Source organism: Diplotaxodon limnothrissa, linkage group LG11 (assembly GCF_057381915.1).
Source record: "Diplotaxodon limnothrissa isolate DT_005_m linkage group LG11, D_limnothrissa_male_GT1.1, whole genome shotgun sequence".
In the NCBI taxonomy this organism is placed as follows: Eukaryota; Metazoa; Chordata; class Actinopteri; order Cichliformes; family Cichlidae; genus Diplotaxodon; species Diplotaxodon limnothrissa.
Window position 1 is genome coordinate 37,463,354 of NC_140606.1, and position 237,180 is coordinate 37,700,533.

Below are 237,180 nucleotides of genomic sequence, written 5' to 3' on the forward strand. Positions count from 1 at the left end.
TCAATTAAAATGTCTTGATGTATGATCAATCATCCAGTTAAGTAAATCTCCAAAAGTTGATTCTGTTCACCTGGACGTAGCGTTTTCCCCAATCTTATAAACAGGACATTTGCATAATGACTGAAACCAGCCCAGTGAACCTGCAGTCAGCTGAGACTGAAGACGTCACTGAAAACGTCCAGATGAACAGAATCAACTTTTGGAGAATCAATTAAAATATAAGTATATTTATATAAAATTAATTCAAATGGAATAATGTTAAGAAAACATGGATAACCCAAAACAATCAGCAATCTCTGCTTCTTTGTAGGGTCCTTACCTTACAATATGAAACACCTTGGGAAAACTGTTGTTGTGAGCACACCTCGAGGCTTTGAAGACCAAAGAAAACCAAAGATTGCTGACTGTTACTGGACTTTCCAACACAATCATGTTCATGCATGAAGCTCTGAAGAAAAAAAATGTCAGAACATATTAGGATAATGTGACCTATGACCTATGAGACTGCTGTCATTTAAACAAAAAGGGGAGACAACTAAATACTGAGATAATCTGAAGCTCGTGTGGATTTGACACAAGCTGATGTTATATATCTATTGATATTATCATTTGTAATGAAGCTCTGCTGGCACAAATAAAGAAGCAGCATTGTGTTGCTCAGATGGTTTGTGCATGTGCAGAGGAGAGATGGAGGATATAGTGGACAAAGAAGCTGCCAGGCAGGAGGAAAAGAGGACCTCAGGGAAGTTTCATGGATGTAGTGAAAGAAATGAATGGTAAATGGCCTGTATTTGCTTTATAAATACAGGCCATTTACCATTTACCATTACTAGTCCCTAAGGACCCCAAAGCGCTTTACACATCCAGTCATCCACCCATTCACACACTGGTGATGTCAGCTACATTGTAGCCACAGCCACCATGGGGCGCACTGACAGAGGCGAGGCTGCCGGACACTGGCGCCACCGGGCCCTCTGACCACCACCAGTAGGCAACGGGTGAAGTGTCTTGCCCAAGGACACAACGACCGAGACTGTCCAAGCCGGGGCTCGAACCGTCATTCAACAAATAAAGAAGCAGCATTGTGTTGTATTATAATGCATTTAGTATGTTTTATCGCTCCATCTCTGAAACAGGAATGCAAATACACAGATTCATGTAAGTCAGAGATGTAAACAAACATGCAGCAATTTCTAATTTGGCCCATTTGAGATCTAAACGAGCTGTTTTTGCTGAACGTGGTGGTCCGCGAATTAAGAAAACCTCGATACTCTTCATCTGTGATATACTTTTCATCCACAAGGGGGAACTATAGAGTAACATAGTCCCTACTGTGTAGAGGATTTAACTCCAAATCATTGTAGCAAATTAAATCATGTCCTGTGAGAGGACCTTTACTTCTGCGTTATGAGATGTTAATCGTTAAAATGAATAAGTTACCATGAACCAAAGTAACTTTGTGAAATCTTCTTGTGAGATCATCTCGAAATTTCTGCAATCAACTGCTTGAACAACAATCAGTGAGTCACCTCAGCTGACAAATCAGCGCGCAGGATCTCTCCAGGAAGCACCTGTCGGGTCTCCACCTGCAGATCAGCAGGTACAGCCACCCTTAACGTCAAGAGAGGCACGCCGAGAGAGCTGGAGGAGAAGAAATCTCGTTTTTAAACGTTTTGTCCCGAGAGCAGCGATGGTTTGCGGCGGATTCGTTTGCACCAAGAACGCACTCAGCGCGCTCAACATCCTTTATGTGGTGAGTTGAAATATGTTGATGTTTGCTGGAGGGTAAAATGTCTCCTTGAGGGCCAGTTGACGTGAGACCTCTCTAGTCGGTTAATTTACAACTAAGAGCGGAGGGGGGGAAAAATGCGTGTTTGCCATGGCAACGAGGTGGCATGCGTAAATGATTACTTTTTAGGTTATTTATTACTGTTTTTATTATTTTTCTACTTCAACTTTTATTTCCAGTGCCAAAAAAGTGCGTAACATGACGTTTTGAAAGCTGCTCCAGTATTAGGCCCAACTTTAATATATCAGCAGTGTTTATGTGGCCTTTTCTTCCTTGTTTTGTTTAATAATCAAACTGAGTGCTGTTTACTGCTTTCCCATGAGCTGTAAAACATTTAAAAAAGCACACAGGAAGCGTCAAATTGTTAATGTAATGTCATAAAAGGAAATTTCTCAAATGGGCTTCACACAGGAAATATGATTATTTCATCAGAAATTTTAAAAAGTGTAGCATACACTGGGTCAGGTGCCCTCATACATAAACAAGTATTTGCACTCTTTTAGTAAAAATTATAATCCTGCTTAAGTAATAGTACAAACAAACAAAAGAATTTAAGTAAAAGTACTCATAATCACTTACTAGACCAAAATGATTAATGATTAATTGACTTTAATGGTGTAGCTGTTGCTAAGCAGCTTTATAATGACACACCATGATGTCATAGTAGATTTCTAGGATAAGCTCTGACAGGTAAAATGAATGAATCAATGATCAAATTGATTAAAGCTCCATAAAATGGAACAAAATTAAGAGCTCATCAAATCACTGTCTAGAAAAAAAGTGAAGAAAGATTTTCAGTGTTGCAGTGTTCAATTCTCTCAGTAAGTGATGCAGACGCTGGGCAGGATCCTCCACGTATGAGCCACGGCCACTCAGTTCAAGCAGCAGTGACAGAAGAGGCAGTTCAATCTGAAATGTTCCTTCACGGGAACATCTCGAAATAGAACTTTTCTAATCTGCAAAAAATAAACAACTAAAGCTTTAAAGTAAATAGTGTTGAGACCAAAGTTCAAAATTTTTATCAACACGTTGATGTAGAAACTAATATAACACAGGAATACTTAAATGGCTACTGTAGAGGAGAGATGGAGGATATAGTGGACAAAGAAGCTGCCAGGCAGGAGGAAAAGAGGACCTCAGGGAAGTTTCATGGATGTAGTGAAAGAAATGAAGGGAGAGCATATTCCGATTTTACTTGCTTAGTGAGCTTAGTTTCATTCTGCAATCAGCACCTTGAAAGTTGATTCCTGCCCCTCCTTAAAAACAGTTCCTGGTCCAGACTTAAAAAATGAGACTTTTCCTTCTTTTTCCTTGTGTTATCACACCTTTCCCCCTCAGCTGGTGAGCCTGTTGCTGATTGGCGTGGCAGCCTGGGGGAAATGGTTTGGCCTGGTCTCCAGTATCCAGGTGGTGGCAGGGGTCATCGGCGTGGGAGTCTTCCTGTTCTTTGTTGCCTTTGTGGGTCTGTGCGGTGCCCTAAAGCACCACCAGGTCCTGCTCTTCTTTGTATCCTTCACACAAATCCAGGATTTTATGCTCTAGTGGATGTGTGTCCTGAGTTTTAATGGCTCGTAGGCATAGCAACAACACGCTTTAAACGTCCTCAACTTGGTCCAGTACATGATGGTTCTCTCCATAGTGTTTGTGCTGCAGTTTTCAGTGTCCTGTGCATGTCTGGCTCTCAATAAAGATCAACAGGTAAGTTTATTTAGTCTTTTCTCAACAATCCAAACAATATTTTGGACACCGTTTGGCTTTTAGACAGTTACAGGCAGACAAACGTCTTTAACGGCTCTATTCCAGTATTGTTTTTATATTTGAGTATTTCCGCTATGTTTCTTCTGTATTTTGAGAGTCACTCTTTGATATTTTACTCAGTTATAGATGCTTGATTGTAGTTACTGTGCAGATTCAGATGAATCATTAAAAATATAAATCATAATTAGGTTTTTCAGGTTTTAAAAAACACAAATGGGACTTTTAGTCCCAGGAACAAACTTGGAGAACTGCTGGTAGCTTCAGTGTTAGGGACTGTAGTTAAAACAAGATTGTTTTATGTGGAAACGCAGTATTTATAATTGATTTCATGTCTCTGTTCTGGGACCTCCACAACGGTGAATACGAATATGTAAAAAAACAAAGTGGTAGAATCAGCAGGCAGAAATTTGCACTCAGGCTATTTACATTATATTTAGCTTTGTACATTCAGACAGTTAACAGCAGAGCTGCACCTGATTTACATGCCAAATAAAAATCTGAGTTTAAGCAACATTAATGTTAGATCTTACTGTGCCTTAACAGTGACACACTGATATCTAAGTCTTCTAAATTATGTTGTCTGCAGTGTTGCAGGCTTTCCTTCCTCCATATAAAGAGCCTACATGTTTTATAGCGCTTATATAGCGCTTCCTGATCACAGGACAACATGTGTGGACTCAGGGTCAACACAGTGGCCTGCTTGAACTGACACTGTTGAGACTCCTCTACCAGATTGCAACATCCTAAAAATAGTAGAGCTTAATGATAACAATTTAGGAATATACTCTAAAAAGCAAACTTATTCAGAGTTGGTCATTTCTGTTTAAGGAGCTACTGAATGCAGGACTTTAATTAAAGAATGTTTGCGTGGCTCTGTGAGGCACATGCAAAATTCACTGTGGAGCAAAGCGAGACAAATCAATGAGAATATGCAAGGTCTAAATAAAGGATCATTTCAGGATTACTTTTAAGTCTCGTATACATGAATTGAGCTCCAGTGATGCTGATTTTCATCTGCAGAACTTGCTGCTGGAGGCCGGATGGAACAAGTCTAAAGGCACACAGAAGGACCTGGAGAGGACTCTAAACTGCTGCGGCTTCTCTCAAGTGGACAACAGCTCGTGTCCTGCTGTGAGTAAAACACTCTGAAAAGATTTCCTAGATTTTCTTCTAAGAAGCAACTTGGTCAAGATTGTGTTTTGTTTGCTTGTTTTGTTCCTCCAGGTCTGCGTTAACACTTCATCTTGTGTGGCCTGCGCAGACATCCTCCAGAATTATGCCGGGCAGGTGCTGCAGTTTGTTGGCGGCATCGGCCTCTTCTTCAGTTTCACAGAGGTCGGGAAAATGTCATTACAGTGAAGCTAAAAGACTTGTAGTCTGCTGTGAACGGGTGCTGATGTGTGCTGCAGGAGGTTTTTGTATACTGAGAAAACTGACAGCTGCTCATTTGTTGTTGATTTCAGGTCCTTGGAGTCTGGCTCACCCACAGATACAGAAACCTCAAAGATCCTCGATCCAATCCCACAGCCTTCCTGTAACCGATCGCATGTAAATCAACCCAAAAGTGCGCCGCTGAATCATTTTTTTTCTCTTTTGTTTCATAAACCGAAGTTATCTCTGTGTTTGTAAGTTCTAAAACGAGTCTGCAACTTTTGATGCACAGTCGGGATTAAAATCCTGCATCCTTTGAAAGCACGAAGCCTCACAGCTGAAATGATTCAAACCGTATCATACTCTGGCCTTACCTAAACTTTGGCTGTTTAATATCTCCACACTTTTAAAATTGTACGCATTTGACAGGAAATGAGGAAAAAATAATGGATCCAGCTTTAGCTTAGATATTACTCGTAAGAAAAGATGCCTGCTGTGGCTCTGGCCCAGGAGCTTCTCACTGTGAGGCAACAGTTTTACCTACGGAGTCCCTGCCATGTTTATTACTAATGACACAGTGAATCAACATGGCATAAAAGCTCCCTGTGTAAATGGTGCAGGCAGTAAAATGTTGTGCAATGTTAGAAAACTACGATTGCAAACAAGGTTTTAATTTTATTAGACGTCTGTGTTATTCAATGCTTCGCTCTCTGTAAGCTGACATGTCATTGTCACAAAGTGATCATGAATTCAACTTCTTGCTTGAATTATTTCATCTTTAAAGGTTTCAGTCTTTCTTTTATAACTGCTACTTAATATAAGAAGCATGTTTTGTTTTTTTCTCACTGTGAACATTGTGAATTCTTCTTCTCATTTAATTTCTAGGATGAAAACACCGATAGGACTCGTGTACTGTATATAAGCCGGCTTGTGCTGAAACATGTTAATCAGCTGTGTGCTCGTATAAGGCACGTGCTGTTTGACGTGTGCTGGACTTTTCTCTTTGTCAGGACGTCACCAGGAGCTACAATCAACTTTGGTCTCGAGTGCGACATAAGCAACATGCTGCTGCTCACACTTCTCTAAATGAACTGTTCTTTTTTTCCCTGTTATGCTTCTGTCATTACTTTCTCACAGATATATTTGAAGTCAGGATTCTTGTCTTACTTATGTCTCTGTTAAAGAAGGAGACCAAGTATGAGTAGTTATTTACTGAAATGGAGATAATCTTATGTCATGTGATCGTAGTAATCCAAGCTTCTGTTGACTGTGGGCTTGAAAATGATGTCTTTTTGAAGGATGGTCAGTCATATACTTTTCTTTTTCGATGCATGTTACTGTCATAACTCTCACTGGTTCTGGTATTTATGTGAAGGCAGTCATCAAGTTAAGCTGATTTAACACTCATCAGGCCTCTGCTGACTCATTTACAGTTGGAGTTGGGGTTTAGGTTAAGTTAAAGTCTCCTGTTTGTTTTTTAGAAAACCAAATGTGAAAGCTGTTAATGGAAAAACGCTGTCAAAATAAATGTTTAAGACTTCATTTGAAACATATCTTCTAGTTTTTGAAGCTTACTTACACGCTAAGCTTACTTAACACGTGGCCAAAACAAAATCCAAGCCTATCCCTATAAAAGCCACCCAAGCCTTTCTGGCAGTAAAGAAGAGTAAGGCTAAGCATGCACTGATGATTACTTTTAATAATGAAGGCCGGGGAAATACACGCTCCTCATCACGTAACCTATGTTGTTTCCCTGAGTGAGCGACTCTTTGCTCTGAACATGTCATGGAGCGTGGTGGTCTCGATGTGATGGAGAGGCCCGTCAGTGAAAACTACAAGCTCCTGGTTTGTGCTCCTGTCTTTCTCTGGCTGAAACAAATGAAGCATATTTGCAGCTCTTTCTTGGCAGACAGTTTGACTTGTCCAACAGGAAATGACAGCTGAATAAACTGCTCAGATTTTGTCATTTTGAGTGTTATCACATTTCCTTCCTGTTTCCATTCTTTATGCTAAGCTGAGCTGACCAGTCGCTGGTTAAACAGACTCCTTCTTGAACTTTTCCTCAAAGAATCTCAATGATTATTCTGTCTCATCTTGAAGCGCTAATAAAGAGAAGCTGTGTGAGCTCCGCAAACAATACACCTTATGCAAATAGCACAATGCTGGCTGGATGAGGACACACCACTGCCTGAGACGGGCTGAACGTGTACACTGAATTGTTTTTTCACAGTGGGTTTGGCTGTTTGCAGCGCTAACAAATTAAGATTAGGATCAGATTAAAGTCGAACCTGGCAAAGCTGGTTTGTTTTCACTTGTTTAAAGCACATCCCAAGTCACTGGAACAGCTCTCCTTCATTTTTCAAATAAGCAGCAGGACTGAGGTGCTGGCACAGACACGGTCATAGAGCTTTGTTTGCCAGATCCGTGCTGTTGCCGAGGTGAAGGTTGCTCAGCCACGTGACTCACTCTCATTCCTCACCCTGAACAGGATGCAGATCAGGAACTGCAGTCCTCAGGCGGTCAAGCCTGTTCATCAACATGTTTGTGAACTCAAACAGCTCGGCTGCTGATTTGGCAGGTGAAACAAAATGCTTTGTGTACACATTAAATAATAAAGGCCTTCTGTATTCAAATGTGCCAATGCAACTGTAGAAAATGAAATTCAAACCTCTGTCTGAACGGTATGGGTTGTTTTGCAGCATATCTGACTTAAATATCAGCTGTTTGCTTTCTGGACTTTGTTTCTTATAGAAGTTTACATCTCAACACACAAAGAGTAGTTTGAAATGTCTTTCTTAAGAAGAAGGAGGAGGAAGAGGAGGGGAAATCTAAAATCAACATTTCTGGGCAGGAAAATATTAGAAATGCTTTCAGGGTCAAAGTTCATTTTAAAGGAAGCTGGGAGGAAGCACATGGTCTGTGTGTTTTTCATGATTTTTAATGCCTGAATTATAAGAACGTCAGGTTATTTTGTTTTTGCAGTTAATTTTCATTCAGTGCAACAGTACCAAAAATAAATGAAAAAAGCAGTTTGGGGTGTAAAAGGACAGAACTAAACTCTCACATTTAGAAATACTGTCAGGGTGGATTCAAGAAAAGTCGTCCAAATGACGATCGCATCTCTGACTTCACTGAGATCCTTCACCTTTAACTGTCCTTCTCATCTGAGAAAGTGTGGAGCATCTGCAGCACTGAGGCTCTTGTTGTGACAGCATTTATCACATTGTCATCTGGTGCTCTCTGCACTGGCGCTTACTGAGATAGGCTGTGATGGACTGATACACTGAGATCCTCTGGATCTGCAGTGAACTCAAACCTGTCCAGGTGCAGGAACCAGAACTGAAGAAATGCTAAAATATGAGGCGTGGCTAAAAGGCTCCATTTTAAATTAGGAAAGGCTTTTATCATTTGTTGGTAACAGCACACATATTTTGACTGACAGAGCAAGGACTGGTCTCCAGGACTGCTAAAGGACACTGTACACTCCTATAGTATCAAGTCTTCATTTACAAGATAAGCCTGACCTAATTCCCATCCTGCGCGGCACCCTTTTGGACTCTAATGGGACTCGTTTCCAAAATAAAACCAGTGCTGTATTAGGTAACACTCGAAACTAGTGATTGAGACCATAAACTCATCAGGATTTTATTGAGGTCATTGATCATGTGGGAAGCATCAGTGTTGTCTCAGACTTCTGTACAGTTACACATCCAGAGAAGATGCCCCCTGCTGGTGATTATAGGGGATGCATGATTTTGCTACTTCTCTTTTCTGACTGTAGTATTTACACCCATCTTTTATGTCTAGTCTTTGTATTTCAAAGTATCATCCGGTCTTCAGCACCCCCTGGTGGGCAAACTATAGAATAGTCAGGTCATTTATTTCATTTTAGTCCTTTATTTATTTATTTCATTTCGGGATTTTTATTTTAATTTATTATTATTATTATACTTTATTATACTCATGATAGTGAGATTTAGATACACGTTTATAAATAAAAAATTTTATATATCCAGGTTTCAGTCTTTCAGGTCAGTTCTTCTATCTGCGGGTGATGATATCTCCCCCCCAACTTGTCATCCTGGCTCCCCCTTGTCGTAGCATGTGTGTTGTACCTCATCAATCTATAGCTCTGTGAAAGTCCCTTCTTCCAAATGTTGGAATAACTAGTGTTGTCTATTAAGGTTCTCGGGGGGGGGGGGGGGTTAGGACCCTTACAGACGCCCCGGGTGGGAATCAAACTTGCACCTCCCGGTGTGTAGTTTTACCACTACACTATCCAGCTATGTTTTTTTTATGATACTGTAAATACTTTCCAGGTAGTTTCCACAAAGCAGTTCTGTTTGAAGGACACAAAACATTTAATCCCATTCTTGACACATGGGTATTTGCACTTTTGCTATTCTTGTAGGTTATTATATCTCTTACCGTTTTTCTCACTACACAACTCACCTTTTAACCTTGGATTTTAGAGTTCAGTCCTATCAGGTTTTCTAAGTTGTGTCTTTCTTTTAGGGTCTGCTTTTAGTCACAATACATTTATTTTATTGATCTGTGGTTTTCTCTTATTTACTAACTTGGTAAATGTTGTTCCTTTTAAAATGAGCATTTCATGAATATTACAATTGTTGCATTCTGCAAAATGTAGTTAAGTGCTCAACTTTGTGGCTATCATTAACACAACTTAATAATGTACTGATACACTTAAACTCATACTCAAGTGTACTTAAACCTTTTTAAAACAGGATTTTTCTTTAGTATTTTCGTAGTGTAGAATTAATACTTTAGGAACTTCTTTCCTTAAAAAATATGAACGAAAAGAGTACTGTACTGTAATTATCAAGATTTTTATTAAGCATACTGTACATTCATGTACCAAACAGCATCACATGAAAGTCTTCTCCTGTGCTCAAGAGTACTGACAGGAAGGCCAGAGTCCGCTAAATAATGAGGATTCAGGCTCCGCATGAACAAAGCGACACGAGGGGGAAAAAGAAAGCAAACAAGACTAGAGTGACTAGATTTAGTCTAACTTAAATCTGGTGAAACACCTTTTTCAGTGAAGAACATTCTGTCAGCAAAGGTTGGACTAAAACAGAGCAATAAATAGGCACTAGGGAAGTAGCCACATCAGCGCTAGGCCATTAGTCAGAGAGCTGTTGAAAAAGTGGACAGGCTGTTCGGGGAGTGAAGCTGTGCTGACTAGTAGTCAAATCAAAGTCCCAAAGGAAAGCAGGTGGAGGAGGAATCGGCTTCAGTGTTTGTGATTATGAGTCTGGTGAGAAAGCTCTGTGTGCGTTGGGGAACTGCTGAGAGCTGAAATCCGGGTCTTCCCTCACTCGTTTCTTGATGTCTGTTTTAACCTGAAAAACAATTGACTTCCATCATCAGTCAAGAAGGTGAACGGGCAGTCGTGTGACTGTGAGCAGCTTCCCTAAAGGCTACAGTCATAGTGGAGTTTAAGGTGATGTTTTGTCACTCATCCAAGTGACTTCTTCAGCTACAGTCTGACTTGGATGAGTGATGAAAGGTAAGACTTTTACTTTGAATGCAAACAGTCTCTGTTTACAGTTCGTGTCACAGTGTCACTCCTATTTAACTAGCAGTTACTGAGTGTTTGGAGACGAATTGGCATCTTTCAAGCAAACTACAGGTGACTGCAGACTGTATACCTCTTTGCAACCAGTTTCATCTAATGAGTGCCAGCAACCATTCACCAACTAATTGAAGAATACACATCTTTCCCTAGTGCTGTGTGGTTCCCAGCACATCTCTAGGCCTGTCTGGCAGTAGCGGCTTTAACCACTCTAGTAGTTTTCTACTAAAGGAAGTAGCTCTCCAATTTACTGGTGTGTGCTAACTGCAGGAACTGACCCTGCAGGACAATTGTCTTTATTGCCGGTTACCAGGAAAGGAAAAAAAGCAGCTACTCTGGTGCCGGGAGGTCTGAAAAATATTTTCAGGGGTCTGATTGCTAAAAGTGGCATGCACAATTTTCCTCTTCACCAGAAGGCCTGTGATCAGTTACGTTTTTAAATTGCATAACAGCAACATAGAGGGTGCTCTCTGAGACAGTGTTTTGTGAGCTTGTAAAACGTTAGAAAGCCAATTAACTGGGTCACAACATGACATTGTAACTGTGTGATCAGATGCAGCCACTGTGTCAAACAAATTCAAGTCATCACTGCTGCATTTCTCCATAGTTTAGCATTGAGATGGACATTTTTAATCTTAGTGTCATTATGTTACAGGATTATTTAAACTGTGAGTTTCCTTTGTATCATCCTGGTGTGCTTTCACTCATCCTTCCTGTCCTTGCTCTTAAAAGCCCTCCTCATGATTTCCCAGCAGTTTTCCAGATCTATGAAAGCTGCGCTAAGTATGAACATGAACAATGTTCGATGTGCCTCTGCTTGATTTTTGCCAGTTTATGTAAGATGTGGTTACCTGTTCTGAATAAGCTTCCTTCACCTCCTGGGTCTCCAGGTCTTCCTGCAGCCGTTCAGCAGAGGTGATGGGCTTCACTCCGGCCGTCCTGGCTGCTTGACTCACTGCATCAGAGAGGGAGAGGAGGGCCGCACTGCCCTGTCCTGTCTGAAATCACACACACAAACATGCAGCATAAAGAAAAGGGAGAGAGGCCAAATTCTTACGTGATGACAAAAAGTTGCACCTGATTTTATTACCTTTCTGCGTTTTGCTGGCATGCCATGCAAATATGCATCAGACAATGGAGGCTGAGCCTTCATCTTCCTCTGAGTCATTATATCACACCTGATGATGGGAACCCATTCCTAAAACAAAGACAACGGAGAATATAAGGATTAAGCAGAAGTAGCTGAAAGGACAGAGTCATAGTTTAGGTCAGCTGTGTTACTGTGTTGCACTACAGCTAAGCAAAAAACTAGTGCCAGTACAGCAACAGCACACGGTAAATGTAAAGCAGGCACACAAAGAGTTAAACACTTTTTCCAAATGGAGGAAAAAGATGACAGTTAAAGCAGTAAAAAGCGGTGGGAGGGAGCTCTTACAGGAGGAACAGCAGCAGCCCAGCCATCCGACTCTCCAGCAGACTCCTCCCTCCCTCCCTCCGCTCCCGCCGCTGCCATGTCGCCACCTAATGGCACGGCTCCTCCTGAGGCTCCCAGGTCCCCAGGCAACACCCTCGTGTCCCGTGATGACACCCTCGTCTCCTGCGACACCGACATGGCCTCCTCTGCTGTGGTGGCTGCAGCTGGTGACAGGTTGTCCCCGATCTTTGGAGGTGGAGAACAAAACCATGAGGAAACTAAAAGGAAAACACAGGACCAGAACTGGCAAACTAAGGTCCTCTGAACTCTCGCACACCATTCTTACCGTTGCACTTTGTGCCTGTTCAGGCTCTTGGCCACCAGCTGCAGAAGACTGATCTCTCTGTGAAAGAATATCATTAATATTTATTAGCCATTTCAGACGTGCAGTTCAGAGAAATGTGATATGGAGCAGCCATCAGATAAGAGGGACTGCTCTCTCTGCATGTTGCACATGTGCTCTGCACTGCAGGAAACACACAAGGACAGTAAAACCAGATTCTGAGTCTTATTGCAGATGAATTATTGGCAAAGGCTTGAAAAGAGTTTTTGACTGACCTGCTTTGTCAGTATCTGCTTCATGTCACTTGGAAAGATTTTATTAATATCAGAAGAGTTTCTTAAAAATATTTTAAGTTATTTTAACTATTTAGCTGCACAGTTTTGTTTCATGTTGTACTTAGATGGTTATGTTTTTGATGTTCAAGGCCATTAATTATCTTAGTAAGCCTGCACTGTTTCTCATGGCCAGCAGGGGGAGAGCTTCCAGTGAAGTCTATGACCTCTGATGACTTCATGGTTCCATTCTCAACTTTTACTGAATACAACATGATGATCACTTTGTCCAAAGTCCAAATTAAAGTTAAAGACGAGGATAAAGCTGCTGTATTCCAGGATTGGGTGATGAGCTGCTACTGTGCAGGTGTGTGGTTTATGTATCAGATACACTCCTCGCTTGTCACACACACAGCAGCAAATGCTCTGCTTGAGGCTTCTACACAATGACCACAGTGTCTGTGTCCATCTTTCATATCGTGTTTGGTAATAGCTCAGTCAGGCTGTCTTCTTACATGAAATTTGTACAGATCTGCACACATATGTCGCAACGTGCAAAGATTTATCTGTAACTGCAGGATTTTGTTTGCTGTGAGTCACAAAAAATGATTTACAGTTACACAACTCTAAACACACACTACAAAAACAGCCTGAAGCTTGAGCGGCTGCATCATGCAGGTGAGGCATGGGGATTTGCTTTCCTTGAATTTCCATCACGTCCAATTTTATTCTGAGAATTAGAAATTTAACATGCATGTGTGTGTGTGTGTGTGTTTGTGTCTGCTGCGTTACCTGTGTGTGGACTATGTAGCTCTGGATCTGCTCCTGTGTGATAGGGATGTGCTCCAGAATCACCTGCAGTCTCATCGTCATCATGCTGGTCATCCAGTTAACCAGACTGGGGCTGATGTCACTTGACATCCTCCGCTGGAACAAAACAAAGTTTTTTATCTCACAGACACATTTTCTCCTGTATTTTGTGACTTTTTAGGTTACATCCTCTCTTTAAATTGTTAAAGTACACCACTTTTCTTAGTTTATATCTCTGACTATTTCTATTAACATCAAATGACAGAGCAGCTGAATTCTTCATTCTTTACTTCTAAGTTTATAACAGTGCACATGACACTTTCTCTGCATAAATTACTTTAAATAAAAAATTTGAGTAAATAAGTGCAGTACGGTACTTCTGAAGTGTGTTTAAATTCTGACTTTCATATCTACTGTTAAACAGTGGATCTCCATATTAAACTTGAACTGTTTCAAATAATGTGTAAACTGTATGTTTTACCTGTAATAGCTCAGAATTTACACTAGTTGATGCTAATTGATGATGCAGTGATAGAAAAATATAGATAAGAGTACAATGGAACTGTCTCCTGTCAGAAGCACTCAGTAGCGCCTCTGTGTGACTTCTCCTGTAAATGTGTGTAAATAAAATTGAATTTGTACAAAACACCAAATTTGACCTTCTTTGACCAAAATGTACTACTTTCATTTGTGATAAGTATTTTTTCTTGCTGAGTGGAAATTGTGTACATACAATTCGGTGGTTGATAACAGCAGTTAGAGCCCTCTGGTCTCCTCTCAGGCAGTGAAGGTTGAGAGCAAGACACTCGAACAACGCCTGGTTACACATCTGTAACAGCTGGGGCCCAAATGTTTCATCTGGAAAACACAATTTAAATTGAATAATAAAAAAAAGTGAATGTATTGCAGTTACAAGTATAACATTTCCCACAAATAAACTCTTTAAGCTGCTGTTCGACACAAAATGAGGAAACAATGAGCTAAAGTTGAGTTTACCATTGCAGCGCAGAATGTGTGTGGCGATGCGAGTCAGCTGCTGTCTGAAGAAAGTCATGTTGGTCTGGGTGATATCAACGCCCTCCAACACGCTGACTGAAGACTCTCTCTGTTGGGTTTCAAAGGAGAAGATCTCTTCAGAAGTATTTCAATCAAAAGCAGATGGCACTTTAACATAACTGGCTATTACTCTAATGCTGTGCAACGGACTCAAGGTCTGCTGCTGCTTACCCTGTTTGCAAGCAACTAACGTTTTACCTACAGTGTTATCACATCCCATCTTCCTATCATTGAGTGTGGCAAAATTCGTTTGAACACTCCAGACTACATGCCATGCCAGCCATGACTGACTAGACAGAACATAAACATGCAAATGGTATAAATCGTAATCTTTATCCGCGATAGCAGCTAGGCTAGCTATGATAGCAAGTTGTTTCATCTAGGTGCTTCAGTACTGATGAGTCTGAATACCAGTTCAATACTTGTTGCTACTATCAGCAATTCCAAACACTGTCTACCTTCATCTACTGCAAATTAAAGTAGTTTTATATACTTCACATCTGCTTTGCCTATCAGACAAAATAGCCCATTAATATTAGTCAAAGTCGAGCACAGCCTGAGCTCTGATGGATGTTACGCATGCGATGTTTTCCCTCGACAGTTTAAAAAAATAAATAAATAAAACAGGTGAAATGATTTTGGTGTCCGGTTCCAAATTTGTGTAAGGTCAAATTCATATTCTTATCGTTTTTTAAGGATTTCAAACTGACAGCATACATGACAATTTTTAAAACTTTTCTTTAATACAAATATCTGCAGGCTGCATGAGATGCAGATATGTGCAAAGTCAATCTATGGAATTAAATTATGTGCTTGATCAAATCCTGTTGTCATGAGAAGAGAGTAAGTGCAGGACTTACAAAGCTTTCAGTGATATATTCCTCCAGTTCATTGACAAGACTGTCAGCAGCAGCCTGTGAAAGAAAAAGAAGACAACACGCAGAAGGAAAGAAAACATCAATTATTGATCACGTTCACAAAAACATAAAACAACCAACAAAAATGAGGGATATGTTATGAAGTAAAATAGCTGCGTCTACTTGTGAAGTACCTCTAAAATTGCCAACAACATTCTAAGAATAATACAGATTGTGGTGAGTGGTACTGACAGCAATGTTCTGATCGGTGGGCTCTCTGCCGTTGAGGTAGTTCTGGTTGAAGAACTGGGCCAGTTGTGGCTGGATGCGGCTGAGAGGCTGGTGCTGACCATGAAGCAACATCACCAGGTCGGACATGGTGAAAGTCTGACACACCAACATCAGCAGCTCCCCAAAGAACCCTGGACCCACGATACAAAAAAAAAAAAAAAATGTACACAATCAAGAGGGAGACAACATATATAAATGAGACTGTATCTGATATTATAAGTAAATACAGGTTATTACTTACCCGTTGGTTCCTCGGGACTGATGAAAATGTTGGTTGACTGCGACAGCCTCTGCATGAACTGGGCGATGCTCTCCGTGTCGTTCTGACCTTGGCCCAGAGAACCCATCATGGTACTGAGGACACCGCGAACGATGCCCGTGAACAGCTCCGGGTCGAGGGCTTCAGCTGCTGCTGCTGCGCCAGGATTAGGTGTTGGGTTGGGCCTTGCCCCGGGTGCTGGAGTGGTACCAGGGGGAGGAGGGGGTGGTGAAAAGATGGGCTGGGAGGCCTAGAAATAAAACGGAAACAATATGTTGGGGTTTAGTGACAGTTTAAATGCAGCTGATTCTTGTGAAAATGGAAAGAACTGCACATGACTCACTTGCTACCAGCCCTTCCCTTGGAAGATATTGTGATGAATAAGAACTCATTTAAAATTATGTGTGTTCCCCAAAACCTTTTTCCTCCTTATGTTTGACGGGAATCTCTTGACAGCCAATAGAGATCGAGGTGATAGAGTTGTGCTCTCTGAGTGCTCTTTTGCTTGAATATATTCAGTTTCCAATCATCTAAATTTGGACATATTTCAACAAGGCAATCCCTCCATCTTTGTATTCATTTCTTGCACAACAGAGTGCAGATCAAATCCAAAGGTAATTTGCATGTGGAGTGCATTGTGTGCACACTTGTCAAAGACAGGAACACTTACCTGCTGCATGAATTCAGCCATTCCCTGGATGAAGGCTGGGACTCCAGACGTGGTGACAGTTATTGAAGGGTTCCCCGCCGCACCGCTTCCAGTGCCGCCAGCTACCCCCAGGAGAGAACCTAGAAGCTGGCCAAGGTCTGAAGGCATCTGCTGAGGCTGGGGCTCACTGTTGTTGGTCTCGTTTTGGTTCGGGGTGGCAGCAGTAGTGTTTGTAGCAGGAGGTGGTGTTGGACCCGAGGTGGAGAAGGAAAAGGAAGAGGAAGAGGTGTGAGAAGAGGAGGAAAAGGAAGAAGAGGTGGGTGTGGATGTAGAGGAAGAAGAGGATGTGACCGTTTGACCAGCTGCAAAAAACAAACAAACAAAAAAATCAAAACAAACAACTAAAATACTGTTGAAGACTATGTTAACAGAAACATATGCTTTTACTAATGAACTTTACTAAAGTAGCTTTGCATGATTTACGGTTCAAAATAATGCTTATTTATCTTATCTAAGAGAAAGAACCCTTCAATCCATCCTGTGTGGAAAAAGCTGTTTTAACTCCTCCCCTTGAATGTCATCTTCTCTTTAAGCCAACTTTGGTTTGATTGGCTGCCCCTCATAAAAAGAAGATTTAAATAAAGGTCATTATAGTTAATTATTTTTTCCAAACAGTTTAAAAAAATATCTGAAGTAATATTGTGCACTTTTAACAGTAAAACAATAGAGAATCTGTCTTTAATTGTAGTCTGCCAATTTCAACAATGCAGTAATGATGTTGTCTGTTTATTAAGAACACAGCATCTACATGACTGAGACTCTGAAGCCTTTTAAAAGTGTTGCATGCACTGAAATATCTGCTCAAAATGTCTTTGATCCTGACCCTGACAAAAACACCCCAGATAGCATCGTACAGATCCAGGAGTACAAAGGAAAAGAAACGTTTAATATGTCTCCTTTACTGAGTAGATCATCTCACCCATTTGTCCAGGGAGCAACAGCTGTCCAACCAGTCCACTAATCATCTGGTTGAGAGCAGCGGGGTTGAAAGCCTGTGAGGAACATATTATTATTCATTGATAATGCTTAAATATCTCATGGAAATCATCACACTGCATTATCCCCACCTGTCCCGGCTGCTGGCCTGGCATGGCAGTCCTCACATTTATGGTGGTTCCCCGGGTACCAAAGGCAGGAGGGGGCATGTTGGGTGCAAACGGGGGTCGGGTGAAGACAACCCGTGCCTGGGGTTGGGGGCCAGTACTGGGTGGTGGCGGGGGAGCGGTAGGAGTGGTGCTGGGTGTATTAGGGCATGTGGTCGTGGCAGAGGAGCTGGCTGTGGAGCTGGGAGGGGTAGGCTGCGGTGGGGTTGGTTGGCCGGTGGCAGCTGCGGTGGCGGCGCTGGTTGCTACGGCAGCAGCATATTGGCTGATTTGTTGCATGAGATTCCTCATAAAATCAGGAGGGAGGGCACCTAAGAGTGAAACAAACGCCAGGGAATTAGCATCACATGATTTAATTTAGTGTATTTAGAGGATTTTCAGCAGTTAGCAAACGAAGGCTTTCGTTCTCAAAACAATATTCAGTATCCCACTTGAACTGCGGCATGACGGAAAAAAATTAAGCGGACAGAAAGCTTTTCTACATCATGTGGGCAACCCCAGCTCTTGGTACTTTTTCACTTTAGGTTTTAAAAGTACTTTGGCCCAAACAGCTCTGTAGCGAACATAAACCTAAACAGTTTAAAGTCTCTGCTGTCTCAGCCAGCTAGTTAACTTAACACTCAAGGTAGGAGACCAGCGAGTCTATATCTTTCCAGCGACAGTTTTCTGGCACAAAAATTTACGGATTAATTTCATGATCACAGATTTTGTTTATTTTCCTAAACCAATGAGAAGTGATGTTCAGCCATGTAAAAAACTAAAACACGGGGCACATAAGATTTAAATATATCCAACAAAATTCATGAGCTATGACTTTGCTTTTAGAGCAGGATAAGTTTAGTTAGATGAAATATAATAAAATTTTATTACCGTATTTTCACGACCATAAGGCGCACTTAAAAGTCTTAGATTTTCTTCAAAAAGTGCAGCGCGCCCTATAGCGCGGTGCGCCGTATGTGTTGTAAGGAGGACGTAGTAGAGAACACCATGAGAACGTTAAAGGGTGAAGTGTGGGCGTTGATCGTATATACCGGGACAATCGCACATACCTGTATAAAAGAACAGGACATCGTTGTTTTAACAACCCTGAAAATGGCAAAGAGACACGCTTACGAAGCACAGTTTAAACTGAAGGCCATCAGCTACGCGGAGGAACATGGAAATCGAGCAGCGGCGAGAGAATTTAAGATTAACGAATCGATGGTTCGCAAATGGAGGAAGCTGGAAAACAAGCTCCGGCAGGTCAAGAAAACGCAGCTGAGTTTCCGCGGACATAAGGCGAGGTGGCCCGAGTTGGAGGAAAGACTCGAGCGGTGGATCATCGAGCAAAGCGCGAGCGGGAGAAGCGTTTCAACGGTCACCATTCGGCTAAAAGCGGTTTCACTAGCTGAAGAGATGAACATTGAACATTTCCAAGGAGGTCCGTCTTGGTGCTTTCGTTTTATGAAACGGTGCCATTTTTCCATCCGGACCAGGACTACGGTAGCGCAGCAACTTCCAGCGGATTATAAGGAAAAGCTGGCCATCTTCCGCTCCTACTGCAGCAAACACATCGGCGACAAAAACATCCAACCCAGCCACATCACAAACATGGACGAGGTCCCGCTCACTTTTGACATCCCGGTGAGTCACACTGTGGAGAAGCAGGGGACCAGCACGGTAGCGATACGCACAACGGGGCACGAAAAGTCTTCTTTTACTGTTGTGCTTGGCTGCCATGCTAATGGACAGAAACTGCCGCCTATGGTGATTTTTAAGCGAAAGACTTTGCCTAAAGAGAAGTTTCCAGCAGAAATCATCATTAAGGCAAATGAAAAGGGCTGGATGGATGAGGAAATGATGAAAGACTGGCTGAGGGAGGTGTATGTAAGGAGACCAGGTGGTTTTTTCCACGCAGTTTCACTAAGAGTGGAAGGCAGCGCCGGGCGAGTTACGCCACAATTTGCCAATGGATTGTAGATGCTTGGGCTAACATGTCTGCTGGCACTGTTGTTCGAGCTTTCGCAAAAGCCGGCATCGTTTCCGAGGAGCCGCACGGTACGGAAAGTGACTCTGACAGTGAAGACAGTGAACCTGGCATGTTTGATGGAGATTTAGCGCAGCTGTTCAATTCAGACACAGAGGATGAGGACTTCGATGGGTTTGATTGATGATAAAAATGTGAGTACCAAACTTTGTTTTGCTCCTGCTTTATTTTTAAATACGCACACTTGTATGCTTGTGTGTTGTTGATGATGACGATTACCGGCAATAGAAATGTGAGTAAGGTACCGAACTCAGGTTTGCTCCCGCTTTATTTTTAAATACGCATACGGTACTTGTATGCGCCCTATGGTCCAGTGCGCCTTATGTGTGTGTTAAATATAGTAAGGGCACACATAACTGAGACTGCGCCTTTTAGCACAGTGCGCCTTATGGTCGTGAAAATACGGTAACACTAATAGGTGTTTTTTGTGGAATGGTTGAAGAATTTACATGAATGAAACATGCCAGTAAACTATATATGTCCAGCCCTTGGTGTGACTTGAGTGAAACAGAGTTTGACACCTGTTTTACATGAAGACACTGGAATGCCGTACGCAGTATTTTTTAAACATGCTATACCTGGCTGTCCAGTCATTTGCTGTCCAGCTGTTGCCGTGTTTGCACCTGGGCCTGCACACAAACAAGAACACTCTCAGTTAAAGCTGGTCAGACTCTTCATGAATGTAACATTTGCATTATCAGAGCCATTGTGTAACAGACACTGGAAAGACCATCTTGCTTGTAAATCCCGAGTTAAAAGTCCCATTCTGCAGGTCTCTGCTTGAGCCAGCAGTGCAGATGTGGAACTTTAACTCCAGTGCAGTGACAGACACACACAGCTTGAATGGCGCATTCAATCAGTGGCGGGTAGGGGACAACACACCGTCCGTGTTCATCTGCATCATGACCACCGGGACTGCCTGGTGGCTGATCCTGATGACCCGGTGGCCAGCCTGTCCCTGTCCAGCCTGCTGATTGGACGGGGAAGTCTGTGTGGGGGAGGTCTGTCCCTGACCTGCCTGTTCCGCCTGGCTGGTCGGCTGAGTGGGCGTGGCTTGTCCCTCAGTGCTGTTAGCCGCAACAGTCACTGTGGCACCCAGGTTCATCTGTTGGTGAAGACGTAAGCAGTCAGTCTGGTTTCCTAAGAGATTTTCACTTTAGTGACTAAAGTTGCTTCCATTGACTTACTTGCACTGGGATGTGGTGGTGCATAGCTCCAGGAAGGGAGACCGGGTTGGTGTAATGAGAAAATGGCCGGACTACATGCAGGTGACGGGGGACGGGACTCATTAGGTTCAATCGCAGGTCGCTGAGAGCTACTAGTGTGTTACCAAGGAGACGCAGACACTCCCACGTCAGGGCGAGTGTTCGCTGGTCCTCCTCTCTCTCCTGTAGCAGGAAAGAAACCAATCTTGTTGAAATCTTACCTCATCTCAAATATAAGGACACTGTATAGAGATCACATTTACTTTATTTTTAATTACCTGCTTCTACTTATTTTATTGTTTGGGTTTTGAAATCTTTACATTCTACCTACCAGAGCATTACTTTACTAACCAATTAGAGCTTATTGAATACTTTACATGTTATTCTGTCATGTCTCATCTTCTTAGTGTACTTTATCCAACATTTCTTTATTAATTTTATTTTAGTCTTATTCGTATTATTTCTATGATGATGTGTCAATATAATTATTTTATTTTCTCCAGAGTTTCTAATCATTTTCTTTTTTTAATTTGTTGTTTGTCTAATTGCAATTTATTAGCATAACTCTGACGCACTTGTCAGAGGAAGAGAGGGACGATTTTGGAGCTTTAAAGGACACCACATTTGAGTATGAAGTCCGCAGAGTGAGTTATGGGTTTTTGACTGTTTAAAGTAACTTGCAGGTTTCACTTACTTTAGTCAATGTTACTACTAATCATCTATCATATATATGAAGTCTTAGTATCAGCAGTGTTTCCCATACATACACTGTACTTAAATGGGATACCCGGATATATTGACAAACACCCAAAAACATTTTACAATTTACATTTTTCATCATAGGGATGCACTGATTTGATATTTGGATCAGCTATCAGTCTGATCCTGACTCAAAAAGCTAGATCAAATATTGGTGATGCAGTATTTTCAATTCTGTTTTCACTTTGTTGTTTTTGTTACAGTTTTTCATTTAATTGTAAACCGGTTAACATCAGTGATAGCTGCAATGATCCATTTCCCCAGTGTCTAACATTAAGGACACCCGCTTGGTCAACCAATGCATCCCTGGTTATTCGTCTAAACAAGGATTTATAAGTATCAAAGCATCTGTTATACAAAGCACTGATTAACAATGTATAGTAAAGATTTCCAGTAAATTGTTTTTTGTTTGAATCCTACTGTATTGTTGTTATATTCTGCCGTGGTGGCTGTCTCGAGGATGGTGTGAGCTCTCTGGATGAATGGTTGCAGTCTCTCCTCAACCCTCCGCAGCTCAGACAGCATCTCTGCCAGTTCAGCCGGGCTGGGATGACTGAAAGAGGAAAGAAAGGCAGACTAATTAGAATTACACATCATGACAGAGACATACAGAGAAATAAATGCACAGTTTGACCTTTGTAGAAATCTGAGTTAGCAAGCTAGATTTTGTCTCACTTGGGTCCAGGTTGCGGTGTTGGTCCCTCAGATTGAGCTGAAGAGGAGGGTGGAGGTGGGGGAGTTGTTGGAGGTGGGGAGGTGTCCATGGGCTGAGCAGAGGGAGAAGGAGTAGAGGTGGTGGAGGAAGATGATGGAGGAGGGGGAGCAGCGGCAGAAGCAGCATCGGTTGTCTCTGTTTGAGAGGACGAGTCAGTTGGTCGACCCTGAAAACCGACACAAGAAAGCAACAGAACTGTTACTGAGAAAGGCAGAGTTTCTCTACTGAGGTATTTGGGGGGGATAAGTGCTCACCTCCATTCGTTGGATGACATCATTGATGTCCCTCAGCAGGTTCTCAGCTAAGACCAGCCTCAGCCTTGGCTCACTCTGCACTGGCTGGTCCATATCAATGTGCACATTCACAGACCCATTGCTCTGTAACAAAGAAGGAAAGGTGACAATAAACAAAACAATTCAGTGTCGTGTGTAGCTGTGTACTATTATGGCATCATTAGGATGAAGTTAAAACAATGTTACAGTTACAATGCTTTAGACTAAAAGCCTTATTTAACCATACGTGGTTTTACTTTATACGCTTTAAGCACTACATCTACAAACCCAATTCCAGCAAGTTGAGACACTGTGTGAAATGTAAACAAAAACAGAATGCAATACATTTCTTAAGCCCATACTTTATCCATAACAGAACATAGAAAACACATCAAATATTCAAACTGAGACACAATTTCATGGAAAATATTCACTAATTTAGCAGCAGCAATGTGTTGTTAAAATAATGGAAAAAAAAAAGTTGAGTGGGGACAAAAAAGGCTGGAAAAGTAAATGGTACTAAAAAGAGACAGCTGGAGGAACATTTTGCAACTAATTAGTTTAACTGATTAGAGAACAGCATCACAGGGCTGCATCAGTGCCTGTGGCATCATGATGCTGAAAAGTATATACAGGTGTTAGACACATTTGCCTCCAGCCAGATGACATTTTGTTCAGGGAAAGCCTGTTTCAGCAAGATGATTCTAAACTGCATGCTGCATGTATTACAACAACAAGGTTTAATAGCAGGAAGTTCCAGGTGCTGAACTGGTCTGTCTGCAGTTCAGGCCTTTCAGCAAATAAAACCATTAGAAAACCATTAAAAAAATATGACATGAGCCGGCATGGTTGCAGCAGCTAGTCTCCTCATTCCCAGATGTTTATGGACTCTTGTTAAAAGAAGAGGGAATCCTCCACAGCAGTAACATAGTCCTAGATTTCAAGGCCATGTTTTCTAAGCTTTCTCTGAGACATGTTGTTGCTAAATTTAAAACGAGTAAACATTTTCTCAGTTTAACATTCTGATATGTAATGAAATTGCAAATTATTTAATTCTGCTTTTATTTACATTTTTACATAGTTACCAAAAATTTTTGGATTAGGACTGTACTTTTATATTTCTGACTAATTGTCAATCAACTATTAATTGAACATCCATGATTTGGGGGTGCAGGAGGAAGGCGGTGTACCACACAGGGAGAACATGCAAACTCTCACCCCAGTGCTGGTTGTGACTCTGGCATTCCTGGCATTCTCTCCCATGCTGGACACCATTTGCTGGACTGACATCTATATGAAGAGATTCAGGGATAGAATGACCAAAATGAAAACATTATTAAGAGAAACCAACAGAGGGAATATTGCATATAGACGTTAAATTCAAAGCAGAGGATCTCTCTGCTAGATGTCATAATAATCAGTAGTAATCAGTAATGGAATAATAACATCAGTTCTCTGAGTTGCTTTTCATCACCCTTTGGTTATATCTGAACCTTTGCATGTGACATTGGACCATAAGTATAACTTGAGAAGATAAAGCAGACCAACCTGTATTTGCTGGGGATCCATGATGTTGACAGGGAGGTTGAATGTGCCAAGCATTACGTAGCTGTTAGCGTTGCGATCGTGTGGAGGCACTTGCGATGTTCCCTGGGAGGAAGAAGATGGCCCACTCTCAGCTGAAGAGCCTCCTGACCCTGAGCCGGGCTGTGAGGGTGGAGGGGGCGCTCGCTCCACCAGGTGGATCACTTTCCCACCCACATCTGGTAGAGAGAGTCATATACAGTTACACATCTCCAATCATACTTCAAGGAGAAAAAAAAAAAAAAAAAAAAAAAAAAAAAAAAAAAAAAATCGCATTTCTAACACGGAGACTCTACTTGAATGCACTACCCAGGTATTCTGCTAGCTGCTCGACTGTCTACTAGATAGATATGATGCTTGTCTGAGTCGGGGGGTAGCAGTCTAACCAGGAGCCCAGTCCTCTCCCTCTCCATGTCTTCTGGGGGGGAACATGTGGCATCAGGGCATTTTCAAGCCAAAAAAAAAAAAAAAAGAAAATCTCTCCAGTGCATTCTGGGTTTGTTTTGGAGGGCTTTTCCTGCTATGACAGGCCAAAAACATTTGACCTAAGAGGCGCTCAGGACGCAGCCTGGTCAGATGCCTGAACTGGCTCCTTTCAATGCAGAGGGGTAGCAGTGCTACTCTGATCCCCTCCTGAGTGATGAAGCTCTTCAACACATTTCTAAGAAATCCTTTAGAGCAAGCCCATTTCAGCCATTTGTTTCAGTTACTACTCACAGCTTGTGGCCATAAGTGGGGATAGGACTGTAGCTTAACAGCTAAACTGACAGCTTCACTTTGAGCTCTCTTCAGCATAAAAGACCAGTACTGACCAACATATAGAGCTGGGCGATATGAGATTTTTTCATATCACGATATGTTTTTTTCATTTCAGGCGATAACGATATCTATCACGATATAAGCCAAATAACTATATTTGTAAGATTTAAATGTGCCGTTGCTCACAAGTAAAATGTGAAATAATCAGCAGCTTGTTTTTATTTAAATATTTATTTCCCATAATAAGTTCAACAGGGTAGATGTACTTAAGGAACATGAGACTTTTTCAGATAGATAAAGGCAAATATTGCAAACTACACAAAAGGCAGCCGCTAAAGCGTTTAAGTTTCAAAATAGAACAAACGAAACAGACTAAATTGTCAATTCCACTTAGAAACAAAATATTAATTCTAAAAATAAATCTTAGTTTGTTTTACAGAAGAACAGACAAAAATGACTAACTTTTGTCAATATCAAATAAACTGAGAACTAAAAGGAAATTCTCAATCTCTCCTTGTTGTATAGCTGAGCTTTTCAAACAGTTTTAACAGTTACTTTAGTCTGACAAAAGCCGAATGACGAATTAGCGCTTCCAGTCAGAGACTGAGGCTACGTCCACACGTACACGGGTATTTTTGAAAACAGAGATTTTCCGTTTTCTTTTTAAAAAATAATCCCGTCCACACATAAAGGCAGAAATGAAGGAAAACGCTGCTATGAACATGCCAAAGCAGCAGGTGGCGCTAGATTCCTAACCGTGCAGAAATGTTGGCCAATCAGAAGTCTAGAAGCCTCGGTGGGAAAAAGTAAACAAAGCTGGGGCACAGAAGCAGAACCGAGTCGTATGTGTGGAGGGACAGTAACTGTGTGTATATGTAAGCATTTAAACACTGCAGAGAGTAGAATTAACAGTAACAGTATTGTAGAAATTCATTTCACCGAAACAATAACGTGGCGCACAGTGTGACGCATGCACCGCTTTATTGTATTTCCAGACTTGCTTTCGGCACAATTTACAGTGCACGCTACTCTGTTTTTTGTCAGACTTGAAATAGCCGAAATACCTTCACACTACGGAGCTTCTATGGCTCTTCCGTTCGACAATCTCTCCGGCATTGCAACCATCATCTGTTTTCTCTTCGGTCACGCTCGGTTGATTTTTCTAGTCGGCACACTCATTTCCTCCATTACGCGCTGGCTCCATTACCCGCTGGCTGCTTCCCAAACAAACACACGTGTGGCTTGGCACTTGTGCTGTACGTAACAAGTCACGCGACGTGACGCTGCGGCTGTGATTGGTTCGGCTCTGCGCTACTTAATTTGGATTGGCTGACCTTTTTTTTTTTATTTTTTATTTTTTTAAAGAGGACAAGAGCGGCGAGGTCTATCGCGATAGCTTAATTTCTCTATCGAGTAAAAGTTATATCGCGATACATATCGTTATCGTTCTATCGCCCAGCTCTACCAACATATAATTTATCATATACGACTGGATTCTGTGGAGAACATTGTAACTGATTATCAAAATGACACTCATTTTCTGCCAAATACATCTTGCAGTTAATTACACATAGCTGTTACATTCTTTTTCAGCAATGGCCCACATCATCAACACAAATCTTTTTAAAAAGCAGCAGCAACTCTTGAAACACCATAGTAAATTCAAATTTATCTGTAACCAAGTGTAACCAAAATGTTAAGAATTCATTCTCTGTGTAATACCAAATACCCAAAAAACTAATTTCCTACTTTCCAAGAGGAAGTACAAAGACCAACAAGTGACAATCTAGTTCTGCATTTCATTCTTTATTTGCTTACTATAGTCTGTCAGAGTCCTTTCGTCCTGCAGCACTCTGCCCTGGTAGATCAGCCTCTGTTTATCCACTGGTATACCCACTGATGGGGCAATGTGCTCCTTGAACTCTTTCACCGTCAGCTACAACAAAGATTGAACAGACATGAGTAACGCCACAGGAAAGATGAACTAAGACTGAGAATTTCCTCCTGAGTTTGCAATGCGTGTACTTACCTGAGCGCCAACAGTGTAGGTTCTGCTCTGGGAGTCTAATGTTTTCACCGTCACCTCTATGTCAGCAGTTTGTTCTTCCATTGTGTTCCTGTAACAGAAAGATGTATTTTCCAGTGTTTATAGCTCAGCTGAAACTGGATTCTTAAGGTAAATATGATGACTGTTATGTGAGAGTTTAAACACTTTGATGATTTGAAATCCTCTCATATTTCTTTCTTAACATAAACATCTACTTTTAAACATCTCTGTGAGATGTCAAATGGAACATTTGGGACTAATTAGGACAATTTACAGTATAAAACAAAGACTCTCACTTAAATTATCACAAACATATCTTTTGTCATTTGATTCTTGCTGACTCAAAGGGTCTGTAAAAACCTGATGTGCCAGCCAGTAATTACCAACTGGTACTGCTCCTACAGCTATGGCCAATTATAATGTTTATTCTCAATTAATGTGTTAATGTTTACTCACAGGGTCTATAAAATGTAAAAAGAATATATCAAAATAGCTACAAAATATTGTGGTTGTTGTAACTCATAGGTAAAAAATATATATATTCAGAAATGTAGAACATAAGGAAGCAAAACACTGTATCGACCTATAGCAAAACTAAAAAAAAACAAAACCACCATAAAATGTTAACTACAATACTTTTCTTTTCAAAAATATGTGCATCCTCTTGTAATAATAACTAACAATATTTAACTATTTTATTTATTAACAGTAATTTTTCCTCTACTACTGTTTTCTCAGTTATTTTCCTCTTTATTGGTGGACCACTCATGATGTTGTGGCACTAATGTGGCAAAATACCGTTTCCTCACTTATCATTTTAAATGTTAAAGTTCATGATAGTAAATTTATTAAAAGACTGAACAAGCTGACAAAAATGGCCATAGCCATCTCTCTCTAACACAATTAGATTTGCAAACTTGCATCTGAACAAACTACAAGAACAGTGTCCTTTGGACAGACAAGACAATTGTGGAGATACTTGGCCATAATACACATGGCAGTGGATTAAACCAAACACAGCATATCAGCACAAACGTCTTATACCAACTGTCAAGCATGTGGTGGAGGGGTGATGTTTTGGGCTTGTTTTGCAGTCTAGGATGTGGGCACCTGCAGTCAGTGAGTGGATCATAAATTTCTCTGTATGTCAAAGTATTCTAGAGACAAATACGAGGGCATCTTTTCAATAACTAACTCTTGTCTACAACAGAACAGCTGAAAAAGAAAAGAATCAAGGTGTTTTAATGAGCAAACCAAAACAAAATCTAAAGTTCATACTGCAATCTGATGTAATTGACAGGAGAGCTTTGTATAAATGAATGCCTGCCTATCTCAATGAACTGAAGCACAAACCATATGTAAAGAAGAGTGAGACTGATAATATCATACAGATAAAGATTACTTCAAGCTGATGCTGGTAAAGGTGTTTCAATAAGCTACTGAATCATGTGTGTACTTAGTTTTTCAAAGTAGGGCAGTGCGATATGACCAAAATCTGATATCCCGATATAAGAATTCTATCGTTGATAACGATATAAATCACAAAAATGTAACATTTTCTGTAAATTCTGTGAATCTCAGAAAGACTAACGTTTGAGTCTAAGGTTTATTTATTTTTAGCTTTTTTACTTCTCATTCGTAAATAATCTGCTCTTTCACGTGATTCGGTTTATTTTGAAAAGTCTCAACAGGATCTTGAGCTTTATTGTGAAAGGTTTATGTGGAACATAAACAAGCGGACACGCATAAAAACAGGCGCTTGTCCGTCTATAGTGTGGTTATATTAAATATAAGAGAAAGAGAGAATTGTAAGAAATTAATATAGCCATACAGTGACCATCAAAACGATGAAAAAAATATTGCCGTAAACAGTTTATTTTGCGACACCACGAAACAAACGTTAGTGTAAAATGACACGATAGACGTTTTTATATCGTCATCCGATATATATCGTTATATCAAACAGCCCTATTTCAAAGGACACATTTACACATAACACACATGCTTTGTGATCAAGGTCATGGTAATAGTAGACAATGTAACACGTAGGAGAAGATATGTGAGAAACTGATAATGTCTTACAGAAAACCATTACTTCAATGTAATGATGCTAAGGGTGATTTTACAGGCTACTGGATTATTGGGACTCCATAGTTTTTCAGACACTACTTCTGCATTTTGAGTTAATTGTTGTTAAACTTTAACACAGTGTCATATGTCATGTAAGTATGTTATAATTTTCATGCGTATTAACAAACTAGTTATTATCACCGGATTTGCAAAGCCTTGAAAATAAGCAGAAGATGCATTATGCTTATACCATGGTTGTAAGGATAAGGTGTGTCTTGTTTTCCCCTCTCATTTCGTTTGAAATGTTTACCTAAATAATATTTTTTCGCCACCATCTTACTTGTCTTGAATATGAATTTATAAAGAAAGTAGTGCCACCCGCAGGTGCAGAAAACTTCAGTTGCATGTTCCTTAAAACCAACAACAAAAACATGCAACGATTTTTTGTACAAACCACCGATGTAAAACCGAAGGAAACAGCTGAGTCCGATCAGCTAAACACTTGCTCCTGTTGTTTTGGACTTTGCGTGCTCGGTAACATCGTAATGTTGAGTAGTTAGCCGAGGAACCGAGGCTGCTTCATGCTGGGCCAGACACCGACCTGCATTGTCTTTATTTAAGCCTTTTATTAATTTAACTGTTAGAACTGTGGTATTTGACTCTACTTCTATTTAACAGAAATTACATGTAACAGTAGCTTACTTAGCCGCCAAAGGTTTGCTAGCATGAATTAGCTTTGCTTAACTTGGAAACCTGGCAGACGTCACGAACGAAGCTAACTTTGAGCTAACTAGCTAATGCTACTAAAACGGAACGTTAAAATTAGCATAGCAATCCGAGACAGTGTGAAATTTAGTTTTAATTAAGTCCGTGTCGTTAAACAGTTACCTTAAAAGTTACTATCCTCTCGACGTATCCAGTGTATGCAGCTGTTTTCTTATCATCAGCTAGCATGCAAACGACTTCCCTGTAGCTTCTCTGGTACTTGCCAGAAACTGCCAGGCTACGCGGATATGACGTCTAGGCGGCACCGGAACCACTGCGCGTGCAGAGGGTGAAAGGAAAGAAAAATGGCGAATCTCGTGGAGGCGACTACCCAACAGCAGTTTGAAGATTTCTTAGCCAAAGCTGGAAAATGCCTGACCGTGGTGCATTTCCAAGCGGCGTGGGCTCCTCAGTGTGGCCAAATGAACGAGGTGATGGCCGAACTAGCCAAAGAACATGCGCACACTACGTTCGTGAAGCTGGAGGCGGAAGCGGTCCCGGAGGTGTCGGAGAAGTATGAAATTTCCTCCGTCCCCACTTTCCTTTTTTTCAAGGGGGGAGAGAAAGTGGACAGTCTGGACGGGGCCCACGCTCCGGAACTGACTAAGAAAGTGCAGCGCCTCGCGGTGAGCGAGGGTCCCGGTGGAGCCGCTGAGGGCAGCGGCGCAGATCTGAACCAGCGGCTGAAGAAGCTGCTTAACGCCGCCCCCTGCATGCTCTTCATAAAGGGGTCACCCCAGGAGACCCGCTGCGGATTCAGCCGACAGATAGTGGCGCTGCTGAAAGAGCACAAAATCCAGTTCAGCAGCTTCGACATCCTGTCCGATGAGGAGGTCCGACAGGGGCTGAAGACCTACTCCAACTGGCCCACCTACCCCCAGCTGTATGCGAACGGGGAGCTGGTGGGAGGACTGGACATAGTGAAGGAACTGGCTGAGTCCGGAGAGCTGGAGAACACCTGCCCGAAGGCTGTCACCTTAGAGCACCGACTGAAGACCATCATCAATCAGAGTCCAGTCATGCTGTTCATGAAGGGCAAGAAAGAGGCTGCCAGATGTGGCTTCAGCAGGCAGTTACTGGAGCTCTTGAACGGTACTGGGGTGGATTATGACACCTTTGATATCCTGCAGGATGAAGAAGTGCGGCAGGGGCTCAAGACTTACTCTAACTGGCCAACCTACCCTCAGCTCTACGTGAAAGGAGAGCTTATCGGTGGTTTGGACATTGTCAAGGAGCTGAAGGAGAGTGGAGAGCTGGTATCAGTCCTGAAAGGAGAGTAGTAGATGGATCTGCATTGGCCATCTGAGGGAGGGAACAAGAAGCTGCTGCACATATCCAGATTAGCTCCAGTAACCCTGCAGAAGGGTCAAAATTTTCTCTAGTAACTAATTGTATTGTAGCAGGGGGATAGATTCACTATAATTACAGACAGAAATGAAACTGCTGTCAACAGTAAGAATTTACATCTGTTTTCCTTTCTGGTAATGGTCATTACTGGAAAGTTGGGCTACTAGAAATTCACTTAAGTAAATACTTCTTGCTGTCTGATTCTTGGAAAACTAATGACGTTAGTTCACAATATCTGCATTTTTTGGGATTATAGCTTTCCTTCCAGTGTTGACAGCCTCACGCTTCAGTACATTATATAAACTTTTATTTTCCTTCCCAGGCCAGCTGCTCACTGTTCACACCGTCCTGTCTGCACATTCTCCTCCAAGCTGTTTTTAAGCTCTGTGCAAGGATCACTCTGTTAACAAGCTATGCGTGTTTGTCAGTAAGATTACGATTAAAAATTAAAACAATTTAAAGTGTTTTTTCTCTTATTGTTTAATCTGTAAGCATTCAATCTATTCACCCTGTAAGCATTAGGAAACTGAGGAGACAACTGTTGTAGATTATTTATTTACTCAGTAGAGGAGACGATACAATAAGAGACGAGCCGCCCTGTAACAATGAAGCAGCTACATTGAAGCGCAAGATTTGACAGCGAGGTAATAGAACTAACAAAGTCTGGCTAAATATGTGTGATTCTCCTGAGGGGTAGAAGAAAATTACCACTTACACAAATCCTTTGTTTACAACACAGTTTCAGGGATGGATCTAGGTTTCTACATGGTTTTTCATTGACGTGAAACAACACCATCATGCACGCTGGCTTTAAGCTGGCCTCTGACACTAATCCCTTATGGACCTTCTTTTATTCAGGAGGATTTCTTTTTGTTTGGGTAAAGGACATTTTCCCACTTCTTAGTACAGCTTAACTGTGCAACATTTCTTGTATAAGCCTCAGACTCACAAGCTTAGAGACCAAAATTCAGTTTCATTTTAATGGAAAGAGCCCAAATAATTAATCAAAAGTCCAGAAAAAACACTATATAATAGTTTTATTGAGTGAAATATGTATTTAATCCCCAAGAAAAACATCACTCAGTATGTGGGGTATTTTATAAGTACATGAACTTTGACCTATTGTCAATGTGGAGAAGCCTTCCCTGTATTTACTGCTCAGCTTCAGTGAACATCTCACCTTTTTTCCCCCAGTTTATTTTTTTTCACCATTGCACAATATTATTCTTTTATTTCGATGTCAAAACTTTTTTGAAGCATGTCTAAATATACTGGTTATAAAATGAAACTTTAAAAATGCATCAAATCTCAATTTAGAAAACAAATCAGGTTGGTTATCTACACAGCAGGAACGACAGTCTATCACCGAGGTTCATGTGTGTTATTTTGAAATTGAGTTAGAGCTGTGTTACACACCTGCTTCCACAAGGTGGAGTTGTTACACCTAATTAACTTTCTCCAGATAATTCACACTTGAAAACAAATACATAAAAATCAGTTTTTCTACATCGTAAGTCTCATAATATTAGCTTTACCTGGCAGCGTCAGATAGATAATGTCCCAGAGGTGTTCTGTTGACTTAGGTCAGGTGAGTGTGGGGCCCAGTCAATGGTATCAGTTCTTTCATCCACCAGGAGCTGCCTACATACTCTTGCAACAAGTGGTTGGGCATTGTTGTGCTCCAGGAAGAACCCAGAGCCCACTGCATTAGTGTACTTATTAACTTACAACTCTGTAGGATCCTTGTATTGCCTCCTGCTACCAGTAGTGACAGTGACCCTAGCCAAAAGCTAGACTAGTGTAAAAACAGTCAGAAAAGATGCAGAGGGAGAAATGTCCTCCACCCTTAAAACCAATCCTGTTTTGGGGCTTTCTCATTGTTTTCCCTCTAGTGCACCTGCATTTAATTTCATTAACACCAAAGCGGCTGAACCCGATTAAAAATTCCCCAAACTGACCAGAAGTTTAACTGACTTGTTTTTATACTCTACTCATTATAGTTTATCATCACTTTATTGTAGGAAACAACATAATTTGATCACAATTATGTAACCGTATGCAAAAAACCCCCAAATTGAAATGAAACTAATGTGATGTGATTTTTGATGTAGGAAAAAAACTTTCCTTATTTACTTTGAAGTGTGAATTATCTGGAGAAAGTTAATTAGGTGTAACAACTCCACCTTGTGGAAGCAGGTGTGGAACACAGCTCTAAGCAGAATTCAAATGAACACACAGCAGAGACTTCTTCATACATGAGACATGAAAAGGTCAGTTATTCAATTAGCTGTTCAAAATATTTTGGCAATTATTCATAGTCTTTAAAACTGGTCATTTACAGGGAATGTTTGCTTAGTTTTGTTATTTATTGATTATTGTTTTGTTAATAGCCTTCAACTAAATATTCTTTGTTTTTTGATACAATTGTTTTCTTGACTTTTTTTTTTTTTTAAATCAGAAGCAAACCTGATTGAGAGAGCCGTGTGTGATTCTTAATAATTCAGTAATTTAGTTCTCCCAAACCTAGTATGGGAAGACGAAACAGGAAGTTAATGATTCCTAGTGTGTGTGTGTGTGTGTTGACAGAAGGTGTGGGACGCGGGGCAGGATGAACACAAACAAAGTTAAAACTTGGGGTTGTTGTTTGTTATGTTCGTGAGAAAATTTGGTTGGTTCCAGTTTAGAAATAGCCACAAACACCTCCTACATATGATGATGAGTCAGTGATGGTGAGTTTTTAGCGAGTTTATTCCTTTCAGAAAGTGTTGGATGAGTAAGAATACCTGTGAGAATAAATGTCTCAGTTTCCTATAAATGTATTTTATCCTGACGCTGAAGTTTTATGTTCATGGATGCAAACATCCCATTTCCAACCTATTATTTACCTTTAAAGTTCAGGGGTAATGCTGCTGTGCAGATTAATCATTTACCTCCACCCACACTGATAAAGTGGTCTGTTGGAGTATTGCACACATTCAGAGACAATCCTGGGAGTTTCCGGGCATTTTGATCAGGATTACTACAAAGTGTTGACTTAGACTGCAGCTATGTTAAAAGAAGTCTTCTCTCTTGTTCTGTCTTTGTACACTTTGTTGTATCAGACCATCGTTCCCTGCTTGGAGCCTGAGATGCTGTCTGTGAACGCGATCGACCGGCAGAAGGTGAGAGTAAAAATCAAAGGTAGAGGTTTAGATTTATGAAAATACCAAAGGCACTTCCCTCACTGGTCTGAGGGTTTTTTTTATAATAACCTCAGTACGACGGGATTTACTGTTGACCTTATTGGGTAATGTTCTGGTTAAGTGCATCTTATCTGTACAGGATTGGTATTTCACACTTACTACAACTGCAGAGAGATTTACCGAGATAAATATTAAGTACAACCACAAAGATGCACTTCCTACTCCCTCTGGTCTTTCCATAAGTGGTCTTCTGACGTGGGCTATTTTAAATAGCTTTCGTTCTCATACAGTTACTGCTACCCCGCACTGTCATGTCACACTCTGTGTGTGTCTGTTGCAGCATCTGGGGACATGGTACTTTAAAGCTGCAGTCAGTCACAGAGAGGCGGACATCCAGAAGTTCAGAGTGCTGGACAACATTGTCTTCACCATGGAGGAAAGAGCAAACGACACACTGCTGCTGACTGGACACATGCGCATGTGAGGCAGCAAGTTCAAGCACACACACACACACACACACACACACACACACACACACACACACACACACATTTTCAAATCTTTCATTTCTTTCTGGCCTTTGACACCACATGAGATGTTGGTTTTTATTTTTTCGTTTTATTTTAGTTGTTTTTAGTTGATTCTATGCTGTTTTATGTTGTTTTCTTTTTTAATATAGCGCTGTTTTAATTTTTATGTATTATGTGTTTTATTTATTTATTTTTCCTGTTTTCTGTTATTCTATTTTTTTCAACTTATTTTCTGCACAGCACTTTGGTCCTGTGCTGGGTATTTTAAAGTGCTTCATAAATAAAATTGGATTGGATAACTTTGTTGGGACATCTCATTGACATAATGCTTTCCATAACTGCATACCCTAACCATTACAAATGAACCCCTAACCCTATACCTTAGCCTAAACCTAACCATAACCTAATTGTAACCCTGACATTAAAACCACATTTTGAGTCTGAAAATGTCTTCATGGGGACGAGCATTTTGTCCCCATAAGTGACTGTTGATCCCCGCAAGTACAGTATGCCAGTTTTCTTTTTTCACAAATAATAATAATAATAATAATAATAATAAAATAACTCGATGTAAGGGAAAAAATGAAATGTTCTTGCAAAACTCAAAGGGTATGCAGAAGAGAATTTCTGAATGTGAAGCTAAGTTTAAAATTCAAGCTCACAAAAACTGGGTATAGAAAACTGGAAAGATGTTGAGGTCTGATGAGTCTCAGTTACTGCAGACAACATTTAGGTTTGACAGTGTTTCTAGTAGGTAATGGCAGAAAAGCTGAAGAGGGTGAATTGAGGCTGTGGTTTGGGGAAGGCCTCAGGATAGCACACTGTGTTTGAGCTCAGATCAGCTCAAACTGGTTTAGTGAACATGATGATGATGAGTTCGCTGCAGTCTAGTGGCCTTTCACAAAATTACCAAATCTCAATCCAACACAGCACCTTTGGGATGTAAATAAATCTGCAGCAATTGTGATGCTATTGTGTCACTATGGACCAAAGTCTCTGAGGACTCATCTATGCCACAAAGAATTAAGGCAGCTCTGAAGGTAAAAAGGGGTCCAGCACAATAAAATCATGCTATACTCAATAAAGTGGCCTGTGAGTGTATATGAATGCAAATAATGAAAAGCATAAATAACCCACTTCAATGATATTCTCTGGACCAGGGGTGGGCAACTCCAGGCCTCGAGTGCCGGTGTCCTGCAGGTTTTAGATGTCCTTGATCCAACACAGCTGATTTAAAGGCTAAATGACCTCCTCAACTTGTCTTAAAGTTCTCCAGAGGCCTGGTAATGAACTAATCATTTGATTCAGGTGTATTGACCCAGGGTGAGATCTAAAACCTGCAGGACACCAGCACTCGAGGCCTGGAGTTGCCTACCCCTGCTCTGGACATTGAAGCTAAATGAAATCACCTGTGAAATTGTGAAATCACCTGCATCAAAGCAAGTTGAAACATGTGATGCACACAATTATTTAATAAAATCGTATCCCGAAAAAGCACGTCAGCTTAACAGCACAGAACATTTCTAAGCTGTGAGCTATAGTTTCCTCCTCTGAAATGCAACAACTGTTCATTCACTTGTGTCATTGCACTTAGATTATTGTAATGCCCTCTTTACGGGCATAGAAAAATCACCTCTGTGACACCTGCAATTCAGAATGCTGCAGCCAGACTCCTGACACATTCTGGGAAGCAAGCTCACATTACCCCTGTTTTATTTCCTTTACATCAGCTCCCACTTGATTTCAGGAGTTTTAAAATCCTCACACTTACATACAGATAAGCAAATAGACAAACTCCAGACTATTTATCTCAACTTTTTCCTCAAACACACTGCTGGTTGCTATCTCACAACCTCGAACTTTATTAGCTGTCCCTCATCCAAGGCTAAAGACTAAGGGGGACAGAGCTTTTCAGTCTGTGGCACCGAGGCTCTGAAACAGTTTACCACTGTAGTTCTGTTTAGCTGACTCTGTGGAGTCTTTCTCTAATCCAACCTTCTGCTGAGATTCTTTTGTTATCTGTTTTTAACCTTAAATTCTGTTTTTAATATGGTTCTTTGTTTATATTGCATTGTAATTGTTGTTCAGCGCTTTGTGATTCTGATTACAGTGAAATAAACTTTACTTACTTTCAAGTTAGTTAAAAAATAGAAATGTTCCAGTGGAGTGTTCCTGATTTTGGAGTTTGACGAAATGGATAAACACGTGCGTGAAACTGCTTAATGGAATGGTCAGAACAGGAGAAATTAACAGAAACAAGAAACCCCACAAGCACAAATAGATACTAGAATTAGGGAAGTGATGTGTAGAAAATGTAACAGTCGTCAGTGCATGTTTCAGAATGAAACGAAAGTCTTTCTTCTATGTTTCACTTGCATTTATAAAAATTGCCATGTTCACTGTTTTTCAGGGGGGATAACTGCATAAAGCAGACCTGGACCTATCATATAAATCTTGAGAGCAATGATTTGGAACTGGAAGGTATCTGCAGCACCATCTACTTACACAGACGCTTATAATACACACATACACACAGTAAATATGGGTTTCCACAGGTCAAAGTAAGTTAGATTTTTAAGATGGTAACTTTGTGCTCATAAATAAAAAAGAATAAACAAACTGACAACAAATACAGCAACAAACTATGCAGCAGCTTCCCAGAGTCCTGCTGTTATCTGTTTGGGGAAACCCTTTCTATTACCCTTTCTAAGTATTTCTTAAAAATGTCAGTGCAGGCAAGAAGAAAACACCGGCAGAACTGTTGATGAAGTTAAAGAAAACAATTTTTTTTCTAACTTTTCTAATTTTAATGGTGTTTGGCTCATTGCTACGGGTCATTCGATCCTTATACAACTGTTGCAAGAGCTTGGTCCACATAGCCAGCAATAAGTCAGACTCGTTCCCGGTGGGTGATGGGTCCTGCCAGGGCTGCCCTTTGTCACAAATTCTGTTCGTAACTTTTATGGACAGAATTTCTAGGCGTAGCCAAGTGGCAGAAGGCTTTCACTTCGGTGGTCTCAGGATCTCATCTCGGCTTTTTGTGAATGATGTGGTTCTGTTGGCTTCATCGGGTGATGGCCTCCAGCTCGCTTTGGAATCGGCACCTCCAAATCTGAGGCCATGGTCCTCAGCCGGAAAAGGGTGGAGTGCCCACTTGGGTCAGGGACAAGTTCTTGCCCCAAGTGGAGAAGTTTAAGTATCTCATGGTCTTGTTCAGGAGTGACGGGAGAAGGGAGCGGGAGATTGACAGACGGATTGGTGCTGCAGCTGCAGTGATCTGGACGCTATATTGGTCTGTTGTGATGAAGAGAGAGCTGAGTGTAAAAGCAAAGCTCTCAATTTACTGGCCGATCTAGGTCCCTACCCTCACCTGTGGTCACGAGCTGTGGGTAGTCACCGAAAGAACGAGATCACGGATACAAGCGGCGGAAATGGGCTTCTTTGGAAGGGTGATTGAGATAGGGTGAGCAGTTCGGCCATCCGGGAGGAGCTCAGAGTAGAGCTGCTGGTCCTTCATTTCGAAAGGAGCCACTTGAGGTGGTTCGGGCATCTGACAAGGATGCCTCTAAGCACCTCCTGAGTGAGGTCTCCAGGGCATGTCCCACCAGGAGGAGGCCCCGGGGCAGACGCCTGGGAACGCCTCGGTGTTCCACTGGACAAGCTGGAAGAGGTGGCTGGGGAGAGGGACGTCTGGGCTTCTCTGCTTAGGCTGCTGCCCCTGCAACCTGGCCCCAGATAAATGGGAGAAGATGGATGGATGGATAAATGTTTTAGATGAATACGCAAACACATTTTCATTATTTGAAATTCTCAATTAAATCTGTGTTGATATAATTGCTTTACTTTAGACAGACAAAAGTACATTTATTACGTTTTGCAAATTAAATTACTGATATTCAAATTTAGCCGTCAATCATTAGTCTTGTTTTGTAGAAAGTTTATAGTAAAAGATAACACAGACGTCAAGTCAACTTGAAAATTCAAAAGTTAGATCAAAACAGATAGCAGCGTGCAGTAATGCTCTGCACACTCCTGACTGTGCTATCACCATAACGATCAATGACCCAGCTACACAGTTCACTCACTGTGTCACAGCTTTGCTTATCTAACATGAACACACACACACACACACACACACACACACACACACACACACACACACACACACACACACGCAAAGAACAATTCAGTACACAGAATGCGTATCATACCAGCCAACTGTCAAATTTTGCTCCTGCAAATGCAGAACTTCTTACAGTCCCACTAAAATTTGACACATAGTTTTACACTCCTTACGTTTGTACGGAGCCCCGCAGGGGACACGGGAGAAAAAAAAATTAAGACGGATTTTTGCAAGATCTCGCAAAAGTCCGTCTTAACTCTGTTACCTAATGCAGATGTTTGAGAATACTGGGTTAAGTGGATTAAAGTATCAAACAACTCGATCTCATTCTAAAATATTACAGTTTTTCTTGATTGCATTGACCTGCCTAAAAAAACTGGGATCCATTCAGTTTTTAACATCACTATCTCAGCAGAGCAAGTATGTTAACAATTTTTTCACTGAATTGACACATTTTCCCACCAGACTGCAAAACAGTTATTACAGATGTGATTCAAGTAGTCCAAACCCCACTGTTTTAGCTGTAGTAACCAAACAGAAATATGTATGAAACCCCTAAGGCACCTGTTTGACACTCCAAGTTCAAGTTCAAGTTCAAATTTTATTCGCCACATGCAGTGGCAGGTTGCCCTGCAGTGGAATGAACCCGCCCCCCGACCTTACACACACAACACAGACATCACATGGGGATACAAGTCAGAGAACGGTTGCATTACAGAAAAACACTGAAATGTGCACTACAATGGGAAAGTACAAGAGGAAAAAAAGAGACCTCTGCTCATGCTGGGCTTCTATGGGAGGACAGCATGAGAACAGGAAACAAAAAAACTCCTTCTCACAGAAAGCACATAAATGTCGAAGCGTCGAAGGCGTTTGGAAGGGGAGGAGGGATGAGTGAGTGCTTATCAGTGTAAGTGTATGTGTGTGCGTGTCCATAGTTCAGCTGAGACATTGTCCCTCGCCCTGCCAGGCTAAGTAAACAGACTGCCAGCCAACCCAGGTGGCCTTGCATGGAGTGGGAAGAACAGTCTAAACACAGTCATTATCAGGGAGTTTTTGTTCGGCTCCAGCCTCGAGACCACAGCTGGCACCAAAGGGATAGCCACATTATGATGGTGATTTTTCTTTAGTGCAAACAACTCATGAGAATTTCAAGCTGTTCTTAACAGTCTGACACTGGTCTCTCCATCTCCTGTTGGAGAGCCGCGAGCTTCTCCATGATGTTATCAAACTTGCGCTCCGTGGTCTTGTCATTCTTGTGCTCAAAGAGCAGATTCTGAGAACTCACGACCGCAGTGAGCTGCTCCAAGATGTGATCCAATTTATTCTGAGTATTCACAACAGCCGTAAGCTTCTCCAAGGTCTTATCCATGCTGCACTCAGTGAGCCCATTCTGCGAAGTTGCACCTCGTCCCATCGTTTCAATCCCAGCGAGCAGCCTTGGGGGGGTTTGAACAGCCGGTTCCGCTTTCTTAATTCTCCGATAAGCCAGGGCCAAGCCAGCTCCGATCAGCAAGAACCCTGTTATCATGGTTCCGAATAGGTTGATATCTTCAGCGTCCTCGATCGACAGTCCCGCCAGGCACACGACCCTCCATGTCTGCCACCCGTCCATCGTGTATCCGGCAGGGAAAGTACCTCCAGGACACTCGGACTTCTCGTTGAGAAAAGGGTGTCAATAGCATTCAGGGACCAGTTGATCAAATCCATAATTCTCTTTTAGGTTTTAGAAACAGACTGTGAGAGAGTGTTTCAGGGAAAAGTAAAAACACGAGACAAGACAAAGACATAAGAAGCTAAGCAGGGAAGATAAGGGAGAGCAGGAGAAAAGTGTGACCGCCTTCGCCAAGAGCCATCACAATAATCTTCAGTCTGCAGGACTTAAAAGGTGGCACGTCTGTGTTGTTCTTTACCAGCACGGATGGAGGCGGTCTGAGGCAAATGAGAGTGAGAGTAAGAGGTAGAGGGGTGCAGGTGTAGTTGGAAAGGCCCAAGTTTCAGAAGAAATTTGGGCAGCTGTTGTTGATCATGTTATCAATCATGGCCTTTTACTTAGAGGCTGGACAAAGAGTACAGCTTGTTCTAGACAGAAACACTGCTGCATTCGTTGTCAGAATTTTTTGACTGGAGAACAGATTGCTGTGCAGTATATACAGAGATATCTTCAGTGATATACTTTGTGTAACTGTTTCCTCATTCCCATTACAACTTACTATACATCTTTATAGAATCCAAAGGCTGCCATCCTCTGCATGTTGTGAACATGGTCGTTACAAACAATGCCATAAGCCTGACCACCACTGACCGCGTCCTAAGAAGTAACCATGTGGAAATGAAGCAGCAGTTCCATCTCAAAGGAACTCTGATGCTGTGAAGGAGGCCAGATGAAAATATGTGGAAATATTACTATACTGTAATGCCTTGTCATATCATACAGTTAGAGTCAACTGGAGACACCTTTCATTGTAAGTTTGTCCTTTTTTACTGAGAGAATAATGGGGCTTGAAGTTGGGGGCACATCGTGTCTCCATTTATGTTGTAAAAGAGGAGATGTGGAAAGAACCCCACTGGGTACAGCCCCACTTTCACCGTTTCAGGACAGAGGGGCGCCAACATAACCGTGCGTGCTGCCATCCCCAGTGATGGTGTCCTATGCCATATCCCCACTATTGGCCCGTACAACACCGAGCGCCTCATAACATTCCTGAACGCACTTTGTGAGAAGCTGATCCCACCTGAGGAGAGACGGCTGTTGAGGCCGGTCATGCCAATCTTGTAATTATTTTGGAGAATGTGGTGTTGCACCACTCTCACCTTGTCAATAAGCGGTTTGCAGTACACCCTCGTATGATGATGCAGTTCCTCCCAGCATATTGCCCATTTCTGAATCAAAGCATTTCTGATTCTGCATCCAGTTCATTGCCAGAAGACAGATTTGGTCCAGGCTATGTAGAAAGTTGACAACTGGCTACAATGACGAGCAATGGTGCACTGATTTGCACTGAGGACTGTATTTTGTTGTCCATTGTGTAATGATTGATTGGAAGAGCTCATACATGTGTTCGCAGATTAGAATCTGCTTTTGTTTCATATTTTAAATGTTTTTCTACGGTTAGAGTCAGTTTGCACTTTGACCATGAGCGCCTCTGTTTAGGCCTGTGTGCGCTAACTGTTTGGAAAGTGTGGAGTTTGCTGTCATGCAGTGGCCAACTCAAAAAAACAAACCTAAAAAAGTGTCACTGCTGTGTCGGCAGACGTTCAGGCAGAGGTTGGGATGAGGAGTGAGTTTATTTAAGTGGAGATGGGGAGGACAGGAACCAAGAAATAACTAAACTGGGAAAACCTAAACACATGAAACTGAAGCCAAAACTCACAAGATAACATGCAGCGGAACACGGGGAGACCCGGGGAGACATCACAGAAGAACCAGCAACTAACAGAGGCAAATACAAGGCTTAAATACACATAGGTGATAACGTGGGAATGAGACACAGAAGGAGAGCACAGCTGGGAGTAATCAGACATGACGAGACCAGACCTTCACAATAACACAGGAAATACACAAAGACGCAGACCAGAGGGGAAGAGAAAAACACTGAGGAGCATGAGGGAGAGCACAGACATGATGATAAACTAAACTAAACAACTTAGGACCGATAGAATAACTCCAAAAACAACAAATGAACTTCACAGTCTACAGAAACACAAGGAAACAAAGAATACTGGGTCAGAATGACCCAGGACCATGACAACAAGTATAATGATGTGGGTGGTAATCTGCGACTATGGTACCAAAATGATTACCATCATCATCAACTACTTCCTGCCTTTACAGCTGGACTTTTTTGCCCTTTAAAAGTGGCAAAATGTGTGCCTATCTAACCACCTACTGTGGCACTGTGGCATATCATGTTAAATAACTTTTAACAGCTGCACTGACCTAGTTTTCATTTCTTCACAAGTTGTTTTTCATTATGTGTCACATCATTTGGTGACACAGTTGTTGAAGCAGCAGTAGGTCAGATGTTTAGGCTCCTTCAATTGTTGAAATCTCCTTGGGCATACCACTAAACCCTGTATTTCCCCAAAGCAGCTGTGGCCATTGGTAGATCTGGGTAATAACACTTGTTGTAAAGTGGACTTTAATGTTTGTTCATTATCCTGGTACACCAAGATTTTCTTTAATTATCCCATTATGTCCCGGCTCTGCTAGGCAACAGGGAAGGTAACATAAATGAGGCCACCACGGAGGGAATCAGTTTAAGAAAAAGGTTTATTACAAAAAAAGTCAGAACTGAAAACTGATAGCAAACCACTAGGCAATTGGCCAACACAAAAGAACTTTCTCGTGTACAGGTACAAATTAGGTCTAGCCTCACAGGCAGGAATACGACTGAAGGCTATTCAGGCAAAATTCCACACCTTAAACAGAGTTCAACAAGCATGGTACAAAGACAGAAGCTTGAGGGACAACCTGCACATTCAGTCCAAAGCAGTGTCCACTGAATGAAAGTTCTTCAGCCTTTTGTAGTCACAGGTGGGTACAATCAGTCACTCATTGGTCCCTGGAGCATCACAGGTCAACAGCCAGCCAATCGTCTGTAGGTCCTGGCACACTTGGGTTTCCCTACAGGGAGGCCGGCCCACTTCCTCCAAGGCCAGGGGCCGTAACATCAGCCTCAAATGATCATTTCATACACCCACAGGGGATCTCCTCCTGGTCAGACATTTCTTTTTTTTTTTTTTCTTTCCTGGCTCTTGATGGAGGTGGTCACACTTTCTCCCTCTCCCTCAGTCAAGGCCACCCGCGTCGACCGAAGATTGTTGACTTTTGCCTAACTGAGTGAAGGGACACTTTCTCTCAGCTGAACACGGACACACGCACACATACGCATGTACACTGACAGAGACCTACACTCACCCCCCCACCCCCACCCCCTCCAAACGCCTTCAAAGCTTATGTCTTCTATGTTGTGAGATGTGATGATTCATGTGTCATGTGCTGAGGTGTTTTTTTATTAAACTGATCTCCCCGTTGGAGCTCAGTCTGGGGGGAGTTCGTTTGTCTTTCATCGTGTTGTGCACTTTCCATTGTTTCGGATCGGGTCGCTGCTCGTGCGGTCGACCGTCCATTGCTAGCCTGACCTGTCTCCCCAATGTGATGTTTGTGTATTGTATGTGCGGTTGGCAAAGTATCTATCTTAATTGCCCCTTGGGGATAAATAAAGTCACTGTGACTCTGACTGAGACATGCTTGAAGCACAACACCTAAGTGGTGATCAGTAGGCCAGAACCACCTCAGCTGACTCCTTTGGATGTGGTAGAGCAGCAGCTCTAACCAGACTCCCACAAATGACCCGTCTCAAAGAGTGAGCCCAAACGTGATTTGGAAGAAGCTCATGTCTACCACTTGTATTCCGCTGAATTTTAACCCAAACCATAACCTTTTTTTTTTTTTAAAGAACCTAACAATGTAGGACAAGTGTAAAGTTCACTGAGCTGTAAGGTGAAAGTCACTTCTGTGAAAGATTGTTTCATGTTTTAGGAGCAAAGTGATTAATATCAGCACAAACCCCCTGGCTTCTGTGATGTATTTACCCGTTAAAAGGGAAAATATTTGTGACCATTTCACCAACAGTATCCTGTTCAACAGACTGTGGGTTTGCATATCTGATGACACAGGGATTTGCAGCATGTATTTGCAATCGGTGGTTTTTTTGTTTCGTTTTTTTGCTTGTTTCGTGAGGGAAGGACTCGTTTGTCTCACCTCAATGGCCTTACGTTCCTCAGGGTTCAATTTTAGGGCAACAGTTCAGACAAGACCTCAGATAGGAATGAACTGTTCAGAATTTGATTTATAGGCCCTTCGAGTCTGATAGTAATGCAAAAGAAACCAAGGTTTTCTATAAATTACTTGTAATTACTTCAAACACATATAATTGACAGTTTTCATTGTAACACATAAATTACAAAAAAAAGTCTTGACCCATCCACACGAAGCTGGTCAAAAAGTGTGAAAGTCAGTCATCATTTTCTTTTAGTTTTAAAACAGCAAAAATAAACAGCTTCTTCTCAGTGTTTAACTCGTGCTGTCTATGCCCATAAAAATTTATAGTTTCTTTGATCTAAATAAAACTGCATGTGCAAAAAAAGCAAAAAGAAAAGACACCAGGAATGGGATGAATATCTTTCCAGAGTATTGTATTTATCAGCCCAAAAGAGAATTTTATGTTCTCGTCCCTGTGAATCCCCTTTGCTGTAACACGTCATGCTATACAAATAAATTGACAGTGAACATAAACACTGCAAATAACTACAGTGCTCCAGAAATGACTTTAAAAATGTGCTGGTCCTTTTATTTGATGGTGAATTGAGTCTACATCACAAAAAAGTGGTTAGCAACAGCATAAAGGCAGAAAGTCCCACATTCAGCACCTGAAATGACTGTAAAGTTTAAAAATCAACCCTGCCACATTATAGGGACAAGTGAAAATTTCTGCCACCTGTTATGGACTATTTTTATAATACCACATTAAATGGGAAACCACAATGGGACTCTACTGAATGCACTATTTTATTCCACCTTAGGTCACAGCCATGTTCTTGTGATTTAGGATTTTGACAATTTCTTTAATGACAAATCAGTAATTTCTTATTAGAGTTGACAAGATAACTAAATTCAGATTTAGCTTTTCTAACTGACCAGCCCCGTCACCCTGTTTTTCTATGCTTTAATGTACCCAGGGCCCAATTTCCACTGTAGAATTCTGTTTATTTGATCCATTGAAGTAGCATTTTCTGCAGCACTTTAGCTCAAAACTGACAGAATTCTGCTTCTTAAATTTAGATTTTTACACGGAGACCCTATTTAAAGCTAAAGTTTGATTAGAAGTTTCATTAGAAGGGAAAATTGATATCACAGTCATTATCTGCTTTGCTCTTTTCTGTGATTTTACTACAGGAAGGCCACAGCGCAAGAACCTACTATGGAGTGGCAAGTGGGCCGAATGCTCCGAATGCATCATTTTCCAGGAAATAGAGCCTCCACTAGACAAGGAGAAAGGAACGGAAGACTCCCTGCATAGACACATGCTGTATTGTAAGCTATTTTAAAGAATTAGAAGTTAAATGCAAATAAATGATTAAACAAAATGAAGCATTGTGCTTGAATCAAATGTCAGAAATATTAAGTCAGCCAAGTGATTACTGTAAGTGTGTTAACCGCTGCACTAGAGAACCAATCTTAAAGATGACAAAAATTACAATAAAAATTTAAACCTTTGGTTATTTTAAATGTTTGACACAATTCCAGCTTTCTGCTGAATGCACACACTAAACTTTCTTGACTAACTTACTTTTCGGTAACTATTTTTCTTTCAAGCTCGCAGCAGTAATAGCTCTGACATCGTGGCAACATTTCTGAAAAATGCAGCCTGTCATGACATGCAGGCGAACGTCACACCACGTCAAGAGAAAGGTGAGCGGTTTAGATATTATCTCTAACCACTCAAATAAATTTGTTTGTGCTTGAATGCAATAGTATTTGTCGACCTCTAAAGTTATACCTGTATTTACAGAGTTTTGCACGTAGTTATCAAGATTACGGTGAGCACATGCAGCATATACATTTTTCATATGTATGTGTCTATGTATGTATGACTGTTAAAATGTTCTTGGTTTTTACAGGTTACTGTTGGATCCACTGGCATCCTCAATTACAAGAATATTTCTTTCTTTTTTTCTTGAGTAATTGTTAACCAATTAAAACCAAAACACCTAAGTCCTGTCTCCCTCATGTGATTTGCTTTTCCATTTTTAAATTTATAAGTATATCAAGTTACGGTGCATCAGAAAACATCACAAAAAACACAGTGATCTTTATTGTTAAAATGAAACAACATCTATCAAAGATCTACACAGAAGGGGGCCTGGCTCACAGTACGTCTCTGCAGAAAAAAACTGGGTGATTTCCATGATGCTTTTGAGCAGAATGAGCTGTTCACAAAAGTTGTAAAGTAGGTGTCAAGGTTGTGCTGTGGCAGGCAGGATGTAGAAACAAAACAAGATACAAGAAAGAAAACATGATAACCGGGAGCTCAGTAGGAACTCAGGAGACCAGAAACTAGAAATCAAAGAAACTAGAAAACTAAGAGCTGATGAGAAAACAAACACAGGAGCAAGGAGGAAACATACAGCACAGAGAGGGTACGACATGACAACAGGCAGAGGAAAACACCGTGCTAAAATACACAGGGGAGAAACAAGAGAATGGAAACAGGAGGGAAACACAGCTGGGATTAATCTGACATTAAAAAAAACCTATTTTTATTCTCTGGCTTTTAACTCTGTGGGTAACTGATATTTATCATTATTTTTAATTTTATTGATATGTCTGGTTTTATTACTATGTGCATATTAGTATTGTACAGCACTTTGATCTACCAGGTGTGTTTTTAAAGTGCTATATAAATAACTAAATGATGATGATGATGATAACAAGACGGGGAGGAAGCAAAATTGAATACACTGAACACAGGACAAGGAAGCTTAACACAGTGAATGGGGAGACACGGTGAACATAGGGACAAGGGTGACTGGGCATGAAACATGGGACATGGGAAAAGCACCGAGTAGACGTGGGAACAGAGACTAAACACGGGCTAACATAAATACTAAGGAGGAAGGACTACAATCACTAAGAACACAAGAAATAAAGAGAACCAAAACCAGGAATAACAATAAACAATCAAGATTAAATCAGAATCTGAAACACAAATACAGTGACAGTAGGATTATTGTGTCCACTTTATTATTGTTTTACTCAATGCATATTACATCCACAGTCATTAAAGGAATAGTAAGTTTGCTTAATACCACACAGTAATTTTGCCGTCATCAAAATTCTACCATCATTGTATTTGATCTTTCCTCAGGGAAACAAAGGGGAGTGTGATTGTGAAATGAGTGTTTGTAAAAACCCAGTCACTTAGTAACTTGTTATTGAAGTAATTCAGGCAGTTGCAAATGCCTTGGGGAATCCATCATAGGTAGTGACACACAGTAGACAGAGTGAATGTTTTTTTTGTATTTTGTTTTTTTGTTGTTTTTTTTTTGGGGGGGGGGGGGGGGGGGGGGCACCAAAGGTTGGTTCTAGAATTGAGTGAGTTACTGAGCACACCTCATCAGTATATGAGATGTAGTAGAGTATAATAAGTCTCTCGCATTGTTCAATTCAATTTTATTTATACAGCTCAAAACCACAACAAAAGTTGCCTCAAGGTGCTTTGTATTGTAAGATAGATCCTACAAAAATACTTGCTGAGGAAAACCCAACAATCGTATGACCCACTATGAGCAAGCGCTTTGATCACAGTGGGAAGGAAAAACTCCCTTTCAACAGGAAGAAACCTCCGCAGAACCAGGCTCACCGGTGTCCACATTGTTGTGGAGAAATTTTTACCCACTCTTCTTTACATTCCTTCAGCTCATTGAGCTTTGTGGGCATTCTCTTATACACAGCATTTGTGTATACAGATCATTTTGTTTTAGATTTCCGGATTTTTTTGGGATCAACAAAGTTTCAGCCAAGCTTTGTTTGTCAGACAGATGGTCTTACATCTAGCGCTATAACACTAAGGTCCATGCTTGACTGTAAACTGACTCCATCCATTGGGCCAAATCATCACCCATTCATCACAGTACTACCCATTTGGTATGAAGTGTTTACTGAGATCCTGTGTTTGGTTTTCTCCACATGTGGAGCAATGATTTATGAGCAAACATTTTCTTTTTGGAGATGTTTGATGTTTCAGTCCAAATGACATTGTTCTAGAAATCTTGTGGTTTGTTCAGATGCAATTTTACAAACTTAAAATATACCACTATGTTCTTTTTAGTCAGAAGAAGCTTCCTCAGGGCAATCAAGCCAACTTTTCTAAAGATAATATCATGAACTTGATCTAACATACTAAGTCAGACCTATAGAGTCTAAGATGTGGCTCTTGCATATTTTTGCCATTTCACTGAGCATTGCATTGTCGGACCTTAGGGTGAATCTTCTGGAATGTGCCCTCCCAGGAGGATAATTCACAGAAAACAATCATGGCACCTGCACTGAAGGTTTTCTTCTTGTGAATAATCCTTCTTGGTAGGGACGGGTATCATTTAGGTTTTATCCGATACCGGTGCCAAACCGGTACTTTTGAAATGGTGCCGGTGCTTAAACGGTGCTTGAACCGGTGCTTAAAGAATGGAGAACACAAACTTTTTCCAAAAGCCTCTTATGTTTTTATTTTTAGCAGTCTCTTTTTTTTCTGCAAAATGATAACCAAGTTAGCCTTTTCTGTTGATACAACATGAAGGGAGTATTTGCCATCAAACAAGAAGACAGCCACATGTAACTACGACGGTGTTTGCTAGTTCGCCTTACGTGCATTAATGTAATAACGTGGTTAGCCTACTCAACGTAAATTACACACGAACAACATTAAGCTACTCACGCAGAGAAGAACGGCTGCTGCTGCCATGTGTGAATGTGTGCGTGAATGAGTGGATGACTGGATGTGTAAAGCGCTTTGGGGTCCTTAGGGAGTAGTAAAGCGCTATACAAATACAGGCCATTTACCATCATCATCCGTCATCATTTCTGCTACACTGGCAGGGCTAGGGGCCAGGACTCTACTCTTCATGTTCTTGGAGGATGTTGCTAACTCCGGATCCGGTAACAGGCACCACACAGTAGATGTGCTTGGAGTGAGGTCTCGCAGCAAGCTATCAAATACGGTGCATTTCTCGGCTTTTTAAAAAAACCCGCTATACGTTGCCAGGTGTTTCATCAGATTCGAGGTGTTACCTCCTTTGCACAGTATCACCTTAAAGCACTTGTTACAGGCTGCTGAGTTTGCATCTTTTGCTGTGAAGTCCAGCCAGACTTTGACCGCTTCACCTTGGGCATTTTTAATCTGTAGCTCTGCTCTAAAAAAAATGTACGTACCTGGGCCCGCCTAGTACCCTTGGAAAGGTATGCCATAATAATGGCACTGGATACCGGTACCCATCCCTACTTCTTGGTGCCAAAATCTGCCAATCTGCCAATCAAACTGGAAGCAGTGCTGTAGTGGCTTGTGACAGCAGCTATTAGCCACCTACCATCAAATCGTTGAGGTTCATTCAGGTAGCGATGCAGATGACACCCAGCTCTATCTGTCCATGAAGCCAGATAACACACACCAATTAGTTAAACTGCAGGAATGTCTTAAAGACATAAAGACCTGGATGGCCGCTAACTTTCTGCTTCTTAATTCAGATCAAACTGAGGTTATTGTACTCGGCCCTGAAAATCTTAGAAATATGGTATCTAACCAGATTCTTACTCTGGATGGCATTACCTTGGCCTCCAGTAACGCTGTGAGGAACCTTGGAGTCATTTTTGACCAGGACATGTCCTTCAACGCACATATTAAACAAATATGTAAGACTGCGTTCTTCCATTTGCGCAACATCTCTAAAGTTAGAAATATCCTGTCTCAGAGTGACGCTGAAAAACTAGTTCATGCATTTATTACTTCCAGGCTGGACTACTGTAATTCATTATTATCAGGATGTCCTAAAAACTCACTGAAAAGCCTTCAGCTGATCCAAAATGCTGCAGCAAGAGTCCTGACAGGGACTAGAAAGAGAGAGCAGATTTCTCCTGTTTTGGCTTCCCTTCATTGGCTTCCTGTTAAATCCAGAATTGAATTCAAAATCCTGCTCCTCACATACAAGGTCTTAAATAATCAGGCCCCATCTTATCTTAATGACCTTGTAGTACCATATCACCCTATTAGAGCACTTCGCTCTCGCTCTGCAGGCCTACTTGTTGTTCCTAGAGTATTTAAAAGTAGAATGGGAGGCAGAGCCTTCAGTTTTCAGGCCCCTCTTCTGTGGAACCAGCTTCCAGTTTGGATTCGGGAGACAGACACTATCTCTACTTTCAAGATTAGGCTTCAAACTTTCCTTTTTGCTAAAGCATATAGTTAGGGCTGGACCAGGTGACCCTGAATCCTCCCTTAGTTATGCTGCAATAGACGTAGGCTGCCGGGGATTCCCATGATGCATTGAGTTTTTCCTTTCCAGTCACCTTTCTCACTCACTATGTGTTAACAGACCTCTCTGCATTGAATCATATCTGTTATTAATCTCTGTCTCTCTTCCACAGCATGTCTTTATCCTGTCTTCCTTCTCCCACCCCAACCGGTTGCAGCAGATGGCCCCGCCCCTCCCTGAGCCTGGTTCTGCTGGAGGTTTCTTCCTGTTAAAAGGGAGTTTTCCCTTCCCACTGTCGCCAAAGTGCTTGCACATAGGGGGTCATATAATTGTTGGGTTTTTCTCTGTACCTATGAAGCGCCTTGAGGCGACTTTTGTTGTGATTTGGCGCTATATAAATAAAATTGAATTGAATTGAATTGAATTGAATTGATACACCATGTCATGTATGAACAAATACTTGAGAGTTCTTTTTTATTAATGTACCTCAGTGTGTAGCATTGCGGTTTATGGGACCGCAAAAACAGAAGTGTGAAGTCCTAAATGAAGGAGTTTGTTTTTTTGTGGTGTAGTGTTGGAACATAACAACTGACCTATTGGTGGGAAATATTGTGGAGGTATTTTGAAAGAAGGACTCATACCTGTTAGTTTTACCATTTTACTATTACAGGCTAGGTGTATAGGAAGCAATGGTGAAAATGTTTTCTTGTTTTGAGTGGGGACAGCACCCAGTAGCCCACATACTACTTTTTCTTTTTCATGTTGTATGTGTAGGTGTGTCTGTATGTGTGTGTTTGCTCTCAATTGAAATAAGGTTGGAGAAAGTTTGTGACATTTAAATAATCCAGGAGAACACAGACTGGTTGGTTGGGGATGTCCCATGGAACATGAAACCAAAAACAGAAATGGAAATAGACCCTCTCGCTCTCATCTCTTACTGCTGTCTTCACAAAAGGCAACTTTCACTACTGTTTTCATGCTGAGTCTCATCCTCATAAGTGGATTTCCACTTCAAATGCTGCTATATTATTCTATCAAAACAACATCTTATCCTTACAAAAATTGTAGTTTGATTTGGACTTTTTCTTTAGCAAAACAGAATCTTTCCAAAACCAAGTCTGAGCGAGCACAAACATGACAGTTTGTCACAAGAAGCCATACTTTGCTGCAAAGCAAGTGAAGAATGTTCTCAGTGAGCCAGTTTGTATACTTCAGAATATTTGCTCATCATGGTAATAGAAACTTATCAAATTCAAACACATAGTGGCTGAAACATCAGAGCACATGAACAGAAACTACCGACCCTCATTTATGGCCACAAGCTGTGGTAAGACTAAGATCACTGACACAAGCAGTGCAAAGGAAAGTCTTTCCACAAGCGTCTGAGCTCAGCCTTAGAGAGAGTAATATAAAAAGGGGAAATTATAAAACTTCAAAAAGATTCAAAAACTACACACAAAAACCAATCTGTACAGGCAGATTTTTAATAACTTTCAAGTCGGGGAACTCACTGAAAAGAGTGGAGTCTCCCTAAAAACTCTGACATAAAATAATAATAATAATCATTTAAAATACTCTTACATTGGGGATTGTAATGGAAGCCTCATTTTGCTATGTAGGGCTTAGGTCTTAATACAACTCAAAAACGCATGTTATATAACTATACACCACTTAGAGAAAGATGAGGATTGGTCTTTAGAGAGGCCTCAGAGAGCTCTGGTTGAGTTAGTTTGAGCATCTGACTAAGTTTCTCCTTTGCTGCCTTTTAGGTGTCAAACTATGAGGCGACCTTGGGAAGGACCCAGAGATGAGCAGTTCTGCCTCTTGGTTGGCTTGGTTGGTGCCACTGGTGCCTTCCTCAAACGAGCTGGAGAAGCATATGATGGAAAGGGAGAAAAATCTGCATCAGACAGGGATGCATTGAAAGGTCCCTCCCTGGTCGGATGCAAATCAACACGTATTCCAAAGAAGGACTTCAGCAGCCTGAGGTAGTCAGTCATTTAAGTACCCATCTGCTGCAAAGAAACAGTGCAGGAGTGCGACTCTACCTTTGGGTGGTACTTATTTGATTTCTCTTGGGATAGTTTTATGAAACAGTTTATGCCTGCCTTGGAAAACATCCACAGGTTTCAGTGCAAGAAATAACACCAAACTGACAGTGACCTGCATGCAATTTTTAAATATCCTAAAATTGAGGCAGCTAAATATAAAGAGCAAAATGAGAAACCTTGGATGAATTTTGAAAACATCATTGGGCCTCCAAAAAGGAACCCAGACTTTGGTTAAGCTGCAGAAGAAGAAGTAATGTTGTGTGAGACACTAGATGAGCAACAATAATAGATTAAAAAAACAACAACTTTACAGCCCAATAAAATGAGTTGTTGGGCTGGACCAGAAAACTATACTATCATTATCTATAAATAACACATCTTAATGTTCTCTCAGTTTTCTTTTAATATACAGAAGCACATTTTGGAGAAAAAAACATCATGAGTCATCTTCATGTCTCAGTTTTTCCACAGCCTGTGCCAATCTACAGCGATAAATGAAAGCAAACAAGTGGCACAGATTCTTGACTAAAGCTAGTGTCATCTCACCGCTTTCTTATGTTTGTTCATAAGTAAACTGCAAAAATGAAAAATGATTAAAAAAACAAACATGCTTTCACTTATTTCCTGTTATGTGTATACTATTACAAATATATACTTACAATAAAAATGAGCTGTTTTATTTAAGAAAAACTGACATATTCCAGGTAATGAAGTCTGAATATTTCTTTTTTTTAATTTAACCTTTATTTATACAGGTAGTCCCACTGAGACTCATGGTCTCACTTAAAAGAGAGACCTGTTTCAGACAAACATATTATAATTGTTAAATAAAAAACAATAAAATAACTATCTAATGTTTACACCCATCATATCAAAAACAAGGACAAGTTCATGTCATTTGTCTTTTAACGTCTGCAAGAGAAATCTTAATACCCCGGGATAAACAGAGTCCAACAGAGGGAGAGAATGAGCAGGGTTTTCATGGAAATGATATCACTGTGATCAAGTAGGGGTAAAACGATGTTAGCAACAAGCTTTTTCCTTGCAGTGAAAGAGAAACACAATCAGTTTTGGAAAATGAACTCCAACGTCAGCCTCTTTAACCTGCTAAAGTTTCTTTAACTGGTAGTCAATATGTGGCTTAAAGATTATTATCAACCACAATACCCAAGTACTTCCGCCACCCTCCTATTTAAATAAGGAGCAACATGACCTTGTTTTTTGTGCATTTAAAATTAGTCTGAGCTGACACAGCTGTGACTGTTACTATCAAAGCTAGCTGTGTGAGCACAACAATAAATGATTGTATCATATGCGTAAAAAATTAATGGATGGATTTACATTTTATCCCAAGTCATTAGCATAAATAGCGGCACTCCATTAGTTGCATTTAAAAAACTAGAAAAGAGACCATAGAACTGCACATGGTACTGGTCTATGGCATTGGTCTATGGCATTGGTCTATGGTACTGGTCTATGGCATTGGTCTATGACATTGGTCTATGGCATTGGTCTATGGCATTGGTCTATGGCATTGTTCTATGACATTGGTCTATGGCATTGGTCTATGGTACTGGTCTATGGCATTGGTCTATGGTACTGGTCTATGGCATTGGTCTATGGCATTGGTCTATGACATTGGTCTATGGCATTGGTCTATGGTATTGGTCTATGGTATTGGTCTATGGCATTGGTCTATGGCATTGGTCTATGGTACTGGTCTATGGCATTGGTCTATGGTACTGGTCTATGGCATTGGTCTATGGCATTGGTCTATGGTACTGGTCTATGGCATTGGTCTATGGCATTGGTCTATGACATTGGTCTATGGCATTGGTCTATGGCATTGGTCTATGGTATTGGTCTATGGCATTGGTCTATGGCATTGGTCTATGGTACTGGTCTATGGCATTGGTCTATGGCATTGGTCTATGGCATTGGTCTAATTGGCCAAGCAGTTGGGTGGCAGCCAAAAACACAGACTTCAGACTCACCTTAACACAGTTTTTAATACATGTGGCTCTTCATGTTATCAATGAGAGATGATATCTTTAGTATGGCCACAGAAATTGATGAAAAAACTGTCTTACAAGATGCCTGAAGGAGTTTAAAATGGTTGTTTGAAATGGAAAATGAGTTGCCCAGGCCAAGTGTTTGAAAAAGAAAGGATTCCTTTGAACTCATGCAAAGAAGTAACAGTAAGAACGAATACAGAATACACGTATACACGAATACATGTCAAGTGGATTTATGTTGTATACTTGTATTACAAAGAAAAGACCAGACAACGCCCCCCCCCCCCCGAGCAAGTGTATGGTATCAACAGGGTCTCTTTTAAATTTTTTTTTTTTTACAGGACAAGCTCTCTAGCAGAAGTTCTTGGACAAGCATTTGTGTGCCATAACTAGTTAAGGAGTAAGAGGAAGGGGAAGTGAAAAAAGTAGAAATACCACAAACAACAAAGAAAGCAAAAAGCAAAAAGTAACCTGGAGCACAGGGAAAACAAAAGTCTGTCTCATGAAAATATGCAGTTATGGCATTTCTTGCATGGAGGGGGGGGTGAAAAGAAGGCAACAGAAGAGAAGTGCTCAGTGCATCATGGGAAGTCCCCCAGCAGTGAGAGGCTGCAGCAGCATAATGAGCACTAGGCTCAGAGTCATGTGATTAGCTGTATCAAAGTGAAAGTTTGAGGCCTGATGTTAAAAGCAGCGGGCAATCGATTCCTTTTTCAACATACAGGAAAACGTAAAAATAACACGTTGGCCTTCTAATCTGCAGTCAGTTATCTTCAACACGTGAGCCACCGAATGGCCCGATGCAGCTATATATTTCCCGCGCTTTTATCTACAAGCTGCAATTATAAATGCATGAATAACTCTCACTCTCACCCTCTGAATAGCCTTAGATCTAAATTCAGGCTACATTCAAGCTGATTAGTTGTGATTAAAATAGACTCTGTAGAGTGACACAACGTGGCCGCAACTCATCAACAAGGAACCTGTATAGCGTGCTTTATTGCACACGCACTGTATTTCCTCATCACACATCAGGTCAGTTAAGAAGAAGAAAAAAAAGCCCCTGTCATTTGTTTGGGTGTTAGAAAAGGGTGACTTTGACCTATAAACGTGGGAAATCACAAACCACCCACAACACACATGAATGTGTCAGCGAGGGGCCGCACCACTGGAACGACGCTTATCTTTACATCTTTTACGGCATTTTGCACCTTTTTACTCGTCTGTTTTGTAAATATATGTTTCTCTTACTCTAAAGTCATTGTGCATTGGAAATGCATGAAACTGCATGTAATTTTGGTTTTTAGGTTTTATTCAGTTTCACACCAGGCTGTATGAGCTGGTTTGTAGCTCTGTGCTGTTCACCGCCCCACCACCTACACCACAGCCTCCTTCCTCCCATCTCTCAAACTACTCTATAAAAAGAAAAAAAACTCCATCTAATCTTCACTACAAGCTCATGTAACAGGGAAAACCCTGACAACCTGACATGTCTTTGAGAGACAAGCACCACATGAATTTGGACAGTGAGAGTGCAACACACACTAGGTGAGTCAAGATTGATTTAGATCCTATTGTATATATTGTCTTAAATTCCTGTGATTTCTTTGTGAATGTTTTCATTCAGAGGTCTGTGGTTGAGCTCAGTGCTGCTGCTGTGATGCTTACATGACAGAATATAGAAAGTTTTTACAGAAAAGGGAAGGCGTGTTCGGGGATACGATTTTTCAGCTTTCACACAGAACTGTGTAGAGCGTAGTAATGTAAAGAGCCCAATAATATGTCCCTTTGTTTATTTTTCGGATTTTGTAGTGATTTAATGACACTTTTTGACTAATTCCCCCCCAGAAAATGAATTGCTATCCATATCGATTTTAGAATTCAGATTAAAGAGACAAAATCGTGAGCGAATTGCAGACTGAGTGGTTGAACCAGTGTTTTCACTGTCTAACCCAGGCACAAGTGCAACTATGTGAAGCCTGCTGTGCATCCTCACTGGAATGTAAATTAAACCATAGCAATGTGCATTGGACGCACAGTTCAGGGTCAGTGGCATTTTTTGCAATCACTGAGTGGTTTCTGTCTATGTCATTACAAATAAACAAGCAGACCACAAAATGTTGAACCATAGAAACCCTGTGTACCGGACAAAAAAACTCCCACTGAGGTAAAATCCCAGACAAGCAGCAGCATGGTTAGGTTAACCATAACACGGCAAGTGCAAAGCAGCCATTCTAGGAGCCATGTAAATGATTTCTGTGGGGTCTGGTTTAAATGTGTGTGCTTGTGGTCACAGGATTATTGAGGCCAGTTCTTCTTTGAGTCATGTTAACATGTCACATTGACTTCATCAGGGCAAGAATTCAGTGACTTCTCTTAGAAAGTTGTCATTTCATAAGACAGCGAAAGTGAGAACTTACTTGCAACTCATCTCACTGTCTGGCTTTGCACTCTGACCTAATGGAAGAGGTGGAGGTGTACAAGTCCCAAAAGCACAATAGGTGAAGCACGCTGAAGAAAAAATGCGCTCTTTCTGCAGAAATATACTGCGATAGTTGCTCAAGTGACCCTCCCAGACCCCACCCACCCCTAAAGGGTCGCAATTTAAAATTAAAGAGGTCATGACATCACAAATGAGAGGATATATTCTTGAATACTAGGTAATAAAACTTTCTTGGAGCTTTAACAATGGTATATTTGTTCTCAGTGTCTACTAGAGGGGCTTTGCATGATTCGCTGTTCAAAATAATCCTTCTAATATATTAACATTTAAAAGATGCGGATATGATATCAAGAAAACTTTGTAATAAAAGTAAAAAGGTTATTTTTGATCCTGATGTTTATTTAACTAGGAAATGGAAGTCTTGATTTTTTTTTTATTTGAGGGTCCTGGGTCAAAGTGGAGCTCTGCATGCTCCGCCACCTTTGAGGCCTCAGTGACAGAGCCAAGAGATGAAGAAAGAAACCTGTGAAACAGAATATTTAGAGCAGTCAAAATCTTGATTAACTGGTGTTAACTTATGCCAGAAGATATACTAATTAAAGTCATTCTCTCAAATGAAAGGCCGATTTGTTAAATGGTTTTGTGCGTACTTGTCTGACAGAATGGAGGATCAGCCAAGGTCGTCTTATAGGCACCTGCTGCTGCAGGCTTGGTGCTGTCTCCTCACCGTGGCCATGGTGATTATGGCTGTACATCTCGCTACAATGAATCAGAAGCCAGCAGAGGTCAGTATGCCTGCCACAAACACAGATTTCACTGAGATTCATGTTGACTGCTAGCGGGGTCATATCTTAGTTTGCATATCTTAGTTTGCATCAAGAACGCGCTTGTAAAAGCACATGCTTTGCTGCTTGTAATTTGTGTAAATACCATATTTATTACGGTAAAGTAAATAAAATGAGCCCCACATCTACCCTTATCGGTTTATTCAAAGACATTAAGTCAGCTCTAGATACCCAGTTTGTGCCTCTAGATGGCAGCAACACCATGAGTTCCTCTTGCTTGCTCAACAAAAGGAAGAATGCTTTAAGCTCTTGGGTTCTTTTAATTTCTTTTTTCTTCTTCTAAAAAACATCCCCAGAATTAGAAAATAAGGCCAACAACATCTGCCTCACAATTACAGGGCCATTAGTCACTCTTTGTTTCTAGGTGGAAGTGAAAACCTTCATCTTTGATGATTTTGTCAGATAGCACTCTCATGGGAACACAGAAACTCATTGTGTTTGAAAAGTCTCTCCAGTGTCTGTTAAACATGGCAACTATAAAATAGAGCCTTTAGAGAAGTGGAGCTGTTGCAGACTGAAACTGAGAATTTCTCTATGTGCATCCATCCATCCATTCTCTTACGCTTATCCTTATCGGGGTTGGGGCAGAAATGTTTCGTCACTCATCCAAGCGACTTCAGTCTCAGCTGACTGCAGGTTTCCCCAGCCTTTAAACAGTATATTTTCATAATAACCACTACCATTAAAATGCAGGTTCTCATGGCCACCTATCCGTGGCCATGAGAACAACATACAGAGTGTTGGGGAATGACTGCGATCACAGTATTTGAAGACGGTGAAAGATGTATCCTTCCTCATGGGTACATCTTTCACCTTCTATAATACTTTGATTTTAGTCATTCCCCAATTCTGTGAACCCTGTAAAAACTTTTCTGGGATTTCCTTAAGTGGAGTATTGATCGTGCATAAACACAAACAATTCCTATGACTTCATGTTCAAAACATTTTCAGGATATTGACTGAAAACGAAGCAGGCTGTAATTTCCTTTAATTCCAGTTTGTACTGCAAGAGCACATCCTTATTTACAATAGTGGAAAAGGTAAAGGCTAAAGGGAAATGTGAGTACTTGAAAAACAATATAAGACAAACAGCCAGGAACAGTACAAAAGATGGATATAGCTTCACTGACATCATCTATTAGATTCAGAAGTCTTGAGTTTTGAAACCTCTGGAGGATTTTTTTCACCATATTGGTTACAAATAAGTCAGATTTGACCAGGAAGGCTGGGTCTCACTGTGAAGCCGCTTGTTCAGTGCTTAACAGCGGATGACTGACACGTTGTTAGCCAACAAGCATACTGAAATGAGAGATTGAGCTTACAAACTGAGGAGTAACTTGTGTATAGAGGTCAGCTCACAGATTTCTATAGAAATTGAAGTCTTTTTGCAACCACAAATATCTATGGTGACCTTCTTAAAGAAAGGAGGTTTACGGCACACTTGTTGAGCATGTTTTGATTTTTCCTCAAGGTTGGAGTCCCTACACCAGAGACCATCAACTCAACTCATTCAGGTCGCATACAAAGGCAGACTCAGGAACCTTTTAAGTCAGGTAAATATCATTTGTCACATTTATCATGGACAATCACATAATCGTAAGACTGAAAATGTCATAATCCTTTAAATTATTTTGCATTTCAGGAAGCTCTCACCCATTCATCCAGATTTCCCACCATAATGGACGTCTGTCTGTAGGTGAGCTCACGTCTTTTCATGTGGGAAGTTGGCATGCTCTGACAATCATGAGTTTCATGAGAAAACCGTATCCCTTGTTCTTACTATGTCTTTTTACACCAACTTTTAATGATCACACAGACAAATCTTAACTCTGCTACACATCCAAAGAGACAACTCTCACTTGTTACTGATCTCGTATCACGATGATGCCTGCCATGCATAAAAACTACTGTTAAACTGGACGCCTACAGATGCTGAGTGCAACGAGCTCAGACATGTCAGTAGCAGCTGAAAGTCATTCTGAAAAACGTGGGCAGCCTTCAAATGAGGCGCACGAGGACACGGCGGGTTGAGGGGGAGGGGTGTGAACAAACAAGTAAATAACAAAATAACACCTAATTTGAATATTTCAACCAACCTGGGGTTAACTAACTGAGTCTGTTTAGACTCTGTGAAAGAAAAGAAAAAAAGGTACAACTTTCTACAAATTCTATATGAAGGCACATGTTCTCAAATACTTAGAACTTAGACAGGAAACTGATATACTGCTGTGTTTCTCTGTGTTTTATCTCTAATCTAAAGTGGATGGGTGATAAAAGCTGACGTCATGTTTCAGTTAACCAGTCTGACAGTGGATGGATTTATTAGTATTTCCTTTTTTAATACACTGCAGGTACAAGTTTATTTCCCCTCCAAAGTGTTTTCATGTGTTACTACATTAACAGTCTGATAGGAATCCCTTTACGACAAGAGCAGGCCATATCTGTTATTAAAACCACTAAGTCAAGAATACACCAGCTCCGGTGTGGGTGAGGAGGAAAGAAGCCAAACGCAGGAACGGCATTGGGAATCTGGTCATGTTCGGATCCTGCTGTGATCTAAAGTTGTGCAAAGCTTGGAACAGAGATGCGACTTTAAAGACGCCTCGTTTTCTCAACGCCACGCTGTATATGAAAGATGGATGTGGCCCCTGTGAAGCTGGGTTGAGGTATTTTTGCATTGGCTTCACTTTTCAAACTCAGAGGCTACTTCCATCTTTTATATACAGATTATGGGTTAGGTAAAGACCCCTCTTGGGATTAACATGGTTATTTCTTCACACGTTACCCCTTTTTGTTGGGGTTTACCTTCCACATTGATGAGATCGTTTTATTTAATCTCTTTGTCAGTTGCATCAACATTATTTTGTGAGCAGTTTTCTTCTTCTTTTTCAAGATAGCATTAATATGCAGTGTGACCATCTACAAAATGCTCGGTTGGACTGATTATTTCACATTATCTATTTGACATTTGAGATGTCATCAGTACAGGTATATTGTGACACGTTTAGTTGTGAGGTTAATGTGCTCTTTAGTTTATAGTTTTGACAACAGGCAGAAGTGAAGATGTTACTTTTTTTCAGATTCCATTGTGGTCTGGCAACGGCACAAAGAGACATATTATATTTCATTTTCTGTCCCACGGTTCCCTTTATAATTCACTTTGGTCTTATAGCTGTGGAGAAGTTACTGGCTACATTTGGAGAAGGTATTTTTTATGCCAGCGGTAGAACAGATTAAAACCATGAGGTTTATTGTGTTGAAGAGATAAAAGTTATCATACTTATCCTGCTGACGAATAACTATTACATCTACGTTTTAAAAGTTCACCACATCCACAAAGAAATCCTCTGCACGGGTTAAACCGTTGAGAAACACAGAGCCGTGCAGCCTCATTATGTTTCCAATCTCATTTACTGTTTTCCTCCCACTATGCAGCAGTTTTCCTGTGTGAAGTGGGTTTCTAAAACCACAAGAAACCCGAAGCAGCTCTGTAATGTGGGCTGCACCGACTTAACGTATAATTACAGCCCACAGCAGCAGATTTCACAAGTTCGTCAGGTGGTATGTTGCAGGAAAATTAGACACTAATTGGAAGATCAGCTTTGTTTACCTGGTGTATTTATTCAGCTGTGATTATGGGGCCCACTGATCTGAAGCAGAGAGGAAAAAGCACTTCCTTTCAGGAAATTCAAGAAAAAAAGACACTTTTTGTTAGTCATTAAAAAAAACAAGTCGGTTGGAGAGTTTCCTCCATTTCCTCTTTCATGTGGTTTTCTTCACTTCAGTTGACAGATTAATAAGGCATGGGTTGCACACCCACCGGCATTCAGCGTGTCAATGTTGAGCGCTAAAATATTCATTTATTAATAGTTATTATTATCCCTGACTCGGGTATTCACCCGATTCTTTTCTGTACGCTCAAAGAAAACGTGTGTAAAGTGGAAAAACCAGCATTCAATTACCGTAATAACGCTTATACCGATTTACTGTCAGATATCATTCTATATTTCACATTTAAACGTACTGAACTGATTTAGACAACAAAGGTTAACCCAGCTCGCCTCCGTCTTCTGTTTTGTTTCCCTCTGTGGAAAACTGGTCAAGCACAGAAGATTAGATATTAATCTGAGATATTTCACTGCAGTCCACAAGCTATAATTAACCTTCAAAGCTTCAAAGAAAACTTTCCCACATACAGTGAGAAACTACTCCACTGTGAGGTCTGAGTCAACAGCTACCAGTCTCTGTGTTCTCATCACCGGATCCGAGAGACATTTGGAAGAAACTCCAGCAAAAGTTGACATTTTCCCGTCTGCCTAATCAAAGATGTAAATTAGAGAGTAATTAACAATGATGCAGTATTTATCGATGCTGCTGAACATCAGCTGCAGCGCTACCATCAAAAATATCAGATATGAAGCGCAATGGTGCATCCATTGAACTGGACATCACGTGCTAAAGTTTCTGAATTTTTCTTACTTTTCTGGAGCCCCTTACCCTCCCCCCCACATACTGAGAAGGATAATGGTGTATACGTTAACTCACTTGATCCACCCTTCCCCTGTGGCCTCAAATCACACCTGACGTGAACATTTGGGTTGATTACACAAAACAACAACAAGAAAAAAAGGTTAAAAATCAATTATTAAAAATGAATTTAAAGTAACTGAGTGATTAAAGAAACGTTCTCCATATTTCCTACAGATTCTGTTTCGAAACAAAATCGAAACAAAACCCTTACCCTGTGTGGAACGTCCATCATCGTCCAGGAAAACGGGACCTACTTCTTTTACGCCCAGGTGACCTTCAGGGAAGATTCACGGGAGAGATGTGTGCTTGTGGAAAGAACTGGCTTTCATGATAAGAAAACTAAGACACTGGCTAAGGGCATCTACCCGGCCTCATCAGAGAACTCAGTGTGGTTGGCCAAGATTGTCAAACTTAGACCGTTGGACAGTGTCAACATAAACATAACAGGTGAAATTCTAAATGACGATACCTACTGGGGTGTCATCAAGCTTCAATAGAACTGGAGGTCTGGTTGGACTGGTATGTTACTTGTGGCCCTAAATAAACAAGTTAGAATAAAAGCAAACTGGATTTTTGAGCTAGATATTTAAATTGGAAATATTCTGCTCATCTCCAGCTGCATATTTTTATTCTTGGACTCACGTTTTTAAACAATGTTTATTTTTTATTTTGTAAATTATTTGTTTTAGCCATTTAGCGCCATTCACTTCTGTCCAATAATAAGTAGTTTGTGAGCGCCCTCTGCTGCACCACCATCTGAACTGCAGACAGTTTTTGTACAGCGATAGGAAGATTCCCTCTGTCACCCCTGATATGCTGATATTAGGAATGACTGCCTTATATCACGTCACACTGACCCCCAATAGAATGTAATATACGGAATAATTATACATATTCTGACCTCATTTTTTTAAAAACACTGGTAATGTTTAACATGTTTAAACTATATATAAATATATATAAAAGGAAAAGGAATGGGTCCCCTTTAACTCTCACAATATAAAAAAAATACTGCAAGGATTTGATCATGGTCTACAATTATTAAAGACTCTGTGGCTAACATGGAACACTACAATAAAGAAAAAAAACTCCATTATGCAGGTTTTAATATAGACTTTACTAACTGGCACCTCGTACTCTTGATAGGCCACATCTTCATAGTAAATAAAGGTCAAACAATCGTATACTGCATCAGTCCAACCTGAACAGAGTTTTAAAAATGCCAGCTGGTTCTGAGTTGTTTTTGAATTTTTAGGCCGACATGAATGTAAACTGTGAAAGTCATTGGAATAATTATGTTCCTTTTCACTGTTATGTGCTTCTGTAATTTATGTAATTGAGTATTCTATTTTGGTTGTTGAATTCTGCATATAGACGTTTAATAAAGATTATTGTAAACCAACCTGATGCACTTTTTATTTGCACGTTGCACTGCTGACTGGCCACACGGTGGTGCCACTTCCCACCTAATCAAAGGCAGCATGAAGCCTTCGCCCACCACAGCATCGTCTGTTCGGATGATCGTACACATCCTGCTATGACATTTCATTCAATGAAAAATGCTTAACACAGACCACAAATGCATTCTGAGAAACCTCAGAAGTGACATTAAAAAACATAAAACACGGCGCTGTTCATCTTTCGGGCCTGACATTAGTTCTACTCACAGGTATTCAACCGCTGTGATATTTACTTGTGTGTGTGCTGAGCAACAGCACAGGAAGCCACATATTTGGTGCAACCGTTACACCGCTTCCCCTTTACAACACCCTCAGACACCTTTGAGTTCACAGCACCCTCTGACCAGCTTCCCCTGAGGCAGTTTAGCTCATCTTAATATCATTTTTAGAATTAGAATGTAAAAATCATGAAGCTAGTCATACGTGAATGTGTAAGTTTCACCCTTAATGTACTGGGACTGAAACTTAATAGAGCTCAGAGGCCGGAGTACATTACCCTCCGGGTCATCCACACACATGTGTTGTTAATAATCGTGACTTCTGAGGGCCAAAGAAGTATATTGGTAGATATTTGTTATATTCCTCCTAGATCCTAAAGGTGCAATATCATGAAATAAAAAGTAATTAGATAACATGTTAATTTAATTCTGAGATTTCAAGGTTTTACTGTTTATTTCAGTTCAATTTTAAATGAAAATCATCAAATACATATCATTAAACACACAGCAGTTAGCGCTGTTGCCTCAAAGCAAAAAGGCCCAGAGTTCCTCTGTTTGTTATTTTTAAGAAAGTCTGTTTTTGTACATTGTGGAATAATAGCCCGACCGAGCTATTATACATCATTTTGTGAGAGTGCATATACATTTAAGCTCATTAAATAATGGAAGCTCTGTTGACATACACTACTTTCCTGTCATGGTTTCTACTAAGCATTTCTCGCTCCTGTTTTGTTTGTCTCTGTAGAAAACTGGTCAGGCATAAATATAGGATGTAATGCTGACACTTCTCTGCAGTCCACAAGCTACACACTAATAAACTCCTAAACAATGAGGCTTGAAAGAAACTTTAAACACATAGTAGTCGGTAACTTCTCTGAAACTGCGAGGCCAAAGTCGGCAAGCTTGAGCTCCACGGATGAGACACGCTGGAGAATTTTGAAATACAATGAGTCTCTGTGTTCCCATCACCGGATCAAAGTGACATTTGGGAAAAAACTCCAGCAAAAGTTGACATTTTAACTTCCGCCCAATCAGAGCTGTAAATTAGAGAGTGAATAGCAGCCTCATAAAAAGCAGGGTGTAAATATTGATGTTATTGAACTGGCTCTAAAAAAGTCTCTCCTGCAGTTCTACCAGGCCTGATGCAACACAAATAAAGTACAATGAATGCCACATCTATTTTAATCGAAGCAGCACCGGACAGACTCGGCTGTGGGAAAACTAGAAAAAAAATGACATCAGTTTGCTTTTTTAATAACAGTTACCAATCAGGTGGCAACCTCTGGGTATGAAAAACAAAGCCATCACACAAGTGCCGAGAGCTACATTTGCTCTAATGGTCATTGGAGGCGGACTCCAACCCCCACAGACTACACATAAAAGAAGAATGTAGGCACTGTCATGTCACCAGCTGGTTTTATAACAAATTCCGACCCTCACATGTGAATATTGCAGTGGAAATTGAGAGTAATTCAACCAGGAAACATTTTTTTCTTTAACTTCATTGGACAACGTTTGTTGTAGAATTCACCAATTATGGTCATTTGTAGCCTTAATCTTCTGTCGATGGCTGACACCCGGTGTGGTCTTCTGCTTCTGTAGCCCGTCTGCTTCACAGTCTCATGTGTTATGTGTTCAGAGATGCTCGTGTCCGTACTTTGGTTTAAGAAGAGGTTATTTTAGTTACTGTTCCCTCCCTCTCAGCTCGAAGCAATTTGGCCATTCTCATCTAACCCAGGCATCAACAAAGCATTTTCACTCTGAGACCTGCGGCTCACTGGATATTTTCTGTCTTTCAGACCATTCTGTAAACCCTGGAGATGGTTGGTGTGGGAAAATCCCAGTGGATCAGCAGTTTCTGAAACACTCTGATCAGCCTGTCTGACACTAACAAAAGTGCCACGGTCAAAACCACTTAAATGTGCTCAGTTTGAACTTCACCAGGTTCACATGACTACATGGTTAAATGCAAAGTTCAACCGTTCAACAGCAGGGTGGACGGGTGTACCAAATAAAGTGGCATATGCCTGTTGACTAAGACTAATAAAATACCAGAGTTTGGGCGCTGCTATAGCAGATGATCAAAGGTCACTGCAGGCACCTGGGTTTGAGTCCACTCTGGACCATTTCCTGTGTGTTACCCCAAACTCTCTCTCTCTGCTTTCCTGTCTTTTCTAAATAATAATTCTCTAAATAATGAATGAATGTACAGCATTTCACTGCAGTGTTATGGCGTCATCATCCACATATATCACAGACGTTCCCCAGGCTCTGACTCTACTGTTCAGGAACACACTCACTATGGGAGTGTAGCAATGACACCTGCTCAACAAGTTAATATTCACTTGAAAATGACAGTATCCACCTTATTACATCTTTAACACTGACTTCAGTCAACAAAGAAAAAAAATCCCTTCACCTTATCAGTGTTAACACCGCCCGCCTCTGGGTTTGGACAGAAGCTGTAACATGACATCATGTCTAACAGGTATCTCAGCTGTAATGTTGTCACGCTTTCTTACGACACTGGCTCCTTTGTTCTCTTCAGCCTTTGTTTATGGGGCTTGTCATTTGTATTAGCTGATTAGTCAGGCCTCTAATGGCATTTCGTGGCCCACAAAGAAACAGGAGCACTCCTGCCTGAGTGTGGAAAAGGGGAGCACGTAAAGTGTCTAGTTTCAACACAAGAGTGAGATTAGATCTAAGAAAACAAGTGGAGCTTCTAAGAACTCTCATTAAGAATTCAGGAAGCTGCTGATGGGGCACATTTTTTCTTGTTGTCCTGAGAATTTTCAGCACTTTATGGTAAAGGGTCAAGTTAGATTTTTTTCTGAGCTTATAAACAATGCTTCTTAATATAAAGGGCGTCTAAAAATCACCGTGAGAGTTTTTTCTGTTTGACATTTTAGATTTATAGATTTGACACCCACTACGAGTTCAGGTCTCGTCACCTAGTGGCAAAAGCATGTGACGATGCTCAACCACAGAACTGAGATAAAACGATGCTGTGTGTATACGATCCCGCGTGCATGTGTGTGTTTCTATATTACCTTCCCTTTTGTGTTTGTGTTGTTCTGAGCAGCCAAAGTCCACCTACACAGACCACCTGAAGACTTATTGTCTACTCAGCCCACAATGACACATTAAAAGTATCCAGACTGATGTGTATGACATCTACACAAGCTTATCTCCACTCATTCTTCCTGTCTGATATTGGCATGCACCATCAGATTGGATGAGAAGCGTCTTCAGGTTTTCTCTCAGATGTTCTGTGAGGTGCTCAGATCACTAATGGAAAACCAGAAACTTTTGCATTTACTGTTCAGTTCAGATCAGCGTAGTGCCGAAAGGCGAACCATCTGGAGAAAGATTTCTTTAAGAACCTCTCTGCATGTGGCCACGGCTATCACTAAATTTACCCCTCACAGCATGAAGATACCACCACCGCTCTCCTCTGGAGGGACTGCATCAGCAGGGTACAGGTTGCTGGGATTTAACAGATACAGAGTTTGAAATTCTGCCCAGAGAGGGCAGTTTTTGCAACATGACATCAGAGAAAACCCATTAAACACAGAGAGTCCTTTAGATGTTGCTTGGCAAACCAGATAAATACTCCTTTTACTCAGAGCTGCTACTCTTTAGCTGCTCCAAGATGAAAGCATGATTTATAGAGTGCTGCTCAGGTACTCTCACCTCTGTAGGAGAGTTCTTAAAGCCTTAAGATGAATATCGGGCTCTTGGTCGCATCCCCGAACAAGGCCTTCCTGCTCAGTTACTCAGTTTCACTGCGAAATCCAAATCTAGGAAAAGTCGGGTGGCACCAAATTTCTTCCAGTTCACATTTATTGAGGTCACTGCCCTCCTGCGAGCACTCGGTGCCGTACAAACTACAAAGAGTTCCTTGAACGTCATAGCTCAATATTTGTCCCAACATGCAGTATGAAATACATGGTCATGCCCAGTTAATTTAATCTGCCACAGATCGACTTTAATCAAGTTCTCGAGACACATCTGACAAATTAAAAGGAAAAGGAACAGGATGCACCTGCCCACCGTCTGGAGACTCAGCAAAAGCCTGAAATAGGAGATAGTTTTAGTGCCAATATGAACATTTGTCGCAGTGCTTCACACAACTGCAGTCAGCTCAGAAACAGTACGTCCATGTCTGTTCTAACAGTGCATGCCAATACACAAACTCACTCTAACAATACAACTACAGTCCGTACATCAGGAGTGGGTGTTCTTTTTTCCTATAAACTTTTTCGATCCACAGTAGAAGTGGGCTGTGAGGCTAACGTTTCTGACAATAGGAAAATATTATACAGACGATATAATGTTAACGTGATTTCGCTTCCTTCATTCAGCTGTCTGTACCTGTAAAAAAGTGAAGTGGCTGAGACAGTCAGCCCACAGCGTCCCAACATGACAACTTTAATGCATTGCCATCAGGCCAAAAATACCAAAAGGAGCACAAATGCCAGTAATCCCAGTTACAGGGATCACCGCTCCCATTACAGTGGTTTGTAGATGTCACCTGCCCCCTTAAAGTGGACAGCTTTTCATTGTTACAGTACAAGAGGAAGTCTTCACAATACAGCTAACCAAATATAGCCATCTCATCGAAGAAACTGATGATGCAATAATTGAGCCGTCTGCATAGCCTAAAGGGGACTGGTGCACTCACACAGTGTTGCAGTACATCTGTACAGCAGTGTTTGGCCTCTAACAGGAAGCTTTCGACCTTTAGCTGCTTGTACCTGGGGCCTCATTTGTAGCCTAAGTGGATGATCTAAGCAGAATACACGCAAAAGTGGCTATTTATAAAAGCGCTGTTTGATTTAGAGATGATCGCACAGGCTGAACTTGTCTTGCAGTTCATCAGTTCATAAGAAAGAAAGAAAGAAAGAAAAAGATCCTGTGGAGTTTTCTTATTATTGTTTCCTTCATTTCAGTGAAACCCGTCATGAGGTCAGAGAATTTACACAGGAGAAGACGGTACCGTCGTGACTACTCCTACATTATTGATGTTAGTCTGCCGGGTTTAAGCTACAGTTTAGGATAAGCTCATCTTGCTTCACCACGTGAGTTCTCTCTCTGCTTTATTCTGCGGGCTGATGTAATCACAACACTATTATGTTGAGAAAGCTGCAGTTAAATAAAAAAAAAAAACCCAATAAAGCTGAATTGTTACTCCTCCCTCTGAATACATTTATTAGAAGTTTCAACTTGCCTGAAGTCAAATTAGTAATGTAATTGAAATTCTTTGTATTAAAACTGGAAATTAAATCCACAAATAAATTACACACAATCACATCACACTCAGTTTACCCTCACTTCTATGTCTCCCCACATGCTTTGGAATAGATTCTAAGGTCTTGCTGCTGATGCTAAGGCTCTCCATGGCCTCTCTCCGGGTTATGTATCTGACCTAGTTACATGTAAGTGGGTACGAAGCCTGAGATCCACAGTCAGAGGCCTGTTTTCTAATAACTAAAGCAAAGCTTTTCTGTCAGAGGCCCAAAGCTACAAAATCAACTGCCTTAGGCTATCAGGTCAGCAGAGTCAGTGACCTCTCATAAATATGCTTTAACCAGCTGATTGATTTTATTTATCTGACTTTACACGGGATAGAAACACAAACAAACAACAACAAGACCTTGAAGGCCTGAAGCCAGATCTACAATTCTTCCACAACTTTTAATCCAGCTTGAGTTGAGACCTCTTTATTATTTATTTTACCTTAAATTAAAAGAGAACAATGACTTCCCTGTTATTTGTCATAAGAGCCTTTATTAAGAAATCTGAATGCAGAACAATGGTTCCAGGACTTAAATTTGACCAATCTCCTGTTCACGTCCAGACACACCCTGCTGCTGCTGCTGCTGCTGCTTGTTTTTTCTCTTCAGTATCTGATCTGCTTGTTTTCATGTGAAAGAGCTTTGTTTTGAAAAGTGCTCTTTCTTCTTCATGCTTTTGGATCCTCTATGTTGTCATCGGTCATTTTAGCCTTGAATTACAGTTCATCCATCAGCCATCATTGAGATGTTGTTTCTTCATAACAGTCATATTTGTTATTTGGCTCTTGTTGCTACAACCAAAGCATGTTGTAATTATGAACTGTTGTATCATATTTTTAGATCAAGGAGGAAGGAAATGTACACTAATGCATTATCACCTTGTCACACCACCCCTAATGACAGCATCGGTAGTTTACTATGACTAGTTAAAAATACTACAGATGATAAAGCTACGAGCAGTAAGCCGTAGTATTTTAGGCTCAAGAATGATTATTAACCTTTTCCACAGAGTTTAAACACTGACTGTAAGGACTATTAAAAATAGCACCGCACACAGTGGTGAGGTGACTGTTTTTTAAGCCATCCGGTCCTGTTGATTCCTCTCACACATATTACTAAAAACGGCCCGTACCTGCTGTGGTCACACTTTTAGCCTGTACGAGGAAAGAGGTCACAGTGTACATCTTCAGGCTCCTCCCGAGGGAAGTCCTGTGTTTCAGATCCCCTACACAGTTTATCAGCTCTGTATTGCTCATCCACTGGGGTAATTTACTTCCTTTTAAGGTTCATCTTTGTGTTTTTCATACCTTCGCATAAGGTTTCCCACGGTGTTTCACTCTTGTCTTCCTCATAAGATAATGGGTTTTTTTGTGCTGTATTTCTAAAAGTCAACTTCCTTCTGTTAACAGTTTTCATTCTTCTTGGTGATGAGTGACATTATGTGACATATTGTAGGGAAAGTGTAAAAAAGAACCACAGGATAGGATAGGATATGTATTCACCGGGTGATTAGTCAAGCCATCCGAGTGTGCCATCAGAAAAAGATTAAATGTCTTACTGTAGACACTAAATTTGATATATATACATATATATATACATATATATATATATATATATATATATATATATACATACATATATATATACACATATATATACACATATATATACACATATATATATACACATATATATATATATATATATATATATATATATATATATATATATATATATATATATATATATATATATACATATATATATATATATATATATATATATATATATATATATATATACATATATATAATATATATATATATATATATATATACATTATGTGTGCTTTCACCATTGTGATTTTAAATCTATAAAAAGATAAAGTCAAAAGTAAACGGCCTGGATGTTTTCTGAAGTAGACACCTACAGCTGCCTTGGCCAGTGTAAAGTTATTTTCAGTTTTTGGGGGGGTTGTCCTGCCTCTTAGGCTCCATGTTGCATTAATGTTATTCTTAATCTGAAGTCTACAAGGTGAAAAAACAACAGACAAAGAAAATTTTCTGTTTTTGTCCCAGAAGTTCCCCATTCTGCTGAGTTTGCGAACATCCTGTTTTGTTAAACCTAAGCTTTTTACTACATTCACACAAGAAATTAAATCTTCAGCTCACCCTTAAAGAGGACCTTTTAAATATTGTTTTAATGACAGGTGCTTATATAAGACAAGTTTAAAATAATTAGGTCAGAATATGTACAAGTGCTCAAGGACCCACTCACATCCTGGGCCACCTGACCTCAGGAATTCGCATGATAAGGTGGGGCCAGGTTTCACAATGAACTCACCCGAAACTCTGGCTGATTGGGACCCACACCCAGTTTCACACCTTGGCTCAGGTGATTAGAGGATCATCAGGGGGTCCTTTTGTCCCTCTGTGGGGGGAAACTCCCACTAGGTTTAAATCTGGGACTCTCCACCATTTGACCTTAGAACTGAAGAAGCTTCTCGGATGAGAGGTGAAACGTCTTCAAGTAACTTAAAGAAGTCCAGACGCTTTTCTTTGCAAGCTCCTTTGACTAAGTGCTCACTTATTTTCTACATTAACCCATGTATGTAACACCACGCAGAGGGGATATCGCCAATATGGTCATCTTAGGACACGTAGGGGCTGAGGACCAGTGAGCAATCAGCTGGCAATCACAGGCCGTACGGGAAAAGTGTGTATTCCTCGATCAGTTTGTGAGTGAGTCTCCTCCTTTGTTGCCACAGACACCAGCAGTTTGCAGACGGCGACTACAATACTCGCAAAGCACCAAGCGCAAAACCTTGCAACAAAATGGAAAATGTTCACCTCCAAGTAAGAAATTATACCACACTGGTCTAACCAACGCATTTCAAAAGGCACAACTTTTACTTTGTATTCTCCCATTCCTGGTAATACTTTTTCCGTTAAACACTCTTTCCGAGTTTCACTACAGCTCAGACAGAAATTTCTTCCCGTGCAAACTATGGGCCACTGAAGGATTCTGTTGGTGACCAAAAAAGTCACAAGGAAATATATGGTGCTGCACCCAACCAGCTGACCTCGTTCACCTGGCAAGCAGCAGCAACAACTTGCCAGCTAGTAGGAGAATACACATTTTCCCCTTTGACACTTGTTGCCAAGTCGGTAACAGCTCGCCAGCAGGAGGTGAACTCAGCAAAATTCTCACAAAAGTGAGTACACCCCTCACACTTTTGTAAATATTCTGTTATATCATTTCATGGGACAGCACTGAGGATATGACACTTTGATACGATGTAAAGTAGTAAGTGTACAACTTGTACAACTGTGTAGATTTGCTGTCACCTCTAAATAAGTCAACACACAGCCATTATGCCTAAACTGCTGGCAACAAAAGTGAGCACACCCCTAAGTGAAAATGTCCAAACTGTGCTCGACTAGCCATTTTCCCTCCCTGCACAGCAAATTCAAAAGTGTTAAATGTTTTGGTGTTAATAGTCTCCTTGCAAAAGTAGAGTTAATTTTACTCTAAGCAGAGTCACATTCTTTTAATGTAACTCTGAGGTGTAAAATGATAGTAGTTAAAATCGAGTGTTAAAAATGAGTGTTTCTCTGTCAAATCTGGAGGTGTTACAATGGAAACATTAACTCTTGACCTCTTAACTCTGAACTCCTACAGGGGCTATGACACCAACAGAGTAAATTCACAGACTCCGCCCCCAGCACGGCTCCAATCGAAGCTGAAGTGAAGCCGTTTCAGAACATTTTGCTCTACATATTTGAGTTGTTTGCCATGCTTGGTAAGTCATTTTTTCAAAGATTGTTTCAATTATTATTATGAGCTTTTACTTCTGTGGCTCTTTGGAGTTGAGACAAAGCTGTGTGAAAGGCATTAGCCATGTTGCTCGCTGATAGCATAATATTCTGTTTTAGCTAGCTGAAAGGTATTGTTTGCGGGCAAATACCACAGCCTTGAAAAAAAGCTTGCATGTGAATTTTCAGTCAAACTTTTGGTCAAATACACCTAAAACAATGTCTAGAAATTGAAATGTTGGTATAATGGTGCTACTTGAAGCCTGAAAACGATCGCCCATAAAAATAAAAAAAAACCGAGCAAACAGCAGTAGCAGGCGTCCTGACTGGATTCTACGTTAGCATAGATCCCTCCAGAGTTTTGTGCACACGGTTTAGGTAAAAATGAAAAAGGTTGAGGTTTTACATTTAGTTCAGTATTACCTGTTGCCTGTGTCCTTGTCTTTTGGGAAAATACTTTACACAAGTAATGGCTCAAAGAGGATTCCTTTTTTTTACTGTGCTGCAATTGTTTACTGGATTATTTGTGCCATTAATTAGTGTCAACTAATTTTTATTCGATCTCCGCACAGGATATGCTTGTGAAGATGGAATATGGGGGAGAGCAGAAGTGCGTTGAAGTTCCACAAAGGGATGAATGAAGGACATGCATATTGTATTGAAGAAATAAGTGATGAGATGCTGTTATTTGCATTTACCATGTCAGACCTTTTGATAAACAAAATTCTAATGAAAGTGAGAACATGTACACTGTTACATCTTTCAGAAAATGTTTTGAAATTGTGGTGCACAGTTCAGAATAAATGTTTTTCAAAAACCATTGCATCTTTTTAGTAAATGTTTATTTCCAAAAGAAATTTCTAGAAGTTCAGAACAGTAAAATTCCCGCTTTTTAGAATGAATTAGAAGATAACTCTTACGTAGTTAAACTAAAATACTCTTTGAGAGTTAATATATAAACTCTTAACACCAAGTGTTAAATTATCAACTCCAGACAGATTTGGTGTTTAACACTAAATCAGAGTTAACGTACCAACTCTCCAAAAAGAGTTAAATTAACACTCTCTGGTGTGGACCCATATAGACACTTTAATAGTGTTGAAATCAAATCCGACAGTGTTAATTTGGACATGATGGATTTGCTGTGTGGTGTCATGTGACTCATTAGTGTTACAAGGCCTCAAGTGTGTTGAATATGGTGTTATTGCTCTCACACTCTCTCATATTGGTCACTGGAAGTCTAACATGGCACATAATGGGAAAGAATTCTCTAAGGAACTGAAAAAAGGAATTGTTACTCTACATAAAGATGGCCTAGGCTATAAGAATATACCCAGCACCCTGAAACTGAGCTGCAGCAGTTTCAGGGTGCATACATACAGGACAGGTTCCACTCAAAACAACCCTCGCCATGGTGGACCAAAGAAGTTGGTCCACCATGGCAAAGAGCACATCAAGAGTGTGTGGTGGCAACCAGGTGGGGAGTACAAAGACAGGTGTGTCTTGCCTACAGTCAAGCATGGTGGTGGGATGTCATTTTTGGGGGCTGCATGAGTGCTGCTGGTACTGGGGAGCTACAGTTAACCATGAATGCCAACATGTACTGTGACACACTGAAGCAGAGCATGATCGTGTACTTAAACTGTATCTTGGCTGATGTCGCTAATGTGTCTATATTAACGGCAGTGCTGATTTTGTCTTTGTGTGTTAAAGATTTCCAATCAGTGAAACATGGAAACCTGCATTTTGATTCCGCCCAGTCTCTGTTTCACAGCGTGTGGCTATAATTGCCTGTGATTCCCTTCAAAGGTTATCTGAAAAGGACAGCTCTCTTTTGTTGTTTGTTTTTTGAACTCAATTTCCGATGACCAATGACACTAAAAGGTACTTTTTATTTTTTCTTTGCTAATTTTCAACCTTTGGAATACGCACTCAGTGACATGACGAGGACATTCACCCAAATTGGCCAACTTTCCACCACAGTATGACCTTTGATCCCTAAGAGGTACATCTATTTGGTGGACTCAAGTATGTAAGTGAAAAAGGCCACTTCCTAATATGTCATTTACACTTCCTGTTTAATGCACGCCACCAATACGGCATGTAATGATGTGATTTTTCATGCAATAATACAAAGAGGAGGGAAATGTTTCCTTTAACAGATATTCCCCACAGTCACTCACCTGACTCCAAATCATGTTGATGAGATAAATATACACTTTTTGTTTTGCTCGATTGTGGCACTAATCACATGTTTATCCTCATGTTCAATCAGCTGTCTGTCAAGTGATGGTGTAACTGTATCAGGGGTAAAGGCTGGACCTGCACATTTACAAAGTCAAACTCCATGTTACTTTACAGCAAGTGTGGGAGGAAACCTCTGACAAAAAAAATTTAATTTATGCAATGCAGGAATTGATGGCCCAGAGATTACAGAAGTAAATGCGAAACTGGGAAAGCCTACATGCTCTGGTAGACATAAAAGGTCAAAGAGTATAAAATTTACTGTCAGTACTGTATGTCTTAGTCACCCTCCTTACTCATAGCAAGTAAACCTAAACAAATTCAAAGTGAAACCGCCTCTGGAAAGATTTTCTTTGCAGCTGAAACACAAATCTCTCTGCAGAGATGCTCATCTGTGCGCCATCATAATGATACTAATTTGAGTCTAAAGCTGCACTCTGTGCAGTGAATAACAAAATCAAAGTGTTTGAATAATGACCTTGTCAGCTGGCAATAGAAACAAACAAGACGATACACATCTACCAGGAGTAAGGGCATCTGCTTTTCGTGCAAACAGTCAGTCGCAGCAAGCTTTTAAGCTACAAAACAGTTAATAAAGTTTATTTCAGAAAAGATTATTTCCCAGTAAATTTTTATAACGATACTAAAGTCACAATGGTTCCTAAACTTTGGGGTTGGCCCCACTGATGGGGACTTTCTCTCCCCACAGCAGGTGGAGAAAACATGGACTGAAACTAAGCAGTATAACCTGAGGGGGCTTTACTGACTTCTACTGATGAAGATCTTGTTAACCATCATTTCACATGGACATGCTTGAAATAACTACTGAGCAGCATTCGGTGCTTTACAGAAACAGATAACACACACACTCACACACGATACAATCATGTGTACATCACACACACAAACATCATGTTGTGAATTTAAACTGAAAGATAAAAAAAATAAAAGAAGCTGGTTTATCAATTAAAATGGGGGCAAAGTCAAGTTAAATGTAAAGAACAGTTCAGCAGCTAAAAAGGGAAAAGTCTTTGGCACAAATAAAAGAGCTAAATTGCCTTCTGTTGTGATTCGGCACCGTACAAATGAAATTAAACTGAACCCTTAAATTAAAATATTTTTAACAAGAAGCTATTCTGCTTTTTTTTTTTTTTTTAAATCACATGAATAGTAAAACTGTGTTTTTATTACATTTAAGAAATTTTGGAAGTAAGTTTTGTTTTTTTTTTTAATGTTTGTGTGGAACGATTATAGAGTGCAGCAAAAATAGCTATTGGCATGTTTAGGCCGATGCTGACCAGTCACTGCAGAATTCAGCAGAATGTGTAGAAATAACTAAGAAACAGCTTTATGATCCAAATGTATGTAGTTATTTAGGGGTTTTTAGATTGAATTTATTTAGAAATTGATTTTCACTACCTCGACACTTAAAATTTCCCACCCGGAGCTCCTTTTTCCAGGTAAATTATGATCTCCATTATGAATGCTTCCCATCTGATCTAATCACTGGATTGTTTAAATGTGTGAGAATGATTTTCTAGAAGCTCAGCAGATAAACATGATGGTGGGTTACTCCACAGACCATTATGAGAACAGTCATGAGTCATTTTTCTGTTGGATCTGGAGTCGGGACACAAAGAGCTACAATAAACGGAAGCCAAGAACTGGAGGATAGAGCAGAACGACAAAGGGACATCCTGAAAGATAAGGTGCAACACTCAAGCTGAGTGCTCCTTCACTACTCTGCTGAGAGAGAAGCCTCAGGCTCGTAGTGTCACAGTGGCGACACCCATCTTATATATACGGTCTACGCTCTCATCTCTAACCCTCGGCTGCAGTGCAGCAAAACACCAGTTTAAAGAAAAACTGGTTGTGCGCTGAGAACCATGGTGTTACTCAAGAGTTGCACACAGGTATTCTTATGATTGGGTGACACCACTGACACAACCACAAAAACAAGAGAACCCTGCCACAGAGTCTGCTGCACACTGTTTCACACGCCGTCCAACCCAGACACTGTGGTAAAGGTGCTTTCAGAACATGCCTCTGACTGGCTGAAGTACGACGCCACGTGTGGCGTCTTGCAAATGGACAGGGACAGAGTTTCGAAGGCACATATGTGTGTCAAACAGAATGAAAACAGCGTAGATAAAAATCAACTAAACTTTCCCTTTCAGAGTGATCTCAATGTCAAAACAACGTAGAACCACGCAAATGCCAAAGAAGGTTACTCTGGAACGCTGCACCACAACTAAACCTTTTTTTCCAAAGATAATTTGCTGATAGAGTTTATAGTGGTCTTGTAGCAGTTTCAGTCACTCTTGCACACTTCACCCATTATGGAACTCTTACCTTTAGTTCCAAGAAACTGAAGACGCTGTGCCTATCTCAGGCTCCTCCAGTCTGCAAAATAGCACAGACTAAACAGAATGATAAGGGCACAAAGAGATTCAGTCACAACCAGCAAGCAAGCACAACCAGGGCGCACTTTCAGTATATTTGACCAGATTCATATGCTGAGTTCTTTTTTCATTTCAATAATTTAGGCTTTTACACTTTCTTGTGACATATAGAAGCCCTACAGGAAATTTGTAAGTTGTAATCTTGACTTCCACAAAGTGAAAAACATAATAATAATAATAAAATACATCCAGCGGTTGCATTTCTCCTCTAATATTGTTGCTTCTTGAGGTAGAAACTGTGGTCATCTTGGAAAGTCTTTTGAAAATTCAAGTGGTTAATGGGATTTTTTTCATATTATTTGTTGTAAATGGACAAACATGCACATTTTGGTGCTTGCATCCACTTTTAAAAGATTGTTAGAGTAATACCCCCACAAGACTGAGGAGGGAAAGTTTAGCTGCAAAGAGTGAAACCTGATAAAACTAGACTTTTTTTTAAAAAAGAGGAAGAAATTCTCAGTTCTCTAGTGCAGCCAGTAAAGGTCATATCTCCTCCTCCTCAGCAGTACCAGCACATGTTAAATGCAAAACTGTTCAGTGCTTCATAAATGTAAACAAATCAGCATGAATGAAGTCATGTAGGTGATTACATCAGCCAGCAGGTATGACCAGGTGGAGTTTCCATAACCTGTCCTGCTACATGTGCTTCCGGTGACGCGTTTCTCTTGTTTTCTTCTGGTTATTAATCATTTTAAATGAAAACCTTTTCAAATTATTCACGTAAAATCACATTTAAGGCTTGAAATTGACCCTCAGAGACACAAATAGCACATGTAGGCTTAATACGCCTTTAAGCGCATTCCATAGTTAAAGTTTGGTAAGTATAAACACAATATACTCACCACATGGTTAAGTTCTGTGCATGTAGTTAAAGACAACCAGACAAGCACTAACAAGTCAGATTACCATGAGAATAATTTCGAGGTAGAACTGAAAGTGAGCATGCCCAGTACGTCAGTACAGGAGCCAAACCACAACAAAGCTTTCTAGGTGCAAGTTGAAGCAGGAAGTCATTCTAATACACACTTTGCAACTGACACACAGGTACGGCAAATATCTGGGTCGCCTTTCACTGTGAAACGGGTCTGATGAGCCTGTGGGGTTTGAATGTTTCCCTGTGTGCCCTCAATGTGGCAACATAATAGAATTTCCCTCCTCACAGGAATGATACAATCCCTTAAAAATACAAAGGATCTTTCTCTGATGTAAGCAAGCAAGGAATTTATTTATGTAGCACATTTCGTCATATAGTTTCAAAGTGAGATTAGTGAGATGGTAATGGCCTGATTTTAAGGCCACTGGAAGTGGAAATGTATCCAGTAAAGTCTGAAAGATTTGAACACACACACACATACTGACACAATGTTTGCACAAACCAGCTTCTTTTAAGCTTCGTTGTCTCGGTGGTATTTCTTCCACTACACCCGGCTCATTTATTTCTTATCATTTACTTAAATTGATGTGACCCCTGAGTCAGCTTGCTTCATGGATATGGCTGAATAACGTTAAGCTTAAGATAACCAACAAATCCTGTCTGTTATGCGGAAGAAAAATGAGGAGGCAAACCACTTAATCATAAGTGAAGCGTAACTTCTTGGCAGAGGTTTGTAGGCCACCAGACTGTAGAGTCTAGAAAGAGCGGAAGCCACGCTACATTTGTGGTAGAACCTCATATCGACCTGGTTTATTCCCTTACACATCTGAGCCCACATACCCCGAAGAGGGAATGACAAGAAGGAAACCAAAACTATAAGATGTGGATTTTTTGCTTCTTCTAAACCTACACCTGTGCATGTGTCATCACACACATCTGAATACGAGGCTCAGCTCATAATCCTACACTAAACAACTTGTTCACCTACAACAGCTTCCCCTCCCTCAACATCCTCCCACCCGGCTTCCTTCCAACCTTTCCTGCCCTGAGCTTATCTGAGCCGGCTTTACTGCTGAGCTTCACCGTGCGATGACCGCATATTCCTGGGATTGCATGATGCAACCAGGGAGCAAAATCAGCAAAGAACAAAAAAAAGCTTTTTGATGGCTTTACGGATACCATGAGGGTTACATGTGGGGAATGTGTCACCGTGTTTTTGGGACTGGCCTGACAAAGATTCGGAAAGTCAGGAAAAGGGAAAGGCACAAAGATACGAAAGCTCAAACTGAGGAGGTTTCATTTTCGGTGATATTTTTCCCAGTTCAATGAAAAGAGGCATTTGTGAAATCCGTGGGATTCAGTGAGTCATATGTTAAAGGTCACACTTTCTTTTGTTGGGAAACTATATATCCATACAGATTTAAATGAGCTGATTAGTAAAGGCAGGGGAAATCACAGACAAACACATTTTTAGAAAAGGAAATGAGTGTAACTTTGTGTCTAGACTCTTTATTTATATTCAGGTATTTCACAGTAATTGTTTACAGTGAAGAAGATCTATTTCTTCCATTTGGTGGAGAAGGACTCCTCCGTGTTTATCATGGAAAATGTTATTCTGAAGTTTGTCTATTCACACTGCGAGGTGCATACTGTATTTTGATGTTATTTTTCTCTCATGGGAACTAGCAAAACATATAAACAAGAAGATAACACAAAGCCACACAGGTTGATCACAGAGCGGTTAGTGGACGATCACAGAGGGGGAAACAAAAGAAGTCAAAAACGACTACAAACAAATAAAAATAAAAAATCAGAAAGTGGGAAAAAAAAAGGGGGGGGGGGGGGGGGGTAACCCAAAATCAAAACAAACAACCAATACAAAATCAAATCTGGCAAAAAGATGACCACAAAGACAAAAGGAACCACAACAAAAACCTAAAAGACTACAAAGAGTAAAAAGTAATGACTAGAAAGCAAAAGTGGCAATAATAATGAGATTCAAAATTCTTTTTTTTAATGTGTAAAATGATCCAAGGGATGGTCACAGCAACCAAACGAAACAATACTGAAAATGCAAATAAGCACAAAAATGGCCAAAAAGTGATGATGAAAAAAAAGAGGCAAAACATAATCACAGTATTACAGCTAGGAACATAAAGTCACAATAAAAATGCAAAATAACACTAAACAGACAGAAAACTGAAAGTAACTGCGTTAAGGAGGCACCCAATCACCACACACCACTGAAAACCAGCCCTAAAGGCATAAAAATGACCACAATGACCAGAATAAATCACAATAAAAATGCAAATTGGCTACAAACAAAGGAAAAGATTGTCGTAGGCCTAATACAGAGAGACAATAAATCAGAAAACAACCTGCTAACCTCACGCGCATGCCTCTGGATGTGGGAGGAAGCCTGACTACCTGGAGAGACAGAGAACATGGAGTGTGCACTCAGAAAGGCCCCAGCCAGGCGGCAGATTTGAACCAGGGACCCCGTTACTGTGAGGCAACAGTGCTAACCACTGCACCCCTCGCAAGAAGGTTAAAAAAAAAATGACCACATTATAATTTTTCAGGATTTAAATATATCAGAGAGTGTTACATATCATGGCCAAAATACAATATTTTATTTTCATATTTTCAAAAGACCAAAAAGTAGTTTAACTGATTAACACCAATGCGACCACAGAGTCTCCAACACCGCTACTTGAAGTGATCCTACCAAAAAAAAAAAAAAAAAAAAAAAAAGAAGTGATCCTACACACAAATATTTGTGCTATAATTAAGTCTGAGTTTGGTTTTTATTCCTGTTTCATTGGGAAATACGAAGAACCGGTGTCTTTATGTAAGCTGAGTCTCACATAAAGACACTGATTCAGTGTCTTTAGAGTCGGGGATGGTACCTATAGATGAGCTTCCTGTCTTTGCACACCGGATATCATAACCAAGAGCTTCTTTTGGAGAATCTCGTTATGAATAATCGAAAAGAGGTGGGTGAGTGAGAGGGAGGAACTGTAGACAGTATGCATGCATTTGACAGTGTGTGTGTGTGTGTGTGTGTGTGTGTGTGTGTCATGTGGGTGCATATGATAATGGTGAAAATGATATCATCCGGCAACATCTTGCGGTTGGTTTGTGTTTGCATGTTGGAATGAAAAAGTCAAAGCCAGACACGGAGGTGCAATTTCACTGCTGATTTCACACATGACATGCACACACTTTCTGCTGCGTTAATATTCAGCGTCACAGCACTCCAGTCCTTTCAGGTTTATAAGATACACACATTCACAATCCCCCCGATGACACACTGGTGGCTCCCCCTTCCACACTACCGAAGTGATAATCAAGCATCAAGAATATATTACTGAGCAACTTGGCCCAAAAACAAAACAAAAAAAACTAACCATACAATACACAAAATGACCACAGAGTCAAAAGGATCACAAAAAGGAACACACAAAATCCGATACATAGAAGAGACAAAATAAAACAAACATGCAAAAAAAAAAACTAAAAAAAAAGAAAATCAAGAAAACATTAAAAAAATGACATTTAATCAAACAGAGACAAAACTAACAACAAAAATGTGAAATATTCGCACAAAATGGCCAAAGAGACAAACAAAACCAACACACGCAGCAACAAAAGAAACACAAAATAACACAAAGTCAGAAAAAAATGACCAAAAAAGATGGAAAATAACCCACACGAGACAAAAATGAGAAAAAAAGAATGGAATAAAAAATAATGGAATATTGTTACAAAAAGAAACGCAATGACTAAAGAGAGACAAGCAAGACAACATGCTCACCATCATAACAACACAAAACAGACATGCAAAATAACCAGGAAGAGATGGGAAACGATCAAATGTTACTGTAAACAACACAAAACAACCAACAAGTAGATTTGTTTTATTTTTATTTTATTTTGATGTTTTATTTTTACTTTGAATTTGATTCAATTTTATTAATAAAGCACCAAATCACAACAGTCGCCTCAAAGAGCTTTATATAGGAAGGTAGACCCTACAATAATACATACAGAGAAAAACCCAACATTCATTTTGCAGACTGGGTTTACTCGCTTCACAACAGTTTTTATTATAGAAAATTTTTAGTTTTAGTTGTAATTTGTATTACATCCAGCCTTAGTTTTAGTCTCCCTGCATATGAAGGACATGTGTTGGAGGCAAAGCTCAAAAAGAAATTAGTGCAGGTATGACAATAGGTAATAAAAAAGCAGAACTGATTGTGTTGGTTCACAGTCGGCATCCAAAGTCTGACTAAACATCATCCTGCATTTCCATTTTATTCTAGTTAGTTTGTTTTTTTTTTGTGAAATGTCTTTTTTTTTTTACTTCAGTTTTAGTTTTGTTTTAGTCAGCTATAATAACCTTGTCACAAAGTTGGAAAAAAAACAAATATAGATAAGATTAACTAGATACATACACAGCAACAAAAAACCCAAAATCATGATGACCTAAGGTCACCACAGAGATATCTAATATAACAAGAGAAAAGTAACCGCAAAAGACATGAGACACAAAATGACTGCAATGTGACAAAAATCGAGCACCAAAAAAAGATCCCAAACCGCAAATGCACCCACACAAAAAACCTAAATGACTACAAAACAAATACGAATACAAAGAAAGTTCTGTTTGGGACGGGGCGGCAACTGTTCAGATTTGGTGTCAAAGGCGATCAGCTGTAATGAAAAGGTGGTTCTAAAAATCTGACATCCACCTGAAATCCACTGATGGGCTTTGCATGAAAATCATCGGAGCCACTTTACTAAAGGCTACAAAGAATTTGGATTCTCTATACAGTTTCTAAATCTTCGGCCAAATGTGGCTATCTTTTTAATAAGCTCTACTTGAAACATCTTTGGGATCTCCCACAACAACCACGCACAACAACTATTTAGGTACTTTAGCAGTAGCTCATTGCACCGACCCCAGGGGCCAAGCCACTAATTTTTGCCTCCTGTAAATTTAGTCGGCGTGGCAAGCAACCCAAACTCTTACTGATATGAGTTCATTTTAGATGATTTTAGTTACATTTCAATAGGCCTAAGCTGCTGGGGGCTTCCCATGAGACACTGAGTGGCTCTTCTTGACTCACATTTTTTCACTCTTTGAGTTTTTATCTGCCACTCTGCATTTAATTAGTAGTAATTATTAATCTAAAGTCTTCCTCCCCTCACCCTTCAATGGGCCACGGCAGATGGCTTACCCTTCCTGACCCTGGCTCTGCTGGAGGGAGTTTTTCCTTGCCAAAGTCACCGAATGCTTGCTCGGGGTTGTCTGCTTGCTGGGGTTTTCTGCCTATTACTGTGGGGGCTTCACCTTACAATCTAAAGTGATTTGGTGTTATACAAACTGAATTGAACTGATTAGCATTTAAGCTCTGTAATTTGTTTTAAAGAGATGATGGAGTGCTAAAGCATAAGCTAATGCGAGCAACCTTAGCCAAAAAAAACAAGATTATGTGTCAATTAATTTTAAGCTGGCAAACACTGTGCAATTTTTGACCCATTTTGAGCCGATTTTTCAGTCGTGCGACCGTTTTGGGGATTCGCCTTAATTGTGTGTTGTGCATCATGTAATATATGTGGGGTAACGAGAAGCGACCTCACAACCAGCTCCCGATCATCAGTCGTTTGGTCATAAGAAAATCAAACCTGTTTGAAATCCTGTCGACCGTCGTGAGGGTGTCACCGCAGCTTCTCACACTGCGCACGTGCAGACAGAAATGAAAGTGGAAAGATGGAGTAGCGCGGCAGTGCGGCATGTGAACTTTGTCAAGCTCATCTGAGCCTTTTCGATGTGGCCTCACAAAATGATCACGACCGCACCAACCGTGAAAATAGTTGGATGGACGTTGCTGCTCAATCACAGCTGCATGATCAATGTTTTTCATTAGCAATTTAGCAAAGTTGATGGTGGTGGTGTGTGTCTGTGTGAGTGAAAGACAGAGAGGGAGAGCGAGAGACAGATTTTGTGTTATAAGCTTCATGTTATGGATGCACAGTGTGACTCAGGTCACATCAGAGCATCGAGCTGTATAGTGTGAGACGATGCATCGTGACCTGCGAACTTCTCACCCCTGAAATTCAATCATACAGTTTGACCAGGAGCTGAATAATGCGACTGAAAGAAATAGCACAGTGTATGCACAGCTTAAATTGCTCCAAAAGGCAGCGAGAGCACAAATGTGGTCAAGGTGTCTAGTTCAGTGACTTCAAGAGTGAGTTTTTTCTTCTGCTTTTTAAAATAAATTCTCATACAGTTATTATCATGTCTTTAGTCCCGTCTTCCTTCTCTCACCCCAACCAATCACAGCAGATGGCCCCGCCCCTCCCTGAGCCTGGTTCTGCTGGAGGTTTCTTCCTGTTAAAAGGGAGTTTTTCCTTCCCACTGTCACCAAAGTGTTTGCTCGTACTATGTATTGTTGGAAGGTTGACCTTAGAATACAAAGTGCCTTGAAATGCGCTGTATGAATACAATTGAAGAGAATTATCACGTAAAATTGACTCTGAGAACAAAATATTTCAGCATGTGAATCTGTGGGGATTTACCTACTTTTGCAGCTAGTGGCCATTAGAGGAACTGCACCTTTGGTGTTTCCACTTTTGCCTCGCGGGTTTCTACTTTTATGTTTTTTGTTAAGTTTTTTTATGATACTGACTAAACAATGTGATCACTCATAATGTGCAGTTTATCAAAAACACAGAAGATGGCTTCAAACGAGACAAATCCTCACTGCTTCTTTAAAACCGTGTTGTGACAAAACAAACAGCAATCGGGACAGTACAAGGGAAACCAGACAAGTGTTTAAGAAAAACACAGCCAAATGAAAACAGAACTCGCTGGACATTTGAGGCATGTACACTGGATAAAAAGCCCACACTTGGCCGTTATGTCTCAAACAAAGAAAGTCAGTTGAGAAAGTGAAATGGGAACAGCAAGACAAAGAAGGAGAAGTGTAAAAAGATGCTTTGTGGAGTGTCTTGAACTGAGTTGCATCACCTTTCAGTTCTGAAAGAGAAAGTAGAGAGCTGCCAAGTTTTTTTTTTCTTTCTCTGCTTCAGTTTTCTTTTTTTAAACTGAGGTAATTTCAGAAACAAATGCTGTGTTAACACCATATGTCAAGGAAAAAAAGAGAAAGTCTTCCAAAACCCCAGAAGATACTTCATGTATGACATATAGAAATGGATTACTTAAACGTCTGTTTCACTTTATAATCCAGGTGTTTTGTTTGTAGTGTATCTACTTTCAAATTTCTACACACTTAAATGACTTGTGAAAATTCCTTTTGAACTTTCATCACATATGACGTTTTGTATGTGCCTCTCATCATGGTTATACTTCAGTTGCTGAACTTTCGCTCATGCTGTAAAGATAAAGAAGTAAAATAACACTTCAGCGCGCCACCTATATTTAGCATTTATGGATTTATAGCAGACTGTAAAAGAGTTCCAGCCAGGTGTAAATATTGTAGGATGATGTAATAGAAAATGAACTGATAGTGTGCTAAAAATATATCACATTTCTTCATAGGAAACATTGCTGTTGTGGACAATGAGTTCTCTGCATGGCAACATTTTTGCTGCAAGGTGCTCAAAATGCCAATTAAACCCTTTTAATTGGCATTTTTAAGTAGCAATTATGTACTTTCTGTATCCAACAACCAGAACAGATGTAGTCAGCTAGCATCAGCTGGGCGAGAATGGTTCAGTGTTTACGTAGTGTCACACAAGAATAAGTCTCTTATCGTGTGTAGACAGACCGTGTCCTCTACACACTTGTGGCTTTTGTGCATGTTTTTTGGTACAGCAAGAATAACATGCAACTTCTGTGGCACAAAAATGACTCCAAAAGAGGATGTCCGCAAAACTGTAGTTTCTCTAATGGCCACTAGAGACTCCCAGGTAGTTTAGTAAGCAAGCGTTTTAGTTTAAACTCGGATGTTAGCACACTGCCCTCTGGGCAAATAATGGCCACTTATGGCTTGAAAAAAACCTACATGGCAAAAACGAGACCTTGTGGTAGTTGTGGCCATCTTTTATATACAGTCTATGGGTAAAAAGAATACAACAACATGAATGTACTTTTTTTGAGTGAAAGGCTCCCTTGTTTCTCAAAAGAGCTTTGAGCAAAATAACACTTCTGTGAAATACACGGTAAAGGCAAGCTAGACGTGAGCAACAAAAACACTCTAGTTACTAGAACTGCACTACATGCCAGAGAAAAATGTGTAGATTTGATTTGGAGAAAAGCTATTATGTCAGTGTACTGTGAAGACTTTACTAATAATTTATACAAGTCACGGTGGGGTGGGGGTTGTTTATTTATAATGTCCCTTTTCTGACCTCAAAATGTTGGTGAGCTGTACGAGTTAACCTCAGACACAGTGTGGTGCAACTGTGTGTCTGTCTCTCATCGTGTGTGTGCCTGAATATCTGTGTATATAATTTTTTTAGAAAACCAAAAGTCGCCATCAACCACTTTCCCATCCTGAAACCATAACTCCTGCGGTGACACTCCGCTAAATGTTCTGTAACTTTTCCTTCCCTCTCACTCTCCTTTCTCCATGACCCCGGTTGCGCTGCTGCCACCGCTGTTGCTGCTGCGCTGTCTCCACTTACACGGTGACATCACTGGAGTTTCCCCTGCAGCTGCATAAATACTACAGACTCTCCAGCAGAAGTTCACTCTTAACACAAACAGCACACTCAAAGAGAGAAGTGTCAGCACAGAAGACACAGACAACTGTTCGGTTTCTGGATTTCTTTAAAGATCAGACGGCAGAGGCTTTGTGCACAGCATGGTTGCATACACAACCACACCAGTTGATGTCGAGGCCGGTCCTGAGGCGAAGACTGTAGTTTTAGTTGAGAAGAAATCACCTGCAGAGTGGATATGGAAGGTGTGCGCCGTCCTCGTCGTCGTGGCTCTTTGTTTAGCAGGTGTCCTGCTGTTTGCCTGGTACTGGAATACGAGGCCAGAAAGGATGGTAAGGAGCATCTCATCTTTTCGAGTATGATGAAAAGTCTTTCAAAACCTGTGTGTGTGTCTATATATGTATCTAAGGATTCTTTTTTCCTCCATGCAGACACAAGTAGGACAGCCAGAAGCACTAAAGGCGAAGAACACTGGCGAAAAACCAGGTGATTATACACATGGGTGCTTATGAGAGGTTTTGAGAGCTACATTTGAGTCTTTGTGGATTATTTGAGACAAGCTCACATTTTTCTTCCTTCCTTCAGAGCCCCACTCCACGATAAAATGGATCAGCAGCAAAGCCAAGGCAGCCATCCACCTAGAAGGTGAGTCACCGCTTACCTTGATTTGGTCCTCAGCAAACAATAGGCTCATAATCTCAGCCTTCAAAGGAGCTTTTCTGAGTTTTTCTTCTCCCTCTGTGGTATTGGTAGCTCTCTTCTTTTTGGAAACCAAGAGCACAATAAGGAAGTCCCATAAGTCATTCATTAGCTTCAGTCAATACTTCATTCTGCTCTCCAAATAACAAACCTGTCAGTAATTCACACTCCGGTATTTCAAGGCTGTAACGTTTCTGATCTTTACTTGCAGGCAGCGACTCAAAAGGTCATCTGGAGTGGAGGAATGGTCAAGGCCAGGCGTTCGCTCAGGGCGGCTTCAAGTTGGAGGCCAACAAAATCATCATCCCACACACCGGCCTGTACTTCGTCTACAGCCAGGCATCCTTCAGGGTGATCTGTGGGAATAGCGATGACAATGAAGATGAGGAAAAAAGCCTCACAATTCTCAGCCACAGGATCTGGCGCTACTCAGAGTCTGTGGGAAGCCCCTCCACTCTGATGAGCGCCCTGAGGTCGGCATGCCAAGACACCATTCAGGATAGCTTCTCAGACCACGGCTGGTACAACGCCATTTACCTGGGCGCTGTGTTTCAGCTGAACGAAGGAGACACGCTGTGGACAGAAACCAACCAGCTATCAGAGCTGGAGACTGACGAAGGAAGGACCTTCTTTGGCGTGTTTGCACTTTGAAACGACTCTCCGCTTTGAGCAGAAAAGCTGCATGGAGCTTAAAAACTATGTGAACATATAGTTTTTTATTTCATCCACATGGTGATGTTTAAATATTGAAATCTCAATGGAGATGAAATTCCCAGCTGAAAACGTTAGGCTGGTTTTTTAAAACTATATAAACTGTAACAGTTTGCAACATTGTTTCTACTTTAGGCACTTTTGACATATTATTTATACTGACCTGAGATTGTATGAGGCTAGATTTCCTCTGCTGTATCAGATGATGACAAGGCTCTTTGGCTCAAGAGTTCAGATACAGAGGTGCTGTCATAGCTTGTATGTATTTATTTGTATTTATTTGTATTTAAATCACTGGGACCGGGACTTTAAAGGTATTTATATAAGTTTATATAACTTTAAAAATTTATATAAGTTGTGAAAAGAATAAAAATGCAGAAAACTACAGAGAATGGTCTCCTGTAATAGTTAGAAGTCTGTCCAGCCGGCGCTGCAGCACACACACACACACACACACACACACACACACACACACACACACACACACACACACACACACACACACACAGTAGTTGGCAACAGCTGCTATGAAATTCCTCCACAGCCAGCAAATACTTCCTTTGTTGGATCACACAAGTGGAGGGGAATTTCCTGCTTTTTTTCTGCCTCTTGCCGAGTGCTGTGTCAGGTGGAGGCCCACAGAAGCCTCAGCTCAGAGTGGGTTTTCCCCAATGGCAGCCATCCACCCCCACACACAGCCTCTCTCGTTCTCGACACCAACCCTTTCCCTGTGCATTACCACATACCTTGCTTTCAGTCAGCTGAAAAAAGACGGAACGGGAAGCTGTGCGAGATGAGGGATCATGGGACTGTGGCACAGCTGGGTTTGTCAGACTGTCATCATCTATAAACACACATCATACAAATAACGGACGCACTTGGGAGCAATTTGTCTACTTTTGTTTCATATGCAAGGCAAACATCCACTCATTGTCTCGGTAATGAGGTTCCCACTGGGCTTTACAGTTGGTCATCGTGTCAAATTTTGCTTCTAGCTTTTGTTTAATGAGCTTTTCTTCTGGGTTTATTTGGTTTTTTGAGTCCTGCAGAGCTGACCTAGAGACAAATATCAAGTTTCACTTGGACATAGATGAATTGGTCAAAACAGCCCGAGCAAATCAGAAAAACAACAAATAACTGGTGACATCTAGTGGATAGTGCAAACATGAGCAAACATGTGCTGTGCCTTTGGAATATGCACAACAATCCATATGATATGTCCACATATTTTAAAACGTATCAATTAAAACACGAGAAATACCCAGTGAAAAAACAAATATTTTATTTATGGTACCCATATATCTGCATACACATACTCTGAAATATATTAACATTTAATATCTTAGATATAGTGAATACAAATATCCCCAAATCCATGTATATTCTTATATATGTGCAAGATAATAGAACATTTCTGAAGTAATTTCTGCATTCATATACTACACTATCAAGTGATCAAGGTACTGCACAGTTAATAAATATGGCCTATTTCATTCATTTAAGTTGACTTTGACGGTCCTCCCCCAAACCCTGAGCTAAACCGAGTAACAGCGACACAGAGTGGAATCGTTTGTTCGGTTTAAAGTGCACACTGTGATTTACAGATATTTAAAAATATTTGACAAAGTGTTGTGTTACCTGCTAACAGCGTCATTCAGGCGTCATTGCTTTATAAAATCTGGAAATAGCTCATGAATGAAATAGTACATCCGCATTAACTGCCGAATAAATACACTATGTCACATTACTTTAAGTCCTTCATGGATGCTTTCACCACTTAGCTGAAGGCAAAAGATGAAGAAAATAAATTAGCTTCATTCCCAATCGTCTGTGGGAAAAAGGAAAAAATTCATGTACGTATACATACGACACAAAAAACGAAGTTTACAAGTATGACGGGTAACAGATTTACAGGTATAAAAAAATTGTGCTTTCTCTGCATATCTACAGTAATAGCCATCACAGAAGCCCTCAACGTTTCACTGCTGTCCAAACATAAAGTGGTTTAGATTTACAAAAGGCAGAAAGTACAGACTGTGCTTCTATTAAGTATGTTGGAATTTGGATGGCTCCAGTTTTGTAGACTGTATATGAATGTGTTTGACGGATAACTGTACCCCGTGAAATTAGGCAGCCAGAATAGACAGCTGGGCCTTGGTCATCATGGTAAGTGATGGTGATTACTCATATCAAATGTTTCCAGGACTCCACAGATAAAAATCAAACTGTCTGATATCCCATTCAATGCAGTCTCCTTGTGCACATCTGGAACACTTCCATTCTCTGTCCAAGGACCATTCAACCTCATATATGCGCTTCCATGTATCAGAACACTAATGCTTCACCATTTATTTTGGGGCTGACGATGGATTTCCAAGGAGCTAAATCTGGCTGAGTGACAAATTTACAGTGTTTAACCCTTGAAATGCCAAGAAAAACAACTGACCCTCAGGAGGCGATGTCATGGTCTTTAATCCTTTATGTGCTTAAACGATGACAGAACGAAAGATTTACTGCGTTTAACCTTTTAAACGTTCGGAAAATTTCACTCCTCATGAACATCCTGGTTGCACTCCTGACCTCCTGGACTGCCAGAACTGCACACGGAGTGTATTTCCACTGATAACTGGTGTTTGGCCCCACTGAAGCTAAGGGCCCCAAATGGTGATTTGAAAGTAGGGTCAGCATCAGTGCTGGATAAGATCCAGAAGTGCACAAGAGGACGACCCCAAAGGACTGTAGATGACAATATCTGCAAGATACGTTAGATGCAGGCTTGATGTGACTTGACTTGATGTCTCCTACTGTACTGTACTGCTAAATAAACACAAACTTCAAAAAATACATTGTAAAATATGATTTCAAACCCCAAAGCTATCAAAACTGTCCTCATTCATCAGTAACTTTGATCATTGTCTTCTTCAACATGGGTCTAATAAGGAACTAGCTTATTAAAATGCAGTTTTGTACTTGAACACACAGTCCTGACAACAGACATCCATGCATGCTTAGCTCCCTGGCCGTTTTAAATTATGGCTGTTTAATAATGCACATTTTTCGCTTCTGAGCTTCTCGGCTGCTTTTAGAGGAAACACTAGAGGGGGAAAAAAAGTCAAAACTGTACATTGCTTTGTCCCTTTGCAAATTTCAGTTTTCACAACTCTCCTGAAAGCTTAACAGAGAATAGAACAACAACTCTATGACAAAACAATCAAATATTACAGACCAATATAAATCACTACCGCATGTCTGTCTAGTTAATGAACTCGAGAGACAAAATGTGGAGACGATATAGCAAAGACACAAACACATCCTTTGAAGATCCTCGACACTGCGTCTCCACAACGAAACCAGATAACGAATGAGGGAGCGGAATGATTAAGAGACTATTGTTCACTTGATCTTTGAAAAAGACGTCGTGTGCTGCTAGTCTTAGATGTGCTTGTCGCCACGTCGAGCCACCGCGTGCGCCGTGTTTCTGGGTTGAACACAGTGAGATCAAAACTTAGAGGATGGGTGTTACCTGTGTGACTCTCCCCGAGTATAAAGCACTCCCGTGTACTCATTTCAGCTTCCACGCCGTGTTTTAAAACAGTGTCACTACTCCGCTGTGCTCGTTGCCCAAACAAGTGAAACTCACAGTGTCTCGTGCTGTTCTGTGTCCCTCGTGTGCGCCTCCCCCACCCGAACCCTCCCGTGTTTCACCTATTTATACAGCAGCGGGATCTGGCTGTTGTGACAGTGGTTGCGGCTCATCTTGCTGTCTGCTGGGTAGAGGTTGGAGGAGTTGGAGAAGGAAGGTGGGAGGGAATGATTGTCCGTGGTTGGGTTGGGATAGCCGGGCGGAGGGAGCAGGGACTTGGGATCTGGCTGAGAAGAAGGAGGCGGGGCATTGTGGTTCTGATTCTGGCCCGTGGAGGGTCGGCGGCGGTTACGTAGAGCCTGTCGTTCAGCCAGCTGATTGCGGAGCGCCGAAACCCTCTCTTCTTTCTGAAAACACAACCAGAGTCTGCAGTTACAAACTGAAGCATCCCTACGATGATCTAGAGCAGATATTTGTCATGTGATCGGCACACAGCCCCGGGGGCCGAAGCATCAGCCCGTGACTGACACTCTGTATAACTGCAGCACAAGCATGTCACAGATTTTTATATCAACTCTCAGAAGAAGAAAAGCACAAACACTTTTCTGGTGGCCAGCCATGAAGTTAAAACTGCCTGGGTTCCTTTGACAAAAACTGTGGGATTTTTCCATGATGTCAGTTTGTTGAAGTGTATATGCGATCAGTAGGTCTTGCACCAGGTCACATAACTTGACATTTATGATGATGCAGAATTTCCCAGATAACTTCTGTATTCTTATTTAGTTGATTATTAATGAACACTTTCTCTGAGATGCACAAAGGTTTCAAAATTCACAAGCGGGGTATTTACTAAAGTATTTATGATGTAGAACAAAATGTGATAATAAAATAATAAAATAAAACTTTTTGACTTTGAGACAATGACCTGCTGCACCTGATGGTGAAAGCAATGAAGAATGTTAGTCAGCTAATGCTGATCCATTTGTTTCAGGATCATTGAAGTCGCTGTTCTGTGGCAGAAAGCATTAAAGCAAACACATCATTTTTACACTGTCAGTTTAAATTAGCCAACATTGAATTAGCCAGGGTTGGCGTGATGATGTGATTTTGCCGCAGGGACAGGAGTGTTTTTCCATACTGTGCAGGACTTTAGAGAATCTGATTCAAAATCTATCTGGTGTTCAGAAAAGTAACTATGAGTTGATGTCCAATGAAAACTGCACTGTCAGAGGGTTTTTGTAGTGTCAGTCGCTGCAATTTTATACTGTTAACTAATAATTATGTGAAAATGTAAGTTGGGCAATGATGCAGAGAAATTCAAAAGTAATGTAACGAGAAGAGTAACAAATTACTTTCTTCAGGAAGTAAATCAGTAATTTATTCATATTACTTTTTGATAAACCCCTCACATCCTGAGTGTCAGGATTATAAACAACCCCCTGTCTTTCTGCCAACGTCTCACTTTGTGCTCCTGAAACTTTTTCCAATTACAAAGTTCATAAAAAAAAACCCATTTCCGGGTCCCTCATTCTGCTGGCGGTGGATTCCACCACGCAGCAGCTTTTAGTCATTTTCCATTTTTTGCTTGCAGATGGATCTGACAAGGAGTCACCTTCACACAACAAAGTCAGAGAGAGACATTCATTTTTTCCCTCCTGTGTGGATGGGACGTAACTGCACTCTGCCTCTATAGGTTAATAAGTACATTTTAAAAATAATAATTAAACTGATTAAAAATAAATCACAGTGAAAAAGCAACTCTGATATCTGATTAACTGCTTCAGAAATGTTCCTAGTGAAATACATTTGTGGGTTTCAGCTCCTCAGCTTGTGTGATTTATGTGAGTGAAATATCTTTGGGACCGTTTGGGTGACAAAACAAGACATCAGAAGATGTTATTACAGGTTCAGGGCTATTATGACTCTGAAGTAAACAAAACCAGGATGTGTGGATGAATATGCATGTTGATTAGCTCACCCAGCAAGTGTCCCTGGACGGCGATCCCCGAAGAACATAGCAAATTAGCCTTCTGATCATTCCAGGATTTAAGATTAGACTTTTTATGCTGTTTATATAACTGCTCATATTTTTTTATTATTAGTGCTGTTAGTAAAATGTCACACTCAGGCACTTTTTTTAAACAATTGTTGCTGCTTTAACGTAGAAATTTCCCCTTACAGGTTAAAAAAGCACATTTAACCTTAAACACAAGTGTTTTATATAATTCATAGAAACCTGCAGGGAACTTGTGCTACTTCCTGTAAAATATTCTCTGAAACTTCCCTAAATATCTACAAGGAGATGGCAGAACGCCACATAACACAACCCAGTGAGCCACCGCAGATCTAATAATGTTAAATATAGAAAGCTGGAATACACGGTCACTACAGTAATCAGCAGAGGTCCGGCAGCCTCGCCTCTGTCAGTGCGCCCCAGGCTGTGGCTGTGGCTACAATGTAGCTGCCATCACCAGTGTGTGAATGGGTGGATGACTGGTTGTGTAAAGTGCTTTGGGGTCCTTAGGGACTGGTAAAGCGCTATACAAATACAGACCATAATGAAATGAATTGTTACTTATAAAGAAAGATGAGCCAGAAATAACATGAAAACAAAACGGTTATTTCGCTGTTATTAACAGTGATGACAGCAAAACAAACACAATAACTGAAACTCCCGTCTCCATTGGCAGGACTTTCCCAGCATATACAGGAATGTTTGATTATCCCAAAAAAGGTTGAGGGAAACAGCAGGAAAATCACCACAGCAACAATAACATTATTATAATGTTTAACTAGTTGTTTCTTCTTTTTCATTCACATCTTTGTTTCTGAAATTGTCAAAACTACCAGGAAAATGCTCCGATTCCTGAAAAGGTATTTCACATAAGCTAACACATCCTCACTGGGACAGTAAATGGTTCACTCTGTGCAGCATGATCACATTTAGAGAACGACCAAAGACCAGCTGTGCAAGAAAAAGTAAAAACATATCTTTAAATTAAGCAACAACAATAATAATTTTGTCACCATAATTAAAGTTTTCGAAACTGAAATAAAAATAACAATAAAGAATTAAATCAAACATGAATTTAATAAGTGAAGAGATGCAGGTTTTTGATTACTTTTAAAACATAAAGCGACAGACAACCTTTCACTAAAAGTTACATAATACTGTTATTACTGTAGTTTTAAGGTTTCAGGTGACTTTATTTGTTCCCATTAGGGTTTAAAATCACAGCCATTAAAAAAACGAAAGAAACTTCAGTCTTTGCTGGATGTCCTCACTCGCTCTGTGGCAGCTGTGGTTTCTAATAATTGAGTTTTAGACTGAAAGATCAGATGAGCCACAGTCTGTGTCTCTGGGAACGCAACACTCACCTCCTCAGTCAATGCAGACGGAGCTTCAGAGTTTTCCCCCTTTAACTTGAACCATTATCAAAACTCTGCTTTTTTTGGCCTCTGACACTGTTTTTCTTTATTTTTCAGTTTCTCTGGCTGAAAATCCTCAGATTGTTTTGCTTTAGCCGACAGGCTTCTCCAAGAAAACAGCTTCACTCTTTGCTGTTCAACCCCGAGGTAAATGTGCTTCCATACAAAGAGAATGGCGGCAGGACAAAGAGCGTTTTAATGATGGACAGAGCTTCCAGGTCTGAAAAGTGAACCCAACAAAAAGTGCCAAGTTTTCCAATTAGAGAGAGCGTCTAGCCTTTAAGGGTCTTAGGCACTAGTTTTATACTCAGTAACATGCTAAGTTACCTTAGTCATTAATATAATTAAAAACAAAGATTATCCGAGGTAAGCTCATTGGCTAATGAGCTGTCAGCCAATGAGTGTGCAGACTGCGATGGTGAAAATGCTTCATAGCAGGATTTCATTTACTAACGTTGGAGTGAAACGGCACCATCACAGTGTTTATATCCATCATTTCTATTGTCTATGATTAGTGAGCGAACATGCGTTTATTGATTTATAATGATTCCGACACACTAACGCACAAATACACTTAAAAGGAATTTTCCACATGCATCTAATTACCGTGCAGGTTAAGAGCATTTCTATGCACATATTAGGCAATGAGGTCATCACGTTTGCACTGCATGGGAACATCTTGCAGCATATCTATGTTCACACAGGCAGCACTCTCAGTGCTCAGCATGCCACACAAACATACATAATAAATGAATTACATAAGATATCTGTTGTAAAATTATGATATTATTTTATGCCATGTTATACCCCTAATTAAAGATTGTGAATTATGATGTAGTTTTAGTTTGCATTATTCTCCTGAATTAGAAGAAGCTGATAACTATTGCATTAGTTAAACTGATTTGCATTACATTAAATTGCTGACTTGTTGTGAATGAATGATATTGTTTTATGATGCATTATATTGCTGAGTTATAAGAAATACTGTTCGCAGAAGGTTATTGTCTAATTTGTCTGAGTAGAAGAGAACAGAGTGTGCTGGAGTTTTCTGCCCCATTTCAGCAGGAGCAGATAAACAGGGAGCCAAGGTCGTAGCTTAGGCGTTGTGTGAGAGAGAGCATGTGAATGTTTAGGCTTTTTATGATAAGGTGGAGGCACCAGAGGTTATAAAAGTTTGAGCAATGCTCCACCATTTTGAGATTTTGAGGCTGTCTGCATCAGTGTCCATCTCCCACGTGTGTGATCATTAAATCATCGTTTGACTCAACCCGGCCGGACCAGTGTTGTTATTGTGGTTTTTTCTCTTGTCTCCATCCCCAATATTTTGAACCTTAACACTGTACAATGATTTTTTACGAGTGTGTAGTATATCTATCGCCTTCACGGGTGAACTCCAGGTTAAACTGGAATCTGTATTTAATAATAATGATATGTGCATCTGTTTAATGCGTCCTCACCTCCTGGATGATCTTTTGCAGCTCCCTGTTCTCCCTCTCCAGCTGCCTGGACTTTTCCTCGTCGTTGTTGTTGGTGGACGAGCCGGTCTTCAGGGTGTCCTGCTGCTCCGACTGCCACTCGCCGCGGGTGATGAGACGCCGCATCTGGACCGTTGCAGAGACAGGAATTCAATAAAGAAGAAAATCAGGACTGAGACCAGCTACCCTGCGCCCAATGAATAATGCATCTATTCAGAGCCCGTAATAAAACATCTTTAATATTTGCAGCCCTCTCAGCCAAATCACTCACATTTCTCTAAAGGCTTAAAAATATTATTCATCACTGAAGACTTTTATTTTACTTTAGTGACAAGTTCAGCACTCGCTGCTGCGCCGTCTCTGCACAGCAGTGAGCTCCCACAAATATCCTGATAATCAAAGGGTGGAGACGATATTGTGATTTCCTGTTAATGAAATTTGAATTTCTGTAAGCAGCACTCTTCCTTCTGTCTGCAGCATGTGCACCGCGCGGCTCTTCTTCTGTTCATAACAACCCAAAAAACCCACGGCACTGCCAGACGTGTAAAACGTCTCACTTTGTTTGTTGCGGAAGATTTTTTTTCCTACTCCAAATGTTTACGGCAGCTACAAATGTAAAAGCTCCCAGCAAGAAATTTCGCAGATTATTACCTTAATGTTGAAACGGTAAGACAGATATGATTTGAGCCGGTCCAATGTTGCGCTACACTCAAACGTCAAAGCGTGTTTATGCAGTTGGGAAACAAAAAAGCTGTCAGAGTGAATAACGTGATCTCGACTGTCGTGCGCTACAAGCTGCAGCTCATTCCTAAAGATGCTGAATTTGAAACGTTTGACCTTCAGTTTCACTTCACTATGAATGTCAGCGGATCTTAAAAGGTGTCAATCATGAGCAGGAGCACCTTGGGTACAAAGAGCACCACCAGTGTGATGTAGGCAGAGAAGACGATAGCTAGAGAAGCAAAGGCAAAGGAGGCGTCCTGCTGTGAAGACAGGATCATAGTCACCGGAGCTGTGATCAGGCACAACACCTGCAGGAAGACAGAGAGAGAGAAAGAAGTAAGAACAAAGGGGAGAGTGAGATTAAATGTAAAAAGAAAGAAGGGAGGTAGGGTTGGAGGACAGGAGGTGGAGAATAAAGCAGAGTTGGAGAGCGACAGGATGAGAGGGGAGGAAAATCACATCCGTAAAAGCATCAGGCATCTGTTTATCATTCCGGGGAGGGCTCCCATGTGAAAACAGCATTAAAAAGTCATGACTGAAGTGGCAACAGCGTGCTGACAATCTCCACATTGTCATCTCATCAGGGCCTGGAGCTCACAACTTAGCAAAGAGGAAGGAGGTCCCCTCGCAGACGCCATTAACTATTGACATCGTCATAAAACTGAAATGTGAATATTATAAGATAAAATAGCAACATTAGACGTGACTCACATTGTGGAGCCATGGGACGAAATGGTCACGCAAAGCTGCATTTAATGACATCATAAACAACCATAAATGATGGATGGATGATAAATCTTCTCCTCGATAAATGAGGCGAGATCTGTCCATTTATTAATTATATATCCACAGAGTATAAGATGATAAATGTGCAGCTGCTCATTAGGGAGCTTTCTTATTCATATATTAATGGGGATTCGGGCCAGTGCAGGAAAATGTCAGTTAAAAACAGCAACCTAAAAAAAACGTTTGCCTTCTCTTGATCAAAACAGGGAAAAAAACCCTCTGCTGGCAGTTAAAGCAACAGAAACAACTTTTATTTTTTCTCCTGCAGACATTTTACATCAATTCCAAAGTTAGTCTGTGTCAAGAGTGTCAGGAAATGGCAGCAAGAATTTGTCTAAAGTGGCTACGGTGAACATAATGGCTGCTATTCCAGTGTGAAGTGCATCCTAGGTGCCTGCGTTTAAGATGATTCACTTGCTATTAACAGCCGCTGAAAAATGTTTATGACTGACGGCTGCTTTTACTGCCATTCTTTAGTGCCCAAATGGGTGCATTTTTAAACCTATTGCTGCCATGGGACGGGATAACTCCATACTGTGCATGTGGTCTCAGAGATACACTTTGCATTACCCGCACTGTGCAACACACAGTACATGCCCAGCACTAAAGCTGAACTGCAGCACTCTGATAAGGTTGGCTTGCATCTGAGTGCTGCGCAGTAACAGTCTGCTTTGTATTCTTTTGATTTCATTTAACATTTACTTCACCGTGAAATGTCTTTGAGTTTGCACTTTGCAAACAAGACTTGAAATAAGAGTATCATAGCAGCGCAGGTACGATGAGGCAGCACCTGGAGCTGGCAGCAGAATGATTTGGATAGAAATGCAATAGGGGCTCTGAATTTAAGAGAAAAACATACATATATACACATATATATAAATCCCAGATCAAGATGAATATTAACTTCCTTGTTGAATCTAAATTGACTCTAAAATTTGAATTAAAGATTTACTCCCAACTGTAGGTGTACACAAAGCATTGTAGTCATGTATGGGCAACTAATACAAGCCTAATATGGACCAATCGTGCTCATTTTCAGTGCTGTATTCTTATTCCAGGACCATTCATAATAATCCTTATTTATCTTATGTCATCCCTCGGTTCTTCCTCTGTCTGGAACAAGCCCGTCTACCTCCCCTGCCTCCCTGTAAGTCAGCGGCCCCTTCTCACTTGTTTTTTTGCAGAAGCTAGCATAATATAATTGTGATCTTGTGTATGCTGTCACTGCTTTGAATAATATTAGCTTTCACGCCACAGTACAAGCACATCCTGCATGCTAAAGAGTGATGCCTGCAGTTCACTTAAGGGATGTACGTATCGCTGATCACAAGTTATGCCGAGTTCCTTTAAATTACCTGTGACATTAACTTTTATAAACGACCAGAACCTGTAACGTATTGCCTCTCGAGAGCTGGCCAAGCTACCTGGCTGAACGAGCAGGAAAGTAACTTCTGGAAGGCAAAAAAAAATCTCAGCTCCAAAGTAATCATGGACCACTGGCATTGATTAACTCCCCGCTGATATACTGCGGGCATTTTGTGCTACGGAGTAATAAAAACCATACTTATTGCCACTTTGTTATTCCACATCCTACAAAAGCAAGACAGCTGTAAAAATTTAAACCGCCGCACCCAGAAATGGGCTTAGGCATGATGGAGCTGTTTCTTTACGGACTCACAGCAACGTTGTAAATAGCCATCCCCACGGCCCGATGGTCATTGATTTTTTCTGTGGAGACAGACTTGGTCTCATATGCCAGAAAAATGCCCAGCAGCAGCAGCAGACCCTTGTAGCCGTAAACCACACCTAAAGGAAAAGAGAGGAAGAGAGAGAACGGTGAGGCGATGGAGGTGAGTACAGATGAGCAGCCGCGTTATGCAACGCAGGCAGTTGTTTAAAGTGCAAATATTTATATAATATATAAAATATTAATATTACATATGATGCTGATTTCCATTTTTATGTTAAGACTCAGCAGTTTTTCCTGAATCACACACACCCAAAAATTATTTATATTCATACTGCCTGCTATGCAGCTCTTCAGCTGAAGAGCTGTAACAAGCAGTTTTAGCTCCTCCCTAAAAGCCCAATTGCTACTCATTGGCTAGCTTCTGGAAGCCAGCAGAGGAGCAGCAGTTAGAGATAAAAAAAAAAAGTATTATCATTACAGGGAACATAATGCAGGCTTTAGGTGTTAATCAGGGTGTGATGGTGTTGCTATACAGCTTAAAATACTAGCCATCACCAAATGACTCTTTAGTGTCTCCCTGCACTCTGGGATATGTGCATGTGCATTAAATAAATGCAACACTATGAGGGACAGTTAGGGCCAACAGTAGGACTCCTGGGATGTCATGGGGGCTATAAGTTTGGTCATTAGCTTCTGAGAGTCAATCTTCATTTCGGTTCGAGTGTAAGATTCTCCTGGTGAACATAATCTCACGCGTGTTCGTTCGGTCACGCACTTAATAAATAAACGACTACATGACTGAAGAAACCTAAACAGATGAACACATTCATATTATGAACAAAATCACAGACTATCTGCAAACATGTGAAACATGACAGCTCGGGACCATATTGGTTGGGTCTGATTATTGGGGTGTCATAACCCCCCTAACCCCCCTGGGAATTGCGCCCCTGCTTGGGACACGTCCCTTCTCCATAAATGAAATACTTTGGAACAATAGCAGGCTACCTGAAAGTGTCACGCACACGCTGTCAGGACAGTCTGATGCTGAATTATAGTTATAGCCCTGTAAAGTGTCACATATACACTGTGTTCCCTCTAAATTCTGAGATATTGGAAGCAAAACTCCTCATTTCCAAAAGACCAATTTCACATCAAAATGCCCTGAAATTGTGTAAGCGACACAGCGAGATAGTCTGTTATCAAGTGAAACTGGTGGAAAAATGGAAGTTTCTCTGTGTCATTTGCTGCTTTTCAGACTCAGATGGTGTTTGGAAATGGATTCTTTATTATTAGGCAATTCTTAAGTTTGCAGTTTGCAGCTGCTGTTCTTCTTGTTTATTTTCATTTTGTGTTGTTTACCTATTTATGTCTTTTATTTATTCATTTATTGAAAGTCTGAAATGAATCACTTTTTACAGGCCGTTACCATAAACCAACAAGTTTTGTCCCTTTGCCAGTGCTGTAGGCACAAACGTAAAGAATAACCTTTACCCGGTAGTAACTACGGAGAAAATAATGAAAGCTATTAAAATATGAACCAAATGAAAACTAATGAATAAAATGTTTAAAACAAAATCATTTGGAGTTTTCATGATTAATGCAATACAAATTTGTCCACCTAACATTAACACACGTGTGTAAAGGTAAAACATCCTCAAACCTTAGTCGTGTTTTTTTAGGCCAAGAAAACTGTCAGTAAAGAGTTTTGGCTTTTGAAGCCACAAAGACTATTTTGTATATATTTCTCAAAGTGGATGCTAAGGAGATGCTGAAATGTGACAGGTAGAGAAAAAAAGAGCACATGCCGTGGAACGTCTCCAGGATGCTGAGGTGGGAGGAGAAACTGGGGGGTTGTTGATGGGCTTCATTCAGATCAGCAGCAACATAAGAGACAGAAGGCCTTGAGGCTGTTGTAATTTTTGTCCTTGGATTGCTATTATGTCATTAAATTTTAATATTGTTTCAGGCGAGAGAGTAGCCACTTAAATCCTGAATATTTGGCCAGTTTATCCAAATAATGTCTGAAATCTGGTCCGTCTATTTTGGAGACAAAGATCCACCCGCCGGGTAAGATCGATCAGTGTCCATCACAGTCCCTGAGCTTGGCACACCCTTTAGGTCTTTACTGCTGACGTGATAAGTTGTAGTTGTGGATTTGGTTTCCCTGAATGTTTTTGCTTTTGCTTGTATGCCATTAGATACCACTGCAGGATACCGTCATAGTGACATGACTGCTTCCATTAATTTTAAAGTCAGCTCTCCATGAATTGTATATGTTACAGCAAATTTACTAGTAACAGGAAGCATCACATATCCTGTAAAAACAGCCGCGTAATGCCTCTGGAGGCAAATCTGTGACCCTGATATCTCAGATTTAGCTTTTGCAAGCAAGGTTGTGTTGCATTGTGGGGGCTACAAGAGCCGTTTTTGACCTTTTCTACCAGAGTAAGATCTTTCTTTTTTAGCTATGCAAGCTAGCTTGAGGTACAAGGGTAGCCTCTTCTTGGTCAATCACATTTTGAATGACTGATTAATTCTACTCCGATTTGGATGAATTTAATGGAATTTGGTATAATCATGAAGGCTGGGCGAATAAACTCAATGTCTTTGGTTTTCCTGCCTCCTGGTCTCTAGACCTGTGTGACTGAGACCTAAAATCATGAAACAAAAAAGTCCCAGACAAGCCTTAAACTTCATACTGCTGTATGAAAGTCATGGATTTTCTTATGAGGACTTTAAACGATTAGTTGGGCTTTCTCACCTGGTAAAATTGTATCATGACACAGTACGGTTTATGGTGGAAAGTGACACTAGTGTGTGTTAAAATGTGACAACAGTGTGAGAGTGAGACAGCTTTGGACTCTCTGGGGATGTCAACATATGAAGAGACTTGCAGAAGTCAATCAATCACCAGCTACACATCGATAAAGGCCTTTAGTCCCCCGGTCTTATTTTAGTTTGTGTCTCAAATACATTTTATGTATATTTAATGCAAAATAACTGAGATATTTATGGATGTTTTACAAATTTTGGGCTCATGCTGACTTAACACCAAGTGCTGGTGATAAATTCAATGTGGCCTTTGAGGAGTAAAAACACTGCACAGATGTAAAGTCAAAAATGTTGATACAATAGATACTGAAGAGAAAAATATGCTGGATACAAAGAAATCCAGTCAGAGTCGGAGAGAAAAGAGAATCGGTGACTGAGTAAAATTCAACACTTATTCAGACTGTCCATTGTTTCTTTACACTGCCTGATATTAAAGCACCATCTTTTCTTCCCAGAGAAGGGAAATGCTATGGGGCAATGGCCCAGTTTGTGACCCACATTATTTGAATTTCAGCACCATTATACTTTCATAAGAGCTGCCACACTAAGAAAGATAGCAGCAAGACAGACAGAGAGAGGGACTGCGTGGGCCGACAAAAAGCAAAGAGGGAGTAAAGCAGGAGAGAAAAGAGGACTCAAATGTAAGGGGCGGCGGGGGCTGAGGGATACGAGGGCTGTGATATGAGACCTGTTAAATTCTGAGTGAGCGGCAGTGACGTGTGTGCGCATATGTCCGCGTGTCACAAAGATACTCAAAACCAGAGGAGGGTGAAGCAGAATAGGGAGACAGATTGTTAAGAGAGGACAGATACCGAGCCACGTGTTCATCTTCTTTGAGCTGCAGTGCTCCAGCAGGGGCTGAATCAGGACATCCAAATCTTCTTTAGGAGCCTCCTTAGTGAACTTCTACTCACACGGCAGACAATGGAAAAGGAAAAAGGGATGGAAGGATGAGAGTGAGAAAGGGAAAGGGAGCGAGAAGACAGAGAGGGGGAGATAATAAGAAACTATGAAACAGTAGCATGGGCAAAATTGCACAGTAAGTATAAGCCTCAGCGACCGATCCCCTCGGGTAAATAGGGCCTTCCCGACAGGCAGATATAGATCACTGAATTAAAAGGATATCAGACATCCAATAAATATGAAATATGAGCATTTTAAAAGTCCATCAAATGTAAGATTTGACTGTAATTACATCCACTGTGGTGCAGGTTTGTAAATCGCTTGCTCCCGACTGAGGACGAAAGTGCTTAATGAGTATGTTTGCGTGCATTTGAGTATCCTGGTGTTCTCATCTTAATCTGATTTGGACTGTATTCAGGACATAAAATTTAAATGGAAGACTGTCCGAAGACACAATAATAACATCTGTGTCTCGATTCCTGAACACTGACATTCATTTTCTACTAAATGAGGCTAAAGAGATAAAGTCAGTTTGCTTTTGCTGTGTGGGTCACCACCCTGTCTCAGCACAAACACCATTCCTAATCTGCAAGACACGGACTGCATATGAAAGATGAATTTAGAGATCATGATCGCTGATTTGTGAACTCTGCATTTTAATGCCTCACAGTTGGTGCTTTCCCCTTTGCCATGTTTATCAGAGCAGCCAGGAGGACCATGCTGGATGCCATTAAAATAAAAAAAATATTCAAATGGCGCCAACACTAAAAACATGTCTGTGACTCTATTATTAGCTGAGTTGAAGACACCGGCTAGTAGCATCTCCTATCACTCAAAATGTCCATCATATGTCCGCATGTCTTAGTAATATTTAATAATAAGAATCTACTGGGCTCATTTTGCGTGCTGCTTGGAGCTAGTCTCAAGCGACACTTTGAGGGACTGCTTTCCCATTTTTGGCATCACTGTCTTGGCTTTGCTTTTTGGCTACAGAAGCTGCTGCTTGGTGCAACACCCACAAACAATGGCAATAAGAACAAAAGGCAAAATGTGGAGAGAAGGACGCTGCCACCTTGCACTAATGACTTAATTTGCAACCAGAGTTTGCACAGCTGTAACCGTGGGTGGAGACAAGGTATCAAGGACAATGTATTATTATGCATGTAGGTGCAGAAGACAAACAGCTTGAAGCTAATAACATTTGTCTAGAAAACAGCATGAAGCTAGTTCTTTGACAACGAAGGACATTCCAGAAGCCGGTTGGGCTACTGTGCTGACTTTTGGGCATTTCCAATGCAAAATGATGGTAACTATTTCAGTTATATTTTGGCTTTACTTTTGTACTTTGGGATGAGAGCTGGTGAGCTGTCCATTTGTATATGCACTCTATGGCAACACTACAAAAACCCACTGTAACTCGTGTCAAAGGTTCCCTGTGGTGAGGACACAAATGAGGACTAACATGAGAGTTTAGGGCTTTGCGCAGGTTTTAAACAGAACGTTCTGTCTCTGTTTGTCTGGATGCGAGCTATTCCTGCTGCTCCGGCTCGTCTTGGTCACTTCCGTTTTTTCCTACACAGACAAAATCATCTCTTACTCAGTTTCAACATCCCTGCTCTCATCCACTCCAATCTCCTCACTTCATCTGTGGCTCTGCTCTGTGATGTTTCATCTCATTGGAGTCTAACCAAAATAACTTTAATTTGCATGCTCACGTTTCCGCAATAAATTTTGGTCTTATCTTCCAAATGATCTCTTCCTCTTGAAATGCAGATCATTTCGCGGAGTAGAAAGTGTGAAGTGGTAAAAAGAAGCAGAGGAGAGCACTTGCAATTTTCCCATCATTGCAGTGGTTTCAAATCAGAATTTTCATGTTAGCAGTGATTTACCTGCGTGCGTTTTCGTTTTATGAAAGGGGTGACTCACAGTGACAAACACACACTGCAGTTTCTCTGTTTTACAGCGTATTTTGCCCCAGTGTTTTTACTCGCCGCAGCTCTCAAAGCATTGTTTTCAGCTGCAGCAGGCAGCCGTTTTTAGCAAGAAAGCTGCAAAAGCCCACTGTGCACAGTTAGTAACTAGCTAGTGAATATAGTAGCTCATTTAGCAGCCAAAGAGCCAGATATTTCTCTCAGAGGTTAGCAGAGAATAAAAAGAGACCTAAAAGAAATTCAATTGGTTACCAGAAAGCTTGTTATGCCACTATTCAGTTTGGAAATAAAGTAAAACTTGAATATAGATTTTTTTAAAATTGCCAGTTATTGGACTTTAATTTTAATAGATTTCAAATCAAAGCAAACAGCCAAACTGTCCTTCAACTAATATCTCTTCAAGCTGGTGTGGATAAGCAAGTATCACATCATCCATTATCAATGTGTTCTGAGCTCAAAGTGAGTTCAGCAATGTTTCATTTTTCCCCACTGTGACACATCAAAATGGCTCATTATGATATCAAAAAACACAAAACATAGAAGCATTAACTGAATTTGGACACTAAGGGGATAAAAAGCAGCAAAGGAATATGTAGCCATCTCTTTATGCTGCAGGTTTTCCAGCGTTCCCTCTCTATGTTGAACTTTAACTTTGGTCAGCTACATATTTTAAGGAATATCCCTCAGTTTTTAGCTGCTAACTTCAACACAGACTGACTGACTGCTGTGTAGTGCTCAGCAGGTAACACAGGGCACCTTAATGGGAGGTTTTTCTTCTCTGAAAATTATTGTCTGTGTTATTATTGAACAGAATTAAAAAGAAGTTTAAAAGGTAGATTGAAACGGTTAAAAAAGTAAAGATGGGTATTCGGTTACCCCGCAGTCTTACAAATGACCAGCAGGGGGAGCCTCCCGTGGTTTCGATAAGAAGTCAGCGTGTTCAGAAATTTGTGGAAAAACGACCTTTCTGCCATGTTGGTTACATTTACGTTTGTTTATACATTAATAAAAACTTTCCTGCTGAGCTTATGGTCAAGTTTTGTTTCATAAAAAATTGTAAATTCATTAAGAGTCAAATAAATACAAACTTTGGTTGCTTTAGAGAAGCTGCTTTGTGAGAGTGCAGTGTTTCTATGTCAGAGTCATAACGCTCGTGTCAAAGATTCAAAATAACTACTGTATGATGTTACAGGCACCACATCTATTTCTCTGTACACTGTAAACCCCAACAGTCTACCTGACTTATAAAGTTTGTGGATATAACAATTAAAATTCCTCACAAAGTTGAAACAACTTAAAACTTTTCTGTTCGGTTAACGATTCAAACAGTTATAATTGTACATGGCTTAGAAGTTAAGAGTAAATACTGCTTTCTTAATTATGATTTTTGAGTAAATGTTTTTTTCCGAGCTCCGCATGTGGACGTCATGACGTCATGACGTCTTCTCTCTAACCTGAACGACGTTGACAGAAAATTCTGTTCAATATGGCTGCCCTTCTCGAGCGACTGGAGAACACATTTGGAGAAACTTGTAAGTAAAACGGAACCTTCGTTATGTTTATTTTTTCCGTAAAAAAGCAAGTATATTAATATGTTGCAGCCAATAACTTGTTTTCGAATGCGCTGTTGTGTTAAAAAGCACAGACCCAGGTGGTGAATAGTTGTTCGCGGTTGTTCGCGCTCTTTTTCAAACAGATTATGTCGTCAGTTTTACAGTTTTAACCGATTAAAACACAACGCAAGAAAGTTGGCGTTTTTACAACAGCAGCCTCATTGTTCGGCAGGTTTTTTTTTTTTTTTTCTTCTCATTAGCATCATTCAAAAGTGACTTAGCTAGCAGTGGCAACTTCTATCTAAAACAATTGAAATATAGCAAGGTGTTGTATATTTAGTGTGCTGATAAGGTTTTCAATATTTTTATTTTTTCTTCCAAGGCTGAAGGCCAAAGACAAAAAGACAGAAGAAAAAAAAATTCAGACTGCAATTAATTTCAGGTGGAGACAGTAAACACAGGTGAGTTGAAAGATCTATTGAAGAAACCATTCATTAAGTCCCTTAAGGTGAAGATTTCATATATTGATAATGATAAAATTAACACAAATTAAAAGTTTCACTGATAAACACACAATTTTTCCTTGCTTTGAACCCCATGTTCTATATAGATCACAGCTCTGATCTGGAGAACACTATTTTAAAATACTGTGTAGGGTTTTTGTCAAATGATTAAGAAACATACTCTCTGTCACAAGAGACAGAAAGGTTGTATCTTAAAAGAAAAGTCTCCAAAATTTAGTAGAGTCTGATGTCATGCAGTTTCATAAACATGTATTCTCCCCAAAGAATGACACCTGAAAACTTTGCGTTAAATGAACTTTTCTTTTCCCTTTTTAGGAGGCGCCTGATATCAACGTGAAACGCACTGCAGTACTTCGTGCCCTTCCTGTATACCTGCGGGAGGAGGACCCAGAATTCTTTTAGACATGTAATGTAAGTGTATTTTTGCATTACTTAAATTCTGCCAGTAAGATAAAATGCTATGGATTTTTTTAAATACAATTTAATACCCTAGCAGCTACCAAATTGTACAAACAAAATACCCTCTCTGTAGAAAACCCACACACACACAGGTCAGGAGCAGGGCACAGGCGTATCACAGCACTATGGCTATGCTGCAGGTGGCCCAAAAACCAGGCTGAAGTCAAGATTTAGTTTCTTTTTGAGATAAAGTCATGAAATAAAAAATTACTTTTTTTTTTAGAAAAATAATAAAAATACAAATTATGTAATGCAAGAAGCTAACACGTTAATGTACATTTTTCAAAAAAAGTAGAGTACCCTAACTCGTTACAAAGTAACCCACTACACTGCTGAATGTTTTGCTAGATTACAGGTCATGCTTGTCACATTCTCTCAAACCAACCTTACTCATTTAATTGGGGCGATCGTGGCTCAAGAGTTGGGAGTTCGCCTTGTAATCAGAAGGTTGCCGGTTCGAGCCCTGGCTCCGACAGTCTCGGTCGTTGTGTCCTTGGGCAAGACACTTCACCCGTTGCCTACTGGTGGTGGTCAGAGGGCCCGCTGGTGCCAGTGTCCGGCAGCCTCGCCTCTGTCAGTGCGCCCCAGGGTGGCTGTGGCTACAATGTAGCTGCCATCACCAGTGTGTGAATGGGTGTGAATGTCTGGATGACTGAATGTGTAAAGCGCTATACAAATACAGGCCATTTACCATTGATACTGTGTCTATTCCAGGCGGACGCATTGGATGAGTCGACCCTCATTGACACTCCAGTTGCCCTTCTCACAGTGGTTACCGACGGCGCTTCCCAGTCCAGTCCATTTTACTTCCTCAAGCATGGCTGTTTTGGTGAAAGGCGACTAGGTGATGCGTGATATTCCCAGATTTGCAAATGCATTTGCTTTATTGTTTGGCTTGATCTATGCTCTGCATTTAGACTACCCCAGGAAGCTGGTTCACACATTTGCCTTAGTCCAAAATATCTTCATGGGGCTTGATGACGGCAAACCCCTGAAACCCCTGCCTACATGCTGTTAAGGAATATAAGGCAATGTTTGTCAGGACACGCACTCTGTTACTGAGCACTTTGTTTGAAGCACTTTAAGCACTTTAAGTTTACTACAGGCTTTGGGTGGATTTAACTCCATCAGTTTACCTAATTTTCCTATACTTGACTGCCTTATCTGGTTATTTGGAAGCTGATCGTCTTTGTACCCATTTTAAAAAATTGTTTTTCATTTCTATTTAAAAAAAAGTGATTAGTATTTGACTTTTTGTTTTGCATTTTTGTGTATTTTGAGAAAGATGCAATTAGGACTGATGTCGTCCTTTGTGAGTTTATAAAAAGATAAATGTTCTACACAGAATTTATAATGCTCACTTTATGGTGCCGATGTCCATGTTAGTTGTTTTATAAAAACATTTGTGATGTTTTTAAATTTTCATGAAAAAAATGTTAAATAAACAAAATGTAAAGTAACTGAATTTCCGTACTTTTTTTTTTTTTAGTAGTCTACACTCACAACATAAATATCTTTTAATTAATAATCAGATAATTTGAGTTTAGGTTGTAATATAATTGCATTGTGTTGCATCAAAATAATAAACTACAAGAAACACAAAAATATTGAAATTAAAGTATACAGTCTTTGAGTAAAGCTCAATTAATAAAATATAAAATATAATTTAAAATTTTTAGGTTAACAATAAATACAAATTTTGAGTACCCCATACTTAGAAGATATGAGTTTTTGTACTTAAATCTTTTGAGGTAATCAGTTTCCACAAAAGTTTTAAGTTCAGTCAACTTGTTCGGGTTTACAGTGTATACTCTGTAGTGAAAAATACTCCATATCCCTTCACTACAGGGAAAAAATGATTTTTTTTTTCCTAAACTGTAAGAGCTGAAAATGAGCAAGCCTGAAGATTCAAACAGACAGAACCATTTTTTAAAATATACTAATGGTGTGTTTAAAGTACTATTACAATTTAATGGAAGCCGTTGGTATGAAGAAACAAAGCATGATGGGTGACCCAATCACAAGCGCACAGTTATGATTCTTACAACACTTGAACAGCGGCTTAGCCTCAATCGCACCGGCCCGCGTGGCCATTTTCTAAAGTTATTGTTCATAATGTGAACGTAGTACAAGACCACAGCAACGGCAGCAATACTTTACTTTGTAGTAAGTGTATGCAAAACAGCAAAACGGCATGCTGCTCATCATTTAGAGTATGAAGAATAAAATGGGTACAAGTTTTTAGTCCTTCTTGAATAAAGGTGGTTAAAACATACGATCCTACAGAGAGGCAGGGATAAACTTGCTCACAATAGAGATGCCACAGGGTAACCTGTGCTTTTAACAGACATCAAGCACAGATCAACATATAACGGCTACATTTGGCTGCTCCCTTATTCAGCAGGTAGCTGAGCCGGTTTGATTTGACAGGTTTTTACACCGGATGCCCTCCCTGGTGTAACTCCCAAAGGATTTGCGTCTCCTCCCGGGATAAATATATAAAAGTCCTAAATATCAGTGTTCCAGTGCTACTGCTCATCTGCGCTTAAACATGATATTTATCCCTGGTTCAAACTGTGCTCTTTGAGTCAAGATGAATCCAAATGAAAGAACAATTCTTCAGTCGCGACCGAGCGTCTCATTACTGCGTTTCTGACTGATGGCTGTGGCTGCACAGTCTGTGCAAACGGGCGGTGACACACAAATGATCTCATCTGTCTCTAGTACTCTACCTCCTTAGTGATGTGCAGAGGATCCACAATCTGCCAGATCATGAGTGACAGGAAGTCGATAGCCAGCAGCACCCCGACCGTTGCGTAGAGTTTCCACGGCTCCAAGTGTTGCTGTGTGAGTCGGAGACAGAGACACACAAACAGAAACACAAGAGTCATCACTATCCAAGGGCATCACGAGCTGGTCCGCAAACAAAGACAAACTACCAGGACAAATAATGCGACAGGCGTCCTTGTGATTTCTGGATGACTGGGCACGAATTGTCTCTCCGAATGTGTGTCTTGACAGAGTGTGCGTTTTCAGAAGCAGCAGGAGTTTGTGTGCGGCTACAGAGCCCGTATTTGCACCTGAAATCATCGTTTATACAAACTGAGATGACACTGCTTTCGTGTGGAAGCGAGCGCTATCAATTCTATTATTCTTTACTTGAGCTATAATGGAAGCAATAAAGCCGTAACCGAAAAACAAGCAACAAAAATGAGCTTTCCCACTTTGCTCCCCCCTCTCTCCAGCTTTTTTTTTTTAACTTCAGCCATGCTGGCTCACGCACAGCACCTCCAACATTGTAACAGCCATTCAAGCGTGGAACAACCAAAACTGAAGAATAAAATAAAGAAGAAAACACATTACACAGTCCTGGGCCGCCTCTTCACTTGAGTTGCATGAAAAATGACTTGAAAAGCGCCCATTGTCCCCTCCATTTGTGAAAGTTTCTTTAAATACTCTCACTGAGCTCTCTGGCAAATTGCCCTTCTGTGGACAGGAAGAGAACTGAAAGTCAACCTGATTCGTTCTGCTTTGGCTCAAATAATAAAGCCCCGAAGGCTGGATTTCTGCATTGAACTTTAATACTCATCCATATTCATAAATATTCCATAAATGGCTTAATCTCTTATTCTTCTGATTAGGTCTTAGAAATTCCCACAACACATCACAGACTGGCAATATCTTACTGGCTGCAGGATACACTATCTAGAGGGTAAAAACTAACACAAACACAGAACTAGATACAAACTCTGCTCCAGCATGCAAACAAATGTGATGACGAGGGAATCGGGAGCTCAGACTCTTTCGTCTCCATGTGTGCTTTACGTGTACAGTATCTGTATCAGTGTGTGTCCAACCCTTATCCGTGCTCTCTGCTAGTGGATGATGCAACGCTCGCCCCTCAGAAGCTTATGTTACTACGAAGGCTGCACAGTTTTTTTTAAAGAACTTTTTTATCAGCCGGTGCCACACACGCCGCGTGGCCTGTGCCCGCCATCCCATCCTTTCTCTGCTCTCCGGAGATGCCCGAGAGGCTAATCCCAACCGCCCTCGATTCCTCTCCGCCTCCATCCTGCTCACCTTCTTCTTCTCCTTCTTCTCATCCTTCTTGGTGAAGAGGGTGTGGACCCACCAGATCTTGGTGAACATGCTGCCGTACGCCAGGCTAAAGCCGAGACCGAGGAGCCACAGGCGGAACTGCAGGAGAACAGAGAGGAGCAAAAGTGGAGTAGAGAAGGAGGAATGAGAGGATTAGGCTCGAGGAGAGGATTTTCATTTTAAAATACCTTTATTCAAGGATACGGCAAAGTTTGGACATGTTTACTCATTCACAGGTTTTTCATTACTTTTAGATTTTATACACTTTAAGAAAAAAGCTATTGAGCAGCACATTTGAATTATATCACAAGTTAAAAAGAAAAAACTTCAAAGAGATTCTTTGAAGCAGCCAATTTTTAGTGTAATCTTTGCACTCTTCACTCTCTTAACTAGCTTAATGAACATTTCCAAACAGAAGTTTTCATACATAGACCACTTATTGACTGCTCTTCCTTCACTCTGCGCTTCAGTTCATCCCATCTCAGCTGGGTTTAGGTCGGTAATGGTGGAGGTCACAGGATCTGATGCCGCTTGAGATAATCACCTCAGAATTATAATCAAACTAGTCCTTTTTCACATAGTACTTAAAGGAAATAGTCCCACTTACTTTTAGAGCGTTATTTTATTTATATTTGTCTATTTTAGTTATTCGCGCTGACGCAACCGAGTATCACGCAGATTTTGTACTCGGGAAAGCTTAAGGACTAATATGGCTAATGTCAGATCCAGATGCACCTTTTAGGTTTCCATAATGTTTGAAAACAGCTCAAACAGCCGTCACTGAGCCTACAGTTGCTGTTTTTGTTCATTGTTCTGCTTTCAGAGTAATGATGCTTCCATCCAGCTCAAACCAGAGAGGTCAGTGTGCCTCTGCAGGGTGCTGCGGTAGCCACACTGCCTTTAATTGTGAATGAATCTCCAGCAGTGTTGAGAGGAAAGCCCCCTACACCAGCAGTCTCCAACCTTTTTTGCGCCACGGACCGGTTTATGCCCGACAATATTTTCATGGACCGGCCTTTAAGGTGTCGCGGATAAATACAACAAAATAAAACTAGTACTGGTACCGAAAAAAAGAAAATTTATTCATAACACACATGAAAAGACCCAGGAAAACCGAGTAAACGATAAAAACGATAACAAAATAACGCTGAAAACCGATAAAAACCCTGAAAAGCATACATTTCACACCTGAGCCTCAACTCTCGCGGCCCGGTACCAAAGACTGACGGACCGGTACCGGTCCAAGGCCCGGGGGTTGGGGACCGCTGATTAAGAGGACCCGAGGGAAGCTCGGAAAGCTAAGCAGAAGTAATTTGGAGAGGAGAGTGACTGCCGTTGGTTGAAAAGAGAGGTAAAAAAACTTCAGTGGTTGGAAACATTATGGGTTCGTGGAGTCAGACGTGGATCAAGTAGACACAGTGTGTAAACTTTGCAACAGTGTCGTAGCTGCACCACAGAGCAACACTGCAAAGTTCACTAAACATAGATGTTTACATTTTTCATTGATTTTTTATATTGCAAACATTTGCACTGTTATCAGTATTTGCACACTATTTTATATTATTTTTTAAAGTCATTATTCAACACATTGTTATTGTTAAATAAATATCGTCAAATAATCGAGATCTCAATTTCAGTGAAAATAATCCTGATTATCATTTTTGCCATAATCGAGCAGCCCTATCTCGAGCATAGCACAGAGCAGCTTAAACACTATGACCAGTATTAAACTTACCAACTAGAACCACAGAAGAATCCCAGTCTGTTGGAAAAATGTGAAATAGTTGCAACTTTGTGTTCAACTACACAAACATATAAACCAGATTGCTGTTGCAGTCTATCAGTTTTCTTCCTGTTAAAGGGAAGTTTTTTCTTCCCACTGTCACCAAGTGCTAGCTTGATTGTAGGGTATTTATTTTACAATATAAAGCACCTCGAGACGACTACTGTTGAGATCTTTTGCTTATATAAAGAAAACTGGATTGAATTAAAGCACTAAATAAAATAATGACAAATTTTCTGTATTTGCATCTTTCATATATGGAGATCGGTGCCTTTGTGCTGCATGGGGACGTTTGAGTTAAGTGATGCTTGTTAAGAATTCCAACACGGCCATTATTAAATAACAACGAAACAAACAAAATCTTTATCTTAATGGAAAGAAAATCCCATTAAAGCTGTATATGGCTCTGTGTTTTCATTCTTTAAAATCCAACACATCCACAATAGGAGGAGAGGGACGAGTTAGCAAGAGGAGAGTAGCAGAGAGGGTGAGATGAACAAAAGAAAAAAGGAGAATGAGAGAATGGGGGTAGACAGACACACTGATAGATATATAAGGGGAGAGTGGGAGAGTAAAGTATGGGGTGCAAAAAAGATAGATGACAAGGTGAGATGCAGAGAGCGGGCAATAGTAGGGGAGAGATAATATGAATCCCAAGAGATGGCGAGATTGCAGGAACAGAAAAAAGGAGAAGAAGGTCAGAGGCAGAGTGCAAGAGAGAGGCAGAACAAAGCATGAGAGGGAATAACTGGACAGGGACAAAGAGCAGAGAAGCGACAGAAATGGAAATCTCCGCCTGCTACACAAAGGCTCGACATGGGTGACAGAGACATACTCCCACTCCTCATTAGCGCTGGGATCCCATCGTCTGTGCCATCCCGACACCCAGAAAGTCGTGGCCGCAACAACGAATGCCAAAATCATTTCAAACGCTTAATGAATTTTGACAGTGTTTAAACTTTGGTCGTCTTTCATGCGCTAAATAAGCACAATCAAAACCCTGAGCTGACTGCTGTCTGGTTTGCAGGTGTGCGCGTGCCACAGGCGACGAATATCACAGCTGTCCGTGCGTCATGACACCTAAACGTGGGCTTGCTTAAAGTAGACACAATTTCACAGAAGGGTAGAGCTTTACTAAACCTGACAGCTGTATCTGAAAAGTGCAAAAACATAAGCAAATGTGTTAAACAGATGCATATAAACAATCCTGATTTGAGAGCTCATGCAGCTGGACCAGTCACTTCCAATTCATGTTTCCAGAAACTATGTAAAACTTTCCAAAGAGGATCAGAATCAGAATCAGAATACTTTATTGATCCCTGGGGGAAATTATTTTTTGTTACAGTGCTCCATTTTAAACCAACATTAAGACAAGACAGACAATACGCTAACTAAGAATAGTACAATATATACATATATATACATACATACATACATAAGTCACTTATAAATAAATATTTGGAAAAGAAACATGTGTAGTTGTAGCAGCAAACAGTGTGTTAAGTGGATGCGTTGTACAGGGAGATGGCCACAGGCAGGAATGATTTCCTGTGTCGTTCAGTGGTGCTTTTCGGTAATCTCAGTCTCTCACTGAACGAGCTCCTGTGACTGACCAACATGTCATGGAGTGGGTGGGAGGTGTTATCCAACATTGTCTTTATCTTGGACAGCATCCGCCTCTCCGACACCACCTTGAGGGAGTCCAGCTCCATCCCCACAACATTGCTGGCCTTACGGATTAGTTTATTAAGTCTGTTGGCATCTGCGACCCTCAGCCTGCTCCCCCAGCATGCAACAGCATAGAGGATCGCACTGGCCACAACAGACTCATAGAAAATCCTCAGCATTTTCTGGCAGATGTTGAAGGACCTCAGTCGCCTCAAAAAATAGAGACGACTCTGGCCCTTCCTGTAAAGTGCTGTGGTGTTTTTAGCCCAGTCCAGTTTATTGTCAATGTGTACTCCAAGGTATTTATAGTCCTCCACAATGTCAACACTGACCCCCTGAATTGAAACAGGGGTCAAGTGTTTCCTGGTCTTCCTGAAGTCCACGATCAGTTCCTTGGTCTTTGCCACGTTGAGCTGCAGATGATTCTGCTCACACCACGTGACAAAGGAGTCGACCACAGCCCGGTACTCTGTCTCATCATCCCTGCTGATGCATCCAACCACCGCAGAGTCATCAGAAAACTTCTGAAGATGGCAGGTCTCTGTGCAGTGGCTGAAGTCTGTGGTGTAGAGGGTGAAGAGGAAGGGGGAGAGGACAGTCCCCTGTGGTGCCCCTGTGTGGCTGATCACCTTGTCAGACACACACTGTGGGAGACGTACATATTGTGGTCTTCCTGTCAGGTAATCAACAATCCAGGACACCAGAGAAGCATCCACCTGCATCGCTGCTAACTTATCACCCAGGAGGGTCGGCCTGATGGTGTTGAAAGCACTGGAAAAGTCAAAAAACATGACCCTCACAGTGCTCGCCGGCTGGTCCAGATGGGTGTAGACACGATTGAGCAGGTAGATGATGGCGTCCTCTGTTCCGAGACGAGGCTGATAAGCGAACTGAAGGGGATCCAGATGTGGTCTTACTATGGGTCGCAGCTGGTCCAGGATGAGCCTTTCCAGGGTCTTCATGATGTGGGAGGTCAGTGCCACGGGCCTGTAATCCTGGGGGCCACTGGGACGAGGCGTCTTTGGTACAGGGACGAGGCATGATGTCTTCCACATCACCGGGACCCTCTGCAGACTCAGACTCAGCATAAACAGTTTATGAAAGACTCCACACAGCTGGGGGGCACAGGCCTTGAGGACAAGGGGACTCACTCCGTCTGGTCCAGCAGACTTGCCTGAGTGAAGTCTCCTCATTTGCATCTCAAAATCCTGGAGGATCCTGGAGGATCTGGGACTAATAATGGATTGGATTTATATAGCGCTTTTCAAGGCACCCAAAGCGCTTTACAATGCCACTATTCATTCACTCTCACATCCACACACTGGTGGAGGCAGCTACAGTTGTAGCCACAGCTGCTCTGGGGCAGACTGACAGAAGCGAGGCTGCCATATCGCGCCATCAGCCCCTCTGGCCAACACCAGTAGGCAAGTAGGGTAAAGTGTCTTGCCCAAGGACACAACGACCAGGACAGAGAGCCCGGGGATCGAACCGGCAACCTTCCGGTTACAGATATGCTTCCCAACCCCCTGAGCCACTAAAACTATATCTGTGTAATTCACTTCCCTGTGTGCACGCAGCAACATGACAGCTTTAATTAAATGCTGAAACAAGAGAGGGAAAAGCTATTTAAACCATGTGACACCCTATTTATAACCTGTGAAAGGTAATTCAACAAAAATAACACATGCACACCCAAAGAGCACGTTATTAGTCCACTTGCACTGTATAACAAAAACCGTCTTCTGGACAAAAAGTGTTTTTTCCCCCTTGATCCTCAAAGACAGAGAAAATACCTGCAGGCCATTTAATTAGTTACACCTTGCTGGTAACAGGTTGGTTTCAATTCTTCATGGCATTGATTCAACAAGCGAGCCTGAAACGTTCCTCTGAGGTTTTGGACCATACTGACACGACAGCATCACTCAGTTAAAAAAGATTTGTTGGCTGCACATCCATGATGTGAATCTCCTGTTCCACCACAGCACAAAGGTGCTCTATTGCACTGACTGGATCGATCTGGTGACCGCTTCCCCAGTAAGAAAATATTAGCACACCTTTACACCACCGACAGCCTGAACTGTTGATACGACACCAAATGGATCCATGCTTTCATGTTGTTTTTACCAAATTCTGAAACTACCTTCTCAGAGCAAGCGACGTTTTTCCACTATGAAGCTTGTACGCAAGATTAATGCAGATCTGTAATCACTCATCTGCTGCTAGTCTATTATTTAAATCACTTTCGCTTTCCCGCGCTGTCAAACTCGGTGCTGACATCATTGCTCTAGTCCAATCATCTTCTTGCCGCCTTGTTCTCAGCCGCTGCTGTGCATGCATTAAATCTCAGAGCTCTTCTGTCATCCTCCCTTTCGTACTCCCTCAGAAAAGCAGGACTCTCCACACTTCACCTCACAACTTTCTACAGAGGCACCATTGAAAACATCCTGACACAAGGTTTTACAGCTTGGTTTGGCAGCTGCAAGTCCTGCGAGAAGCGTTAACTTAATAGGATAGTTAAGACTGCCAGGAGGATTGTTGGTGCCCCTCTCTCATCACTGGAGGAGATCTACAAACAGCGCTGCATACGCAGAGCTATCTCCATCATCAGAGACCCCCACCACCCCTCCCATGGCCTGTTCTCCCTCCTGCCGTCTGGCAAGAGGTACAGGAGCATCAGCTGGAGAACCACCAGGATGCTGGAAGGGTTCTTTGCACAAGCCGTGAGACTGATAAATGGACTGTGCCCTGTTCTACTGGGATTCTGTTCAATTCGATGTGTTGTGCATCCAGAGATGCTTTTCCACGTAACTTGATTGTAGCGATTCGAGTCTACGTTGCCTTCCTATCAGCTCCAAGGAGTCTGGCCATTCTCCTCTGACCTCTGGCATCATCAAGGCATTTTCACCCAGAGAACTGCTGCTCACTGAGTTTTCTCTTTTTCAGAACATTTTGTAAACCTTACCGGTTCAGATAGAGGGGGAGGAGGTGGAGGTGGTCAACAAGTACAAGTACCTCGGGCTGTGGGTGGACAATAAACTGGACTGGTCATGCAACACAGAGCACCTGTATAAAAAAGCCCAAAGCCGACTGTACTTCCTCAGGAGGCTGAGGTCTTTTAACATCTGCAGGAAGCTCCTGAGGATGTTTTACCAGTCGGTGGTTGCTGGAGTACTTTTCTATGCTGTGGTGTGCTGGGGGAGCAGCACAGCAAAGAAGGACTCATCCAGGCTGGAGAAACTGATCAGGAGGGCTAGCTCTGTGGTCGGCATGAAGCTGGACACTCTGGTGACAGTGGCAGAGAAAAGGACATTAAAGAAACTGATGGACATTATGGACAATGCTGGGCATCCTCTGCACACGGCCATTAACAACCAGAAGAGTCTGTTCAGTGACAGGTTGCTTCTCCCAAAGACAAGAACTAACAGACTTAAAAACTCCTTTGTCCCACACGCCATCAGACTGTTTAACTCCTCTCTGGAGGGGAGAGGGAGGGGAAACAGGAGGACAAAGGAGGGGGGAACAACTAAGCTGTAGTGCCTCTTCACCTCACTGTGCAATACCTTTGTGCAATACTTTTGTAAATAGTCAACGGTGCAATAGACCTCAATACTTGAAATGTGCAATTCACTTGTATTTTTATTCCTATTTATTCTATTTATCCCCTTCGTATATTTTATTTATATTGTCTCTGTATTTATATATGTGTGTGTGTGTATAACTCTGTAACTTCTGTCGGTGCTGTGCTTTTTTGGAAATCGAATTTCCCAGAGGAACCCACCCGAGGGATTAATAAAGTTCTATCTAAGTTCTAATCTAAGACATTATGTAGGAAAATCCCCGTAGATCAGCAGTTTGTGAAACACAGACCAGTCCATCTGGCACCAACAACCTTTCTGATGCTCAGTCTGAACTTCAGCAGGTCACCTTGGCTATGCACTGCTGCCACATGATTGGCTTATTAGATATTTGTCTTAGTGAACAGTTAAACAGGTGTGCCAAATAAAGTGGCCGTGTCCTGACACTACTAACCTACTAACTAGTTTCACATTGTTATCAACAATCAGAATTAAAATATTCTTAAACCAACCAAGTAATTTTTATGCTAGCAGGGTGATGTGTTGGATTAACTATAGCATCCCAGCTGAATTTTGTTTTTATTGATTGTTTTTTATTCTGTCCATACGTTTATCATCTGTTCCTCTATCGATGTCTCTGACTGAAGGAGGTGAGACTCAGTTCATTTTGTGAGGAAGATGAGTGATTTTTTCCCCCCTTTTTAACAAGAACACACAGGGCCTGAAGAAAAAAACCACTTCATGTTGGTTTCACTTTTCACTCCTCCCTGAGTACATCACCTGGAAAAGTATCACACATTAAAACAGAATTTCACTCACCAAAAATAGAGCACATTCTTGGAAGCTCTGTTATTAAAAATTACACGCACGGCAACCCAAATTACTGGTCTGCTCTAAAAAGAAGCAACAATGCAAAGCACCCTCAAACACTTCAATTCTGCAACTCCAGTGAGCTGAGGAGAAGTGTAACAGCTTCTAGAGGAAACATCGACCCGTCTGTCAAAGCACACGTGAACTTTAAGCCTTAATAAAAGGAACATTAAAAATATATATCCCCTGCACCCCTCACACATACAGTTATGAAGCTGTAAATTAACTATAGAGTCCTGAGCTACTTTTGTGCACTTCTGATATAAAGTTGGGCATTTAAAGTCCATGAGGATTGTTTTACTTTTGGAGCCACTCAAGAAAGTTTTTGGCCTCATTTTTCAGTCCAATAATGTGTCTTGTTGATGCTTATCAAGTTCTCAGCTACTGGTATCACATCACTAGAAAAATATATTTGTAGCTACAATAACACGATTACTCCTCTTCACTTCTGGCTACTACTTGCCCTTCCCTCCCTGTGTCGTTTTCTTTGTTACCTGGCAGACGACGGGGAACTGAGACTTCTGGACATGGTGACCATCAATCCCCAGCGGGAACACAGCAGCGAGCGCCATCATGCAGCCCACCGCTGTCATGTTGTTCAGGTAGGGCTGTGAGTTCTGGATGTACCTGAAATTGTAACAGATTCACACAGGAACACAAATAAAGAGAAAAAAAACACAATAAGAAAAAACATGTTTCAGCTTAAAGGTAGATTCAATGAATTTGTAAGCAGGCGATAATTGTTTTGTTGCGAGCTCCAAGAAAGCTCATCTTTTTTTTGTAGGTTTTTTTAAATTAAAATGTTATCATCCTGATTTGCTTGTTTGGACGGTCTCCTGGCGTGTTCATCACACTGAGAAGGTCCAAATATAGAAACACTCTTCCTCCCCGGGCATCTCCTTTGATGTGTGATTGGCACTCATTAGTCTAATTAGTGCAGACAGAAGGCGACGTCCTATCTTCTGTGAGCAGTGCAAGAGGACAATTTTAGGTGAGGCATTTTTTCACCATACAGCCACAAAGAAAAAAAGGTTATTTGTTGTGTGCACGGCATTAGATGGATAAAATACAGGAAAAATCATTAGTCTGCTTTGTAGAGGTTTTTATCACAAACACACAAACACAAAAGGTCAGGGTGTTTTCTTGCTGTATCTTCACAGGAAAGATTGCCAAAGAGAGAATGACTCACTTCCTAGGGATCACAGATACCTGTAAAAATCTAACAGTTGAGTACTGTCTGATTTAGTTGAGGGGATTTAATTCAATAACCTTCTAAACAGAGTTTAACATTTGCCACAGTAGCAAACATTCCCCGTGGAGGTGCACTATTTACCTCTCTTTCATGAAGTAAACACTTTTTATTGCCAGTGTGTGAACAGACTGTTCAGCTTAAAAACTCAGATCTTCCCTCCACAGCATGGCTTTTGTCCCGTCTTCCTCCCCTCGCCCCCTACCGGTCACGGCAGACGGCCGCCCATCTCTGAGCCTGGTTCCGCTGGATGTTTCTTCCTGTTAAAAGGGAGTTTTTCCTTCCCACTGTTGCCATGTGCTTGCTCAAAAGGGATTGTTTGATTGATGGGGTTTTCTTTGTATTACTGTAGGGTCTTGTACCTTACAATATAAAGTACAATAACCTCCTAAGACCCGAACTCTTTCATGACATGCATATTTAATGTCTCTTTGCTATTTCGGCTGATTGGGACCTGATGAATGTAAAAACAAAGAATTATCTTTTTACCAAATTTTGCGCTCCAAGGGCCTGATATCCACATATGAGCTCATTCGTTTTAAATTTTGATAGAACAGTGGCAGCATAATGTCCTCGTAAGTGTATATCAGGCCCTTGTAGAGCAAAATTTAGTAGTGTGGTCTAGACAACCCAGAATGTGATGTCTGCATGTGTAGACGCCAGGTCCTAGGAGGTTTCAGCCAACTGCTGTTGTGCTTTGGTGCTACAAAATAATTTAACTGAATTAAAAAGGTTCTCTTGGTCGCCTCCATAAGCCTGTGGACTGACTCGTTCTTCACTGGGGTTTCTATACATGTAATTTGATTATCAGAATTCCTATGGAAGCAGTACATGTGTACTTTGTAGTGGATCTGAGGCTGGATTTACCTCATTTTAAGACCTGCTAAGGACCACATGACTTTTATTATGGTATGAAAAACCTGGAGTACTTTCTTTTTACCATTTCTGCATTTGTTGGTTTCCCAGTTATACAACATACATGGCATCCAGTAGTCAATATAAAACAGTGGAGCCTAAGAGTAGGATAGTGTAATCGGTGCTAGCACACACACTGCATGTGAGCATAAGCTGCACCCAAATGCAGGCAACACTGCTGAATACGACTAATAACAATAGTTTTCTGGAAGCTGCACAGTGTCTTTAAGCTCTCCGTGGTCTACACCCTGCTTTGAAAAATCAGATGAAAGTTTTGCCTCTGCACTGCAGCTGCAGCAGTCATATTTAAAAACGATAGTGAGTGTGGGAGAAGAGACAGGAGCTAAATGGACAATCAAGAAGAAAAAACAGGCACAGTGATTTCTCTCTGTTCAAGACAATGTGTTTATTTAAATTCCTCCAGGGACCTTCTCAGCATTATAATGTTCCCAAGAAGAGATTTAGTTTCAATTTAAGAGTTTTTAATATATTCTGCTCAGGCTGCCGATCTCCTGCAGCAGAGTGTGCACGTTTGACTCTTTTATCCCATTGACCTGCCCTTGCACATCCCCGGGGGGCCGCACTGCTTATTTACAGCACAGCTCCACACTCATGTAGAGCGCATACAAACATACATTCACATGTACACTCTCTGACTCGCTAACGAATGCTAGAACATCTGAAGTAACCTTTCAGTCTGTTATATACCATTGACGTATGAGGTGCTGCGGGGGTTATTCTCTGACATGAAGTGTTGCTTTCTCCTTCTATTATGCACAGCGTTGAACTGCTGCTTTGAATTATGATTGATTGAGGCCAGTGTTGGAGGAAAAAAACGGTCATTTTTTTCCCCTTCTGTGCTCGATTTTTATCTCTGCATGACTGCTCTCACACGATAACAGTATGTGATGTATGTGACACCAGGGAGCATAAATATATAGATCAGAAGCATTAGAGTGCTGCACAGCCTGCTGTCAGTCACCACAATTTGGTTTCTGTATCCTGCGCTAATGCAAAATTACCCATTTAATGAGTCAGTATGACTTTGTCGTTTGCTTAAAAAAAGCCTGTGCCAACCAGAACTGGGCCAGAACCAATGAAACAAATATCCAGGGTTTCAGGATGCAAATCCCTTACAAGAAATGTTAACCACTAATCAAATATAAGTATTTTTCCTGTTGCCTGTAGTGCTGTGTTTCCCAGTATTGGAGATCGTGTAGAGATGTCTGCCTTCCGATGAATGTAATGGAAATAAATTGTATTTGCCTTGTGGTGCTCAGAGCAAGAAAACACTGAAAATCAGTAGCTTTTCAGTCTCTTTCCTGAAAGCAGAATCAGTTCGTTGGACGATGTTTGAAAGGTTCCAGAAAACACAATAATGACTTTACTTCAGGTGAAAACTGTAAACTACCAAGTACATGCCAACCTCACAGCAGTAAGTTATTGGAACATACACTATATATAAAAATGTGTGCAGCCACTGTGACACTGAGTCTGAGAATAAACTTTAATCTGACTGTATTTCAAAACCAAACATGACAACAGATGGATCTGACTGTGAGACCAAGGATGCAGGAAGCTCATTGGCTAATTCTCCTTCCTGACTGTAATAATTACCAAAGCGTTATAAAATGTACTCCATGTTGATTTTTTTATATCCTGAAAGTTGCGATTGAGCGCATAAAGTCATCAGCCAAGTGTTTACTGAGGTCAAAGAGTCAATGAGCTGAGGGCTGTTCTCTCTCGATTCTACTGGAAGCTTTTTTCAGCCAGGGTGGAATATATGAAAAAGAATGCAGGCGCTTCAGCTTTAAGACCTATGTCCTTTAAACCAGTGGTCCCCAACCCCCGGGTCTCGGACCAGTACTGGTCCGTGAGTCATTTGGTACCGGGCCGCGAGAGTTGAGGCTCAGGTGTGAAATGTCTGCTTTTCAGGGTTTTTATCGGTTTTCAGCGTTATTTTGTTATCGTTTTTATCGTTAACTCGGTTTTCCTGGGTCTTTTCACGTGTGTTATGAATAAATCTTCTTTTTTTTGGTACCGGTACTGGTTTTATTTTGTTGTATTTATCCGCGACACCTTAAAGGCCGGTCTGTGAAAATATTGTCGGGCATAAACCGGTCCGTGGTGCAAAAAAGGTTGGGGACCGGTGCTTTAAACTATCTTAAACTATAATTTCGCCCAAACTCTGAATGCTTTGCAGCTTTATTTGAAGCAACAGAAATAAAGCATGGCAAATACTACATCCATGTTTATAAGATGGCCTCTTTGACCTTTGAAAAATGGTTCTGTTTTTTTTTTTTCTCGTAACAAATATTGCTTGAAGCCAGTACAGGGTGTTTCAGGGATGAAGATGTTAACTATACATGTAAGTGCCTCCACGGGATTCTCATGGCTGATCACATAAAGTCCATTTTGACTGCTCAGATTAAAGATGCACATCTAAATGGTCTGAATGGAATGAGTCCATGTGATCTGTGCTGTTCACACCACTCTGCATTTGGGAAGGCTGGACTAGTGTAATTCCTTATTATCCAGTGGTCCTAGAAGCTGAACTGAAAGAGAGATTATACGTCTCGTTTATTAGCTTCTCTTTATTGGCTCACTGTTAAATTGAATTCCTTCTCCTTGTGCTCAAAGTGCTGAATGATTAGCCAACATCATAACTTCATAGTACCATTTTATCCTAATAGAGCACTTTGCTCTCAGACTGCAGGTCTACTTGTGTTCTTAGAGTTTCTCAAATTAAAATGGGAGGCAGAGCCTTCAGCTTCCAGGTCCCTCTCCTGTGCAACCGACTCCCAGTTCAGGTTCAGGAGACAGACACCCTCTGCTTTTAAGAGCAGGCTTCAAAATGTCCTTTTTTAAAAAAAAAAAGCTTATAGTTGGGGGTGGATCAGGCGACCTTGAACCATCCTTTAGTCATGCCGCTAGATGGATGTGCTTTTGGGGGACTTCCCATGATGCGCTGAGCACTTCACTCCCCAGGTGTTTATATGGCATTATTGCAGCTCATGTTTGTTGTTTGTGGTTTTTGTACGCTCTAAAATTCAGCTCAGTGAAAAAACCCAGATCTGAGTCACTTTTTCCTGCTCTATAAACGCAGCTGAAGAGCAAACATCTGTTTCTCCGTTTGAGGCGAACCAAATTAACTGAACTACAGGTGTGAAATCACCTGGAAGTATTTAGTATTAGTATTTATTTATTTATTGTCATTGTCAAGAACAATGAAATTGCGTTTGGGGCTTCCATACAACCCAAAAAAAAGAAGAAAATAATAAATACCCCTTAAAACCCAAGTGTACATATTTAACCCAGTGTGACTCCAATGCAATAAGACAATCCTTAGCAATAATGTTCGTAGAAATTCAGACAAAGACCTGAGAAACATGACAAAATACAACAATGCAACCCATTCAATATTATTGTACTGTGAGATATGATATCAGATATGATAGTTATCTATTTAAGAAAGAGGGGGGGGGCAGGAGGGGGAAGAGAATAAAGATATGATGCACCAATGCAGACCAGTTCATTGCTATTAAGAAGTTGGATATGGTTATTGTCCGTGAGAGGGGGGCAGAGAGTTCAGGAGCCTCACAGCCTGTGGATACAGGCTGTTGGCCAGTCTGGATGTTCTGGCCTGTATAGACCTGTACCTTCTCCCTGAGGGCAGCAGATGGAAAAGGTGGCGCGCAGGGTGATGTTGGTCCCGCAGGATACTGTGCACCCTCCTCAGACAGCGAGTGGGGAAGATATTACTGATCTCTGGCAGACTTGTTCCAATAATTCTGCCAGCTTCTTTCACCACCCGCTGGAGTGCTTGCTGATCGGCCTTGGTGCAGCTGGGGAACCACACTAGAAATCCATACGTCAGAACGCTGCTGATGGCACAGTTGTAGAAGTTCAACATCAGAGATCTGGGAATGTGTGCGCTCCGCAGTCTCCTCAGGTAGTAGAGGCGCTGTTGGGCCTTCCGTACAACTGAGGTGATATGGTTGCCCCAGGACAGGTCCTCGGTCACAGTTACCCCCAAGAATTTAAAACTGCTCACCCTCTCCACCGCCTCACTGCCAATGAAGAGAGGCAGATGGTTGTTATGACCCCTCTTCCGGAAATCTACAATGATCTCCTTGGTCTTTTTGGTGTTTAAGACCAAGTTATTGTCGTGGCACCATGACTCTAGTTGTTGCACCTCTGTCCTATAGTTTGTCTCATCATTGTTGGATATAAGTCCGAGCACTGTAGTGTCATCTGCAAACTTAACAATGAGATTGGACGCGCAGGAGGAAATACAGTCATGGGTGAAGAGAGTGTATAGCAGAGGGCTCAGAACACACCCCTGAGGGGCACCGGTGTTGACCACAAGGGTGGAAGAGGTGTTCTTACCCACTCTGACACTCTGTCTACGGTTAGTGAGGAAGTCCACAATCCAGTTGCACAGAGAGGAGTTAAGTCCCAGTTGGTGGAGTTTGGGACGGAGTTTGTATGGCCGGATGGTATTAAAAGCCGAGCTGTAGTCTACAAAGAGGAGCCGTGCATAGGTGTTCCTGTGTTCCAAGTGCTTCAGTAATGTGTGCAGCACTGTGGCGATCGCATCCTCGGTTGACCGGTTCTCCCTGTATGCAAACTGGTGCGAGTCCAGGGATGGTGGAAAAGCAGCTCTGATGTGTTTAATGACCAGTCTCTCCAGGCATTTGGCGGGAATGGGGGTGAGTGCCACAGGTCTGAAATCGTTCAGACATGTGACATTTGACTGTTTTGGGATGGGAACGATGGTTGCTGCTTTGAAACAGGATGGTACCAGTGAACAGGACAACGAGGTGTTATATATAGAGGTGAAGACGTCCGCCAGGTCCGCAGCACAGTCTTTTAGCACCCGGCCCAGCACTCCATCCGGCCCGGCCGCCTTCCTGGTGTTAATGCTCCGGAACACACGCCTCAGCTCATGAGTGCTCAGGACCGGAGCAGGGTCGGTTGAGGGGAGAGGGGACAGGACAGGGTCGGTGTTCTCCCTGTCAAAACGGGCATAAAAGAGATTTAGATCCTCAGCCAGAGTAGAACTGTCGGCTGAGGGTGATGGTGTTCTTCTTTTGTAGTCCGTGATAGCCCTGATGCCCTCCCAGACCTGCCTTGGGTTTGTGTTGTTCTCAAACCTGGCCTCGATACGCCTCCTGTGCTGCTGCTTGGCAGTCTTGATGCCTCTTCTCAGGTTGGCCCTGGCAGCACTGTATGCCTCCTGGTCCCCGGATTTGAAAGCGTTGTTCCTTGTTCGAATAAGTTGTTGAACTCCGTGTGTCATCCAGGGTGGATTATTAGGGAACACACGGAATCGTTTCCAAGTTGTTACATTGTCCACACAGAAACAGATACAGAAACAGGTCAAACATTTGCTGAACTTTATTGTAGCTGCAGCTGAGACATCGAAAGGTCAGACGTGTCAGATTCAGTTCGTTGGATTTCTCGTCTGTGATTGCTTTTGACTCATTCGTTGTTTTAAGGTGGATTGATTTTGGAGTTTTGTCTCCTAACAAGGCAGCTGGTGCAAACCTGTTTTGTGAAAACATCTTACTGAATATATTTGATTTGATCTGACTCGCACTGTTTTGGCTGCTGAAAGCAGCCCGTGGTGAAATTGTCTTTGAAATATAATCAAAGGTGGAGGAGGGCCTGATTGGCACACTCGAGTCAGCCAGAGATCCTCAGAAGAACAAACCTCTCCAGCTTTCCAAAGAAAAAAATAAATAAGTAAATCTCCTGATAAGCTTGTGGACTTGTGGGACTGTAAATCACTTTGACCCAGGTCAAACATAAAAATACTATGTTAAAGAGACCTCAGAGATATCCTCCACTGGCTTCACAGACATGTATTAAGCTCATAAATCCTAGTTCAAAAGGCAGTTTTTTTTAAAGTGAATTTATTTGCATTTGCTCTAGAGCTACGTTTAAGCTGTGACAATGAAACCAGCAGCAAGATAGCAAAAAAAGCCATGCCCAAACTGGAGACACAGCATGCCATTCATTTACATTAACCTCAAAGGAGAAGAAGATCTCTGAGAATTATTTTGAGCTCTGTTTTAAATCCAAGAAAAACTCAAAGTCACGCTTGGAGTGCAAACACAGTAAGTGATGAGGTCTCTGTGAGCAGCAGGAGGTTGTTACAAGATCTGATTTCCTCTGACTTCACAGATTTTTATCCAAACAGATGACTTTTGTGTAACAAAGCTGTCTCTTGAATCTTTGAGACATGACTCTGTCGGTCCTCATTAGTTTCGGCTGTTTGACCATTTCATCTGTAACTCCATCTTAAAAGGAAGATTTTCCTTGCGTGACTTAACCACAGCTAATTTCAAGATCCAAACTTTGTGGCATTAACAGTCTTTAAAACCTAAAAACAATTAATTAAGTAAAGCATGAAAACAAAATAATTACTACACTTGAAAAGCTGACACTATAACATTTTGGATTTATTTAAAAATCGAATTAAGTCTCAAAATTGTTGGAGCATAATTTTTCTGTTGAGTTTTAGAGTAAAACATACAGTTATTTAAAAATGTCTGGTGTGCTCACAAAGGCACTCATTTATATTCAAACACACTTTCACTGACACACACTTGAATCCAAAGTAAACAAGTAAAAGGCTTGTGCAGGAGAAGCAGCTTATACAATGACCTCTCCAAAAAAACTCAAAGCAAGATAAACAGAACGACAGTGAATGCAAAATAATAAGCGAAGACTACGAGGGGAGAATATTTCAGGCTATGTGGATGTCGAGTGTTCGAGGACTCACCGGACATTCCCGTTATAGATGTTGAAGGTTAGACAGACGATGCCGAGCAGGATGCCGAGGCCGGCGAAGACGGACACGGCTGCAAACAGCTTTTGAGACAGGTACCTGTATTCGTCAATCACCACTGTCCGATCGGCCGGAGGCCCAGCACCTGAACAGAGAGAGAGAAAAGAAATAAAGGGAGGGAAAATGCTTCTACTGCTCGGATACTCCCAACATCCCATTAATGAGACAATAACCTTTAAAGACCTCCTTTACTCACAGCTTCAAATAATTACCCTTGGCAACTGGGTGAGGGCCGCACTGGGTTGTACTGTCATCCAGAGCACTTTAAGGATGATGATACGATGTTCTTTATATGTTAGATGTAACTCTTTAACAACAGCTCCTAAATATGTAGCTTAATACTTCTTTTAATACTTTTCACAGGCAGTTACATCCCAAAAAGCATTGATGGGAAAAACTTCAACCTCATAAATAATAATAATAATAATGGATTGCATTTATATAGCGCTTTTCAAGGCACCCAAAGCGCTTTACAATGCCACTATTCATTCACTCTCACATTCACACACTGGTGGAGGCAAGCTACAGGTGTAGCCACAGATGCCCTGGGGCAGACTGACAGAAGCCAGGCTGCCATATCGCGCCATCGGCCCCTCTGGCCAACACCAGTAGTCAGTAGGTGAAGTGTCTTGACCAGGACAGAGAGCCCGGGGATCGAACCGGCGACCTTCCGGTTACAGATACGCTTCCCAATTATTTATTGTATAACTACTGTAACGATTTGTACTTTGGTGTATTTACATGCTTGACTTTAAAGTAAAAAACTCTTACCTGAAAAGTGAGTGATGTCACAAGAAACATGCTTAAAACTTGCCTGTTTCCATAGCTACCCCCTCATAACAACTATATTTTTTCTGATTCCAGCTTCTTAAATGTGATGATTAGACATGTTTAGATGAAAGAGCCTTCTCTCATAATTGTGTCATTTTAAAGATTAAACAATGAGTCCATTAATCATGAAAACAGTCATTTGTTTAATTGGCTGGGAAATAACCGCTCATTGCTATTCCACTGCCCTTCCTGCTTTTATTCTGTGAACATGACCAGTCAGTGCCGGTGATGATTGCACAGTTCATTTCAATTTCAGATGCCTGACTAACAGAGACTTCTTGTTCTATGTGTGCATCGGAGCAAATATCCTGGTTAAAAGCAAATCCACGGTTCCTTATATTTGCAACGGAAGCCAAGACAATGGCAACCAAAGCAGCGGTTCTACACATCCTCGCTAAACATGAATGAATGTCTCAATACACGACTGCACAAACTGCTCGAGCAGCATTAAGAATCTAATAATTAAAGTACCATTTAGTGTTGTTAAGTAGAAACCATAACTCCTGATAACTTTTCATAATGACTGAGTCACTGAAGCTTCTCAGGCTGATTCGATGCATTTTTAAAGACAATTTCTATCGCCTTTCTATCTTTATTAGATAGATTCAGTAGTTACAGAAAAGGGTGAAAGAGAGCAGGAGAAGAACCGTGATTCAACATTCAGTGTTAAAAGATTTGTTCTTAAACACAAAATTACATTCAATAATGCAGCAGTATCTAAAGTGAAGTATCATCTCTGCCTTCATGCTCACTCGCTCTCACAAACTGCTCCTTTGTTCTCTCTCTCTCTCCTTCTCTTATTTAAAGGAGTCTAGAAGCAGGTGAAATGTTTAAACATGAATAACATGAATCCTGAGTGTCTGATGGGCATTTAAATAAGGTCAGAAAGCCATACTTAAATTAGGATGAAGCAGTTTAAAGTGCCACTGGTGAAACTTTGTCCCAATACGATGTACCACGTCAGCATTCTGAAAACCTGACAGGTGCACAGATGTTGCAGAGACTGATGATTGTGGTCAAAAACATCATCATCAGTTGGAATAGTGACAACAGGTAAAAGAATACCACGATAAGACAGCTTAAAGCTTTTAATAATGCTTTTCTTTTTTTAAAGCATACATTATAAATTATAACCTCCACACCAAGAGCTGCATGGCAGCACGATGTTTAGCACTTCTGAAGCAAGAAGGTTCCTGGTTTAAATCCAGCGTCTGGCCGAGGCCTTTCTGTGTGGAGTTAGCGCGTTCTCGCTGCCTGACTTCCTCCCACAGTCCGACGTCATGCAGTTGGTGGCGTGATGCTTTTAAATTCCCCCCGAGGTATGAATGTGCATGATTTTATTAACTTACAGTGTCAGTGTGAGGTAGTGAGATTGTGTGGTTATAATTTATACTTTGAAAACATTTTTGTCCACCTGTCATTTATTCAGGTGAGTATTTTTGAACTAGTTGAATAATATTTTGAGCTAAATGCATTTTTCTAGATCAGACCATGAAAACAAATCATGGAAGAAAATCATGGAGGCCACAATCTCAATATCTGTCCATCACTGAAAAACCCTGAAAACCCCCCCAAAACATGCTGTGTTTTCTTGAAAAAAGACTCTCAGTCTCAAGCATGTCACTTGGTGCTGATAGAAAAGTTCTTTCATTGTTCAGGTAGTCATGACTCGACATGCCACGTAATCATATGTGCTGCTGTGTGTGGAAGTGCCAAAAACTGCAGTTCCTCTAATGGCCGTTTGGCAATGGCACAAAATACAAGTCAGTCCCCATAGACATGCATGTTAAAATGCCCAACTTTGCAGTATTGAAAATCACATACAGATAAACAGTTCTGGGGTGTGTGGATAGATTCCAGTTTTTAAATGAGTCAGTCCAGTTTTTTGATGGTCAGTGCACCGGACCTTGTTGTGAAAAGGTTATCTTATCACATTTTCATTGTTCATGGCCAAAAGCATTCATAGTCTCAGTCAGAAACCATGGTTAACTTTCTAACATGCAGCACACCATTTAAATCAAATATCATGATGATAAGAGCACCAAACAGCACTGACTTCATTAGACCAGCAACAAACACCAGTGAGTAACAGTGGAGGCCACAGAGGAGCTAGCATTTGCTCAGGAAACAGAGCCGAGGAGAGGAGCGGGAGCCAGAGACGACAACAGAATGCCAATTAAGTTCAAAATAATTCCTTCACCAGTGCTTCGCTCGACCCAGTAACCACAGCTTCACTGCACCTGTGTGAGTGACTCAGTGTGACTTAGCGGGATTGAAGTGGAAAGTATGTCAGAGAAGTTGCCGCAACAGCAAGAAAAACGCTGCTAGCTGCGGTCACCTTACTTAGTCATCCACAAAAAGGGGGAATGTGGGTGCAGTGAAGTAGTTACTGAAGGAGAAGTGAGCCACGATACACAGCAAAGCGAGTTAGTAAACCAGCTTTGGTCCAACTCTGCATCAAATCATTCGACAAACAATATAAAATACAGTGAGATGCAGACCATCTAGGAAGTTTGTGTTTCAGTTGTGGTTGGTTCATTTCTTGTAGTTTCTCTCTAATTAGCTGTGCATGTCTGAGCGTTACATACATAGAAGCTAACCAAGCTCACTGGTGTTAGCTGATAGCTAGCACTCCACCCTCTCATCTAAATATTACACCGTCTGGACTCAAAAAGTTCATCAAGTGCTACAGTGTAAAGTCCACCAACCAATGGGCTGGCATCATTATGTCGACGTCCATCGTGTAAATAAAGTCTAAAGTGAAACTTGTGGCAGAAAAAAAAAATGTGTCCAGGTTCAAATTCAGAAAGAAATCCAGCCATTATTTAAAAAAGTGACAGAAAGCCCAGCAGCGCTGTCCTCAGTCAGGAGATTGATACCTCAAGAGGTCGGCTATTACCCTCCCCCTCCCTGTAAAAGTGTGAATAGGTGTGGTTACAGGTTATATGTTCTTAGGGTAGTGGTGATAATGGATCTTTCAAGGAGACAGTTTAGAAAATAGAGTACTACATCTGAGTTTGTGCTCAGTCTGAGCTTTTACTGCCAGTGGAGCAGACAGTGCTACGTGATAGCGTCTCATTCTCGTCTGTACTCACCAGATTTTTCATTTTGTGATTTAGCTCATCTCCAAAATGTAAAAGTTAATGGTGTTTTAAAAAGAAAAGCTGATATAAAAATCAGCATTATCCTAAAAATAAAGACGGGATAACCGAGCTTCTAAGAAATAATCACTCTAGATGTTGAAAATGTCGAACTGCTGGAAAAGTGTGTCATTTTTATTTATTTCTTTTTATCCCTGGAGGAAGGACACGTCGGCACTTGCTCTACTTTTTTCCACCTACAGCTCTATTCAGTTTTATTTATATGATACCAGTAGACAGGGATGCTTCTCTCTTCAGTATCTATTTTTTGGGGTTAATGGTCACACAGTGTCACATTCTGTCATGCCAGTTAACACAGTTTTTCCAGTAATGGGTTTCAATAGGAAGTATATTTGAAGCATGTATTTTGTCTAGAGAAAGTGTGTGTGTGTCAGCAAAGCTTTGAAAGACAACAACTGTATTTAAATCCAAACCAGCATCTTTTCCCGCACTGGTGTTAATGGCCAAGCAATCAGTAACCTATGACATCATGAAGGAACATGAACATCCCTCCAGCCCCTCTAATCTAAATCCAATCCAGAACATATTGATTTTACATATATGGACACAAATCAGAAGATGAAAGAACAGATAGCAAAGGTTGTGCTCAGATACATGAAATAATCTTTGACAAATCATGTTGAGGAAGAAAAATAAACAAGACTGATTATTTCACAAACTGCCTTCACACCAAAAAGAATACTTACCGACCGGTGCCGCTGTTATCAATGATCTGCCTTCTAATTTATATATGCATATGTGACCACACACAACACTTAAACACACACACACCACAGGACGCACTCCGAAGCTACCCTGCAGCTTCACAAGTACTCTGTATAATCTGCACTGGTCACTTCACTTTATTGTTATTGATATTTATATTTAAAAGTGCAATACTGTAATTTTCTGCTGCTCATTCCTGTGCAATATCCCATCTGCCCTCCCGTCATATTTCTTTTCAAGATTTTCTTATTTAATCACTAGTGTACATATATTTATATTTATAGATACATATATATTTAGTCGTCTTTTCTCTTTTACCATGTCTCTCTAATATTTTGCTCCTTACTATTTTTCTATTTTTTTTATTATTTTATTTTATTATATTTTCTCCTACTGTATCATGCTGCTGAGTGACTGCTGCTCGTCAAACACATTTCATTGCAATGTTGACCCTGGGCTAACTTGCATATGACAAATAAAACTGAAAACTGAAACACACATCCATCTCAAACACATTAAGCAATGAAATAAATCAAAGATAGAATCTGTTTTGTTAGAATTTTACCTTCAAGATATAAAAATCATAATTGTGCAAAAGGGGCTACAGGGCCACTGCATAATGTTAGCTTATAACCAGATGTTGGTGTTGTTCAGCTGGATTTTGTCAGCTGTCCAGAGTTGGGGGGTCGCTAGAATATTAGGAATAAATAAGCGTGTTTTTCCATGTTAGAAACCTGACTTTACTTTTGAGGTTTGGGGTGAGGAGGAACAGGATGATGTGACATGAAGAGGATAAAACACGGGTGTAATACTTCATATGTTGAGTCTGAAGGTGCAGGGATGATTTAAATGTCCCTATTTATGCGCTCCTATTTACTTTTAATGGATTAATTATGAGTTTATGAGAACGCATCAGTTTGCTGGAAGACAATTATACACTAATCTATGTATATTTATGAGTAGAATATCTGCTTTTTACTCTATTAAATAACCACAAAAAATGACTGACTGCACATTTAAGATTAAATGACTGTTTTCTGAGCCTTTCATCAGCCTCCTAAAACCTGCAGCGCGACATTCATTCACACCAACTTCAACACAAGAAAGCAGGCTTCTCTTTTCTTTCTGGATCCAGAGATATCTGCCATGTGCAGCCAACTGAAACACACTGACTGTTTGAAAACGTGCCTTGGTATCCTAATTTAATCAAAGTCTCTCTCCTCCTTATGACAGTGATTTCTGCCCTTTGGAACAACTAGTAACGCTTTTAATTTCTGACACGGTTGAACAGCATGCTGTGAAACACACAGCCACGAACCACCGATTTGTGCTTGAATGTGTGTTTCAGTAATTACCATACTGTAAAGTAATGTACTGAGCAAGAAGACAACTTTGTTAATTAAGAGTTGAAGCTTTAGGGTTTTATCGAGTGGACCAACGACCAAATTATTCATGCTTGTGTAGCTTTAAACCAGAAGAATTCCTCTGTGAGGAGAGTTCAAAGAGGGGCAGATGGACAGGGAGCCTCGTTTTACACTCAACAGCCTCTGACTATCTGTCTGCCTAAATCCGAGACTGCCTGCAGATGTGTGTTAGCGTGTGTGTGTGAGGATGCTTATGCGAATTTAAGTCTAATTATTCACATGCATGCAGATCGATAGAGTAAGTATGAGAGAACATAGTGAAGAGGCTGCGTACGAGTGCCAGGGTGCATTTAGGCACACACAGAGAGAGAAAAACAGAGGGAGACGGTGTGTGTGTTCATGTCAGAGAGGAAACAGGGCGGGAGTGTCAGCGCTGCATGAAGCTGATGTGTCAGATGTCAGAGGGAAGTGTCAGAGTGTCATCCCCTTGGGGGTCGCAGAGTGTCAGAGAGCCAATCATGCTGTGTTTAGATGCTTGTCACTGCAGTCACATAGCCAGCTCGTGTCTGGTGACATCTGACAGTAGAATGACAATATAAGACAGTGTGCCAAGTTAAATTAAAGAGGTATGGCAGGAAAACCAGAGGAAATAAAGGGTTTTGTTTTTTTAAGTAGTTAGAAATCAATCTACTCAGTCGGCCATGGAGATAATAAGGTGGCCTCAAGCCAGCCCGGACACATAATCTTTCACCTCACTTAGACATGCCCGAGTCACCTCTACACTACAAAGTGCCAAGGAGGAACCACAGCAGGATGCTTAAGCCAACGAATCTGGCTCCTTTTAATGGAGGAGTGTCTTCATTAAACGACTGAGCTTCTCACTCTAAACAAGCTTCTATAGGAAGCTCATTTCCTCAGCTTGTACCTGCTTCTTTTTTTCATTGGTCACTACACACAGCTCGTGGCCGTGGGTGAGGGTAGGAGTGTAAATCGATCACAAAATCAAAAGTTTAACGTTCAGGTTCAGCTCTCTCTTTAACACAATTGATCAGTCGGCCCGCAGAGATCTGATCTCAATACCAGCCCACATAAGCTGATTACACAGCTGATACCCGTCTACACATCCAACAGGCTAATTTCACATAAGGTCTACAGCTGCTGTGAGTCTACAAGCTCCTCTTAATCACCGTCACATCTGATGTTACTGATGCCTCCTCTGCTCTGCGCTGATGTCTTGCTGCTGCTCTCGCAGACATTTAGTCAAACATAATTTACAGCAGATGGAAACAAACATCTTATTTTGACTATAGTGGTCCTGACTGATTTGTACATCAATCAAACTGTGTGCTTGAGTGAGATGAAAGGATGAGGAGAAACTGGGACATTAGGGATCTTCATTCAGGATACCTGCAGTCCATCCATATTCCTCAATTAATCTTCATGTGATTACACAAGTTCAGCTAAATTTATGTGTAGACTTCTGATTAAGATCTCCACTGGCAAAATTACTCTCCACATGGATCAAATCCAGCAGGACCAACAGTCTATTCATGTGGTAAAGTAAAAACTGAATAGAAATTTGTATCTTCAACACAAACAAAATGCAACACTGTTAAATAAGAAATCCCCTCCAAAACAGCGTGACTCACAAAGCCACAACAGACACATTAAAGGGAAATTTAAAATAAACGGGATCACTGATGCTTCTGTTCATATGTACCCAATATCGGATGATGACCTTTAAGCAACTCCTAGCAACAGATTTGATGGTGGCGACAAAAATTCTGCACAAAAGCACTGAAGAGCCTAAAGTCTGTTGAAACAGTGCAACATTTAGTCCTTAACAGATAAACAGTTTAGTAGTTTGAAAGGAAAAACATCATCTGTTCTCATAATCAAGTAAAAATGTTAAACATGTACTTTACATCTTGAATGCACAGATTTGCAGTGCAACATGAAACAGTATACTTGTTGAATAATGAATCATTCAAGTCAGTAAATAATCTGCAAATGAATTAATCTGCCATCGTTGCTTCTTTAAAAAGAAGCATCACCAATTTATACGAGTCAAGAGAACATGGATGTGAAAAATTCAGAAATATTTTCTCTCTGTCCGTGTTTCCTAAAGGCACAATCTGATAAAGCGCACAGTTTCTGTCCAATTTTGTCATTTGAAACCAAACATACATCACCAATGCTGTACATGTTACACTCACTATGTGTGAAGTGCAGCTGTGTTTTTGTGATATATGGAAGTATGACACGTGCCATACGCTGCCAGCTTCGCTGCCGGCTTGTTAAAGTTTCACAAAGAGAGAATATTACAGTAGTTACATCATCTTTGCACTTCCTTTGTTTTAAATTTTTATTTTTGGTTTGCAAGGCTCAGAATGCTTTAGCAACTCTACATTCACCCAGCTGCTTTTCCCTCGACACCTCAACACACCTTCACATATTTCTGTTATAGACAGTAAATATCCAACACACTTTATAATTAAAATACTCCTCCCATGATGACTGTGGGGTTGGGAGACTCTAGAATGACCTTGCTAAAAACTGAAGACCACAAGCTTGAAAACAAAAAAGATCTGGCAGGGGTGTAAGAAAGAACTGAGCTTACTGCAGCTCCTATAGCTATAATTATAATATTTTTTTTGAAGTGGAACTGTTGTAATTTCCCACATAATCTCTGAGGTGAAAAGCTAACACTTCAGATTGATGCTCCGTTTCACACACTTTTTCTACGCTTGGCTCTGTATGATGTCACTGAGAGCATATATCCCTAATACGGTCACCTCGCAGAAGCTTGTTTCAGATTTCAGTGCATGATCCTTATTCATCTCCAGTATGAGATGAGTAAGGATTGCGATGAATTAGTGCTGCAGTAGATTCTAAGTAAAGCCATAGGCCTGAAAATGACCATAAAAGGTCAACTTTAAATATGGAATATTTAAAATTCCAGAATGTGGAAAGCCATGTACGTGTCTGAATGAATGTACAGTCGTAGTAATTACAGCTCTGAGTAGGTGCACGGCGTATATGTGTCAACTGTCCATTCAGTCAGCGTGTTTGCAGCATCTAAGCCCTCCTCCGTCCTTGATCAGGGAATCAGGACGGGAAGTTGCCATGGAGACCCAGCTCTGTAACAGTTGCCACAGCGATCAGAACAAGAGCTGAGCTAAAAAGTGGTTGTTAGGGCGACCGTGCAGAGAGTGAGAAAGCGACGCGAGGAGGGGCGTGGTAAACACAAAGGAAAACAAGCGCAGGGGTTAAGTTAAAAACCGCGCTGTTTACTCCACCCTGTCAGTACATCAAGCACGCCCTTCCCCCATCCCCTCCACCCCAGCTGTCAAGAAGAAAACTTCCCCGAACTGAGTCAGCTCCAGAAAGCAGGAAATTACTCATTTCCTCTCAACAAGTAGATGTCAGCTGGATGTGTCTTTATTTGGTAAACAGAAAAGAAGAAGCTCATTTAAAAAAGCAAACAAAACTCACCTCTGACACTCTGGACAACATGTCAGTTTCACATCAGCGGCTTCTAACTAGACTGACATCAAGCCTGTCACGTTGCAACAAGCCAAACTAAAGAGCTGGAAGCCGGCCTGATGGAAAAACATGTCGCCTACAAGCAAACAGGTCACCTGTCCCTGGATGCTGATACTGACCTGGAAACTTTACCTCTTCTGGGTTCAGTTAAGCCCTGGCAACAGATCATTTCCTTAAAAGCCTAAAAAAAAGGCGTCCCTCTGTGGGCTGCCTTGGCGTGCAGGATTGATTAGTGGCACACTCTGTCCAGGCACAAGTATGTCACCTCCTCAGGGAGAGACGGGCCAGTAAACATCCAGAGTACTCGTCTTGGTGTCTGAGGCAAATCATCGCTAATAGGTTTTCACAGTAAACTCAAGTATGGGCAGCAGGAGTTAAAGCACAGGTTCGGGCTTTTTGGCTTGAGTTCGAGCTTCTTTATGCAGAAGAAAGATGTAAAAAAAAAAAAAAAAAAAAAAAAAACTTGGTTGGTTAGCGAGGCAAGCTAAGCTAAGATCAGGCAAAGAGATGAACAACTGAGCTGCGATGCACAGTGTATGGAGGCCATTGCAGCACTGTGAAACCCCTCGCACCGGACTGCAGCAATTAACTTTAAAAAAATCCATCCTCCCTCTTTTATCGGCTGAAACTCTTCCACCTCCAGGGATTACACGAGCTTGGAGCTCTGAGTGTCAGCAAGGACAAAATGTTGAAATAAGGCCCGGAGGACCGTCGCTACAGCATCCCATAAATTAAACTGTCAAACTGAACTATATGTACATCAAACTGGAAAAGTGCATATTTTCACAGTTTTAGTTTTCAGTAACTCGGTCCAATTCAGCACTAAGGTGGCACCCTTTAATTCTTCATCAGAAAAATATTAATCACAAAAATTATTAAGTGGAGAGACTGCTGTGCAACTTCCACAGCATTTTCTTGTTAATATTGTGTAGACCTCCACTGCTACTCTGCTCACACACAAAAGCTCCAATGCATGTGCTAATCTTGTTTAGGTCCTCCTTATGTTATAAAAAAAAAAAACCTGACCCAAAGGGGCACTCACATGGGACGCCTGTGGTTTCTGATACCAGGAAAATGGCGGCAGTGCCTTTGGGGTTTATGGGTAGCAAGGTTGTTTTGGGATGCTTAATCGGATTTGGGGAGTTTGGAAGCTAGGTCAACACCTTGGGATCTGTGATGTGATCTTTGAGCCTTTTCAAGCTGTTTTTGTGGGGTGGTGTGGCGTGGCACACTGTCACGCTGCGGGGAGGATAATGCCACCGCAGGGTCTGCAAAAATCTTTAGATTTATTATATTTCTAAATGAAAAACCCCACGAGTGCCTGAAGTTTTCCTAGGAGAACATTGCACTGGAACAAGAAAATCAAGTTTATTCCCTCTTACTGTCAGAGGTTGTATTGTTGTGGTTTACTGGATTAGCATTGCTCTTTAAAGCAGAATGTGTACATGTTATTATTCTACAACTGCATATGTTTGAGTGCACAGTGCATGCATTACTGTAAAAGTTTCTATATACAAGAAAATTTATTGCACAATTTGGTTGTGTGTGTGTGCTTTTTTTTTTTTTTTTAAATGGGCCACATTTGGTTGCCTCATGCCAAACAGAGCCTTAACTTATTAGACAGATATGAGGTGTGTTCTGAAAACTGGCCCACATAATATAATAACATCTCCTGCAATGCATGCCAAGGCCACTTCATTACTTCTGGGCCGCGTTCAGTCCACACAGTACTTGTTGGTGCTTTTACTGATCCATAAGTGCCAAAAGGGCCAGAATGTGTCCGCTATCTGGGACACATTGATACGTTTATATCAGCTTTAAAACAAACTTTGAAAACTTCCAAAACTTCCAGAGAGAAAACTCTGCTAACATACACACACACACAGGCTACACTTATTTTTATAGTCATTGACATTTACACATCATTTCTGCTGTGCATTGAGAAAAATCGTCCATGAGTTTGCTTAACCCTTTCCACCCTGAAGGTCTCTGTTACTGGACCAGGCAATTACAACCTGCTGACAGTTTTTTGGAGGTTTCTGAGCGCAGTGCACACGCTGTCAAGGCCACCTGCAACTAACATTATTAAAATGGGTTGTTGTAGTCCCATCTCTGACTGATGGCGGTTTATTTATTCTCTCATTTACAGTTTTGATTAGGCGAGAATAAGAAATGTCAACTTGCAGGTCTCAGCAGATCAGCTTACCATGGTTTGCTGTGGAGTCATCACTGGTTTAATTTGGGGTGTTTTATAACTTGTAAATTTAAAAGCGCTTCGACTGAAGGGTTTAAAATCAGAGAACAGATGTCCCTGTTACTCCAAAACTTGGATTAAAACTGAATTTTTTTCAGGCATGTATTTAATTCAGTGACAAATATCATACATCAATAGCAGTAACTGTGAAAAGCCACTTTGGTTTACTTTTAATGGTGCCAGTTTGCCAGCATGGAAACAAATATAGGTTAAGAAAAACAGGCTAACTCACAGTAGGACGCCGGCCTGTTTGATTACAGTCCATGTGCTGCGCCAACACTTTTAACACATGTTGGACAGTGAGTGCGCAGCCGGCTAATTTGAGGGCGAGCGTCAGAATCCAAATAACTAGCTTCATCTAAACAAGTGGTTACAAAAAAATCCACCGTGATTATACATCATTTAGACAGTAAAGGAGGCTAAATTAAGCCACGCAGCGGAGGTCTGAAGTCAAAGCACAAACATGTAACCCGGCTGACTCACGGCATGACACAGGACACAAATACAGACACAGGAAGCTGAGCGATCGGTGCCGTAAAATCCATCTTACCTATCCAAACATCATTGCCAAACCAGGAGAGGTTCCCTTGAGAGCTGTCATAGTAACCAATCTTCTTATAACTGCCTCCTACATGTTTGAGAAGCAGAGACAAGAAAGCAAGAAAGGTATGAAGTTTAATTAGCATTGCTTCTGTAATTAATTTGCTCCTCGAGAGAGCTGATAAACATTGATATTTATACCGCTGCCGTTTAGGCAGTGCAATATGTGAATACAGAAAGAAAAGGCACATAATGAATACGCAAAAGAATCGACGGATGAAAAGGTGGACAAACAAAGAAGCACCAAGGGGAGTGGAAGGAGAAAAGAAAGAGAGGGAAAAAAAGGCGCTTATGTGGCAGTCTTGACCAGGAATACTGATGAGGTCCCACAGTGATTCAGGGATTCGAGTCAGGTCGTCTCATTGTGGATGTCAAATTACCCCGACACCACAACAGGAAATATGAGACCGAATGCGAGGGGAAAGGGGCAGGATTATAAATTCTCATCCGTTAGGACGCCAAAGAGAACAGAGGTAGAAAATAATCCTCAACCTTATCCCATGCAGGGAAACTCATTAAGTCACTGGTGACAAATAGGATGCCATTTCCAGAAACAGCTTAAAACGAAGGCTGGTGCCCAATTAGAGTGAAGCTTCGAGTCAACACCGCACTGCACCCAGCTCGTTCACATGTGCAGTTAATGGGCCCCTTAAACTGAGCCTTTTCTCCGGACTGCGCTGAAAGCAGCAATCAATGCATCATTGAATAAATTGAGCAATGATTTTCTTCAATGAGTGACATTTATTATTCAGTCCAGATTCTGCAACTATAATTGAACGTGGGAGGACAGCGTAGAAGCGCTTTACCTTGCAGTTGCTCGATAAGAGTCATTGCCATCCTGGATCCCTGGGCGTCAAACACCACCTGGCCCTGAGACACATTCAAAAAGCAGAAACTTGACATTATTGCAAATAAAAAGCCTCATTTTTAACTACATAATTCTGGATTTCAGGGAATATTACTTGTTATTATTCTTTTTTTTGCCAATGGTTGCTGAGATTAACACCACTCCTGCAGCTCACAGACCAGAGATGAAGAAAAATGGGCAAGAAATGCAAACAGCTTTTAAACCAGGCAACCGGTAAAGTTCAGTTCAGCGCCGCTGCAGACAAATAATGATTGTTATATCTTCACGTAGTAATGTACAGTACATTTAGCGCTATATGATGTAGAGCGGAACAGCATACAGAAGAGCTCAGCCATCAATGACAACAGATCGATTTAGTGAGACACTGCATCAAAGGAGGAGCGGCGGGGGGTGGGTGCAGATATGATATATATTCTTCATATAATCTGTTTCTTGAACTTGTGTTGAGACAGAAATGGTGGCCTGCATATCTTTCAGGGTAGTTAGAAGTAATAGTTGAAGCAGAGCTGCAGGTGTTTTTGACCATAACGCCCGTCTCTCAAGGGCAACTGCCAGACTGTCGGATGTCTGTGGCGGCAACAAAGGGCCCAGACAGCAATGTGCTTGTGCATCTTTCTATTAGCTTGGCTCAAAATAAACCAAACTGTGTAACTAAAAAAGGCACAAGACATAACAAGAGCTCTGTAGCACAAATGAATTTAGAAGAAGTAAGTAAGCATGATCTCTGCAAGCTAAAGACAGCCAACATCTGTCAAATTCCAGGTTTCAGACTAAGTTCAAAGGCGACTCTCCTTAGTGGTTTGTCTGCTAGCACAGAACGGTTGATCTGATATCCTCGTGTTGGTGTTGTTCCCAGATCATCATACTAAATGTTGTTCCAGGATCAACATTGCAAGTGACCAATCAGAATGTTGTGACGTCATACTTTTGCGACTTCGGGAAAAAGCGGCGTAAAACAAAAAACTGTTCTAAAGCTGCGTGAAACCGCCTCTGTCCGCCGATCAACGGACCCTGACCCTAACCGTAACCCTTTAATAAACAGTAAGCAGAATTGATATTGTCCTTGCAACATTGGAATTTCATAAATGCACGAATGGCTTGGCGCGCAAAAGAATAACGTCACAACAATGTGATTGGTCACTTGCAATGTTGAACCTGGAACAACATTTTCATGATGGTCTGGGAACAACACCAACACGAGGATATCAGATCATCCAGCACAGAGCTGCCCACATGAGCACGTGATTGTCTCTCAAAACAGACCCTCACAGCTTCTCTGTGATCATGCACCATACATATTTACATGTTTCCCTAGCCCGTTGTGCTATGTATCCATCCAGACTGTTTTTGTGCGAGTTGTCCAGTTTTGAGGCATTGGCTCTCTCTCCCTCTCAGATATAATGGAGTAAATTGCGCTCGCCTTGGTGTTCAAAACATCAAAAAATACAATTTAACTGAGCAGCAATGTCTCTTTCCAGAAGTTATACCCATCCACAAAAACATCCACAAACTTTAAAGCAATTTCAATTTATGCAATTGTAGGAACCAAAGTAATCACTATGCAGAAGGATGCATGCAACTACGTGTTCTTAGATGCTCATGCTTCTGACTGTTTAATAGGATGTTTTCCAGCAGAATGACAGACAGCAGAAAGATTGTGCGGTGATAGTTGTGGGCATCTCACACCAAATCAATCTAGAGGATTAAACTGAACTACACGGCAGAGCAAAAATATGTAAATGACATTTCGGGGTGAACTGTCCCTTCCAATCAGTGCCCAGTGTTAACTGGAACACAGCATGGAAGGTGTCCATTTTTGTGGGGTGCACAATGTGCTGGCAGACGTCTCCAAGATGCAAAGTGGAAAAATCACAATATTCAAATTCATTTTTAATGCTCAGTGATTGGAAACTCGTTGGGCATCTGGTGGAGCAGCTGCACTGGACTGCAATAGATTATACCCAATGACACGAGACTGTGCATGGCTTTTATTTTATCCCCACTTCCATACTTTTATAACTGGTTTTTATTATTATTATTATTATGATTATTATTATTATTCAGTGTCATTTCTTCAGTGACATAAAATGCCTTTTGACAAAGTTAATGTAAAATAATTTGATGTATCCTGTAAATTCATATATCTGTTGTTTTTATAACAGGAACCACACAGCTGCAAAGTGCTTCACAGTTTGGATAAAAAAAACAAACAAACACAAATTAAAGAAGTAAATTAGAGAAATCTACATATCCCACAGTCAAACATACGCTCTTTTATAAGCAATAAGCAAAAGTAACTGGTGAGTGATTCAGGAAATAAGCTGTAAAAATGAGTTTTCAGCAGCTGATGGGCAGAGGGAGGCTGTTCCAATTTTAGGAGCTACTGCCTCAAAAGCGCGGTCACCTTTCAAAGAAGAGCGTGGAACAGTTGATCAGAGAGGTCGATCGCTGGAATGAGTTCTCAGCAGACTTGCTCTGTAAGAGCCTATGTGAGCCTGGCCGTGTAGAGGCCACATGTCATTTTAAGATTTTTAAATGAATTCTGAATTTCAGGTGATGTGCAAATGCTGGCTAGTTTTTGTTAGCAGCTGAAGCTGGCTCAGGACTGAGCGGTGCAAAACGTGAGGGACGATAATCAGAAGAAAATGCCAAAAACGTGAAGTTACTGGTGAATGTATGAAAGTTATTGCTGTGTTTCTAGTCAAAAAAGGGGTATTTACTTATATATTATTTGATTTTGCATAGTTTGAACCATCCATCCATTCGCTTATCCTTCTCAGGGTCGCGGGGGGCGCTGGAGCCTATCCCAGCTGTCATAGGGCACTTACCGAGACGCCTTCAAAGGAGCTCGTGTTGAGGGCCCTGTAAATCTCGGCCGTGATGTCGTGGTTGTTATAGTTGAAATCCTCCAGACGTCGGCCCTTAGCCTTCAGCGGTGCCACAGTCTTATTAAGGGCTAGTGCCAGCGCCCACACTGCATCGTAGGCTAGAGGGGCCTCCTGAAACCCGCCGGTCTCCTCGGGGTTCTTCCCTCCCAGACGAGACATCAAGGCGGCGAGAAACTCCTGTGATGTCTGAGAAAAAGAAGACAGAGAGGACATCAAAGAGCCAAGAAATGCAACACTGCAAAGAAGGTTTACATTGACTCATTTTTTATTTGTGTTGCTAGATATTCACATAACTAAAGCAAAAAACTTGAAGAGCCAACAAATGAATCGACCCTCAGATCTTTGGAAGTCATTTCTGGTATTCACTATAATGTGTGTATTTGATTTAGGATTTATTTTTACTCTCCTGTAGTAAACACTTGTTCCTACTTCAAATAAACCGAGGAAAAAAGTGAGCGGCTTCAGAGTCAGAAACCGTCTCTCTGTGACAAGCTGAACTTGGTGGAGATTGGAGTGTTAAAAATAAATTTGGTTCAGAATAAATAAATACTGCTTCTACCATGATGAAATAAAAAAGCTCCTTCTATGTGCAGCCAACCTGAACTGATATCTGTCTGCCAAAATATATGCTAACAAGAGGAAGGGTGCATAGCAAATAGCAGCATGTCAGGAGTGGGCCCCACTTTAATGGTGGAGTTATGCTTTAGGATCACACAGGATTAGCATCTGTGCTAACCATAGGGCCTCTTGTGCTGGCTAGAGGGTACTTGGGCGAGCCAGAGGGGCTTTTGAGGGGCAGTAGAGCTGGGCATAGGGGCACTTGGACCCTTTCAATACCCCTCATGTGGACAGGACCCTAAATAATTGATCTTTTACTTTTCTAAACAGAATAGCCTTCTGGCATTCAGAGCTGTGTCGGCTAAGCTAACCGCTATGTGTTTCTAAAGACTTATGAAACACAGAACTCCCTGAAAAACATGTTTGGATTTATCAAACAAGATTTTACTTGTGTTTTCCCTATTTATGCAAATGTATGCCCATCTAAGCTTATCATGTGCTAGTCTGGTGATTTAGCCTCCAGGGTACCTGAGTAGACAGAATATGCAGATATTAATTCCAAGATTTCATGGTCCAAGTATTGACCATTTACAAATCACATAAATTTAAAAAAAAAAAAAAAAAAACTAATAAAAAGCTCATAGAAAGCTTCTGGTACCAAAAATCACTTCCTTTGCAGTGATAGACAACCCATCAGGAGCTCCAGCACCTTTTCCCGGAAGCCTGGGAATCATTAAACTTGATCAGTCGTTAAAAATAATACGCAGGAATGAGTGGATGTGAGAAGAAAAAGAAAGGTGGCCGGTGGGAAATGTACAAGAAAAAAAGTACAAAAATCTGGTTGAGGTGGGAACCAGCTGTCCCCTCCTGCTCAGGAGGGGAGGAGTCACAGAGAAACTCAGAGCTCGCTGAAGAAACCAGGCAAGCCGATGAGGTTCACAGAGTCAGTTACCATGGTAACCGACTTAAAGTTTAACTTAGCTCTCTTTCTGGAACAGAAACCCCGGAGCTTCATCTCAGGGTTAAAAAACTGAATCTTCATGAAACCTGCTCTCTGGAACAGAGCCCTTAACGAAGGATCAAAAATAAAGCGACTTCAAAAGAAACTAAATTCCACCCGACTCCACGTAATTAAGCAACTGCAACTCGGAAGAGATTCATAGTGGGAAAGTAACATTTTTATTTATTGAAAGTTATTGTACAAAGAAAAAAGAAAATCTCCATCCTCATATTCATTTACGTGCCCTGTTAGTCGTCTCATCTAACCTTTGGTGAGGAAGCTGATCGTTAACTGTATCACACATATCTGTCACATCTCTTTCTTTGGTTGCGGTTGATCCCCAGGCATCTTTATTGCTTTGCTACACTCTTACAGTAATCTTAAGACAGGCCAACTTTTTCCTTTTCTCACAAGCATTTGAGTTTAGAACTCATTTTGTGATTAAACACCAATCAAAATTATCTCCCGCTGAAAGCCTGGATACACGCGCAATGGGAAATTATTGCTACCATTCATCATTGTGTCTCTGTGGATTCTTTGAGGCCAATTAGGCCTACACACACTCCAATTCACTTATGTCAAATTCATCTAATTGAAATTCCACCTTGGCATTTGGCATTTAAATCTGCCACTGCCTTCTGAAAACTAGCTGACAATGTGCTTTGCAGACCCTGCAGTATTGGCATAGTAGTTTAATCTGAGTGCTCTATCTAAGAGTGCTATGCCAATTTCAAACTTAGAAATTGAATTTGAATAGACGGACAGGGAGCAGGAGTTCTGGCTGTAATTCTTATCACCCCTTGAGCATAACTCGTCAACAGCTAAAGCAGCAGGTAGTGGCAGGTGCTGTATGAATATAAACAACAGCTGCTGATGAAGTGCAAGGGAAGGAGGAAGGGATGGAGGGGAGGGTGGTGGTGAGAAAAGGCAGGACGAGGAAATGGTAAAGGAGAGATGGGTAAACAAGAAGAATGACGGGATGATCCACGGCAGACCGGCAGAGTCGGAGAAGGTCGAAGAAAAAAGGGAAAAGGGAGAGAAGAAGAGACGGCGTAAGAGGATTAGAGCAGGTAAACAGAGGAGAGCGACTGCACCTGAGAAGCCAAATGAGCGTCGGACAAAAATGAGAAAAAGCGAGCTGCTGATAATTTAAATGCATAAACTCCCAGGCATTCTCAGCAGTTTAGCAAACACATTATCGATTCAGGTCATGCAAAGTTCACTGAAGCTATGACTTTATTGTTCTTAACATGCCAGCCGTTCCTGAAATAACTCGTGCCTCACGAGGATCCAGATATATAAGAGCTGAAACCTGGCAACAGTGAATGAATGACGGCTCAGAATACACATCAACAGGACAGGAGGAAGTCATCACAGCTGTTTATTTACAAGCGATCGCCTGAAGCTGCGGTGCGAGCAAATTAAATTACATTTAAAGCAATTAAAAAAAGAGCCAAAAATGCTTTAATCGCTTTAATTTCATTAATAAAATACTTTTTGTAATTACTCTCTGCATATTTTAACTAAAACGTGAATGTTTTCAGATGAGTGCAGCTGCTGTTTTCACTTCCAATATTTCTTCTAATCTTTCCCGTTTTTCCTCAGGAAGCTTCGCCTTTTCCCGGGCCACCTCTTAATGACTTTCCTGGTTGACTCACAGCAGCATTACAGGAAAATGACATTACGTCACACTAAGTCCTGGCCATAGACCAACTTCAGTTAACATTGCTTAAACACCATGCCCAGGATTTTTGGACATTAAGTCACGCTGGTTGTGTTCAAATTGTGTTGACAGGTGTGAACTATATTTAAACAGAGGAAGTGCCTTTAAAGAGCACTAAGTGCATCTCCAGGTAAAGATTTCAGGTGTGGTTCGATTTGATTATATTATGCATACACTGTTAATTCAAGGAAAGAGACAGACTCCAATTAGTAGAACAGAGCACAAACCGACTGATATCAGTACCACTTGTTTGGTCCTTTTCATTTTTTTAAAAGTCTTTTTCTCCATTGAGTTTTATTGACACAGTGATGGAGGGAAGGAACGGCTCCCTTTTAACAGGAAGAGACCTCCAGGCTCAGCGAGGAGCAGCCATCTGCTGCGACTGGTGGTGGTGGGGTGACGGGAAGAGAAGAGAGAAAAGAGGAGCATACAGAGACCACAAACAACTAGCAGCTCTTTTAGGCTGTTTTCTATATATATTTTTTATAAAAATGAGACGTTAACAGCATTTCAAAATTATAAAATGCAATGCTGTAGGCCAGCAGAGGGAACATTTAGGCCAGCAAGAACAACTGTGGTGATATAGTTGTAATGATGGCATTTGTGACCCAGCGATTTCCAGTAGAGTCAGTTTGGAAATACTTTGGGAACAGGGCAACCTTAAACTGTGACCAATGAACAGAGAAGTGGGCAACGCGTCATGCACTGCGAGTTTCTGATGATTGTTTGTCACAATGGCAAAAAGACTTTCATTATTGCGTGCCGTTCAAAGCAGAACTTGTTGGGGCTTTGACTGCCCATTTATCTCGCACCATGTAGGTATGTGGACCTCACTCACAAATGTAAAGTCAGGTGAAAGATGTGGTTATGTGCAAACTGGGGACGTCACAAAATGATATGAAGGTATTGAACTGAGGAAAAAAAGAAGGAAAAATGAATGTGCCTGGACTTTTTTAGGGCGCTTCACATCAGGCGCACATCTGTACTGTACACGTGAGTTAACCCTCCCACATGCGCTGTTTGCCGTGGCCGTGTACACTTACATCATTATCCCCACTTTAATACACAGTCTGCAACAAATCCTCCAGCTACAGCTCCTCCAGCTAACTTTAAGATGAAATATTACTTGATGTGGTTTTGTTTTAGAGCCCAGACAAAAAGAACATTCTGCACACCCGTCTGTCTTAAAACCTCAGCTGTCGTGCCAGGAAGCAGATGCGAGTGTCAAGATCTGTCTGCACGCACAGATTTCCGAGGAGACGGGCGTGGCATGAGTGAAGTGACGCTCCCTCGTGTTATGTTTTCAACAGTTCTACATTCCCCGATTTTTGGTACAGCTGGTTTTGACACCTGGTGCGTACTGCACCCATCTGATCTGGACCACGTCTCGCAAAGGAGCAGAGCATCCTGAATCTGCCTTATGAGTGTAGGAAAGGAAAAGAGATTAAAAATAAAAATCTTTCCTTTTCTATTACATTTTTATGCAGGTTTGCCAACTCTCACAGTTCTGGCACTTTTGACTTCACTCTTGCACTCTCTCACGCTGCCCAAACAAACATGCCAAATAATATTAAGCCTCAAAGCGCCCTTCCAGCTGTTTGACTTCATTAAATACCTGCACGTTTCCAAAGCATCGGAGTTGTGCAGATTTACACACATTTGTGCGCACGGCACAACAGCGCTAACTTCATTAAATATTCATAACTATGAATTAGGCCTTTTCCCAACACAGACAGGATTTGTGAGGACCTTACGCTTAATCACAATCTACTTTTCTGGAACTCATGCAGGTGAGTTGTCACACAGTTAGAGTTAAGGTTTTACAATTCAATAATCTGTTACAGCAACTGCACCAAGGTCATGTCCCGAACTCCATCAGAGCTGTCGGGAGCCGTCTCCTGACAGCTGTTACTATCTATAGCTGAATCGCTGCTATATCTGGCATTTGCCACAAACCACAAAGCTGGAAAATTGGCTGGAAATTTATCAAGTTTCAATACTTTAAATATGAATATTGAAACATTTCAAAGAAGTTGGTGGCAGCCAAGAAGTATAAATCTGTGTTTTTGCTAATCAACAAAAGCACAGGCGAGGCTGATGGGAATGTCATCAGTTTGTAGACATGAACCAAAGCATTGTATGTGTTACCGGATCCCCAAAGTGCTGGACAAAGAACAGGTGAGCTCTATTTAATGTCATTATAAGCTCATTAAACACCATCGTTCAATCAAATTGCCTTAATTACTTTGAATTGCGATGTTTTCTCTGTAATCCAGTTACCAACACTCATTATTTGTCGATCAAGCTACACATGTTTTCCCTGATTAATACAACTAATCTCTTTAATGCATTAAATAGAGGAGCGATTTGCATTCCCACCATGTTGGAGACTCCACGGACAGTTTCAGGATTCAGCATGACGATCTCAGTGGTCACGTGACCCTCCACGGCCTCCGTCATGTTCTCGACTGTGCAGTTGATGGCCGGGTCTTTGATCTTAAACCAGTTGTCTGCGTACCAGCCTATCAGGAACCACACATGCTTCTTCCCGTAGAGCTTCTCCTTGAACACCTGCAGCACAGAAGGATGAAGAGAAAGATAAATTATTCCCAGTTGAGCGTGTTGTATCGCTGCCAAACAAGGATGTTCATTCAGACATTCAAAGAGCCCATTACAGAGCTCAATTTCTTCTAATAGCCAGTCAGGTTGGGCGTTCTGGGATCAATTGAGCAGGGAAAAGGTACCAACCTCACAAAACACCTTCCGTGCTTCGGTCTCATAAAAGAGCCCCACGATGATCCGAGCATCCTGGCGCTGCATCAAATCATAACAAAACATTGCTTAGTTACATCAGCAGCAACAATAGAACTTCAGTAGTGCAGTCTGATGTGGCAGCACAATGTGCCAAAGTCTTGCCGCTTCACAGGATGGCACATGCTGCTGTTCGGGAGCTGCTAATTAGCATGGCGCATTAATTTCCTCTATCAAATCTATGCTAATGGCATCGTGTGCAGCTGTGAGCCAGAGGAGAAAGGAGAGGGGGAGAGGAGGGGGGGAGCGAGACGACCAGCAGCTGAGGTGAATTTTTAATCAAAGCACCTTGAGGTTCTTGACAGCGACAGCCGGGTCGGTGAGGAAACTCTGGCGAACGCTGATCTCGATGCCTGCCTCCTTCACCCTCTGCTCCAGATCATCCAGAGTCTGCCACATGAAAGGGAAGGACAGACGAAGACAGACAGGGAGGGGGGAGGAAGAGGAGGTTAGAGAGGCGGCCGAACAGAGAGATGAAGAGAGAAGGCAGGTTGAGATTACACAGAAAGACAAAAGAAATGCAGCTAAGTCCAGAGGGGGGGAAATAAATAAATCTGAAGTGTACATGAGAAACACCAAGAGAGGGATGGAGACTGTGGGCATGTATGATAAATAACAACAAGACAGCATGGGAGAGAATAGATTTTTTGACAAAGACATGACTGGAAAGAAGAAGAATGCGAGAAGCGGGAGGAAAGGAAGAGCGAGCAGAATCATTAACCTCCATTACAGGAACCAACCCAAGTGACGCTGGTATCGATCGCTATGGCTAGGAGAGTGTCCTGCCAGATCAATATTTCTCACAAGCAATACTCCAACAAATTACTTTAAAAAAAATCCTCCATCAATCGCCAGGAGAGATTGCTTAAAGGTGTATAGCTTAGCCTGCTCATAAACAAACATTCAGAGGCTGGCAAGCAAGCAGCCAGGCTCAGGCCATAAAGCCAGGAGTGAGCAAGCAAGAAGAGAGAGCTGAAGACAAAAGAGTGATGAAGATTAAAGGTACTGACGGAAGTGAAGACTTCAGTGGTCTGCTGAATGGTGGCGATACGAGTCCACTTCCACTTCTTGAAGAGCTGCACCCTGGTGGGGTTGTGAAGGGTGGCTGACGGGTGCGTGCGGAAGAATGTCGGGAAACGCTGGCGGTTGGACAGGGCTGGTGAGCTGGAACCATAGGAGAGCTGCGAAAACAAAAGAAGCATAAAACAGTTAATGAGGAAGGAGCGGACGCTGTAGACGTTCAGGTGTAGCACCTCCTCGCTGGTGGCCATACTTTAAAGGCTCAGCGTTAGTATTTTGGCCTTTGTGATGCTTGTTTTTTTTGAGCAGGCAACGACTACACAGGCACAAAAGAGTGCTAACAAGTTTAGGCTGCTAGTTTGGGCTGTCAGTGTAAGTCACAGACTTAATGCAGATGATAACCGAGTGATAAAAACCAGCAGGTCATGTTATTGTTCAGCTAATCCCATCAAAATGCTTCCAAAGGCACCAAGAGCACAAAGATAATTGAGAGGGCTTGTTGCAAGACAGAAAACAGAAAAGGCACTTAAAGAAATATATACTATATATATGGAAATTCTGAACATGCCAGTACGCTGTGTGAAATGTAGATAAAAATATAAATAAAATATAATAAACCCTGTACTCGCTATAGAACACAGAAAATATATCAGATTTTTAATATGATCTATGAAAGGGTATGGATAGATCCCAAAAACCATTCTGTAGATTTTTAGGGCTATAAAGTTTCGCATTTTAACGCTGGAGTCTGTACGAATTGTTGACAGCCTCAAGGGGCCATTAGACGAACTGCAGATTTTGACACGTCTGAAAGCTGGCTTTCGTTTTTCAGCCCTGGAAATTGGCGTTTGTGGAAAAAGAGAAAAAGTAATCTATTTTGAAGGTTCACCCAGTAAATAGATGTTCCTGTCCAAAGTTGTCTTTGATGGGCCGGAGAAGAAGGCCATTACAAAGAAAGAAAACCAAAAACAAATTCCCTACTCCCATTTTCTCCTTTTCTTACACACCCCCTCACTTCTTTAGGCTTTCCTATGGCTTATTAGATGTTGATGAACTCCATAATTTCATTTAAAACAAACGAACCACAAAAAACACACTAAATCACTCTTGCAGGGTTCTCCGTGCATCAAGTGCCATGAAACCAAGATTGCCGACGCCACGATTACGGACATATATTTAAAAATAATCAAATTATTCTAGTCTCAAAGCAATATGGACCTATATAATAAGAGTTCTCAGCCATAATACCTCAAAAAAGGCAGCGGGGAAAATGGTTGTTAGAAAATGTCAGTAGAAGTAGAAGAAAACCGTTCCTCTATCAATTAGTCTCACAGTGACAAGTCGAAATAAAATCCTCGACAGGCCTTCTTTAAAATGAGGAACCTGCCGTTTAGGGAGCCATTAAAGACACGAGCTGCCTCTCCTACTCTCAGCTCTCATCTCAGCCCCATTACCTATAGCTGTGAGATGTTCTCCACTGGGAGCGAGAGGGGGCTCGATGACTGATGTCAAATGTCATGTGCGATGTGGACTCCCCACAATAACAAATTCCTGTGAGGAAAGGCACGTAGACGAAGGCATCAATACGAAGGAGGAGAAACTTTACAGGAAGTGACAGCTGATCTGGGAGCGGTGGCGAAAGATCTGAAGAAAACCACGGGAGCTTTGGAGGATGACACATGCTCAGGTATAAATGTGATGGGTAACATACATACATGAGAATAAGCAACCATTGAGATGGAAGTTTAATGACAGCCACATATGTTTATTTTTTAAAGAATTTTTTAAAGAATGAATCCCTATGAGCAGCACTTTGGCAACAGTGAGAAGGAAAAACTCCCTTTTAACAGGAAGAAACCTCCGGCAGAACCAGGCTCAGGGAGGGGCCATCTGCCGTGACCGGTTGGGGTGAGAGAATATGGTTGGCCATAAACTATACTGTCAACATGAAGCAACAAAACAGGCAATGAACTGATCGTGCCTATCACTCAAAATAATGATCCGTACTTCAACTTCCTGTTCATGGCACAAAATGCTCTTTCATTACACTGAAACTAGTTTCTCTTGTGCCAATCCCAAATAAGGAAGCAAACTTGTCCAGTGAACAGAAGAGTAAAAACCGCATCAACATTCATGTTCAGCATGAAGAATACTTCGTGTCAGTGTGATAACCTTTATTTAACCAGGAAGATCCCATTGAGATTAAAAACCTCTTTTTCAAGGGAGACCTGGCCAAGATAGGCAGCAGCAGATGTCTCACAGTTACAGAAATTACTCAAACACAGGCAGCAACAACACACATGCAACAATAAGTGAAAGAATACAAATAAAATAAAAAATAAAATTCAATAAAATTCAAATTAAAAAGTCAGTTAAAATGACAATCAATCTAATTGAAACAGTTACATGTTATGAACTTGGCCTCAAGGATTCGTAGTTTAGATTTAAAAGCACTTAATGAAATGAATTCAGTCATTTTCCCTTCCTTCTGCAGTTTGTTCCAGGCCGAGGGTGCTAAATGGACAAAAGCTCTTCTACCAAGTTCAGTTCGGGCAAATGGAACAGAAAGCAACAAGTAGCCATGCGGACGAAGAGAATACCGACCAGCATGTTTCAAACATACTGAGGTTTGTAATATTTCCTACTGTAGGTTCCTTTAGCTACGAGACTTAAGTGTTGATGGTTTTTGGACCCATACATAACCATATCTGGAGTAGATGGCGTGGCTGTATCCATAAACTGGTGAAATCGTTTGGTATAAGCTTTCAGCTACAGCTGCTGGTGTGGTCCACTTTAAGCTTGGATGAACATTGCAAGGAAAATTCAGGAGATCACCAAAGTCGTTGTAAGCCTTCCTCACTTTGTCACCCACAAATCCAATCTCACAGTATGACTGGGGAATAAATCAGGGAATAATTATGGCCGTGATGACCAATCCTCTGCAACAAGCCTTGTGTGAATAATCACTCAAAATAATGATCCATAAGTATCCTTCAATTCAGCCTCCTGTTCATCAGTGAACTTTCACATGTCTGTTAAATGGCGAGAAGTGAATGCAAAAGTCATTTGAGGCCTAGTGGTTGTTTGACGTGTTGCTGTTGAAATTGTGATTTTTTTCATGCAGTTATCACGCATCAAGGGAGATTCATTCAACCGAGGGCAGAGGGCCCCGTCTCAGAGGTTGATATCACAAAGCCTGGGCAAATAACACCAATGGGAAAAAATTCCAGACACGAATATCACTACACTTAGAAACAAAAAAAGTTCCTTATTTTATTCTCTTGTCCCTGGAGGTGTTGCAAACATAGTCTTACATTTGTGGAAACTTGCCTTAAATCTCTAGTGAAACTGACTTTAGCCCTTGATATCGACCCGGAGGCTGGCGGTCTGTGTAGAGGCACAGGCAGGACTCGGGTTACGAGACTAAAACGTAACCAGTCATATAAAATTGTCACCACTTTGGTATAACCAAACAAATTATAATGAAAAGAACTGTAAGGAAAACATCCACTTAAAGACCAGATTCAAATGCCACTCCTTCAGGTTTCTGACACTTGGCTTGTTGGTTAAAATCCAACCCTAACTATATCTGACTGGTTTGCTAGTGATCCAATGCATGCTAAATAGTAAAAAACTGTCAAAATTAGGTACAGAATTTATTTATATTATATATTATTATCATATTTATTCATACATTTGGAAATTGACTGATATTTATGTAGCTCTTCTACTCAAATCTACCTCTGTATATCTGGACCTGCAGCCAACTCAAACATGGATTGATTTGCATTGTGAGAGGAAAAACTGAGCAAAAGCTCAGCTTCTAACACTGTGACACCATTACAGAAAACACATACACATTAAAAGCTGTCAGATATATTAAATCTTCTTAACTGAACTTAAATAACCAGTAAAACCTTAAAATCCACAAGAGAAATGAATCGTTTTTCTTTGGTCAAACACAGGCCTTCTCCTGACCTTACATGGTAAATGGCCTGCATTTGTATAGCGCTTTACTTAGTCCCTAAGGACCCCAAAGCGCTTTACACTACATTCAGTCATTCTCACACACATTCATACACTGGTGATGGCAGTGTGTCTGTTTTTTTTTTTACACCTTTTTACATCTTTAAAAAAGAAAGCTAACTGAGCGCCACTGTGGGAGTCAGCATATGATCGACGGCTGGACAGGTTACGTGTCTGTTCAGAGATTGTTGTGTTGTGTTGATCTTCTTAAACCCGTTTTTAATCATAGATTGTTGTCCATGCATGTCTGATATGAGTGCTACAGGATCTGTGCTGTTGTATGGTGAACTGTGGATGAAATAATGGCACAGTTGTTCCTTTACTGCTTGGAAACGTTTTTGGCCCTCAAATAACTACACATAGAGATCTTGTTGTACATTAATGAGCCCCAGTTAAGACTTTGTGAAGACTGTACCTGTCTATGAATTGACTTGTACTGCACCCCTACCCCTGAGGGTGTAGATGTAGATGAGGGACATAAAATAAAGTGGAAAGTTTGTTAATTTGGGTCAACAGAGCGTTTAATGTCATCAACTCAAACACTTAGAAAACCTGAAGTGTTTTCAGCTTGTTTTTGAAGGGGCTTCATTAGCACAGTGCCTGTAAGAGTGTAATAATTTAACTGAGGTCAAACCTAAGCTACACTCAACACTGGCAACACTCAAATAACTCTTCACCAGACATGAAAACAGTGACACGAGTGAAATGCAAAAGCTGCTGTGGCAGAAATAGACCCACGCAGCAGCACGCAGAGACAAGCAGAGTTCCACATCGAAGCTCCCCCAGAACCACAACAATATCTCTCAATTCTCACATCGACAGCTCTCTCGTAGCCTTGTAGCAGATCATTGCCCGTCTGTGGCTTACAGTGCTTTTAGAAAGGAAGATAGGGGAACAAATGAACACTGTGCTAAAAGGAGCTGATGGAGAGACCCTCCTTGATCAGTGTCCAAAAACAGAGGTTGCGTTTGCCTCCCCAGCACTGTGATGCAGGCAGAACGCATCCAGAAATAATTGAGTGTGGCGGTTAGGTGGTTGTGCCAGTGGTGGCGTGTAGTAAAGAGAGACAGATCCCTTTGTGTGCAGGGAGAATCGACTGCTCGAGTTGAGGGATTGAGGCGGAAATGAAGAGTGGGAGAGAGCCACAGAGAAAGCTAGAGAATGAAAGGAGGAAGGAAGGAAGGAAGGAAGGAAGGAAAAAACTGGGGTTGTAATAGAGCAGCCCAGCTCCAGGCAGAGACAGACAAAGAGGGCGAAGAGTCAGAAAGTGGAATAGAGTCTTTAACGACGAGGAAAAAAAGGGTGGCAAACTGAGAAAGCCCAGAAACGAGAAAGAGGGGCAGATGCCAACCGCTAGAACTGATTGTTCTCGATGACTAATCTCTGGATGAAACTTCAATTATGGGACAAAGCTAATAAGCAGAGCGCCGTGAGTGACAGAGAGGCAGATCAAGAGAAGAAAGAATGAGATAAACAAAATAAACTGAGTGATGAAGGCATAAAAAGCTGAAATGCTTTCAACAAAATCACAGCAGCAGAAGACAGCAACGGATCTCTCACTCTTTTAAAGATCTGGGTTGTGTTTAATACTTGTCATAAATACTGTACGTATATTATGATGCTGTATTGAGGCCAATAAATATTCTTTGTCATAGACAGCAGCGCAGCTGTCAGTCTTGTAAAGTCTCAACACTAATTAAAGATCCTTTCTGAAGTCTTTTAAAACTGCGTTTGCAGTGTTCAGCTGCACAAAGCAGAGAGATAAATGGCAGCGTTGTCAAGGATTTTATCAGCTTACAGCCCTCTCCATGCTACGCAGAACCAAAGTTCACCACAGAGACAAAGGAACATGGGACAGCATTGTCTTTTTAGCCTGTTTGTTTGGCATCTGGCTCTCGTTCTCTGCAGACAAACTGCTGTAACAGAGCCTCTTTTGTTCGCTTCTGCGGTCCGCGCTGTTAATTTTGCTAATAAAACAACTGGAATGGGATTTTTTCCAGGATTGAAAAAGGAAGCCAACACAAAAAATGGCAAACATGCAGTTCGTCACATGACCACTTGAGGTTGGTCCCAAAAGCAAATCAGTCTCCACAGACTCACACATTTTAAAGCCAGATTTTAGCATTTTGGCTAATACCATGTTTATAGTTTCGTAGCAAGAACCTGCATGGATGCAACACAAACACACACATATCTGCTAATTAGTGCCCAGTAACAGAATAGTAAAATATTTGAATCAAGAGCGAAACACGCCTTTCTTGTACAGGCTGCACCATAAAGCAAGTCGTAACATTAGTCGGATAATTCCATTAAAATGCTTCAAAAGGCACCAACAGCACAAAAACAGTCAAAAGGTCCAGTTCAGTGCTTTCAATTAGTGGAGGTGAGGCAGAGCAGAGAGCTATCAGCTGCAGCTGCTTGTGCTGGCCCACCTGTCAAAGCTGCTATTCCCCTGCGCCTTCAAGTTTTAATACAATGGTTGAGCTATAAAATAAATTCAGTCTCTGTGTAGTTGTCACAAAGTTTAGGTCTAAGGATTCAAACTTTTTTGTACCAGGCTCTAAAAATGCGACATATTTGGCCATTTTAACATGAGAGTTTGGGAACTGACTCGTTTACAGTAAGTGACTCTACATTGACTTAATGTTTTAGCCCGAGATGTTCCTGCTTAGTGTGAGCTGATTACTTAGCAGCCCCCTGTCTGCTCATGTTTACAGCCTGGTATGAGCCAATGCAATCCTTTAGAACAGTCCTATGGAGGGTGAGTCTAAATATAATCATTCATAGCTCCAAAAAAGAAATGCTGAAACTTTGAAACTGGGCTTCACAGCGCTAAATTTAGTGTTGGCTTACAGAATAACACGACTGATTTGGCTATTTAAGAATTTTCTAGATTTTACCATTTTAGCTAAACGTGTGGGATCGTTATTTGCTGTAGTTCTGTGATCAGGGAAATGTAAGGTACAGGTGTGAAGGCCAAAACATCCAACAGCATATTTGACAGATGAAGCTCTTCGATGCTGAGCAGCTCCTTTACATCTTCACACCTTGCTGTTGCTAAAACCTTTTTCCAAACTTGTGCAGGCTGGCAGTGGACACAGTTACTGTTTACAGCAGTTGCTTTAGCTAACCATCTACAAACCTCTTTCAAATATAAGCCGATTCATTATTTGCCGGAGATGCTGACACAGTGCAAAGCAAGTTGGCATGTTACTAAATATTTTTGGCATATATCAATACATTTCGGAAAAAGGTACACCATTAAAAGTACGCCAAATCAGCTCTTCAGAGTTCCTTTTTGCAAAGTGATAAAGAAATCCTTTAAATCAACGTTCACTCTAACAGGAAAGAGATTCAGGAAACTTAAATGACCAGTTCAGAAATGTTTTGTGCACAAACATGTTATTGCAGAGAACATAGGTAAAGGCTCACAGGACGTATCGCCACAGAGTCCTAAACAGCAGATAAACACGCCTCAGATTTAGGATAAAGCAGCAATCGATATCAGAGAGACGACTCTCAGAGGACACTGGATTGGTTTAAAAAAAACATTAAGGGAACGCGTTGAAAACACATCAGATATTAAAAAGAAAATCAAAATCACGGATATCTATACTGGACTGGGTAATGCGTGAGGAGCGAAACGTTGCCATCTGTTTCCGAAGCATAAAATGAAAATGATCAACCTACCCAGCACCCACTGCACATTCTACATCTTACATGGATATGCCACCCTTGGCTCCCACTGACCCACCACCAAACAGGTCATGCTGAACAATGTTACAGGCAGCATAGCGTTCTCCGCAGCTTCTCCAGATCCTTTCACGTCTGTCGCGTGTGCTCAGGCTGAACTTGCTCTAATCTGTGAAAAGCACCAATGATGGATTTCAATCAATGGTGAAGACAGAGGACATCCAGCCCTCAGGCCACCCTCGTGATGTCTCTTTCTGTTTGGTCAGAGACATTCACACCAGTGTGTTCTGCTGGAGGTCTATTTGTAGCTCTGGCAGTGCTCATTCTGTTCCTCCTTACATAAAGGAGCAGATACCAGTCTTACTGATGGGTTAAGGACCTTCTATAGCCCTGCAAAGCTCTCTTCGAGTAACTGCCTTTCTCTTTAAATCTCCTTCATGCTTTTGTAACTGTGCTGGGAGACACAACAAACCTTGTGGCAATGACACACATTGAGGTGTCATCCTGGAGGAGTTGGACTACCCATGCAGCTTCTGTAGGCTCCAGGTATCACAGTAACACTGACTCTGTTTTGGCGGTTGTCTTATTGTTGCCCCTCTAGTGCACCTGTTGTTAATTTCATTAAAACCAAAGCAGCTGAAACCGATTAACAATGCCCTCTGCTGCTTAACTGACCAGATCGATATCTCACAGTTTAACTGATTTGATGTTATACTGTGTTTCTTTGATGTTTTTGATTCAGTTTTCTTTGTATAGCCCCGAGGCACGTCATACTGTAAGGTGAAAACCCTGAAACCTTTGTGAGCAGCGTATGTAGAACACAGCCTCAGACTTACAGACAACAATCACAACAATCACCAGGAAAATTTTCAATTTCAGTCAAGTTTGAAAGGTATAACATCGTGTACTTGTGGCTACAACACAAAACTAAAACATGACTCAAAAAGTCTTATAATCTGGGATATCGCATTAGAACATGCTTTATGTCATAAATCCAGACCTTTAGGTTCTATGACGCTGGTGTTCTCACTCCTTACATATTGCTCCAAATGGCCTTAGTTTAACTACTTATACTATTTTCACCCACTTTGCTGACACTGAAAAAACACGATGAAGCACTTTAATTACTATAAAACTTTTTACTATTATTCAAAACAGTTTTGTGTTTCTCCCGCTACTAATTATAGTGTAGGCGCCTGCTGCGTAAAACTAGGGAATAGCTTGGCTGAAATCCAACCAAACTACCCACACTAACTGCCACTGGAAAGGGAAAATGATTGGCTACATTCATAAACGACTGCAGTTTTAAAAGTCCAATAACAACTCAGTTTCATGACTGTAAAACACATAACAAGCTTCCAAAATGGAAGCACTAGTTGGATGACACCAGCACTCCTGAGGGGAAAATGGTGGAGAAAAAATCCATTTTGTAGGCAGCAAAGTAACAAAAACACAGAACGATATCCAGGAAATAAAGAAAAGGTTTTGTTTTATGGACAGAAGTCAGCAGACAGTTAGAGACAGATGTCAGGCCTCAGCCACTCAGAGGCCGCTCTGCAACCACCTGGCAACTCTCTTTAAAGTCAAATAAGAAGAGTGGCAACCAAATGCTGTCTATATTTTAACCTTGACAGTTATAGTTGTTGGTAGTTGCCTACTGTTGCTAGGTGAAATCAGATGCAAAAAAACAAAAGAGTGCTACATTGAAAACCTGCCTAGGTTGCTAGCAGGTTGCTAAGGTCGCCCATCATTGGTAGAACAAGCCGATTTGTCTACAAGCTCTCCCGAACTAATTGCTGAGCAGTTGTGAAACATGAAAAAGTTTCATGCAAGTTGGAAACCGAGACCTCTGCAATAAACACAAAAATGCAACTTTACTTTAAAGGTGAACAGTTTCAGGTTTGCATCCACTCCAAAGTTTCACTGCTGCTCAGTGAATACTTGGCAAGTTTTTGCAGACAAGTCAGCATCTTCCTTGCAAACTGTGGGCAACCGTGGCAACCTGCCAGTGACCACAGCACAGCAGCATATACCTGTTTACTAGGGGTGCAACGATATTCGTATCGATATTGAACCGTTCGATACAGTGCTTTCGGTTCGGTACGCATATGTATCGAACAATACAACATTTGTAATTTATTTTATCAATTTTCCTTCTGACGATGCTGTCTGTGTTGAGCGCTCAGTGAATCTGTGTTCGACTACTCCGCCTAGGCTGCACTGTCGAGCGCAGATCCACTGAGCGCTCAACACAGACAGCATAGTCAGAAGGAAGAGCGCAGGGCAAGCTAGCGAGACAGAAGTTAAGCTCTACTTGCAACAGGCAAATTGAACCTCATTCAGATCTGGCGTTTGGAATTATTTTGGTTTTCATGTGACGTATGACCCTGAAGGTAAGCGAGTCATGGACTAAAGTAAAACAGTATGTTGGATGTGCCATGCAATGCTCAATTACATTGGTGTGAACTAGTGTGTTAGCGCAGTTAGCTCGTTAACGTGTTGGCCGTCTAGCCCCATGCACGGAGCGATCGGCGGTAGCTCGTTAACGGAGATTTGCCGTGTTGTGGCGTTAAGGTCATTTCAACGAGATTAACCTGAAAGCACTAGTGGGAACACAACGAATATGACTGCACATTTACGCCGACATCATCCTAGTGCAAAGACAAGTGGAAGCAGACAAAAAAAAGCAAGCATGCTACTAACTTTAGCCGAGTCATTTAGACAGCTGTTAGCACATGATTCTCCTTATGCTGCTGAGAATATAGCCCAGAAGAAGCGGATAGTATAGCTTTTATTTTGGAAAGAGCCATTTCTCTGTAATAAACTCTCTTTTCCAAAGATGAGTGATTCCTCAATCAGATACAGGGCTTGCAATATCGCTAGCCCGACGTCCCGGAGCTGGCGATTTTTTCAGTCGGGGTACCAAAATCTATCTCTTCCCTGCCCGTCGGGCTATTGTAGGAAAAATATATGTCAATGCTTTTGCATTCTTTCAGAAATGTAGCTGGGTAATTATGTCATTGGCATCGGTGAGCCACTGTCAATATGTGACATATTGAAGTCGCGTTTGAATTTGCGCTTGTTTTTTTGCTTTCACTTTGCAATTGTGCGAACTGTGTATAGAGAGCGACAGCACTGATCTGTGAGTGATGATAATTTGTGCACCAATTCCTCTGACATCGTCTTATTAATCGTTAGCTTACTATGCAAACATGACAAGTGAAATCTCCCGCAGCTTACACATGTGAGAGGTTGATCGCGCAGAGAATCGCTGAGCTTATGTGAGTGCCTGTGTAAAAGCATTTCAGTTCTGCTGAGCCAAATAAGAGAGGTCAGGGTGAAGAAGTGACAGCCAAATAAAAGCTTACCACAAAACGGAGAAGTTATGACAAATCAGACTATAAGGCAAAAAGAAAGTGCAGCTTCATGGTTTCATGGACAAAAGAATTTCTGTGGCTGCAATATGACGAGCTAAATAACCAGGGCTGCACATAAGTGGTCCGCAGGTGCGCATTCGCTGTCAAAATAAAAAACACGCACAAGGGTTAGGGTTAAATTTAAAAACTGTACTTTTGAGTTAAAATATATATTTATAATTTTAATAAATGACAAATTAAAAAGGCATGAACATTTTTTTGTATCGAAAAAATATCGAACCGTGACACCAAAGTATCGAACCGAACCGAACCGAACCGTGAATTTTGTGTATCGTTGCACCCCTACTGTTTACCACTAATTCACCATGTGACTGTCTACAACCAACCAGCCACTCAGTGCCTTATTATCCTGCTGCTAGGCCTGTGTGACCGCTTGTTAACAAGATTTTAACAATATATCAAATATTATATATTTTAATAATATTCAGACTCTTATGGAGTAAAGGGATATAAATAATAATGGACACATATTTGGACGTTATGTGCACATCACGAAAGTAAATATGGGCAAATTCTACTTTGGCTGTTATTATGTGAAGAGATTTTCAGGTTAAGCCTCACGTTTGTCTGAAAAATGTAAACATCTGGAGTAAAACAGGAACAGCGCGAAGGAAGACACTCACCACTATGAGGTTCCACATGCGAGCTGCTTCAGCCACTAACGTGGAGACGCCACTGCAGCCAGGCATCAGGACGATCTTGATAGGCTCGGTGTACAGAAGGTCATACAGCAACTTTGTAGCTTCTCCTGGGTCGCACTGGAAGGACAAAAACGACAGAGTGAGCTTTAAATGGATCGACACAGAAATTAATTAAGTCGAGACAGAAGGTGATGCAGAAAAAAACTGAGGCGATAAGACTGAAGGAGACAGATGGAAAAAAAGAGGAGCGAGAGGAAAAAAAAGAAACAAATAAGCAGTGGAGACTGGGAGATGGAGGCGTCTCTAAATAGAGTAAGAGAACAGAAGAGAGCAGATAAAGTAAAGGGAAATGACATCGAGGCAGTGGAGTCACAAAAAGGCCAATGCAAATGTGCGTTGAAAAGACAAGTAGGAGAAAGAAAAGGACAAGTCAGGGAAATGGAAAGAGCAGCACAAGAAAGGGTCACGACAAAGTAGAAGAAAATGGCACCAAAGTAGCACAGAGCAGTAAACAAGCAGATGCAAATTTGAAGAGAAAAGATGAGCTGCAGTAAGAAAGAAAAATGCATTATCTGCAGAGTTTCACAGCATCCATACAGCCCGCATCGCCGTGTCTCATCAACACGCGCCGCGCCGCTGACAGATCAGGACATTAAAAAAAACAGGCAGAAACAAAGAAAAGCGAGCACAACGATCACAACGGCAGCCATCACGAGCCATTACAAACCTCCAATAAAGTCATTTACAGCGTGTCTAGGTGGCGAAAGTGTGGCTGAATGATCCATCACCACTCTGTCAGCCACATTACAGACGTCTGCACCACACTGCTCATCAGAGTCACAGTTAAACGGGCCTGACACATCTAATGATTCGGCATGGAAGAAGAGATATGGCTTTCAAATACAAACACACACATGCATGGCTAAAAAAAATACACTCTAGATGAGTGTCACAAGCAATCGAATTGCAGATGGTGATGGCAACAACCAATAAAGATCCTAATTGGGGCGTTTGTCTCGATGGCTGAATTGTCTCGTTGAGGCAGCCCTGTGATTTTTCTGAAGTGGTAATCACCAGTCGAGACTCAGGAATGTGAAATGGCCGGGCTTCTTGTTGATTGATGTGTTTTCCATTAACTTTAGATTGGGTGGAATTACAGTGGTTACGTTTACATGCAATTAAATAATTCAATCAGAGCCCCATTAAGCAGCTCTGACAGCCAGACTTCTGACGTAAATGTTGCTGTATGATTTCCTGGATTGATCCTAATCAAAGGGGGAACTTCAACCGCAAAGACCACACAAAGACATTTAAAAATGCCATCATGACGGTCACTGCCCACCCTAGACAGCCGAGATCACTGCCTCTGTCACGACTCCTCGACTAGGAGCGCCACACGTTTCTGTTTGTGTCCTGTAGGATTGATCAAAGGCACTATATAAACATAGTCACCATGGAACCATAAGATCTATCAACGCCCATTTCGATGCCTTGGTTTTAGCTTTATGATACCATTATCTTATATGTGTGAAGGTTCTCAGTCATCCAGGTCATCGTAGTAGGACCTTTTCCTTCCAAGCTCCTTAGACTACCATTATCTTACTTTCTGGAGCCAGAAGTCACCATATTTGAAGGCAGAGTGCCCAAACTTTTGGTTAGTATAGAGAGTCCAAAAGGCTCCATGGGACAGACAGAACATAATACAAGAGTTTTGCTCACCAAACTGAAGAATTCATTTCTTGGATGAGTTGTTAGTACAAATAACTGTAAATAAGGTCAGAATACTTGTCAGTTACTTGGATTAAAAACGTTCTGACAACATGAAAGAAATTTAGAGGTCCAGTTTAGTGACTCGAGTTAGCTGAGATAAAACCAAGAAGGCAACCACCTGTCAATCAGAGCAACTACACCCCTACAAAAACAGAATGGGCATGTTAGAAAATAATACAATTAAAGTAGTTATAAATACTGAAAAGTGCTACTTTTTTTCTGTTGCAAAGTCCGACACTTAACCATGAGGAGTCCACGAGGAGACTGATTTTTGGCGCACATAGGTGTGCCATGAGAAATGATCAAGTGTGCCATGGAGATAATCACGTTTCACCTGATTGGTACGCTAAGCAACCAGTGTGAATAACGGGCAGAGCAATTACATTCTCTTCCACTAGAGGGCAGTATAACTACCTGCTCTAATTAAATGGGTTGCCAACTGCCAGTAAGACAGAAGACGAAGAAGAAATTACATGGTCATGCTGCAAGTGAGACAACGCAGCGTGTAATAGTAATAGATAAATATTTGAAAAGTAGTTAATCTGACCTGGAGAAAATTCCGACCCAGATGAAGGCCCAGCGTGAGCAGTGGTCGGAAGAAAGACAAAAAAGGTATATAACTGGGCGCGGGGAGAAATTATGCTTTTTGTGACATTTGTGTTTGGTGGCGTGACGTGTGATTCTAAAGTGAAATGTGTGCCGTGGCTCCAAAAGGTTGGGAAACACTGCATTATTTCATGGTTCCTGTGCTTTATTGTGCCATGAAATAATTTAAACTGTCACTGCAGCTTATCAACACACCTTAACATCTGACTGGTTACCCAGATAACAGACTCATGGTTGGGGGTGGTGTGGACTTGTGGCAGCCAGGTATCCAAGAATGCATTTCAAACTACATCACAAGCAGCAGTGGCGGGAGCAAAGCACCAAACTGCAAGTAAAACGTTGAAATCCTACAATAAATACACTTTTAGGAGTTTTAAGGTGAGAACATAGTGCTATAAATTTCAACTATCTCGTTGATTTGCTGAGATAGAGCATATTTACAAAAATTCTCCAACATTTTGTGACATGTCAGGTCCCATTAGGCTAACAGCCAGCTCATCTCAGCGATCAGCTGATCGGCCAATCGGAGCTCATGATGCTTGCTGAGAACAGCCTGCTCCCAGAACACTGTTTTCAAAACCCCTCACCTCTCACTCGGGGGTAAACACAGGATATAAATCACAGAGATGATATCTAACCGGTGATGGTTTGTTCATTTTCAGATTAAAGGTAAGCTTCATAACTGGATCGTTTTAGTGAACCATGATGCACCACTGGAGTGTTGTATTCTATTTTCAACAGAATCATTTGCTTGTCTTTATTTCATGATGTTCAGATGTGTTAAACTTGTTTATGACACCTTATTTTCCAATAAAACCAACATTAAAAATATTTTAAAACAGAGAGGAAACTGAGCATTTTCACCAAGAGCAGAAACATCTGGACTTGCATATTGATGATGTTCCTGAAGAGTAATGTCAGGCCTGTTCCAGAGATGATCAAATCATTCATTTTTAATATTTATCCAACTGTATTCTAAACACCAGCTGCCTATTATAAGTGATAGAAGTCTACTTGAATTATTAGCTCTGTGTGTTTTTTTCTTTGATGAGCAGTGAGTGTATAGATGCATAGCGACTGCTGAACTGTCGCTTGAATAATCAGTAATATTGAATTTAATCTGCCGGTGTACACTTCTTTACCTCATCCAAATGAGTCCAGTGTTTATGACCTTTTAAAATAATTTCACATTAACGGCCCTTTTATAGCTGAGCATCTTGCCAGAGGGCTTTTAAAAACGTGTGTGTGTTTGGAAAGAACACAGGTAATTAGGTCTCTTATGTGCTACTTTCATCGTAAACATTAATCATAAAACGCAGTAAAGTAAACAATGAAGCTGAGCTGATGTCGTTGAGTACGCTGCATCCTCCTGTCCTCGGATGTCTGGACTCCTGAGTGTACTGGTCCAATAGGAACTAACAAGTGTGCAATACAAACTCTGAGAAATACCCACTGCGAGCCCGGAACAAATCAATGTTTTTGATTAGGTCAGTGTTTGATTAGGCCCCGCCCCTTGACTCTGATGGGCGGTGTTGACAGAAGCACAGAATAATTAATAATAGCAAAACAACTGCTTATGTTTTTAAATCAAATTGATATTTTTAATTATTGACAAACAAACTGATGTGTTTATTTTTAGCCCTCCATGAAAAACACAATTCCAAAAGATGGACGGGCTGGGAGTAGAAAGCAGTGCAAACTCCCACTGTGGATCCTGTTTGAGTGGATTTGTAAGACCTCTGAATTAAGCTGGATTTTGCCGTTTATCTTTGCAGAAATTCTGTTACTTCATGACAATATTGACCAAAGCCGAATCATTTCAGTGATTAAAGTTTTCAGGCGAATGAATGAGTGTGAAATTGCTCCCTCAGTCTATCATTATTTGGTGGGTTAACACAATTAATATTGACGTGGTAAACAGCTTCACAACATTTGTGTTATTTAGGGTAAGTGCTTGCTCAAAGGGAATCGTCGGGTTTCTCACGGTCATGTAAGGCACTGACCTCACTTTGAGTGCATAACTAAAACTGAACTGAACAGAAACAGCCAAGCCTGTGCAATGCAACGCAGACAGGCTGCAGGTCTTCTTTCCCATCAATCACCATACCTGCTCATTTCACAGATCACTTCAGCTCACTGGGTGAAATCAGCTGGATACAAACCACATGGTTCTCAGCTCCTCATAAAAATAACTGTTGCCTTATCTTCATATAAGCGACACACTGTCTTACAGACTACCTCAACTTTTGTGTGGACACAGTCGCCCCTGCTAAGACGGTACGGTGTTATCCTAATAACAAACCGTGGGTAACACAGGAAGTCAAAGCTGTCCTCAACATGAAGAAGAAGGCTTTCAGGAGCAAAGTGAAGGAGGAGATGAAAGCAGCACAGCGGGAGGTGAAACGCTGCCTGAGGGAAGCAAAGGACACCTACAGGAGGAAGGTGGAGCAGAAGTTGGAGAGGAACAATATGAGGGAGGTCTGGAATGGTGTGAAAACCATCACAGGCCACAACACCAAGAAAAGCACAGTGGGGGGGACTGTGGAGAAGGCAAACGAACTCAACAACTTCTTCAACAGGTTTGACCAGCCCACAACCCCCCCACCCTCACCCTCACCTTCACTACAGAGTCCTCTCCCCACTCTCCTGCCTCCCTCGCTTCCCCCCCTTCCTGACACCATGACACCCCCCTCCTCCAATCCCTCTCTCAGCAGCAAGACATCTCCCCCCCTCCCCTCCTCCCAAACATCTCCCAGTGTCACAGTGGATCAGGTCAGGAGGCAACTGAGGAAGCTTCGCCCCAGAAAGGCAGCAGGCCCAGACAAGGTGTGTCCTAGGATGCTAAAGGCGTGTGCTGCTGAACTTGGGGAGCCGCTACAACGAGTCTTCAACCTCAGTCTGCGACTGGGGAGAGTGCCCGCCCTATGGAAGACATCCTGCATCGTCCCGGTCCCCAAAAAGAACCGGCCCAATGAGCTGAATGACTTCCGACCGGTGGCACTAACGTCACATCTTATGAAGACTCTAGAGCGGCTCTTCCTCAACTCCCTCCGACCACAGGTACAACATGCCCAGGACCCACTACAGTTTGCATACAAGGCGGGTGTCGGAGTGGAGGATGCCATCCTGTACCTCCTACACAGAGCCCACTCACACCTGGATGGGGGAAAAGGCACGGTCAGGATCCTGTTTCTTGACTTTTCCAGTGCCTTTAATACCATCCGGCCCTGTATGCTTCAGGAAAAACTGAACAGGATGGAGGTGGACCCCTGCCTGGTGGCTTGGATCTCCGACTACCTCACCGACAGACCACAGTACGTCAGGCTGAAGGACATCACGTCTGACACTGTGGTCAGCAGCACAGGAGCACCACAGGGAACTGTGCTGTCCCCTCTTCTCTTCACCCTGTACACCTCTGACTTCTGCTACAACTCTGAATTATGCCATATTCAGAAGTTTGCAGATGACACGGCCATCATGGGGTGTATCTGGGATGATCAGGAAGAGGAGTACAGAAGTCTGGTGAGGAACTTTGTCGCATGGAGTCACACAAACCACCTGCAACTCAACACCTCAAAGACTAAGGAACTGGTTGTGGACTTCGGGAGGTCCAGAGAAGGTCCACTGCCGGTTCAGATAGAGGGGGAGGAGGTGGAGGTGGTCAACAAGTACAAGTACCTCGGGCTGTGGGTGGACAATAAACTGGACTGGTCATGCAACACAGAGCACCTGTATAAAAAAGCCCAAAGCCGACTGTACTTCCTCAGGAGGCTGAGGTCTTTTAACATCTGCAGGAAGCTCCTGAGGATGTTTTACCAGTCGGTGGTTGCTGGAGTACTTTTCTATGCTGTGGTGTGCTGGGGGAGCAGCACAGCAAAGAAGGACTCATCCAGGCTGGAGAAACTGATCAGGAAGGCTAGCTCTGTGGTCGGCATGAAGCTGGACACTCTGGTGACAGTGGCAGAGAAAAGGACATTAAAGAAACTGATGGACATTATGGACAATGCTGGGCATCCTCTGCACACGGCCATAAACAACCAGAAGAGTCTGTTCAGTGACAGGTTGCTTCTCCCCAAGACAAGAACTAACAGACTTAAAAACTCCTTTGTCCCACACGCCATCAGACTGTTTAACTCCTCTCTGGAGGGGAGAGGGAGGGGAGACAGGAGGACAAAGGAGGGAACAACTAAGCTGTAGTGCCTCTTCACCTCACTGTGCAATACCTTGTGCAATACTTTTTGTAAATAGTCAACAGTGCAATAGACTCAATACTTGAAATGTGCAATTCACTTGTATTTTTATTTTTATTCCTATTTATTCTATTTATCCCCTTTGTATATTTTATTTATATTTGTCTCTGTATTTATATATATGTGTGTGTGTGTGTGTGTGTGTGTGTGTGTGTGTGTGTGTGTGTGTATATATATATATATATATATATATATATATATATATATATATATATAACAATTCTGTAACTGTAACTTCGGTCGTTGCTGTGCTTTTTGGAAGTCGAATTTCCCAGAGGAACCCACCCGAGGGATTAATAAAGTTCTATCTTATCTTATCTTATCTTATCTTATATGAAGAAGATTGACGCCTTCAGCTTGTTAAACAGTGTCTTTCCCGAAGGTTGTTTGTGTTCTCTGTCACTGTGGCTGTGGGCTGGCTGCATGCTGAGGAGAAGCTTGTTAGTTTTCTTGTGTTACAGTGTTTTAACTTCATTCTGAGCAGTAATTCACCGCCCACGCTAATTATCTTTGAGTTATTTCATCAATCTGTCCTTACCACAGCACATTACACGTTTAATAACGGCTTGTTTCCATCAATTTCGCAAATAAGTTGCTGCCTAATATATGAAGAATTAAAAGTGCAGTTTCTGACCTCGTGGACGTTCTTTAAGAATTCACACTGAGACAACTTGCTTAGTCAGGGTTTTGCTAACGCTCTCTCTATACTGTATATATGTAGTTACACTAACAGGCTTGCATGCAGAGCTTTACTTTAAAATACTTCTAATGATTGCAGCTGAATGTGTGCAAAGAAAATGAACAAACATTCGGCACACATTAGTCAAAAACTACTTCTCAGGTAGAAAGCCTAATTATTACAGATAACGAGTAAATTTACAATAAAACAGGCTTTCATTTTCTGTGAAACGGCACCCTCATTAAACCTGACACTGGTGTTTATCAAAAAACAAATTCAGTTTTACCCAGCAGCAGTTAGATATTCCTCGCACTTTCCACCTTCATCTTAATATGATGTGGCTAACAGGCCGCACTGGTATGAAATGAAGGGGTCTAGTCTGGAACACAATTGCAAAATGGCATCAGACATAGTTGAAGCTTTCAATCATTCACTGTTTCTGTGCGCGCAGGAAATTAAATCTTTGCTTGAACAGAAGCAAAATTGAAACACTGGGCAGCAAGACGAGAAAAGACTCAAGCTGTTTCAATTCATGACAAACCAGCGCAAAAACCCAGTCGCTGGGGATCAAAAACATATTTCCTTTAGGTTAGAGCCGAAGAAAAGAATCTGTATTTTTTAAACATAACATGGCTTTGCATGAGTAAAGGTCATGGACCATCAGAACCAGTATGACATCAAAGAATGATAAAGACAGGCCTCTCAGATCAGATGCTCCCATTCTTACACAGTGCATGAGTAGCTTCACTGTGGCTACAGGAAGTAGACTGCATATAGCTTCACTGAGGCTACTAGTATTCTGAGGAATACTTTTATTAACTTTATAAAATAAATTGGACAAAAAATCAAAGACTTAAACCCCCCCCAAAAAAACCCAACAGACCCAAGACACATAAAAATAAACATTTACAAAAAACATTAATGACCTAATGACAAGTCTTTGCTGCACTTTACTGAGTTTTACTCACACGCCAGTTTCTTCTTCCTCTGCTCTCAGTCTCGCTGTGTGTGCACCTCTTTGCATAGAGCAAGTGAAATAATATTAATATACTGATGAGACATAAAAACTTCCAGAGTTACACTGTGGGAGTGAGAGCGAGTGAGCGAGGGAAAGCTTTGCTTTCCAGTCATGTCAGCTCACTTAAACACAGTTTGTGGTTGAGTAAAAAAATACAGAACAACGTGTAAGTGAACTACATGGATCAGCCTGGTGTCACTGACAGCAGATCCAAATAGTGCATCCGTAAGTTTGGCATGCTGTCAGGCTTTGGAGCTTAGAAATGTTCACAAAGCACACTAGGCTAGCTAGCCAGGATATAATGATTTGGTTACACTTGAGGAAAAACAGGAATGCAACCTCCTCACAACTAGAAAACAAAACGAGAAACAAAATGGTAGCTGACTAGTTATTGCATTGAAATTTTTTCTCATCTAGCAACAGCTAAATTGTTGCCCAGTGTTCGAGCCACGTTTCACAGTGACTGCAATCACAGATCTGCAAAACTTTGGAAATACCTGCTGTCTATTTATATCATTTAGAAATGCAGACAGATTGCCAACACGTTGCAGTCTGCACTGATGAGTAGTGATGAGTGCACATTTCTTTGCAATACTCAACTGGTATTCTGGTACTAGAAAATGTGTTTTGCTAAGCAGCTGTGTCATTTCATAGATAAACCGCTGTCCTGCAGCAACAACTTGTTGTAGTTATAAGTAGTTAATGTGAACTTCTGTTTAATGTGATGCCAACACATCATAACCTATTTGCTGATTTATCATTTAATCTCCGTATTATTACAAACAGGCTGCTCGTAATTACCAGCTTGACCCCAGTCTCTATCACATCCTGATCAGCCTGGTAGCAGACTGACTCCATCCGAATGCTGTTTTATCGCCGTTTTGACGCACCACAGTCGCTCTGAAGACACCAGCTGACTATGAGTGCTTACAGACCTGGTCCCCCTTTTCAAAGTAACCATTTCAAAGGCAACCAAATTGCAAGTACGTAGTTGCAATAACTGTGATCGCACCGCAGTCTCCAGCCACTGTTTCTTTTAGTGTGACTGTGGCATTGATGACAGTGGTAATAACAATGGGAAACCTGCAATTATTTTCTGTATATATACAATTTAGCATGTTTGATTTGAAATTAAAAAAAAAAACAGTAATACTGATGTTGTGAAAGACAATTACAAATAATAGAAAACAAATTAAAAAAAACATTTTAAAATGCCTTGAGCAACCAATATTAAACAGAAGCCCTTTAAATCGTAACAGAGTGTTTGTAAGATCCCTGAACAGGCTGCTCGAGTTAATTTTGCTATTAAAACCCTTAATCATTATAATAAAAGCAGATGGAGGCACGCACACAAAAACCAGCTTAGGCCCTCCATGGTTTGGAGGCCTATCTCCACCCACCACCACTTCCCCTGCCGGTGGCGGACTCCCTCAGGTGTCGGTGTGTTGGTGGTTCTTTGTGTCTGGGGGTGGGCGTCCGGATACACACCGGCTCACTCCTTGGCGGCCGCTTGTCGGGGCCTGGGGCCTGGGGCTCGCTCGGGCCCCTTTGGAGGTGGGGTGCCCCCGGCCTCTCGGCCTGGGGCTCGGTCACTCAGGCACAGCTGGGGGCCGGCGGAGCTCACGGGCGCGTCACTGCAACTCCCCCTGACTTCTGCTCCGCGGCTGCTGGGCGAGCCCTCATCTGGGACTCTCCTCAGCTCTTACTGGAACAGTGGCGCGGCTGCCCCTCTGTTGGTCTTCCATGGTCTCTTGTGTTCTGGGGGCCTCTGGATGTCTGGAGTTTTGATCTCCTCCATACCCGCTTCACACCCTGGAGGACGGGGCTGTGGCCCCCCCACACTCCCTAGCAGATCATTACATGGAGAAACCTTTGGAATGCAAGCATGCTGATCCACACAGGTATGCACACATGGGTATTCACAGACGCGGACTAAAGCTTTCTTGGCTGCTGCCTCAAAGCACACTGCGCTGTCTATCTTGCGTGCTGCACAATATCGTTTATTATTTAGTAAATATTGATATCTATGACTAGCTAGTTTATTGTGATGGTGCTTTGTTTTCTCTATTATGTTGCTCTTTGTTGTTTGCTGTCTCCTCTGTTTGTTTTTTTTGTTTGTTTGTTTTTTTTTCTCCATACAGGTGACCCAGGAGTTCTTTTTTTTTTTCTCTCTCTTCCACCCCCTTCTCACCGTCTCTTCTCCCCTTTGGTTTTCTTTCTTTCTCTCCCCCTCTTTCTCTCATTCATTCCCCCTGTCCTATTTATTAAAAAAAAAAAAAAAATGACAAAGGATGAACTGAAGCTCTGCCATCACGTAATGTCGCATACTGCTGTTTCTGATGTCATTTAAAAAAAAAAAAAAAAAAAAAACCAGCTTAGACGGAAGTTTTCTAAGAAGGTGATTCAGTTATTTTGCTTTGAACAGTTACTTATTCCATGTTCTTTTCACTTTGAATAACATAACAGGAAATGGTTAGCAGGCAGTAATAGGTGTATAATGAAAGGGTGTATTTTTGAACACAATTGTGAAATAGCACCAGACTACATAGCTGTACTTTTCAATCATGCCATTTTTCTATGAAAGCAAGAAATGAAACCTTTGATAGTATAATGGGAACACTGTGCAGAGATGAAAATGATATGGAAAAGTTCAAACATCAATTCATGGTAAACCAGTGCCAAACCCATCATACAGAAGCTTTTTGTTTTAAAACCACACACTGCATATAAAAGATGGCTGAAGCCACCAATTGAGCATGTTGACCAATCTTGGAGATGTTTTTAATCACGAGTGAGGGGAGATAGATAGAAGCTACGAGAGAAACTGCTGTTATAGCGTTGCAGATTCATTAGGTGGTCACTTATAAATCAAAAATTAACACCTGAACCATCAAAATTCAACTGGTGGAGTTGCTGCACGAGGCAACTCCACTGGTTTTCTGATTCTAATACGACAAAATTAATTTGTTAGAGGAACTGCAGTTCCTCCAAAGGCCACTTGGTGTCAAACTTTACAAGAGAAATATAGAAAAACATTGGACACTAGGGATGTGTATCGTTTAGGTTTTATCCGATACCGGTGCCAAACCGGTACTTTTGAAACGGTGCCAGTGCTTAAAGAATGGAGAACACACACTTTGTCCAAAAACCTCTCGTGTTCAGCTGGTTTTTGTAAAAAGATAACAATGTTAGCCTTTTCTGCAGCTATGGGGTATATATGGTATGATTCTTGGCTGGAAGCAGTGCTTAAACAATGGAAAAAACACAAACTTTGTCCAAAAACCTCTCATGTTTAACTGTTTTCCACTTTTTCTTTGGTCATTTTAGCCTTTTTGGCCAGGGTGAAGGGAGCATCTGCCATCAAACAAGAAGACAGCCGCATGTAGCTATGATGATGTTTGCTAGTTCACCTTACATGCATTAATGTAATAACGTGGTTAGCCTACTCAACGTAAATTACACACGAACAACATTAAGCTCCTCACGCAGAGAAGAACGGCTGCTGCTGCATCATCATCCTCATCATTTCTGCTACACTGGCAGGGCTAGGGGCCAGGACTCTCCTCTTCGGGTTTTTGGACCATCATGGCACCGGATACCGGTACCCATCCCTATTGGACACTAGCTAATTTCTCCCTTAATTAGATTAACATGGGGGGATTTCTTTGTTGTTTAAATGTTTACTTAAGGCACGACGGCTTTGACCGACAGGTGCGTGGTGACGCAGGTAGCTGTAGCGACTAGCTGTGTGCTTTCTTTCTTTTTTCTCTTTTTTGCATGTTATTCAGCCTTAACTGTCAGATACTTCTCTTTGTGTCATGTACCAGTAGTGTCTCTATACATGCTAACCAAGTTTGCTACCATTTCCTGATAACTAAGCTTTCCACAGTGGCAACATATATCTTCTATACACAGTCTCTGTTCGTTTTGTGCTGTTTCCACATGTAATATTAACAGGCTTTAAAGGTAAGTGGCAGAAGTTGGATGTACTTGCAAGAAAAAAATCTGTTCCAGTTGTTGAATGTTTCAGTCATTCACCTTACAAACAAAGCCTTTGGTAACATAATCAGCAAGCACATGGCCTCCTTATAAAAAAACAGAGGCAAGCAGGGGTGTTGGCAGGTTTGCAATAAAGGCTGAGGAATCTCTGCTATTCTTGGAGGTCTGTCTGCTACAGCCCCCTGGGGTCGTCACCATTTCTACTTTCATTTCTGTTCCTCCTTGGCTCATGAGAGCAGCAGCAATGAAGGCCCCCAATGCCATTCATGGTCACATTCACATTCTCTGTCACACACCCAGATTAATGCTACTGTGTGTGTACATAAAACTACACACACACTCACATACCCCACAAAAGATAGGCACTTCAGCTGCTGTCCTTGGTGCTGAAATTCCTGCAGCCAATATCGGTGTCATGTTAACATGCCCATGTAGTCTCTCCAATCAGTCATACCCAGCTGGCGAGAAGCTTTGAAAGAAACTGAAGTTTCCCTGAGCTAGGAAGAATGAGAAAACACACTTGGTCGTCATAATATGCCATCTAATTACACTCCAGATTGAATAATATCAAAAGTGTGAATAGGGGATATGATCAGGCTTGGGGGACCGCCTGAATATTGAATCTCAAAGCATGCAGAGCTACATCTCCTTAGTTCCTCATAATTGCGTCTGGCACCACACTTCAGGCTCGTGTGCCAACGGACATGCACGAGGACCACTGAAGGATACGAGTTATGCCACAGCGGATGGAAAATTGTGTCACGGCTGCCAATTAAAATCAAAAACGGAAGTGAGGGAAGCACCTTGTTTCACCGCCATTTCTCTGCATCTCCACCGTCTCACTCATCACTGTTAATAATTGATCAAAGTTTGCAGTCTCGGCTTTGATATATCCATGGCAACAGCCTGTGTGGAGAGCGCGTGTCTGCGCGCGATCCTGTGTGTGCATGTGTGCGCACATCTCAGAAGGCTGTAAATAGTCTGATGCTGTCGCCAGAATAGCCAGAGAAACAAGCCGTTCTGCTACCACGGGGTATATTCATCCATTTAAAAGACAGGCTGGGATTAAGTGTAGAGCTTCATAAATATTTTATGATGTTGAACAAGTTGAGGACATCGTTCCATACTCCCCGCCCAAATTGTCACCTGTTTGCTAAGTCAAACGTCAGAGGTGGAACTACTCTGCTTTTTCTGATTTTCTGCCACATACGGGTGTACTGTTACACCGCTCGATGCTCACATTAAAGATGGACAAAGTTTTAAATAATGAGGTCAGTGAATGTGCAAGTAATCCCTGTGAGCCAAAAGCTCAGCCAGAGCCGATCTACAAGAGCCATTTCACTTCCTATTAATCCCATTGTACAGACTCTGGCTGCAGAATAGCCCTCAATGACCGGGAGTGCATAGAGCCAAACAGCTAAAATAATCATTTACACCTGCTCCTGGACAAAAATGTCCACATTTGAATTTAGTTTCTGCAGATCTACCATCGCTAAAGCGTCTGAACTGAAGTAAATCCACACTGTTGCAGATTTACCAGTAAAATGTTGTCGTTCTGCTTATAAACACTCGTTAGTCTGTAAAGGTTTTACAACAGGACGTCCTCTCTCAGTGCCATCTGATTCTAAATAACAACTACACATAAGAAGCACCACAACAGACATTTCCATGTGTGTATAAGGAGCAGCTGGTTGTGCTGGCGGCTGAAGGTGACTGCTGCCAGAAGTCCTTTGCTTCATGCCTGAATCAAAATGGTGGATGCTATTAAGTGGACCTGTGCTGTGACATCCTTAGTATCCAGGAAAAGCATTTAACTGTAAAGCAAATATATAAATATGGAATTATATATATATATGTTGTTGCACTATTATAAATCAGAAGAAAAAAGTTTACCCCGTGAAATTTACATTTTTGTTCCACATCTTCGTACAGCCCGACTCGTGCCAGACTACCTTACAATTGCCCGCTATGAGGCCGGGAGTGTAGACAGTGGGAGTTCTTGAGTATATTAGTCTCCCAGCTCACACTGCGATGTTGAATAACTGTAAGCTGGTGGTCTTTTGTCGACGTCTAGTTGTGGTTGAAAAACACTTTGAAAACAAAAGTCAGACCAAAGCTTTCTTATGAGCTAAACATACACATTGAATATGGCCTGGAGGTCTTTGTTAGACTTTGCTGCAAGAAAGAAAAGTATATTCCACAAAGGTTATTTCTCATTCTACTGAGCTAACTGGACTCCCATCACAGGGTGCATAGCACGGGCACAAGGAGCAGAGCTACAGCGTTTGTGATGCGCTACGTTTAGCACAATATAAATGAGAAAGAATGTAAATTCCTTCAAATTTCAGCCTATATTGTAAAAACAGGCCAATGCCTACAGTAGTAATACTACTTTTTCTATGTGGAGAAGCTGTCAGATGAATGTCTGTTTTACCACTGAGTAATCACATTTTAATTTCATTCTTTCATTCTCATAATCTGATAAACACTAAACCTGTAGTTTAGCTCGAAACAACATCAACACCCGTCTGTCTTACAGTTCAGATCAGATGACCAGGGACATGACATCGGGGTTTGAGCCATGTTTGCTGGGCTGCATCTCAAACACGGGCGTAGCTTCCAGCTCCGAAAGAAGCCAGTGAAGCTCTTTTCCTCTGTTTACCTATTATTCTGGTTTTATAGGTCTGTGGGGAAACGGCTCTCGTCGTCGTAAATTTCAGTCGCACGCTGTGACAAGTTGCTAGCCTATTAAACTGCAGTGTCTCTCACTTTCTTTCTCTCAGTCTGATCCACGGCTCATTCGTCGCGTCCAAACTCTGACAGCGACCTCAAAACACTCAGATTGAGGCTTCACAAAGAACTTTGCTAACCAATAACTGAGAACCAGGAGGCTATGTCCATCTTTCCTATACGGTCTGCTATTCAGAGTTGCATTGTCTTTTCTAATCTTTGTTTGTTAAGATGTCAAAGAAAGCAGATATCCAAAATATGACAACGTCAGACAGCTTTGACAGTATTCACCCACCTTTTGTTTTGCAGGAACAGCCAATCAGAAGGAAAAGGGGAGGTAGCTGTAAGGAAAGAGGAGCGAAAATGGGGCTGCACTAAGGTGAACGAGGATCACATCGTTAATAATGTTTGTTTCTTAATTGCAAAGCTACCCTGGTAGAACACACAAATAAAAATATGGACCTGAAGATATGCATAATAGGTCTCCCTTGATGCATTTCTTTTATTTAATCATTTAGAGATGCAATAAAAGTTTCTCATCATAATAAATTCCAGTTAAGAGTCTTTGATGCAAAATTACACTCCGCAGCCTTCATCTCGAGATGCAAACAAAGAGCCATTTAAACCCTCGTCTTAATCTCGCCAAGTTGTGCTTCAAATGTGCCGATCTCTTCTCAGACCAAACAAGGATGTGGAATGGGTTCTCATAACTGCATGCAAATATCATAATTAATCTCCTTCTTTATAATTGGTTTTCAGACTGTCATCCTCATTACCATTCCAGCCAGGTGAAAAACGTTTGCAATCAAAAAGTAAAAACCTCATTCTGACCACACTGTACCCAGAGTAGGAGCAATAAATTCCCCCTCCCCCTCCCGCTAGGACTTAAAATCAAGGAATTAACCAGTATCATTCAGACAATGTTACACCAGCCTCTTTGAGCTTTTCCCTTCAAAAAGGATCTGCATCTATTTCGCGAGCCGGAGGCGCCAGCGACTCCTGAAGCACGAGGAGAGATGTTTTCCAATCCCTCTGAAATCTCTTCCTTGCTTTATTTTTATGTTTATGGCTGCTACATCTGCAGATGCCTGCTTCACTACACTTGTAATCGGAGGACACACGCACGTATTTAATCTGTTTCGAGTGCAAAGAACGAGGTGTATGTCTAACAAAATGCTCTGTGCCATCAGCTCTGCATACATCCAGCATATGATTTTGCACACATATTTCCACAGAGCTGAATCCTTGTTTGTTTCTGTGGTGTGCTTCAAGAGTAACTGTGTTGCCATGCCAACTCTCGCTCTCTTTCTCTCTCACATGCACACACACACACACACACACACACACACACGCTCTCTTTCCCTGCTATTCTGTTTAACAGGATTCCAATGCAGAGCCTTGTACACCAATCAGAATAAAGCTCGTAGCAAATTTCTAACCAGTCCCTGTGCAGTTAACTGTTTGGTGCCCCAGCCAACTCTCCAGGCATCTGTCCTGCAGCATGATTGATAACAACCCTCAAGAGAAGAGACAGAGGATTGCTTTTTTTAAACAAATCTGTGTCTGCACTCATCCCACTGTTGAGAAAAACACTTCCTTTCAGTGAAAAACTTCAGGATATGCAGCAGTGAGAACCCAAAGACAAGGATTATTCACTCACAGAAATAACCCGGATTGTGATTAAGGTTGATTTGGGTGGCGTGGGTGGTTAAAAAGGGCAGTATCTGAACAAGCTGGAGGGGTGATTATTGGATTTATATTGGTCGATAATGCTGACATTTTAAAATACCACCATGATGAATGATTGATGAGCAACAAGCAGGAGGTGTGTTTGCTCATTTAGCAAAATGAATGTGGCACGGAGTGCAAAGACTCTGGGGGGTTAGCTGTCAGCGGGGTGACCCATAGATAAAAACATGAAAGAACCAAAGCACTTCCTTAGAAAAAGTGACATTTTCACCTGATACCTGATTTTTTGGTATTTGGCAAACATCAGTAAAGACGCTTCCATCACAAAGAGTATGATGTTCAAAAAATATGACCCCAAAATCTACAATACTCAAAGAAAACCTCTCCTTATGAGCAATCCTAAAAAATAAAAAAGACAGCCAGTATAATTTCATAAATCTGCAATCAAAACTGGAAATAAAAGCCAGGATTTCTTTCTCTGTTTTTCATCAGAAAAGAATTGAACAAAACACTCACAGAACTGAGAAAATGACAAGAGCCCTCGTGATAATCTGAGAGGCAGATCATGACATCCCTCAGGGGCTGACACCACACACACACACACATCACTTTAAGTGCGCACCTCCTCTGACTCTCCTCCACATGCACTCACCATGCTGTCGTAGTGGATGAGCTCCAACTCGTAGTCGGGCAGGATGTCGCTCCTGTTGTTCACCAGGTCCAGGGCCATTTGAGCGGAGGGCATGCACGCCTGACCGCCCGGCCAGCCTCCGCTCATGGGGAACAGCGCTCCGATGTACAGCTTCTTCTTGCCTGCAGACGGCCGTGGCCAGAGGAGGAGAAGGATTATGAGAGATGCCCGGAGGAGCGCCGCGTGGCCTCGGGCTGGGCGGTTTGCCCGCGGAGGACTCGTGCACATTACCAGCATGGTTCAAGGTGAGCTGAACCGGAGCAGCTTGACCCCGGTGCTGCAGCTGTAAGGTCGGGCTGTTCTGAACAATCCCACAGCTAAACGTACACTGAACTCAACACGTGTCCGGCCGCCCTGGAGTGTGTTTGGACTTTATGTTGCGCTTTGCAGATACTGTGGCGGACACCTATTTACTTTAAACTGCAAGTGTTTAGCAGATCGAGTAAATAATTAATCGGCGTGTGTTTGTGCATAATGCTTGATTAATTATGCATTGCATGCTGGATATTTTCGGGACAGAGTCGTTTACTTTGCAGAGCTCGCGGCGATCATGTGAGAACGCGGTCAACTTTCTATCTCCGCGCACATCGACACAATTGTCCAAACTAAACTAACGCGTGCTTCCGGCCTGCGATCGATCAAGATTATTGGACAGCGCGTCCCTTAGCTACTTACGACTTTTACGCAATCGGGACGCACGAACGAGACGCCGAGTCCGCGCGGAAGACGTCAAGCGGGTCGGACGGGTGCGTGTTTGGAGACGAAGCGGCGGAAACGGAGGGCTGCATCTACGATCCGTGGACGCAGTCGTGTCCCGACGGATGAAACGAGTTACCGCGGAAAAGCAGCCGCGCTAGCGCTCTGCGACTGAGCCACTGCAGCACCGGCTGGCTGAGTGTGAGGAGAGAGCGAGGAGGGGAGAGAGAGCGAGCCTGCACGAGCTCTGAGAGTGAGTGAGAGAGAGAGAGCGAGAGAGAGAGGCTAAACCTCAAAGATTTTGACATTTGCACGGTGACTTTAACTTCAGCACTGCTTCCACTGCACACACGCGCATTCTTTGGCTTTGCATTTCTTGCATATGTGCGCCCATAATCAATATCTGATCAACGCATCGGCACAAATGGCCAAAAACAAGCTTTGGTATTTAACAGGTAGCCTACAGGAGGTCCGGGCAGGCAATATATGATCAATATAACGAGCTAACTCGTGTCAGCGTGAGCCGCTTCAGTTTTTCACACAATAAAAACAGAACAAACTTGTTGGGTTAGTTTTCAGTGAGTGGCTCTGCTGAACGTGGTCACATGTCCGCACAGTTTGATCCCACTCACAGTGGCATTCAATTATATTTCAGCCGCTTTTCTCAACTGCGCTGAGTTCTTGTAGAGTCATAAATGTCAAGGTTACATATAATTAACGTTCCAGTGTTTCCACGTCTAGATTTAATGATGCACTGAGCGAAGCCTTATTCAATAATCTGCCTGTTATTTTTTTCCAATTAATTGATTTTTTTATTAGTCTATAAAAATGTCAATAAAAGATTCCCAGCACAGTTCTGAGAATGCCAAGGTGACACCATCTTATCAGTCCAAAGGTTTCCAGTTTACCCTCACACAATATTAAAAAAAGAAAACTTCTAGTCACAAGCTCGATCATTTTCAGTTTTTACTTCAAAAACGATTTTAAAATATATGTTAAAAAGAATGTTAACAGTAAATTATGTATGGGTAAATAGTGCGGTCTCTACAATCAAAGTTTGGTTGGGTAATGTCACAATAACGTCCACCATGGATCCCGTACTCGACCCTTCAGAGTGCACAACACTAACAACAACATAAGACCAAAGCCTCACTGCAGCAGGATACAAAGCACTGGAAATATATTATTTACACATTCTAAAAGCATTACATCTTATAGGATAATATGACAACACAATAGTGTGACTTTGGTATGACATCATAGTTAGACTACTAATATATACTGTTGTTCTATAAAGTCTCTGGATATTCTGACCATAGAGCTGTTTCCACAGTGTCAGCAGCTGGTAGTGTTGCAGCTTTCTAAATCATAACCAAATGCAACGTGACTGCAGGGTTAACTGACTGATTTGTAGTTGAGTTCAAAGGGACGACAAGGACATCTACACAACACATCGCAAGTTTGTTAAAACTCATTAGAGGCTATGCTCTCTCTCTCTATTGTTCTTTTCCTGACACTGGTCATTTCCAAAGTCTGAGCCACAGCTGTAGATGTTGAATGAAATGTAGGTGAGCCATTAGAAATCATTTACAGCAATAACAAGATAGTAATAATGGTTTAAATCTGCCAGCTAAACAGTTACATTTAAAACAGGATATCTCATAATCGAGTTAAAGAATTGAATGGAGCTGCAGTTACAGCATCAGGCAGCAGAGGTGGAGCTGTTTCAGAGATTCAGCCTGGACAAGCAAATGAATTTCAGTGTGTTTATATGTGTGACCGTACAGTCGTCCAGCCTGTGACGGCGTGTGGGGATATGGTGTCGTTGCCAGAGAGACGAGATGGTTTGCAGAGTTTAGACTTAAGAATATCCTCATCAGTGGTAATTCCAGGACAATTTCAAGGATTTTCAAGGGAGATCACAATGAAAAGACAACAGAGAAAACACTTCATCTTAGATTTGTCATGATCAGAGTTGTGATTAAAAGCTTGGGTGGAAGATTTTCAGATTTCAAAATGGGTCACGGTAGTCTTAAGTTAGAGAATAGCTGCGCTGCGCTGTCGGGCAAAACCAAGCATTTCTTCAATTAAACAACACGTTTGGGTTTATGTCCACACATCTATCCATTCTCTTCCACTTATCCTTAACAGGGTGGGGGGGGGGGGGGGGGGGCGTCTGGCTTTATGTGATTAACAACAGTGTCTCAGAGGCAGCACCAAGATAAGCTGCCACCATTTGTCTCAATGACCACTTTGCATCTATTTGTCAGTATCTTAACCAGCTTCATGAGTTTGTCATTTCGAATGTGTACCACTTCACAGCTGAACCTTTTCAAAGGTTAACAGGTGGAACTTTTTCCTCCTGAATGATTGAATATTGTGCTGATGTAGTGTTTGCATGGAAAAAACAGTCCTGGTCCCTTAATGAGATACAGCAGTCCATCATTAGCCTATTTTAAGAAATGAAGGTCAATTATTTGGAAAACATTAAGGACTGAAGGTTTTTTCAAGTTCAGTCACAAAAATCATCAAACACTGTGATGAAACTGGCTCTCCTGAGGATAACCGCAGGAAACGAAGCCACAGAGTTCCCTCTGCTGCACAGCAGAACTCAGAAATCAACAGCTAACAGCAGCTTAGATTAGAGTGAAACATGAGCTTTTCCCCGAGTTCAAGCAGCGGGTGTTTCTGAACATCAGCCTCGACTGTGGAACTGGCCCAAAGAAATCAAGAGGAAGAAGGGAAGTGCTGGAACTAAGAAAGACACAAGAGACCGGAAGGAACTTGGAGTTTTGATCTGAACTCGATCTGATTCTGACAATTTTGGTCCTCGCTGTATTTGAGAGGTTCAGAGAAGGTGGATGGTTTCTGCACTGAGAAGGAGCCGTGATGGAGGGCAATGCTGGAGGCGTTGTTTTGAGGTCAGAATTCGAGGTAGCAATGGACAGTAGCACCAGTGTTATTTTTTTTTAACAGTAAAATGTAATTTAAGCGACACTGAGTTGTATGCTGTTGGCATTTTGGAGGACTGCAAGTTAATCTCCATTACAGAAAAGTAGAGCCCAAACAATTTATCAGCAGGCTGATATTATTGGCCAATATTAGCTATGCGCCAATCTATGAGTATCTGTATTTATAACAGCCGATAAACAAAAACTGAAAAGGAAAGAAGAGATGAGAGAAACACCTTTTGAGTATTGACATTGCATTGTTAGCCCAGAGGGAACTCTGCAGCATCCTTGTGGCAGCCGCGTGTGTGGAATGCCACAAAGGCAACAACCGATCTGAGCAGCGTCCGGCAGCCGCTACGCAAGTAAATGCAAAACTACACGTAACAAATGTTGGAAATTCTTTGTGATTTGTGTATTAGAAAGAAAAAAATGGACTGATATATCAGAATATCGGATTTTTAAATCACAGATCTGGGATAATTCAGTTTAATGCAACAAACCTCTTCATGAAGATCATATTCTTTCATTTTTGTAGCTGCACTTCTATATAAAATACCAAAACAGGTAAAACGCCCGTTTCAGGTGAAGGCTTGCTTCTTTTTGTTATCTTTAATAAGCATATTTTTGTGGGTTCAGGCTGATTGTCTGACAAAACCAGACATGTCATGGCTTCAGGAAAGCTGCTCACCTCTTCTGACATTTTACAGACCAGAAGATTAAGAGAAAAAATAAGCAGTAGATTATATAGAGAGAGACTGAAAAAATCATTATGCGAGGTATAAGCAGGACATTCTTCAGGCCTTTCCTCTGAATTACAGTCTTTCGAAAGCTGTTGAATAAGCTGAAAAATGTTATAATTTCACCCTAAGAAAACCTATGCCTCGATGCTGTTTGACCTGCAAATCAATCACTCCACGCTTGCCAGACGAGCACACAAGTAACGTGTAACTCTGATCTGTAACCACCTCTGCCAGCTCTGCCTTCTCTTCCACAATCAAGTCTAAAAATGCTACCGAAGCCGCTTTAAGAAATCAGCGCTAAACGTGGCGAGCAGCATCAACCACGCCTGATCTTATTTGCCTTCATCTCGATCTGAGAAGCGTGGTGACGGCGATGTAGCTGGTGTTGATGAGAGGGAGGCTGGACGCTCGGCACACCTGCTGTTTGAACCCTCTGTTCACATTCAGCACAGTCTGTCGGTATCTCTGACACACAGAGACACGCACACTCGCACCTTTTGGATGATAAACACACACGTAGAATCGGGCCTCAGCTGGCTTTTACTTGTGTCTCTCTTTCAGATGAATGTTTGATGTTTTGGGAGATCATTCGATGTCTTTGAATCATTTGAGGAATGATAGAGCTAAAACTTAACAGCTTATTATCTAAACTGAAATCTCAGAAAATCGTGGCGGCGGTGGCGACACTTTTAGCCGATTTCAAGCATTATTGGATTACTGACTTCACTCTTATTCCATTTTATGGTCTTGTTTTTGCCTTTCTTGTGTAAGTGCTCTAATTGCAATGTAATGTTAGCGTTAGCTTTTGAAAATGACTCATTGCAATGATTGAGAAGAAGACCATTATTTCTCCGGGCCAAATTAAAATCTCTCTGTAGTTGGGCGATGGAATATGACTATTATATAACCCTGGTTCATTACCCAAATCTCATTATCTGGATATCTCCGTGTAGCAGAGAGCTATTCAGATCCAGCTGCTAACAAGCCCTCACAGGCTGACATGAGTGCAGTGATCATCTACTGGCATTTGCCTTCCACTTCCACCTCCTCTTCCTCGCTGCCACCCGTGACCCATCCAACACACCATCAATTATTCAGCTGTGAACTTTATATGCTGTTTCCCTCCATAAGCCTGCAGCCAACACAGGCAAGATGCGACAGCATCGGACGGTGCACTGTTAACAACCCCCATGGTGGCAAATGCCACATTGGGAGAAGACATTAGCTGAGGCACAGCCTGAAAAAGCTGCATTGGAGAAATGAGTGCTGTAACATGTTGCTGAGCTGCTTTAATGAGGCGCCTTGTACTGTAAATGTGTGTGTCTGCAGTTTGCACAATGGGTATCCTTCAGAATAATGGCCTGTTTTCCTCCTGGTAGACGTGTTAGTGGAAAAATACTGTTTCCTTTTTAACAATAGACAGATTACATTCGCCTCCACCTGCGGAGCACGTGTTACGCTGGCAGAAATCCAAATTGATGTGCTGAAAAATCGATATCGGGGAAAATAGGATTCCCAAGATCTGTTTCAGATATACGGTACGGTTTTTTCAACGCGCAACTTTTTCCTTTTGTGGTGGAAGTGCCGGCCAGGATTATTTGAAAGAGCGTGATTTATGGAAGCATGAATGTTGGCCAGTATGCTAGAAAAATGTAGTTCATCAGGCAGTAAAAAGGACTAACTTAGATACAGTGTCATCATTACATAATTTGTCCTGCAGCAGCTCTCTCCACTCTGCAGCATCTCACTTATTAGAGAAATCTATCTTGCCTGAGTATCGGGGCGGAGTGGATTCTGTTAAGAATAATAAATCCACTGCTTAACTATAAAACGATTCCACTGGGACATAACTTCTGTGTATTTTTTATAAGTATACCAGTAAGAAAACATCTAGAATATCTTCTGCTTCACTGTCAGAAGGTTTCCTCTGCCAAAATATTGCTACTCATGTGCTTTGGAAATCCATTACTGCCATGCGCAGGTCTCAAACTCACATTTGCATGAGGTGAGGAGCGTGACACTTGAGGTAAATTATTTTTTTTAAATGTGCGGCTCAACTTTTTGGGGCAACCCTAAACTCGCAGCAGCTGCAGTGACATCCACAAATCTCAGGCTGGGAGTGAAAATGCTTCTTTTTTGCATTAGTTTTGAATTTACTAGAAAATATTTCAATATATATGAGAAGCTAAATGTTCAGTCTAAGCTTGTTGAAGCCTGATAACTCACATTATCCCAGCATGATTTGATAATCATTTAATCAGCGACTCCCACCTGACCCCTCACCATCACATGATTTCTTTTAAACAGTAACTTTAGTATATTTAATGAAGTCATGCAAAATTATACAAATAGGCCATAAATATTTTTCCTCAAAGTGCAGACGGGTGGGATGAAGTTTTCCGTTTGATTATTGCCATTATTTTTTTCCCAAGCGTTTTTGAGCCCACATGACATTTTCAAGGTGGAAAAATCCATTTCAGCTCCAAGCAACCAAATCTATTTTACAGCCAACCTGAATTTTGTTCAGCGTGAATTTTTCAATAAGCAACTTTGAGAATCAATATACATCGAGGGAGAGCTATAGGGGATGTGTTATAGCTTTAATAACAAAAATGCTCCAGTTTAATATTGCAGATGTTGATCTGTTTTCTGATTATTGAAAGTTTAAAAAGTGCATTTTGGGTAAAAGTATAGGTGGCTGATCAAAGCATGTTCTAGCATATGTGTGACAGTTCATCAACTGTATCCAGATCATTTCATCATATATAATAATCCAATTTTAAAACTCATGAAAGTAGCTTATGGCTGTGTAATGGAGCAGCGACATTCATACTCATATCACCTTGATTAAACTACTTTTGCTCTTTTTGCAATTTGTTTCTTTAAACGTGTCATTTAAATGGATGTTTTTCATCTCTGAAGATTTCCTGTGGCTGTCTTCTGTACTTGTGCAGTTATGTGGGATCAAAAACTGACCTGTAACTCAGAAAACATTAATGAGGTGTGAAGGTACATTTTTCTTCATGACTAAATTTATTCTACCAAAAGAAAAAGAGCTGACTGCAAAAGGGTCAAACGGGAACTTCTATCTGATTTGGTGTTACCTCCAACGGAAGAAGACGGAAAAAGAAGAAGGACGATTTTACACGAGGCTGTAAATATTCGCCTCATATTATGACAGACTAAGTGAGCGAGGTTTCTGGGCAGTTATGTTTATTCCTGTGTGAATCAATAGGTATCAGGCTGCAAATATGTGTCATCATGTTTGTTCCGATAAAAAGTCTTAAAAAGTTTTCCGACGCGCATGAAAAGAAAGTTTTTGTTTCTACTGTGCAAAGTTGTGACATTACAGCTTCACTAATGAGTGGATCCAGAGTGCAATCACAATCAACAATCAAGGCCCTGAACAAATGCCACGCTCATTTACATCATGGCTAAAGTGAGCAAAATAATAGGCAGCACACTGAACTTCTCTTAACTACAATAATGAACAGACAGCAGTGGCTGCCAACACATACCTGAAACCTCTGTGTGAATGCGTCAGTGCAACAACATGATCAGATCATATGTTTCACAGCTCCACTGTTGATTGGCTCTTTGAAGGCAGGGTGAGATTAACACCATCTTTACAGCCTCAGAGTTCACTCATTTCTATTCATAATTCTTTGAGTGTCATGTCTGTGTCTCTCTCTTATTATCTCTCTGGTTGGGAATTTTTGACTCATAAACTTTCAGCGGGGTTGACGTAATACGAATGTGGAGGAAAGTCTGCGGCAGTCTTTGTTTCCCTAAAGTTTTGAGCTGTGATTGGGCCAATTATCCTGCTGCAGCACAAATCCTTCCCCACAAAAATGCAAACCAGAGGGTGGAGCACATCTCTGCAGAGTAGAGAGCTGCTTCTCCTCAGCCAGGGTGGAGTCAGTTCACTGCAGGTGTCCAGCTACAAACTTTTCTCTTTCTGGCATCATTCGTTCTCTCCTTACATTCAGCCTCAAGTTACTGCCACTGATCTTTACCAGGGTTCATCTGTAAACTGGACTTTCTGTCCTCGTTTCTCCTCCTGGGAAATGGTTTCGAGACGCTCCTCATCCTCTGAGACCACAGCTAGACAGCTTTCTTTTGACTTTGGCTGATTCAGCTCTTGTGTTCTTTATTTAGTAAATTCTATATCTGTGATAAACCTACTTTGCTGTCTCTCAGTGAACAAGGCTTGATGAATTGATCCGCTGAAGGCTTTAGAGTTTCATGCACTGGCCCCTGATTTGGCTCAGAGAATACCTCTGTTTGCTCAGAATAACAGTCCAACTTCTCTGTTACTTTGCTCTCATGCCATCCTTCCCATGGATCACATGCTGTAAAAAGTTCACATAGGTATCACAAAGCACCAAATCCCACAATGAACTTGTGTTACCAATTTTGTGGAGCTCACATAAACCATCCTTCAGCCCACTTTGTTTGCTTTAATTACAATAAACTGAAGCCCATTTGCACCATCCTGCTACAAAAGCACTCTTTTTATACACTGAACATCGTTTCCAACAAATTACACTTTTTTACTTGTTTTTGTGCAGCAATAATTACAAGTTTACATAAAATAATCAGCAAAAATCAAAAGACACACACATCCAAAAGAAAAAAAAGGTGAAGGCTGATTTTTTTTGTCTGTATAAAATGACAACCCTTCACCAGGTAATCTTGTTGATGGTTAAAGACAAATGCGAGGCTCGAAGGGAGAGGGTAATTTTCCTTTTTCCGTTTGTAAAGATTTATGTCTTCAGTCGGAGCAAATTTGCTTGAAGCCAAGTGCTAACACAACAGCGTTGAAAAGTCAGGAATGATCAGGGGCTGAAGCATATTGTTGGTTTTCAAAAGATAAATAGAAATAAGCCAGCCATCATGATGTCGTAGCCTCTTAGCTCTTTTAAAATCTGATGATATTAAAAAAGACTCCGGGGATTATTATGCCCCTGTTTTTGCTGCCTTTCTTCTAGGGGCGCATATGGTTGTTAAACTGTTGTCAGAGAAACAGTAACAGACACTAGATGCAGTCCTGTTGCATCTACACACAGAAACACACACAAGGTTGAGCAGACTCAGACAGGAGCAGGGTATTAACCTTTCTCCCGCTGAGGAGGCAGTAAGTGGGCGGTGATGGCACATGGAGTGGAGACAGAGCAGAGCTAGAAGGAGGTCAGTGTTGAGACAGTGGATGGAAATTTCTATTTGAGGAAACAGTCTTCTCTGTTGCTTAGTTAATTATGTGTTTGTTAAGTCTGTGACATTTGCAAAGTTTTTCACCGGCAACTTATTCTTCCACCTATCATTGCCTGCATAAAGCTAAGAGTTCAGTGTTGTATATCCTGTTTGTGTGGGACTATGAAGAGGGTGTGTACGTGCAGCCTTATGGGTCTCTGTCACAGACTCTAAAAGAATCTATGGCAGTGATTCCCAATTAGAGGTATAAGTACCCCAGGGGATTACGCAGACAGATTGTCTTAACGAATATATAAAAAATAAAAACATATTTTAGAGTTTAATTGAAGAATTAAGTGGACCTGAACAGGTTTGTGCAGAAAATTGTTAAGAAGCTCACCAAAGTTGAAGGTATTAGAGAAAAGTAAGGATGTTTCATAACAGTGTGCATAACATTGTTAGCAAAAAGCCTGAATGAACAAATACAGTCGTTCATGAATAAACATATTAGCTAGCTGGCTAAAATTATTAAGTGAGTTGGTATTGCTGCTTCTTTTAAGTGTTAAAACTAAAAGTGTAAAGGTCTGGAATTATTAACTGAGGGTCAAATTTTAAATTGTAAACTAAAAGAATCAATGCACATGTATCAGTCTCTCACATCATGGTGGTCCTTTATGTGCAGCCAACCACAGCATTTTAACTGGGTGGAGGGAGCACTCCCATTGGTTTTAATGGGAAGCCTTTTTTCCAATTATAGTGTTATGAGCTGTAAGATTCTAACATGCTAACTGAAGCCTGTAGAGTCGGACATGCAGCTCGCTCTCTCCATTCCTGGTGTTACAGGCATGGTCCTTTAAGGGTGAAGCCTGATGGGAAATGTATGCGGGTGTGTGTAGCGGAACTGCCTGTCGGGTGTGTGAGGGTGAGCGGAGAAGAAAAAGAAAAGTAACGGTTAACTACAGAAGAGACGAAGAGAAAGTAAATAAAAGGAATATAATAACTCCCTCGGCAGCCAAAGTTGTATCGGCGATGCCCGCTGTGAGTAAACTGTTTCAGCCCACTGTACGCGGTGTTCGTGCCTTGGAGGAGAAATAAAGGTTTGGTAAAGCAGTTTCCTACGCCTCCCTCGATCTTCTTGCTAGCGGAGTTGACCTGTATAGTAAGCTGTTGCCGGCTGCGAGTCAAGTAACTGCCAGAGGTTTCCTTACTACGGTTCGGGGCCGCGGATCTGGCGCGGTAACACTGGGGGCTCTTTTCCGGGATAAAACTCCGCAAAGCGCCGAGAGAGAGGGAGCGAACTTTCTTTTTCTCTTTTCCCTCGGACGACAGAGAAAATGGCGGCTCCGAGAGATGCTGAAGGGGATGGCATGGGAATGTACTTCAGTAAGAGCAGCAACCCATTTTTGCCAGAAACCCCAGAGAGTGGCACAGCTAATGTGGACCGTGCCACTTATGTAAACAATAGAATCCACAGCAGCAACCCCTTCATCACGGACATAGAGTTAACGCCAGCGGCGAGCATAGCAGCAGTCTATACGACGGAGTTTGAGGCTGCATGGCATCTCACCCCGCCACCTTCAGCTCACACCAACCCTTTCTTAACACCAATAGCGAAGCAGAATGCAGTGTGCAGTGAGTTTAAGCAGTTGCAGTGCTCAGACTGCGGAGGCCCTGGTAACACTGCATCTACACCGCTCACAGTGGGACAGCATGGCTCGCATGATCACCCACCTCGGATTGTTACATCTCGGCCATGCAGCCAGCCATTCACCGCCATGAACTGTACCTGCAGTGTCCCTAGAAAAACGCCGTTTACTGAGCCAGCGAAGCTACACATTATGCCGGGTATACCCCAACCTGCGCAGTACAGCTATGAAATGCCAGCTCAGGGCTATTTTTCCCCAACAACTCGCATGGCAATACCAGCACCAGATGGGGGGTGTGGGCTTTGCAAGCATGACCAGGGTCACAGTTCAAAACAAGCCATGCCAGGGCCACGCGGCTGTTTTCCTGGTGTAGTGCAAGACGGGGGTTTTGCAGATTGTAGTGCTGATGGACAGACGAGGGGCAAGGAGAAAATTCCCACATTACAACCAGACCATTTCGATGGGTCAGGGTCATGGAAAGACTTTCTCTATCAGTTCGAGACCTGTGCAAAGGCCAACTGCTGGACGGAGAACACCATGGCTGTCCAACTGAGATTCAGCCTGAGGGGCGCAGCTGGAGCCATAATCCACAAAAACCCCAAATCTGCTCGCTGGAGTTACCAGAGGATTGTGGAGGAGGTGGAGGCTGCCTATGGGCCGTGTTCAGAGCATGCAGCAGCCATTGGCATTGAGCTACGGCAGAGAATCCGGAAACCAGGTGAGGCCCTGCACACCCTCAGAGATGATATATACGAGAAGGTTTCCATTGTGTATGCCAACCGCTCCGAGCTGGAGCAGGACTGCATTGCTGTAGAGATCTTCACTAATGCTTTGGCAGATGCTGAAATGGTCCAGAAATTGTTGGAAGAACAACCACGCACCCTGGCAAGAGCCTATGAAATCGCCCACAGGTTCGAGACAACGAAAAGGGCCGCCAGGGCAGTCACACAGCTTATGCAGCCAGGGCCACGAGTCTCTACAGCACAGGGGACCCGAACAGCTGCATTACGGGAGAGTGTTCATATGCTAAGTTATGAACCACCGGAGAGGGCCCAAAGACCTATCCAGCGTGGGCGCCAAAGCTGGAGCACATCTAACAGGTCAAGCAGGAAGGAGGCTGTTTGCCATAACTGCTCCGGCATAGGACATCTACAGAGGAACTGCCCCTCTCCTCGCTCACCTGCCCAAAAGCCTGTAAAAGCTGCTAGAGGCCCAGCCCCTGACCCAGGCACAGTGTTCCACAACAGAGGCCAAGATGTGATGTGTGTCCAGATAGCAATACAGGGACGGGAAATACGGGCCTTGCTGGATTCTGGTGCACGGCGGAATGTGCTGCCCCTCCACTATTTTAACACCATCCCCGCAGAGTCAAGACCTCAGGTGCAGGCATCCATTGCTCAGACTCTACAAGGCATTGGTCCAGAGGGATTGGCCGTTCTGGGCGAGGTCATCCTGCCTGTACAGGTGGGGAGCGGTGTTGAAAATGTAGACTTTCTTTTGGCCGACATGGCTGAAGGCACTGAAGTTATTCTGGGGCACCCTTTCCTGCAACAATCGTGCGCTTGCTTAGACTACGGCCGCCAAGAGATAACCCTGTTTAATGAAAAGATACCATGTTCTGGCATGGGCCCTCGACCCCAGGTGCTTGTTGTTAGGGTGGCACGCACTACGGTTTTGGAACCAGGCTGCGAGTATGTGGTCCCCGGGTTTTCCAGCTCCCACTGTGCCGCCCATAGAGACATGATGCTAAGCCCTACAAAGGGCTTTGTGGAGAAGCACCAAGTACTGGTAGCTCACGCAGTTGTGCAACCTAGTAAACCCTCTAGCATCCCAATCAGAGTCTTTAACCCTGGGGCCGCAGCTGTCACCTTAAAGCGTGGTGCCGTGGCAGGGGTTCTTCAGCCCGTGCAGGTCCTGGAGGGGTCGGGGGGTCGCCCACCAAGGGTCCTGGCAGCCCTCGAACTTAATGGTACTCCCCCTGCTTCTGTACCAAGCCATTTGCAGGCCCTTTACGCCGAGAGCAGCCCCGGTTTGACTCACGTTGCCCGCTACGATCTGGCAGGCCTGCTGAGGTCCTACAGTGATGTCTTCTCCACTGGCCCGAATGACCTTGGTCGCACTGGTGTTGTCCAGCATGACATCCTGACCACGCCAGGGCCACCAGTTAAGCACCCGCCGCGCAGGATGGCAGGGGACAAACAAATAGCGGCCGACCAGCAAGTACAGCAGAGCTTGGAGGCTGGGCTAGCTCAACCTAGCAATAGCGGCTGGGCTGCTCCAATTGTGATGGTGAAGAAGAAGGACCAGAGTCCCAGACTATGCGTGGACTATAGACCACTAAATGAGCGAACCCTTAAAGACGCTTATCCCCTGCCACGCATCCAGGACACCCTTGACACGCTTTCTACTGCCAAGTACTTCAGTACACTAGACCTGACTTCAGGGTACTGGCAGGTAGAGATGACCCCCAGAGCCCGAAAAGCAGCTGCATTTTGTACCCGTAAGGGATTGTTCGAGTGGAATGTGATGCCGTTTGGACTGTGCAACGCACCGGCCACATTCCAAAGGCTTATGGACAGAGTCCTGGCTGGGCTGCAGTGGGAGACATGCCTAGTGTACCTAGATGACATCATTGTCCTGGGCCAGGATAGCACCCAGATGCTGGAGTGGCTCGAGCAAGTGTTCATCAGATTGCGTGGAGCCAACCTAAAACTGAAGCCATCTAAATGCTGCCTGTTTCGGGAGCAGGTGGCCTATCTGGGCCATATCATCTCTGCTGGAGGTATTTCCACGGACCCCCAGAAAGTCCAGCAGGTGACGGACTGGCCTGCACCGCGGACCGTCACAGAAGTGCGTCAGTTTGTTGGCTTAGCCTCATACTACCGCCGGTTCGTGGAGGACTTTGCCACAGTGGCTAAACCCCTCCACGAACTCACTAAGAAGTATGCCCGTTTTAACTGGACTGCCGACTGCCAGGGAGCATTCCAGGAATTAAAAAGACGGCTTACGGCAGCCCCTGTCCTGGGTTACCCACTGGACCAGGGTGACTTCTTCCTCGACACTGATGCCAGCAATTGTGGGATTGGAGCGATTCTCTCCCAAGTGCAAGGGGGCGAAGAGCGGGTCTTGGCCTATGGGAGCAGGCGGCTGTCGGCTACCGAACAAAACTATTGTACGACCAGGCGAGAGCTTCTGGCGGTTGTGGCGTTCACTTCCCACTTCAGACAGTACCTGCTGGGTAGACCGTTCACTGTCCGGACTGACCATAGCAGCCTCCGCTGGCTGACCAGGCTGAGGGAGCCCGAGGGCCAGCTGGCCCGCTGGTTGGAGAAGCTGGCAGAGTATAACTTCCAGGTGCTGCACCGACCTGGGAAAAACCACCAGAATGCGGATGCACTTTCCAGGAGACCCTGCCGCGCTTCATGCCCGTGCACACTCCCAGAGCCCACCATCAACAGCGACCGGTTCGAGCATAAAGGTGTGCAGTGTAACTTAGAGGACTGTGGTACCAGCATGACCCCCCCAGGGCAGCCCCCAGTGGGGGTAGTGGGGCCTGATGGTACCGATGGGAAAAGCCGGGTAGCAGAACCAGAGTGTGCACCCGTAGCAGCAGTGGACTGTTGTTCCAGTAGTAGCCACGACACCTGCCCAAATATCCACCGGGTGGATGAGTCCCATCACACTAGCTTGTTCAGTGGCTGGACCCCAGAACAGCTCTTGGCTAGCCAGAAGAACGATGTGGATATAGGCCCAGTTTGGGAATGGAAGGAAAAAGGGGAAGGTCGGCCCGTCTGGGCCGATGTAGCGGCATGCAGCCCCGCAACCAAAGCCTACTGGGCGCAGTGGAAGAGACTGTACCTAAAAGATGGAGTGCTGGTGAGGAAATTCCACTGTACAGAAAGTAATGTGTTTTTCCCCCAAATCCTTCTGCCTCACGCCTATCGTCACTCCGTAATGCAGCAGATGCACGATGGCCCAGTGGGTGGCCACTTTGGGGCAGAAAGGACCCTGGCACGCTTGAAGAATAGGTACTACTGGTACAACATGAAAGATGATGTGACCCTGTGGTGCCGCACTTGCACCAGTTGTGCTGAAAGGGCGCGGCCCCCAAAAACCCCCCAGGCAGCGATGGGCACGGTACGTGTTGGCGCCCCCATGGAGAGGATTGCAGTCGATCTGATGGGACCGTTGAACGAAACAGAAAGGCATAACCGATTCATATTGGTGGTACAAGACTACTTCAGCAAGTGGGTGGAGGCTTATCCAGTCCCCGATGCACAAGCGCCCACGGTGGCAGGAAAGGTTGTTGCGGAGTGGGTATGTAGATATGGAGCCCCACAGTCTCTGCATAGCGACCAGGGCACCAACTTTGAGTCGGCTGTGTTCCAGGGGATGTGTGAACTGTTCGGAATCAAAAAGACGCGCACCACGCCCTTTCATCCACAGTCCGATGGCCAGGTAGAGCGTTTTAATGCTACCCTGCAGAAGGCCTTAGCCACCACCGCGGAGCGCTGCCACTGGGACTGGGATATAATGATCCCCTATGCTGTCATGGCTTATCGGGCAACTAAGCACAGTTCCACAGGATTGACCCCAAACATGATGCTTCTGGGCCGAGAGATAACCGAGCCTATTGACCTGGTCGCGGGTCTGCCGGCCGACGACACCCCCAACTGCACTACACCACAGTATGTGGTGCAACTCAGGGAAAGGCTGGAGCTTTCCCACCAACTGGCACGGGAGGCTCTCGGGAAATCTGTTGAGCGCGCTAAGAAACAGTACGATAAGAATATCTGCCAAGTTCAGTATCCAGTCGGCGCTGCAGTGTGACATCTGATCAAAGGGACCAAGAGAGTGCGGCACAAGGTTCGCAAGTTTCTGCCTTCCTATGAGGGCCCCTACTTCGTAGTGGGCCTGTTGGATGATTTAGTCTACTGCATTAAAAAGGGGCCCCGAGCAAAGGCTAAAGTGGTTCATCACGACAGACTCAAGCCTTATCACTCAAGAACGCCGCTGGACAACAGCTGGGTCTTCCAAGACTCCGACCAGGCAGCACCCACCGAGGTGCCTCCTCCAGCGCTCGACGAAAGCGATTCTGACATTGATTTCGGCCCCTTCGACTTGTGGGAGACCCCAGCTGGGGCAGATCAACCAGATACTGGTGCTTCCCTGAGAGCTGGCTCTCCGCCACCCGCTCAAGGAGATGGTAGTGGGTTGCCAGCCAGCCCTGTTCAGCCTTACGTGGATGGGGCTGAAGGACCAGAACAGCACCCTTCCTTCAGGTCCACACCCCGTTCCAGACCACAGCGTGTGCGGCGGGCGCCGGACATGTTTGGTGACTGGGTCAGTCACTAGGCTAGTATGTCCTAACTGAGTCGGGGTGTAGGCGGATCGCTGCCCTGCTCAGTAGTTAAAAAAAAAAAAAAAAAAAAAAAAAAATTGTTCATGTTACATATGTTAAGTGATATGACTGTTGTAAATTGAGTTGTTACAGGGGGCTATTCTTACGTGTACTGTTGGGCTTGTTTGTCTTGCTGTTTCCTGGCAACATGGCTGTCGACGGGCTGCAAGTTATTGTTTGAACTGTTTATACTAATGAGGTAAAGCTGGATATAGGGGTAAACGTTCAGCTGTAGTGCCTTAATGTCTTTCTTTATGAATACTGTCTATGTGAAGGGCGGGATATGGACATTGACTTGCACCCTCCTCAAAGTGAACCCTGTACATCCTATGTTTTCTTGTGCTTAAAATATGGACAGTTGTCTACTTCAAGATTGTTCCATCCTAAGGATCGCCATTTTTGGACTGGGGGCACGAATGCTGTATGTTTCCTTGTTAATGGGGGGTTCATGTGCTGGAATGATGTTAAGGGTTTAATTATCATCCAGAGTGGGGGTAGTGTTACAGGCATGGTCCTTTAAGGGTGAAGCCTGATGGGAAATGTATGCGGGTGTGTGTAGCGGAACTGCCTGTCGGGTGTGTGAGGGTGAGCGGAGAAGAAAAAGAAAAGTAACGGTTAACTACAGAAGAGACGAAGAGAAAGTAAATAAAAGGAATATAATAACTCCCTCGGCAGCCAAAGTTGTATCGGCGATGCCCGCTGTGAGTAAACTGTTTCAGCCCACTGTACGCGGTGTTCGTGCCTTGGAGGAGAAATAAAGGTTCGGTAAAGCAGTTTCCTACGCCTCCCTCGATCTTCTTGCTAGCGGAGTTGACCTGTATAGTAAGCTGTTGCCGGCTGCGAGTCAAGTAACTGCCAGAGGTTTCCTTACTACGGTTCGGGGCCGCGGATCTGGCGCGGTAACACTGGGAAGACTGTGGCATTGTGTTAACACACACTTGAATGCTACAGACCAACAAACTGACAAAACTACCTACTTAGGCTACTTTAGCTCTTAATTCCTTCAGAAGCACTAATGGTGTTCTTTAGCTAAACGTACAAATTAAAGTTATAACTTGTTTGCTAAAGTTATGGACGAAGACATGAAATTGTTTAGGATGAAAACAGCCTAATACATAAACTAAGAGTTAACAGTTGAAATGTATTTATTAAAAAGAGTGATTGAAAGTTAAAATAGAAAGAAAAGTGTAAACGTTAGTTAGCAGTAATGGAAACAAATGTAGCAAAAGTAGCATAATGAAAAAGTGTCCACCAGAAACGTAATTAGCAAACCTGTAGTTAAAGATAACTAGTTTGCTTATCATAACTGTTAAACTGTTAGTTATATAAGGTCCTTTTAAAATGACCCTTTCCAAATTTTAACGCTCACCACCAATATTCATCCGTGGATGTGTTAAAAAAAATTTAATCTTTTTCTTTTGAATTTTCTACTTAAGCAACATATTTCCTCAGGAAGCACCGACTTGTCTCATTATTAGCATTAAAAAACTGCTGTACAAAAGCACTGAGCTACCCTTCATTTCTGGCAGAATAGGAACTGTGTGCAGTGATTTATTGAATCCTAAATCTAAGTGTGCTAACATAAATGAAAAAGCAAAAAAAAAAGCATTTAAAAAAAAAGCTTTCTTTCTTTCTTCTCCACAGCCTGAGCTCTGTGAGGCAGCATTCTTGTCATTTCTTTATGTAGTCTTCAGGAAAAGTTCTCCAGGCTTCTTGAAGGACGCTCAAAGCTCTTCTTTGGATGTTTCTGCCTTTTGTTCTGTTCAGGCCACTTCGCTGCTTTCATCGTTTCATCACTTTTGAAAAGATCTCCAACACCGTGGCTGAAATGCAGCCCCGAGCCATGACAGAACCTCCCTCATAGACACTCGCTGGTGCGCCTCTCTCCTGACGTCCTCCTTACACACTGATCACGACTTGAACCAAAAATTTCAAACTGGGATTCATCAGACTCCAGCAGACCAGTTGCCACTGATGTTCAGTCTTTTCTCCCAGTTTCTCATCCTTAAGGCTTCTTGAACGCCTGAGAGCGTTTGTGATGAGGCTTCAGTGAACAGCACGTGGATCACCCGAAGGTCCCGATGCATCTCTCAGGTCCTGTGTCAGATCTTTGATGGATTTTTCCTGTTTCTTAAAGACACGACTTTCAGATATTGTTCATTCACTGTCAATGTTTTGTTTTTTAGACCTGCCACTTCTGCTTTAGTCCTCCACTCGTCCAGTTTCCCTCAATTTTTTAACAACACACTACACATTATACTGTGACATGCCAAGTCTTCAGCTGATAGTTCTTCTGGAATCACCTTGTTGGTGCAAAGATACAATTTTATGTCTGTCGAACTGTGTTACCATTGGTATTTTTCATAGATTCAACAAAAATGGGAACAAATGATGTGTTTTTGTCGTAGGCTGCAGGTAGCAAAGTGCCTAAAGATACAATTTAAAATGTGTTCTTTGCTAAAATTTTCTTTTATGTTCACACCACCGGTTTATCCTTCGAGTTAGGTACCTTTCTCTGCTTGGATGCTGCTCACGAGCACCTAAAAGGAACAAAGACTGGCTCTTTGGATGTCATATGTCAAGAAATGAGGGGTGGCTTTAAACTTTTGCACAGCATTGTACCTGTACAGAAATGAACCACTGACAGTTTATGGAGAGGAGGTGTTGATGGAGGAGTCCATCTGACAGGTGTTTGGGAGAACACCAGACAAAAAAGGTTGAACAACCAGTCTGAAAGCGTGGCCAGTTCCTAATGTGGTGACATAACTGTGCAAGAGGACGAACCATCCTGCAACAGTTACTAATGTATTCATGATTCTTGCCAGGGGTCAGATCAAGTGGCTCTTCTTGTAGATGCGTCGACCCTTTATTCTACCAGGGAAGGCTGACTAAGCACATTAGTTTATTTTCAGAGAACGACCTGCTGTGAACTTGCACAGTTTAAACTCTGTGTTTAAGTAACGCTGTGTGTAGCAGCGGGCCGGCGTGAGCAGAACATCCCTCTAATATTGTATCCCTGTAATATCCTGTCCATTTTCAAAAAGTGAATCTTCAGAGAGGGCATAGAAAAAGTGATTAGCAACAAACTAATAAGAATATAATTTCCATTAAAACTTTGGAATTACAATTAAGCAAAGACACAGGGGGGTTCGTTTAGATGAGAGAAAATACTTCCTCACTAATGAGCAAATGAAACCGTCCTCAAAGTCATAAATGAAGGATTTACTCAGAACCTTTCTTCGTGTAATTGGCTCGTTGGAAACTGGAGCAGAGCCCGTGAGCTCTGCAATGTGTGCATTTTCTGATATAAGATATGAAAACTATCTTCCTCAACTTATGTTTACAGCTTCAACTATGATCTTGTTTATCACAGCAGTAAAAAAAAAAAAATATTGAGTTGGACAAGCTGTTCAAAGCTGTTCATGCCCTCAAGTCAGATCTTCCAGCTGGTGTGGGGATTTAAACCTTCAGTTAGAACAAGCGCCTGTTGGTGCTTCAGGCCACTGCTGCCCCACATGGAGACACGCCCGAGTGTGGGGGGTTTCTCAAAGATCTCTTCTGCCCTCTTCTGGTGAAGAAGTCACACCGCAGCCTGGTGTCAAACTTAGAGGACTGACGGGAGATCAAAGATGGAAGTCTGTTTATGAAATATATTATGATTTGAGGTCTACTCTTTGAAACACTGCATATTTGTGATGATTTGACATGTATTTAAAAAGTTGATTTTATCTGATGTAAACTGATTTTTGCCAACGTTCCAAAGAGGCTCTGTGTTTCAGTGTCCACTTTTATGTCGCTAAACATCTGCACAACTTTACATCTATTCTGTTTGTGCTCATCTTACAGAAGGATTAGAAGGAAAAGATTATTCTATTGAGAATTTTATTTTTAAAGACAATGGAGGATATTTAGGTTCAGGCTAGCAGACACTATGTCACACTGGAAGGATGCACTGCAAACACAAAGGAAGGTGATAAAGTGTGTAGATATAGTTAGATGTTGGGGTAGGCTAAATATGAGAATGGAAGAATGAATCTGTTTGTGTACTAAATGGACTGTATGATGTGTCGGTTTTTAATTTTTTTTAGCACTCAAAGCACTTTTTAAACTGCTGCATCCACAGACACACGCATGCACACCCAGATGGATGCATCAGAGGGTATTTGGGATTCGGTGCCCTGCCCAAGGACACTTCAGCATATGGCTGCAGGAGTCTGAGATCAATAGGATCAAAGTGCAGAGGTTTATACAGGAGATGTGACTGAAATGAACAGTATTGTTAAAAAAAGTAATTTCAGAGTTCAGCTTCTTCACGGCCATGTTGAGTTTTCAAATGCTTAATGGGCTTCATTACAAAGCTAATTATAAAATAGTATATATACTCATTTTAATAACCGAATGATTCCCTGTAATGTTACGTCATCTGCGTCACTATTTACAAACATTTGTGAAAGAATGTGGTTGTTCTAAACAGATCACTGAACGTAAGCATCTTGTAAAGCAGCGGTCTCCAACCTTTTTTGCGCCACGGACCGGTTTATGCCCGACAATATTTTCACGGACCGGCCTTTAAGGTGTCGCGGAAAAATACAAAACAAAATACAACAAAACAAAACTAGTACCGAAAAAAAGAAGATTTATTCATAACACACGTGAAAAGACCCAGGAAAACCGAGTTAACGATAAAAACGATAACAAAATCACGCTGAAAACCCTGAAAACCAAACATTTCACACCTGAGCCTCTACTCTCGCGGCCCGGTACCAAACGACTCACGGACCGGTACCGGTCCGAGGCCCGGGGGTTGGAGACCGCTGTTGTAAATGATCATTCGAACAAATCACCATATGACATCTCTTCTCTTCTTCTTGTTCCATGATCAGCTGTAAGTAGTATTATAGCACAATGGAAGCATTCAGGATCCGTAGCAGTGTAAGACCACGGTGGTTACACAGCAGGGTCACAGCGTGTTGCCAGCTCTCTGCTGACTCAGTAACTGCAGAGCATGAACATCAGTACAAAGGCTGTGTGTCGGGAGCTTCATGGCCTGGGTTTGCACAGCTGACCTGTGTCGTGTTTGCTATGGTGATTGGTTTGTTATTTTGGATCGGGATATAACCTGTTATGTCAGGGTGCTCTATGTCACGGTACTGGGTCGTGTGGCCCAGTGTTTGAGTTTTATTGTATTTCGTTATTCATTGGTTTTCTAGTTTCAGTTTAGTTTATCTGAGTAATTTCTACAATGCACAGGTTGCTGTTGTCCTTTGTTTGTGGATCCTTTTGTGTCTTCTCCCCTGTTCTAAGTCTCCCTGCTTCATGTCTCTGTGGTTCTTGTTGTCAAGTTCCTGTCGTGTCTGCATCTCATCATGTTTCCTGTTTATTTTGACAGTTTTGTTTCCATGTTCTATGTGCTTAGTTTGCACTTCCACTGTGGCATCATTATGTTCATTCTAGTCAGCTGTTTGCTCATACGTCTCCACTTCCCCTGATCTCCTCATTTGTGGAGATCGGTCTTCCTGTGTTCATTGTCTCGTTGTCTGTGTTACCCTCCCTACCCTTTGTCACAGTTTCCCAGTCAAGCCATAGTTGTTATCTTGTCTAGTCGTAGTATAAAGTCTCAGTGAGAGTCATAGTTTCCCAGTTTACGTTCAGGTTTTCCCTCAGTTTAGCCTTGTTGTATTTCCTTGAGTTTTCAGCCCTAAATAAAGGCTCGCTTTTTGTTAAGTTCAGTTTTGTCTACTTGCCTCTGTCTGCACTCGGGTCCTCTACTCTCTCCACACAGTCCTGAATGATCAGGCTCCGTCGTATCTTAAAAACCTCACACTATTATCTGACTTCACTTTCAGGCTGCTGGCTTATTTGTGTTTCACAGAGTTTCCAAAGGTAGAAAAGGACGGAGAGCCCATAGCTGTTAGTCTGGATTCAGGAGACAGACATGTTCGGCACTTTTAGGCTTCCAGCTCTCCTTTTCTGATGAAGCTTACAGTTGGGGCGGGATCAGTTTTCTTAGTTGCTGCTGCTTGACTCAGACACTGAACAGTGCTTCTCTGCAAAATATGCAGTCATGTGACTTTTGTTTACGGTCTTTTGCAGTTTGTGTTTTGTCTGTTTTGGGATTTTTCTCTCTTTTCTCTGTCCTGACCCCCTGACAAATCGATAGACGGCCCATCATCGAGGCTGGTTCTGCTTAAAATATTTCCCTGTTAAAAGGGAGTTCTTCTTCACCACTGTCTCTAAATGCTGCTCAAGGGTGGGGGTGGGGCTGATCATTGGGGCTTTTTCTCAAACACTGCAGTGTCTTTACAGTACAAAGCATCTTGAGGTGACGGTTGTCTGTTGCACTACTGAATAGATTTGATATCTGTCCTTATCATTTACTCTCTTAACAACCACGAGGTGACTAGGGCTACGTTCACACTGCAGGTCTTAATGCTCAATTCCGATTTTTTGATCAAATCCGATTTTTTTGTCTCCTCGTTCACACTACAAATAAAATGCGACAGCAAACGCGCTCTAGTGTGAACGCTCAAAGCGGCCCGCATGCGCAAAAGAAGATGTCACACACAACGCGCTCTGTTTAGACCAAGAACAAACAGTATTGTTTGACTGATGGCCCTTAATATAAAGACTTCGGACTTTACGTTTCCCAATTTTTGCTTTAAGTTATTTTGTTATTTACATAATGATGTAAATAACCTAATAATGATCCTTATTGCTGTTTTAGAGAGGAGCGGTGCTTCAAAGGATAGCTGCAGATTTCTGTCAGAATGTGCAGATTATACAGTACAAATAAAATGTTCACGTTGTCTTCCCAACAGTTTCACTGACATCTACACTGGATGGCTAGGAAGCGTTCGCGATGTCTTCTCCGGCGCTGATAATTGGCTTCAGTCTTGTGTCGGTGACGTAAAAGGCGGATTTAATGCGACATGACCATCAAACAGCAGTCGCTTTCTAAAACATCGGATATGTATCGGATTCAGTACCACATACGAAAGTGACCCAGATCGGATTTGAAAATATCGGATTTGCGCCGTTCACACTGTCATAGCATGATCGGATATGGGTCGCATAGGGTCAAAAAAATCGGATTTGATGCGCTTTCGCCTGCAGTGTGAACGTAGCCTAGCTGCCTGGCACATTTTCAGATACTAGAAGCTAAAATGTTACACATGCATTTTGAGCAAAGAGTTCTTCTATTGTCAGCTTTTCCATTTGGCAAAAATTCCATAAAAAAGGAGTGGACGGGATCCTGGTGACTCTCACAACTGTTGCCCAGAGCCACAGATGGGGCAGGAGCAACGAGTGCAGAACAAAGTGAAACTAGGCTGCATGAATAGGATTTTTAATGGATAATAAGTTGTGTTTATTTTTGGCTAATGCCAACTTTTAGTAAGTAAAATTAATCTTCCTTTGTTAGTGTTAATGATTGATAAAATTAGGAAGGTTATAAAGGTTACAGCAGAAAAAGACTGAGACTCGGTGACCTTAATCTAACCCTGTAACCTTCAACAGGTCATCGCTGAGCTGAGCGAGGTTAACAGATTTCAAAATCACAAAATTAGGAAACAATAAGTTCTTACCTGTGTAGTTTCTGTCATCTGTGGCAGGGAAATAGAAAAAGGACAAAAGAAGAATTGATTACAAATATATTCAGATTTTTATTTTGTTACAATAAATACTCCAACAGAGTGGGTAAAAAAAAGTTTTTAACTGAAAGCGTTCAATGTTACTTCGCTCCACTAGGGGGCAGCAATACAACACCGTAGTTATCCTGTGAAAGGGTCTGGAAGAGGTTTATGCTGAGCAGCAATGCCTGGCTGGAAGTCCCTATTATGTAATAGTATGAACAACACATAGCATATAAAACCCAACAGAAAACCTATAAACCTCATTTAATAAAGGCCCAACACAAACCACTGTCTCAATGCTCTTTCAGTCTATTTGAAGCATTCACACATGTAGGTCAGCATTTCTAAATCTAGACTTTTAGGGATTATACAATAAGGGCCCTACTTTCCAACTGTGCTGATAATTCCTCTTTCATCTCTTTTAATACTACCATTCCCATAGCAACTTTACTCGTTGCCATGCCAACTCCTCTGATAACCAGTTGGCATCTTGTTTCCTTCACTTATTTGTTTCATCTATGTGTGTGTGTGCGTGTGTGTGTTTGTTTCCAAAATCCTCATTTATTTGCACTAATTTGAACAAATCTTTTCCGACAGCGGACACGCCATCTGCTGTAACTGAGAACACTGATGGGCGTCAGTGACATCACTAATACCCACTCAGGCTCTTTATTCCTGACTGTTGTTTCATGTACAGGACGTCATTTGCTTTACCTGCCCGTGCCAACGGTACAGACGACCCTCTGAGGATTTCCACTGTGATTGGCTGCATTATTTATTGCTTAGCAACAGTGCTCCACTGATGGGAGAGCAGGTGTTTGCAATTATCTGTCATCTTTAAAGCCTAATGCTCCTATTTTCGGGAGGCAGACTGAAACCCAAGTGAGCAGTGGTAAAATACTGGGCTACAGCGATTCTGTGGAAGAGACACTCGGGAGAAAATTAAAATATAATACATGCATGCTTGTCCTCACCCCCAGGCCAGAGTATATATCTGTATATTAAAAAAAGTTTCCACCTGGCTCACTGAAAATCAGCAGATTTCTTGGTATAATACCTTTAGTATATTTAATGAATCTCCCAGCCATAATTCAGAAGGAATCATTCAGAAGGAATCCTGGCTAAAAGATTCAAAAGGAATCAAAGAATCGCTGCTACAAGTTGAGCCTGGTATCAAAAAGAAACCTTTCAGATGCTCCAACCAGCGCAGCTACCTTTGCCATGTGATTAGATGACCCTTGAAAGTTTACCCAGAATGCTTTTTAAACTTTTCTTCAGTAAATGACCAGAAAATAAATCAACATCCAGGGTACCGGTGCTTGTTTCTGTTCTTCTACATCACAGACGTTAGTTAAACTGGTGCAGTTTGCCTCTGATATATACGATGCTCATCACTGGTTAGAGAAAAAGCTGTACTGACGATAACAAACCCATTTGTGGCTGTAAACTTGATTTGGTTGTGGGTTTTGACAGTTTAAATGAGGCTTTCAGCCCTAAAAGGACTGTGCAGCTATCTGCTGTACGTATGGAGTTATGAGGGATCAAAGATGCTGGAAAAAATAAAGTAGCTAAAAGTACCAGATTTCAACCCACCCCTGTGTACTTTGATCAGGTGGGAGGTGGGAGGCGCTGAGTGATGAATAAACTGTCACATCAACTTTCTGGGATCTGGAAAATCCTATTTAACCTTCACGTGACCAAGTAGAGCCATTTATGACCCCAGCTGTTTATTACTTATGCCACTGTGATATTTTTAATTATGAAAATGTTTCCTGGTCTGATTTTTCAAGGTTTTACTTCCAAGAACACAAATACATGTAAGTTTTGTTTTTATTGGGATTTTTTTTTCATTACAGGCTTTAATTTGAATGTTTTGCGGTGAACTACCAGAATTAGAGCACACCGCCAGAACTTGGCACCCAAAATGACGACGAAAAGAAGAGCCCAAGCAATTTATTGGTAGGCCAGTATTGTTAGCTATTATTAGCTATCTACCCATCTAACAGTATCAGCTTTTAAATTGCTCAAGGACTTAAACTTCTTGTGACAGAGGGAAACACCCTTCTTCCTTTCCATGACCGCTGATGTTGCATAGTTTGTCCACCAGAGGGCACTCTGCAAGTTCCCTGTTGTGTTTTTAGTCACCCAAAGCATAAATCGGTAAATAAATAACTGAACATAATTTCTTTATGTTTTGCGTGTCTGAAAGATGAAAAAATATAAGCGATTATATTAAAATATGTGATTTTTAAATCAGCCTTAAAATTCCTATCAGGAATGAAAACAGCTCCGCAGAGATGATTGGAAACCGCAATTTGCATTACACCATTTTAGAATATGCATCATAGATGAAGGGAGCAGTAGTGTAAGGCAAACACATAGTGCCATTAAATAGTATTCATGTTTACATTATTATTTGTTGCTGGATTATTGTGTATTATCACAATTATTGAGCTAATTGCTTATATTTTTAAAGGTAAAATTTGAATGTCTCAATTCAATATTTTACATAGTTGCACTGATTTGCAGAAACGTCTAACAGACAAACTGTGGTAAAAGAAACACCTAAATCCATAACAGCTGTTCGACAGTCACTCAGAGACAACATGATGTTTCTCGGGGGGTCTGCCTCCGTCTCACTGAGCGTGCCCAGTTTTTTGCTTATTAGGAAGAAAAACTTTGGTTTGCGGGTATAAGAGTTGCTGAATCTAGTGACAAAGTTTGCAACATGAGGTTTACTGAGGCATGATTATTACTGCGGTGAGCAAGAAGGATGCCTGGCAGACAAGTAAGGATGAGAAGCATTCTAAGTATTTCGACATTTTAAAAAAGCCTGTAATTACCTTGAACAAAGAACCTCGGTGGAAGAGCTCGTGTCAGATTTTATAACTGTGACATAATCTGACAAAATCACAGCTTACACGAGTGATGTACAAAGACTGTGCTGTGATTTCAGCTGTATTTACATGTAAAATTATCACTGACAGGGAAAATTAGAAGCTACAGACAGTCTCTTACTTTGCACAGCAGCAGCTCCCACATAGAGGCTGTGCATGAGAACAGAGAGGGAGAGCAGCGGGAGAGCAATGGCTGCGAGAGCTGTGCTGCAGAGGAGTGCTGCAGATTCTTCACTACGTGCCTTTGAGAAGGAGAAAAACTTCCTAAAGGGGGATGAAAAGTTGCTCGTTCTAGATAACAAAGTTGCTGATTAGCAAAAAATGAGATAAACTGAAGCTTGATGAACACTACTCAAAGTACAAAATGTCACATGACCAAGCTGAGATTGAACATCCAGCTCGAATCTTACAGAAACAAATATTCAAGTGCCTGCCTAATATTCTGTATAGTTTGTTTCTGTTAGCCTGAAAGCATCAAGTCAGAATCCTGAAATGGATCAGTGCTGTGTTTGCCTGTAGTGTGTCAATATAAAGATTTTCTAATTAGTGTAAAAAGAATTTAATCTGCTCTTTAGCGAAGCTGGAACCAGAGACTGGTTGCCAGTTCATTAAAAAGTCCTAAATAAGGCCGTAAGTATTTTATATTTCATGATTGATTGATTCCTGTAACCAGCTGTGAGCATTAATGTCATGGATTGTATTTTATTAAATTGCATAAATTTAATGCCTGGAACAGAAAGAAGCATCGGTGTCCTGGATGTTTGATTCATTTACTGGAGAAAACTTTAAAAAGTCAATTTTGTGTAAACTTCCCAGGTCTATATGACCACGCGTGCGACAGGTGACAGCCTATCAAAAGCCTCCTTTGCGCCTACATTTTGTTACCAGCCTCATCCTCTAGCTGTGGTTCGCTCCATGTTTGGCACTCGTTTGGTTTTCCAGGGAATGACCCAGTTATCATTCTTTATTAAAGCCTGAATATTATTCACATAATTAGTTGTTTAGACCTAGTTTTATTCCTCCTGAGGTCTTAAAATACATCAGTGTTCTTTTATTACTGCAGAAACCATGTATTAATTTGCCATCAAAGCAGCTGCTGTTTTAATTTTCTATTTATTAACCAATTTGTTGTACAATATCAATAAAGGCTCAATATTTTTCCTCACTGAGTAAATTATAGCCTCCAGTTGTTACTATGATTCATCACCATCATTTGCAACTCCAGTCATGGCTCCAGTCATAGTTTCAGTGTCATTAATTACGCTCTTTGTTGTCAGTCGGCTTGCTTCGCCCGCTGAATCTCTCATGTAACAGAAAATGGCATCCCACTATATGACATAATTATCTTAATTCTGCTAGAAGGCGCAGTATAATGGAAAACCTGATATATTCTGAGACACTCACACAGGCAGGTGGGTTTAGGCGCGTCCCACTTGCCCAGCTTAGTGCAATGGCTGATGTTTCTGCCCTCCAGGATGAAGCCGGCGTGGCAGCTGTAATGGAGCACGGTTCCTTCCACGGGGGGCCCGGGAGGCTTCGCCGTCACCCTGCCGTTCTCCAGAGACGTCCACACCCGCGGGCACAGCAGCACTGGAAACAAGAAGAGGGAGTTATGGAAAGGTAAATCGATAAATACACAAAGAAGGAGTTGCACAAATGTTGCTCAAAGGGAGATGAATTCATTGTCTGCACGACCGGGTGCCTCCAAGTCCAGTTTTAACCCTCAGCTCCATTTCTCTGTCTACCAGCTCCCGGGGAAACGCTCGGCCTTCTAAGCTGATTTACGCTCCGCTTCGTTCACTGCTCAGTTCCTCTCCTTGTTTAATGGGGTTGCTGTTCAGTACTGAGGTTTATCAGTAAAAAGCCTGAAAACAGGATTTAAAAAAGCAGGAAGAGTGAAAAACAGTAGTAATGCGAAAACCAAATTGACGGGTTGAAAGACACTCAGAGGATAATTATGGTTTATTTAAACCTGGTGGATCCACCATGGGAAGCAAAGAAATCAGTGAATTTCCACCTCAGAATCACGTGATCTGTTTGGTCAATTACTTTCATACATATATAACGAAGCTTTCCTTCATGCTATGAATATTTCTGCCTCTTTCAGATTAGAGGTGCGTTGAAATTTGGCACTTCTAAATGTTTTTTGGGGGTTTTGCACTAATTTTAAGCCTTCATAAATTAATAAATTCAAGAGACAGTCACATTAAATTATTGGGGCATGAAATCACAATAATGGGATTTCTAACAGTTTTTAAAACATCGCTTCAAGAATTTAACGTCTATGGCGCAGATGAACAGAAACAAGCTTCGGTACCTGTTCGCATTGTTTGAGCTCTGTTTTTAAAATAATTCACTGTTTGGCCTGATAGTTGATTCAAATGTAGTTCATTTATATTTTTGTTTATTTACTGTAAATACTGACGGTGATTATAATGTGTTACCAAGCTTGAAAGCCATCTCCACTCAGGATAACGTTCACATAAAAAACATTAACTGCTTCATTCGAGTCAATTAAAGGAGCAAAAAGAGCGCGTCGCTCATTAAAACACGACCTTCATTCAGTAAAGAGTCTCCCTGATGCCGCTATGATTAAAATAGATGGAGGCTTGTTGTGCTTCATTTCTGTGGCATCGAATTTGGTAGCTGCAGTTGAGAATTTTTAGATCGGGTTCAGTAACATCGGTGTCACTGACTCACAGCTATAAAGCTGTTAGTCACTCTCGTATTTACAGTTTTGATTAGGCACAAGTAAAAAAAAAAAAGCCAGTTTTCCTTCGACTTTTCACATATCTGGTAATCAACACATGTTGACAAGTCAAGATAGGGCGTTGTTGTATTTCTCAAATCTCCCTGTGTATGTCTCCAGTCAGGATTTTGCTCGGTACACCACTGCAGTGGATTTAAATCAAACGTGCCGACTTTCAGCCTTAAGTCAAATTGTTTTATAAAACCTTTTCATTTTCTGTTTAGAAGACACAGCCTCTTTATACAAAGTCGCCCATTTTCAGAAGTAATTGGATAATTATTATTATTATTATAATTCCAGAGGCAGAATTATAAAGATGCTGCCAGTGGCACCTGTGCTATGAATTTGGATATCCTATGCTAGGTTATCACACTGACTTGATTTTCAGAAAACTTGACCTCTGACCTTGAGGTCGAGGTCACTGACATTCAAACTTGTTCGAGGTTTTTAGTTGCTGCACCTACAGTGTCAATTTGAAAGGAGTAAAACCTGTGATATTTATATATTTTTCATCAGTAGTTTCAGCAGTCTGTAAATGTTAGCTAACTTAAGCCTAATATTAAGAAACAGCCTTGAGGAGTGGCTCTACAGTGTAGTGGTTTATAGATGTGCCTAACAAGCAGAAGGTTCCCAGTTCATCCCCGTGTGGAGAAACAAATCCGACATTGAGGGCTGCGTCAGGAAGAGTATCAGGCATTGCAAAAATCTGCTAAATCAAACATGTGGCGCTGCGTGCTGTGAATGAGCCGCTAATATTGGTGAGAGTACACACATTTAACATCTGCCTAATTTACACAGCTGTGAACCTTTCAATTCTTACTAATAACAACATATCAAACAATTATTGCTTCATCTTACTAAACAAAGCAGCAACTGACTGAAGCATGCCTCAGTGTTAGTGCCACCGATATTGATTTATTAGAAATACTTTAAAGAAAAAGAGTTTTCACACAACTCTGCTGTCCTGAGGCCCCGCCCCAGTATTTCAGTCAGCTCAGGTCGGGACTATGAGTGAACCATTGCAGACGCTCTGTTGTAGATTTGCTGCTGAGCTCGAGGTCATCTTGAGATCATTGTCGTCTGTACAGATGACCTCACCTTTGAAACAGAGGAATTCATGGTGAAACCAATAACTGTAAGGAGCCCGGGTGTTGGTGGAGCCCAAATCATCAGTCCACCAACACCGTGCTAACAGCTGGTGTGAGGCATTTGTGCTGATATGCAAGTGTTTGTACATTATGGCCAAACATCTCCACTTTGGTCTCGTTTGTCCAGAGGACACTGCTCCAGAAGTCTTGTGACTTGTTTAGATGTAACTTGGCAAACTTAAGTCACGCTGGTTCTTGAGCTAACTGAGGCCTGTAGAGTCTGAGGTGAAGCTCTTGGACTTTTTCTGGTTTCTCTGATGATTGCACCGTCTGATCTTGAGGGAAATTTGCTGGGAAGATTTTGGCACTGTGTTAACGCAAACACACGTGAGCGCTCCAGACCTGCAAACTGTCTAAAGCTCTGCTTTTACTGAGGTGCTCACATTTACATCTTAATCCTCTGAGTTCCAGTAGAAACAGTATGGGTGTGCTTGGGGTTTCTGCAGGACTGCAGAATCCTTTACTAGCCATGTCAATCTGCACTTCAAACTGTTAACAGGAAACAGGAAGTCAGCCTGTTCCAACAATAGAAGGCCCCAGGCTGGCAAACTGCCAATTGTAAAATAATCTGCCACATCAGCCAAATTCATGGATAGCTCAGCACTCCAAGTGTCATGTTTAATTATCCAATCTTTGACCCTTCACTTACTTTATGTTAGTCAGTCGGGCCTTCTGTAAAAAATGTTAAGCACCCTTTAATTACAGGAAAGTGAGCTGAATTAAACATGTCTCAGAGGAAAGTACTTAACCACCATTTTAATCCAAATCTTATTTTTTGCTCCCAAAAATTACACAAATCGTGATCTTACTGACAGAAACCCCTTAAAAAGGAAAATTTGTGTAAAACATAGTCTGTTAGTAGGAGTTACAAAAGTAAAATGCATTTGGTTTGTATCAAAGAAATTGAGGCATACTTTGTTGGAGATTTTCTTGCATGTAAAATATTTTGGGGACACATCAGAGAGGTTAAATCACCAATGATATAAATCTGTTTGACCATTTGTAAGATTTTTAAATGGGGTTTCATTCACATAAGCATAAAATACTTGTTTTTGTTTTTCATGGTTATGTATATTATTTCTTCCCAGAAATAAGAGGAAAATGACTGCTGCTAAATAAGGTAAAACGCTGCTTTAACTACATGCAGACCAATCATGCTTCACTCCCCAAGCTCGCTTTTCTGAGCCAGAAAAATCCCTCCTCACAGCTGGCCACAGGCATGCCTCTAGTTAGCTTTAATCATGCCCAACGTGGTCTGGGGATAGCGTCACTCTCTCTGGAAACAAGGCTAGTCATGATGCCACACATTTCATTAATTGTAATGAAAAGTGGCTCCACTGCAGAGTCTGTCGTCATGTAGTAGCCCTGTGATGTTCACGGCGACTAATCTAAACGAGAAGAAAGGAACGCAATCAGACGGCAGCCTCGGTGACAGAGGCAACGGGTTAAAAAAAGTCTCTTTTTTCAAGGTTTTTCATCTCTTCTAGTTACGGCTGCTGCAGAAAGAAAACGAACGACCTTCCCTACAGTCCACACATGAATAGATTCCTTCATCTGAGCAAGCACTGCAGTAGGTAAAAGTGGAATATAAATGAGCAAAAAGCTGAAAATGTGTCTGAGATTTAAATGAATTCATCCTGTGAGATTACATCTGGCAGTGTTCCCACACACGTCTCAGAAACAAAACGGGCACAAAGTAGTGACGGAGTCGTTAGAAAGTTGGAAAATAGAAAGTTTTGCGTTAGTTACCAGGAAAAATAAAACAGGAATAGCTTTTTTCTTTTTTGTCTGATCTGGAAATGGCCGGGCTCCTCGGTGTTTTTCTGTTAAGCTGCCGAGTTTGTCGAATCTTCCTTCCAGCATGCGAGTACAAAATAAAACTCCAATCTGCACATTGCAGCTTGTGCTCTTACGTAAGCCAGAGAAAACAAAAAATCCTGCTTCTGAGAGTGTACTCCTGGGAAGATTTCCACTGGTGTTAAATGTGAACTGGAAGAACAAAAATGGGAGGTTTCAACTGGGATTTGACTGGATTGCTGCCCTTATTTCAAAATTTGCAAGAGCCAATACAAATTTGGTTTGTAGAGAGATACAATCAATTTCATAGTGCAAATTTATTCATTAAACATCATCTAAATGTCTCTGAAGACACAGACGGCCTCAGTGGAGACAGTACAGATCATTTCATATTTACATGTATTTATTTTATAGGCCTTCACTTATTTTCCAAGCAGGGAGCAGAGGGAAAAGGCTTCATCTCCCCTGTAGAATAAACATATTCTCATCTCTGTGTCCCGTTTTTTTCTCACTGCCTGTGCTTTGACACACTGGCCACGTGTGTCCAAAATGGGGTCATTAAAGTCCAGTTTAAAAGTCACAGGTTTACCTGACAGGAGGTCGCGGTTGTGGTTAAATAGTCAGTTATGATCAGGAGGGTCTGAGTCATGTGATCTGTAAGTATCTATGTGGTGACCATAAAAAGAGCTAATCTTATTCTCTAAATACTAAGGAAAGTTGCATTAATGCTTCTTTCATTTCTCCCTTTAGCACATGTGCTGGGCCGTCTTTATGAAATGAGATCAGAATTCAAAGTGACAGACTAAAAGCCCGTTCATGGAGAAACAACAAGGCTGAGAAGCGTCACAGATCATATCGTTTAAATTATGTCTGCTTCCATCTTACACCATAACTTGCAAATATGCTGATGTGCTTTGAACAAACTGTTTAATTAATAGCCGAAATGGAAATAACAGTAATGTAGGCGAGTCTGCTGGTTATGGCCCGTTTACCACGTGCAGCACTTTGTAACATAGGTTTAGAAAAATGCTCCATAAATAAAATATAATTAGCCAAATTAAAATGATCAAAGTGAAGTAGAGGTTGTATTGCAGCTCTGTTTGCAAAGCTTACGTCCTCATTCTGAGCATTGTTGTACTGCCAGCTTTTAGGATTATGGTTAATTAATTTGACTTCAAAGATGCTAAAAGCTTTCGTAAAGGAACTGTTAAGATGGATCGTCTTCAGCAGGAAGAGGGAAAAACGAGTGGACCAGAGGCTGGGGAGCATTTTCTATTACAGCCACTTCATTTCAACTCACTGTGATGATTAGTGAGCTTTTTTTCACATCAGTAATAGTGTCTGCAGTGATGTGGACGCTGTGCAGGTCAGTTTGTGGGTAAAATGTACAGAAAACCAGAACGCAGTGATTTTCAGATCTCATAAACCAAACGTAGAACACAGAAACATATCAAACCTTTTAACTGAGAAACTATATTATAAAATATTAACTCAATTCAAATTTGATATGTGTGACACGAGTGCAAGGGACGAGGCCAGAAATCAGTATTGGATGCCTGAGCCAGCCTCAGCCAAAGCTCATTTAAAAAGGACTGAGGCAAAGTGGAAAACTGTTCTGTGGTCAGACGAACTGAAAATTGAAATTCTTTTTGGGAAACATGGACACCACATCCTCCAGACTAAAGACGAGGGGGGGGGCTTGTTATAAGCACTCAAGCCTCCGTCTCTGACGGTATGGAGGTGGATTAGTGTCTGTGGAGCTGGCACATCTGGAAAGGCTCTATCGATGCTGAAAGGTATATGCTGGTTTTAGAGCAACGTGTTTTTTTAAAGACCTTGTGTATTTCAGCAAAACATTGTTAAATTGTGCAGAATCGGGGTGCTGAACTGGCCTGCCTGCTAAAATTCTTCAATCAGACAAGAATGGGACAGCATTCCTCCCCCAAACCTCCCACAGCTGGTCTCCACAGTTCCCAGATGGACTTTAGTTAAAAGATGAGGGCATGCTACACAGTAGGAAACACGACCCCATCCCAGCTTTTTTGTGATGTGTCGCTGCCATCAAATTCAAAATTACTGATTTTATTTTCTTAGAATTTTCGCTGCTTAAACATTCAATATGTTCTATTGCTAATAAATTATGGGTTAATTAGATTTGCAAATGATTGTATTCAGGGGGGTTTTCTCTTCCCGGTGTAGAAGTCTGTGGGAAAGTGGCCTTTGCCTTCTTTCTTGCTGAATACAGCATGATGTTACTGTTGCAAATGATGGTCCTTATTAGAGTGAGAATTGGAAATAAACCAGAGCGCGCCATTGACAAGCAATTTGTCAATCACAAGTCATCAGTGTGTGTGTTGTCCGAGGGTTTCACAGTCACCCCTCATTTATGACGTCTGCTTCCAAAAAGATGCCAGTTTGAGACTTCAGAGTGGGACGTCACTGACACCATCCTTTATATACAGACTGTGGTGAAAAACATTGGATATGGAAGGTGAGGTTTTTGTAGTTCATCTTCTTAGATGTTGTAGTTTTAATGCAACAGACTCATATCAGCAACATCCGTTATGAGCTTATCAAGCAATCCAGCACAAGTGCAGATTCTCTGAGCACTGTGGTGGTTTTCCCCAAGTCTCCTTCACCTCGTGATGTTTTCCATCAAGGTGAAACAACAACAACATAAACAACAACAAAAATGTGATTAGGGAAAAGCATTGGAGTTTTGTTTTTGACCACAGCCTGTTTTTTCCATCCCATTTGAAGCTTTGTGTTTTTCACCCACTCGCTGTTCACCTGCTTGTTGGCTTTACTCACCAAAAATGGTCAGACTGCAAAGTAACCACTTTTATTTCAGCCTGTCATTGGTGACATAAAATACTGTGAAGAAGACTTGAGTGACTGCTCATTTTTTCATATTATGTTTCCAAGGAGCAAGACTCTCCCCCCCCCCCAAGTGATGTCGAGCAATAACTCTCCGGTTCTCCGAAGCTCTTTCAAGTTCTTCTTTGGTAAATGAAAGACTGGCTGTCAAGAAGCCACAGTTAAGGAAGGGAAATAGAGAAAAGGGCCAAATTACACAAGAACAGGACTGAAAATGAGGGTTAACAGATCTTTTATGGTCATTAATCCAAACTTGTAGTTTTTGGTTCAAGTCGTCATCAGTGTGTCTACAGGCATCTGTAAAACACAGTGGAAGCTCTGTCTTGGTTTGGGGCTGATTAGCAACAGGTTCACTGTTTAGTGTAACAATGATCCCAAACACACAATCATTGCAGTACGAGTTCACCTGGAGAGAAAAATAAACCACAATGGCTCACTATCAGGCATGGATTGGCCTCCCCAGAGTCCAAACGTCAACACTATGGAAGTACTCGACAGAGAACTGAACAGAAAGCAGCCAACATCCAAAGAAGAGCTTTGAAGAGCCTTTATGAAGCCTGGAGAACTGCATGTCTTTCAATAAGTTGCTGAAATAATTTTACATTCTTGTAGCAAAATATAAAGAAATGATGGGTGGCTCAAGACTTTTGCACAGTACTGTATTGGCTTTTGCATTGCATGAATTCCACTAAAAGTATTCATGGATGTTCAGTATTGTGGGTGGCTGACGAACTAGAAACGAACATTTCTTGAGCAGTAAAAGTAGAGCTTCAAAACATGCTGCAGCTCAGTTACACTCAGAAGAGTTTTCCTTTACCAAAAAGGTTTCATTTAGTATTCTTTGTAATGAGAAAAAGGAGCAGGGAATGCTTTGGGAATAGGAGAGCTTACAGCTGGATGGATGTTTCACATCAGCCTTTTGTGAGCAGTATGAATTTTGCTCTGTTGCCTTGTCAGTCAGCTTAATCTACCATTGGAACGTGAGGGCCGAGTCGGACGGTGCAGGAGTCCAAATGTAACAACTCATTTTGTTCCAGTGCTTGAACGGCCTCTCGTGGCCTTCAGAAGCAACCAGGTCAGTGAAGGAAAGACTGACTGTTGGTCTCCTCACGCTAACATTTCACTTACAGTTTATCAAAGCGTCGCCTTGTTGAATGAGGAAGTATAAAATCTGCACAAGTCTGCGTTAGTAAGAAGGCATGGGGTCGATGGCAACAATCAGAGGATCACAGTTCCTGCCTTAGTATTATAACGAGCGGCGTAGAAGCGAACATCAGATCAGATCAGAAACTTTATTGTCATTGTCACGAGAACAACGAAATGAAGAATGGTCCCCGATCATTGCATCATCCCTAGCAATATCAAAATATAAATAAAACAATAAAATTCAATAAATAAAATAGATAGAATACTTAAAATACTAATAAGATATAACAGTAAAACATTCACATACATTCCCACACACATGCTTCAGACCGTGCATAGATTAACACAAGAGTGGCGTGATGGACATTTTTTTGTAGTATTCAGATGTGTTATTGCAGTTGGATAACAGCTGTGTTTGAGTCTATTAGTCCTTGCTCTGATTGCCCTGTACCGTCTGCCTGAGGGCAACAGTTCGAACAGGGAGTGGCCAGGATGTGAGGTGTCTTTTATGATGTTTTGGGCCTTTTTAAAACAGTGGGCGTTGTGTAGAACTTCCAGTGTGGGGAGAGGGCAGCCAGTGATCTTTTGGGCGGTGTTAATGATCCCTTGGAGTGCTTTCCTCTGAGCCCCTGTGCAGCTAGTGTACCAGATGCATATGCAGTAAGTTAGAACACTCTCAATGGTGGCTCTGTAGAAGGACACCAGCAGTCTCTGTGTGATGTTATTCCTCCTGAGAATTCTCAGGAAGTACAGTCTCTGTTGGGCCTTTTTCAGCAGCTCGGAGGTGTTCACACTCCAGGAAAGGTTCTCCTCTATATTGACTCCCAGGAAGCGGAAGCTTGCCACCCTTTCTACACAGTCCCCATTTATGAATAGTGGTTGGATCTCTGCCTTTTTCCTTCTGAAGTCTATTATGAGTTCTTTGGTTTTTGAAGTGTTGAGGAGGAGGTTATTGGCCTTACACCATGACGTCAGCTGCTCCACCTCGTCTCTGTACGTAGACTCGTCTCCCTTGGAAATGAGCCCCACCACTGTGGTGTCATCTGCAAATTTCACAAAGATGTTGCTGTGGTGGCGAGGAGTGCAGTCGTGTGTGTAGAGAAAGTAGAGCAGTGGACTGAGCACACAGCCCTGGGGTGAGCCAGTGCTGAGACTCAGGGCTGAGGATGTGTGATGGCCAACTCTGACTCTCTGTCTACGGCCCGAGAGGAAGCTATTGATCCACATGCAGGTGCTGTCTGGAAGCCCCAGGTCTTGTAGCTTGGCCACCAGTTTGTGTGGAAGGATGGTGTTAAAAGCTGAGCAGTAATCCACGAAGAGCATCCGCACATAGCTACCATGCTCTTCCAGGTGAGTTAATGCAGCATGGAGTGCTGTGGCTACAGCGTCTTCCGTGGACCGGTTTGCTCTGTAGGCAAACTGGTGTGGATCCAGGCTGCGGGGCAGGGCTGCTGTGATGTGTCTGCGGACCAGCTTCTCAAAGCATTTCATTACCACTGGGGTGAGTGCCACCGGTCTGTAGTCATTCAGGCCGGTGATGTGGGGCTTCTTAGGCAAGGGGACTATGGTGGAGGACTTCAGGCAGAGTGGGACAGTCGCCTGTGCGAGGGATTTGTTGAAGATCCTGGTGAAGATCCCAGCCAGCTGTTCTGCACAATCCCTCAATATTCGACCTGGCACACCATCAGGACCCGCCGCCTTCCTCGGGTTAACAGCCTGCAGCATGCGCCTCACCTCGTGCTCTTCCAGGGTGAGGGTGGTGCTGCTATGGGTGGCGTGTTGCTGCTGTGGCTCCAATACCTCCGGTACCCTGGTCTCAAAGCGGGCGAAGAAGATATTCAGCTCCTCTGCCAGCTCCAGGTCACCGTCCGCAGCTCCGAGATTGATCTTATAGTTGGTTAGGTGCTGGATGCCTTGCCACACCTGCCGGCTGGTATTACTCTTCAGATGGTCCTCAATCCTCCTCCTATAGTCCCCCTTTGCCTCTCTGATGCCTCTCTTCAGGTTGGATCGGGCTATGGTGTAGTAATCCCTGTTGCCAGACCTGAACGCAATGTTCCTCTCCTTCAGCAGCTGCCTGACCTCCCGGGTCATCCAGGGCTTTTGGTTGGGATAAGCCCGGATCCGTTTGACTGCTGTAACAGTGTCTATGCAGTGTTTTATATAGCAGAGGACACTGTCTGTGAACATTTCCAAGTCCTGATGTTCAAAGATATCCCAGTTAGTCCTGTCAAAACAGTCCTGCAGCTGCTGAGAGGCACCCTCTGGCCATATGGTAATATTCTTTGTGATGGTAAGAGCAGTTTTCTACATCATAGTATTATTAGCATTTAGGATCATTTTTATTAGTACCTCATCTTACTGAACTCATATTTATGTTAGAGTTTAAAGGAAGTATCAGTTTAAACTAACTTGACATGCTTGTCTTTGGAGATGTAGGCAGAGGAAGCAGTGAGGCGACAGTGCTAACCAACCCTGTGACAGACTGCAGACCTGTCCAGGGTGTGCTCCACCTCTGCACTCCCAGCTGGCATAGGCTCCAGCCCCCCTGCACACCCTGAACTGGATAAACAGAACAGGATGGATTTTTAAATGACCTGAAAGCTTCATGTAAAAATGGCTCTTTTAAAACTAGAAAATGTAAAATAACTGTAATTAGTATTTTGAATACTAATATTTTGTTATCATGTGACAATTTTAAAATAGCGGGGGGGAATTACAGCAGTGTCTGGACTCATGGAGTGGTTTCAGCTCACTGTTTAACTGTTTGGCTACAGCTTTACTGGTTTGGCCCTCTCACTGCTCTCCTATTGTGCCCGGCCAAATCGAGCTGCTATTTTCAGATGAAACACCTCCGAAAATTCATTGAACACGATCTGCTCTGCGCCAGTCAGTTTATGGAGGGAGGGAAAGGTTACATGTACTAGAGTTGTATAATTAAAATATGTAAAGATGTCAAAATATCACAATATCAGTGATTACAAATGGGTTACATCTTTATTTCTTTCAGAAAAAAAGGGTTTATGTAAAATATAACGTTCATTCTTTTGCTTTTCACCATGCTGCAGTCTCTTCCTTTGGCATCTTTTCCACAGTCCTGGTCAGTAAAACCATTGGGGACTAATGTGAGTGAAACATCACCAAGGGTAGAATGGCTTACAAGGAAGTAGGACAAGAACTCCTTTCAGTGCCTGAAATTCATTAAAAGACCTAACATGACTGTACATGTATATAAATATAAATACTGGAAATATTCTCACTCGGATACCTGAGGAAACAGATGGTGCACGACTCTCCTGCTTTAATAACCAGTTAAAAACATGTTTGCAAAGACATGAAAAGTAACCACATGTGAAAAGAGTAAACACTGCAGTAACCTGTTAGTGCTGTTGTTATTGTGTGCACCAGTTTATGGTTTAAATGTTTTTATTTATGTAAAGGAAAACACAAGAACCAGACACAGGCAACAATTCACCGTAGATTCCAGTGTAACGTAATGAGGTACTCGAGTATTCTGTATCACTTTTGGATAATTTCTCTCACCTTGCCCATCCCTGCTGAGTCAGCACACACAGGCATGATTAACTCTTCAGTCTCTTTTATGTGTTTAGCTGGTTACAGATGCAGAGTCGGGGTTGATGACTGTGTCTGATATCAGGCGCCTTTTGTTTGAGAAACTAACCTGCTTATGTGCTTTTTTTTGTATTTCTAAGACCTTCGAGTTTAATACATCAGATGTGTTTCAAAATATTTTTATAAACCCAGATGAAGTTTTACTCTTTCTCTGCATGTTAATTCAGCTGCATTTAATTTTATTTGCACTCATGTTTACAGTTTTATTTACAGTGATGTGAAAACCTGAGTACACTCAGTGTTTCGGTAGCTTTCAGAACCATCTTTAACAGGAGTAACTTCAAATGTTATCATATCATTATTATTAGATCATTATCACACTTCTAAACAGCTCATGGAGGTTTGGAGACACATTTATGCACAGCTCTCTTAACATCTCGCTGCATTTCAGCCTGTTTGAGGTCTATGAGAGCTTTAATATTTAACAAGGAGCTTGACGATGAAGGTAAAGATTCTGCAGTATTACACAGAAGATCCTCCATGAGCAATCACAGAGGAAGAACTGCCCACTATTAATAGCAAAGCCATGAAGTATTCCAACTCAGTCGGTATTACTGTAATGTAACAGGTTACTTTAAACTGCAGTAAATATGTTGCATTACTTTTGAGAAATAATGTTACCTAATGCTATTGTAGTTTAACAGTGGTATGTATAAAAGCAACCCCCACCGAGTGCCAAACAAAGTGCACAGCAGGAGTTGGTAGACACCAAAAAAAGGCTAAAAGCAGGTTGAGACTGCACAGACAGCTCCCCGTGAATCTTTGCTGTCATAACATCAGACGCTTTATTTCATTGTAGTTTTGGCTTTAAATTAAGATTGTTGATTAAGCAGACAGGACACTTGAAAACTGAATATTATACACAAGATTTGTCTGGATTTGGTTCACTCAGCATCATTTTCAGCCACAGCAGGAAACTGTCAGCAGAAAAGCTCTTATGAACTCCCAGTACACTCCCTGTACTCAGCACCAAGTGCCAAACAGACAGAGTTAGCAACACAGACAGCAGTATTTCATCGACCAAGTATTTCTCTCCAGAGTTGGAGGAGAAACTGAGCTAAAACAGTAAATATTGCACTTATATTTGCCAGGCAGACACAAACAAAACTCCGAATGAGCACAAATGATGCTCCATATGTGTAAATACCCAAGTCTATCGTGTTAAACATTAAGGAAAAGCTTTCAAACTAAATCATATAACTGTACTGGAATAAAACACATAGGCTGGAATTAGCTCAACATACCATCGACTGTTTTCAATCATCCTGAACGCTGCAAAGCCAGTGAGATGGAAGCAACCATTTGGGATTACTGTACATCGTGTAATTCATATAAAAATAGATAAAAATGCCCTCTAATCAGGGGTATGCGGCACACCTCCTCCGGTTGCTCTTCTTGAATGGATAAACCACACTCCTTTTATAACACAGAAGCTACTAATCCACAGGCTTCATTCACTACAGTTTACTCTGTGTGTCTTGATTTTGGTGCAATGTTTCGCTGATTTTGTCGGGAGTACAAATAAATCGCCACGCTGCGTTCTTTCTTCACACCTGCATGTATCAGCGCATAGTTGGAGAAGGAAGGATGACCCGTTGATAGCGAGACGGAGGGAGAGAGAAAGAAACCAAAACACTGGAGTTCCTCCGGCTCCCAAAGCCGGTCACCACAGACTCTTGTGTTAAATTAACCAAACGTACTAATAAACATCTTGAGGCCACAACAGTTTCCTCCTTTCGTAATCGATGTATGGTGGTCAAACTCCACCTGAATACTGGTGAGGCTTAAAGTTGGGGGCGTGGCTACTGTGATGGGTGTCCTATCATTGAGCTGGACTGCTCCACTGTGTTTGTGCTGTTGGTGCCATTTGGAGCATTTTAATGGAATTGTGTGACAATGTGGCCGCGGTGTGAGACAGACCGCCCAAGAAAACAGAGCTCCGGTGTTTGATGAGTGACATTGTATTACTTCATTATTCTGTAGAGACATGTCTCAGTATCTGCACACTCTATCAGTGTTAGCTGACAACTCGGCCCTGTCGTCTAAATATGATCACTTCTGGCTCAGACTGGCAGCAACCTAACGCTGAGGTGACATCACGTCACCATGTCCATGAACTAACGGCTTAAATGAATATGGCTTCCGACCACCGTGATCCTCCGCCACATTAAAGCCTGTTTCGGAAGATTCTGGAGGGAAAATTCCTCCATTTGAATTCATAACTCTGTGACAGGTGGAAATGAATTGCTTTCGGGTGCTGCTCTGTATTTTACGCAGTCTGCAAATCACTCTCACACCCTCTCCCCACCCCTCTCACTATGCAGTGGATGGAGTTAGGCTCAGAGCTTTGGGTGAAGTTCCACTTTGACCAAACGGCCCCTAAATGCTCAAGAAAACATGATTTTTAGACAAGTTGAGAAGAAATGGGGCCTTTTGGAGCCATTTCTGTGTTAATGCATTTTGTGGGACAAACATTTTGTTTTTGATAGAAAGGATCAAGAGATACGGTTGCATTTTTAGATTCTGTGTTACTGGTTCTGATGTTGGTGAAATATATTTCTGAGAGTATTAGAGACATCGCAGCACCTAAGCCACTTTACAGAAGCTGCCATTTTAATTTCAGGCATGAAGCAAGCAGCAGCGGAGAATTTGTAGCAGCAGACAGCATCATTTTCAACCCCCACAACTGGCTGCTTCTTCTGCACGCGTCGAGGCTTCTGTTAAAATGTAACCATCTTTCTAATGTCTCCTTATCACTTTAAGAAGTTGCTTTAAAAAGAGGAAGTCCTGTGGTAAATCCTTGATGTATCATTCATCGTGCATTAGCAGATTGCTAGTGTTTTTAGGGCTAAATCAGCTTCAGTGTAAGAAACACTAAAGGACAAATTAAAATGTGTGGTTTCATTTCATTAAGTCAGACTGCATCAGTTCACTTTACTTTGGAAACCGCCGTCGGTTTTGGAGACGGCGACAGTGAACGCTGCACAGTATGTGACACTTTCCTTTGTGTAAAGAGTAAACAGGGAGGGTGGTGAAGCACTGTCAAAACAACTGGGATTTCATTTCAGCGTAAGTGTGGTTTTAATTTGATGCTGATTAAGCAGACGTGACACTTAAGAGCTGATTATTGTGCACAAGATCTGTCTGCAGGGGGAAAAGGAAAAATGAAAGAAGGACGAGGAACGGGAGGAAAAGGGAATGGGAATGAGACCAAAGAGGACTTACAACATCTGCTGGCCTGCATCATGTCTGTCCACGTGCCGTTGGGTAAGCACTTCCTGACCTTCGGTCCCACGATCACTCGGTTGCCTCTGCAGATGTACTCGATCTCATAATCCACAGGCAGGATCTGCACACTGCGGATCTGTGACGAGAACAGGGGCAGAGAGATCAGGGGAAGGAAAGTGTGATATTAAACATTCATATTTTAGAAAAAGAAAAAAGTCAAAGTGCTTCAGACTTGCTATCGTGACCTGGTATTGCTTCAGCTTAGTTGCTGAGTTGTCTGCTCCTGCCAAGGTGTGGATAAAAGCACTGAGGTTGGCTCAGAGGGACGCCACTTCTCGCTAGATCTCATCCTGCAGTTCCTGCTTTTTCATGCAAGTTTTTCTCCTTCACTTAAGAAGCCTCTTCATTCTGTGTCACAGTGCCATATGGCCACGACAGTAAAGCTCGACAAGGGAAAACATTTTAGTGTGATACTGTCTGAACTGATGTGCTGTCGCTCTCTGAATTACATCTCCTCTGCCTGTGAGGGGACGGAAACATATGCGAGCCAAAAAGGTTTATGTTTCATTTTAAATGGCTTTGGTCATAGCTGCATACATACATTTGAACAACGAACAATAAGGAAGCAGTTTGAAACTAAGGAACCGTTTTCATGTTGAAGAAAAGCTTCACTGCTTGCAGTTTACAGTTTACAGTGCATGTGCAATCATTTTAACCCAGTAAAGCCTGAACGATGGAATAACTGCTAGAAAATTCAAATTTTGCAAAGCAGAATGTTTAATGGAGCCTCTGACAAATGAAATAAAAGATTCAATTAAATATCAATTTGATTAAATGAGATTTAATTGGATCATTTTATGCTACATTAATTTCTCAGTTTGTTTATCTTAAACAAATATATAAGGGAGTTAGGTTTTTAAAAAAGAAAAATCACACAATGATGAAGATCTCATGGATCAAATATGACACTCTTGGCATTAAAGGATTAACTGTTGTAACGACTGAGACACTTTTATGAAAGTTTTGTATATTCATTACTCGTTCATTCTAAAATGAGGGGGTAAAAGTAAATGTCATTTGGGGCTTTACTGCAACAGAACACCATATTATTTCATATCTAGGACGTTGTCACATTTGCAAACTTCACAGATCTGCCATTGGTTAGATATCAGTTTGAAATGTGGCCACCTTAATCCAAAAAGCTTCTAATATCAAAAGTTTGCCCAGTACCTATTTGCAAAGATGATAAATATATTTATCTGAATTAGGAAGACATGTGTGTCTAAAGTAAATCTTTTCTATGTGATGTAATAGTGTGGCTGTATTTCTATAATCCTCAAGTAGAATAAAATGTGTTTTGGATTTTTTTTGCCCCCAACCTTTAAGAGGGACAGTTTACACCAAAAATCAAATTGACATATGTTTCCTGTGGCCTGTAAAGCTGTTTATCTATCCAGACTGTTTTCTTGCTAGCTTCCCTATTTTGGGAACATCAGCTGTAGAAATGTCTGCTTCCTTTTGAATATAATGGAACGAAATGGCACTCGCCTTATGGTGTTTACATAATGTATTGCACAAATTCTACAGCAGATCTCATGACTCAGTTAATCAAATAAATAAATAAATAAATAAATCACTGTTCAGAAGGAATCGGGCATCAACCCCAACAGAGGCTCGTGTCAAACACGCAGCTAGCTGGGATGTTAGCTAGCTAGGACTAAGTACTAGCTAAAAGCAGGAACTGCAGGATGAGATCTAGCGAGAAGTGGCGTCCCTCTGAGCCAACCTCAGTGCTTTTATCCACACCTTGGCAGGAGCAGACAACTCAGCAACTAAGCTGAAGCAATACCAGGTCACGATAGCAAGTCTGAAGCACTTTGACTTTTTTCTTTTTCTAAAATATGAATGTTTAATATACAAACTCATAAAATTGATGCAGCAAAGGCTGACCTATGAAACATATATTTTTTTAAGCAAAACTTCAAGATTTTCCACAGAGCCACTAAATTCTGAATGACTTGATAAGTCAGTGGATCTCCAACTTGTTCTGGCGTACCCTCACTTAAAGAAGAGAAAAAGAAACATTAATAATACCACACACTATTTTTTTCAAAAACATTAAAAATAAAATGGGATCCAAGTTGAATTTTTAGAGAAATAAAGCTCGGGATGATAGCACAGGCAAACACTCATTATATTTCCGTCCTGTTTTTTCTCTGATCGTCACCAGCTGACCTGCGGTGGCTCCATGCCCCACAGCTTGAGAAACACTGTGATACAGTAAGTTCTCTAAAACTGAACCATTAGCTTAAAGTTGTAATAACCAGATAATATTGATGGAGCTTTCTTTTTCCAAATGGACAGAGTTCCCTTTAAAGCTATAAAAAAAAAACCAACAGTTTTCATGTGGAACCACTAAACTCTCGATTTCTATTCAACTGATCTTCAGCCATAAAAATCCATAGTTTGTCCAACTAATGTCGGACTCGGCGTGTTTGTCAAGTGATGTTTATCTGTTTAGGAAAATGAAATCTGGGGCATTTTAAGATTTTGCTTGAGATTCTGTAGTCTGGTTATGCTGTTAAGTGCTTTGAGTGGTCAGTGAGGCCGACCGCTAATTTGATGTAAATGACAGCTTCAGCTGACTGACTATTGACTGAATGGAACTGCGAATAAATCAGAGCTGGAAGTCAGAATAGTCGGAGAACTTTGTGAACACGTTAATTTGAGAATCAGGCAACGTAGAATTTTCTTATTGATAACACAGGTGTATCTACTTGACCTCAAGGTCAAGGTCACAGGACAAATTTTCTGAAAACCTTTAACTCGAGAAAGATGTCAGTATTCTTTTGTGCTGAGGAAAAGATAAAAAACAAAAAAAAAAACAAAAAAAAAAACAGCTGATACACTTTTATTTTATGACCATCCAGCAAAAACAGCATCAAAAGGCTATTTGACTTACAAACAATCAAAAACCACAATGGTCATAAAGCAATAATACCAGGCGTAGGAGATGCCTGCGCTCTCAGTGGTTTATGTTTATTAGAATTTTAGCACGTGTTATTCCTGGTTCTTGCTTAGCCATGTGCTTTTTGAATTGATATGCTGAATAAAGTCACTAAGGCTCATGTGCACCCCACTAAGATCGACTGAGACCTGGGAATTATGTGTTCTCAAACTTGTACTTCCAGAGGATTTGTGCCACCTAACAATTTCTACTGGCTGGAGGTTGAGGGGTAGCAGCCTCCTGGCAGGGCCACCAGTGTTTTTAAATTATACCATTACTACTCATCATAGACAGGGTGCCTTACTCAAGCCAAGCTGTAAACGTGGTGTAAACGAACACCAATCACAACAGGATCATTCTTTATATCAAGCAACAAGGCAATCTTACTTTAGTTAATAAAGTGGACTTGTCTTAATGGCAGCAGGTCATTGCTGCATTTTTCTCTGAAGCATCATTATTATTTCTGCTAATAATGACACTATAAACGTGGCTCATGCTGAGAAATCCAGCTTTAAAAATCCCTCCAAGTTTAACCCTCCATTTTTTTTTACACTCCTCCCAGCTCACTCTAACCTGCTCAGCTCCTCTGACTCACACTGCGCTACAAACTCCATTCAACCTTTAAAATATTCACAAGACTTTGAACTTCCAGTGTCTATATTGTCTTTCATGTTTCTGAAGGAATTAAGTAAAAAGTGACTTATTTTTGAGTATGAAATAGACTTTTTCCTGAGCCGCTCTCAGTGTCACAGTACTGCCAAACACTCCTTTCATATAATCTCTGTATAAGCACATGCTCAGCTACTTCTGCTGCAACTGAGCCGATTCATTGTTTCTCATTTGGTGTCAACTCGGTCGCCTCGGTACCGTTCAGAGTCCAAAAATAAAGAATTTGATCGAATCGCTCAGCATCCAGTTCCTGTTCTGATCCCTCTCTGTTATCAGAGCTGGTTGGTGTATCCGTGTGTGTGCGCTTTGCCCTTAAATCATTTTTTAACACACTGCCATGTTCCCATTCACTGCCCACGTCAGTGACTGTAGTGACTGTTTAAAAGCCACCGAGGGACTGCTCTTCAGAAACTGAAGTGACGCATGCTTTCAATCAAACTGCCAAGTTTCCATCATCAAAGCGCAAAGAGTCATCGCTGTTTCCGAGATGTTTAAAACAATTTTCAGGCTTGTGTGCCGCCCTGCGTTCTTAGTCAGATATAATACACAAAAAGTGGTGTTGTTTTACTGTTTAAACATCACTTTATGTAGCAGCGTTTAGTAAAGGGTCAAAAAGTTTGAGCATGAACTCTAACGTCAACTCTAACGTCAAGAATAATAAATTACCAGATCACAATTATTGATGCATTGATGTGTTTAACACTTAAATCTTACTGATATACAGAATCAAGTATTATTGGATTTTTACAAAGTGCATCTGCATCCAAAATGTAGTATAGTACGAGTAGGTGGTAGTATAACATGGAAATACTTAAGTGCATTACCACTAGGGATGGGTACCGGTATCCGGTGCCATCTGACATAAACGGTAGTAACCAGACCGAAAAGCAGCGCACACTTCGGTGCTTTTTTTTCCCTGAGATGTCATACACTTTGGATTCTAGCCAATCATTTTACCTTTCCGAGGATAGTAGGCGGGCCCAGGTATGTACGTTCTTTTAGAGCAGAGCTACAGATTAAAAATGCCCAAAGCGAAGCGGTCAAAAGTCTGGCTGTACTTCACAGCAAAAGATGCAAACTCAGCAGCAACAAGTGCTTTAAGCTGATACTGTGATACTGTCAAAGGAGGTAACACCTCGAATCTGATGAAACACCTGGCGACGCATTGCGTTTTTTTATAAAAGCCGAGAAATGCACCGTATTTGATAGCTTGCTGCGAGACCTCACACCGAGCGCATCTACTGCGGGTGGGTTGCCTGTTATGCAACATCCCCAAAAACACGAAGAGGAGCGTCCTGGCCCCTAGCCCTGCCAGTGTAGCAGAAATGATGAGGATGATGATGCAGCAGCAGCCGTTCTTCTCTGCGTGAGGAGCTTAATGTTGTTTGTGTGTAATTTACGTTGAGTAGGCTAACCACGTTATTACATTAATGCATGTAAGGTGAACTAGCAAACATCATCATAGCTACATGCGGCTGTCTTCTTGTTTGATGGCAGATGCTCCCTTCACCCTGGCAAAAAAGGCTAAAATGACCAAAGAAAAAGTGGAAAACAGCTAAACATGAGAGTTTTTGGACCAATTTTGTGTTCTCCATTCTTTAAGCACCGGCACCGTTTCAAAAGTACTGGTTTGGCACCGGATAAAACCTAAACGATACCCATCCCTAATTACCACTACTTTAGTAAAGTACTTGAGTAAACGTACTAATTAACTTTCCAGCACTGGCCCTGTCCACACACTCATATCACTGGGCACTTTAAGATAACAGTACTCCAGCCGACATCATCAAAATCAAGGCCTGTGGGACGAATCCATCCCCATGCACACTTTAATCCAGCTGGCATATCACTTTAAACGCTTGATAAAATTTTGGCCTGCCAGGTTGTAGCTGTAGTTTGCACAGTGCTGCGGCACCCTGTACACAGCTCGAGTAAACAGAGGCTTCAGAAAGTCACTGAACTGGAACGAGGCATGCAGCTACAGCAAAAAATATCTCTGAGAGCCCAATCGCAGAGTTTTTGGAACAGTTAAGTTGAATGTTTATGTGAAGCCAGTTTCATGGTAGCATGTTGGGCCGTATGTTAGAGCTAAACTAGATCATTAAGGATCTTTTGCTTTATAAATTTTTACATTAAATCTCATGAGAAACTATTACAATGTCATGTTCAAGGTTGTGAAACATGCTCTGTGGGACTGTTGAGCATATGGGAGCTGTGGAAGTTTTGGATGCAATTTTTATATCTTAAGCAGAAACTTCTTGGGTTGAAAAATGAAGCCGGTGCCAAAATCTGCAATTCCACTAATAGCCATGTGCAGAACTCCACATAGACGCCCACATTATGTCCAACTTTACTGCAAAAATAAACATGTTTACAGCCTACTGATAAAACCAGTGTCACCCTCTATGGATAGTTTCCCCCTTTAGGACCGGTGTGCAGTGGGTGCTCCCACTGACGGGTGTCTGCTGGACCTACAGCTCATTCAAGAAGTTTGTGCCTCAGTGCTGCGGAGTGAAACTCTGGAATTGTATTAGTTTGTCACTTACCATTAAATTAGCAGGTATGCATGTCTTTGCATTGCACTCATACAGTTTATGACCAACCAAGCTTACTAGCATTTGGCGATAACTTAGCACTCCAACCTGTTATCCAATATTTTCCATTTCTGCCTCAAAAACTTAATTCATTAAAATAAAACATGACAGTGCCCAAAATGCTAATGCTGAGGTTTCAAAATGCCGAGTTCATCTTTTATATACAGTCTATGGTCAAACTCACACTGGAAGTTTTCATTTGTAAATAACTTCATGTCACTCATGCTAGAGGAAATGAACCTGCTACGTTTTAGTTTTTTGGTTTTTTTCTGTAAAATTTTGGCTCAGTGATTAACGGGACTGACTTGGACACTTCTTACTGACAACACAGACATTTGTCCCTTATTGATTGCTGTTGCACTGTCACACCTCAGTTCGCTGCCATTATCAGTTACAAAAGCTCGCAAGTGGTCTTGGCAAAACTGTCCTGTCCTCAGAGCGCAGCTCATTGTTCGTACGTTTGGTACAGCATGTGTGACTGAGCATTTAAAGCTGGAGTGCCAGACGACAGGTTTGAGATGTTCTCTGCTGGTTATGAGCTATAAACTTCCTTTTCCTCCAGTAAACACAGGCTTTCGTGGTGTCTTCGAACAACAGCTGCAGCCTGCCAGGTCTCACATGTGTTCTCTAGTTAGTCAGTGTGTTGTGTAAAATCATTCAGCCGTTAGCTAAAATCTCTCTCTTCATAAAGTTTTAATCACCGGTGAATTTTGTCATCTTCAAAGAAGATATGGAGGATTGAAAATACCCAAAAAAATAAGCATTCAAAAACAATTTTTAAAAGAACGTTTTGAATTAAATGCACCAAAGGTAAAACCTGTAGACGGTACATGATTTACAGCACAACAGTCAACATTAAATCATTTACAGAATGTAAAATGATATTTCTAATTTAATTCACTTTCGTATTCTTGTTTCTCTGTTTGTAAATTTATTATTATTTATTTTTCTGTTTATTTTCCAAAAGCAATAAAAAAATTTGTTACATTATTTTATTATTGTTATAAAATAATGAAAATTAAATGCAAAATACACATTTTTCACATTTTATAAAGTAGTTATGTCTTTTCTTTTTTTAAATATTACGTCTGGTGGCCTAACATGATATTTACACATTTATGGAGTATTTTATATTTATCAATTTATTTAATTATTAATCTTTCCTTTCCCCAACACCCTCAAACCCCTATTTTATAACCAAATTAATACAAGTCATTGCAAAAAAAAAGCCATCTATAAGAAAAGTTAATTGCACCACATTTTCTGCCTGTTTTTATATTTTCAGGTGCATATTGGTGAATAATTATATGAGATGTTTTTACATTTATTTATTTTTTAACAGACACAAATCTACTTCTGTGTCACTTGTTTTGAAATCTTCAAACTGGCAGCAGTCTCATGTGATTGATTTGAATGATGAGCTTCAATACTCTGCAGTAACCAGATTCTCTGTACCTGTTCTTGTGTTAGGCCTCTATAGCGGATCCCACCATCCCTGGGAGGCCGGATGATGGCACAGCCTGGGGGAAAGGGGGGAAAAGGAGGAGGAGGAGGCAGAATGAAGGACGATAAGCGCATAGAAAGAAAGCTCTGTCTCCAGATAATGCAGATATATTACAGCAACATGATATATTATCAGTTTAACTGACGCCTTCCTCGCTGCACAAATTGCAGCGTTTCATTCGGGTCACTTAGCAATCTCTGCGGAGTTACTTCTGTCCATTACTGCATATTGTAAACAGACACACACACACACACACCGATTCCTGCACACAAATTACCTCCAGCTGATGAATTATGTATGGGCACAACGAGAGATGGAAGAGCACAGAGAAGAATCAGAAACAATAGCCGTGCCATTTCTGGATCTGAAAGAGAAGGAGGAGAGAGAGAGAGAGGTTTTAAAACGGGAAAGTGTGGCAGGGAAATCAAGAGTTTTGGGAGAAGACGGAAGAGACAAAAAAGAAATGGGTTACTGAGGAAATATCCTTACAGTATTAATGCCGCACACTCTGTTCTCAGATGCAGTCATTTTCGCTTCACTGCATCAACCTTTTGGCAAAAAAAAAGCTCCCTTTTCAACCTGGCGGATAAGCTGCACGATGAGTCCACTTTTCTCTCTCTCTGCTTCTGTTTGTATTCACCGTGCAGACGGCTCAGGTTCATTTCAAAAGCCCTGTAGACAAGATTTCAGCTCAGGCTTTGATGGCTGACGCTGATATTTTTTTGCAAAGTGGATCCCCATTTCACACCAAAGCAAACTCAACAGACTTTTCTTCTCTTCCATAGTAGAAAAATATCCAGAATAGCTAGTATGGCTGTAGCTAGTGTGGCTGCAAAAGCTTTCTTTTTGCAAGATGAGTGCCGCTATTTGGTGTGTTGACAGGCTTTTAAGGAACAATGATTCAGCTGAGCAATTCACTGAAAGCACCACACCGTCAACAGTTTGATCACAGATTTGGGTCCATAATGTCAGCAGCAGTTCATGCAGCCCTCAAGCAGAGATAAAGAGTGGGCTACAGAGGTCTGCACACATGCCCTGATTTTTTTTTATTCACTTGAGGCAATTCATCAAACTTGGCAGCTCCCTTAGGACCCCAAAAGGGGCTCATACAACTTGATGTTCACATATGCTGCAATTCTACACCTGTAACCAGAGTTCAATATGGGAAATCTCTTTACACAAAGTGTGAATTTACTGGTCATAATGCACATCACAAAATGTCTTAGGTTAACTGAATTTAATGTGTACACAGACTTCATGACAACAGACAAAAAAGTATGTTTCTCTTACCAGAAAACAGTGAAAACACCCAGGAGTCCCAAAGCCCCTGGAGTATTGGCAGGCAGGGGAACACACACACACACACACACACACACACAGACACACATACAGTATCGATGATAAACACCCTATATATAGCTGTTCATTTGCAGTTTTGAATCATAAACTCCGCTTTATGAGGTTGCCAAACAAAACTCATCCAAACACTCTCATGCTTAACATGACAGTACAGGGATTGATCAAGTGTGTGTGTGTGTGGGGGGGGGGGGGGGATGGGATGGGTGGAGGGGGATAACAAAGTAAAGCACCACAGTGAGGGAGACAGATGGCAGCGAGGCTTGCCTGTGGAAGGCAGACAAACTCTGCTGGAAACTTCATTAGCATTAACCAGTGTATTTTTAGAGTTCACTGACAAGAAGCATGCAGGAGGTAGACACCACCACTAGAGCGTGCATATTATAGGTGTGTGTGTTTGTGTGTGCGCGCGCTCTGGTCCCGTGTGGGAAGCAGGGAGAGAAAGAAGGACAGCTCAGCAGGAGTCATTAATATCAGCGATCACACACCCAGCCGGATAAAAGCAAACTGTGTGAGTGAGCAGCCTAACGGCACAAAGCCAGCCGACTCCATCAGCTGAGGCTGTCCTGGCACTGAGCAGACAGAGGGGAAAGAAAGGGGCCTGTCGACTGGCCTCGAGCTGGAAAAGCAATTAAGGCTTCAGCACCACGGACAGCGCCTCCAAAACACAACTACTACATGAAACATCTCTCACACCTCAATCCCATCCACTTCCAATGTCACTGCTGCATAGACACTGCCTACACTTCCTTGTGCGAGTCTGCTGCCGGAAGCTGCGCTGGATAAGGACTGATCCGGCCCATTTCAGCACCACAGTGATGTTGAGAATAGCCCACAGTGGGCTATTTTCAGGCGGTTCCACATGCACACACACTCAGATGCTGCATTCTGTGCATGGCTGAGCATGAACTACAGAGACGTGAGGGTCACAGTAAGGGTGCCACCAACCGTAAGCTGCCGGTAGTTGCTCGTCGGGTGTTGACTAGGGAATCCGTGATGGCCTGTAGAGGAAGGCCGACCATATTAACAAGCCCTCCTATGAAAGGATGTCCAAATATAATGTCATCAGCCTAAAGCGGCTGCGTCTTGCATAAACAGGAGCAGAGCTCGCATTCTGTCTCTAAAAGGCTTTAAAATGTAAATGCAAACAGGCTGGATCAAAACAAATCAGGCCCATCGAAAAAATGAACGCCTCTTGCATTCAAATGTGACAGCTGTCTAGATTCCGTGCACGGGAAATGGAGCGTCTCCTGAATAAATGCGCTCTAACATCGCGACCTACAGCACTAATAGCATGTAGCGCCCTGAAGCAAAGCTGTAGCATGTGTGTACTTACTATTAGTTTCGATGCGCTCAGTGAAGATAAGAGTAAGTCCTCCGGGTGGGACCCGCCAGGGGAAAAGCCCGGTGTCAGATTATTTGGTAGAAATATGCATCTTTGCAACAATTTTTATGGC

The 237,180-nt window shown here is 41.7% G+C and overlaps 7 protein-coding genes and 1 long non-coding RNA gene across 8 annotated transcripts; 6 read left to right on the forward strand and 2 right to left on the reverse strand.

The window, feature by feature from the left end:
- Positions 1 to 1,690: 1,690 nt before the first annotated feature.
- On the forward strand, positions 1,691 to 5,085 carry tspan13a (tetraspanin 13a). Its single transcript, XM_085365968.1, has 6 exons — positions 1,691 to 1,753; positions 3,128 to 3,295; positions 3,407 to 3,487; positions 4,568 to 4,678; positions 4,772 to 4,882; positions 5,011 to 5,085. Exons 1-6 carry the CDS (start codon positions 1,691 to 1,693, stop codon positions 5,083 to 5,085), a joined length of 609 nt encoding a protein of 202 aa, XP_085222094.1.
- A 4,671-nt stretch (positions 5,086 to 9,756) lies between these two features.
- Positions 9,757 to 30,047, reverse strand: bag6 (BCL2 associated athanogene 6). The gene is made up of 25 exons (XM_085366699.1): positions 29,954 to 30,047; positions 26,978 to 27,065; positions 26,767 to 26,884; positions 24,154 to 24,368; positions 23,824 to 23,895; positions 22,588 to 22,710; positions 22,294 to 22,499; positions 22,039 to 22,171; positions 20,842 to 21,042; positions 20,537 to 20,759; positions 20,233 to 20,283; positions 17,593 to 17,939; positions 17,445 to 17,517; positions 16,487 to 16,827; positions 15,799 to 16,066; positions 15,519 to 15,688; positions 15,270 to 15,323; positions 14,350 to 14,458; positions 14,087 to 14,211; positions 13,336 to 13,470; positions 12,275 to 12,331; positions 11,950 to 12,174; positions 11,605 to 11,712; positions 11,366 to 11,512; positions 9,757 to 10,281 (listed from the first exon to the last, which is right to left on the reverse strand). The coding sequence occupies exons 2-25, from the start codon at positions 27,056 to 27,058 to the stop codon at positions 10,186 to 10,188; spliced, it is 3,678 nt and encodes a 1,225-aa protein (XP_085222825.1). The 5' UTR covers positions 27,059 to 27,065; positions 29,954 to 30,047; the 3' UTR covers positions 9,757 to 10,185.
- A 78-nt stretch (positions 30,048 to 30,125) lies between these two features.
- Positions 30,126 to 31,602, forward strand: glrx3 (glutaredoxin 3). The gene has a single exon (XM_085365970.1). It carries the CDS (start codon positions 30,136 to 30,138, stop codon positions 31,108 to 31,110), a length of 975 nt encoding a protein of 324 aa, XP_085222096.1. The 5' UTR covers positions 30,126 to 30,135; the 3' UTR covers positions 31,111 to 31,602.
- Positions 31,603 to 34,139: 2,537 nt separating this feature from the next.
- Positions 34,140 to 46,785, forward strand: LOC146623526 (apolipoprotein M-like). The gene is made up of 7 exons (XM_085365971.1): positions 34,140 to 34,338; positions 34,700 to 34,839; positions 37,300 to 37,370; positions 45,974 to 46,111; positions 46,394 to 46,489; positions 46,590 to 46,617; positions 46,699 to 46,785. Exons 1-6 carry the CDS (start codon positions 34,225 to 34,227, stop codon positions 46,601 to 46,603), a joined length of 573 nt encoding a protein of 190 aa, XP_085222097.1. The 5' UTR covers positions 34,140 to 34,224; the 3' UTR covers positions 46,604 to 46,617; positions 46,699 to 46,785.
- A 9,809-nt stretch (positions 46,786 to 56,594) lies between these two features.
- lta (lymphotoxin alpha (TNF superfamily, member 1)) lies at positions 56,595 to 63,420 on the forward strand. The gene is made up of 5 exons (XM_085365972.1): positions 56,595 to 56,653; positions 58,210 to 58,333; positions 59,865 to 59,946; positions 60,036 to 60,089; positions 63,098 to 63,420. The coding sequence occupies exons 1-5, from the start codon at positions 56,595 to 56,597 to the stop codon at positions 63,418 to 63,420; spliced, it is 642 nt and encodes a 213-aa protein (XP_085222098.1).
- Positions 63,421 to 88,043: 24,623 nt separating this feature from the next.
- On the forward strand, positions 88,044 to 89,337 carry tnfb (tumor necrosis factor b (TNF superfamily, member 2)). The gene is made up of 4 exons (XM_085366702.1): positions 88,044 to 88,319; positions 88,419 to 88,473; positions 88,573 to 88,632; positions 88,898 to 89,337. Exons 1-4 carry the CDS (start codon positions 88,131 to 88,133, stop codon positions 89,335 to 89,337), a joined length of 744 nt encoding a protein of 247 aa, XP_085222828.1. The 5' UTR covers positions 88,044 to 88,130.
- Positions 89,338 to 93,102: 3,765 nt separating this feature from the next.
- On the reverse strand, positions 93,103 to 234,723 carry gabbr1a (gamma-aminobutyric acid (GABA) B receptor, 1a). Its single transcript, XM_085366700.1, has 23 exons — positions 234,645 to 234,723; positions 234,319 to 234,383; positions 226,591 to 226,729; positions 211,420 to 211,605; positions 207,071 to 207,088; positions 182,822 to 182,982; positions 165,411 to 165,545; positions 153,622 to 153,792; positions 152,900 to 153,001; positions 152,549 to 152,614; positions 152,180 to 152,371; positions 146,460 to 146,705; positions 143,570 to 143,633; positions 142,714 to 142,791; positions 130,237 to 130,387; positions 121,777 to 121,909; positions 113,369 to 113,485; positions 112,021 to 112,131; positions 104,731 to 104,824; positions 101,072 to 101,199; positions 98,787 to 98,915; positions 97,867 to 98,010; positions 93,103 to 93,387 (listed from the first exon to the last, which is right to left on the reverse strand). Exons 1-23 carry the CDS (start codon positions 234,721 to 234,723, stop codon positions 93,103 to 93,105), a joined length of 2,994 nt encoding a protein of 997 aa, XP_085222826.1.
- On the forward strand, positions 108,241 to 110,290 carry LOC146623530 (uncharacterized). The gene is made up of 4 exons (XR_014906579.1): positions 108,241 to 108,284; positions 108,688 to 108,766; positions 109,145 to 109,240; positions 110,003 to 110,290. It is a non-coding gene; the product is annotated as an uncharacterized LOC146623530 (long non-coding RNA).
- Positions 234,724 to 237,180: the final 2,457 nt, after the last annotated feature.

What these genes read in the sequence shown, in the direction of transcription:
- tspan13a (XM_085365968.1), top strand. Translation starts at nt 1,691, where the DNA reads ATGGTTTGCGGCGGATTCGTTTGCACCAAGAACGCACTCAGCGCGCTC. An exon ending in CGCTCAACATCCTTTATGTG is followed by an intron (nt 1,754 to 3,127) that starts GTGAGTTGAAAT and finishes TTTCCCCCTCAG; the next exon opens with CTGGTGAGCCTGTTGCTGAT. An exon ending in ACAACAGCTCGTGTCCTGCT is followed by an intron (nt 4,679 to 4,771) that starts GTGAGTAAAACA and finishes TTGTTCCTCCAG; the next exon opens with GTCTGCGTTAACACTTCATC.
- bag6 (XM_085366699.1), bottom strand. Translation starts at nt 27,058, where the DNA reads ATGGAAGAACAAACTGCTGACATAGAGGTGACGGTGAAAACATTAGAC. An exon ending in CAGTCCCGAGGAACCAACGG is followed by an intron (nt 15,689 to 15,798) that starts GTAAGTAATAAC and finishes TCGTGGGTCCAG; the next exon opens with GGTTCTTTGGGGAGCTGCTG. An exon ending in GGGCTGCTGCTGTTCCTCCT is followed by an intron (nt 11,713 to 11,949) that starts GTAAGAGCTCCC and finishes TCTTTGTTTTAG; the next exon opens with GAATGGGTTCCCATCATCAG.
- glrx3 (XM_085365970.1), top strand. Translation starts at nt 30,136, where the DNA reads ATGGCGAATCTCGTGGAGGCGACTACCCAACAGCAGTTTGAAGATTTC.
- LOC146623526 (XM_085365971.1), top strand. Translation starts at nt 34,225, where the DNA reads ATGTTAAAAGAAGTCTTCTCTCTTGTTCTGTCTTTGTACACTTTGTTG. An exon ending in CAATGATTTGGAACTGGAAG is followed by an intron (nt 37,371 to 45,973) that starts GTATCTGCAGCA and finishes ATTTTACTACAG; the next exon opens with GAAGGCCACAGCGCAAGAAC. An exon ending in GCATAGACACATGCTGTATT is followed by an intron (nt 46,112 to 46,393) that starts GTAAGCTATTTT and finishes TTTTCTTTCAAG; the next exon opens with CTCGCAGCAGTAATAGCTCT.
- lta (XM_085365972.1), top strand. Translation starts at nt 56,595, where the DNA reads ATGTCTTTGAGAGACAAGCACCACATGAATTTGGACAGTGAGAGTGCA. An exon ending in GAGAGTGCAACACACACTAG is followed by an intron (nt 56,654 to 58,209) that starts GTGAGTCAAGAT and finishes CTTGTCTGACAG; the next exon opens with AATGGAGGATCAGCCAAGGT. An exon ending in TGAATCAGAAGCCAGCAGAG is followed by an intron (nt 58,334 to 59,864) that starts GTCAGTATGCCT and finishes TTTTTCCTCAAG; the next exon opens with GTTGGAGTCCCTACACCAGA.
- tnfb (XM_085366702.1), top strand. Translation starts at nt 88,131, where the DNA reads ATGGTTGCATACACAACCACACCAGTTGATGTCGAGGCCGGTCCTGAG. An exon ending in ATACGAGGCCAGAAAGGATG is followed by an intron (nt 88,320 to 88,418) that starts GTAAGGAGCATC and finishes TCCTCCATGCAG; the next exon opens with ACACAAGTAGGACAGCCAGA. An exon ending in GGCAGCCATCCACCTAGAAG is followed by an intron (nt 88,633 to 88,897) that starts GTGAGTCACCGC and finishes CTTTACTTGCAG; the next exon opens with GCAGCGACTCAAAAGGTCAT.
- gabbr1a (XM_085366700.1), bottom strand. Translation starts at nt 234,723, where the DNA reads ATGGCACGGCTATTGTTTCTGATTCTTCTCTGTGCTCTTCCATCTCTC. An exon ending in TCATCCACTACGACAGCATG is followed by an intron (nt 165,546 to 182,821) that starts GTGAGTGCATGT and finishes TTGTCCTTCCAG; the next exon opens with TGCGACCCAGGAGAAGCTAC. An exon ending in TCGCTGTCAAGAACCTCAAG is followed by an intron (nt 152,615 to 152,899) that starts GTGCTTTGATTA and finishes GATTTGATGCAG; the next exon opens with CGCCAGGATGCTCGGATCAT.